Raw genomic sequence first — 235059 nt, forward strand, 5'->3', positions numbered from 1 at the left:
AGCTTTTGTCCTCTCCTATCTGGAGAACAGTGACCAGGACAGGGGGCAGTCATTGAAGAACTTGAGCAAAGTCAGCATTAAGCAAATTGCATTAGTTAATAGTAGCCTAGTTAGTGTAAGTTATTGCTCCGCTCTGGGCCTCAGGGTCCTTGGTCATTAATGTGAGGCTATTAATGCTATCACCTCCCTGGGGCATATGAAGATTAAATAAGATCCTGTAAGAGAAATATGCTCTAAAGCTTTGAAACGTCATACAAAGTTCAGCTGCCTTTACTTTTTTTTTTTTTTCCTGTTTCAGGAGGAGGGGAGTGCCTTCCTGCCTTCATCTCTTACCTGCATCCTCTTTACACTCTGTGCTCTTTTTAGTGCCCGCCTTCACCCCACATAAATTTAGCATGTCCATAAAAGAAAAGAATCCTTCACTTTCTTGGCCCCTTGAACTCACCCCCCACATTTCTTCCTATATTGATTAAAAGAATCACTGTTTACACAGTTATTCACACTAAAACTCAAGAAGACATCCTTGTTTCTCTCTCTCTCTCTCTCTTTCTTTCTTTCTTTCTCTTCCTTTATTGAGACAAGAGTCTTACCAGGTAGTATAGCATTGCCTTGATCTCTCTTATGTAGCCCAGACTGGCCTTTCACTCATGGTGATCTTCCTGCCTCAGCCTCTCAAATGCTAAGATTACAGATATGCACCATCACACCAAAACACCCCCCCCCACATCTGCATCATCTAAATCATCTAAATCAATCATCTAAGAGGTGATCCCTCCAGAACAGGTCCCTGAATCTGACCATTGCTCACTGCCTCCTCTATTACTTCCCTGTTCCAGCTACCATCACCTCTTGCCTAGATGAGTACGGAGTCTCCTAACTGGTCTTCTTCCTCTGTGCTCCCTAAAACCTCTACTCTGCATCCTCCAGTCTTATTTCTGAAACATAAATCAAATCATATCGCTCCCCTGCTCAGAACACCCACCGTCTTCTCAATTGTTAACCATGGTCTATGGGGCTCTGCATGATCTTTCCCTCACCTCCCTCTCAAGCTCTGCTGACCTTGCTCCAGCTGCAGGGGCCCCTTGCTGCCCCATACATACTAAACTTATTTTTGTCTCGGGGCCTCCACATGCCTGATCCCTGCTTGTCTCAAGTCAGACACTACCTCCGCAGACGTTCTCAAACTGCCTGTGATCTGTCCCCTGCTGACCGCATGTCACTGGAGTATGTGTGAGTGTTACTTATTTCTGAAATTACTCTCAATCTTCACTACAAATGTAGTGTAATTCACCTAAAGTAACTGATTCTCCAGTGATAAGAATAGCACTTGGCACCTTTTAAGTGCCTACTCAGCTTTTACGATTGGATAAATGAATGTCCTTTCTCCAACATGACTTTTCTTTACCCCTCCCCTGTCCACCTCACATCCTCACTGCATCAAAATGCCCTCTCCTTCGGAGCTGGGTCTCATGTGGAAGGTGGTAGCGAGGCCTCCACAAACATTTGCTGAGTGAATGAATCAAAAATGAATTACACCACCAAAGAATGCCTGCCTTTTAACCCAAAGCTATTCCCAGGAGTATCGGCATTCTCTAACAGGAAGCTTGAATTTCAGGCATTGTTGACAAAGGGAAGAATTTCAGACCAGCCATTTAAAGTGATATATTTGGACAGTTTCTGTTCCATGATTGTTTAAATCCACAAATACTTATTAAGATCCTTTATGGCTGCTTTTATAAGTGAAGTTGATAATAAAATGTGAAAAACTGATTGAAAAGTCTAGTGTGCTTCTAAGGAAAGAATTGTGAACTGGCCATCAGAGACTAAAGTTTCAACTCTAACAGTGCCGGTACCACTAATTAGCTTTTCTTTTTCTTCTTTCTCTTTTTCTTTCTTTTCTTTTTTTTTTTTGAGACAGGGTCTCCATATGTAGTTCAGGCTGGCCTTGAACGCATGGTGATCCTTCGGCTCACCCTCCCGAGTGCTGGAATTACAGGTTTGCTCTCCCATGCACAGCTACAAATTAGCTTCTTGGACAGGCCACTTGAGGTAACCAACATTTATGGATTACAGATTATGTAGCATGTGGCTGAGCCAGAACCAGGCACTTTACTCATATATACAGCTTTTGCAAATCTTAGATGATGAAATTTATATTTTCCTTAATTAAATTTCTTAAATAAATGAATAAATAAATTTTTTCCAATGCTAGAGATAGATCCCAGGGCCTTATACATAGTAGGCAAGTGCTCTACCATATCCCTAGTCCCAAAGTCGATTTTTTTTTTTTTTTTTTTTTTTTTTGCCTTTTTGAAACAGGGTCTCACTATGCAGTCCAGGCTGGCCTTGAGCTCACTTTGTAGCACAGGCTGGTCTCGAACTCACAATGATCCTCCTGCCTCAGTCTCCCGAGTGCTGCTATTACAGGCGTGAGCCACCATGCCCGGTTTCAAAGTAGATATTTTTATTATGTTTATTTTATAGACAGGGAAACAAATTCATAGAGGCTAGGTATCATGTATGAAGGTGTTTCCCAAGTAAACAGTGGAGCCTGAACTCAGACCCAAGTTTGGTTAGGCCTGCATGCCTGTCCCTTGCAGTGTCCCATAAATTACTTTGGGGCATATTTCAGGAAATTGTAAACTGGGAACAGGAGAAGAAACTCTTGAGCTCTAAAAGATTACACTCTAAATCTTTATCATATGATTTTTTTCACTATATTATTTTCAGATATGGGAAGCAGAGAAAACCAGTCTGGTGCAGAAAACTCATTTGAGTATACATGCTTAGTGGTGAGAGAACAGGCCTAGGAGTTAGGTTCACATCCTGTTTTTATCCCCTTAAGCGTGAGTATATCACCTAACATTTCTCTGTCTCAATTTCCCCCCGTACAACACAGTTGTTGTGAGTTATAAATGAAATAGTGCCTATAAAGTATACAGCCTAAAGCTTATACATAGTGAGTACTTCATGAATATTAAGTATTTATTAGTCCAGGCTGAGGATGTGGCTCAGTGATAGATTACTTGCCTAGCATGTCCAAGGGCCTGGCTTCCATTCTTAGCACTATAAGGAAAAAAAATTTATAACCCTAATCATGTGGGTACAAGTGCCTGCACCATCAAGATACTGTGAGATGCTCCAGCCCCTTTAGAACTTAGGTAGAAACTTGACGCTGCCAAGAGAACGCCAGAGATAAGTAGTAGTTGTTCAAATGTGTGTGTGTGTGTGAGAGACCTTATTTTAAAACTATGAACACCTTGTTTTATTTAACGTATTTGCTGGAGATCTGTTAAAAAGTGACCTTCACTTCCAAGTCCTTATCACATAATCGAAGTGTTCTGTGTGCTGGTATCTGTGGAGGCTTCAGAGTGGGGATCCCCCAGCACTGGTTTGTTGTTGTTGTTGTTCTTGTTCTTTAGGACTGACAGTAGAGGTGGCTGGGGATTTAGCTCACCAGCACAAGCGCCTGCCTGGCAAGCAGAAGGTCATGAGTTTGAACCTTGGTTACCCCCAACACACTAAAAAAATGAGCTGATAGTGAAGGGATTTCTGATGTGTTTTTGAGATCCTAGAATATTCAGAATAGAAAGATCTCAGAGAAATCTGTTTCCCCGCTTGGTTTATCTTTTTGCTTGTTAATGAAATTTTTGTTTAGCTACTGTTTTTGTTTTTGTTTTTTGGTACTGGGGATTGAACTCATGACCTCACACTTGCCAGGCAGGTGCTTATGCCACTGAGCTAAATCCCTGGCCCTAGCTACTGTCTTAAGTGTTTTATTATTTTAATTATAAAAATTTCAAAAACATAAAAATTCTAAAAATTTCAAACATTTATGAAGTATGGAAGTATCACAGCAGAACTGTTGTTTCCTTGAGGGAACATGCTTTCAGTTACAGGGTGAACCCTTCATTTGGGTTAGGTCTCTCAGCCAGTTTTTCTGTCCTTCCTGGTAGATTGCTTCTCATTACTTATACAAAACTATTCTTTTGTATGCACAATAAACTTTTAAAGTTTTTAAATATGATCTGGTTTTGTATGGGTAATAAAATGGGCTGGGGATTTAGGTTAGCAGCATAAGTGCCTTCCTGGCAAACATGAGGTCATGAGTTTGATCCCCAGCACCGATAAATAAATAAATAAAAATAAAAACATACAGATTATCTACACTTAGCTGTACTAGTGAACCTCAATGTAGTTTGGTTTTATTCAGCTGCTCATTGACATAAGTTTACAGTCAAAGATGTATCACCATTTGAAACCATAATGTTAAGTGAAATAAATCAGACACAAGCGTAAATAACACATGATTTCTCTTTTGCGAAAAACCCAAAATATAAATAAAGAGCAAAATAAAAGGTACATAACAGGAAGAAGGGAGATCTTTCTCAAACGAGAAGGAAATCTGGAAATAGCAAAAAACAGAAGAAAGGGGAAGGGAATGGAAAAAGAATTAAGATGTGTTGTGTACATGTACCAAGTCTCTATAGTGTAATCATCATGAACTACAAACGTACTAATAAAAATAGAGGGGAAAAAACCATAAACCTAATCACGATAATTATGACCAATATACTACAAAAGAAAGTATTTCAAAGGAGACTGAAAAAAGAGCCCATGGAGAAAAGACAGACGCTTTTCAGAGGATAGGTGACTACTTTCTTTGACATCCAATCTTGAGAAGTGGCTACAGATTCAGAGGCTCCACAGGCCACTATATCAACCAGAAAGAAACCCAAAGGACCTCCACAGGGAACTCTCATCAGCATCAGACGCAGTAGCTGAAAGCAGCTGAAAGACAGGAAAGCTTGACCAGCAAAATCCAGCTGAATGTAAAGACCTGCGATGGAAACTTGCAATAGCAAACGGAACCCTACGAAGAGTTAAAGAAACTCACTACTCTGCACTTGTTTCTGATATCCTTACTGTCTATTACTAAAGTCAGACATTGGTTCTTTACAGAAGCATCTAAAATTCAATAGCAAAGATCCCTATTCAAGTTTTTAAAAATCTTATTATTATATGCATTGCATAACACAGAAAAATGTACAAATCATGCCCGGTGAATTTTCTCAAAGTGAATGTACCTGTGTAACCAGCAGCCAGAGCATGGCAAAATTATCAGTATACCAAAAGTTCCACCTCTGCGTATTTCCAGTCATCACCAATCCCAACAGTGATCTCCTTGCTGCTTCTTTCACCATAGATTAATTTTGCCTGCCTTTAAGTTTTATATAAATGGACTCACACAAAAAGGACTCATTTTTGGCTGGCTTCTTTCACTCAGAAATATTTTGAGATTCATCTATATTGCTATTTAATACTTCATTGTTTCGATATAACGGTTTATTCATTTCATAATCAAGTACTGGTGGGTATTTGGATAGTTTCCAATTTTTAGTCAATATTAGTAATGCCAAGGTCACTCTTACATATGTCTTTTGGCAACAAAGGTATTTCTTTTGTGTGTATGTGCAGGAGTGCAACTAAATGGTTATAGGGTATTCATATGCTCAGTTTTGGTAGTTACTGACACCCAAAGTTTTAAGAGGATAATTAGAAGACATCCACAATGTCTGTGTGGGCTCCTAAAGAAACTTTAGAGTGTTGTAACCTCTCCAAGAAAAGAGGAAGAGGATGATGAGGAGGGGACAGCCCAGAGGCTCTTGTCCAATGTCCTCCCAAAGGCTCTCATGACCTCCAGTACACCCAGCACACCAAGTCATGTGATAAGGCCCAGTTTCCACTGTGATTTTGTTATACAGTCCACCCTCCCCAACAAAAGCCTCTCTATAATCCCAACCATTTGCATTTGCCCACTTGCCCACCTGAATAGAATTTTAATTTGTGTGTGTGTGTGGGGGGGGGTACTGGTTTTTGTTTTTTTGAGACAGGGTCTCGTTAGGCAGTTTGCCTGGCCTTGAATTCACTATGTATCCCAGGCGGCTTTGAACTTGAAGCAATCCTCTTGCCTCAATCTCCCATGTGCTGGGATCACAGGCATGTGCCATTATGCTTGGGTTGAATTTGAATTCTTATATTCATTTCATAAATATTGAATGCCCAACTCAATTCTATTGTTTAAGAATCTGGAACTCGGGGCTGGGGATTTAGCTTAGCGGCATAAGTGCCTGCCTTGCAAGCAGGCAGTCGTGAGTTCAATCCCTGGTACCGATAAAAAGGAAAAAGACAAAAAAAAAAAGAATAAAAAAAAAAAGAATCTGGAACTCGGGCTGGGGATTTAGCTCAGTGGCATAAGGGCCTACATGGCAAGCATGAGGTCAGGAGTTTGATCTCCCATACTGCAAAAAAAAAAAAAAAAGAATCTGGAACTGGGTATAGAGGCACTTGCCTGCAATCTCAGCACTCAGGAGACTGAGGAGGGATTGCCATGAGTTTGAGGTCAGCCTGGTGTATATAGTGAGTTCAAGGGCAGTCTGAACTATATTGTGAGACTCTGTCTCAAAAAAACAACAAATAAACAAATAACCACAAAAAGAGAAAGAGGAGTAGAAGGAGAAGAAGGAGGAGGAGGAAGAGAAGTACAAGGAAAAGGAAGAGGAAGAGAAAGAGAAGGAATAGGAAAAGAAAAGGAGAAAAAGGAGAATCTGGGACTAGAGCAATGAACCCCTGTCCTTATGCAGCTAACATTCTGGCAGGAGCAGATGGACAAAAAATAAATAGGAATATGTTACTGGTGATTAGAGCTAAAGGGAAATGTAAAGCACTCAGACTAAGAATGGGGTGAGGGCAGACTGTAATGTTGTATAATGTTGTGGTGAGGGAAGGCCTGTCAAACAAAGAAGACTTGAATTATATTTTTGTGTGTATGATGCTAGAGATCAAATTCAGGACCTCTTGTATGCTAAGTATGCAAGTCTATCACTGAGCTATTCATCATACAAACCATGTTTTAAACTTTCCCTCTGGCTATATGGAGCAAGGTGCAACTAGGAAGATAGGAGGCTGTCAGGAGTCCAGATGTGAGGTATGTTGCACTGGACTAGGTGACAGCAGCAGCAGGGAAAATGAGTGTATGCATGTGTTCTAATGATACAACTGACAAGATTTGTTGATGGACTGACTAATGAACAATCCATCCATGGACAATCCATGGACAGGGAATGATACCTGTTCACATGTACACAGCATAGGACTAGATCTTGATTCCAGGGCCTGTTGACTGAATGAGTGTGTCTTTGTTGGTTACAGCCCACCAAACTTTCAAAGGTCTATTCTTTTTTATCTTAGAGGTAATAAGGTGTTACATATTAAGACAAAATTACTAGAGTTACAGTGTATCTTCATGCTGCGTATCCTGTGTTACTGTGTATTGTTGGGAATATTGTGTATCCTCAGGTGGTTGTATTTGCTCAAAATTCAATTTCCACTTCTGGAAAAATACAGTATCTTCATTACAGAGTTATCTGGAATATTAAGGTAGTATACATAAACGTGCCTGATACAGAGAGGGCGTAGGAAAGAGCCATCTTAAACCAGTTCCCAGTTAAAAAACAAGCAGACTATTAACTGGGCATGGTGGCACTGCCTATAATTCCAGCACTCAGGAGGCTGAGGCAGGAGGATCACTGCAAATTTGAGGTCAGCCTGGCCTACACAATGAGTCCACACCAGCCTGGACTACACAGTAAGACAATGTCTCAAAAAATTAATTAATTAATTAATTATAAAACAAGCAGACCATGGAGAAAGGGTTATCTTTATTTGGATTGCAAAGTATAAATATGAACCAGGTTTGGAAATACAGGTTGTAACAGTTCAAAAATGGTACCAAAAACTTCCAGAAAAGATCGTGACAACATTCCTTGGTAGTTTTGGTGATGGGGTGGGGTTACCCACAAGTTCCCCCCACTTCTAATTTTTTCCTTAGCAATTGGGAATTAACCAACTATCACGAACAGTTAACTCCCTCTTCCTCCTCAGCAATTTTCTGTGCTAACACCTTCTCCAGACTGTCCTCTGCTGCACTGACCCCTGCACGGAGTAGCACCAGAAGAATGGCAGGAGTGAGAGAAATGTCTTGACACAAGGGAGAATGGGCACCCACTCTGTGGGTGGGTGGGGAAGGGGGTATCAGAAAAGCTACAGGCATGGATGCCCAACCTCTTCTGAGATTTGGCAGGGAGAAGACACAGGGAAACACTGATATCTGTTAGACTGTGACATCAGCACCTTTGGCTTTAAAAACACAAATGGTAGACAAAATTGCCTAGGCAAGACTGCAGTCCAACTCATAGAGTGGCTCTGACCAAGTTAACTCCTACATCCCAACCATCAGAACTCTCCCTGGGGGACTCTGATCCTGGGGGATCTTCAGAAATAAATGGGTCACAGAACCCTCTCAGATTTGCCACAGGGGAGTGTGGCATTGAGCCAGATGATGGGGATGTGAGGGAGGCCAGTATATCACCAAAGTAACAGTCTAGGCACTTGAAATATTATTGTTAGATTGTTAAAAACTAAATAAATTAACATACATAGAATAAAATAAATATATAATTTAAGAGGCATTTTACAAACAAACAAACAACAACAAAAAATAGTTGTTATTTTTTTCATCTTGGTAGAAGTCCCAAAATTCAGAGTTCTCAGGCTTGTGGTATTTCACAGTTAGCTCATCAAATCCAGCGCTGGAGGGTCCAAGTAACAGATCCCTTGGTGGCTACATGAGTACGTGGCTTCTCAGCCTTTGTTGCTTTCTTCCAGTCCACAAATCTTTCCTTCTTTTTTCTCTCTTCCTTTTGCATTTTTAGGCAAAGCGCATATGGAATTTAACTGGTATTTTAATCCAGAAGGTAAGTATTTAAATATTTTTTTAAATTGATGGAGGAATAGGTTTGGTGGGAGAAAATCAGGAGGTCCTGAAGATCCCCTCCCACTTTCACCTTCCTTGGATCCAGATCCCATTGGACATATTCTGTTTGGCACTTGAAGGTTCTGGTATTTTGGCAAAGCAATTATGGGAGGCCCAATCAAGATTCACTGGAGGTGAAGAAGTCTTCGTGGCTACTTGTGAAGTCCTTTCCTTCTACAGAGGTGGCAAGCAACCTGCGCCTTCTCAGAGGTAGCTGTCCTCCGCTGATTCCTAAAGCATAAGAGGAAAGCATGTAAAACTGGGTCCAGTTTAAGGAGTCTTAGGTGCTTCTGAGTTCACTCTTAAGAAGTGGAAAGATTATCTAGAAAAAGGAGGGAGAACAATGAGCTAACCACAGAAGAAGCTGTCCTCTCAGGTATCTAACAGCTTTCACCCTAACTGGATATGATACACCCGCACTGTTTTTGAAAATAACTCTGCAATTGGCCGCCTACTCTCAGCCCAGTGGTAAGGGCAGAATTCAGCATTCATTGAAAGAGATCCAAGATCCACTCATGCCTTGGCCCCTTGGTGTTACCAGGGGGCAAAGGATGAACCATTACCTTGAGCAAAGGTCTTTCTCAGTGGGAATTAGTCATGCCCAACTTCACTTTCTCTTCATTTTCCACATCATAACCTCCTCTCCTATGGTACCTGAGAAAGAGAAGTTTTGTGAGCAAGCCCTGCTGCGAAGATAAAGTAGAGGGCCTGGAACAGGTCTTTCCAAAGAACTCTGCCAAGATGGCTCCCGTCATTACATGGAAAAGCCAAAGGGAATGACAAAGACTTCAGCTTCCCTGAGAAATGTATGAATCTAATATTAAGCTATCTTTGTTTGTTTTGTTTTTTGAGACAGGGTCTCACTATGTCATCCAGACTGGCCTTGAACTTGACATGATCTTCCTGGCTTAGCCTCCCAAATGCTGAGATTTCAGGTGTGCATCACCATGCCCATCATAAACAGCTTTTACATCATGAATTTGATCATCGTGACATCCTATGAGGCAAAGGGACAGAGTGTCCAATCACTGACAGGTTATATTTCTCAGAAAGACAGGTAAATTGTTTTGGGTTTCCCTCACTGAGTAAAATTGCTTGAAAACAGACATAGGTTGCATAATAGTTCTTCCCAACCCAGGACATACCTGGACAGGAGTTCCAAAAGCCTCACAATCAAAAGAATATACCAATAGTGCCACCATGGCTTCATTGATCAACCATACATTAACGCCATCAAAGAACAGAGCCAGGCGAGAGAAATGTATGAAGAGGTGACGCCACAAATGTGAGGGGCAGAATCTTCTATGGCAGTGGTAGCAAACCTAATGAATGTGTGCTATTTGTTTTTCTTTTAAGACAAAAGATGTTAATGTATGCACTGTTTTTTCTAAACTAAAAGCTTAGTATTATTCAGGTTTAATTGCAGTGTTGGCACTTTGGGTTTGAGTTGCAGTTTGGGCACTCATCTCTAAAAGGGTCACTGCCATCACTGTGCTAGCCCTGCAAGGGTTCTTTGGGCTCTAGATACTGGACTTGTGTCATGCCAGAGATGCTACGTTTGTGGAGAAGCTACACCCAGGAACAAGCTCCAGAAGTGGGAGCATGAGAAAGGGGTTCGTGTGATGTCTTGGAACACAATTTCAAAGACTTTGGAAGATCCAGGAGAAGGAGGAAGGGGAATGATTTGCAGAAATAGCCACCAGGGGCCCCCCAACACTCACCTAAACATGAGAAGTCCAACGATGACAAGCAGACAGACAGACGACAGCACCACAGCCACTACGGCCAGGATAGTGGTGTGATCATACGTATATAAGCGATTCTCCACCGGGAGGCTCAGTCCATGGCACCTCTCTCCATGGTAACCTGGGTGGCAGCTAGTTGAAGACAGAAAAAAGAAACAGGGTCCATGGTTTGCTCTCTCATCTCTTGTCTCTCTTCTCTCTCCCTCTCCCTTCCTGCCCCCACCCTGCAAAGACCCAGCTACATAAACCAAACCCTATTCGTCACCTCCTTTGAATGCTCCACAGCTTCTTTCCCTCACTCAGTAACCACCCCTCTTCACCATTCCTTCTAGCTCGCAGGCCCCAGAGTCCTGCTCCCGGTGGAGGGAAAAAGCGAGGGAGCACTTGAAGGTCGGCATATAGACACAGACCGTGTGTGGCTGATTTACCGTGTATGTGCCAAGGCGTTCTGTTTGAAACACTGAAGAGGACTTGGGCACAAGGGCTGGGTGGGTTGAGTTTAGGGGATTCAGTATCACTCCCTCTAGTGAGGCCCCTCAACATTCTGACCCAGAAATAAACCCAGCCTTGCCCATCAATGCCTCCAGCATCCAGTCACTCCCTACCACTGCCCTATTAATAGGCCCTGTTCCTTTGCCAGGAGTCCTTTTTCTCAAATTTCTTTCACTTAACTCTCGGTTCACCCTTGGTGTGAGGACCAACCTCGTAGCTGCTGGAAGCTGGGCTATCAAACCTCCTTCATCACAGGATAAAGCAAACAAACCAAGATAACATCTTCCTGCCCAGTTGCCTTGTCAGAGCGTAAAAGAATGTCAGAAACAATCTTTTGGCTCTTGTCACTCAAGAATCAAACCATGAGGCAACTGCCTCTTCTAACACAAAGCATTTCCTTGCAGCTCTTAGAAAGACTCCAAGCTGAAGAAGCATATTCACATCCTTCTTTTTATCTAAACACGCCAGAGACCCTTTGATGTAGGTGGCAGTCCCACTCTATAGAAAGGTTGAGTGGCTTCCCAAGGTCACACAACAGGACAGAAGCATGGATGAAGATTGTCTGACCCTGAGATCAGCCTGCTGCCCACTCACATCCACAAACCCACCCGCCAGCCACAGCAGGTGGTAACGCCATCAGCCTGAAGACACAGGCCACTAGCTGCTGGAGGAAGAAGCTCTGACAACTTAGTGACCTCTCTTCTGAACCAAACCTTTTCTGTGGAAGAAACTGTGCACCTGCTGCTTCATGGCAAGGAAGTCCTTCCTGCTAGCATGGTGCCAGGGATGTTACAAGGAACAGACCTGTCCAGACCTGGCAGTGGCAGAGGGGTCTCTGTCCCTGTCTCTCCCTACCCTGCCTCTCCTGGGTGCTCTAAGGGACTGCTTCACTGCAGAATAAATGTAGACCAGGCCCTCTGCCACACGGGATAGTACACAGTGCCTTGTCTACCCTCCCATGCATCTGTCCTATCAGTCTGGGTACCAGAAAGATGACCCCTAACCTGCTCAGATATGGAGGAAATTCCTAGGAGTGTCCCTGGGAAGTCACTTGTGCCCAAGGATTAGGGATAAGAGAAATTAAGTGATTTGCCAAGCTTTACAACTAAGAAGCAGCAGGGCAGATATGTGAATCCACTCTTAGCAGATTCCAATCACCTAATAGGTTCCTGAAGCTTTCAGGTCTTGCTCTCTGACTGCATTGTTATTATTATTACTATTATCATGTATTCATAATACATGATAATAATAAAAAGCTTTAATAATAAACAGCAAACATTGAAGGCTTATTATGAGTCAAGCAGTCCAAGCTAACTGCTTTACAAGAACTAGTTCATTTAATCTCACTTATTTGTTTTGGTGTGGGTGTTGAGCCCAGGGCCTCATGATTTCATAAATCTCAAAATCATCTCTGTGAAGCAGAAGTTACTATACCCATTTCATTTTATGTATTTTTTGGTTTTTTTGAGACAAGTTCTCACTCAGTGATCCTCCTGTGTTGGCTGCCCAAGTGCTGGGATTACAGGCATACACCACCATGCCCAGCCAGTTATTCCATTTATTTATGTATATATGTATGTATTTATTTATTTAGGTCTTTTTGAGACAGGATTTCACCATGAAGTCCAGGTTGGCCTTGAGCTCACTTTGTAGCCCAGGCCAGCCTCTAATTTGCAGTGCTCCTCCTGCCTCAGCCTCCTGAGTGCTCAGATTTACAGGCATGTGTCACCATACCTGGCCCTATTCTCATTTTAAAGATGAAGTAGCTGAGGTTTCACTTCCCTGCCTGGGATTCAACATAGCACTCTGGATGACTTTAGAGACTGACTATAGAGAGAAGAGCTGAAGTTGAACCAGTTTTACATTTCAAGCCCATCATTCAAGCCCCACAGGTAGTTACTCAGATGACAGAAATAAAACTTGGTCTCAGAGTCCCGAAATTCAGTTACATAATCCCTGCACCTCCACCCTGAGTCAAAAGGATAATAATGTAAACATCCTAATATTACCTACCTTCCCCTCCCTTTGCAGCTAACTCCTGGCTTCCCCAGGGAAGGAGGGAGTTGCGTACATTCCAAGCATCCCAGGGTGGGGATGAGATCGTGTGTCTTGCCCAGAGTCAGCATCCATCAAAGTAGGACACGTTCCTCCTCTCTATATCTGTGACCCATTTCAGAACTTGTATGACAACAGACACAAGAATGCTCTAAGGCCCAGACATGTCTTCTACACAAGATTTCTCTACCTCTACTGGGGAGGTAAAGGGGACACCATGTAATGGAGAAGACATAGAATACATGAGTTTCAGACCGCTTCTGCTACTATTTCTAGCCAGGCAATTTTGGGCAAGTCACGTTACCTTTCTGTGCTTTCATTTCCTTATGTAAAACACAGAAACAATAAATGCCCAACTCATAAGAATATCATGAAAAGATCAAAGAAGATATTTATGGGTGAAAGTATGTTGTAAAGGCCAGGTTTCCCATATGTATAGGCCATTCTACCATCCAACTGCAGAAGGTACTGCCCACATCCCAAGAATGAGGCACCCAAGTCAGGTGGAGCCAAAAGAATGGGGCTGGCCATTGCTTCTTGGCATATGCCATCTGTTTCTCTCCTAGCACTGGGTCCTCCCCATGCCAATGGCCCTCAGGTTTCCTCCAGCCACAGGAAACTCTGCAGTCAATTATTGGGTCAGCAGCCAGTTAAGAGCCCCAGGAAGCTACTCTTTGTGGGTAACTTTTGGCTGCTGACGCAGAAAGGTTTTCCGGTTCATGGTGGTTGCACAGAGCTGGTTTAGGAAGTAAACTAGTCACAAGCTCACCACTGCAGCTTGGACACACCCTGCTTGGCAGTTCCAGGGTCTAGAGCAAGAAGGAGCCACAAAGTGTCTCAGATGTAGGTATACAGATGTCATATTGCCCCAAACCAGGAGTTCTGTATCTTCTTGCTGCTTTATGCCCTGAATACAAAGGGCTAGAGATAGAGGGCAGTTAGACTAGACAAAAAAGTCCTGGTCCAGCCCATGAAAATCTTTCCAGGAACCTGACATAAAGACTTCAAGTCAGATTGCTATGCTCTTAGGCTAGTAAAATGTCCTCTAGAACAACTGCTCTTTATAAAATCCTACTAGAACCTTAAAAGTAAACACTGAAACTGTGAGGTAAAGGAGAGATGGCATCATGATGATCACTATCGCTATCCCTAGGACTGGAGAGGCAGCCCTGGGGACATTTACCAGGTTCTCTGAGTTTAGGTGGTCAGTTAAACCCCACTCTTCAGGAAAGCAGCTTACAAGGCTTCTCAGCCAAACAGCAGAAGCCCTACATCCAATTTGGCCCTGACAAGTTCCTGGTCTCACTCTATATTTTTTTTTCTTTTTTCTTTTTATCGGTACCGGGGATCGAACTCACGACTGCCTGCTTGCAAGGCAGGCGTTTATGCCGCTGAGCTAAATCCCCAGCCCGGTCTCACTCTATCTTGACCACACTCAGAGTAACTTACTCCACTCTGTGCTAATGATGCCATTTTACAAATTTAAGATAAACATTTCCTGCTCTATCCTAAGACATTCGGAGGGATGATATGGGGACTTTCTGTGTCTTTTTTTTTTTTCAGACAGAGTCTCATTATATTGCCCAAACTGGCCTTAAACTCTCAGGATCAAGTGATCCTCCCACTGAGGCCTGATTTGATGGATACTGGCTTGGGGCAAGACATGAAATCTCATTCCTACCCTGGGGTGCTTGGAATGTACTTAATACAGTCCTCCTTCTCTGAGGAATCCAGTAGTACATGTCACCATGCTTGGCTTCTACGCTGCTCTTAAACAACTTCCAATACCAAGTTTCTGAGAAAGATGTCATAGGAAAAGACAGATTGACTATGGGCATGGTAGGGAGATAAGTCTGCCTGCCAACTGCCAAATATAAGGTAACGCTGGTATTTGTGACTGGTCACACTTACTTACAACCTCAGCCTCTCAGGAGCTAGAGGCAGGAAGATCATAAGCTCAAAATCACAACTTAATGAGATCCTATCTCAAAATAAAGTATTTAGAAGAGATGCAGGGCAGCTAGCCTTCTGGATAGGATAGTGAGCGTCCTCAACTTTCCAGAGTGTATAGGTTACAAGTGCCCTAGACTCTGCCTGTCTGCAAGAAAGAGAGGATGTTTGCAGCCTGACGTGAGAAGTTGGCCTTAGGCACAGTGGTGACATTATGCCTACCAGGCAGCATGGCAGTGCTGTCATCCCTGAGGGACTGCCAAGGCAGCCACTTGCTGGGCTTGGCCTAGGAGAGGCTGAGGAACCCATGACCCCCCCCACCCACACTCCCACCCAGGGAAGGAGTGATGCTGCCTGACTGAGGGCTGATGCCAGTTTGGGTTTAGCCCATGAAAATCTGCCCAGGAAGCTGACATAAAGTCTTCCATTTCCTTCTAATCCTGCACAAAGGACGTGTTCTCCCAGTGACATGGCCAAAAGCCAATACCTTCCATGTCCCACCACTTGGCCCTTGTGGGGTGAGACAGAAGGGAGGAAGGCTTTCACTTTGCCCCATGACGATTCCTCTCTATACGGTCCTGACATGTCTTAAAAGCAACCCACATTGCTCACTCTTGTGCACACACACACACAAGTATTCACTCATCTGCACATGTGACCAAATATACTTTACACCTGCCTGCAGGAGCACCACTCCACCCAGGAACCTGGTGTGTTATGTTTCCTACCAGTGTCTCCCTCTGCAGTAGGACATGAGGCAGGAATGAAGGTCCTGCTTCCAGGTGTCAGCTTTCCTAGCCACACGCTTATTTCTGGGTAAGCAGGAAATGTCCTCAAGGATTAAAGAGCGTCACAACCCCATACCACAGGAAATTGCATCCTCTTTGGTGGTGCTGGAGCCTTCCGTTGACTAAAAATACTTCCCTTCCTCCCAACTTCCCCCAAGAGGTTGAGGAACAATCATGTGGCTGACGAGCATGCTGACGAGATTCCATCCTACAAAGGGTCACTTACACGCATGATGGAGCCCGGAACTCCTTCAGATATTTGCATTCTCCATGAATGCAGAAGTCCTTGTATTTCCGAAGACATGGGTCTCTCTTCTTCCCTAACCCCTTGCCTTTCTTCTTTCTTTTCCCATGCTCTTCTTTGCTTGGTGTGGCCAGAGCTTGTGGTTTAGAGGAGAAATCAACTGCAGGAGAAAGGCACCTGTTAAGCTTTTGACCTCTCAAGGGAAGATCCATCCAGTATGGTCTTTGGAAGGACTATATACCCTTTGTTTTTTTTTTTTTTTTTTTAATTTTTTTTTTTGTCTTTTTTGTTTTTTATCGGTACCAGGGATCGAACTCACGACTGCCTGCTTGCAAGGCAGGCGCTTATGCCGCTGAGCTAAATCCCCAGCCCCATATATACCCTTTGACCCTGCCTGAATGAGGTCAGAATTGTGCAAAGGTGCCTTGGCCCAGAGCCTCCAAGGACTAAAAAAAGAATGGGCAAAACTGTCAGAACTCTGAAGCTAAGGAAGGTTTAAGAACTTCATTCCAAACCAGGCATGGTAGTGCACACTTAATCCCAGCACTTGGGAGGCTGAGACAGGAATACTGCTGAGAGTTTGAGGCCAGTCTGGGCTACAAAGTGAGCTCAAAACTAGCTTGAACTGCAGAGCAAGACTGTGTCTCAAAAAACAAAACAAAAAACAAGAACAAAAACAAAAAAAATCTCATTCTAAGAATGCTTGAGTAACTACAGCTTGGATTACCAATCTCATCCTTGCCCCACTACTCAGCTCCTACTCCAACTTCTTCATTCTATGAAGTCCCCCACATCAACTTAATCCTATTTTGGCCTTCAATCAGCATCATTTCCTGATGCTGCATGCAATGACCCACTTGCAGGAAGATAGAATCACAGATAAAAATTGGTTTTGCAAAAGGCACCAGGATATTTTGGGGTGGAAGGATGCTAACATAAGAATGTTTATGTCTTCAAGTACCCTCCTCTGGGTTCCCATTAGTACTGTGGTTCCCATTGTGTCAGGGAACCACAAGTTCAAGACAGACCGTGACTCCAAAACATCTGGCTATCCCTGGTAAAGGGTTTTGCTTTTCCAACTTCAAATAAAATATTTACCCTGCTTTATGTACTTTATAATTTACCAATTTTCTCTAAGATTCATTTACATTTATCCCCAAATGTCCTGGCTATGGCTTTCTGGGATAAGGAATACAATATATACAAGGGATAGAGAGGAAAAGTAAGGAATCACCTAGAAGGAGCTGGACCTATGATAATGGTTCCCTTCTTTCCAAGCTTTAGAGGCTCAAGGAAAAAACAATCTTACCCAGACATGCATCTGGAACTGATCATAGATTATGCCCATTAGTCCTGGGATCTGACGCCAACCTCTTTACCACCTTTCCCCCAATAATAAAGAGCTGCCAAGTCCATAGCTACAGCCTGTATCTGATGAAAGGCTGAGCATAAGTAATACATTGGACTGGAGACCTAGAATTATCATGCTGGAAGTGATTTCAACAAACATCATGGCCTTTCTTCTTTTTTTTCCTCTTCCATTTTCAAGATGAAACCCTTGAGTTTGGGAAAGGCAATGACTTGCCCAGGATTATGCAGGACTGAGATTAGGTTGGTGGTCCCTAGTCTAGTCCCTGTTCCTTTTAGAGCTCAGAGGCTGAGGCAGGTAGTCAGAGGAACCCAGTGAACAGGAAAAGCAAGGCAAGAGGGCCAAGTCAATCAGAATCAGAAAAAGGAGGGAGAAATTGGCAGGATGACAGCCAGGTTCCTTCAAGGGGGAGCAGTGAGTCAGGTCCACAGAGGTATGAGGAGCAGCCATGTGGGTGGGGAGTGAGTCACAACTCTGCCCAGCCCTGGCCAGCCTAAGAGAAGAAAGCCAGGAAAATCTAGGTTTTTCAGGGCACTGGAGATCCCAAAAATCACTGGCAGAAGATGAAGCGTGGGAGCTCGAGCTCAGCTTTGGAGCAGACCTTAATTTATACAAAGCTGAGAAAGCACCTTAGGGAAGCTCCCACTTAGGAGGGAGAAAGGAAGCAGAGCAGGAGGTGGAGCTAGAACAGGTGGATATCTTTCCAACCAAATATAGTCATTCCTGGCCCACAGGGCTTAGTTCTGCTCCACCCCTGAGAATCACTGCAGGTAGCCGGGGCAGGGACTCCAGCAGGCCCTAAGTAACTGCCCTATGCCTTTGCCCAGCTACAGGAACATATGCTGGTTAGAGGGACTCAAGGGCCCCCCCCCCCCAGTCTTCTCGGGGATGCAAAGAAATCTCCAGGCTTTGAGTAATACTCAGATAGGCTACATTTCAATAGAGCCCCTGAGTAATACTCAGGCTACATTTCAATAGGACCCCAGAGCTCACCATTCATAGCCTTCTTTAGAGGTGCTGTTCTCTCATAGGGAGTAAGAGTTCCTCATCCCATTTCCCCAACTTGGGAGACAGATGTGTGGAGGGCACTAACACTGCACATTTGCTATGTGTCTGGACATCTCCACATCTGTTCTCTCTATTTTGTACTTAATAGTCACTGGATACAGGAAGTAGGACTTGCACCGATTTTCACATAAGAATCCTAGAGAAAGCATCCCAGCTATGCTTTATTCCACCACCCAGCTTACCTCAGAGGACAAGGATTGCCTGTTTCAATCTGTTTCAAAATATCCACAAGGATAGCAACCCGGCAGGTGAGATCCAAGAACAAGAAAGAGAGCTAGACCTATATTTCAAGATCTTCCACCCCCCATCAGTCTATCAGCTTTTCCTTAAGGTCTTCCAAGAATATCCGTCAACCCACAGGGGGCCCAAGAATATGAATTTCAGATCTGCTTATTCTTCAGTTGCTTATTGTGGACTAAGCATGGGGGGATCCTAGCACTCACCTTTGTACAGATTCAGATGTGACCCTTCCAAGTCCAGGACTTCCTGGGCACGGTCACCTTCCGTGGGTCGCAGCTGGTCCGCAGATCCAGCGGGAGGGTTTGGGTTTCTGGTTGCAGCCGCTAGCCCTCTCCGAAATCTCTCCACGCCCTCACCAGTCACCAACGCCGAGAGTACTGCGTTTGAGGGGAAAGGCCACATCAGACCCTCAGCCTAGATCTCGAGCCACCACGCACTGATGTGGATGCCTGCTCGCCAGTGCGCACGGGCCCCACCAAGTGGCGCGCGCCGGGGGCGCTGCAGCAACCTTTCCCATGCCCCCAGCAAGGCGCCCCCATCCCCCGCCCCCGACCTCTGAGGGCGTCAACAGCTCTGTTACCTGCAGCTAGAAAAAGCTTCAGCAGTACCGACGGCAGCAGCTTCATGGTCCCGGACCCGCAGGAGACGGCGAGGCAGCGATCACTTGGGAGGCGGTGGCTGCTGGGCGCGGGTAAGCGGAGCCAGGCGGCAAGCGCACAGGAGATTCCGCCGGGCACGGTCTGCTGCCCGCTTCTGGGTACAAGCCTGGCTGGGACCTGCGCGCAGCTCGTGGCCGCCGGGCGTCTGTCTGCTGTCTGAAGGTTCACACGTCCGCCCGAGCCCCAGCACCCCGGTCAGACCAATCAACCGCGGGAGGCGCGCGGCTCCGGGATCGACTGAGCGCTCCCAGCGAGAGGCCGGGAATAAGGCTCCCGGAGGCGCCGGAGCTCCGCCCCGCCCCGCGCCGCCCCGCCTCTCCCCCCTCCCGCGCCGGGAAGCTCGCCCGGCTCGCGGCGCCTGCCTCGCAGCCCGACTCGGCGGGCGCGGCGCGGAGGGGGCGGGAGAACCCCGCGGCGCTCACATTCTTTTGGTACCAGGCCAGGGCAGCCGCGTTCTGACTGTGGGCAGGGCTACTGACCAGCAGGTGGCGGGGAACTGTTCCTACCTTTCCCCCAACCCTGTCGCTTTGTGACTGCTGTGCTAAGCGCTCTGTTACGGGCCTGGTTCTTTGGCCCAGATCTGCTCCATACTGGGGCTTTCCACTTGTGTCGTCTTCTGAGTTCATAAGCCCATAGTTTTCCCTGTCAGCACAGAAAATAGTAAACAATTTGTTGACCGTTTAAACATTATGCACAGGAATGCCAGCAGGTCTGGTATTCTATAACCAGAGATGACCACAGAGTTGAGTTGCAGGCACTTGGTGTCAAGCCAGCGAAAGCAAAGAAAGTTAGCATTCTCTCAAACGCGGGAGTGGATTTCCTCCCTAGCCTGCTTCAGGATATTTGAACTGCGAATTGTAATTCTTCGGCTTCTAAGATGGGAGAGACAGATTCCAAATAAGTCTCATACTTGTTCTTATTTTCTTCCCCAACATAAAAAAAAAAAAAAAAAAAAGTACCCTCTCCCATTGGGAAACAGCTGACCAATCTGTATTGTTCAACAGGTTGATGTATTTCTTTCAAACTATGTATTTTTACAAGAGGCTTCTGGAGTCAATGTCCCGACTCACAAAACTGACTCTCTGTTAGTATTTCAGCTTAGGGACATGCTAGAGAGAGAGTTGTTTGACATAGGGCTGGTTGGCATTCAGAGCCCTCAAAGTGTGTGCCAGCTAGAGTACTTGCCCGGTTCCGCGGTGTGTAGGGATAAAAACAGGCCCGCTATTTATACACATTCTATCCTACTCTTTCTCCCCACCCCCACCTTTACAAGGGTCAGTCTGGCTCTGCCCTCTTGAGTACCCCAGCACCCTTTCCCAGGCATAGGTTTCCATAGCACATCGGAATCACTACAGACTTGGGTTTGAATCTTGCTGTTGCTACTTACTGTCTAATCCTAGGACAGGACAGTCAATCTTATTGAATCTCTCCACATCTCTTAAATGGGAAAATAGTGATAATAATGACTTCTTTGTAGAGAGACTTTTGAGGATTGAGTGAAGGAACGCTTATAAGGCAGAATATATTATAAGCTCACAATAAATGTGATATGTTATTGTTATTATTGTTGTTGTTGTCACTAAGCATTCAACCTTGACCACTCTGTTTCCTTGGAGATCCCTTTCCCAGCTCTCTGGGCCATGCCTGTGAAGCTCTGTGCCATACTGCAGTTGGGCTGGTTTCAGACGGAAGCTCACCTGTCACCTATTTGGCCCTTAGCCACTGTGGAAATATTCCTTTGGGTAATCGGTATCGGGCCTAGAACTTCATCTAGTGGTCACCGCCCAGGCCACACCTTCATCCTCTCTCAGCAGCTGCCTGACCACCTACTTCCCAAAAAGCAAAGCCATCTATGGGTCAGAGTCCTCTCCAGGGGAGGGCGGAGGAAGACACCTCCTGACACATGACCAAATCACCTACTTCCCCCCCCACCCCTTGTTCACACCCTGCTCTCCTGTCCCAGCCTGCTTTCTCTTCCCATGCTCTGCCCTCCTGTCTCTTCACCCCCACATCAGCCCTAGCCTCATTCATGAGCCCTAGCCTCTTTCATGGGGCAACTCCAAGTTTTCATCACACCTGGGAGCCTCACCTCAGCTAGGTTTGTGTGTCAGCCAGGTTTTACAGGAAGGGCCTGGAAAAGAAATAAAAAGACACAAAAGACTTGAATTATATTTGGGATAGTCACTTCTCTTCTCAGACCTTAACTATCCTGTGGCCAAAATAAGTCACTACTCTTGCTGGGGCAACCTCTTGACAGCTCATTTATTTCAGAATTCCTGGCCACTTTTTAGGCAATGGGAACATAACAATATATCGAAAACCTCAGGAGGCTGAGGTAGGAGGACCACCTCAAGTTCAAGCCCAACCCGAACTACAGAGCAAGACTGTGTTTCAAAATGAGCAAACAAGCAAAAACCAAATGGAAAAAAAAAAAGCACCAAATAACAAATAACAAAATAAAACAAGACGAACAGTCAGCGTTGTGCTTTCTCAGAGTTTATAGAAGGATAGCAGGCAACGTGTCATGTAAATAAACAAGGAAAATATACCCTATACTGGTAAATGCTAAGATGAAAATTAAAGTGATGTGCTATCGGATGATGCCTCTCACTGCCCCAAATTTAGATTTGATGATGGAGCAGGTGTCATGTAAACTGAGGCCTGAGTGAAAAGGAGGCACATTTGTGATCACTGTGGCAAAAGCACTGCAAGCCATGCAAGAGTGCAAAGACGGAGGCAGAAACAAATTTGGGGCATTCAAGGCATAGCCAGAAAAGGAAGGCTATGAAAGGCCACTGGGACAAGGCGAGGGCAGAGATGAGAGAATGCTACACACCAAGAAAGACCTGGATTTTGTTCTCTATCATTGCCAAAAACGAGACGTCAATAGGAAAGCACAGTTACCAAGATTCTTCCATATCCTCTGCTCCTGCTGCCCAGCTCCCAGCCACCTACACTGGTTGTCAAGTGCCGGGGACACAATCCTAAGGCCAGCAGAGTTTAGGTCAGCAACTCTGATTTCCTTGACTGTCTGTTGACCATATGAAAACTGAAGCTTGGGCACTACTGGCTGTTAGCCACCAGTGAACCAAAAGAGGGCAACTGCAGAGCAGAACCCTAGCGCCCTGCTTTTCATCCCATGTTGGGGTCCCAGACCTCTGCAAAGGCAGGCCCCAAGGAACTGGGAGTGCTGCTGGCTCACTACTAAACTGCAAAATCATTAACTTGGGAAGAGCACTTGCAAACCAGTGCATATGACCTAGAAGATGGGTGACAAGAAAGAGAATAGGACTTGGAGGAAAGCTAGCCAGGTAACTGAGATGTTTACACTTGTAAATGGGTCCCCCAACCTGGCAGTGTATCAAAATTACATGAGAATGTGGTAAAGATACAATAGAAGCCAGGTGTAGTGCATGCCTGTAATCCCAACACCACTAAGAAACTGAGGCAGGAGAATCGCAAGTCAAGCCCAATCTGGGCAATTTAGGGAGTTAGTTAGACTCTATCTCAAAACAAAAAGAAAAAATTAAGGGCTAAAGATATAGCTCAGTGTGAAAACTATGGGTTCAATCCCCAGTTCATGAAATAAGAAAGTGAGAGAGAGCAAGAGAATCCAGCTCTACCTTACTCCCCCTAAATAAAAATCTCTTAAAGTGGCGCATATGTGTGTCAGACAGGTAATTCCAGTTCAGAAGCACTGGTCTACACAGTTCATCAAGATAGTATGTTGAACATTTGGACATAATTTGTACCTCTGAAGAAGAAAAGTTGTGAGGACTGACAACTCCCATGCTCAGCATTTCACATGCTTTACCTTGCTCGATCATCCTAAAACTGAACACTGTATTTATATCACGATTCCCATTTTAAAGGATTGAGGTTAAGTGGTAACGGCCCAGAGTCACGCAGCTAGTGATATGCTTGCTCAGTTTGCATCCCTTGTTTTTATTTGGGTTTTTGCTCTTCAGCTCAACATTATCTGAGCAAATGGATGAGAAAAAGGCAGACTGCTTTCTGCTGCAGACAGTGACATAATCAGCTTTGCTGAGGTTCTGCCCTTCATCTGTCCTGAGGTGTGATGATGAGAATCTCTGACTCACTAGGAAACAGTCCGGAAGCATGATTAGGGAAAGAGAACAGGGCAGCAAGTGAAATGGGTACTCCTCGGAGTCATGCAATTGTAGGTGCAAGTTTTGGTTCTGCTGGGATTTTTTGTTTTGTTCTGGTTTTTTTTAGATTTCTAACTTTAAATATTTTACTTGATTTTTTTTATCCATAGTTTGCTCTTGAAAAATGAGGACAATACTAGTAATTATTAGTATAGGGCTTTTGTAATAATTAGATTAGATCAGATCAGGTACATAAAGTAGAATATGACATACAATACATTGTAGATACTTAATGACAGCTATTTTATGGACAATTTCATTTCTGTCTCTCTCTCTCCTTTTTTCTTTTCTTTTCAAGTGGGAGTCTGAATAAAATGCTGCTATTAGGGGCAGAGGGCAGGTGGTCCCTGCTGAGAGATGGCCATGCTTATCAAAGAAATGCGGGATCTACCAGGCCACCCAGAGTTTTGGAAATTGTACTCCAGGACTGCAATCTTGGTTCAAAGCTCAGAGAAAAGTATGTATCCTGGGGAGAGTCAATTCAGTTGCCTTCTCTTTCCACTCTGATGGGGAGACATCAATCCATCCTCTGCTGGGTTGGGCAGGAGCCTAGGGGGAGGCTTAATTGGGGGTCCCACCATTGGGTGCCTACGAATCCAGAGTTACCTAAGAATCAAGCTGGAGGTCAATGTTTTTGTTTTGTTTTGTTTTTTGAGGTCATTGTTTCTTGACCTGTCACTCTATCTGAGTCAGTGGATTCTGCAGTTTGGGCTGTGTGTCTGGTTTAGAATTTAGGTCTGGTCTTTAGAGTCCCCTTACAACTCTTTATGTTGGCTGGGGGCACTTGGAGGTATGTGCTCCACACACACAAGGGGATGGATGGGCTCTGATGTCTGCTTTGAGCCAAGGTCCATTTGAATGAGATAAAGAATGAGGCAGAAAGAGGATTTTTGTTTTTTAAATGGGGGAGGGGAGGTTTCCAAGAATCCTCTTAATTTCAGATGTCAGAGAAGGGACATTTAAAATGTGCCGAATTCCCTTCTTTTGAGTGATAAACATCTCCAGACACAGATATTTGGCCTTGACCATTCCCCAACATAGATGGTTTGCTGCCAGCAGGGAGGGAACAAATGATTCCTCCCTCATCACACAGCCATTTCACTCTCAAGCCTTAGATTCTTCACTAAAAGAATGAGGGGTTGAAACAATGGTGCTATATTTAGTCCATCATGAATTGTTTTTTGTCATGCTGCTGTCCAAAGGTTTCTTGAGACAATTTTGTGATAATCTGCAGTGCCTGATGATCCACAAGTCAGCTTCTCAGCCTACGAGTGGAAATAACAACCTATGGGGGAAGGTGACAGACTCTGAAGGAGATAGCATCTTTGAAACCCTTAGTAAAATGCAAGGTTCTAAATAAATAAGTCGATACAGATACCCCTATTAGGCAATTTTCCACTGCCTAATTTTGGAATGCAGTCACATCATGCTATGTACTGAGAGTGTGTACATTCAGTTCCCATTACAAATGCAGTCCTAGAGCTGTAATTTAACAATTATTTACATACTGTTTTATAATTTAGGATTTGATGTCTGCAAAGAAAGAGATACTGCCCCCTGGAGGATATTCTGGGAATTTGTGGGGAGACTTTTTAGTTGTCACTGGGGAGTTACTACAAGTTTGGGAGAAAGGTGGGCAGGTAAACTCAAGAACTGCCATGCGTTCCATGTTTTTTCCTATACTTTAAAAAAAAATGTCAGGGCTGGGGATTTAGCTCAGCCCCATAAACACCTGCCTTGCAAGTGTGTGGTCCTGAGTTTGATCCCCGGTACTGATAAAAAAGAAAAAGACAAAAAAAAAAAGATGTTGGAAAAAATGTCCTTTTGGACACACAAACTGGTGAAAAATTTGACTATAATTCTGTGAGCCTGGAACTATCTCTAATCACAATCCTTCTGCCTCAACCTTTTGAGTGCTGGGATTGCAGGCGTGCACCACCACGCCCCTCTCCCTAGTACTAGAAGTCTAGGTCAGAGGGGCCTCAGAAAGTCTGAGTCACAGCAATTTATAGCAGGCCCAGGTGGTTTCCTCCTGCACACCCAATTTTTTCAATACTTCATCCTCTTTCCCTTCAAAGGCCTTCACCTTTGTGAAGGGGTATGGGCACTGGAAAGATCAGAAGCAGATTCCAACTGTCAGGGCTCTCTCCCAATTTTGGCTGGATCTTGGTGGTCTGGGGTTAAGACGGGATTAGGGAAAGGTCCAAAGCTCCAGTGCACAATCTCTCTCCACATGCTGCCTTCCTATGTTGTATCCATTGCTCAGAGCAGAGGCTTTGAAGCTCAGCTCGGTCTGAGGCATCAGACTGACCCTCTATTGAGCCCTGAGTAGATTGAGACCCCAATTCTGTTTTAAACAAGATAGCTCCCTGAGACTCAGTTCCTCATTCAGAAGTGGGGATGATAGCTAACTCAAAGGGCTACTGTAAAGAACAGGGTGGTGTGGTTAGAGTTTTTCGGCACAATAAAGGAGCAGAATATAAAAGTAAAAGTGGCCTTTATTCCAAGGATGTGGAGAGGAGCCCATAACTGGGAGGGGCCTGGGTTTTCCTCTGCCTGGATATGGGGATATGGGGCATATGTAACTTTGACCAGGGGTGGTACTTAGGGAGGACATTTGTGACGCTCAAGGAACTGATTGGAATTTTCTTTGTGTGCACTGGGAAAGGAAAAAGGAAGTTGTAATAGGGAAAGGATGAAGTGACCTCTGGGTAAACATTCCAGATTTGGCCTTCCACTGCCATAACGTCCTGTAATTTATTCTAGGGAAAAACTCTTTCATTCCCGTCTTTTTATTGTTAGGAAAAGGGCGGGGTCTCACTCTCTTACTATTTCCTGCTGAAAAGGGGCACTGTACTGGGTTTCAGGAAGGTTGATGGGATGATGGTTGATGCCCATGTAGAAGCTGGTACCAGGTGTTTCAGCCAGGACAACTTCATCATTGGTGAATGCTCACATCCTAGACTGGGGAAACAAAAAGACAAGGTGCTATGAAGAGGCAGGCCACTATCATATTTAAGGACCCAGGAGAGGTAGAAGGAAAGATACCCTTGATCTAAATGTGTTGTTCCATCAGGGTCATGGTGAGGTAGAATCTAAAAAGTAAGTGTGGGGTTGGGAGGGGTGAAGTTATGAGAGGTAATATTCCCCCATCTGAAAGGGTAAAAGTTAAAAGTGTAGGTAGGTAGGGCTCGTCTTTGGTATAGGAGTTGAACTGGAAAGAATAAGAAGCATGAGAAACATAAGGCCTGATGACTGAATCATGTTTGGGAAATTATAGAGTAGGGGTGGGGTGGGGAGGGTCATGGCTGTGTCATTATAAGGGAGATAAGTGGCTAGACCCACAGGGGTCTCACTTTCACTGAACAGCTGAGGGTAGAGAGAACTAAGACAGTCGTCCTGTGGAACAGCATGAAGACAATTTTACACACGATATGGGAGTCTTTAGGAAAGACTGCCAAGAGTCCTACTGTAAAAAGAAATAATTAATAGAATGTAAGGAATTAGGAACCAAACTGGATAACCAAACATGACTTAGCCTGAGAGTTGTGGCTGTGAGGCCTTGGTGAGACAGAGATGGGTGGGAGATAGAAGGTGAGATGACCACTCAGGATGTTTAGATTCAGGGTTAGGAGGACACTGCTTAGCATGAGTGATGTGGAACCAGGAAGCAGTCCAGTGACTTTGACTGCTGTTGGGGTTACCAGGAAGAGCAGGTAGGGGCTGCTCCACCTTGGTTGCAGTCCGGTGGATTTAGACAATTTGAGATAAATTAGGTCTCCTGGGGATATGGGAGGATCTGGCTTGATCCCCTCAGAGGGCTGGGGAAGGCAGAGATCAATCAGCATGTTGTCATAACAAAGGTCAGAGCAAGGAGAGGATTGGGATGTGGTTAGCAAGAGGAGGGAGACTTTGGGGGGTAGGAAGATTGTACAGTAGGAATGGTCATCCATACATGAGTCTAAAAGGGCTTAAAACTGTAGGAGCCCAGGGAAGTGCCCCGAGCTTGGCTAAAGCTAGGGTTAGAAGTTGAGGCCAAGGTTGGTGCAGTTCTAAAATGAGTTTTGTGAAGTGTGCTTTTTGAGGCCATTTGATTTTTCTACTTTTCCTGAGGATTGTGGGTGGTATGAAATGTGTAGGCCCCAGGTGATATATAATCTTGAGAATACCTGTTGAGTGATCTGAGAAATAAAGCCTGGACCGTTATCTGACTGAATACTCTGAGGTAGACCAAACCTTGGGGTGATTTCCTGTAACAGGACTTTAATAACTATATCAGCAGTCTCCCTGGTTGTGGGAAAGGCTTCCACCCGTCCTGAAAAAGTACAAAGAAAGGTGAGAAGATATTTGAGAGTTTTGTGGTGGGGTGTGTAAAATCGACCTGCTAGTCCTGACCAGGGGTGTGTCTGCAAAACTGGTGAGTAGGAAAGGAAGGGGGTGCTATGTGTCCCTGAGGAGAGGTCCTAGCACAGAGATGACAGGTGTGAGTAATCTGAAGAATCATAGCCTTTAGAGAAGGATGTATAACTACTGGGGCTAAGAGTCTGTATGGAGCCTGTGATCCTCTACCGAAACAGTTATGTAAGTCAGTGATGGTGTCTAAGGCCTGCTGATCTGGGAGAACAAGTTTTGATCCCTGGAAAATCCATCCCTGAGTGTTTGTATGTAACCTAGTCTGTGAAGTAATTGTGGTTGCTTTGGTAAATAATTAGGTTGAGGTAGAATGTTTGGGGTTAATGGGGGAAGATGAGAAGGATAAGGCCTTTGTGCAGCTAACTTGGCTTGTGAATCTGCAAAGGCATTGCCTTGAGCAATGAGATCTGTAGAATTCTGGTGTCCCCTACAATGAATAACTGCTGCTTCCTTTGGGAGTTGTGCTGCTTTTAGGAGTTTAAGGATAAAAGGTACATTAATGATGGGGGTTCCCTGAGAGTTGATAAAACCCCTTTCTTGCCAGACAGCAGCATGGGAGTATAAAATGATAAATGTATACTTTGAATCAGTGTATATATTTATGACTTAGTCTTTTGTTAGTGTAAGAGCCCTTGTAAGGGCAATAAGTTCTGCCCTCTGGGAAGATGTCCCAGGTGGCAGTGGATTAGTCTCTATGACTTTTTTGGTACCAGGGATTGAATTCACAACCTAGAGCTTGCCAGGCAGGCACTTATGCTGCTGAACTAAATCCCTGGCCCTTCTCTATGACTTTTGACTGGTTAACTATTGTATATCTTGCTCTCTTTTGTTTGCCTGTGTTTGTTGAACTGCCATCTATGAACCATGTGTCAAAGGCTAGAGAGAGAGGTATGCTACTGATGTGAGGGAAAGGGGTGGGAGTCATCTGTAAGACCTCAAAACAGTCATGGATGGTGGCCTTCTGAGGTGGGAAGGAAAGTTGCCACATTAAGAGGACCACTAGTTGTAATAGAGATAGAAAGGTCCTGAGAGAGGGCTAGATGTACCTGTTGAAGGTGAGAAGGGATCATCAAGTGGGGAGTGCCTTATGATGTGAAAAAAGCTCACTTAGATGATGAGGTGAGTGTACTGTAATAGACTACCTTCATGCAAACTTTTTAGCTTCTTGTGTCAGTAGTGCTGCAGCTGCAAGGGCTCAGAGACAAGATGCCCGTCCTTTTACTGTATTGTCTAATTGCTTTGACGAGTAGTCTACAGCTTGAAAACAAGGTCCCTTTTTGTGTCCTGGTACACTGACAGCATTATGACCCTGAGAGGTAGTGTATAGAGTGAAGGATTTAGTGGGGTCAGGAAGGGTAAGGGCTGGAGCCCTTAGGAGAGCATTTTTTAATTTAGGAAAGGAGGCATGTATGGGCATACTGGGGTCTAGGGGTTGTGATAAGGGGCCCTTAAAAGCTTTGTATTTGCAGGGTTTGAGGTCAGAGCTGCAAGGTCAGCAGCAAGAGCTTGGCTAAAGAAATGATAACTGTCTCTGAACCCTTGAGGGAGCACTGTCCAAGTAAATTGTTGAGACCTGAGAGTGTCTGGGGAAGGTTAAAAAAAATCTTTAAAATCTATAACTGTAAAGTGAGTGGTGGAGGGAGGGATATGAGAGAGCATGGTATAAGGGTTTGGCACCACTGGGTGAACTGGAGTAACAGCATTATTGATTACCAAAGGTCTTGTACTAGATGATAAGACCCATCAGGCTTGAGTACCAGGAGTATTGTAGGGTGAATGGTTAGGTTTAGGAAAACCATTTTCTAAAAGGTACTTGATTATAGGGATAAGTCCCCATAGATTTTTGGGAGCTATGGGATATTGGGGAATGCAAGGAAAAATTGAAGGATCCCTGAAATGAATTAAAATAGGCATGGCATGGGTAGCTTAGGTGGGATTGGAGATATCCCAAACTATAGGATCGACCAGAGAACAAAGAAGGGGAGGGGATGGCTTTGCGGTGCATTGTGAGGGTGTTTGGAGGACTAGCACTGTGGGGAGGGAGAAGATAAAGGAGAAGTTAAGCTTTTGAAAAAGATCCCTACCTAAAAAGAGTGTGAGACATGTTGGAATTATTAGGAAGCTATGAGTAAAGAAGAGAGTCTGGAACCTGCATAGAATAGATCCTGTCTGCAGAGGTTGTGTAGGCTGGCCCATCAAAACCCACTACAGAGACTGAGGACTTAATACAACAGCCTGAAAACTCAGGAAGTACACTATAAGTTGCCCCCGTATCTACAAGTACAGATAATGTCTTACCTGAGAATTCCAGTGAGACTTGAGGCTCCGAAAAGGATACCTTAAAGGGGGCTGTGAGCCCCAAGCCCTGTCAATCTTCAGCAGCAAGTCCAAGTAGAACAGTCAGCAACAAATCCAGTGGTGATGAGATCTCCTGTGAGGGCAAGGAGTTTAGAGGATGGCTTACCTTCTCTCTGGTGGCTAGGACAGTTGCTCTTCCAATGGCCCTTGAAGTTGCAATAGGGGCAAGGCCCCAAAGGAACACCTGGGTTGGGGCATTCTGTTGCCCAATGTTTTTCCTTGTTGCACTTGAAGCATGGTCTGGGAGGGGCTCAGGCAGCTCTGCCTGGTTTTGGTTTTCCTGTCTTGGGACCCCCAAGTGCCACTACTAAAAGATCAGATTGATATTTAGCAAGTTTCTTTTTTTATGCTTCTTTTTTCTTTTTCTTTTTCTTTTTTTTTTTTTTTTTTGAATTTTTTCTCTGTTGTTGAAAGCATGGAAAGTGATATTAAGAAGTTCTCCCTAAAAAATAAAATAAAAAAGAAGCTCTCCCTGTGGGGTTTGAGGGCCAAGTTCAGCCTTTTATAACTTTACACAAATATCAGGAGCAGACTAAGAAATAAAATAAGAATTAATAACAATTGTCCCTTCATGAGAGTCTGGGTTTACATGAGTAAACATAATTAAGATGTCCCTAAGCCGATTTAGGAACACAGCTGGATCCTCATTAGCCTCTTGGACCTGTTCTAAAAACTTGTTATAGTTAGTATGTTTGTGAGCTACTTTATTAAGGCCCACAATTAGACATTCAATCACCTTATGTATTTTATAAGAACCTTCTCTGTTTTGGTAATTCCAGGTAGGATCCTGTTTGGGCACTGCAGTAGGCCCAGGATCATTCTCAGCAGTATTTGTCTTATGTCTGGATCAGCTTCTTCTCAAGCTGCTTGTCACAGCTGAGCTCACTCTTGTGAGCTGAGGGTGGTGTTCCGAATCACATAAATATCCTTGAATATAAATTATAACAATTAGTTATAAATTCAAATTCTTTAGTATAATTCTGTGGGTCAACAGAGAAGCAACCTAATTTATGGCTAATCTGAGATAGGTCGAAGAGGGGAAAAAGGGACTAATCCCTTAGGGCCAGCCTACTCTCGAAGTGGGAATAGAGATTGAGGCCGAGAAGGCTGTGGAGTAGGAGGTGTAGATGGCCACCAAGCGGCCAGCTCCCAGCAAGTGTATGGGGGCAGTTACCTGGTGATCGACTACAAAATGGCCACTCATCACCATGTGACAGGGAAACACAAGATGTCGACTGATTACTGTGTGACCCACAGCAAGATAGCAACCTACACAAGATGGCGACTGGTCATCATGTGACCCGCAACAAAATGGTGCTGCTGGTCACATAATGAGGGACTGCAAGATGGCACCCATTGACCCTGTGACCTGTCACAAGATGGTGGCACATTGTCAAGTGGTGGAGGGCCACAAGATGGTGGCTGTCCTCCATATGAGCTGCAGTGAGATGGCTGCTGAGAACGATGTGGCCTGCTAGGTGGTTGAAACCCACAAGACCAAGTATGGTGAGCTGGCGGGGAAAATGGTGACACAGGAGTAGGGGACAAAGAAGAGCTGTCCAATGGAATGGATGACTCAGGGGATTGAGAAATCTGAGATTGGGGAGAGAAACTAAGGGAGGGTTAGAGGCTACTGGGGGTAAGGAAAGGGGAAAAGACCGGGCACAGAAACCTTTGGCTGAGAAGGCTGCAGGATTGATCTTGGAGATATGGAGGAGGGGGAGTAAAAACAGGAGGCACATCATCTAAGGGGTCTGGTGGGGAAGAGAGGAAAGTTCCTGGTAAGTAGAGTTGGCTAGAAATATTTGGGCTGCCTTACATGACTGAATGAGTGAAGATCATGTCCTTAGAGTAAGGTAGGCCTCTATATACGGGATTTCTGCTAACTTGCCACCAGTGTAACAAAAGTTATATAAATTTTGAAGAGTGCAGGGGTCAAACGTCCCCCCGTTAGGCCATGGGCTGCCATTAAGCCAGTAGGTTGGCCAAGCCACCTGGCAGTAAAAGATTAGTTTTTTGATTTTTATAGCCTTCTTTAGGCCAAGAGCACCAAGGTTACGAACTAGGCAACCAGACGTGTGTTTTTCAGGGGACAGGAAATAGTATTCCCCATGACTGAATTAAAAGTGAGCCAAAAGAACGACTTTGCCTTGGGATATAAGAGCTTTAGCTCCCTCGAAGGAAAGTGAAAATTGTCCTGGATCACACTTATCAAAAGAAGTCATCACCTATTGTGGAGGCATGATATGAAAGGTTCCAACCTGATCTCATTGGCCATCACCAAAAAGCACAGATTGGGATCTCAAAGGACAAGAGTAACAGTTCTGCCTCGGGCCGTCCAAGGAACGTGAGAACTGTTACCTCTGTCCAGGGACAGCTTTGCCCCGGCCCACGAAAACAGAAAACTCCTGATGGAAAATGGCTCACCTATGATAAATGAGATTAGTTGGTGTTGTATTCAGACTGATGGCGGCAAATAAACAGCTTCCGTTGAAATGATAAATTATTCTGAGAAATGGTTCTGAGAAATAGTTCCTAGAAATGGTCCCTAGCGGGGGAAAGGGAAGCTCAAAGTGGGAGTGACTCCCAAGAGCCAGCGCACTCTGCCAGCTTCCCACGTTTCAGTACCAGATTAGAGTTTTTCAGCGCAATAAAGGAGCAGAATATAAAAGTAAAAGTGGCTTTTATTCCAAGGATGTGGAGAGGAGCACATAACTGCATGTGGTCTGGGTTTTCCCATGCCAGGATATGGGGTATGAGGTATATGTAACCTTTGACCTGGGGTGGTGCTTAGGGCGGGCATTGTTGACAGGCGAGGAGCTGATTGGGGAGCTTTGTGTGCATGGGAAAGGCAAAAAGAAATTGTAATAGGGAAAGGAGGAAGTGACCTCAGGGTAAACATCCCCGATTTGGCTTCTTCCACCACCATAATGTCCTCTAATTTATTCTAGGGAAAAACTCTTTCAGTGGGGGTGCACACCTATCATCCTAGGGAGGCTGAGGCAGGAGCATCACTGCAAGTTTAAGGCCAACTTGGGCCATTTAGTGAGTTTAAGGCTGGCCTGAACTGCATAGCAAGGCCCTGTCTCAAAAGGGGAGGGAGCTACTGTGAAGAGATAACCTAGGAAGTACTAAGGCACATAAACCCTCAGTACCTAGTAATTGCTGGTGATCCCAGGCTATGCTGGTCTGGTGGTATGCAGCACCCGTCAGCATCCTGGCATGAGTTCCTGTAGGCAAGAGAGCTCCAGGCCCAGCACTCAAGAGGCTAATGCAGGAAGATCACCAAGAGTTTGAGGACAGCCTGGGCTACATAGTGAGACCTTGTCTCAAAAAAAAAAAAAAAAAAAAAAAAACCAATACAGCCTACAACGTGAGATTATTATTTCTATTATTACTATTATCATGATCATCATCTCTTTTTTTTTTAGACAAAATTTTACTTGCATTTCAGACTGATCTTGAACTCATTTTGTAGTCCAGGAGGGCCTCAAACTCACAGCAACCCGGACTCAGCTTTCAGAGTGCAGGGATTACAGGCATGTGCCACTGATCCTGGCCAAAGAGTTTATTATTAAAATAATAATATTTTTAATTTTTCAGTGATGAAGATCAAACTCAGGCTTTGGACATGATACTTCAACTCATGTTCTTTTATTAATCACTTCCCTTTTGCTCATAAGAAAATTCAAGCTGGGTATGGTGGAGTATGTCTTTAGTCCCAGAACTCAGGAGGCTGAAGCAGGCTGGCCTAAAAATTTGAGGCAAACTTGAGTACCCCTGAGTTCAAGGCCAGCCTGAACTATGTAGCAAGACCTTCTCTCAAAATAAAACAGTCAAACAAACAAACAACGAAAAACAATACTCAAGTTGAGTAGAAATAAATTTCTTCTCTGCTTGCTAGAAAGTGACCACACTAGTAGTCACATCCAGCTGTCCTGTTGGTAAAGCCACTTTCTCCCAGTTCTGCGCTCTGCATTTAGGTAGACTTTGAACCCTGGAAATGATCTACTCAGCAGCCTCTTAGTATGTGTAAGAAAACTGAAGCTCACAGAAAAGGGCTTTGCTCAAGGACACTGAACAAGTCTGTCACCTAGCCAGGAAGGGGACCCAGTCTTTGAATTCCAGGGTCCAGAACCAGGACTCCTTGCCTACTCAGTAGGTCCTATCTGAGAGACCACTGGCATTCACAGGCAGAGTTGGGTTCCAACTCACATCCCTTATCATCCTGCCCAGCTCAGAGCAGCCAGGGCTGAGGTAGAAGTGAGACTTGGTGAGAGTGCAGCCACCATGGCCTACTGCGGTCACCTTCAGAACCAAAGTAACTGGGGACACACAGAGGGCAAGGAAGGTCTGTCTGAATCCTGGCAGGAGTAGGAGAGGAGAATAAAGGCGTGTGTGTGTGGGGCATTGGATTCATGTCAAGTCTTTGTTCCCATCCCTTTTTGGCTCTTGAGTCATTTGCTTATAAGGTTGGGACACATTTTTGAAGGGAATGATCACCGGAGTTCCCTGGCCTTTTCAGGCCCAAGGCCAGTTTCTATCCCTCCTGGGCCTGAAACCAAATCCCCATCACAGTGCATACCCCTCCCTAGTTGGTAATACAGTCACTTTCTCTTTTGATTTTTGCCCTGGGACATGCTCAAACCAGACCTGAGGTTAGAAGTGAGGACCACCTTCATCCTATTTGTCTGGGTATGAGTCCCTGGTATCCAGTGAGGAGTCTTGAATGACATTGGAATGAACCTATTGTCCCTGCCTCTCCCATCCCTTTGTGGTCCCCTCCTCTACCTCTCCAGGCCAATCTTGTGTGGATCAAAGATCTCTCCCTGTCATCTCGCTATCTTGGCGCCTATTCTAGGAACAAACAATCCCCTTGGCCCAGGGGAGCGGCTCTAGCAACCTGAGCCATGGGGAGCAGCGCCCTCGCGTGGCCTTTAGGAGAAGCGGCTCCTTGTTCAACTCCTTTCTATGCGCTCACCTAACAAGTATTTATTGAGAGCCACTACCGGTGTGTGCCAGGCTGCTCAAGGAGCAGCGGCCACCACAGATAAGATACTTGTTCTGTGGACTGTGTATCTCAGTTTTGTGTATGTGTATAGGTAGGCAATAAATGATAAACAAACAAATGAGTCAGTTACAAGTAGTGATAACTGCTAGGAAGAGAATACAGTAAAACAAATGTAATGCTGAGTGAGTCCAGAGGCGAAACTTTGGACAGGATGGAAAAGGAAGGATACTCTGGGCAGGTCATATCTGAAGTGAGATTCAGGTGACAAGGATCTAGCATGTGTAGGGGGAAAGCCATTCTCATAGAACACAGCTACTGCAAAGCCTTCTTAACCCTGAAATCCAGCTCTTGGGAGGCTGAGGCAGGAGATCATTGCAAGTTCAAGACTGCCCTGAGCTACAAAGTGAGCCCAATGCCAGCTTGAATGCATAGTGAGACCCCTGCCTCAAAAACAAAACAAAACAAAAAAAACACCTCCACTGAGGCAAGAGAAGGCTTTGAATAACAGACAGAAGAACGCTGGTGTGACTAGAAAGGAAGGGGATGGTAGTGGTCAGCATGGTGGGCTGAGGTCCAGACTATGGATCTAATATCCAAGACAATGAGTTTGAGTATTCTTCTGAGAGTAGTGAGCAGGTATTTGGTGGGTTGTTATTTTTGAAACAGGGTCTCACTATTTTTTTTTCTTTATGGTCTCACTATTACATAGTTCAGGCTGGACTTGAACTCACTCTGTAGCCAAGGCTGGTCTTGAATTCATAGCCACCCTCCTGCCTCAACCTCCTCAGTGCTGAGGTTACAAAGTGTACCCCCACCCTGGTCATTGATTGACTTTTGAGCAGCAGAGTAATGGAATTTGATTGTCTTTAAAAACTCCTATAGCTGCTTTGTGGACTTTTGGCAAAGGTCAAAGAATAGAAGCAGAGAGACTGCAAGAGGCTAGAAAGCTACTGAAATAATTCGGGTGAGAAATAATGGTAGCTAGGGTCAGGGTAGTAGTGTTGGATTTAGGGAGATGTGGTTTGTTCTGATAGAGTCAAGAAAACTTGTCAAAGGATCATATTCTTTTGTTTATTTAGCACCACTAATGCACACCCTAGTTGTCTCCTTCCTCGTCAGTCAGGAGCTGAATTAAAGGAGCAGATCCTAGTTGCACAGCTAAGTTGAGGACAAAAAAAAAATTAAGACATGACTGTTGTGGCCAGATATGGTGGTGCATGCCTGTAATCCCAGTACTTGGGAGGCTGAGTCGGGAGGATTGCTTCAAGTTCCAGACCAGCCTGGGCTACTAAGTGAGTTTGAGGCCAGCCTGAATTATATAGTGGAAATCCAAAAAAATAAATAAATGTTTAAAAAGACATGGGCATTGTATTTCATGACCTGATTCCACTTTCCATCATTAGCCCATGTACTAGGCAGGGTCATTACTTGCTATCTCCCTATCCTGCCTGACTTCCATTGGCCTGGTTATCTAAATCTCTGTCCAAAATTATGTCTGTGACCCCCAGAGTATGTTGTCGATACTTAAAACAGTTCTGGATATTTAGTATTTATATTTGATACAGGCTAGGGGACAGCATAATCTGTGAGTGTCAGTACTCAAACTAGGTTGACCATCTACTACTGTTTATTTACACAAAATACAATGGGTTCAGACTGATCCCTCAGGAAGTGCACATAGACACTTTGGCTCCATGTTGGGCATTTCTAAAAATCCTAGGAAATGTCAAGCTAGCGTGACAAACACTCCCAGGCCAGCTAGGGTGAGAAAGCAAGTATGGGAGGGGGTGAGCCAGTCTGCTCTGGATCCAACAGGCCTGGCTCTGTTTGTGTTGTGCTAGGCTGGGGGTACATTATAAATGCAGCCAGCCAGAGGACCGCAGGGACTGAACTATTCCTGAGATCTTTTGCAAGCCTCATCAAGATGAAGCTGCCAGGCCAGGAGGAGTGTGACACCTCTGCTGCTAATGAAAATATTTCTGCAGGAGAGCTGGACAGTGACCATGGCCCTGGTCACAGTCCTAGTGGCTCTTCAGAAACCAACAGCAGAGAACTGGGGGTTTCCAGGGATCCTCCACTCTTCATTCAGCTGAATGAGCTTCTGGGCTGGCCCCAGGCACTGGAGTGGAGAGAGACAGGCAGGTGAGTGGGATCCAGGCTAGTTCTACGGGGCTCCTCCTCTTCCCCAACTGGGACTTTCTCCAGGATCCCCAGTACCTTTCATGGGGCTCCTTCTCACTCCAAATCAGGACTTGTCCTCTCCATCTTCTGCATTCTGTGATACTCAGCCTTTTCTGTAGTCTAGTTTTGAGACTGCCAAGATCTAAAATGAGGGTGACAACCCAGGGAGGGGCATACTCAGTACCACTGGGCCCAGGACTCCCCCACTGGCCTGCTTTCCTTGGCTTTCATGTACCTGCTCCTGTTGTGGAAGAGATTTCCTCAATAACACTGTCTATCTCCCTGCATCACAGGTGGATGCTGTTTGAAGAGAAGCTGGAGGTTAGTGCAGGCCGGTGGAGCGTCCCCCATGTGCCCATCCTGGCACTGCCCAGCCTTCAGAAGCTCCGCAGCCTGCTGGCCAAGGGCCTCGTACTGCTAGACTGTCCAGCTCGGAGTCTGCTAGAGCTCGTGGGTATGACACCAGCCTTTGCAGGGGCCCCAGATAGACATGCCATTTCCTCGGGATTTCCCTCAGAGTCTTGGAATTTTCCGTAGCCTATCCCATGCTAGCCCACTCTGGGGACTGTCCAGCGTGGAAATGGAAAAGGAGAGCAGAGAACAATTGTTAGTCCTTCTTTTCCTTGAGACTCCTAAAAGGGAAAGGGCTGGGCAATGGGGTAAGGGTTAAAAAGTGGGATCAGGGAACTTTCAAGGAAGAGTTCCAGCCCCACGTCTGTTCTCCAGAGCAGGTGATCAAAGTGGAGTCGAGTGCAGAGCGGAGAGGGCAGCTGCAGGCTTTGCTGCTGCAGAGACCCCAGCATTCCATCCAGACTACAGGCGCTTGTCCCTGCTGGGGTGAGAGGCTCCTCCTCGGGCCCAGGATCAATATGTGGGATGGGAGGATCTCCGATGTCCCTGCGTCTTCTTGAGCCAGGAGTAGCCTAGGGTTGCCTCAGGCTTCAACCTAGGACTTGTGGGCAAGAGAAAGCTTGTGGTAATGGTGATGGGGAGAGAATGGGAGGAGCACCAATCTTATGCTTTAAAAAGAAAACATATACTTTTTAGCTGGGCATAGTAGCACATACTTATAATTTCAGTGTTCAGGAGGCCGAGGCAGGAGAATTGCCTTTAGAAGCCATCCTGGGCTACATAGTGACTTCAAGGGCACCCTGAACTATAATGCGATTGTGTCTCAAAAAACAAAAAGACCAAGTAAATAAATAGGTAAATAAAATCTTATAATTTAATTTCCTGTGAAGGGATGTACCTGCTAGGTACCGTGCCAGGAGCTTCACACACAGTATCTCATTTAATTTTCACAGTCACCCTGTAAGACAGTACCACAATTCTCCCCATTAGTGATGAAAAACACTCTCATGGCACGCTCCTGTTCTCACAGTTTGTCAGTGGAAAAGCAGGCTGGGAAGCCTGGGTGGACCTACCCCCAAAGCCTGAGCCAAGAACCCTGCATAACCCTGCATAACCCTGTTTTGTAGGATCTACCCTTCCAAGAAAGGCATCTCACAATGAAGGTGTGCTTCTGAAGGAACAGGTTTGTGGCCTTGGGCAGGGTTGGGAGAGGGGTTAGGAATGAACAGAAGCCCATCTCCCACTGGATCCCTCATCCATCCCTGGAGATTCTGCCAACACCCCCATCCCCAAATAGCCTCTTCTGTTCTGTGTCACCCAGCATCAGAACCCTCTGAAACAGAAGCTGCCTCCAGAGGCTGAGGCAGCTGCTGTGCTGACAGGAGAGCTGGGCTTTTTGCCTCAGCCTCTGGGGGCCTTTGTGCGACTGCGGAATCCAGTGGTGTTGGGGACGCTCACTGAGGTGCCCCTCCCCTGCAGGTGAGGCTACTGTGTGCAAAGTTCTGTTCTTACAGGCCTGAAGAAAGACCTTTACTGGGGAGGAGTCTGGTAGTGCTCCCAGAGCACGGTCCTCTGTGGGTGTCTAGGGGGAGAGGCACAGCGTCGGGGACTGAGGAACAGGCGTGTGCATGAGTGTTGTGTGAGGCCAATAGGGGTTAGAGCTGAGTGCCAGCAGGCAAGCCTGTCTGTGAGAAGGCAGCCTCTGAGCCTCTCTGAGTCCAGGTCCTTCTTCAGGTTTTTCTGCCTGCTCCTGGGCCCTGCCATGCCGGGAAAGGGCTATCATGAGATAGGCCGCGCAGCAGCTGTCCTCCTCAGTGACCTGGTGAGCTGAGCAGGTGTGCATGTGTGTACACTCTTGCTGTGTGACTAAGTGCAATGAGGTAATGTGGCTTTGTATCTGTAGCACAGGGATTGAGGTTTCCATGGTTACCAATGTAGCCCCATTACTGACCTAGTGCTGGCATACAGTAGGCACTCAATAGTTATTGAATGAATATATGCATGCATAGACAGACGCATGAGTGACCTAGCTACCTATGTAATTTGTGTGTCTACTTTTGAGAAATACACAGGTGAAAATGCATGTAAGAGTTCAAGTCTGCCTTTAATGCCCATTCTGTGCTTTTAAATGTAGCAGTTCCAGTGGTCAGTTCGTCGGGCTAGCAACCTTCATGACCTTCTGGCAGCCCTGGATGCCTTCCTAGAGGAGGTCACAGTGCTCCCCCCAGGGCGGTGGGACCCAACAGCCCGGATTCTCCCGCCCAAATGCCTGCCCTCTCAACTCAAAAGGTACCTGGAGGCGCTCATTCCCTAAAGATCCTTCCCCACAGGCGGTGAATCTAGAGCTGCCGTAGCCGAGGGACTGAGTTCTATCTTTGGCTGGAGTCAGGCAGATTTAGTTCTGCCCTACCGCTCTCTCGCCTATGAGGCATGAATAATCTTCCCGGGCCCAGCCTGGCTTTCACCGGTTCAGTACGGCTTTTTTCCTGCAGCTGTTCCACGCTCTCCGCCGCCGGACGCGGCCGCCGCCAGGGGGCAGGGCGCCACCAGCTTTGGGCCACGTGACTGGTGTTCCCCTTCTCTTCAGGTCGCCCTCGCAAAAGCGGGACGTCCAGGGCTTTTCCATTCCGCATACTGGCCGGGCAGAGGACCGACATGGACGTGGGCCGCACGTACCCTGTGCGGAGTTGCAACGGACCGGCCGGTGAGGCGAGCTGTGCTGGAGAAAGGGTTGGGGGACCTGCCGGGGAAGGGGGAGTCTTGGGGACCAAAGCCTGGTCCTAGGAAAGTAGTGGGGCGCGGGCGTGGAGCGTGTGAACCTGGATTACTGATGACACGTGGGCGGGAGGCTGTTTGGGGGTCTTGTCCAGGACGTGAGCCGGAAAGCTTCGTGGTACAGCACCGATTTCTTGGATGCCCTGCACCCTCAGTGTTTCTCAGCTGTGCTCTACATTTACCTGGCCACCGTCACTAATGCCATTACTTTCGGGGGTCTGCTGGGAGATGCCACTGATGGTGCCCAGGTGAGTGGGGGCTGTGCAAGGGAGACTGGCACAAGCTTTGGTGTCACACCTGCAGAGCTAGGACCTGGGTGGGGAGAATCCTGGGAGCTTGGGTTCTGAACTGAAGATGCCAAGCTCCTGTTGATTTTCAGGGAGTGCTGGAAAGTTTCCTAGGAACTGCAGTGGCCGGAGCTGCCTTCTGCCTGCTGGCAGGCCAGCCCCTCACCATCCTCAGCAGCACTGGGCCAGTGCTGGTCTTTGAGCGCCTGCTTTTCTCTTTCAGCAGGTAGGAAACCTCCCTGGCCTGCCCAGCCCCCTCCTCAGCCACATCCACACCCTGGCCCTGATTGGGTCAACAGGAGAGAGTGGGAACTCTCAGACTTGGGGGTACCTTACCTGAGTTAGGTGGGGAGAAGACATCCCTGGCTGGCTCTCTCCCTCACAGAGATCACAGCCTGGACTACCTGCCCTTCCGCCTGTGGGTGGGCATCTGGGTGACCGTCTTTTGCCTGGTGCTGGTGGCCACAGAGGCCAGTGTACTGGTGCGCTACTTCACCCGATTCACTGAGGAAGGTTTCTGTGCCCTCATCAGCCTCATCTTCATCTACGATGCCCTGGGCAAAATGGTGCATTTGACCCATACCTATCCCATCCAAAGGCCTGGGTCCCCTGGCTATGGCTGCTTCTGTCAGTACCCGGGCCCACAAGGTGGGTGAGGGAAACAGGGACCTTGGCTGGCTGAGGAGGATTGTGGGAGGGGTTTCCCCTGGTTAAGTTTAGTAAAGTGAAAACATTTATCTAACAGCATGCTTTCCTACTCTGGTTTTGAATCAACTGAAAACCACACAACAGAAGACCCAATATTGTCTTTATTGCTGACAACACTAATTGAAGAACATAGATAATATGTATAGCTGAATAGGCTTCCAAACAGTGAAGCCAAAGTTAGACTTATCAGCCATGGCAGCTCTGAACTGTCTTGCCTTAGAGGAGCAGGGTACCAAACATGTACCAAATGGGCAGCTTCCTCCTGAAAGGAGAGAGAGAAAGGGCAAGGACCACACATACCCAATCTCATTCCCTAAACTAACCGATCAAATAAATCGAGGATGAGAGTGACTGTCCAGAAGAGAGGCTTGGAATATTATTCTTGCATCTATTCCTTCACATAGAAGGTATCACCACAGCAGGGAAAGAATTGTTCTAACCTATACCAGACTTTGTGTGAGGCATGAATAAGACCAGTTTTTTCCCTGGGAGAAACACAGATTTGTAAGCAGCTCAGGCATCCACTCAGCCTTGGCTGAGCAACTGCTGTGTCTGTGTTTGGCACTAGGCACATAGATGAGTAGAGAATTTGAGGGGTTAGGTGTGCAAGGTGGTGTGTGGAAGAGTACAGATACGGTTGCAGTGGCATGAGCAGGCAGAAGAGTCAGACTAAGAACTCTGGTTAGGGGCTGGAGATTTAGCTCAGCGGCATGAGTGCCTGCCTTGCAAGCAGGCGCTGGTACCGATAAAAAGGAAAAAGGCAAAAAAAAAAAAAAAAAAAGAACTCTCTGGTTCAGCTATACTCATCAGATTAGAATCCTGTGGGAGCCAGGTATGGTGGTGCATGCCTGTAGTCCCAGCACTTGGAGGACTGAGGCAAGAGGATTGTGAGTTTTAAGCTAGCCTGGGCTACATAGTAAGTTCAAGGCCAGCCTAAACTGTATACCAAGATACTGTCTTAAAAAAACAAAAAAGAAAAGAAGAAGAAGTTACAGAATTTTGTGTTGCTGGAGAAGATTTTTAGGTAAGGGGGAAATGTACTTGACTTAATCTTTGTTTCTCAGGAAATGAATCTCAATGGGCAACAGCACAGCCAAAGAGCAGAGATGACGTCTTAAGCATGGTGAGGGCTTACTGCTAAGAGGGGCTGGAAAAGGAAGAATGACAACTAGATGAGTTAGTTTTTTTCCTATTTCTTCCCACCCCATTGGCTAGGGAAGTACACTCATAAGGTCACTGAGCTTAGCTACTTCCTGTGGTCAAAGAGCCTGGGTCCGTGATGTCTCTGTGAGTCCCTCTTCCCTTGCTTACTCTCCTGGACCTACGCATGTGCTGCCACGATCCCATCCTGGACCATCCCTTTACACAGGACCTAGGCCTGGTCAATGCATCTTTGCTTCCGCCATTTGAGTGCACCCGACAAGGAGGCCAGCCTCGTGGCCCTGGCTGTCACACAGTCCCAGACATTGCCTTCTTCTCCCTTCTGCTCTTCCTTACCTCCTTCTTCTTTGCTACCGCCTTCAAGCATGTAAAGACAAGTCACTTCTTCCCCTCTGTGGTGAGTGTCTCCTTTCCTTCTGTGGGAGAGGCCTATTCTTGGACTTGGGCTCAGTGTGAAAATGGGAAAGGGTGTGGAAGGAAGGGGATGGCAGGCTGAAATCTGACTGAGTTCCACATGTGGCCAGGTACGCAAGGTGCTCAGTGACTTCTCCTCAGTCCTGGCCATTCTGTTGGGCTGTGGCCTTGATACATTCCTGGGCCTAGCCACGCCGAAGCTCCTGGTGCCTACAGAGTTCAAGGTGAGAGCTGGTGGGATGAGGAGGGGAAGGCCAACAGACCGTGGTTCAGGCAGATACACAAATCCCATACATCTCTTCCTCTAAGCTGCTTTTCTCATTCTTAAAATGGCAATAGTAGGAATAATGGTCTCACAGTATTACATGAGGTACTGCGGCAGAGACATATGAAGATGTGACCAAAGTATCTGGTGAATGTTTTTTAATTTAAAAAAATTATCACAGTAAAAAACACATTGTTATTAATCTCCCTCAAAATACTCCCCCTTACCTGAACAAACTTGTCCCATTGTTCTTGCTACTTTCTGAAGCAGTTCTGGAGTCCTTTTTCCTAAGTGTGTTTATGAGGTATGATCTAAACTATGATGAATCCTGCTGCTGAGTGCCATGCAACAGAAGCCAGCCACATAAAAACATTGCAGTGCATACTCATCTATCTTATTCACTGGATCTGGCACTGTGAAACTTCTGGCTATTCCCCAAGTTCAAAATGACACTGAAATGTGAAAGTTTTGAATTGATTCAGGATATCAAGCCAGCCATGACAGTGTAACTATGTAAAGATATTCGGGGGCTGGGGATTTAGCTCAGTGGCATAAGCACCTGCCTTGCAAGCAGGCAGTCGTGAGTTCGATCCCCGGTATCAATAAAAAGAAAAAAGAAAAAAAAAAGATACTCATAAAAGAGGACCTCCAAAACTGTTTCACAAGGGGATAGGAATAGCAGGGCTGGCGTGGTAGTGCACTCTGAGAAGCTGAGGGAAGAGAACTGTGAGTTCAACCCAGCTTGAGCAATTTAGCAAGACCCTGTCTCAAAACTGGAAGAGGTAGGAGGGGACTTGGGGGGAGGAGTGCTGGGGATGTAGCCCAGTGTGGTACAATACAGAGGGTCTGGTTTCAGTCCCCAGTACCAGGGAGGGAAAAAGGAAAGAGATAAAAGGAAAGTGGCAAGAATGATAGGATGAAAAACTAAAAGGAGGAGGTAGGGATACAGCTCAGCAACACAGCACCAGCCTGGCAAGCGTGCGGTTGTGAGTTCAATACCCAGTACCAAAAAGAAAAAGAAAAAAAGGACAGGATGAATGTTTGATGCAAGAGAGTGTATTTTGATTGAGATTAATGGCACTGTGCCTTTCGTTGTAATCAATTTTAAACAGTTTTTAAACACTCACTGCATTTTTTGATAAATGGAAAAATACTATACACAGTATATTATTAGAGGGTAGGAATTAGGAGGACGGGTTCTGGTCAGCCAGCCTTGGGCTTGAGTTCCAGTTCTGTCACTTCTTAGCTGTGTGTTACTGCACATCAAGTTACTGCACATTTCTGAGCCTCAATTTCTTAATCTATAAAATGGAAATAATAAATAACAGCCCCTACCCCACAGGTTGTTTTGAGGTTTACAGAAGATCATAGTGTAAAGCACTTATCACTATGCCTGGCACCTACCAAGTCCTCAGTAAGCCTTGTCATGGGCTCTCACCACCCTTAGCATGGCCCTGCTCACTCCACTACTCTCCCCCCTCCACTTTGTACCCTTCATTGCCTGCTCTGATCCAGTAAAGCTGGAGATCCCTCTCCAGAGCATGATGTTGAGAACAAGGCTTTGTATCAATTTCTGGACTTTACCTGCATAATTTGGAGAGCTTCCCCAAGCTTCTCCCAAGACAGGAGAGCATGGAACTCCATTTGGAGTAGCCTCAGGAACTAGAGCCCCAAGCAGCAACATGGGCCCCCTCCCACACACAGACGCTTGTAATCAAGCAGACTCAGACACGCCCAAGTCCTGCTCCTCCCCTGCCCCAGATCAAGGCAGGTCTAAGCCTGAATTGCTCCACCCTGGATGCGGGGATGATGCCTAGGGAGGAAGGCTCGATGTACTGTAGCAAGAAGGTGTGGGCATCCACAATTCTTTTAAGGAGGGAGGGACCCTGGAAACCAGTCTTAGAGTCTTTGTATGGACTAGGGGCCAAGCTGCTTCCCCCCCCTCTGTCCTGTTAAGGTGCACGGATGTTCTGAACCAGCTGTATACACACACTGCCTAGCATCCTGTGTCTTGGGGAGCGAGTCAGGTTGTGGTAGAATACCAAGGCCAGGATGTGCAGGTGAGGTGCTCTTGGGTGACCCTCTCTAATCTGTTCATCAGCCCACACTCCCTGGGCGTGGCTGGCTGGTATCACCTTTTGGAGCCAACCCCTGGTGGCTGAGTGTAGCAGCTGCCCTGCCCGCCCTGCTGCTGTGTATCCTCATCTTCATGGACCAGCAGATCACAGCAGTCATCCTCAACCGTGCAGAATATAAACTGCAGGTAAGACCTGGGTAAGGCCAGCTTAGACCAAGGACAAAAGCTCCAGGTAGTGTCTGGGGTTTTTCCCCGCCCCAAGAGAACAGGGGGCTGAGGGCTAGGCTAACGTCATCCTTTTCCACTACCCTCTTCCGTGTACTATTGCCCTTGCAGAAAGGAGCTGGCTTCCACTTGGACCTTTTCTGTGTGGCTGTGCTGATTCTGCTCACATCAACCCTTGGGCTGCCCTGGTATGTTTCAGCCACTGTCATCTCCCTGGCTCATATGGACAGTCTTCGAAGAGAGAGCAGAGCCTGTGCCCCTGGGGAGGCCCCCAGCTTCCTGGGCATCAGGTGAGGACACTATTCAGGAGACTGGAGTGGGAGGTGGGCAATAACATGGGATATGGGACGCATGGCAGAGTAACTCAAGCAGCTTAAATTTTAAGTCTGTGCCCCATGAGCACTGCAGTGGGGTAAGCAGGTGGGTCCTGGGCTCTGAGGTGGGTGAGTTAGATCTCTCCTCTTTAAGCCATGGGAACTAGGAGGGGCCTCAAGAGAAGCATCATCTATGCAGGTGTGGAGGCAGCCAGGGTGAGGTGCCACTAATTCCAACTTAATGCAGAAGCACATGGTTGACGTTACAAAGGAATCCAGTTCTGGAACTGTTGGAACACAGTTCTACTATCTAACGCATATGAAATCAAGCCTGTAGTTGTGATATATAAATCTTTATAATAGTATAAAATTACAAAATTTCCATCAAAATAAAAACAAGGAGTCACTATGGAACTGGACTAATGGAAAGGCCTGGGATCCTCATGTTGAACTGCTCTGTCCCTGCTGTCCACTAGTTTTTCTTTATAAGAAGCTAAGCCTTCTCCTTGCCAGGTAACCCACTGAGGATCCTTCTACTGCCTCCTGGCTGTCAGTGACTTCAACTTGAGCTCCCAGGACTCTTCTGGATGCACTTCATTCTTCCTTCTTCCCATAGGGAACAGAGGCTGACAGGCCTGGTGGTGTTCATTCTTACAGGGATCTCCATCTTCCTGGCACCTGTACTCAAGGTACCTGTGTTAGACTAGTACTTGGGTCAGTACAGTAATAATAAATACAGCAAAATCAGGCACTGGTTGAATGCTTATAGGGTGACAGGCATTGTTTTTTCTCTATAGTGTGGATCATGTAACCCTAACATTAATCATGAGAGGTATACTGTACTTTAAAAATGGGAAACGTGGAGTAAAGTACTGCAAGAACTCACTAAGACCAAGCACCCCCAACAAAAAAAGAAACCAAGAAACTGGGTATGGTGGTAGGCACCTGAATCCTAGCATTTGGGAGGCTGAGGCAGGAGGATCACAGCAAGTTTGAGGTCAGCCTGTCTCCAAAGAAACCAAAAAAAAAAAAAAAATCCAAATGAGTTGGTTTCTCAGATCTATGTGAGAACCCAAACTCTTATCCCGTAGGTTTCTGCCCAGTGGAGCAAGCTGTGAGCACGCTACCATCCTGAGAGTCCAACTCTCATGCTGAGACTAAGTGTGATTATCATAGCCTAGAAAAGCTTTGAAGCAAAAATCCTTTCTTTTCTCTCAGTAAAGGTTTGGAGAAATCGGTGTGCTGCAATTTGCTGGGCCACTGGCAGAAGTGGGAGCAAGGGATTTTGAAAAGTATTATGAAACCAAGCCCTTACCAACAACACACACACAAAAACAAAAACTAAGTAACAAGGAATAGTAAAAAGGTCCTACAAGCCAAGACAGCAAAGCACTCAAGGAGGGTGTGGAGAATGTCAGAGAGGAGTCCCTGGCAGAGTGACAAGAGACAAGAGGTTACAGGAGGGAAAGGTCATGCGGGCTGGGCGAGAGTGATGAGACACAAAAAGCCTGATGGACTGGATCAGCCACTTACTAATTAGGTGACTCTTATAAACCTTATGCCAAGCCCCATTCCAGGCACTGGGAACATAGTTATGATCAAAGGAGGTCATGTCACTGTCCTTGTAGTCTGGTGAGAGAAGACAGATTTTACAAAATTAAAACAAGAAAATAGGGTAACTTCAGATAATGATAACTTCTTTCAAAAACAAAAGAGGATAAGGTGCTTGAGAGTTCCAGGGCTATTTCAAATTGGTAAGTCTTTCTGGAGTGTCATGAGAAGAGGCACAAAGTCTAGACAAAGGAACATTTTGGTAGAAGGAAGAGTTAAGCAAAAGACTGCAAGGCACGAGGCACATTGGTGCATGCCTACGATCCCAGCATTGAAGGAGGCTGAGTAGTAGAGCTGAGTCAGCTTGCTAAGGCAATGTAGCAAGAGTTTGTCTCAGAAAATAAAAACGCTGGGTGTGGTGGCCCAGGAATCCCAGCACTTGGGAGGCTGAGGCAGGAGGATCACTGGGAGTTTTGAGGCCAGCCGGGGCTACATAGTTGGTTGAAGGCCAGCCCTGGACTACATAATGACATCCTGTCTTACCCCCCCCCCATAAAAATAAAAAGGAGTAAGGGATGTAACTCATTGGTAGCTGACCTTTGGGTTGGATCTCCAATACTGGAAAAAGTCCCATCTGATTGATGTGAACATTCAGTGAGGGAGAGGAAAGACCTGGGCTGGCTTGGTGGCTGGGGTTAGAACCTGAGGTGGGCTGTTTGGGTGGCTGGAAGAGGTAACCTCCTTTGCTCTCTGCTTCTTTCTACCAGATCATCCCAATGCCTGTGCTCTATGGAATCTTTCTTTACATGGGGGTTACAGCACTTAGCAGCATCCAGGTGAGTCCATTAAACTTACACAACACTTCTGCCCACTTCTGCCTACACTTGCCAATCCCTCACCTATTTCATCTTCCTGCCTCTGCTGGACACAGAGACTGCTGCCATGCTCTGGATGGGGGAAGACCAAGGGAGGGTTCTGGCCCTTTTGCTGGTGGGCTGGGATAGCAAACAGTGACACCCTCAAGACCCTGGCTCCCTTTCCCTCTCGTTTCCCCAGTTTGTGAAAAGAGTGCAGCTACTGTTGATGCCAGCAAAACACCAGCCAGACCTGCTGCTGTTGCGGCATGTGCCTCTGAAGCGAGTACACCTCTTCACTGCCATCCAGCTGGTCTGCCTAGGTCTGCTTTGGATAATCAAGTCTACTCCTGCAGCCATCATCTTCCCCATTATGGTGACTGGGGGCAAGGCTGGGCAGTTCTAGGGGGTTTCACAAGACTGAGCTTGGGAGGGTTACGGAGATCTCCATGAGAGGAAGACTCTCCCATCTCAATTATCCTGGCTCTGCCTGGTTGGAAATATTAAGACACTCCACCTCCCAAAAAAGATGGGGATACCTTCAGATGGATTAGTCCTGGCAGGCCGCATCAACTTCTTTTCTGACTTCTTTGGGCCATGTATAAAACCAGAAGAAAACTTAGGAGGTCCTAGGAAAGGGAATGCTGATATTTTTGTTACTCAGGGAACATACATAGGAGGGGACTGCAGTTGTGCAAGTCTCTGGACCATTACTAGTCTCTCAGGGCCGCAATGTCTTTCCCTGTGAGAAAGAAATATTTACTGTATCTACCTTACAGGAACGTTCACCTTCTGTGAAGTGATACTCAATGCTTAGCCCACAGGAAGTGTTAAACAGAGATCAGAATTGTTAACATGCCTGCAGAAAACCTTGGACTTGTTTCTATTCCTGCAGTTGCTGGGCCTGGTGGGTGTCCGAAAGGCACTAGAGTGGGTCTTCTCACCACAGGAACTCCTCTGGCTGGATGAGCTCATGCCAGAGGATGAAAGGAGTATCCCTGAGAAGGGACTGGAGCCAGAGCACTCATTTGGTGAAGATGAAAGCGAAGATGTGAGCGCCAGGCTGGGTCCTCCCAGGGGAACAGGCAGGGGTTGGGAGAGTGCTCTTGACCAGAAGTTGTCTTTAAAGTTTAATATCTCCCCTAAGCCTGACGATCTGACCAACGCAGATTGTTCTTCATAGGGTCGAGAAATCTAGGGATCATGCTACTGTGAGAGTGGACAGAACTGGGCTAGGGGCTCTGTTTCTCGACCCTGATCTTTGTTTTGCCTTGTGGTGGATTTCTGTCATGTCTTTGGGTCCCATGCTCATCCTTTTGTCTCTCTGTCTCTGTCCCTCTCTCTATACCCTACCCACTTCTCTCTTTCACAGTCAGAGCTAATGTATCAACCAAAAGTTCCAGAAATCAACATCTCTGTGAATTAGCTGGAGCAAGAGCCTGGGAATAGAGACCCCATGAAACAGACCATGAGGTGAGATTAGGAGGCAAGTAAGTACTTCTGGTGTTGAGGATGAGGAAGTGTGGACTCAGACCTTGGAAAACTCCTGCATACTGACCAGCTGTTTCCTCTTCATACTGCAGTCCCTCATGAACCCTAGAGCTGGGAAGGAAGCAGAAAGGTCTACTCAGAGGGAAGAATGAAAGAGGCAGGGTACCTAGGCTTACTTCCTGCCATTCTAAGGTCTTGTCAGTAGAGGGAGCACCAGCTCACACTAAATAGGATGGTGAGCCAGAGGGAATAGAGGAGTGTGGGAAGGAAGAGAGGGACAAAGGAAAGCACGAGGGAAGAGGGAGGGGATAAAGCTCTGCTCTTCTCCCTTGAGTTCAATCCCCGGTACCCCACCCCAAATTTATATATATATTATAGATTTTTTAGGTACTATAGATGCAGTAGTTAGTACTTAAATCCCAGTGGGAGAGTGAGACAGAGGTTTAGGCAACTTTAGTGGGATAGTGCTGGATAAGGGAAGCATGGGGGAGCAGAGAAACCTCTAACCCGTTCTCAGAGGGTAGTAAAGGTGGGATATAAAGTTAAGAAAAGTGTAAAAGGAAGAGGGGCCCATAATTTAGACAATGAATAGCACCTAGCCAAGACAAGATGGAGATATATATGTTCTATGCAGAAGCTACAGCATGTCAAAGAGCCTGGATAAGTGGAACCCTCTCTTTTTGCCCCAGAACACTCTCCTCTTCATGCCTTTACAAGCTGAAGAATACAAGAGTCTCTACTACTTGCAATGGAAAGTTAGGACTAGAGAGCGAAAGAGTAATTCAATGGTTGGCCTGGAGAAAGATTCCTTAGGCTTTCCTTATCACATAGTATCCCCTTTGCTCAGTTCTTTGCTTTATTTTGTCCCTGTGCACTTGCTCTGGCCTCATGGTGTCTTCTCTCAGTTCACAGGTATTTACTCAGAAAGTCCGGACATTGCTTGCTCTTGACTTGGTTGCCAGATACTGTTGGCTGGGGACCTGGAACAATGGAACAGGACTGAAGAACAGCTGGCAAAGAAAGACACCAGTTACCTCCTGAGCTGGGAGGGGAAGTGGCAAGGAACAACGAGGTTTGCTTAGGAAAGACTAGTGAGCCAGAGGGACTGCCAGTTCTTACTCTCTGTCCATTAAAGGGACTGTTATAGCTTGTGTCTAGGTGTCCCCCCAAAGCCACATGCAGTCATGGGTAGGGGTTTTTCAGAAGTGGGTGGATCTGGAGTATATGGTTGATTCATTGTGCAATGCTGAGATTCAGATTCTGTGCTTACAGACTCTTAATCAGTCCACTGATTGTTTTGGTACTGCTCTAGTTCCAGGAGCCTAGACAGAATACAAAAGGGACAGAAAAAACCTGCTAGAATTTCTTATTGCTCTGCTACCTTCTGTCCACCATGAACTGTTTTTCTTCTATGATGCCCCTCTGCCATGTACCACACTACTTTGGATCTAGCTGATTATGGACTGAAACCTCTACAGGCTGAGCCAAATAAACCTTTTCCCCCTTTAACTTTGGACTTTGGTTATTTTGTCTCAGCAATGAGAAGAGTAACTAAGACAGGAACCTAGAAGCCCTTCCCATTTTGAACGTGCTGTCCCCATAAATTCCATTTTATAGGATCTTGGGGGTGGGTCATCTTTACTATTTACAAAAGGAAGAAGAAGATCCTCTTTCCAAAATAAGTACTCTTTTATCTGGGATAGGTTTTTACACATATGAAAATAATTTTTTAAAGTTCATTTTGTTGGTGACAAAGGTAAATAAGGCTACTGGAAAATATTGAAACATTACAGAAATATATATGTATATGTATTTTTTTGTGTGTGTGGTACTGAGGGAATGAAACCAGGGGTGCTCTACCACCGAGTGTTTTTATTTTTACCAGAGGGCTAATCCCAGGGCCTTGACGCTGAGTTATATCCCCAGCCCATTTATTATTTTTTATTTTGAGGCAGGGTCTCCCTACGTTGCCCAGGTTGAGCTCAAACTTGCAGTACTTGTGTCTAAGTGTCCCAAATAACTGAGATCTCAGGAATGTACCATGTTTAACTCAGACATGTATTATTTTAAAGTGAAAATCATCCTAGAAATAACCATTGTCCACATGTTAGTGTATGTTGTTCAGATTCTTTCATTGGTCACATTAATATTTTTATTAAAATGGAATCACAGAGTTCTGCAACATGTTTTTCACTTAATATGCATTGGATATTTTCTCCATGTCAGCACACATTTATCCATCTCACTGATCTTATAAATTCAAAAATATCATATAGCCAGGCATGGTGGCACACTCCTATAATCCTAGGACTCAGGAGGCTGAGGCAGGAGCATCATTTGCAAGTTTGAAACCACCTTGGGCTACAAAGGGAGCCCAAGGTCTGCCTGAACTGCATAGCGAGACCTTGTCTCAAAAAGACAAAAAAGAAAAAAGATTTTATATATATATATATACTGCAAGTGCAAGAATTTCTTTTTTTCTTTTTTTTTTTTGTCTTTTTTGAGATGGGTCTCGCTATACAGTTCAGGCTGGTCCTGAGCTCACTTTGTAGCCCAAGCTGGTCTCGAACTCACAACAATCCTCCCACCTCAGCCTCCCAAGTGCTGGAATTACACGTGTGAACTACCATGCCCGGCTAAGTGCAACAATTTCTACAGAATATATACTGAGGAGTGGAAATCAAGAAAAAACAATAAAAGGAAAATTTATATATCCAATACTTGGGTTAATAAACAGGATGTCTGGTACCTATGTCCTTCTCATATTACATCCCCTTTCTAGATAAACACTATCCTAAATTTTATGGTAATTACTTAAGAATACTTTTAACTCTTCTATATGGATGATGATGATGATGATGTTACTGGGAACTGAACCCAGGGCCTTCCCATGGAGCTACAAACACAGGACCCTTTGTTTGTTTATTTATTCATTTAGAGACAGTGTCTTGCTGTATAGTTCAGGCTACGCTTGAACTTACTATATAGCCCAGGATGGTCTTGAACTCTTGGTGATTCTTCTGTCTCAGCTTCCCAAGTGCTGGGATTATAGGATGTATCACCATGCCTTAAAAAAAATTTTTTTTTTTAATTTTTGAGACAGGGACTTTGCCAAGTTGCCAAGATGCCCAGGCTGGACTCAAATTTGGAATCTTTCTGCCTCAGCATCCTAGAGTATTGAAATTATAGATTTGCAACACCATGACTAGCTATTTTATATATTTTTGAATGTCATAAATGGAATCATAGTATAGGAATTCCTTGGTGACTGCTTATTTTACTCAACACTGATTTGAGAATCGATCATGCTGATGAATATATTTATCTAGGAATCTATTTTTTCTCTTTTTTTTCTTTGTGTGGTGCTGAGGGTATAACTCAGAGCCTTGTGATGTACTCTACTAATAAGCTAAATCCCCAGCTCTGCAATTTATTCATTTTATATATGTTTTTATCCATTGACAAAGTTAGTATAATAACCCCTATCTGTTTACTCTCTAGTATATTTGGCAGCTGTGTTTTCTGTATCACTTTTAATATTTTTATGCATTTTTTTTGGTACCAGGGATCAAACTTAGGACCCATGCTTGCAAAGCAGGCACTTATGCTGCTGAACTAAATCCCCAGCCCTGCATTCTTTTTTTAAAAAAGAAAATAATTTCAAAACAATAGGAGAGTAACAATAATTAATACACTGCATATTGTTATCTTCAGAGTAGTTACTCAGAGTACAAGATATAGGCATGAAATGTCCAAACAGTATTAGCACAAATCTTTCTTTTCAGTGAACTAAGAAAAACTAGCAGTATAATTGTTTTAATGTCTTTTCTTTTAAACAGTTTCTTCCAAATCTGCAATATCTATTGTACATTTTGGGTCCTACTTACTCATTCAGCTTCTCACACTAGTGAAACTGTACAATATTTACAGGTGGGTCTGATTTACTTCACTTATGAGTATGGTCTCCAGTTGTATCCATTTACCTAGAAAAGTCTGAAATGTTCCATTATATTAAAAAAACACATCTTTTTTATCCATTCCTTGGTTGACAGGCATTTGAGTTTGCATTCTTTCTTTTTCTTCTTCTTCTCAGTTTCTCTTGGCACAGTCTATTTTATTAGTTTTCAAAAACTGCACTTTTTTTTTACTGAACACAATACTTTCTACTTCATTATTTTCTGCTCTTTGTTATTTTCTTTAGGTTTATTCTGTTGCTTTTCTAACTTCTTAATTCCTTATCTTGAATCTTTTTTTTTTTTTAATGGTTTTTTGAGACAGGGTGTTGCTGTGTAGTTCAGGCTGGCTTTGAACTTGTACTGATCCTCCTATGTCAGCCTCCCAAGTGCTGAGATTACAGGTATATTTTCAGTCTTAGTTATTTCCTAGTGTGAACACTCCTGTTACAAATTTCCTCCTAAGAACTACTTTAATTGTACCTCATAGGTTTTGATATACAACATTCTCATAATTTTAAGTATTTTCTAATTTCTATCACGATTTCTTTTTTGACCAACACATTATTGAAAATGCATTTAAAATTTTTCAAGCATACATTTTGTCCCCCTTAATTATTTTTTAAGTAACTTTCTAATTTAATTGCATTTAGACATTTGTGAGGCTAACTTTATGATTGGGCATTTGATCAATTTTTTGGAAATGTTCCATGTGTATTTGTGTACAGTTTATTTTCCAATTGTTAGGAACAATTTTGTTACTTTTATTAAGCTAGACTACTAATTGTGCTATTCAAAATGTTTTATGTCGTTCATGACTTTTGATGGTCTATGTGAACTGTCAAATATTGGAAGAGTTTGTTAATATACTTCCTATGATGAAGGATTGTCAATATATCCTTGAAGATTCATCAATTTTTGCTTTTATATATTTTATAAAAGGTTTTTACATTTTTAAATTTTTATGTACAAGCCGGGTGTGGTGGCTCACGCCTATAATCCCAGCACTCAGGAGGCTGAGGCAGGAGGATCGTTGCAAGTTCGAGACCAACCTGGGCTACAAAGTGAGCTCAAGGCCAGCCTGAACTGCATAGTGAGACCCCGTCTCAAAAAAGACAAAAAAATTTTTATGTACAAAGACCTAGCATGATCTTTTCCACTGGGTGGATGTCTATGATGTTCCCTTGGAGGAAGATAACTTACTAGAACTTACTGAAGCTTATATCCTTCAAGTACTAAAGAAAAACTCCTGGTTATATTTCTGAATCAGACAGTGTAGGTTTGAGCAGTTGCAGCAAGAGCATGAACCCTGACAGAATTTTCTTGAGTGTTCCAGTAGAGCTGCTGAGTGACCCATTCTGCTTTCAGAGGTCCAATGAGACAACAGGTAGCTGTTTTATTTTGTTATTCTAAGGAACAGTCTTGTTACTATAATTCAAGGTGGTCTTGAACTGCCTGGGTAGCCCAGGATGAATCCTCAAGGAAAAGTCCATTCATTTCAATCACTAGGCATTTCCTTTTCAGTTTATAATTGATGGACTTTGGTTCTCTAACTTTTGTGGGTTTTAAAATCAAAAGTTCCATCGTATGAATTCCTATCCCTTGTCTGGCATTTCATGATTCCCAGTTCTTTAGATTTTTGTCTTTGCCAATGGACCTGAATGTGTAATTGTTAATATATGTTATTGTCAGAGATATCTTGGTCCCTTTTTTCCTCAGCACAATCCAGAGCAGAGATTGGAGGAGTCAGGAATGTGTCTGAGTCTACTTCTCAAATGTAGGTAGGCATTAGGAATTGAGGCTAACCTTTGAATGAAAGGAAATGTACTGGGAAAAATGGAAGAAAAAGGTAAGTACAAGGAATGCAATCCTGGGTTGAGGGCCAGTTCACTGCCTTTTACGTCACTAGTACTGGGTATTTATTTATTTATGGGAGACAAGGTCTTTCAGATTGGCTTTGAACTCACCATGTAGCCCAGGCTGGCCTCAAACTCAGTGATCCTCCTTGCCTCTGCTTCCTGAGTGCTGAGATTGCAGGCAAGCGCCACTACACCTGGTTCATCCAGGCCAGTTCTGAACTATGTAGCCTAGGCTGGCCTCAACTATAGTGCTGAATTCTATTTAAGGGCTTCTCAGAGACTAACAGGTCATTCATGCATCCATTCAACAAACATGTATCATTATAGAAGGGATGAGAAAAAAAGAGAAGAGAAGGCAAAAATGGAAACAAAGTTTTTTGTAAATAAGGAAGGGAAGAGGAGAGGAGGAGAGAAGAATGGGGGAAAAAGCAAGATATATCATGTACAGGTACAAATTCCCTATGATGAATGTTATCATTATGTATATTTAAAGTATGCCAATAAAATGAAAAATGCAAAAAAAACCACCCCAAAATAAACAACAAAAGATACTTATTATATACTAGGCAATGTTCTATATGTAGGATTAAAGTGGCAAGATAAGATCCCTGCTTTCCTGGAGTTTCTGTTCTAGTAGGGGGAGAGAGAAAATAAGTATAACTATATGCATACACAATAGTATTGGGCAGTTATAAGAGCAATAATACCAAGTTAATGTGATAGCCAGAAAAGATTTAGTGGTAGGTAGCTCCTTTAGTGTGGGAGTTAGGGCTGGGGATTTAGCTCTGCGGCATAAGCACCTGCCTGGCAAGTGCAAGGTGGTGAGTTTGATCCCTGGTACTCAAAAAAAAATTTCAAGAATAGACTTGAATGACACACAAAAATGGAATCAGCCTTGGTAATAGGAAACAGGGAATTGAAGGCAAGCGTTCTTGGCAAAAGGAATATGATTTCAAAAGCCGCTAGGCAGTAAGAAATATTTGAGAAATTGAAAGTAACTAGAGTGAAGTGAGGGGGAGAATAGTCCAAGATGAGGTTAGGGTGAGATTAAGGTTGTAGACTACCATAATGAATACCTTAGAAAATACAGTGTGAGTGAGGCCATGTTACCTGGGATAAGAATAGTAAGGCCCAATCCAGAGTAGCCAAAACGATCTTGAAAATGAAGAACCCAATTGGAGGATTTGTATTTTCTAATTTCAAACTTACTACGAAAGTATAGTATCAAGACAATGTGTTACATTAGCACAAGGATAGACAGAGTCATAGAGTGGAACTGACACTCCAGAAACAAACCCTCACACTTAATGGTCAATTAATTTTTCAACAAGATTGCCTAGATAATCCAATGGTACAAGGATAATCTTCAACACATAGTGCTGGGAAAACTGAGTATCAGCATCAAAGGACGACACTGAACACTTCACACTATGTGCAAAAGGTAACTCATAGATCAGTGACAAATGTAACAACACCATTTCTTAAAAGAAAACATGTAAGTCTTAAGACCTTGGATTTGGTAATGTTTTGTTAGATATGATAAGAAAAGTACAAGCAATAAAGTAAAATTAATCGGATGCTATCAAAATTAAAATTTTTTGCTCCAATCACATTGAAATGAAAAAACAACCTGTAGAAGGGGGAAAAATATTTGCAAACATAATGTTTGATAAGGCATTTGTTCCTAAAATATATAAAGAACTCTTACAACTATAATAAAAGGACAATCAAAATACAACTGGAGGGGCTGGGGGTTTAACTCAGCGGCATAAGTGCCTGCCTTGCAAGCAGGCAGTTGTAAGTTCGATCCCTGGTACCGATAAAAAAGAAAAAGACAAAAAAAAAAAAAAATACAACTGGCAAGGGTTGGGTGCAGTAATGTATTCTTATAATTTCAGTTACTTGGGAGGCTGTGGCAGGAGGATGGCAATTTCAAGCCCAGTCTTGTCAGTTTAATTAGGCTAGCTCAAAATAAAATATAAAAATTGTGGGGATGTAGTTCCATGGTACAGTACCCCTAAATTAAACCTCCAGTACAGAAAAAAAAAGGCAAGGGATTCAAGTAAGTATTCAAAAAAGACATAAATGCTAATCACTTTAAAAGATTCTCACAATCATAAAACATCAGGGAAACCAAAATGAAAACCACAATGAAACACCACTCAAACCCGCTAGAATAGTTACAATAAAAGACAGATTAATAGATAATAGGAAACAGGGAGTTAGATTTGTTTGCAAAAGGGCAGGGGACCAAGAGATGAAGGGAGCTGGACATAGTGGCATATACCACATTTCAGCATGCAAGAGGCTGAGACAGGAGGGTCACTATGAGTTTGAAGCTAGCCTGGGCTACATAGTGAGTTTAAAATTAGACTGAATTACAAAGTGAGATCCAAAAAACAATAACAAAAACAAAACAAAATGAGATGGAGGAGAGCAGAGGCAAGAAAGGGGAAAGCAATGAAAAGAGAATTGATACGCACAATATATACATACCAACTCCCAATGAAGAACATAATCATTACATACTGCAAACATGTACCAGTAAAAAGAAAAAAAAGACAGACCATGTCCTGCCACAGATTTTGATGTTCTAAAATCTGATAAAAGCTTGAAATCTTGTGTTCTGGACACTTTCCTGACAAGAGAATCACTGGACAACAATTCTTTTTTGGGGGTGGTGGTGCCTGGGATCAAACTCATGATTTTATGCTTACCAGGCAAGTGCTTAAGCCACTGAGCTAAATCCCCAGCCCTGGACAACAATTCTAGTAACTAGAATCAGTTTAATTTATAGGGTATGGTAGTTTTGCATTTAATAAATCAGCACTTTGAATCAGTACGACCCTCAGGAAATTCTCTGGTTCACATCCTCAGAAACAGTTGACATTATTTTGTGCATGTGTATTTACGGAGTGGGGTATTGAGAATTTAACTTGGGGCCTTTGCACTGAGCTACACTCCGAGAGTTTTTTTTTATTATTTATTTTTACTTTTAGGCAGGGTCTTGCTAAGTTACTAAGTTGCCCAAACTGACCTTTAACTCACAGCAGTCTTCCTGCTCAGCTTCTTAAGTGCTGGGATCACAGGGTGTGCTACCATTCCTGGCTCTCTTGAGGATTTCTGGGTGACTCAGCAAATAATGTTTTACATAGGGTAAAGCCATTATCATCATCTTCACCTAAAAAGAGTTGTTCCTTCTTAATTATCCTAACTCTGCTAATAAATATACCATATGATCAATCTCCCAATTTTATGTGGATAGTGATTCTTTTTCTTACCACCTTTATTGAATTTTCTTTCTGATGACCAGAATAATATATTCCTTATAGGCAAATGAAAAATATAAATAAATGAGTTACTCTCATCCTACTATCCACAGATAATCTCTCTCTTCTGTTATATGTAATCTGGACATATAGGAATATTCACATCACTTTAATATATAAGAAGTATTATATGCCTTTTGTTTTATAATTTATTTTTACTTAATGTAAGTTTAATTTTTAATGACATTGTAGAATCAAATTTTATATCATAATGGAATCAACCATTTTATTATTAGATATTTAGGCTTACTAATTTTTTCTCTATGTTATATATGTGTGTATGTGTGTGTGTGTGTGTGGTGGGTGGGTGGGTGTCTTTTTGAGACAGGGTCTTGCTATGCAGTTCAGGCTGGCCTTGAGTTTACTTTGTAATCCAGGCTGGTCTCAAACACAAAGATCCTCCTGCCTCAGCCTCCTGAGTGCTGGAATTATAGGCATATGCCACGACCCCTAGCACTTGTAGATTTTTTTTGCCATGTCTCGTTTTTTTCGTTTTTGGTATGGGGAATTGAACTCATGACCTTGCACTTGCCAGGCAGCCAATGTGCCACTGAGCTAATCCCCTTTTAATCCCCTTTGTTACTCTTGTTTTTTTTTTGGCTTTTTGTGGCAGGTTCTCACTACATAGTTCTGGCTGTTCTTGAACTTGCTATGTAGCCCAGGCTGAGGACTAGAGATGTAGCTCAGTGGTACAGCACCTGCCTGGCAAGCATAAGGTTGAGTGTGATCCTGGTACCAAAAAAGATAAATAAATTGTGCTGTAGCCCAGGCTGGCCAGGAACTTGCAGCGATCCTTCTGTCTCACTCTCCTGAATGCAGAGATTATAAGTATGGGTCACAGCTGATTAATTTTAAATTTTAGAGTAGTTTTGGACCTTAAGTTACAAAGGTAGTTCTCATATACAGCATATTCAGCTTCTTCTATTATCATGTTACATATCTTTCATGACTTAAATACCAACATAAATACACTATTAAACCAAGATCTGTAATTCTTTCATATTTACTTTGGGATTTTTTATTTTGTTTTTGAAGCAGGTATTGCTAAGTAGTTTAGGCTAGCCTTGAACTCACTATATAGCCCAGGCAGGCCTCAAACTTGCAGCAATTCTGCTGCTTCAGCCTTTTGAGTGCTGAGATTACAGGTGCACACCTGGCTGGCTTTGGTTTTCTACTTCATGTTGCTTTTCTATCTCAGGACACCACATTGCATTTAATGCTTGTGTCTTCTTAGCCCTCTCTTGGCTATGACAGCTTCTCACTTTCCTCATTTCTGATAACCTTTATAATTTTGAGAAGTATTCGTCAAGTATTGTAGTGTCCATTAACTATGATTTTTCTGATTTTCCTCAAGACTCCACTAGAGTTATAGGTTTTGGGGAGGAAGATCACAGAGATAAAATGCCATTGTCACTATATAATACCAAGGGTGCATACCATTAACACATCACTTGGTTGAAGTAATTTAGTTTTCTTCACTGTAAAACTACTCTCTCCCTCTGATCTCTTTCCATGTGTACTTTTTGGAAGGATGTAACTTATTATTATTATTATTATCTTGGTCTTTTTCGTTTTTATCGGTACCAGGGATCAAACTCAAGACTGCCTGCTTGCAAGGCAGGCGCTTATGCCGCTGAGCTAAATCCCCAGCCCCTGTAATTTACTCTTAAGAAGACAGAAGTGAATAATTTTCTTTCTCCTCTTCCTCTTCTTCTTCTTCTTGGTTTTGCTTATTTTGTTTTTGAGACGTCTTAATTTGCAGCTCAGGCTGGCCTTGAATTTGTGGCACTCTTCCTGCCTCAGATGATTTGGGATTAAGGCATGTGCCACTGCACATGGGCCCAAATGCAACAAAGTTGTTGGTTTACTCTTTCCTGATCTAGATGAACTGAACTGAGATGGACTGGCATGTGGAAATTAAATGTCTTGAAAAACACCTCCAGAGAAAAATGGATGTCTTGAGAAAAATGCATGTAAACTCTACATGTAGTTAGAGTCCCTGTATCTATAATTTAGTTTGTTAATGTCACAGTATAAAGAATGAATCTTTTTTTTTGTCTTTTTGAGACAGGGTCTCTCTATGCAGTTCAGGCTGGCCTTGAGCTCACTTTGTAGCCCAGGCTGGTCTTGAACTTGCAATGATCCTCCTGCCTCAGCCTCCTGAGTGGTGGGATTACAGGCGTGAGCCACCACGCCCAGCTCCAAGAATGAATCTTCTTATGAGATACGAAATTTTAAAAATGGGCTATAGAGTTTCCTATTTTTCTTTTTACTTTCCTATCTAAAAAATGATCAAGAGAAAGTATATGCTTTAGAGCACCTTACAGATATACCATAATAAATATTCCCACAAAACATTTTATTCTAATTTAAAAACATTTTTAAAATTTTATTTTAAAGAGAATAAAACCAAACAAAATAAAATAGATTAAGCCAATCAAAACAAAACAGTAATATAGGACTTCAAAACAAGACAATAGAAAATCAATGATGGCTACCATAATGCCTTTTGTTATTTTCAATATGGGTGTCCATAACATCAGACATGATAAAGTCAAACAAAACAGAACAGAATAAAACCAATCAAAGCAAACAATGAAAGCAATACAGGGCTTCAAAACAAGGTAATAGGAAATCAACAGTGGCTACCATACTGTATCTTCTTATTATAGATGCATGCCATGGTACCCAGCTTCTAATATATATATATTTTATTTCAAGGAGAAAGAAAACCTGAAAAAGACAAAAACAAAATGTCAATACACATCTATCAGGGGCAACAATGGTACATACATTGCGCACTGTCATCCCCAAATCATTCACCCAGAGCACAAGACAACTGCATTCAATTATCCAAACAAAACCAGCACAAATCTTTCTCTTCAGTGAATTCAGAGAAATCAGTAGAATAACTATCTTAACTATTTTTTATATATATACATACACACACACACACACACACATATGTTATTTTGGCTTCTCACATTAGTGAGACAATATTTTACACATGTAACATATTTTAAAGGAGGATTTTTCAGAGCTGATAGAAAATCAGTGCATTACTTTTAGTAGTTAGTACCATCTTTATTTTTTAGATTTAGTTGATAAATTTAACTAATTAATTTTTGAGAGGTTTTGTTATGTAATTCTGGCTAATTCGGAACTATGTAGCCCAGGCTGGCCTCAAACTCAGTGGCGATCTTCCTGCCTCAGCCTCACAAGTGCTGTAACTACAGGTGTGTGCCATCACATGTGGCATTAGTACTATCTTAATACATCAAAACCATGCTTACCCAATATATAACATTAATAATTACTGTACTGGTATTTTATATTAAATACATTGTAAGTTCTTTTTTAAATTTTTTTAAAAGATAGTAAAATACAACAGAGCAAGACAGAACAAAGCCAAGCAAGATTATTCAGCAAAATTGGTACAAAACTTCAGAGTAGGATACCAGGAAAACAGTAAGTGCTACCATAGCATATATTGTTATCTTCACAATTGTTGTCCATTCCATCAGGTATAGCAAAATCAAACCAAAAACTAAACACAATAAAACCAATCAAAACAGAATACTGAATAAAGCAAAAACAATCAGAACAAAACAGTGAAAACAGTATTGGACTTCAAAGACAAGATAGAAGGAAATCCCACACATTTGCTATATTGCATACTGTCATCTTCCTGAGAGATGTTCAGACCACTGGCCCTAGGCCTGCATAATCAAACAATATAAACATTTATTCGCTTTATGTACCTTAGTTGCTATCAACTCAGGCTGTCCTCTGAACCATCTGGTTGCTAATGGGAGTGAGGTGTGGTGGAGGGGGGTGTGGATTCTCAGCCCATGCGCCCCAAGTAGGCTTGTTCTGCTTACCAGGAACGCTGGATTGTTGATTTCTCGGTTGGTCCCCCAAGATTTGGCATGGCAGATTTTCGGGAGATGCTGGCTTTTATCTTCCTGGTACATATGCAGCTTGTGCCCTTTTTATTTTTTTTTCTTTATCTTTTGTTTTGTTTTGCTGTTTCGAAACAAGGTTTCACCAGGTAGTCCAAACTGGCCTTGTGTATACCAGGCTGGATTTATACTTGCGTTCTTTCTGTCTCAGCCTTTAGAGTGCTGGGATTACAGTTGTGTGCCCATTTTGCTAAGCTCTACATGGTGATTTTAAACATTCATGAAATATGCTATTGGATATGATTTCTCAATTAGTTTTATATTTGTGAAACTATAGGAATATAGACTTAATATAGATGTGATGTTATAGTCACAAAACCTAAGCGACTGGGAGTTCCTAACTCCCATATTGACAAACTACTAACATGTTTCAGGTAAAGGACTAAGTAAAATAAAGATTATTACTCAAGCATATTTTTCTGATGAGATTCAGGGTTGGTCTATATTCAATCTATCTTCAGGTAGAGACTATGAGTAGACAGTGTACTTTCTCTTTCAAATACACTGGGAACTGCCAGTCCATTTCAGTTCAGTCCAGATTTCCTTTTCTTCTGGCTTTGAGATTCATTACATTTCTTTAAAGAGCTTAATAAGTGTGCTCAGGGAGTTGCATCAGAAATTATTTCTGTATAAGTGGTAGGAATGACAAGTAGTTCCTTTGTAATGCTGCACCAGTCAATACCTGTTTTTGCCTCAGGATGTGTCCAACCAATTCTGGATAATCCAGCTTTGAAGTGGGTTGGGCAGTACCAGGCTTCTTTTTGTTGCTTAGTTTGGGTTGTGACCTAGTCATACACACCTTGAAAACTTAAATAGCACCGAGATATAAGCTAATTAAGTTCTACAAATGCTAAATACAGTGTATATGGAATTAACCTCAAAATTGTTCTCTATACTTTTATACAATAGATTTTTTTTATCTAGAAAGAACACTTATATAATGTATTCTGTCCACAAAAAATAGTATCTTTCTTTCACCAAAGAAAGCCAAAGAAATGTTAACTATGTTAAAAAATAATCATGTGGGGCTAGGGGTTTAGCTCAGCGGCATAAGCACCTGCCTTGCAAGTGCGCAACCATGAGTTTGATCCCCGGTACCACCAAAAAAAAAAAAATTGTGTGGCAGAATCAACTTTTATTTAAAGTTTTGGTACTGGGGATGGAACTCATGACTTCGCGCTTGCCAGGCAGGTGCTTGTGCCTCTGAGCTAAACCTCAGACTCTTAAAGTAATTTGAAAAATTATATTCTTTACAGAATTCAGAAACGTTTGAAGTAATGAAATACTAAATACTGCATAATTAAGATAGGTCTTTGTTACAGCTTGGCAAAGAGAAAAATGATACCTTTTGCTTTCAGTCAACCTCTGTTATAGGGACATTCTCTGGATCAAAGAATATTTGCCTGTAATCTCAGCACTCGGGAGACTGAGGCAGAGGAATGTTCTGAGTTCAAGGCTAGCCCAGACTACAAAGCAAGTCCCTATCTTAAAAAAAAAAATTGCCATACTTTTGCCACCAAATTCTTTTCTTGTGGTTTCCGATCATGAGATTAGTTGGAAGGTCAACACTTTTAAACCTGAAGTAGTATTTATTCCTTTATTTATTTTTGAGACTGGCTCATTCATCTAGTGCTAGGATCACAAATCTACACCACCACGCCCAGCCAAACCTCTATTGATAAAAGAGACAGAGGAGAAAACAGAGATGGATGGGTGGGGAGAGATCCTTAGAAGGGAAAATCTCCTTTGGTTAGCTTTGTTTTGTATCAGTGAAATCTGGCTAGAATTCGGCGTGGCAGAATGTGGACCCGGCGAAAGATGCCTGAAATACAAAGAAGAGATAGTAACTAACAAAGTAAGTCTTTCCTTTAAGTTTGGCACTTTGCTTGCCGCTGTGATATCGCATGATTTATTAATAATCACCCAATAAGGAAGGTGCCAATATTACTCTCATTTTACAGGGAACAACATCGAACGCGCCGAGCTCGTCCAGCACAGAAGTGGCAGTGCTAGAACTCGAAACTGCCCCGCACAGTGCGCGTTCAGTCCTGCCGTCGGATTCTGCACGCCCACTTGGCCGCCCTCTTCGTGGGGACAGTTCCCGGTACTGAGGGATGGCGCTGTCCAGCCCGCGGGTCCGCCGACTGCCTCTGGCAAGAGAACGCAGATCCGCCGGGCGACTGCGTTCAAGACTGGAAACCACCGCGCCCAGCCACGTCTTGGCACGCGGGCAGGCGGAGTCGCCTCGGGGTTTCCACGCTGCTCCCCGGGTTCCCTCCGCTCGGCGCGCAGAGCTCCCATTGGAAAGGCGGGAGGCAGCCAGCGAGAAGCGCTCTGATTATCCGCTCTCTTCCCCTTCCTTCCGCCCACACAGCCAGAGGCAGACGGGTTAAGCAGGCTCACCTGTCTCAGAGGTGGCTACTGTCCCAGTGACTGACGTCGCGGCCCTCCAACCAGGCAATGGCAGGAAGGTGGGGCCTCATTGAGACTGACGGCCTCTTTCCTCCAATCCCAGTGCAGCGGCTTTCCGGCCGTAGTTGCGGCGGTCGGCCGAAAGGGACAAGTGGGAGCGTCTCTTGCATCCTTGACGTACGAGCTCTGCAAGTGCAGAGTTAGGTCTACTACGCTTTTTATTAAGTTTTGCCACCGTCAATTCGGCCCTCATTTTAATCCGAAATGGAAATTTCCCAGCCCTTTCCCGTCACCTCAGATTGGGGCGGGATGAATAGAATCTTCACTGGCCTATTGTACCACGCGACGTTCTGTGACAAAGTGACCGACACTTTATGGCGCCAATGGAACTTCCCATTGTTAGGGGTCACTGTGACTGACCACAAGGCCAACTAATCCACTTTAAGGTCGCGACGCGATAGTCTGAGAAACTGACCAATAAACGTAGAAAAAGACCGGAAGTTCGTTTGTGGGGACTAGGAGGCGGGTGTTCGCAACCGCCTAGGCCTGCGCGGGTCAAAGCAGCTTGGGGGCTGCGAGCCAGCGAGCAGCGCGTGACGGAGAGCCTGAGTGACAGATCATCTTGGCCAATGAGCTGCAGCTTCTGAAGAGCTGCAGCCAGTGGCGAGTCTAGGGGGCGGGAAGCAGCAGGTTAGGCAGTGAGAAGTTAGTGGCGCTGCTGGGACGGGGGGAAGGAGACGCTTCTTCCTCCTGCTGCTCCTCTCTTTCTCGGAATCGGCGGCGGCGGCGGCTCCGAGTGACTCGGCAGCGTCTCCGGTTCGGCGTGTGAACCATGCTGACCGACGGCGGAGGCGGCGGCACCTCTTTTGAGGAGGACTTAGACTCTGTGACTCCGCGATCCGCCCCAGCCGGGGCCTCGGAGCCGCCTCCGCCGGGAGGGGTCGGGCTGGGGATCCACACCGTGAGGCTCTTTGGAGAGCCCGGACCCACGCCGGGAGTCGGGGGCGGTGGCAGCAGCGGCGCAGCCGGAGGGGACGCGGCGCTGGATTTCAAGTTGGCGGCTGCCGTCCTGAGGACCGGAGGCGGAGGTGGTGCCTCTGGCAGCGACGAGGACGAGGTGTCCGAGGTACGGCTTGCACACAGCGATTGAGGCGTGAATTATCTTTGGGCCAGCACGGGGCTGGGACCACGCTCCTGCTTCCCCGGGCGCGGTAGTTCTCTTGACAGCAGTCAGGTCCGTGGCGGTGGTGGCAGCCGTGCGGGCCTAGTGAGGGCTCGGCTTCTTCCTCAGCCCTCGGCCGGAGCGGGACGGGCTCCCGTCACCTTCCATAGACCCACAATAGGGAGTCGTTTGGTCTCAGAGCTTCGCGCGGGAACGAGGACTCGCTAGGCTACCTCCCGCCCACCCCGCTTTGGGGATGGGGGAGGGCGGGGTCTTGCCCAGTGTCCCTGCCCTTGGTACTGAGGGGAGACAGACCAACAATAGGTAGTTAACTGAGCTCAAAAAGCATTTCTACATTACCCTTCTCAAAGATGAAGCATGCATTGATTTGCCTTTTCTAGTAAATATCCCTTACCTGTGTATTCAAGTAGCGCTCGTATTTTCCCTTTTCAGTTTGAGACAGGTGACTATTAAGGAGCAGTCAGCTTTTACCCAGAAAAATCACGTGACCCTTGGCTCCTGGGACGTTTTGTGAAGTTAGACAGGAAAAGGAAGTTCCAATGCATCTCTGAGCTTCGGAATAGCTGGATGGCTTAACTCAGAGGTTTTTAGGCTGTGAAGTGAGGCATCCTACAGACACCTTTCTTTTGTAGTGAGGGAAATGAATGATCTGGGTTTTTAAAAATTTCTTTCAACTTTTATGTATATACTCTTATGTGCACACATTTTTAGGCCCGATCAATTTACGATGGGAGGCCGAATTCTCTTTTTTCGACTCTAGGGAAAAATAAATATGTATGTGTAAGGAAAAGGGGACGGTTTATCTCCCCTACTGTTTTCTCTTGACAACGACCTGTCCTTTGATGACTGTTTTAAGTGCTGAGAATAATCTGTTTGGTTCTAGGTTCCTTATGACCAATTATTTTAATCTCTGGTCTTAGTGTTAAAGTACAGGAATGTCTCTGTGCATATCAACAATCCTAGCTCCTCCTTTTGAGATTAATAAAAGCCAGGTATGGTGGTGCATGCCTCCTGAAGCCCAGCATTCAGGAGGCTGAGAGGCAAGAGCATTGCTAGGAGGCCTGCCTGGGCTGGGCAGCATAGTGGGTTCAATTCCAGCCTGAACTACATAGCGATACCCTGTTTCAAAAAAGGAGCAAAACACCAAAAACAAAAACACATATGAAAAGAACCCTAGATAAATAAAGAGAGTTTATTTTTGGGTTGCAGAATACAGTTAGGACTGAACAGGATTTTCTTTAAATTTAAAACCTTAGTATATTCTGACCCCAACATTTTCTTCTGAAAAAAAAAAAAAAGTATGCTAAATTTTAAGGAAACTAGTTCCTTGAGTGTGTATGTCTTGAATTTTAGTATACGGGAAATAGCTATGAGTGCAAGGTGAGATAAGGAATTTTACTGTTAAGTTATGGGGCAAATCTCTGGAGTACCCTCACACTTGGGCTATTAATCTCGTCAGTGAAATTTGATCAGAATGAAACTACAACACATGGACTTTTAGCTAGGAAATAAATTGGAAGGCTGTTTTGTTTTGTTTTGCTTTTTACCTTACGGTTATCCTCCCGCCTCAGCCTTCCACGTACTGGGATTACTGGTGTGGGCTAGCACACCCTGCTTGAAAGTTGACTTTAGACTTTGTAGCTTACTGTAGTTTATTTTTCCTTGAAACCTGTAAGGGAGAATCTGAAAAGGTTTCCTTTAGTCTTAAGTATGATGAAGTTTCCTTGATTTTTCTGGACCATTTTTACATAATTATAAGTGAGATTAGAGACTGATCACTTGTTTGCTTTTTTTATGTAAGCAGGTTTTAAATTTTTTTAGAGTTAGAGTACTGATGATACTCAAAAGTTATAAATATTCCCTCTTCCATTTTATCTGGTGTCCCCATACCATGAGGTTAAGTTATGGGCACAATCCACACCTTTTGCGTCTTTTTGACATTAATTGTAGAAGTCATGATTTCAGGGTTTCCATACTCATTTAGCAATTGCTAATGTAAAAGAACCCTTTATTCTCCTATTTACTTATATTTTCTGAACCATAAAAGGCTTTAGGAATAAATGCATATGCAGACTTCATTTTGTAATGAAAGATTCTAGTGTAACTACAGACTTCAGTGTAAGTTAAGATGATATTTGAAGGGAAAGAATTTTGTGTCCCATTTCTTGTCACATGGAGGAAATTCTTGGTATACCTAGTCTCTGCTTTATAGTCTGTGTAGTAGGGTATAGAATAAAATAATCTATTTTTCCTAGGAAATTCCTAGCCTTTTCTGTTTTCTAAGATTAGCTACCTAATTGAAATTCGATGAATAATACTAAAATCCTTATTTTTGTCTTAATTGTTTTATACATTTTGTGTTCAAAGAGACAGATACTCTAGGACTTCTTTTCTGTTTATTATTCAGAGCCAAGAGTTGAGAATAAACAAGCTGTTTTCCCATGCTAATTAAGTCAAAAGACTTTCTAGTTTGATAAAAGGATTTAGTTCTATCAATAAATTCTTTTAATGTTAGAATTATGCTATCTTAGAGAATGCCATCAATTTAGTTTTTGTTTTTTTGAAACATTGGGATAAATATCTTTTATATTTCTTCAGGCATATTGAGCATGTTCCTTAGCTGTCTAAGGCCTTTAATAGAAGAGTCATAACTTGAACTGGATACTGTTGATATGTACCCATTATTCAGAATAGAGGTCATGTTAAAAATTCTTTAAAAACTAGTTTTTAAATGTTAATTTTAGAGTTGCAGTCTTTTTTAAAGGAAGCTTAAAAGTAAAATTTCCAAAGATAGGCCTTTATGAAATTTATGGTTTTTAATGTTTCTATCTTAAAAATACATGCACATGTTATGTATATGTATATATTGTGTGTGGGAGGTACTTTAAAATTATTATAAAAAGTCAATCTCATGGCGAAAAATTCAATATAGATAGTAACTATGACATAACAAGTAAAAGTCTTCCTCACACTCCCCTCCTTCAAGACCTACTCTTCAGGGTAACCAGTGTTAAAATTTTTGTTTCAAGCTGGACCTGGTAGTTCAGGCCTGCAATCCCAGAACATTGTGAAGTTTAGGCAGAGAGACAGCAAGTTTCAGCCCAGTCTGGGCAACTTAGCAGAATTATGTCTTAAAAATAAAAAAGGAATGAAGATGGAGTTCTGTGCAATTTCTAATAGTGAAAAAAAATTAGCAAATTTTCTAGACCTATATATCTGTATATTGTATACATGTTCATATACATTCACTTTAAAGATAGGTAGTAGAAAGTATAGCTTTATATTATACCAAGTTTTTTTTCTCTTGAGCACGTGCTTTATTTACATTTGTATAAAAGCACACAGAAATTGAGCATAACTGTGAAATTATAGCACAAGCTCTTTAAGGAAGAACTAGTACATTTTTTCATGAAAATAGTGTTTTTTAGTCAGAAGGCACTGGTCGTATGAAAGTTCTATGTTGGTTTTTCTCCAGTAGCAAAGGAATTGGTTTATTTTCTTAGTCACTTAAGATCTATCATGTAAAGGAGGATACTCAACACCACATATTGACATTTTGGGCCAGATAATTGTTTTTGTGAGGGGTCCTTCTGTGCATTAAAAGCATCCCTGATTTCTATTCACTAGATGCCAGTAGTCAAAAATTGTCCAGACATTGCTATATGTCTTCTGGAAGCAAAATTACCCTTCTTAAATAAGAATTGTTGGTCTAGAGGCCACTCTTGTCAGAGATGGCAATTTTGTCATGAATATTCTGTATTCAAACTTCAGGCAAACAAGGTGAGTCACTGCTTTTAATAGCATTTCAGGGTTATAGTCATAAACAGGAGAGAAATAGAAAGTTCTGAAAGGTTTAGTGTAGAACTACTGCATACTGCTGTTAATTTTTTATGGTAAATTTATTAGTTTGGGAAACTTCCATTTTAAAATACTATCTTTCCAAAAAGTATAATTATTTTTTATAAAAATGAGTTTTAAAAACTTACGGGTATATTGTTTGTCCAAGTAGAAAGGACTTTATTTTATTATTATCATTAGTAATGATAAAATAGCAAGTAGAACTTTGTATTCTATTTGGCAAATTTTGGGGACACTGGAAATGTTTATTGAAGAAAAATGAACACCATTATTACTGTAACAATTTGTTATATACTGCGTAAGTATCAACCTTGCATAAGTTTCATTCTGTAAAATCTTCGGACTACATATAAACTGATAGATGATGATTACAGTTATATGAGTTATGAATGGTAGGTCAATACAGAGTTGATTAGTTTGGAGAGAGGAAAACTATTGTGAAACTTGAAGTACGTGGGATTTTTTTGAGGGGCAGGTTTTTATTTAGTATACATTTTCAACAAGTGATTATATCCATATAGCTGATAAGTCAGAATAATATAAGGGCACATAAGTGAAGTCTTGTTTCTAAACCTGCCCCCACATACCCATCCCTCTATACTTTTAATGTTTTCTATATACTTTCAGATTTTTTTTTTCTTGTGCTGTGAGGATTAAATTTAGGGCCTCAAATATGCTAGATAAGCTCTCTACTACTGAGCTGAACAAATACATTTTCTTTATTTTTGCACAAAAGGTAACATACTCTTCATGTGAGATTTTTAAAATGACAATATAATTTTGAGAGAAATTTTTAAATTTTTTTAAAACTAGGATGTGACTGAATGGCAGAACATTTGCTTAGCATGCACAGACACGCTGGGTTCACCATTCAGCACTCAAAAGAAAAAAAATTACAACTCATTAAAAATGAAGCATGGAGATGAATTGAAATGCATTTCTTTCTCAGCCTATCTGGTAGTAGAGTGATGATGGACTTAATGACTTCTGAGAATCAGTTATACTTTTTGAATTCAATGATAAGTTAAAATAAGTTGCTTTAAAGAAAAGCAAAGTAGCTCACAAGAGTATTTACCTGGAGTTGCCAAATGAGAAGAAATGATATCTACCTTTTTGTTGTTTTTTTCTGCTATATTTACTTTCTGTTACAACTAAAAAATAGACTCAATTTTTTTTTAACCATTGTAAATGAACTGATTCATTTATAGCTTTTTCTCAGACCTTGTTCATCTCATTTTCCTGTTTTGTTGCTTGTCATGGAATCTTCATGATAATCCTATCTCATCTCCTTTTAGGTAACTGCTACCATTTATTGAATGCTTACTATGCTTATATGCCAGTTCATACTAGATACTTTCGTTATTTTAATTTAATCATTTCAACACTCCTTTGAGGTAGGTATTATCTATATTTTTATAGGTGAATAAATGTAGGTTCAGAGAAATGAAGTAAAATAAAAAATCTCAAAATAAAACAACAGAGTGGCTACATTGTTAATGTGCTAATGAGTGGTAAAGCTAGAATTAAAAGGCAGTACTAAATCCAGAGCATTAAAAGGCAGTAGTGAATCCAGAGCTCATGCTACTATATTTTTAACAAATGCTGTTTCATAGATCTCAAATGAGGAAAATAAAGGCAATGTAGTAAATTTCTCAAAGCATTTTTTCTGTTTTTTTTTTTGAAACAGTGCCTTTGCTAATGTTACAAAATGAATTTTAAAAATATTTGTGCTTGACAAAGTATCAGGTTGGAAACTTTACATTAGGACCTTAGGTAAAGCCTCCATAGTGTAGGAACCATTGAACTAAATGACTTGGCCAGGATCATCACACAGCTTAATAGTTAGTGGTCAGAACTAGAAAAAAACTCATCTCTGTCTCCTCTTCTAGTTATCTTACTTGCTAGGTTGTCCTGCTCCCTGTCTTCTGTTGCAGTGTACTAAATAGTTACATAAGATATATGTGTCTCAAATTAGCATATAATCATATTTGGCCTTGTTGGAAAAGTGTTATTTAATGAAATTAGTGATAGCAATATAGATCAGCATATTAAGAAGGCGTCTTTTGGTTACCATCGTGTATAGTAAGAGTATTCTAAGGTAACTGCAATGAATTTACTTGAAAAGTTAGGTCTTTCATTATTCATTTTTAAAAGACTAAGATAATAATTAAAATCACTGGTAGAGAAAGTTATATGCCTACTTTTAAGGCAATATAGGAAACATTGGCTTTAAAATATTCCTATATTCTAATTATTTTGTGAAAATTCAGATTTGTATGCTATTCTATTGGTAGTTACTGTCAGTGCATGGTTCCTATGAATGAAGATCAATTGCCTTATGATGACTGACTGGTTTGTTTTTTCTTCCTGTCAAATTTATCTAAACCAGAAAGAAAGTAAAAGTTGTATATAAGGCTTTTATTTGCTGAACTGAAATTTGGCAGCTATCTGTCACAGAGCAGCACATTTGGCTCTTTCCCTACTCATCCTTCTCTTCTTTTCTACTTTATCCTTAACTGAATAGGTTCTATTTTTTGATAGTAGAAAAGGTATTTTTTCTTCCTTTTTTAAATGTAGATATCACACTGTATCCTAGTGTGTTGATTCACTTGCATTGGTACGCACTTTTGAAAAGAGAAAGGCAAGGATATCCCTAACAACAAACCCTAAGAACCAAGACTTACACAGTTTAAGCTGTCAAGGTAAGTTTAAACTGTTCAGTAGCTTTTAATATCCTAGACTGAGAACACGTTTTTATTGTTAAATTGTAAAATAATCATCGAACTGTTTTAACCAATTTTTGTTTTTGTTTTCAAATTGCAGGCTATATATTACAAAATTTACCATTTCTGGGAGGTTAAGTATGGAAGATTACAAACTGAGCAACTTAGTGATTTAGCGAGAGCCTGTCTCAAAATAAAAAATGGGTTTGGGCTTGGAGTACAGCTCAGTGAGAGTGCTCTGGGTTCAATTCCCAGTACCACACCAAAATTCCCAAAACCCCAACAGCAACAACAAAAAACATTTTAATCATTCCTAAGTGTATAGGTCAGTGGCATTGGATACATTCACATTGTTATGCAGCTATCAACAACAAACATCTCCTGAACTCACTTTTTGCTTTTTTGTTTGTTTGAAACTGTGTCACTATGCACTTCAGATTGGCCTTAACTCAGTTATGTACCTGAATCTTCCAGTGATCCTCCTGCCTCAGCTTCCCCAGTGCTAGGATTATAGATGTATGCTTTCACACCCCACCTTTCCTGAACTCTTGCATTTTTCCAAACTAAAGCTCATATAGTAATTCTCTATTCTGTATTTTCTCTGCCCCCAGTTCCTAGAGACCACTATTCTGTTTTTTTGTCTCTGAAATTGATTATCCTGCTTTCTCATATAATTGGAATCATGGGTGTTTATCTTTCTATGACTGGTTTTATTAGCATAATATCTTTAAGATTCATCCAATTGTAACGTGTCAAAAAAATTTTTTTTTTTTTTTTTTTTTTTGGTCTTTTTGCTTTTTATCAGTACCGGGGATCGAACTCACGACTGCCTACTTTCAAGGCAGGCGCTTATGCCACTGAGCTAAACCCCCAGCCCCGTGTCAGAAATTTTTTTGAGAATTTTATTATTTTTGTTTTCATCATCATTATTTAATTAATCTTGGGTTTTTTTGGTTTTTTTTTTTTGTGTTTTTTTTTTTTTTTTGAGATAGAGTCTCGCTATGTAGTCCACGTTGTTTTTGAACTCACTGTGTAGCTTAGGCTAGCCGGATTCTCCTGCCTCGGTCTTCCAAGTGCTGGAATTACAGGTTTGTGTCACCACGCCCAGCTTGTTTTGAGTTAATTTCTGTATATTTTGTGGATATCCAATTGTTTCAGCACCATTTATTGGAAAGACTGTATTTCTTTTCTTGTTAAATTATGCTGGCACTTTTGGCTGTTAATTTCTAATATTTCTATTCCATTGATCTATGTCTCCTTTTGCCCCACTATAGGTTTTTGTAGTAAGTTTTGAAATGGGCAAGTCTAAGAAATCTGACTTTGTATTTTAAAATTATTTTGGCTATTCTGGGTTATTAGACAAGTTCATGTTCTCTTTTAGTCTTCAGGAACGGAAGTTTTTAATATGCTAGAGAATTCGTGTTGACGCAAAAGATTTCTGTCCTCCGTCATATATTGTAGCTCTTTAACTTTCTGCTTTTCTGTGTATGCCAAAGGTAAATGGGAGAAAGTCATATGATTTAAACCTGTAAGTCTTGCCAGACTGCCAGAAGAGCAAGTTGTCATAGTAATAGCTCGTGTGTGTGTGTGTGTGTGTGTGTGTGTGTGTGTGTGTGTGTGTATGTACAGTTTCTCTTCTGGCAAAGTCTGAATATATGTTTGAGAGGAGGTAAAACCAAAAGGGGAAGAGTTAGTTGGTTTGGATAGTTACAGTTTGTGAGCACATCTAATGCAGAGTGTAGTCCCCAAGAAGAATGTGTGCAAAATTTCTTTTTCCAGGGTAATAAAAGAATAAGTGGGGGTTGGGGATTTAGCTCAGCGGCATAAGTGCCTGCCTTGCAAGCAGGCAGTCGTGAGTTCGATCCCTGGTACCGATAAAAAAGAAAAAGACAAAAAAAAAAAAAAAAAAGAATAAATGGAGTAAATATAAACGATAATAATTAGAATTTTTGCATCTGGTGTCTTTTGTGTATGGCTTACAAAATATAAATTCAGTATTTAAGTAGCCAAATTTGCTTAACACATAAGACAGTGTTACCACTTTTATGATTAAATTATAAAGTAAGTTTCAGTTGTCACTGCTCTTATTCAAATTATGTTAGGTTACTAGTTATTTTGACTCTGAAACAATGAAAGTCTGTATTATACTAGACTTAACTAATAGGTTAACAAAGAGAAGTGATTTGTTTGTTTTTAGTTTGAAGAGATCAATTATTTAAGTCTTAACTCACTGATGGATTTGCCCTATTACAATTATCCCCAACAAAATTTAGAGTGATATGATATCGTTATCATAGGTACTTAGTATTATGTATCTCATTGTCAGTGATCTGTTGAAGCTCATCTTTCTTTAAGGAAGAAAATCAGACTAGTCTTGGGTAGGATCTTTTCGTGAACTATCTTGCATAATATAGCATCACGGCTTCCAGGAGTTAAAGTGCTTGTAGTTTGTTTAAGATTTTTTTTCCTCCCTGAGACAGGTTCTCACTATGTAGTTCAGGCTGCCTTTGAACTCACTATGTAGTCTAGGCTGGTCTTGAACTTATTACTCCTCCTTCCTCAACCTCTGAGTCCTGGTATTACAGGCTCACACCCAGCTTGTTTAAGAATTCTGATTGGTATTTTACAGTTGATTTATTTATTTTGAGCCTACTGTTTAAGCTTTATTCAAAGCTTTAGAATTATAAAGAAGAAAAAAAGTGCTTTTCTAGACATCAGATTTTTCAAGAATATGAACATTTCAGAGAATGAGAAACGGTAAATAATTCAGGTTATATTTGGATGGAGGACAGTGAGGATAGGGTTGGAAAGCTACATGAAAGCCTAATCCTAAATACCTTATATACTAGTCTAAGGAATTTGCATCCTTTAACAAAAGAATGGGAGGGATTTAAAATTCTTCCAGATTCTTTTCAGATATTAATAAATTATATTTGACTGCTTCAGTTATTGTATACTTTAATTGTATCACTCTTTTAAGTTTTTTTGTGGTTTTGTGACAGTTCAAGGTAGACATTTAGTGTGTATGGATCATTACCTCATGTTAGTTGAATGATTTTTATAAAGGTTGATGTTTCAGTGTCTTACTTTAGGCAATGAATGGGATTTATACATCAGACTTAAAAGGGCAGTGATTTAAAATAAAAGCATATGTAGTCCATCAGTAAAAGACTGTTATCATATTTAAGTGAAACTACGAGCATTCTTTTATTATGTTCTATAAATCTCTAAGCATGTCCTGTTGCAGGCCTTTGACATTTGTAGTTTCCTCTGTCAAGAGCATTTTTTCTTCCATATCCATGTGGCTTCTCCCTCAATTCTTTTAACTGCCTTTTAAGAGGCCTTCCAACTACTTTATAGTTGGAAATAGTTCTTCCAACTAATGTATATGTATTTTACATAAATATCTCAGGCTCACCTCATTCCTCCTTCAACTCTTAGCATTTTTTCCTCCATCGTTAGTATTGCCCTAAAGCTAGTCAGAGAGTTCATAGCTCACATCTGCTGCTGTTTCCCACCATATACATCTAAGTAGTCCCCTTTTCTGTATCTTTCCTGCTTCTGTTGTAAATCAAACATTGTTCACCTGTACTATTGCAGTAACCCCTAGTTGTTTCTGTTTACTTCCAAGCTTATTCTTCTTCAGTTCTTTTCCTTGCTTTGAGGAATAAAATCTTTAATGCCAGTTTAATCATGGCACTTCTTTGGCTACAATCCTTCCCATTCTTTTGTTAAATGATCCAAATTCTTTGACATGGTATACAAGATTTTTTAGGATTTGACTTTTATGAAGCTTGCTAACCTTATCCTCACTGTCTTCTATTTTTTCTATTTCTTTCTTTCTTCTTGAGACAGAGTCTTGCTCTGTAGTTGACACTGGCCTCCAACTTATGGTGATCTTCCTGAGTGCTGGTATTAGGAGCATGCAGCACTACACCTGGCTGACTTTTTATATTTTAGCCATACTAAAGTGCCATAGTTCTCTAAGCATATCAAGCTGTTATATGTCCTAGTATATCTGCTTCCACTAGTTTTGATTTCTAGAAATTTGGTAATAGCTTCATATTGAATGCTTATTGTTCACTGAGCTAAATATCTACCTGTATATTATACAGTAAATATTACAAGTACCATATGAGGAAAGTAATGTTTTTGCCAATTTATAGGTAAGGAAACTGAAGTTTCGAGACACTATGTAACAAACAGCATCTACATTTAGTAATGAGGCCAGGATTTGAAGCCAGGTCTCGTGGTAAAGCTGTATTTATAACTAACTTACAAACTAACTTCTTTCTTTCACACTACTTTCTTATTTTTGAAGGAAGGTACCATTATGTTGCCCAGGTTGATCTTGAATTCATAGACTCAAGCAATTCTCCTGCCTCAGGCTCCCAATAGCTGGGACTGTATAGGTATTCCTTGTATGCCTGGCTATAACCACTATATTGCTAATACTGCTCTCATCTACAGTCCCACTTCCCAACAAGAATACCCTCTTGTTCTGAGTTTTCATCTCTGAATTCCTTCATTACTGCCCAATTTGAGTTAAACATTTCCTTCAGGGTTTTCCCTGGGTGTCTGAATATACAGTAACTACCTTTGTAGCATATGTAATACTTGGTTGCATTTTTTACATTAAGTTTACTGGTACATTTTAAGCATATGTAATGATCACATTCATCATAGGGAATTTGTACCTGTACATGATACACCTTAATTCTTTTTTTTCCTCCATTTCCCTGCATTTATTTGATTACAGATCATCTGTTTCTGTCTCTGTCTCTCTGTCTCTGTCTCTGTCTCTCTGTCTCTGTTTCTCTCTCTTTTTTTTTCTCTCTCTGTCTCTCTCTCAGTCTCTCTCTCTCTGTCTCTCTCTCTGTCTCTCTCTCTCTGTCTTTCTCTCTCTGGGAATCAAGCTTATGACTTTCTGCTTGCCAGGCAGGAGCTTGTGCCACTGAGCTATATCCCTGGCCCTATAGATCTTATCTTAATGAGTTATCTTAATAAGAGCAGCTCTTATTTTTGTGTTCCTGGTATACAGTATTTGGTACGTAGTCTGGTAATAAATACTGAATGAATGTATGTGTAGTGCTTAACATGTTTAAGTTACTTATATAATGGGTTCTATAGTATTTTTATGGAGTGGAGAGTAAGAGACATGGGCCTTAGGCAAACTGACCTTAAGTATAGTATTGATAATATTGTAGTAATAATAGGTAATACTTATTGAACAATTACCATGTGCTAAACACTTGTGCAATTTTAAATGTATGATATTGTTTGGTCATCAGTAACCTTATGTTGTAGCTGTGGTTATCATTGGATAGCAAGGAAATTGAGGCTAAAAGTGAGACAAGTTTGCTAGGATCACTGTGAGTTGTAGGGCTCATAAAAATATCCCTCATTCTTAGTCATTGTATTCTGTTCTCCATATTTGTGTTAGCTGAAGGCTTATAGATGTTTGACACTATTCTTGAGTCTTTTTAAATAAAATTTTTCTTTGGTCTATTTAATTTTCATTTTTTATAGTGAGAAGCCAGCACTTTTTTTTTGTACCAGGAATTGAACTCATACATTGCACTTGCCAGGCATATGCTTGAGCCATTGAGCTATATCCGTGGCCCGTGTGTGCGTGTGTGTGTGCGCGCGCGCGTGCACGTATCTACGTGTGCTTTGTTTTGAGACAGGGTCTTGCTATGTAGCACAGGCTGACCTGGATCTCCCTACAGTCTTCCTGCCTCAGCCTCCTGAGTGGTGGGATCACAAGCATGCACTACCATGCCCAGCCAGTACTTCTTTCTAACCTCAGCTTTATTCATTTATTATGATAGGAAAAATATAGTGTAACATTTCTTCTCCCAACATTAAGATATCCCTAACTTTGATTGCCAGGAGCTTTATTCCTTGTTACTTTTCTGATAAGTATTTGAGCAGTTTTTAAAAAAATACTTACGGCACAGGTGTTTTTGTTGTATGTTTGCTGGTTAAATAATAAATACAGCTGCCAGAAATTTCTATTTTTTTAATTTTTAATTTGTTTTTTAGAAATTTCTAAATGAATTCATTATTTGCCTGGACATTAAAAACTGTGGTAGATTTAGTGGGCCTAATAATCTGTTGCATTTAATTAATTAATATTTTTATTTTTGGTTTTTTGAAACAAGGTCTCGCTATGTGTCCCAGACTGGCCTTGAATTGATAGCAGTCTTCCTGCTTCTCACCTTCTGAGTGCTGTGATCACACATTAGTAAAACATGGATTACTGATATTAACCCATGACTATAGGACAGCTATGGATTCTTTACTTACTTCCTTGATCAGTATTTGCTTTAGTTGTAGTCTATTGTTTAGAAGATGCACTTATTACAGTTAGGTGTGCTCAAAAGGTTGTAAGCTTTGGAGTTTGAAACACATGACTTCAGATCCTGAATAGTTGTAAGATCTTAGGCAAGTTATTTAACTTTTCTGAGTTTTAGTTAGGTAAAAATAAAAGCCATTTAATTTACTTTATGGAATAGTTAAGATTGAATATAAAAATATTCAGTGGAAAAGATGGATATATATGAAGCATTTTATTAATGGTAGCCTATTATTTTTAAAAAAGACATGGTAGTTTTTTAAAAGTCTTTTTCCCTCTATACAGATTTTAAAAGATAACAGATTGTGTATTAAAACTATATTTTAGAAATGAAGTTTTTGGGATTGAGCAAAGTACAGTTTCTTCAGCTTTCTGATGAGGAAAAGCATGGTTATCTCTTGTGCTGTGTGTAACTAATTAGTTTCGTAAATCTAAAGGTACCTTTCATTATTATTATTATTATTATTATTAATTTAGATTGAGTTTTCTTAATTTAGAGTATTATTAATTTAGATTGCGACACAGGGCTAGGAGTGCCTTATGGGGCAGTTCTTACAGACTGTGGATAGCTCTTAGATGAGAGGAGACCCAGTGCCTTCCAAGGTCACAGTTTTGAAGTCTTAGTGTCTTCCCTGTGAAGGGGAGGACACTGATATCTGTATAGGTCAGACATAAAAATTTTCTTTTAGTACTTTTTTTTTTTTTTTTTTAGAGGCAGGATCTTACTTTGTGAATCACTTTGTAATTCAGTCTGGCCTTGAAAACATTATGTATAATGCAAACTGGCCTCAAACTCATGTAGATTCTCCTGCCTCAGCCTTCCAAGTACTGGAATTATTGGCATGTGCCACCACATTGTTATATTTTAGTATTTTTTGCTGGTCATTCTGATAGTGATATAGCACTCTTAGGTTCTCAAAAAAGCTATAAACAATTAGAATTAGATTAGGGAATGTTTCAAATCTGCCACTAGAATCTTACCTTAGTGTCCTGCTTATGAAGATAGGATTGGTATCATTTTCACTGCTGAATTCTGGTCCCAAGCTTTCTGCTTCTTAGGCTATACCATGGTAGCCCAAGGCTCCCAGGACAGTTCACATGCCACTTTCTCAAAGTAGTTTGTTTTGTTCTTTTACCACTTCCTTTATTTATTTTTTCATTTCTTTTATTCTTGAGAACAAATGGTACACCTTCCTTCTTCTTTGCTTCAGCACTATTTTTTTTTTCTTGGCTGCCCCTAGACTCTCAAGTCAGCTAATCCCTGCCATTGCCCCTTCACCTGCAAGGGCATCAGGCTCTGTGTCTTTTGAGAATACATTGTGGGCTTGAAATTGAGAACAGTTTTCCTTCAAAAAGGACCTTGGAAAAGTTTTTATGTTAATATACCCAGTCTTTTCAACTCAGGTTTTTTGCCAATATTAGGGATTGAGCCTACATCCTTTGCAGTGAGCTTTATCTCTAGCTCATATTTTATTTTGAGACAGTGTCTCACTAAGTTGCTGAAGTTGGGCTCAAACTTTAGATCCTTTTGCCTCAGCCTCCTCAAGAATTAGGATTCAAGGTGCCACCATGCCTGTTTTCTTTTCTTTTTTTTTCTTTTGGATAGCAGGGATTGAACTCATGACTTCATGCTTGCCAGGCAGGCACTTGTGCTGCTGAGCTGAATCCCGGCCACCATGCCTGTTTTCATCCTAGTATTTCATGGTGATGGTTTTGTTTTGTTTTTAGTATTTTGAGGCAGAGAGTGACTTTGTAGTTCAGGCTGACCCTGATCTTTCTTTGTAACTCTGACTGGCCTTGAACTTGCAGTGATCTTCTTGTCTCAGCCTTCCAAGTGCTGGGATTACAGATATGTGCCACCATGCCTGGGTCTTTCATGGTGGTGTTACTGATGACTTTTTTGTATCAACCAAATTCATTCTTGATTCATGTTCTAAATTACAATTGTATTACTTTTGAAGAAAAATTAGATCTTGGGGCATGCGAATATTGAAACTTCAGAGCACTTTTTTTTTTTGTGGAAAGGAATTGCTATATCCTCAGTAATTCCTCCTCGAATGTGGGCCTATGAGTTTTGCTGTCCTGAGTTGAAATATTAAGCCACTAGCATTCTGAAATAGTGGAAGTACTGATTTTGACTTAATATAGAAGGCTCACTGGAGTAGGCAAAGTTAAAGACATGTTGACTCATCCAAATATAAATTAGAGAAAGAGATTAAGTTCATTTCAAAATGCCCTATTCTAAATAATCTGAGCTTAGTTTCTTTCTTTCTTTTTTTTTTTTTTTTTTTTGGTCTTTTTCCTTTTTACCGGTATCAGGGATCGAACTCACAACTGCCTGCTTCCAAGGCAGGTGCTTATGCCGCTGAGCTAAATCCCCAGCCCCTGAGCTCAGTTTCTTAAGGGAACTTAATGTTTTGGAAGGTTTTTCAGGAGAGATAGCATGAAATAAAGATTTAGTCTTTCCTTAAAGTTTCCAGTAGCTCCATCTGGGGCTGGTATGTGTATATGTGGGGCTAGGAGTTGAACCCAAGGAGTCACACATTAGGCAAGTGCTCTACCATTGAGCTGTTAGCCTATTGTGATATTATACTTAACATCACAATGGGCTGTCAGAATGGAACACATTAAAAATTTTATAATCCATTTGTCTATTTTAAGAAGAGGCTTTATGAAAAATAATGTCCAAAGTCTGGTAGGGCATTTTTAAAAATTAGTATGTATTTGCGCTACTAATGGTTACATTCCTCGTGGGGAGTTTTCATATTACACATCTTCACATCTTAATTCTTTTTTCATCCCTTTTCCCTTCCCTTGCTGTCCTCTCCTTCATTTTTTTTTTTTTTTTTTTTAAGTACTAGGGATTGAAACTCATGACCTCGAGCTTGCCAGGCAGGTGCTTACGCCACTGAGGTAAATTCCCAGCTTCCCCTCCATTTCTTGTTCTCTGCTGTTTTCCAAGATTTATCTCCCGATTTCTTATATTATCTTTTATTTTGCTCTTTATTTACATTTTAGGTTTTTTTTTGTATTTATTTCATTTAATGTTATAGTCTGAAGGCGAATCTGGTTTTTTACAAATGACTTAAAAGTTTATCATTCTTGGGCCGGGGATTTAGCTCAGTGGCATAAGTGCTGCTGGCAAGTGCCAGGTCATGAGTTTGATCCCTGATACTCCCCCCCAAAAAAAGAATAAGTAAAATAAAAAATTTTAAAAGAGTAAAGCTTAATGTTCTTTCTGGCAGAGTTGTACTCTAACTGTGTATAAATATCATACTTTATTTCCATCTGTTGATGGACATATCGGCTCCTTCCAAGATTTAGCTATTGTGAGTTGTACAGCAGTAAACAGGTATGCATGTGTCACTGTCATGTGTCTTTAACTCTTTCAGGAAGATAACTAGGAGACAAGCTAGGTCAAATGGAATTTCTCTTTAGTTTTCTGAGGAATCTCCATTCTGATTTTAATAGAGGTTGTACTAGTTTGCATTTTCATCAACAATGTAAAAGGGTTCCATTTGCCCAGAAGCCTCACTAGCATTTGTTATTATTATTTGATTTTCTGATGATAGTCATTCTTTCTGAAGTCAGATGGAATCTCAGTGTTGCTTTGATTTTCATTTCTTTAATGGCCAGAAATGTTGAACATTTTTTCATGTATTTATTGGCCATTTGTGATACTTCTGAAAAGTGTCCATTTCATTTGCCCATTTTTTTGATTAGGTCTTTTATTTTGGAAGGCAGTGTAATTTCTTTTGAGTTCTTTGTATATTGTGCCTGTTAGTTCTCTATCTGAAAAATAACTGGCAGAAATTTGTTCCCATTCTGTAGATTGTCCCTTTACTCGTTTCCTTTTCTTTGTAGAAGCCTTCTAATTTGATGTAACCCCATTTGTTTGTTTTGTTTTGTTTTGTTTTGTCTTTTTCCTTTTTATCGGTACCAGGGATCGAACTCACGACTGCCTGCTTGCAAGGCAGGCGCTTATGCCGCTGAGCTAAATCCCCAGCCCCATAACCCCATTTGTTAATTCTTGATGTTGTATCTTGTGCTATTGGGGTTCTGTTCAGAACACCCTTTTCTATGCCTGTGTCTTCCAGATTAAAGTGCTTCTTTTTAACATTTACATTTTTGATCTATTTTGATTTTAGGGTTAGAGATAACAGTGAAAGATACAGACTAAACTCAGTCTTCTGCATGTGAATAGCCAGTTTTTCTGGAACCATTTTTTTTTTTTAAGAATAGGAAGTACTTATTGAGCTTAAGAAAGCTTTTGTCATCTGAGTAGTGACCCTCCAGCACTGTTTTTAAAAGGCCTAGTTTTTGGCTTGGATTAGATTGCTGAATGTACCTGAGGTGGTTTGTGCATCCTCTGTTCTGTTCTACTGATTCACATGTCTTTTTTTGTCCCAGGACCATGCTGGCTTTGTTGTTGTTGTTGTTGCTGTTTTTTTTTTTTACTACTGGGAAGCAAACTTAGGATCTTGCGCTTTCCAAGCAGGCTCTGTGCCACTGAGCTATATTACCCTGGCTTCAGGACCATGCTGTTTTTGTCACTGTAGCTTTGTAATATAACTTGCAGTTCAGGACTATGAGGCCTTCTCTTGTTGCCTAGGACTCCATTTGCTATTCTAGATCTCTTCTAGTTCCATATGAATTTTAGGATTTTTTCTTTAGTTCTGTGAGGAACACTGCTGCTATTTTGATTGCGATTGCATTAAATCTGTTTATCAGTTTTGGAAGTATGACCATTTTGACAATATTGCTCAACCTATCTAGAAATGGAAGCGCTTTCCTTTTTCTGATGGTCAATCTCTTTCTTTTTCTTTTCTTTTTTTTTTTTTTTTGAGACATGGTCTTGCTGTATTGTGTAGGCCGGCCTTGAATTCACTGTGTACCCTAGGAAAGCCTCAAATTCACCGCAGTTTTCCTACCTGACCTTCCCAAGTGCTGGGATAGGCATGCAACAGAAACCCAGCTAATCTCCTTTTTGAGAGTACTGTATTTCATTGTAGAAGTCTTTCACTTCCCTTGATTAGGTTAATTCCTAAGTAGTTAAAAAAATTTTTTTTGAGATGGTATCATATGCAGCCTAAGTTAGCCTCAAATTTATAGTGATTCTCTTGCCTCAGCCTCCCAAATGCTGGAATTACAGGCATATACCATCATGCTCATTCTAATATTTCATTTTTTTGATGCTATTGTAAGTGATACTGTTTTCCTAACTTCTTTCTTGCTGAGTTCATTATTGGTGTACAGGAACACTATTTTTTGTGTTGAGTTTGTAATCCTGCCTACTATATTACTACATCTGGTTATTCTAAGAGTCTTTTGGTGGAATTTTTGGGATCACATTATCTCCAAATAATGATAATTTGACTTCTTCCTTTCTTTCTTTTTTTTTTTTTTGTCTTTTTCCTTTTTATCGGTACCGGGGATCGAACTCACGACTGCCTGCTTGCAAGGCAGGCGCTTATGCCGCTGAACTAAATCCCTAGCCCCCTCTTCCTTTCTTTTATACAGCCCTTTTAATTTCTTTCTCTTGGCTGATCTCATTGTTTCTAGTTCTGTACTGAGCAAGAGTGGTGATAGCAGACATCCTTGTCTTGCTCCTGATTTTAGAGGGAAAACTTTCATTTCCCCCCATTTAATATAATGTTGACAGTTGGTTTGTCATAAATGGCTTTTATCAGATTGAGATAAAGTCCTTTTATACCATTTTCTTTAGGGCTTTTATCATGAATGAATATTGGATTTTTTTTCTTTTTCTTTTTGTTACTGGGATCAAACTAGTGACCTTGTGATTGCCAGATAGACGCTGTGCCCTGACTCTTGGATATTGGATTTTGACAGAGGTTTTTTTCCCACATCTTTTGGGATGATCAGTATGGTTTTTATCTGTTTACATGATTTGTTAGATTTATTTATTGATTTGTGTGTGTTGAACCATCCTTGCATTACTTGGATGAAGCTACTTGGTTATGATGTATGATCTTTTTGTTGACTTGCTGCATTCTGTTTGCCAGTGTCTTGTTGAGGATTTTTATGTCTACATTATAAAAGAGATTGGCCTGTAGTTTTTTCGTTGGGTTTTTGTCTGGTTTTGTAATCAGGATTTTTTTTTTGGTACCGGGGATGGAACTCATGATCACCGGATTTCAAGGCAGACGCTTATGCTGCTAAGCTAAATCCCCAGCCATGGAATCAGGAATTTTTAAAAACTTATATGTGATAGCTAAAATGATATTCTTTATTTGCTCCCTACATAGTATAACTACGTGAAAATATCTGATCAAAAACATGTAATGTCTGTGTTTTAAAATAGAATGTTTTTTTCTTACTAATTTAGTTTCTATTAGCTAGCAGTTGCTATATTTAGAAACACGGCCTGAAAGTAACAATTGACTGCATGCGATTTCACTCTTTTACTGTGCTAAGACTTAAACTATATTAATACATTTGAAGTTTTACGTATAGCACTGTTTACTTAATAGAAATTGTTTTCAGGTAGAAGTGGATTTTGGTCATAGGAAGGATTTAGGTTGCATGCACTTTTGAGTTATCTTATTAATTTTTTTGTCATTGTACTTGGAATTGACTCAGGACTTTCTTACTTACCTATATCTCAGCCCATTTTTTATTTTTGAAGCAAAATCATTCTGAATTACTAAATTGCATAGACTAGGCTCGAACTTGAGCTCCTCCAGCCTCAGCCTCAAAGAATGCTCAGATTACAGGCCTGCACTACCAGGCTAGGGTAATAAATGATTATTTAAACTAGATTTTGGCAAAGGCATCTGACTAATCTAGCTTTAAGTCAGGGGTCCACAGCCTGGTTGTGGCCTGTTAGGAATCAGGACACATAGTAGGAGAGTGATAGGCAAGCAAAGCTTCATCTGTATTTACAGCGTCTCCCCATTACTTGAATTACTACCTGAGTATTAAATTGTCATAGGAGCATGGACCTCACTGTGACTTGTATAAAGGAGGGAAGGATTTAGGTTGCATGCACTTTTGAGTTATCTTGAAACCTATCCAGGGAAAAATTTCTTCCATAAAACCGGTATCTGGTGTCAAAATGGTTGAAGACTGCTGTTTTAGTTGGTTAATACCAAGTGTGGTTAATCTCCCTTGGTGATTGTTACCAGCCAGTGGTTTATTTCTGAAATGCCAAAATGGGATAAACTGGAGTGAAATGTCTGTTCCCTTGTTGGATTCCCTGTATTTATTTTAGTTGAAACAAGAAACTATGCTCCTTTTTGTAAAAGGAAAGAGAAAACACAAAGTTTTTAGCCTTTAGCATTTCAGATGAGGTTACTTACAAGGGAAAAACAGGTAGTTGGGGGTATATATATTCTTGCCCACTGTTTTATTTTTGTACCTAACTAGAGATGGAGGGGGAGGAGATTCTGTAGTGCTTAAAATTTAAAATAAACCTTCTTTTCATTGGCAAAAGTAGTATTGTTAAAGGTGGATATATTTATTTGCTGTTGAATATAGCTGCTAGACAGAGATGAACTATGTATGGCTATCATTGGCAATAAGAAAACTGCTATGACTCTACAGTATATAAGATCCTATGGGGCTTTTATATTCATTTCCATGATAAAGACTAATTTAATTAGATATATTATTATTTTTGGCTTACCTGTTATATAGTGTGATATATCATCAAGCTTTTTATCTTAAATAATGCAAAGTTGGTCTTATTTCTGTATAGCTACAAATGATTTTCATTTTGGTTGGCCAGATTTATGTTGAGGTAATTCTCTTGCAATCTGAATTACCAAAAAGGTATATCTTGCTGAGATGGATGGCAAATGCCTGTAATGCTAGCACTCTGAAAGGCTGAGGCAGGAGAATTGCAAATTCAAGCCTAGTTTGGGCAACATTTCAAGCCATAGTCTTAAAATAGATAATAAAGATTGGAATATAGCACAGAAGGCCCTGGGCTCAATTCTAGTACTGAAAAAAAAAAGTGTATCCCAGCAAGTTTATCAGGTAAAATGCTTAGAAACTGTCAAGAGCAATGTACCAGATATTTACAAAGTAATAGTCATAACTGGGTATTTTATCCTTTTATTGATTTCATATTGAGTCAGGCTTATTTTTAAAATCCTAGAGAGGGTAGGAAAAGTAAATAGTAAAACTGAATGCTTTTTTGGATATCTAATTGCCACAAATGAACCAAGCGCTTAAGAATATGATGTCTTATAAATATGATATAATATTGACACCTTGGGGGGTTGCTGTTGAATCTTTCTCTTTCTAGCCATCCTCAGGTGGGCAGTGAATATTGGCTGTTAATTTGTAACATAGTCTTACTCAAATCTGTTCCCATTTGTTGTTTCTAGCCATTATAATGCCTAGTTACATCCTAAGTCTTTAGTTTTTTTTATTTGTAATATAATTTACGTATCATAACATTTATCAGGAAGTTACATTTCATTTGTTTTTAGTAGACTGACAAAACCATGCAGAAGTCACCACTGTATCTTCAGACTTACTAGAATCACTACCATTCTTTCCCCCATTCCTCAGGCATCCACTAATCTACTTTCTGTCTCAATGGATTTGTCTGGGTTAGACATATTTTTATTTGCTATCCATTAAAAAAGTTGATTACTACTGGGCATGGTGATGCACGTTTGCAATCACAGCACTCACTTGTAATCCCAGTACTCCCCAGCACTCAGGAGTATCCCCACAGCAAGTTCAAGGCCTGCTAGGGTTGCATAGTAAGTTCAAGGCCAGCCTGAGGTACATAGTGAGATCCTGTCTCAAGAAACAAAAACCCAAAATAAAACCAACCAAATAAAAAGTTGATTATCAGCTAGCCAAATAATGTAACCCAGGTAGTGTTTTCCTGTGGTTAAATGTGTGGGCCATATAGCCATGTAGTCTGGATTTGAAATCTAATTCTGCCATTTATTAGCTGTGTGCTCTTGTGGGAATACTTTGTCTTGTGTGCCTTTTTTTCATACCTGTCTACAAATAATTTCCTTAACTATACATATTTATACATATATGGACATATATAGATACATAATTATGTATTTGAGTTTAGTTACATATTTTTATGTTTATATAACATACTTTTAGCAAAATAAGCATCATGCTATTTTGTGGTTTAATAGTTTCTCCTGCCATTATGCTTTGAAAACGTTAATGACTACATAGTCATCCACGATGTGAATATACAAAATGTACTTACTACATTCTCTATGGTAGTTTTTTCTCATTTTTATAATTTTAATGTGATAAAGAACATCCTTACTGCTTATTTTTGTGTGTGTGGCTTTCTGCTAATTTTTTAAGGGATAGTTCCTTAAAATGGAATTAATGTGTAAAAGAATGTGAGCTTTTAAAAATATTTTGATAAGACATTACCACATGACTTCCCAGGAAGGTTGTACACTTTTTTTTGTTCTGTTTTTGTGGAGATAGGGTCTGGCTGTATAGTTTAGGCTAACTTTAAACTCACTGTGTAACTTAGGGAGGCCTTGAATTTGCAGTGATCCTCGTATGTCAACCTCTCAAGTGCTAGGATTATAGGCATGTGCCATCACACCCAGCTATTTGTGCATACTTTTCTTTTGTACCAGGAATCAAACTCTGGGCCTTGTACTTGCCAGGCAGGTGTTGCACTGCCGAGCTACGTCCCTGGCCCTGTGCACATTTTAATATAAGAAAGTTTCACTTAGGATTAATCTGATTTGAAATTGGGGCATTACATGTTTATTTTTGTAAACTGATTGTTGATTATACTATTCATTGATTTCATCAAGCATACATTGAATACCTAATGTGTATTAGGGATTTTTTAGGCACAGAGGATAGGGTTATGAACAAATAGATATGGTTTCTAACCTCATAGACTTTTTCTTTTCTTATGTATGGCTGTACCACCCTAAATGCGTCTGGTCTGTCTGATCTTAGAAGCTAAGTAGGGTGGGAGTTTTCCTTTCTATAGTAATCCAGATATTATTTCAGAGTTATCATTGAATAAAGTATTTAGAAGAATGGAAAAATATGCTTTAATGATCTATTTTTGCTATCAGATGTTTTTTTTTCTAAACTATTCAGCCCTTTATACATTTTTCCAGAGATTATGTTCATGTGCTTCTTTCATTTTAAAAATTAACTTTCCTTTTCTCTTTTTCTTTCTTTTCTTTTCTTACTCTGTAGTAGGCATTGAATATTTAGTGCACTTCAGGAAAGTTTAGTATGTCTGGATTATATTTGGAGTCATGTGTGAATAGCAGATAGAATGTTCTTCAGAGTCCCTTCTTATAACTTTGTATTTCTGTAATACTTTATCTGGTTCTGTTTAAATTTCAAATTAAGTGATCTTACTTTAAATTGTATTTACCATATTCACTATTTCATGGGTATTGCCTCTTTAATTCATAAACAGGTTGAATCATTTATTTTGGACCAAGAAGATCTGGATAATCCAGTGCTTAAAACAACATCAGAGATATTCTTATCAAGTACTGCAGAAGGAGCAGATTTGCACACTGTGGATCCAGAGACACAGGCACGACTAGAAGCATTGCTAGAAGCAGCAGGTACTTTGGTTTTTTTCATCTCTTTAAAGTATATATCTCTCTAGAAAGTCACACAAGTTTATCCCAGAGTTGCATAAGATAAAAAATTGGCAATGTCTATAAAATTTATTTCCTACTGAAAATGTTCACATTTTATATTTTTAAAATTCTTGGTTGAAGCTGGATGTAGTGGTGCATACTTGTAATCCCAGCCACTCAGAGGGCTGTGACAGAAGGATCATGAATTCGAGGTCAGTCTGGTCTACTGCAACAAGACCCCTGTTCAAAACAAAACAAAATACTCCAAGAACTGGGTTGAAAGCACTGAGTGATTTCTAGACTCACTTCTAATATTCTTAAGGTGGTAAAGATAATTAACACCAGTTATTAAGGAAAACTTACCAATATCAATATCAGTTACATTATAGAGTAAAAACGTAGATGATATATTTAGGTTGTCAAATTATGACCTCTTAACTCTGCATGTTTATAACTTATTCACTTTAATCTTTGATAACTTAATTATAACTAGTTCTCTTTTACTTGATAAACATTTAAAAATTGAATAAATACTTGCATTAAAATATACCAGGCAGAGGATTTAGGTCTACAGCATAAGTGCCTGTGAGTTTGATCCTTGGTACTAAAAAAAAAAGGAAATAGGTATCCTCTTAAAATATATCAGGCTATATATGATAAATGTGTATATCAGTCACCTGTTTGTGGTTGGGACAAAATGCCTGACATAATGCAGCTTAAAGAAAGGATTTTTTTCATAGTTGAGAGATTTCAGTCAATGGTAGGTTGGCCCCAAGATAAGAGACATTGAAGTAAAGGTGCATGGCAGAGGAGAGCTGTTTATTCTATGGTGGTCAGAAGCAAAGAGAGCAGAAATAGCCAGAAAAAAGATACACTCTTCAAAGGCGTGGCCCTAGTGACCCACTTCTTCAACTCGGCCTGTCTCCGAATAGCCCATTCAGGCACAAACCCAATGGTCTAATTCATTGATAAGGTTAACACCTTCAATACCTGAGTCTTTGAGGGACACTTTGTATTTAAACCATAGCAGTATGCTTTCTCGTAATACATACATACTTTATATTGTACAAAGATTCTTTCACACTGTAATGAAAATCTTTTATTTCTTAAATTTAAAAAGGAGTTTAATTTTTCTAATCTTTATATGTGGCCTTTCCAGTATGTTTACTTTATCTAATACTTCCTTTATTTAATTAATATACTTACATATATTTAAAATAGCTAGAGCTGGATGTGGTGGTGCACACCTGTAATCCTAGCATTCAGGAGGACTGAGACAGGAGGATTGCTATGATTTGAGGCCAGCCTGGGGTACATAGTGAGTTTAAGGCCAGCCTAAACTATATAGTGAGACCTTGACCCCTTCACCTCCAAAAAAATGTTTTATTTTGTTTTGGTATCAGGGATTGAACTCACGACCTTGTGCTTGCCAGGCGGGTGCTTATGCCCCTGAGCTAAATCCCTGGTCCCCCCCAAATTTTAAAATGTATAAAAAATTTCATTCTTTGTACTTTATATTAAAGAGAGGCATTCAGAAACATAGTAACTTTTAATATATTTCATATTGAATGAAGAAAAACTTGTTGGATTTTACCAGTTAATGAGTAGGGAAAAAGCAAGAGAAAAGGAAATTGAGTATTTCAATATTTTTTCTTGGAAAAGCATAGGTATTATGTTAGAAATGTGTTTAATTGCTATCATTTTGTAATCCTCTAACTCTCCTGTTGTGGAAAAGCATAGGTATAGTTTTGTACTAGATCGGCTTTTAGTCATCTATTTCTTTTTGGCACTGATAGAAACTTAAAATTAGACTGAACAACATACTTAAGTATCCAGCAGAAGTCGGTGGTGTAGGAGATTGAACATGCTAGACAAGTGTTGTACCACTGAGCCACACTCCTGACCCCAAAGACTCAAATTAGGACAGGAGTGTAAGGATGAAAGCCATTGGGTGGTCCCTCCTTTTAATCTGGATTTCTTGTTAATTTATTAGTGATTTTTATTTATGTATGGCATAAGATCAGCAATAACAATGCCTTGCCATTCTCTGATTTTTTTTTTTTTCCTGTGCTTTAGAACCTTACATCTTTGCTTAAAGGAAAGAAATGTGAGCCAGGTGTGGTGACTGCACATATGTAATTCCAGCCCGGAGGAACTATGAGGCAGAATTGCAAGTTTTAGCTCTACCTGAGCAACACTGTCTCAAAATTAAAAAAAAAAAAAGACTCAGGATGTAACTCAGTGGTTGAGTGTCTTGGGTTCAGTTCTCAGTACTGGGAAAAGAGAAAGGGGAGAGAGAAGATACAGACATAGATGGGTGGAGGAGGGAGGAAGGGAAGGGAATGTGAAGAGAGAGAGAGGGAGAGAGAAATGTGTTTCTTTTCTTTAGGTCTTCTAGAACTAATTTCTGTTAGCTGCCAAACCCAAATTTATTTACTGGTTATAGTACATCTCTAGTCTGGTTTATGTGACTGACCACTACTCCATGATGACCAATTAATGATTTTAAATTCATTTCTTTCTTTTCATATATCATGATTCTCATTCAGCTTTTGCTCTTCTTCTTGTGCATTAAATATTCTTCCTTTTCTCTTTAACTCTAGAATGCCCTGTTTTTATAACTTAAATTGTTAGAGAAAGAATAAGCTCTGAAAATGATTTTGTGTTACCTAAGAGGTCTCAGGAACCTACTGAATTTTGTTTTGTGTATGTTGACAATTTAAATTTTAGACATCGTTAGATATGATATTGTGTTTTAAAAAATTATCAGATGCATTTAAAAATAATATGTCTCTTTCTAAGACCTGTGCAAGAATTGTTTGAATTTTATGGGGGTTTTTTGTTTGTTTCATTTTTTTTGGTACCAAAAATCAAACTCATGACCTTGTGCTTGCCAGGCAGCTGCTGTGCTGCTGATCTGTATCTCTCTCTCTCTCTCTTTTTTTTTTGTCTTTTTCATTTTTATCGGTACCGGGGATCGAACTCACGACTGCCTGCTTGCAAGGTAGGTGCTTATGCCGCTGAGCTAAATCCCCAGCCCCTGATCTGTAGCTCTTGTGAATTTTATTTTTTTGTTTGTGATGCTGGGGATTAGTCCTGGCCTTACATTTACTAGACAAGTGCTCAACCATTATGCTACACCCCAGTCTACACAGATATATTTTCATAATTAAGAGTTATTTTTAATGTGGCACAGTGGCATATGTCTATAATCCCAGCTACTTGGGAGGCACAGACAAGAAGATTGCAAGTCTAAGATCAGCCCCAGTTCCTAAGGCACTTGTTAAGTATTTTTTTGTATGCTTTAATTTTTTAATCTGCATTTTAGATATTATATTATAGTATTTTAGGGAAATTTTTGAACTCATAAGTTATATATATATTTATAAGATTGTGTAGACATTACTAGCCCTTTTTAATACAGAATTTTTTTTTAAGTACTTGGAATTGAATCTGGGGGTGTTCTTACATTGACCTTTACTTAACCCTGTTTTTAAATTTATTTGAGACACGGTCTTGCTGAGATGCCTAGGTGGAATTTTGCTTTAGCCTCCTTAAATGCTGGGATTATAGACATGTCCCATTGTACCCAACTTCCCTTCCTTTTCCTTTCCTTTCTTTTTCTTTTTTTCCTTTTTTTTTTTGCAGTGCAGGAAGTCAAACCCAGATCCTTGCATATGCTGGGTGAACACTGTCACTGAGCTACATTTTAGCTCATGATAGAATTCTTTTTTTTTTTTCATGATAGAATTCTTGACACCTTAGCTTAAGATGAAGTTTAGAACTTTTTTTTAAGATTCCTTGGGTGATTAACAAGGCCATGTCATATTTTTAATTTTTTTTACTTTAGAAACTTCTAAAATGTAAATATAACATGTATTATAAAATAGTTAAAGCAGTATAAAATATAGTAAGTAGATAAAATAAAAATTTTTTCCCATTCATTGAATATTTCTTCCCAGACAAAGTGTGTTAATCCTTCTCCTTTCAGAAGTTACGAAGTTGCATGGATGTATCACAATCAAGTCTACCAATTTTTTATTGGATGATAAAGTTTATATTCAGTATCATGAATAATGCTGTAGTTTATATCTTTGTATAGTTGTAACTTTTTCTTGTGCAGATATCTATAGACAGATTTCTAGAAAATAGTATCACTGGGTCAAGGAATATTTGCATTTAAAATTTTGATACTTAATGTAAAATGGATTCCCCAAGTTTTTACCAGTACACATTCCTATCAACAGTTTTGGGAAGTTCTCACACCTCACAGAATTTTCTTTGATCAGTTTCTTAGTTAAAAATAATTTTTTAACCATTGTAGTGTGAATTCATTTTATATTATTAGTATATTGTATGGTAGCTCTTTTTTTAAGACAGGGTCTTACTATATAGTTCAGGTGGGCCAGGATGGGTTTGGATCAGTCCTCCTGCCTCAGTCCCTGAGTGCTGAGATTATGGCATGCATCAACACCAGCTCTGTGGTAGCTCTTTGTAAATTATGATGTAAATTCACTGGATGTTAGATACATGACTTTTAAATTTTTCTAAGTTTATTTGTGGTATCTATAAAAGTGAACTTAATTTAAAATGTTTCCCCAGAAGATGATTCTATGTGAATATTTGACCTAAGGGAAAAAACAGATTGTTGTAATAAACTACTGAATATACCCTTCATTACTATTGAAAATAGTACAGATATCTAGCCACTGCTAGAGGTCTTATGGTGTGACTTTACTTTGAATGAATATGATATTTTGAAGCATCATTAAATTACATTGGAATTAGGGAAAGGACAATTTTATATATATATATATATAATATTTATATAATAGAAACATATTATACATATTTATATATATATAATAGAAACGTTAAAACATCAGTGCTTATGCAATGGTCAATATTATTGGCAGAATAGGAATTACCACTCTTACCTCTGTCAGTCTTATCTATGGGGACACTTATCTATCTTTTTGTAGATAAGTGTTTAGAAATGTAATTATAATTTCCACCTTATATTTTTTCTTTCTCTGCACTACCTGACTGACACATGCTGAAGGAATTGGCAAACTGTCAACCCCTGATGGTAAAGCTTTTGCAGATCCTGAAGTACTTCGGAGACTGACTTCCTCAGTTAGTTGTGCCCTGGATGAAGCTGCTGCTGCACTGACACGAATGAGAGCAGAAAATAGCCACAATGCAGGACAAGTGGACACGTATGTGTTTAATGATGTCTGCTAGTTATTAGACATTTTTTTGAGTGAATTTTGGGGAGGTAGCCCATTTTGGTTCGATGTGTCTTTTAAAAAAACATAAACAGGGTCCAGGGATTTAGATCAGTGGCTCGAGTACTTGCCTAGTAAGCGTGAGGTCATGAGTTCAATCCCTGGTACCCAATAAAAAGAATAAAAAAGCATAAACATTAGCCAAATAGATAATAGAATGAATATTAAGTTTGTAAGTGGATATGTAAGTAAATACATCTATGTTACTTAGATACAAAAGTTGCTATTTTAATTCTTGTATGCAACTCTTCTCAAGCATTCTTGTGAAATGTCATATACTAGAGTCTATGAGAAATCCAATCTGAGTGAGACCTAGTTTCTTTTTTTGTTTTTGGTTTTTTGAGGCATAACCCTGCTATGTAGGGTAGGCTGGCCTTGAACTCATGGCAAATCCTTTTTTCTCAGCCTCCTGTGTGTTGGGATTTATAGGCATGCAGGACCATGCCTGGTAAGACCTAGTTTCTACTTCTAAAAGAAGTTACTTATTCTGAATTTTATATTAGTAAACCCTAAACTGACGGAGTAGTAATAAATGAAATGGGCCACTAATGCAGTAGACAGATATTGTCCTTGGATCTAGCACTACCCACCATTGCATCTGAACTTGTTTAAAAAAACAGAACCTTGGGCTCTGCGCCAGATGTACTGAACTGCTGTCTGCATTTTAACGAGAAATGTGGGTGATTGGTATACATATTAAAGTTCAAGATTCACTGACCTACTTAGCTACTTTACAGCAAAATTGGATTGTTAGATTTTTACCTTTGCAGTTACCAAGTAAGATTTTCAGCCTAGGAACATATACCAAAATGTCTTTGAATATTATTAGTAGAGTTTAAAACTTGGCATCTAATACTTCAAGAGAATTTATTTAAAATGTGTTATAATATATTAGATTTAGGAAGGTAAAATGACAGATATGAAAAAAAAATGACCGCTATTTTCAAATTCACTTTTTGCCATGATTGTCATACATGAATAATTAAGAAGTGCAGAAAAGATGCTCAGCAAATAAAGTTTTTGTACAGTTCTTTCTCCTACTGTATCAACATTTTTCTACATATGATTCTTTATATTTAATTAATTTCTTATCAAAGGCTCTTCGTGTCAGTTAATTGTTGAATGGTTTTGTTTTTAGTCGCAGTCTAGCAGAAGCTTGTTCAGATGGAGATGTTAATGCTGTTCGTAAATTGCTAGATGAAGGCAGAAGTGTAAATGAACATACAGAAGAAGGAGAAAGCCTGCTGTGCTTGGCTTGTTCAGCAGGGTATTATGAATTAGCACAAGTAAGCAAAACATCTTTAGTGAGTAAAATTGTGGAAGGGTTTTGATGTTTACTTTTACTTATAAATAAAAAAAGACACAGTTTATTTTATTGCCTGTAATGCAACTGGACATGGTTTATTGTTCTGTTACTTACTTAAAGCTAATCCTGATGAAGGATTAAACTTGTCTTTGGAAATAATAAACAGCTGTAATGGAAAGTAGTAGGTTATTTTTTTGCATCCAGGTTGCCCCAGTTCTTTTATTTTTATTTTCTTTTTTAGACCAATATTGGGAAGATTGGACCAGCCCAGTTTAATACTAAACTACATCCCCTGCCCTTTTTATGTTTTATTTTGGGTCAAGACTTGAATTTGTAATCTTGCCTCAGCCTCATAGCTGCTGGGATTATTGTAAGCGTGTATCACTGTACCCAGTGGAAAGTAACCGTATTTTTATCAGTTAGTTTTTGTCTTGTGAATATAGTTTTTATGTTCCCTTGCTAGATAATGTCAAGCATGACACATTTTTTTAGACAAGGACTGTGATACTTTATAATAGGATGGCTAATGATACTACTTTACTCAAAGATGAATGATGCATATGGACAACTGTAGAATATGATCTAGTGTTATCAGCATTGAAAATTGGCATATTTAGTTGGTCTACAGGTTGTGGGTTATTATTAAACTGAAAATTGACGTATTTTCTCTAAGTTGATTACTTTTGATTTTTTTTCCGTCACTCCTACTATAAAATATCTTAAGATTCAGTACGTTCTCTAGAAATGCCGTAATGGTAAGAATTGACAATTTTTTTGTCTGTATGTATTTTAAAGGTATTGCTAGCTATGCATGCTAATGTTGAAGATCGAGGGAATAAAGGAGACATAACTCCTCTGATGGCAGCTTCCAGTGGAGGTTATTTAGATATTGTGAAATTATTACTTCTTCATGATGCAGATGTGAACTCCCAGTCTGCAACAGGTGTGTAGATGAAATTATGAATCTGTTTCCTATTATTCTTTATTTCATGTAAGTATAACTCCTTTGACTTTATTTTTTTTTTTGGTAATGTGATTTGAAGTTAGGGTCTTGTACATGCTTGGTACTCTGCAATTGTGACATAGCCCAAGTTCTAACTTCCTTGAGTTTAGAAGATAGAGTAACCTAAGAATGTTTATAGGGTTTTTCATTTGAGTGGGCTTAATACATTTATTAATAAGATATTCTTGTGTTGTATGAGTCACCTTATAAGGACTGCTCTTTTATTTATGCATCATAAACTCATACATAGAAGCAATCTTCTATGTATGGTTGTGTGTCTTGAATTAAAGATTTGGAATGAGTTTCTTTGGATTTAACTTGAGTGCTATGAGATAACCTCATGATTTTTAAAATGTATGTGATTGAAAGTATATCAGTTTTCCATATTATTAAAATAAATGTTAAATTCAGCTTAATTTATTTAATTTATTTATTTAGTATTAGGGATCAAACTCATGACCTTACACTTGCCAGGCAGGTGCTTATGCCACTGAGTTAAATCCCCTTATTTATTTTTAAAATGAATAAGACTCTTGAAAGAACTGTATATCATTTTGCTATTTTGTTTTTACTGTAGTAATGTTAACTTACATAATATCTGAGAGGGCTGAACAATGAATTCTGAACAGACTGAGTTCTAAAATAATAGTTTTCTTTTTATTTTTGAGACAGTGTCTCACTGTATAGTTCTGGCTGGTCTTAAACTCGCTATGTCGCCCAGGTTTACCAAAACCTACAGAAGGGGTTCAGGTCTTCCATCTGGCAATATGACGTATAAATTAAAAGAAAGCCAAAGAGAAAATATTCTGTAGTTGTGGAGCTCTGTGATGACCAATGTTTTCTGTGCAAGAAAAGACCATGAGCCCAAAAGCTCATGGTCTTTATTGATATCAATCAGGGAGGTAGTTGGAGGTCCTGACAGAGTGCTAGGGAAAAGAAACCTTGCAGGTATTGACTGTAAGGAGAAACAGCAATTTTGTATGAGGTACAAAGGCTCTCCAGTTAGCAATGCAATGGACAATTTGATAAATGCAAGGTGGCACCTTTATTGCCAGGAAGATATAATTCTTATTGAGTCCCATGGCCTTAGCAGAGATGTTATTCTTATGTCTTAGCCCTGGGTTCTCCAGCTCCCATTTCAGCCATCAGCAAGGGTTGCATATCTCACCCATGAGTTGCAGTGAGGTAAATTGGCATCTCAGCCATACTCAGTCACATTCTTTTAGCCAATTAAGGAAACATCTGTTTCAGGATAGTCAGCTTTGCATATCTCAGTGAGTAGGGTTGAAGGAGAGGCCAGGGAAAGGCAAGGGAAGGGTCTTTGTTTCTCAGCAGAGTGCAGCTTGTTGGTGTCCCACACAGGTTGGCCTTAAACTTGCAGTGACCCTGCTGTCTCAGCCTTCTAAGTGTTAGGATTATAGGTGTGTGCCACCATGCCCAGATAATAGTTTTTTTTTTTAAACTGAACCTTTGAAAGTTCTTCCTGAGGCCCTTAGTATTAGGTAATTAAATCATCTCCATACCCTCTGTAATAAAAATCTGTAAACCATGTCAGGAAAGAAATAGCTGGCAGATCAAAGGATAATCTTTTTTTTTTTTTAATTTTTTTTTTGTCTTTTTTCTTTTTATCGGTACTAGGGATCAAACTCATGACTGCCTGCTTGCAAGGCAGGCGCTTATGCTGCTGAGCTAAATCTCCAGCCCCTCAAAGGATAATCTTTTAAAGAAATACTTCTTTTGAATGAGTTATGCTAAGGGGGATATATACTTGTCTTGCTGGGTTGTGTTGTAAGTATAGGTTAAATATATATGTCAGGATGATACATGCCTAAAACAATGAGTGATCTTATGAATAAATTTGTAAAGATAAAAGAGAAGCTAAAAAAGTTAAGAAACGAATGTGCATCACAAAGTATTGAATGTTTCTAAAGTGCCCCTGGGTTCTATCCTAAAGAAAAACACCAAAAGTAATTTTTTTTTTAAAGCGGTACCAGGGATCGAACTCACGACCCCCTGTTTGCAAGGCAGGTGCTTATGCCGCTGAGCTAAACCTCCAGCCCCCCAAAAGTAATTTTAAAAAAATGATGCTTAAAATATTTGATAAAGGCCAGGGGTATAACTCAATGGCATAAGTGCCTGCCTGGCAAGTACAAGGTCCTGAGTTTGATTCCTGGCACCAAAAATAAAAAGGAAGTTTTTTGATAAGTTGAAAAACATTTGAAAATAAGTAAAATAGCCTGAGCATAATAAACTCTTCTTAGAATATATTTTTGTTCTTCAACAAATTTTTTTTTTTTTTTGGTCTTTTTCGTTTTTATCGGTACCAGGGATCGAACTCACGACTGCCTGCTTGCAAGCAGGTACTTATGCCACTGAGCTAAATCCCCAGCCCCTCTTCAACAAATATTTAACACATTAAGGAAATTATGTTTATAATATTAGGGGTTATACATTTATTGAAGAATCATACATACTCATTAAGAACTTATAATTTTCAAAGTACTCAAAGTAGCCAGGTGTGGTGGTGCACCTCTGTAATTCCAGTGCTTGGGAGGCTGAGGCAAGAGGATCATTGCAAGTTCGAGACCCCCTGGGCCACAAAGTGAGCCAAGGCTAGCTGGAACTACATAGTGAGACCCTGTCTCAAAAAGATCACCAAAAAAATAAATAAATAAATAAAAACCAAAACCCCAAAGTACTCAAACTAATTTTTTATTTGTCACTCTGGACTAGGTCAGTTGGTCATACATGAAGATAATCTCTTAATCTTCAAGCAAGTCACCAACTATTCAAACAATACCGAATAATATACATATAATAGTAATACCAGCGTGGGAGGCTGAGACAGAGGAATTGTTGCCAGTTTGAGACTAATCTAAGCTAAGTAGTGAGTTCATAACCTGGTGTGAGGCCCTATCTCAAAAAAACAACAAAAGGATAAAAATATAGGTTTCCAGGAATCATCTTCTATACTCCAGAGTAGGCAATCCAGAGAGAGACTTGGGCTGAAAATGATAGTTTTCCACTTCAGCTCTGTTGAGGGATGGGCTCATCATTCTAGTCACTTGCTTTCACTTACTGGTTTTTGTTTGATGTCAAATATGCTTTCTCTCGTGTATGAATCCTATTGACCTATTTCAAGCGTAGTCCAAATATAACTATTGCCTGTTTTTAAAAAGAAACAGTAATATCCCAGCTTTATTTAGATATAACTCACATACCCATAAAATCCACTTGTTACTTTTAGATTTGTAGAGTTGTACAATCATCAATACAGTCTAATTTTAGAACATGTATTTCTATCATTACTGAAAGATCCCTATCCCTATTTATAGTCAGCTGAATTTCAGGCAATCAGTAGGCTATTTTTGTCTGTATAGATTTCCCTTTTCTCAACATTTTATATTATGCAGATATTTATAGTGCATGGTCTTTTTTTTTCTTTTTTCTTTTTTTTTTATGATCTGTTTTAATTTTGAGACAAGGTCTCTTTATGTAGTTCAGGTTGGCCATGAACTCATGGCAGTCTTTTTGCCTCAACCTCCCAAGAGCTGGGATTACAAGCATGTATCACCATGTCTGGCGGTATGTGGTCTTCTTGCATTCGACTTTTTAGAAGAATCTTTTAACTAGTGAGAATATTACGATAATGTTTGTAATCAATGACAACAAAAAATTTGAAATGGTACTTATAGTTGTTCTAGGGTAATTGAAAAAGTATAATTAATAGTAGTAGCATTGTCATAATCATAACTTTTATGTCCTAATTTTGTATTCTTTTTGTTCTTTGTTAGGAAACACTGCACTAACTTATGCTTGTGCTGGAGGATTTGTTGACATTGTGAAAGTGCTACTTAATGAAGGTGCAAATATAGAAGATCATAATGAAAATGGGCATACCCCCTTAATGGAAGCAGCCAGTGCAGGTCATGTGGAAGTTGCAAGAGTTCTTCTAGATCATGGTGCAGGCATCAATACTCATTCTAATGAATTCAAAGAAAGTGCTCTTACACTTGCATGTTATAAAGGTACTCTATACATATGAATATTTATACTTTTTTCACAACAACTTTGAATATTGAGGATTTGAATTTAACTTTATATTGTTTTCCCTGTGCTATAAAATTATCTAGTTTATAAAAGAATGTATAGAAAGCCCATTTTAGCCTGTATTTCCTATCATATACTTTCCCAATGTGTTTCTTTATTGTATCAATTCAGGTTTATGCAGTTAATTATGAAGTCAACTAAACTACCTAGTACAGGTTTAGAGAGTTTCCATTATTTAATGACTTTTGTTTTATATGATTTTTCTTTTAAAAAATACACAAAAATGCTAATACACACCTGATACAGAAAACCTGAAAAATATGGAATATTTCAAAGAAATTTTAAAAGGACACGTAATGCCACATCTAAAAGTTAAAAAAAAAAAACAAAAAAAACTTCTAAACATTCTACAGTATGCATATTTCCAGTGTTTTTAAGTTTGTTTATAAACAAATACATGTATTAAATAAAACAACCATACTCTAACACTGTTTTTATAGTTGGGTTATTTTAGTTAGCATGAACACTTTCCCATTTTAGACAATGTCCTAGCAACACAACTTTTGATGATCCCACATGCAATGTGATCAAAATGTATGGTGAACAGCTAAAAATTTATTACAGTAAAAGACATGTGTTGCATTAATTCATCTGAAAATACTTCCTCTCTTGGAACACACTTATCATAGTTCTGAAGTCTTCTCATAAGTGTCTTTAAAGAGGTGTAACCTAACATACGGTAAATACTGCTGCCAAATTTAGTTTAGTGAAAGGATGGGTTTATAAAAGCTTGGTGTATCTCCATCCACCTTATTCACTGAATCTGGCATAGTGTACTTATTGTTCTTTCCCAAAGTTACAGTGACCATGAAAAGTAAGTTTTGAATCAATTCTGGACACTGAAGAGCCATGGTAGTGTAACTACAGTCACTGATGAAAGAGGATTTCCTGAACTGCTTCACAAAGTGGCTAGAACAATGGAATAAGTATGTTCCAAGTGAGAGGAGTATTTTAAGGGGAATAATGGCAATCTCTTTTACTGTGGTGTATTTTAAATGTAAGTATTCACCATATTTTTTGATTATATGGTGTGTAACTTACTGGGCTACACATGGCTACAGGGTTTTTTTATTAAGCATGTTGGCACCACGATAAACAAGTTCTATGATCAACGAAGAATAAGAATGGATATTGGGTAGGGAATTAACAGCTTCTGCCAAATACACCATAATTGACTATTGTTCGACACTTGCATTGTTCCCAGTTTTTCACTATTATTAAAAACACTGTGATAACATCCTTGTGCAGACATTTTTGCCTAATCTCTGATTATTTCCTTAGGATAAATTCCTGGAAGTGGAATTGCTGGGTCAAAGGGTATGGACATTTTTAAGGCTTTTGATACATATTGCCAAATTGCCTTCTAGAAAGGTTGAACCAATTTACACTCCCACCAGCAGTGTTTGAGAGTGCCCTTTACCCCACCCTACACCCTCACCAACACTGGGTATTATCATTCTTTTTAATATTTACCATTTTGATAGTGTAAAAAATGGTGTCTTTTAATTTATATTTCTTTAGTAGGAAGGTTAAATATCTTTTTCATCAATTTAATATTCATTTATATTTCTTTTTTGAATTACCATTTCATATCCTTCACCCATTTTTCTAGTGAAGTGTTTGTCCTTTTCTTACTGACTATTAAGGCTTTTTATGTAATAACTGTATCAGGAGGAATGGAATTATTTTAAGTGGGGTTTTCTGTGCCTGCTTACTTGCCACAGTGAGTTTATGGTTATTTTAAAGCTGTTCTAGAAAATATGATCTAAAGATACTTTACCTACTTTACCTGGCTTTCTATTTAATTGCAGTGTTTTTATGTGATTATTGCTTATATAGATTAAATCAAAGAATAAGCATTCTTGCTTTTACCTAACTAAAATTATGTGCTTTGGACCAGTTCAGTCTTTAAAACGTAGACAGTAAGATCCTAATGAGAGCTTGCTTGTTGTTTGGGGTTGGCTTTGTAGAGCTGTCACTGACTTTTATTGAATTCAAAATAAGTTCTCAGAAATTGTGCATAGACATCTGAAAGATAAATACTCATTGTAATACTTACCTTTTAAATTGATAGTGAATTCCTTCTTTTTTTTCCAAAGGCCATTTGGATATGGTTCGCTTTCTCCTTGAAGCTGGTGCAGATCAAGAGCACAAAACAGATGAAATGCACACTGCATTAATGGAGGCTTGCATGGTAATTTTAATTGCATCACTTGAAATTTTATGAGAAGAAAAACTCATATGTTTTTAAGCCTTTGAAAATAATTAGTTGGTGTTTAGTTTGTGCAGTTTCTTTTCTTTTCCCTCCTTCCTCCCCGCCCCCCTTCTTTCTTTTTTTTCTGATACTGGGAACTTGGGACCTTGCACTTGCCAGTCAGGCACCTGTGCCACTGAACTACATCCATGGCCCTGATTTGTGTAAATTCTTAACCCATTTCTGAATTAAACACTGGTAATGCTTGATCACCTGTGCTGTGGAAGAAGTTAGTACTATATAACTGTAATATATTTGGCTTTAGAGATATTGATAAACCTAATTTTGGAGATGGTAGGACATGTTTCTAATATTTTTATAGCTTTATATTACAATTTTATGAAGTAAACTGACCTGGAAATATGCTCTGGATATTAAGATATATATTTTGGGGCCGGGGCTTTAGCTCCTGTACAAGGAACTGTGTGGCGAGTACGAGATCGTGAGTTTGATTCTCAGTACCCACCCCCAAAAAAGATACATACTTTGGATTCTCTGGATAACCCATAAAGTATTTAATTGTTTCTTCTTAGGATAAGGATCTAGAATTTTAATTCAAACATTTTCTGTCAAAGAGAATAATCAGTTTTAATGTTGTCAATACAGAAACCATTTTTCTTTTTCCATAAGCCCATAGTTACCACACATATATTGTATCCATAAAGAATACATCAAATACAAAGATTCAAAGTGTTCTGAGATTTTATAAAAGCTTTACTATTTAGAAATTACCTGGAAAACTACAAATATTTTTGTGATATAGGTAAATAAACTCATCATTACCTATGTTAATTGCTGTTTTATTCTTTTGAGAAAGGGTCTGAGTTTCCCCATCTGGGCTTGAACTTGCTATCCACCTGCCCATTTTCTAGACTGTTGAGAATATAACTGGGTGCTACCATACCCAGCTTAATTCCTGTTTTTTCTTTTGCGTGTGTATTTATGTCTACTTCTGTGTTACAGATGACCTGAGTCTAATGGCTAAATACAATAGCAATAGCAATACAGTTGTCACATATTAATTTATGTTTCCATGGGTCAATTGGAAGTTTCTTCTATTGTATCTCTTAGTGGGAGACGGTTTCTTGTGTAGTTGCCATCAGGTAGTTGCTGGATGGTATTTCTAGATGGCTTAATTCCTATGTCTGGAACCTTAATGAAGATAGCCGAAAGGCTAAGACCCCTCCCTCTTCGTGAGTAGTCTTTAACTGTGGATTTCTTTGACTTCACTAAAGTGAGAACTGATCTCAAGGTTAGCATTCCAAGAGAGAAACAGAACTAGCACAGCAACATTTCAAATATAGTCGTGGGCACCAGATTTAAGAGATGGAAATGGGAATAAAGTTCATCTCCTGATGAGGTGGTATGTAAAGAATTTGCAGGCATCTTTGCCCATCTCCTAAGAAATTTTGTTACTTTCTTAATATAAAATATTCTCAAAAAATGTTTTTTTTTTTTTTTTTTTTTTTAAACATAGCCCTTTTATTATTGCCCTCTCAAAGACATAATCAGATTTTTTTTTTTTTTGTCTTTTTCCTTTTTATCAGTGCCGGGAATCGAACTCATGACTGCCTGCTTGCAAGGCAGGCGCTTATGCTGCTGAGCTAATGTAATCGTATTTCAGAGTAATTAGTAAGTGTTCATTGTAGGACAAAAAATCTGAGCCAACAATCCATACAAACACAGTAGCAGTTGGGAGATTTAATACATTTGTTTTAATTATTTGCCTCAATAATTATTTGATTACAAAGTAAATCAGAATTTTTAATATATTTATTTTGGTCTTTTGAAGATAGGGTCTGATTATATAGTTCAGGTTAAGCTTGAACTCATTATGTAATACAGTCTGGCCTCAGACTGATCATCCTCTTTGGCTCATAATCCCTGAATGCTGGGATTATAAGCATATGCTATTATGTGCAACTAGAAAGTACTGTATACTATTTTTCAGATTGGTATAATTTTCATATAGTAAGCTGCCAAGTATATTTACATTTGAAATCTTATAAATTTGTATATAAATACACCTGTGTCACAGCCAGATCAAGATGTTTATCAGTCCAGAAGGGTCACTTTCACTTTATACAAGATTAATCACCATTCTACCATTTGTCATCATGAATTACTTTTTATAATTTTGAACTTCATATAAATAGCATAATACAGAAAGTATTCTTTTGTGTCTCACTTCTTTCAGCATTATGCATTTGTGATTACTCATTTTATTTCACTTGATAGTAATTTGCTTTTCATTTTTGTAAGTATTTCACTGCATAAATATGCCTCTTAATAAATCCAGTCTGTCATGATGAACACTGGTGTTTCTAGACTATTTAGAATAAAGCTACTATGAGTATTCTTATGTCTTTTGATTGATGTAAAGGATCATTGCTTTTGTGTAATTTTTTATTTTTTGGTACTGGGGATCGAACTCATGACTTTGTGCTTGCTAGGCAGGTACTTATGCCACTGAGCTAAATCCCCAACCTCTTGGGTATATAATTAAAGAGTAAAATTTCTGGATGTGAAGACATGATAATAGTTTCTCTCTCTCTCTCTCTCTCTCTCTCTCTCTCTCTCTCTCTCTTTCTCTCTTTTTGTACTGGACATGAACCCAGGGCCTTCACACTGAGCTATAGTTTCAACCCTTTTTATAAAACAAGGTCTCAATAAGTCTTTAAATTGTTCAGGCTGGACTTGAACCTCCTGTCTCAGCCTCCTGAGAGTGCTGGGGTTATAGATGTGTGCCACGTGACCAGCTATAATTCTTTTTAAAGTCTATTCAGATTTTCTATTTTTGTGATCAGTTTTAATAGTTTGTCCTTCTAGAAATTTAACCATTTTATCTAGCTTCTTTGATTTGTTGATATACAGTTGTTCATAGTATTCTCTTATAATCCATCTTATTTCTATAATAATATCCCCTTTCATTCCTGGCATTAGTAGTTTATGTCTGTTTTTCTTTGTCAGTCTAAGGTTTCATCAACAGTTTATACAAAGGGTTAATTTTTAGTTTTTAGGTTTTTCTATACTTAATTTCATTATATTTTTATTTCTTCCATTTCTAACTCTTGAGATAGGATTATTGGCTTGTGACATTTCCTGTTCTCATTTTATGCATTTCGTGCTATAAATTTCCCTCCCTGAGTGCTTTAGTTGTATCCTACAAGTTTTAATATGTTGTACTGTTATTTTCATTCTGTTAAATTGTTGATTTATTTCTAACAGTTTTTCTTAAAATTTAGACTCATGGTTATTTGCTTATTTCTAGTTTTTAAATTTTTGAAGATATTTCCAGTTTGGTTCCATTGTTAACAGAGAACATACTTTGAATGATTTTAGTTCTTCTAGACTTTTTTTTTTAAAATTTTATTTTAAAGAGGATAAAATTAAACAGAACAGATTTAAGAAAACAATGTAAGAGACACAGATTTCAAAGCAAGACAACCGGAGATCTTCACTGTCTATCACATTGTTTCTTGTTTTCTTCCAAATAGTTGTCTGTATCTTCACATACAATGAATTCATACAAAAAAAAAGTAGTATAAAACTAATCAGAACAGGATGAGGCATTTTAAGTCTTCAAGGCCAGACAATAGAGAAGTCAACAATGGCTGCCATAATGTCTCTCATTCTCTTCAAAATAGCTGTCCATACCTTCACGTATGTTGAAATTAAACAAAACAAAACAGACTAAAATCACTCTAAACAAAGAATAATAGTATTGCTGGATTTCACATCATGATGCTATGGAATCAGCACTGGATACCTTAGTGTCTCTTTTTCTTCAAAGTAGCTGTTCATTTTGTCATGCATTATATAATTGATTCTCATAAACAGTTGAGAAGTTCTACGTATGCATGAGTCTCTGCATGTATACCTATTCTTTCTGTATTAGAGGGAAAAACAAAACAAATTCCTAGAAAAACACGAAATGAAAAAGACATAACAATAACAAGGAGCCCAGAACACTGACAATATAGGCCTTCAAAACAAGGTGGTATTAGCATAACTAGGGTTGTTATTTTACGTAATGATCTTCCAGAGTTCCTCAGATCACCACACAATAATATGCACAATTTTTCCAATCCTATGAATGTTAACTATTTTGTTCCAAGAACTTATAGAATTTGTAGCACAATCATCTTAGCTATCCTAAGTGTGCTTATATAATTTTAGATACTTTTTCTTTTCCCTTCCTTTTACTTTTTCCTCATTTCCCCTGAGGTGTTATTTTTCCCCTTTAAGCAGATTCTTGTCCTTTCACTATACTTACTGAGTTTTTTTTTTTTTTTTCCCTTTTTTCCGGTACCAGGGATCAAACTCATGACCGCCTGCTTGCAAGGCAGGTGCTTATGCCACTGAGCTAAATCCCCAGCCCTGTTATTGAGTTTTTTTGATGTGAGTCGTATAGTGTAAGAAATGCTAAGAGTACATAAGATACATGTATTTACACATGTGAGTTTGATTTATTTCACTTACGAGTATGGTCTTAAATTGCATCCATTTACTTATAAATACGTCAATGTGATCATTCTTTATAGCAGAGTAGTACTCCATTGTATAAAAATACCACATCTTTTTTATCTATTCCTCAATTGATAGGCATTTAGATTGTTTCCAAGATCTGGCTATTACAAATTGTGCTGCTATAAACATGGGTGCACATATATTACTGTGGTATGATGTTTTCAGTTCTTCTGGGAATATGCCCAGAAGTGGAATAGCTGGGTCAAATGAGATCTCCAATCCCAGCTTTTTTTTTTTTTTTTGGTACCGGAGATCAAACTCATGACCTCACGCTTGCCAGGCAGGCGCTTAAGCCCCTGAGCTAAATCCCCAACCCTAACTCAGCTTTTTGAGGAATCTCCAGACTGACCACCAAAGTGATTACACCAGTCTACACTCCCACCAACAGTGCAGAAGAGCTCCTTTTTCACGTAGCCTCTCCAGCATTTGTTGTTGGTAGTTTTCTTTATCCTGGCCATTTTTTTCTGGAGTGAAATGGAACCTCAATGCTGTTTTGATTTGCATTTCTCTTAATGACAAATGATGCTGAACATTTTTTCATGTATTTATTTGCCATTTGTATTTCTTCATCTGAGAACTGTTCATCTCCAATGCCCATTTTTGGAATGGATCTTTTGAATTTTGGGGATCTGATTGGTTTTTTTTAATTCTTTATATGTTCTGGACAAAAGCCATTTGTCTGAGGGATAGTTCACTAAGATTTTTTTCCCAATTTGTGAGTTTTCTTTTCACTATGTAGATTTTTTTTGACGTGCAAAAACTCGTTTAGTTGTTGATTCTGTGAAGTATTTCGCATGCAGTTTGATTCTTGTTCATGAATTCTCTACCTACCCCTATGTTTTCAAGATTTCTACCTACTTTGTCTTCCAACAAATTTAGTGTTTCTGTTTTAATATTTAGATCTTTGATCCATTTAGACTTTAGTGCATGGTGATAGGCATGTTTTAGTTTTAGTTTTAGTCTAGTTTTAGTTTTAGTTTTTAGCATATGGAAAGCCAATTTTTCCAGCACCATTTATTGAAGAGACTTATCTTTCTTCCAGTGGACATATTTGGCCCCTTTATCAAAGATAAAGGTGGCTGAGTGTTTGTAGTTGTAGCTATGTCTTCTAACCTGTTCCACTGATCTTCAAGTCAGTTTTTATTTCAGTACCATGCTGATTTTATTACAGTAGCTTTGTAGTATAACTTCAAGTCAGGGATTGTGATGTCTCCTGCCTTGCCTTTGTTGCTTAGAATTGCCTTTGCAATTTTAGGTCTCTTCTGGTTCCAGATGAATTTTAGGAGTGATTTCTCTAGATCTGTGAGGTATGCTAGTGGCATTTTGATTGGGATTGCATTAAATCTGTATAACAATTTTGGGAGAATGGCCATTTTCATAATGTTTGTACTTCCTATCCATGAACAAGTAATGTCTTTCCATTTTCTGAGGTCCTCTTCGATTTCTTTTTTCAGGATATTATAATTTTCTCTGAATAGATCTTTTGCTTCTTTTGTTAGATTAATTCCTAAGTATTTCATTTTGTTGGATGCTATTGTAAAGAATGTGGCTTCTCTTATTTCTCAGTGGTTTTGTTGTTGGTGTATAGGAATGCTATTGATTTTTGAGTGTTGAGTTTGTAGCTAGCTACATTACTGAATTTATTTATTATGCCTAGGAGTCTTTCAATGGAGTGTTTGGGGTCTTCCATGTAGAGTATCATGTCATTTGCAAATAATGATAATTTAGCTTCTTCTTTTCCTATCTTTACTCCTTTTATTTCTCTCTTGGGTAGTGGCGCTGGCTAGTATTTCCAGCACCCTATTGAGTAGGAGTGGTGATAATGGACATCCTTGTCTTGTTCCTGATTTTAGAATAAAGGCTTTCAGTTTTCTGCCATTTAATATGATGCTGGCTGTTGGTTTGTCATAGATGGCTTTTATCATATTGAGGTAAAGACCATTTATTCCAATTTTCTGTAAGGTTTTTATCATGAATAAGTGTTGGACCTTATCAAAAGCTTTTTCTGCATCTATAGAAATGATCATATGGTTCTTATTTTTTATTCTATTGATATCATTGGTCTTCTAGACTTTCAAGGATTATTTTATGACTTACTGGTGGTTATATATGCTGTTGGTACTTGGAAAGGATGTATATTCTACTGTTGTTGAGTAGAGTGTTCTTTGAATGTCAGTTTCTTCCGGTTAATTGTTAGTGTAATACTGTCCTTTCTCATTTTGTCTAGTTGTTGTAATAATTGTTGGGAGACATACTAAAATCTTCAAGTGTAACTATGGATTTGTCTGTTTCTTCTGCCTTGATTCACATTTTTTTGTGTTTTCATGATACATGCACATTTTTAGTAATGCTATGTCTTTTGGGGGGATTGACCTTTTCATTATTGTACTATATAATTCTGTTGTCTCTGGTAATTTTCTTTGCTTTGAGGGCTTCTTTATTTCATATTACTATAACTGTTCTGCTTTGCTTTGATTATTGCTGCCTGGTACATTTTTTATTAATTTCTTTCAATCTACCTATTTCATTATATTGAATTGTGAGTTTTTTATAGATAGCAGATATTTGGGTCATGTTTTATAATCTATTTTAATCTTTTTTTTAACCATTGATGTAGTTAGCCCATTTACATTTACTGTAATTATTGGTACTGTGTCTTACATTCTGATTTTGTGTTATTTCATTGATTTCTTGCATTTCTCCTCCTTTTTTTGATATATCATGAATAATAATCTTAGGGCTTTTTTCTGCAAACTACTAGATTTGATTCACTCTTGGGATTGTTGTGTGTGGGTGTGTATGGGTGTGCATATACGCCTGTACATGTGTGTGCTAGGAATTGAAACCAGGGCCTTCACACTGAACTACATCCCTAGTCCTTTATCTTTTTTGTATTTTGAGAACAGTGTCTCTTACAAAACCTCAAAACTGCTCAGGCTGGTCTCAAACTTGTGATTCTCCTACCTCAGCATCCTGGAGTGCTAGGATTACAAGGTGCACGCTACCATGCCCAATTTGGGACTATTTATTCTTTTTCTTTTGTGTGTATGTATGTACATGTGTATGTGTGTGTTTGTATGTGTGTCTTGATTACAAGTCACTTTTCCTATCTGTTAATTTGTCTAGTAATTTTTTTTTTAATCGGTACCAGGGATCGAACTTTCGACCACCTGCTTGCAAAGGAGGTGCTTATGCCGCTGAGCTAAATCCCCAGCCCCATTGTCTAGTAATTTTTATATTGTAAACCATTCATTGTGATAGCTTTTGGAGGCTCTATATTATGTTCCCTTAAAGACTGATAGCTAGGCTTAGTGTTGTGTGCTTTTTATTTAGAGCTACTTGTAAGGCTAAGATAGGAAAATCAGAGATTAAGGGTAGCCTGAGCAATACAATGAGATCACTGGATGAGGTAGGGAAAGGAGACTAAAAAGCAGTTGAATTGTTAGTGGATCACTTTGATCCTGCTGCAGCTTGATTTTTATGTTATTCCTACCGTACAGTATTTAGTGTTTGAGGATTAATTTGCCATGTCAACAAGAGCCTGGGATATTCACCATAGTCTGTTCTTTTTTGGCTGACCCTGAATTCCCAATGTCTCCAGTCTTTCAGAGATTATTTTTTACTAGTCATTCTGGAGTCTTACCTTACTATGCTCAATTCATGAGTTGCCAAAGTAAAGAGAATTTTATGTAATTTTTGGGACACTTTTCTTTGTTTTCTTTTTCTCCGAGTTGTAAGTATCTCAAATACTGCATATTTTATTTTTATTTTTTTTCCTGTTCTCAGTGGAATGTTTGTATTCCATTTAGGTTTTATTTCCCTTGGTCAGTTTGGAAGACACAGGGAAGAAAGCTGAGTAAATGTAGGTTTTATCTCAAGTGCTTCTTTGTTTTACTGATCGTAGCCTTAGCTTGATTGTTGACCAGTTTCTCCAAATAGTTGCTATAAATGTATACACATACACATACTTTTAAAGTTATTTATGATAAAGTTGCTGGGCTATTTGTTTAATGGGCTAGTTAAATTTAATGAAACTCTTGATAGAGTACTGAAATTCAACATTTAAGTAAGGTTTCTTTAGTTCTTTAATAAAAAAAAATTGCCTAACCTTGTAGAACATTAGTTTTTGTATTTGGCCTTTACAAATAATTTTAGTGATATTTTGATGATTTTTGTCGATTTGATGATATATTGTTAATATATGATTTTATACGCTCACGGCAAGCATTAGGACCTACATAAGTTTTGAAGTCGAGAATTTGAAACTCAGGATTGGGATGTTGCTTAGAGATGGAGTGTGCACTCAATGTGCACAGTGCGCTTAGTTCATTCTTTAGCACTAGAAAAAGAAACAAAGAATTTGAAACTTGTTAAAGATAATTATAATGATAGTAGAATAAAACGGATAATGCTATGTTGAAATGTTGTTAATTGCTTTAGTATTTGTGCAGACAGATCCATAGTAAAATTATTTACAAATAAAGGTGTTTATTTGTATATACTTGTAAATTATTTGCCTTATTTCAGCATTCTGCTGTGATGAGGAAAATAGGATAGATAAATCTAGTTCTTCTTAGTGACATAATCTCAAGTGGCAATGTATAGGGTTTGGTTTTTTGTTTGTTTTCCAGTTTTGGTTTCTAAAATAGATTATAGCTGAGTTAGGAGGCTCGTTGCAAGTATGAGAATAGCCTGGGCTACAGGGTGAGCTCAAGGTCAACCTGTACTGTGTAGTCAGATCCTGTCTCTCTTAAAATAAAATAAAATAGATCTAATATAATTTCTACACGTGACCATAACACTTCCTAATGTTGAGGATAGGGCTATATTTGACCTGGCTTTTTTTTTTAATTTTGAACTTGGCATTTATATAAACTAATTACTTTGAAGTAGTATTGACTGGATTTAAGAGATTTTTTTGAACTTCAAGAAATGTGGTAAATTCAGAATTATTTAAAATTGTGACTGTATTTCACCAAGTCTGATTTTTGTTTTTGGGTTTTGTTTTTTTTTGGGGGGGGGGCGCTGGGTCTTGAACTCATGACTTTGTGCTTGCCAGGCAGGCACTTCTGTCAGAGAGCTATAGGCCCAGCCCCCCAAGTCTAATTGGAAGATTTTGGATTTGTCCAAAATTAAGATAAGGTAATTTAAACATTATTTTAAAATGATATCGAAGCACAAGTGCCTCCTTGGCAAGTGTGAAGTCGTCTGTTTGATCTCTGGCACTAAAATAAAATAATACTGCAGGACTCTTGGTAAGGCTTAGATAGGTATGGATGAATATGAATATATATCCTAAGTTAATTCGCCTGATTGTCCTGTCTTCAACGTCTTGCTTTTCTTCTTCTGCTTTAAAAATTTCAAAATGAAAAAGTTTCTCCTTACTTTACCTCTGAAAATCTACAGGATGGACATGTAGAGGTGGCACGTTTGCTTTTGGATAGTGGTGCCCAAGTGAACATGCCTGCAGATTCATTCGAGTCTCCCTTGACACTAGCTGCTTGTGGAGGACATGTTGAATTAGCAGCTCTACTTATTGAAAGGGGAGCAAATCTTGAAGAAGTTAATGATGAAGGGTATACTCCCTTGATGGAAGCTGCTCGGGAAGGACATGAAGAGATGGTGGCACTACTCTTAGCACAAGGTAAAACTTTTATCTTTCTTTTAAGGTTAACAAAACTGTATAGAAAGCAAACTTTATTTCTCCACTGGTATCATTACATTTTAGAACCATTTTCCTTCAGATTATAAAATACAGGGGGAAGGTGACAGGAAGAATAAAAATGATCAAGTTGTATTGTGTCCATCTGTCAATCCTCAAATCTGAATGTAATCATGTATCCAAAACAAACTAGTAAATTTTTTTAAATTTTAATTTTTATTCATATTTGCAGTACATAATGGCTACATTCCTTGTTCGGAGTTGGAATATGTACATAAGGTCTCAATTCTTTATCATTTCCTTATTCCCCATCTCTTGATTCCCTTCCCATTTGAAAAAGATCCACTTTCCTGTTATGTCTTTTATTTTGCTCCGTTTATATTTTGAGTTTCTCATATAAGAGAAATAATGGGATTATTAAACCCATGTATCCAGTGCTTGCTTCAGCAGCACATACACTAAACTTATGTATCTGATTTTAACATTGTAGTTTCAAGGTGTACCCATTTTCCTGCAGATGACTCAAGTTTATTCTTTATGGCAGAGTAGTATTTTGTCATGTATAAACCCACATATTCTTTATCCGTTCATCATCTGTCAATGGACATGAATGCTGCTTTCATGACTTAGCTATCATTAATTATTCTGTTGTAAACATAGGTATACTTGTATCACTGTAATGTGATGTCTTTGACTCTTTCTAACTGGGTAGAATGGAACATGTGTTTTTAGTTTTTTGAGTACTCCTCATACTGATTTTCACTGTAGCAGTACCAGTTTACATTCCCACCAAAAATGCAGAAGCATTCAAAACCGTGGCAGCATTTCTAATTACTTAATTTTTTGATGACAGCCATTCTTTCCAGAGAAGGTGGAATTTCAGTATTTTAATTTGCATTTCTCTAATGATCAGAGGCATTTTATTTCTTAAAAGCAACACGAATAGTTTCCTCTGGGTGTCCTGTATCAGTAGTATCTAAGTTTTGCTACATATAAAACCTTAATGTTGAAGCAGATTCTCAACATCATAGAAGGAACCACAGAAACAGTGAAGATAGAGATGATTATCACAGCTCAGAATAATTTTACTGTAATTCTTTTACAACTATTTTTATCTGTTTTTATGCTTTTCCAGGAGCAAATATAAATGCCCAGACAGAAGAAACTCAGGAAACTGCTCTTACCTTGGCTTGCTGTGGAGGATTTTCTGAAGTTGCAGATTTCTTGATTAAGGCAGGGGCTGATATAGAACTTGGCTGCTCCACACCTTTGATGGAGGCATCTCAGGAGGGACACCTGGAATTGGTTAAATATTTGCTTGCTGCTGGTATGTGTCTTTAAAAATGCCATATAGCACAGAAAGACAAGTACAAGTAAGACTTCACTTAATACATAGAATCTACAAAGCATGAACTCGGAAGAATGTAATACCAGTTACCAGAGTCTCAGGATGGGATTGGGTGAGGTGGGGTGTGGTGTGGACACATAAAGGGGAAACACTGATCAAGGGACAAAGGTCCTCCAGGCATGGTGCTTCACCCTTATAGTCCCAGTGCTCTGGATGCTGACACAGAACTGTTGCAAGTTTGAGACCATCCTAGGCTACAAAGTGAGTTCAAGGCCAACCTGAATTGCATAGTGAAACCATGTCTCACAGAGACATAAAAAAAATAAAATAAAGGACAAAGTTCTAATTATACAGAAGGAATAGTTATTACCTAGCATGGTAATAATCTAGTACCTATCTTATAATTACGAAGAATCAATTTAAAAAGGCTTTTGGAGGAAGCTGCTAAAGATAAAACCTGGGACTTTATGCATGTTAGGTATGTGTTCTACCACTGAACTCTACCTTCAGCTCAAGAGAGTAGACTTTAAATGTTCTTACCATGAAGAAATGATAATTATGCAAAGTGGTAGGTATGTAAAGCATCATATTACAGCTAATAGAGTATTTTTTTCAGTTAAAAATAAAGTGCAGTTGAATACAAATAAAACAATGCCTTTTCTTATTTTTTTGCCTTGGAAAATACCTTTTAAAAACAACATTTATTTAATTATTTAGTGTGGTACTAGAGATTGAACCAGGGCATGAAACATGTTAGGCAAGCCCTTTTCCACTGAGCTACATCCCTAACCCTATTTATATTGCTTTTTTTTAACTTTAGCAATTAACCTTGTCACATAAACAAAAGTTCAAAGACAGCTTCACAATTTAACTGGTTTTCTTAGCTAGCCTCTTAAATCTCTAAAAATATCATTTTAAGAATTTATTAATGTTTGCTTTGTGACCATAAGGATTCTAATTTATCTCTTTCCCATTGATGGCTTATAGATAAATTAGTCTTTATTAATAACAGGGGTGTGGTGACATTATTTTAAGCTTGTTTATTTCTTGACATTTCTAACTTGTCTCCAAAAAAATGAGGTATTAATTTTTTAGCAGCGTGATTAATTGTTAATTTTTTTTTTTTTGGTATTAGGAATCAAACTCATGACCTTGTGCTTGCCAGGCAGGCATTTGAGCCAGGCAGGCATGCCACTGAGCCAAATCTCTGGCCCCTGGAGTGGTTAATTTAAAAATATGGTTTATTCATTATTAGACAATCGTAAATTATTACTGTTATGTAGAATATTTATTACTTTATAGGATATACCAGAAAAAAATTGAGCCACATAGATAAAAGCCTTCATATATTTTTTGCAAGTAATACAGAAGTTTTCATTTCATCTGGATCTAGTATGTTTTTAAATTTTGATACTAAAGAAATAAGTATAAAAAGAAAGTTAAATATTTAAGAAAACCTTATTCATGTTTTGTAACTTTAATTGTTAACATTAAATAGGGCTTTTTCTTTTGAATTAATCATTTCTTAAACGAGATTGTTAAGTCTAGATGATTTGTGGATTAGGTAAAAACTACCCATAAAAACTGACCTCTTTCCTTACTCAAATATTTGTACTATTAATCTCTCTAGTTAGTGTATGTACTACTTAATCATTGTTCCCCTTTTATTTTCTGTAACTCCCATTCAAGAGTCAAGAAATTATTGAAGTTTGAGACCAACTCCAACAATTTAGGGAGAACCTGTGTTAAAATAAAAAATAAAAAAGTCCTGGGAATATAGTGCAGTGGTAATAGTTCTTGCTCTCTATTCCTAGCACAGAAAACAAAACAAACACTAGTCACTGTACTTAGCTCTTGTGTCATCTCCATTAATTGCTACTGGTGTCTGTGTAATAAGAATTGTTTAAAACATTCTTGTAGATCTGGAAACTGATGCACAATTATGTTATGTAACTTCTGTAAAGGAAGCAAATTAATAGTGACAAGAGCTAATACTCAAACTTAGAACTACTGTTATATTTTCTGTTGCCATTATCATTGATTCAACATTGGCTACATGGTTAGCTTCTTTTACTGATTTGAAGTATGTAGTTCCCAATACTATTTCAGGAGTTAGAATCACTTTTTTATATGATTGTTATCTAAAATTTTTTTCTCCCAGATTTAAGTAAGATTATTTATATAAAGTTTTTATAGTAGACTGCTACAGAAATACCTGCCTATACACTTAAAAAAAGAAAACTTTAAACATTTTTGGTATAGTATTTCTTAACTCTACAGAGAATATAGTATTATGAGACTTAACCCATCATCCAGTTCTAACTAGGTAAATGTTTGCTTATGGCCACTCCTATTTTATCTACATACTTTCCACATCCTAAATTTATTTTTAAAATGTATTTACTAAGTCTCAATCTGTAGCCTCTCTTTTTCTTTTTCCTTATAACTTTTTGATTAAAGAAATGGAATGTTTATTCTTTAGGCTCCCAGAGTGTAGATTTTCTTGATTTCCATTATTTCATTTAATTTGAATTTTCATGAGTTAGTTACATCTAGAGACCTCGTTTTGCACTGGTTTGATTTTTTTTTTTTTAATGGAAAGACTTCACAGGTAGTGTTGAAGGAGGTAATAAACATGTGATTAGCTATTTGGTTGCCCTTAAATACAGATCACATGGGAATAACAGGATAAATGCTTGATTCCACCCCCCTTTTTATTATCAATTTCCAACATGCTGATAGTCCTCTTGCATCTTTCAAAGGTAACAAATGAACTGCTTCATTTATTTTGCTTTTTTTGTTGTTGTGTTTTGAGAGAGGGTCTTCCCTCTCTCAAAAGGGTAGCCTTTCACTGGCTTATGTAGCCCAGGCTGGCTCAAACTCCAGGGAATCTTTCTGCCTCAGCCTCCTGAGAGCTGGAATTGTATACAGAGCATGCTACCACATCCAGCTTTGCTTTTTATTTGAACATTATTTTGAACTTTCATGTTTAAATGTACATGTTAACTTTATACTGTTTCTTTCTTTCTCTCGCTATTAGTTCAGGTTAGCCTTGAGCTCACTTTTTTACCCACACTGGTCTCGACAGTCATGCTGGGATACTTTTTGATGTAAAAATTACAAATAATGGGACAATCTGAATGTCTTTCGTTAATATGGTTAGTTCCTAATCCTTTAATGTGACTTCGTTTATATAATTTCCTTTCCTTCTTAGGTGTTCCAGGCAATGTGTTCCAGGCCCATCTTATCCAGTTCCTGCTCTAGTCTTAGAATCAATCATTTTCCTAAGATCCAGTTCTACACAGTGGAATTAAGACACTTAGAAGTGTCTACTTAGATATTACAATCTATGCTAGAAATTTCTATTTGACCTGTCATTTTCTCTGGGTTCTTTTCAGATGGTCAGGGTTAGTAACATAGGTTATTTTTATAGATTAAAAATATTACATCAAATTCATGTCTATTTCTGTGTCAAACCACAGAGTTTTTATATCAAGAGAATCGTCTTAAATCTGTGTTTTGTTTTAACCATGACCAATATTCATTTCTCACTATTTATACTACAATATCCAGAGAACTGTCTGAAAACTTTGTGTGTGTGTGTGTGTTTCAGCTGTTTTATTCCTGAAGAAAGTAAATATGTGGGGTTTTTTGTTGTTGTTTACTAGGTGCTAACGTGCATGCTACAACAGCAACAGGAGACACAGCCCTAACCTATGCTTGTGAAAATGGACATACAGATGTTGCAGATGTTTTACTTCAAGCAGGAGCTGACTTAGTAAGAAATTTTAAATTTTTAATACTTTTGCATGAATTTTAATGCTTATTCATTTATATTTAACAGAAAACATGAGTAAAGATCAGTAGTTTGCAAACTTTACATGACTTTTAAAACCATGACTATTAGCTGGGTATGGTGGCGCGTACCTATAATCCCAGCACTCGGGAGGCTGAGGCAGGAGATTGTTTCCAGTTCGAGACCAGCCTGGGCTACACAGTGCAGTCTAGGCCAGCTAAACTGCATAACGAGACCCTGTCTCAAAAATAAAAAAATAAATAAAATCATGACTACTTTAAATACTTTCATATCTAATAGTGCATAGTGTTCATGGGTAAAACCATTATTTTTTTATTTCATCCTCATTTGACCTTCCTGTAAGTTTTAAGATTTTGTTAGACATACCATAAATTCAGTTTGTTCACAGAATAAAGTTTTAACATATCAAATCACTGAGGAATTTCTTTTGTTTTTGATTATTTAAAAAGAAGCCTACTGTTTTAGCCTAATAACATTATTAAAACATTCTACTCTTTTTATGTTCTTTTAACATTTTGTTTAGATGTCAGGGTCATATGTATAGTAATCCTTACAATTATAACAAATTGTAAATAGTTGCAATACTTAAAAGGCTGATGTTTCTTGCTAAAATATACTCTTTTACTTTTATTTTCTAAAGGTGCTTTAAACTGCTTTCAAAAGTTTCTCTCAGAATTATGTTATATATTTCTTTTCTTTTTTTGGTACCTGGAATCAAATTCATGACCTCATGCTTGCCAAACAGGCACTTACATCACTGAGCTAAATCCTTGGGCCCTTTTATATATTCCTTAAAAATATGCGTAAAGCATACGTAGCTACATATGTAGAGAATTGGCTTTATTAGAATTATTTTTTTAAACTCTATATTGTCCTTTAAATCATTTCTAATAATATTTCTCAAATAGATACTTGAGAAATGTAGGAAAATAATTGGCTAAAATAAAGTGTAATGCATTTATAGTAGCTATTGTAATAATGACAGTATACTTTATTCTTTCTAATGAGGATCTGCTATATCAAAGTTTTTAAGAAATTATACTATTTTTTGTTCAGAGAATTGTAACAGATATAAGTAATATTTTGTCTTAATGTTTTGTCTCCTTTTTTAATGTCTTTTTTCTCCACTTAGAGTTGCTTTGGGTAATCTATAAAAATTAGGAAATTGAAGTATTTCACACTATTTGAAATTTTAAAAATTGGATATAGCGTAAAAGTTCAGATAATATAGCCAAAATTTAATCTCTTACCTGAATTCTTACCTGAATTCTTTCTTTTTCAGTTTTTCTCTTTTAATCTTTTCATTGTTTTTCTGAAAATATTAAATAAGAAAAAGAAACTGTTAAATGTATTCTACTACACCTCAAAACCTTAATGATTTTTGATTAAATTAAAAACTTGCTATAAAACATGTTAAAATGTTAATAAAATAACATTTATAGTTAAGTATAGTCTTTAGGAATTAGTGTTTATGATTTGATTTCTTAGAAAATTGCATTAAACAAGTAATGAATTTACAATATCTATTTAACTAAGGTTATAAAAGACATCTGTTAAATATTTATTAAGTACAAAAATATTCTGATATGCTTATGTTGTAATCTATTTTCACTTTCAGATTTACATACAATTATAGTCACGTAATAAATACATTTGTTTTTAGTACTGTCCACTGTACTCTAGCCATAGTCATTGCCATACTGATACATGGTCTCTATGACTTGCATAATACTCCATCAGGTAGATAGATGAATGATAATCACTCGCTTCCTTATTGAACTTGCTTTTGTTTTTTCACTGTTGTAGATATTGTTAGGCTTAATAATTTTATATATATAACTTTCTGCTTTTTCTTTCGAACTTCATAATTGATTTTAGCAAATTTTAATTATACTTTAGCTATCTACTGACTATTCTGTACATTAGCCATCTGTGCAAATATACCTGTGCAAAAATTCAATTTTGACATTGAATTTTTCTTGATAATAAACAGTCATTATCTTTAGTGTAAGTATGATAATTTTGCTATTTAAACTTTATAACTTGGGGCTTTGCTATAGAACAGAAGAAAGAAGTTGCAGTTAAAAACGGGAAGCATGGGGCTGGGGATAAAAGGACAATCAAAATACAACTGGAGTGGGTGGGGGTTTAACTCAGCGGCATAAGCGCCTGCCTTGTAAGCAGGCAGTCGTGAGTTCGATCCCTGGTACCGTCGATCCCTGGTACCGATAAAAACGAAAAAGACTAAAAAAAAAAAAAAAAAAAAAACAGGAAGCATTTTAGGTGAGGGTGCAGTTTAGTAGTAGAACATTATTTCCTCGTATGAAACGAGGATTTTGGATTTACATTCTAAATATGTAGTAAGTATAATTCAGAACTTCGCTTTAAAAGAAATTTTGGAAAATTTTTTTTAAAACTCCTAGCTAGAATTTATAACATACTTAAGCATTTTCAGAATATGTGCATTTATGTCAAAGTATGTGTATGTTCAGTTCGTGTTTTTTAAGTTATTTTCTATTTTTTATTTTTTTGATCTTTTTGAGACAGGGTTTCCCTAAACAGTTCAGACTGGCCTTGAGCTCACTTTGTAGCTCAGGCTGGTCTCAAACTCAAAATGATCCTCTTGCCTCAGCTTCCCAAGTGGTGGGATTACAGGCGTGTGCCACCACACCCAGCTTTTTAGAGTTATTTTAAACTACATTTTCTCTAATTCTAAATATATTTTAAATTAAGAATTTGTGTATTTCTCATTGGAAGCACTGAATATCCATTTGTAGAAAATAATGGATTGTATTTTGGTGCTTTGATATATGGCTTATATTTTTAATGAATGCAGAAGCTTGAATAATCCATTTTTTAAAACTTTTAGGGGCTGGAGATTTAACTCAGCGACTTAAGCACCTGCCTTGCAAGCAGGTAGTCATGAGTTCGATCCCTGGTACCGATAAAAAGGAAAAAGACCAAAAAAAAACCTTTTAGACTAGCTTAATATTCTTAAATAGGCCACTTGGCATTTTGAATTTTCGAAAATCAAAATACTAAAGGAAATAAAAAGTTGTCTCTAAGCACAGGGTTTTAATGAATAAGCAGATCACCTTGAACAAGTGACCAAATCCTTCTGCATGCATCTCTAGTTATTACTGTAGTGGGATTCACGTACATTGAAATAGATTATTTCTGTTTTCTTTCTCTGCATAGCATTTTTGTTTATCGGACTTAGATTTAGTATATGTTGTGAGTACATGTAGAAGGTTATTACAAGAAAGTTTAATTAGCATTTTCTAATGAACAAGTTGTTTAAAAAATTTTTTAAGCCTTTGGAAATCAATCTTATTTCTCTGATAAGGATTTTCCTATCTGTGTTCTTATGTAACTGAACTACTTAGCCAGAAATAATCCTTTAATAACTGAAGTAGACCAACTCCCATAGTCTTGAGCTACTCCTGTGGTGTCCTGTATTACTCCAGGATGTTTTTTTCCAAATACTGAACTTTAATGCAAAAACCAGAATTTTGGTATTTCATATTATTCTCAGCTTCATAACTTTAGCCAAAGTGTGTATATATTCTTTTATCATAGTCCTTCAACTCTACTTCACTATTCTCAAGTTCACGATGGAAAAATTATATAATTAACAGTGTAATTGGTGTTATGATAAAGCACTATCCTGTACCATTCTTTTGCTTTTTTTACTACTTTGATATCAGTGTTTTTCAGGCTTCCATGTTCACTCATTTTATTGTCACAGACATTCTTGTTCTTAAGAGGGAACCTCATCAAGTCAGACTTTCCAAAGGCACTAATAGATAGTGACATAATGTTTAGGTGATGCCAGTGTGTTGGCTAGCATGTTATGAGTGTTTTGGTGAGGTTTTGTATTTTTCAAACTGCGAGGATAGTAGGGTTTCTTTTTTCATTGTAGAATGTTAATTTCAGCATTAAAATTTTTGTATACTTGTTAGAATGGAAGAAATATTTGTCACCTATAGAGTTACGTTCATATGAATTTGCCAACAAAGCTAAGTTGGAATGGGAGAAAGAGCAATGGGTAAAGAAAGATTCCTTTCTCTTTCCTAGTTCTTCAGCCTTTTATATCTAGATGAAGTGTACCATGGTATAGCTGACAAATATGTTCAAAATGTAAGCAATGTTTACCCTAATAAATCAGGAAACAAAGTAGATACGTACATTGTAACTATGTTCATGTAAATAGATTGTGATCAAATTTAGCATTTTATAGGCCTGTATTTCTATTCAAAAGTAAATCTACTAAATGAATAAACAGTTGTAGAAGAAATTCTGTAAACCTGTTACTGAATGGAGAGGTCTTACAAGTGACAAAGGCTCCATTTGACTGTTCAGGAAGCACTAATGCCCTGAACATTAGAAAAGGCACCTAAATTTTTATCATTGCTATCAAATCACTGATTTATAAATGAACACTTGCCTCACTATTGTCATTTATATGAAATTTATTGTCATCTGTCTGAAATTTATTACTATCTTCTGGACATTATTCCAAGGTCATACAAATATTTATAATTTAGGATTTGGCAGAGAGCCATTACAATGAAATAGAAAGTGACTTTTCCTGTGCTGGGAGAACCTGGATTATTGTCTTTTCTGAGTGTCCTGCAACAAAACATTTAAGTTTTCTAGATTTCTTTTATTCTTCATTTTCCTCCGCTTGTCCTTGTTTTTTGAAGAGTTTAGACCAGATGATCTTTGGTGACCTGGCTGAAAAAAATTAATTATATGACTTCTAAAGGACATGTCAATCCAACTACCTGTTGGGATGTATAGAATATCTTGAGTGCTTTTCTTCATGCAGGGATATGTAAATTGCTATTGAGATCCTTGAAGAAAATGACATTTTAAGGCTTACTAATGGTGATATTATATAAAGTGTTGTTTTAAAATCTTTGTATATATTGGCTGGTTGTGGTGGCACACACCTATAATCCCAGCACTTGAGAGGTTGAGGCAGGAGGATTCCTACAAGTTCAAAACCAGCCTGGGCTACCATAGTGAGTTCAAGGCCAACTTGAACTACATACTGAGACCCACCATGGAAGTGTGGGGTGGAAGCCTTTGTATTAATTAGATGTATCGTAAGTTGCCCCAAACACATTCTTTTGGAGTGTTATTTACAATGAGTGGTTAGCAGATTTAACTTAATCTAAAACAATTTATAGGTTATTTTAATAAAATGTGTTAATCTTTAAAATACACAATTTCTAAGTCCACTCCAATAACGAATAATCTGTATTATAATCTTTTTCATTCTAAATCTTTTTTCTCAATGTTTTATGCTACCTACATGTCAAGGAAGCAAGATGGTTTTCTTAACACTGATTTTTTAGTTATGAACATACTGTTCCAATTTACTCATTATTATTATTCAATTAAAGATCTTTTTCTTCTTCCAATTTAGAAGTCTCCTTAGATTGAATCACCTTGTGCAGCCATTTAAAGAATTCATGTTCTCTTAACTTATTTGGAAGTATAGGGGAATATTTAGCTAAAATTTTGTTTTATTTTTGTTTTTATGGAGCCTTTGGATAGGTTTCATGCTTGTGTTATTATTTGTGTTTGAATGGAGTTTGCTATTAGTTAAAAATCACATGGTTAAGGAGTGGAGAAAGTAAATTTTAATGGTATTGGGAATTGTAACTAGGGCCTTTGTACTAAGCTATATATATCATCAGCCCCTTTTTAATTTTTTAAGATAGGATCTAGCCCATGCTGCACTTGAACCTGCAATCCTGCACAGCCTCCCCGTGCTGGGATTACAGGTGTGTGCCACCACTCCCAGAAAGAAGTGACTTTTTTTTTTTTTTTTTTTTTAACACCAAGTACATTTATTAGAAAAGAAGAAAGTTGGGGCTGGGGATTTAGCTCAGTGGCATAAGCACCTGCCTTGCAAGCAGGTGGTCGTGGGTTCAATCCCCAGTACCAATAAAAAAGAAAAAGAAAAAAAAAGAAAAGAAAAGAAAGTTATAAAATATCCTCATATCTTTCCTTAAGAAATTAGAAATAAAAGAATAAAACCAAAAACAAATAGAAGAAAATAATAATAAAGATCAGAAAAACACAATCCCTTATCAAAATGCCAATATCATTTTTCATAAAAATTAACATTTTGATTCTTACATTTCTATAGAAATACAAAAGACTCAGAATAGTCTGAAGAACACAGTTAACTTCTTTAGATTGTACCATTGTTTCTTACTAAATGTTTACCATAAGAGATACATCCTTTTAGTATAAGCACATCACCAAGGAGGACATTGGAGTTATCCAAAATACATTTCTAAACAACATTTCTTCTGTTTGGAGACATCTTTGACTCTGGTCAGTGAAAAGCTTCTTACTCTTTTTCAGCTGTGACCCTGCCATGTTTTCAGGTAGTTTCTCCCTGTACAAGTCAAGTTGTAGAGAAAATACAGATATTTTATCTCTGTAAGTTCTTGTTTTACTCAGTAAATGTAAACACTAAGTATATTTATAATGGGGAGGAGGCTCTGTAACTAATGATTTTATCAATATTTCCCTTACTATTTTCCCTCAATTTTTCTCACTCTCAAATCTTGATTATTTCCCATGGCTAAGTATTTCTAAATGTTTCTTTTGCTTTTGTGATTTTATTTGCATTTTGAGATAAAAACATTAGTACAGATTGAGCAGAATTACTTTTTCATAAAAGGAGATATAGATTGATGTTTTCTTGAAAGATAAACCACATTGCTATACACTTAATAATATATTCTACACATGAGATTATAGTCTTTATAGATGAGACCTTTTTAGTTGAAAGTCCTGAGTTAATAAAGCTCAGTATCTGAATTACCCAGTCACAAGATCTTCCTTTCCCAAATGTGACTTTATCGTGGAATAAGATCCGTGAGTTCTTTTTCCTTTCACAGGGTAAACAGGAGGACATGAAGATTATTTTAGAGGGCATAGATCCTATGGCATGTCACACGTTCACCACCATTGTGCTAAGTTCACCATCACTGGCATAGATCCAGCCAAGCATCATGTGAGAGTGGCCTTTGATGCTTGTAAGCTACTACATAAAGAGAAGATATAGGTAACCAGAACTTTGGATATCCAAATTCTGATGAAAAAGTTCTAGGACACTGCTTGGTGACAAAGAAAAGCCTCCTCAATTAAAAAGAATTGTGAAATCCCAATAAAAAGAGATTTGCATCATTTGTTTCCTTAGTATTCTTGTTTAAGTAGTACTTTTAAAAAATTCTTTGGTAAAAATAGTTTATTTACTTTCTTCTTTATTGGGAGAACTAGGATACCCTGATTCTCAGTTACAAAGTCCTACTCATTGTCATTTATTCATCCAAAATCTAAAACGTAAACTGTATGGGGGAGTGGCACATGCCTGTAATTGCAGAATTTAGCAGGGTGAGACAGCAGGATCAGCATTAGTTCAAGGCTAACCTTGCACTACATCGTGAGACCTTGTCTCGGAATCAAAACAAAACAAATCTGAAACTCAGGTGGATGTGGCTTGTGCCTGTAATCTTAGCCCTCTGGGAGGCTGGAGGCAATTCAGTGGTTTAGAGAGACTGTCTCCAAATTTTAGGAGGCTAGAGCTGTAGCTCAGTGCAAAGGCGCACTGGGTTCAAACTCCAGGACTGCAAAATCAACCAACAAATATATAGGTCAGCCTGAAACTCAGGTTATATATGATTCCTTAAATCCTTAGACAAATAGAAAAACTAACCTAGTTTAATGAAACATTTACTGTATTCTACTTTATCATATCTGTAAGCTGAAAGTTAAATTTTTCTTTTCAATTTTTCTTAAAATTATTCTGAAATAGATTTTTCACAAGGTATTTTGTACATAAGAAACATTTCTTTTTTTCTAAAAAAAAAAAGTGAAATTTATGCCTAATGGTTTTAAAAGTCAAATAACATTAATATCTCTTATAATCCAGAGAAATTTGCTACAACTAAGAACCAGTTCTTAATCTATTCCTTAGTGCCAGGCCAACTTTAATCATACAGTATGTTAAGTATCTTCATTATTGGCTTTTTGAATAAGGAATTATATTTATTCTGTTTTGAACTAAGATAAATTTACTTCAAAAACTTTTTTTTTTTGTAGCAGGAATTGAACTCACAACCTCGTGCTCACCAGGCAAGAAGTACTTGAGCCACTCAGCTAAATCCCTGGCCCTCAAAAACTTTTTGAAAGTGTGAATTTTTACTGTGTGCCTAATACTGTAGGTTTTTATCAAGAATGTTAAACTTCAGTGTTAATTCAGATGAAGTACTTCTTCCTGAGAAGGAACTGTGATTCTGAATCTCTCTAGTTGCAAATCTCAAAACTTGATGTTATTTTAAAATGAGATTTGTGGCCCCACTTTTAGAGGTTTAGATTCAAAGGATCTGAAACGGGCAGTCTGAATTTTAACGGATATCTCAATGACAGATTTTCTGTAGCTTATACTGAGACTTTGTTACAATTCAGCATTCTTTATTTCTGTTTTTTTATCTTTGCTTTATCATCGTTCTTTCTTCATCCAAACTAAATAAACTTTTTTCTGTCTGTTGCTTGTGATTTTTAGAAATTGCTGTATCCAAGTTCCAGAGCATTACTTCTAAATTTTTTTTGCCGTCTCAGTTCTTCCAAGGAATATGAATCTGAACAGTAACAGTAGTTTACAAGGATAGAGATGAATATAAATGTTGGATTAAAAGAACATACTCTTCATGAGAAAGTATCAGAAAGTACATACATAGCATAAAACAACTCCTTTTTTCATGATTGTTGTTATTCTCCTTAAAGAATGTCCTCCCTCTAACTCTAAAATACAGTGCCTGTAAGGTACAGTTGCAGTCCTTAAATATATATCTTAGGTTCTCAGTGACTATGATTTTAATTATTTTAAAGAAAAATTAAAATTAAATTGCATTACCTAAAGCTGAATGGGAAAAATTCCACCTTCTTTTCTCATACTGTTCATTCATCAGAAATAGAACTTGGCACAGTGTGTTTTTTATGAATAAATTTGTAGGAGGTTCATGAACTCTTGAGTATCCACTTACACAAGTATACATTAGCTATTAATGACCAGCTTGCCTTGAAAACCATGAAATATTCTCTCTCTCTCTCTTTTTTTTTTTTTTTTTTTGGATTAGGAACTGAACTCAGGGCCTTGCGCTTTCCAGGCAGGTGTTGTGCTGCTAAGCTACATCCCCAGCCCTACTTCCTACTTTTTAAATGTTAACTTTTTATTAAGGAATAAGATATACCTATTTTGAAGTTTTACTACTCAAAGCTGAAAAGTTGCCTGTTTTTCTTGATCTATTCTAAAGTAATTATGAAAATATATAAAACTCCTAATACATTTTAAAAGGCCAAGTTCTTTCTTTCTAGATTATTATGTTTTGAATGAGTCTTTTTGAGCTATTTCAAGTTTGTTTAAACAGAAGTACAAATGACTTCCAGTCAAGAAGGTAAAGTCAGTGTTGGTATATCTGGAAATGTCTCTACTTTCTGTACATAGGAATATCTCAGCTATGTAGAAGTGATATGTATGGGGGAAAAATGAACCTAAAGATATGTAGCTATGCCTAGAAATAAGTTTAAATATACCCATATGCTAGAAGTGAAAAAAGTTCACAGTTAAAACTATCCTCATAAGGAGAATTAAAGTATAAAAATGGGAATGGAGGCAGAAGACTGAATATAGTCACATTTAGCAGGCTTATAGGCCTTGTCTTCTTGAATGAAAGAACTGGGATCTTATTGCTCTGCCTGTAAACTAATACAAAGCTCTAAACACCTGTCTGTGGTTGCAATTAGAAATGAGTTAATTATTGGTAAACTAAAAACTTGGAGGACACTATTCTTTGGTTTAGAGAACAGAATGAAATATTCTCTTGGAATGAAAACCTTAAGATGCCAAGGAAATATCTTTTTCTAAAACAAACTGAGAGCTAGGCTGAGGAAACTTCTAAGTCATCGGATGAGAACAGGTATTTATGAATGAACAAAAGGGGGTCGGGTTCGTGCAGAACAAGTGTTCTCAAATAAAAAATATAAAGTGTAAGAGTAAATCTGTGCTAAAAGAAGCATTCCAAGTGCAAGAAAACAAAAGCAGAAAAACAGGATAATACTCAAGGAAACTGTAATAAAATACTTTAATCCTCAGAATCAATTTATTTATGGATTTTGAGCTAGTCTCACTAAATTGCCCACACTGGGCTTGAATTTACTACCTTGCCTCAGCCACCCAGAGTGCTGAGTTTATAGGACTGCACCACCATCTTGAAAATTTTAAACATGCTATTTTAGGTAGGTGTGGTAGTATACATCTATAATTTTAGCACTGTGTAAGGCTGAGACAAGATCACAAGTTTGAGCCCCACCTGGACAACTTACTAAGACCTGTCTCAGTCAATAAAATAAAAGGCACTGTGACAAAGGCACAATACAGTGTGAGAAAATAAAAGCTCGTAATGAATGAACATTGCATATGAATATATGCAATAAAACAATGTTTGGTAGAGTTGGGAGTTAATAGGTTGAGTAAATTAGTGAATGAGTATATCAGATAATACAACATGAAATAGTACAGTATAGCATAGAGGCAGAAAATACTTAAAAAATATGAAATACGTAAAAGACCAAGGGAGAAGATACATTGAAAGGCTCCACTATACATCTGTTAAGAGTTCCCAAAGGACATGATAGAAATTTAGGAAAATGGGAAGTGTTGAAGAGGTGATGGAGAATTACCTGGAACTGAAGCTAGACAAGAATCCTTGATTGAAAAATCCTATCAATTACAAAACAAATCAGCCTATAGAATCTTAAGGTTAAAGAAAAATACTGTTTTAAATGCTACCAGAGGGAAAATGAAGTGTATTATCTGCAAAGGAACAACCATCGAAGTTTTGACATTTTCACCAATAATAATCACAGGAAGCAATGGAAAGTAGTAAAAGCCTCAAGATACTGGAGAAAATGACACAATAGAATTCTGTAGTCCATAAAAGGAAGAATATTTTCAGACCTACAAAAAATAAAATAGCTTACCCTGTCTTGCCAAAGAACTACTAAAGAATGTGTACACTGGTAAGCGCACTGAATCCTGCAGGAAGATGTGGAATACAAAAAACTACGGTAAGCAAAGAAATTGGTTTTAAAACACTATAAATTTTTGAGGTAAAAAATGTTCACTATAGAAAACAAGTTTTAGGAGAAACAAAATGTATCTTTTTACACACTATATATTAGCAACAAGCTACTGCCTAGATTTTCTTTTAAATTCTTTTAGTTATTTTAAAGAGAAAACAAATATTGCATATTAGTTTGGAATGTCAGCAGTTCTTTCATCTTTTATTTTGTAATTTGGCCCTTCTACAAAATACTGGAGGAGTCCCATTACTATTAAGAACAAAGGTATTTTGACTAAAAAGTAATGAAATAGTGACTCATTAAAAAAATCTATCAGCTGCACATTATTTTTGAAAGTAATAAGTGAACACCATATACAGGTAACTGTAAAGCTCAAATTTTAAGGTCTAACAAGCCAGCTATTCCATTTAACATTGATTGATTGATTGTCTTTTGAGACAGGGTTTCCCTGTGTAGTTCAGGCTAGCCTTGAACTGATGTGGTAGCCCAGACTGGCCTTGAACAAGTGCTGAGATTACAGGCATTCACCACCACACCCAGCTGGTTGTTACATTTTAAAAATTCAGTTAACTATAAAATTTTAATCAAATGATAAACACTTTCATCCTATATTGTTTCCATTTTAAAAATCCTTGATAGAGGGGCTGGGGATTTAGCTCAGTGGCATAAGCGCCCACCTTGAAAGCACATGGTTGTGAATTTGATCCCTGGTACCGGTAAAAAAAAAAAAAAAAAAAAAATCCTTGATATCCTATTTATGCATATATACAAGAATATCTGCTTATATATCACTAACTTTGCATTTTTAAAACTTACTTAGGTGTGTGTAGAATACTATCAACTGAAAGATTCTAGTAAAAGTTTCATCTCAACTATTGAGGAACATTGGTCATTGAAAATTCTGAGGCCAAAAAACTGCTATAGAGCTTGTTACATGTCAGATAAAATTTTATTAAATAAAATGACCATCCAATACATTTTTTCTTGATGTTTCCTTCTAATAGTAAAAAGGAAATATCTTTACAATGAGCTTAATTACTAAAGAAAAATTTCATTTTCAAAAATACTAAACTATAGAAATACAGCTTTCTTATAGTTGAATTCTTCAGTGAAAATGTATATGTGAAATTTTCCTTTGGATTATTCTATTTAGCATCTCAGGTTTCCACTCTGCAACATTTGACAGCTGTCTCAGATTTGCTAGGTTTACATCAATCACATCTTTCAGAATTTGCTTGTGTGTATATACAATACAGTAAATAGGAACTGCACCAAATGTTAAAAGCAACCTAATGAAAAATTCAATAATATAAAAAACACAAGTACAAACACTACATTTCTGCCGCATTAGTAAAACATAAGCCTTTTTGTACTTTTAAATATTGTAATTTTCTCATTTTAACTTGTCAAGAGGTCAAAGCAAAAAATTGTAGTCTGCCATTTTTTAAATTAAAAACAGACCAAATTACTTTTATTAATGCACATATCAAGTTATTGAAATGATGACTTCCTAAAGTTTTCCCTTTAAAGATTGCAGTTGGAAGTACAAAACATTATAGATGTTTACTTGAAAAGATTCTTCAACACCAGTTTGATAGTGTTTTTCTAACCTAGCTGGAGATTCATTCACAAATTCCCCATAATCTGATACCTTTGCTTTAGCTGATTAACGTGATTTCTAGTAATTAGGTTTTTTCAAGGAAGAGACGCACAGAAACTATCTGAAATAAGTAATTACTGTACTAGTACACTGATGCAATAAGTGCCGAGTTGTAAAATTAGACCCTTAACATAAAGTTCCCTTAAAGGTTTAATGCCCAGAAGAACCTGTAATATATTGTTTAGTGTTTTTATCATGTGATGTAAATATTTCACTCCTATTACTGTGACCTATGGAATCTTAAGAAATCAGAAAATTTAGAATGATAGAAGAAACACCATACTTACCCTGATACTTCTTAAAAGATTTATAATACCTCCTGTGGAAAAAGTTTTGCACAGTATCTAGAGCTACCAGGAAACTTCATGATGTTTCAAGGTCTTAAGACCATTCAGGACGTACTCTTTCACTTCTAGTCACATTTCCACCACACAAGGACATGCATGCCATTTTCTCATTGTAGTCATGAAACATTTTCTACAGAAAACATGCCGAGAGGCTGTGGACTGCACGGACGTTTCGAGTACCTCCTGACTGATGATGGGACAGTAGAAATCTTCAGTGTAGGGCAAGCTGAGTGTCTTCAGGCGCGGGGCCGAGGGATACGGTGATGGCGCCCGCTACCGGCCAAGCTCACCGTGGCTGCCAGGGTCCCTATGGAACCAGGAGTGGTGGGTGCGAGTCCACATTCTCCATCCTGGGTTGGTAGAAAGGCGCCTTCCTAGGACTTCTGGTTTTGCTGCCCTATCAGTCAACGTCCTGGAGTGGTGTGTGCAGTGCTCGCCACCCAAGAATAGGCCTGCAACGAGGCTGGCAAGACACTGGAATCGCACTGCCGCAGCCAGCAGCGCTGTGGTGGCGTCACTGGCGGTTACTGAAGACGCGAGGGCCGCTGGCACAGGGTCGCCAACGGGGACAAGCAGGGGCGGAGTGGTCCGGCGACCTCCAAGGCAATGGCGCAGCCAAAAATCTTTTTTAAAATGTTTTAAACCAAAGTAGTGGTACAATTCTAGATAACAGGCAGATAAAGGTTTAAGCTAGCTAGGTGTGGGCGTAGCGCTCACCTATAATCCCAGGCTGAGGCAGGAGAATCGCTGTATACGTTGATTCGAGGCCAGCCTGCACTACAAAGCCGAGGCTGTGTCTCAAAAGTCATTGTTCAGAAGGATAAAGTACTAAGGAAGGGAGAGTAGGAGATATCGAGACCTATACTTTCAGCTAGTTCTGTGCTGTTAGGAGACACCAAAATAAAATACACGACGTTAAGTCACTTTCAAATCCGCGTCACATAAGTGCAGGTGCGCAGTAATCACTTCGCTGTAGGTGGAGCGCGGGCAGGACAAGTGCGGACTAGCGGTCCACAGTGCTCCCAGGCTTCCCAGCAACAGCTGTTTTACGGAAAACTTCAGATTCATCATAGCTTTCCTTCCTCCTCAATCTCAAATGCAGACTTTTCCCTGGTGTTATCACAGTGACAAACTTGACTATATACAAAACAATATTAGGATGATTTATTATATTTGAGTTTAAATTTTACGACTGTCATACTTAAAACGGTTTCTTTAGTTAGAATTAGCACATCATTGCACACTGCTAGAAGTGTCAAGGCAACTTGCGTTATCAAGAGGTTGGCTAACCATAAATGGTAAGAAGTGTGGTCATTATCCTTGGGATTTTTGGCAGTGATCTCAAAAGCTTACTGTGTCAGAAGGGGTGTGTTTTTGGTTTTTGCTTTCATTTTGCCAAGTCTGTGGGCACCTGTATGACACTTCTCAAGTTACATTTATTTCCAAGAATCTGTGGTATGTCATTGGCTGGCCAATGTGCCTTGCATTCCTCTGTCCAAGATGGCAGGCTTGAAACTTCATGTCATATACAAAGAACACACTGATAAAAGTGTTGTACCATAGTGTTTTGGATCCACTCATGTTCTGCTGTGTCTGGTAACTGGATCTAAGTGCAAACTCATCAATCTTCCGCTAGTTCACGGAAATCCAGGGCCTCCATACAGTCGGAAGCTGATGAACAGCACAGACCGGGTAGGTCAGGCTCGACTCGGCACATTGGAGTCACTGATTATGATGATCTTGAAGATGCGGTAGCGGGCGAGAGGCAGACATCCAAAACCCCTAACAGCGCGCAGTTGGTCTCCGGAGATGACTGCATCTCTGAATCCATTCCCACCTACCGTAATTTGGGACAGAGGAAAGGAGGCGCTAGGAGTCTAGGCAAACACGCCACCGTGTGAGTGGCCCTGGAACGCCAGCTCCACTTAAGTTTGTCATCTTGGAAAATAGTTTTCTGTGTTTCTGAAAGAAGAATTAGTGCTCTGTGTTTATGAAGGAAAAATTTAGAAATAATTTTTATCTTAAAATTAGTCCTCAATCATCAATTTAAAAGTTTAACCATTATCCAACAATTTATCTAAAAATTAATGCTCAACAAATATGTGTATACATAAAGCTAACATTCAGAAGTAGTGTATACAAGTTTTTTTAATCCCTATTTTAAAAGAAGGATTTAGTGATCAGATATTTTGGAACAAATGATAAATGTTGTGGGATATGTTATTTAATTTAATTTTGATGATGAAGATTGAGCCTAGGCTTCACATACACCAAGCACAAGCTGTACCACTGAGCCACATTCCCAGCCCTGTTACTAATTCGGGTGTAGTGATGAGTACCTTTAATCATAGCGCTGTGGAAGACTGAAGCAGGAGGGCACAAGTTTAAGACTACCTGGGGCAATTCAGTGAGTTAGTGACACTCTGTCTCAAAATAAAATATTAGAAAAAGGCATGGGGCTATTGTGGCTTTATGATAGCCTGCCCTGTGTCCTCAAGGATGTGCTTTGGTCCTGCTTTTTCCTGTTTTACTCTGCCCAAGCTCACTCAGCCGAACCAGTTTTCTCCCTCCTTCTTCAGTTTTACTTTTTAAAAGAAACTGAACCACTCTGAAAGGGGGGCTGGGCATGTAGCTCAGTCAGAAGACGCTGTGTCCAATTTCCAGTGCTGTCAAAAATATTTTATATATGTAAGTCACATACATATGTGGCTTGTGTATACATGACGTTTGTACATGATGTTTTATCAGCCATTTTCTCAAAAATGATTATATTGTTCAAACAAAATGAGTGAATTTATTCTAATAAGAAAATAGGTAGCTTTTCATATCTTTTATTTCAGTAATTTCATATTATTTTTAACTTTTTTGTACTGGGGATTGAACTCTTGACCTTGTGCTTGCCCAACAGGCACTTAAGCCACTGAGCTAAATCCCCAGCTATTTCAGTAATTTTAATGTGTTGAATTTTTGAAAGACCCACAATGTAGGCATATACTCATGATTTTAGACGTGTACTTTCTGATTTTTTAAACATCTGTGGTAATATTTTAAATAGAATTAGCAGTGTTTAATTTTTTTTCTTTTTTTGAATCAGGATCTCATTTTTTAGCTCAGGCTGACCTTGAATTCACTGTGTAGCCAAGGCTGGCCTTGAACTTGTGGCAATCTTACCTCAGCCTCCTAAATACTGGAATTATAAACCTGTACCACTAGGACCAGAAGAGAATAAACTTTTAAAAAATAAATGCTGAGTTGGGTGGTATGGTGGCACATGTCTGTAATTCCAGCAGTGTAGAGGCTGATACAAGAGGGTTGCTGTGGTTTTTAGGCCAACATGGCCTGTATAGTGTGTTCAAGGCCAGCCTGCACTACAAAATGTGACTCAGTCTCAAAACAAACAAAAATGTTCAAAAGCAGAGGTTTCAAAATCTTTAGTATTTGCCATTACTTGTAGGACCCAGTTAATACTGATGGGTATTACTCCCAGGCTTACAAGATGAGGACAAAAAAGAGAAAAAAGGAAAAGTGATATTAATATTGCTTGTCCATGTTCTAGTAATAATGTATTATCAATTGTAGATTATTAGCGTCTTTGAAGTTAAGCTGCTATTAATTTTTGTTTAACTTTTCTTTTTTTGTTGTTGTTTTTGTTTGTTTTGTTTTGAGACAGAGTCTCCCTTATGTAGCCCAGGCTGGCCTTGAACTTACAGTGAATTTCATACTTTAGCCTCCCAAGTGCTGGGATTACAGTTGTGCATCACCACACCTGCTAACTGTTCTTTCTCTTACTTTACCTAGTAATAAAAACTCCAGACATCTGTACTGAGGGGAAAGATTTGAAAGATCAGTTATGCTTAGATTCCTGCCTGATAAACAATATCCAGTCACTTAATTCTTTTACGCATTAGTTGTACAGTGGTGAAAAAAAGAGCTTAGAGTTTAGTAGAGGAGACATTTAATAAATATTTGCACAAAGTGTATATAATGAGGAAGGGATTTGTGGAGTTGCAAGTCAATCCTGGGAAGAAATCTAATTTGAAAGTTCAGAGGGTCCTTCCTTGGAGAAGTAACAATTTAAAAAGGACGGTTAGGGAAGAAGTGTTACAGAAAAGAGAGAGACCATCATGTGCATATAGGCCTTGAGGCAGGAGCAGAAATAAGTTGCTAATAGAGCATTTTCTTAAGTGAGGTTGATTGTAATGGTAGTTTAGAAATTAACTGAATCAAAAAACTGGACAAACAACTTTCGAGATCTTTGTACATGATGTCTTCATGATGCATGTTCTTTTTTTTTTTAAATTTTTTTATGTCAACTGCCAGAATGTTAGATTTACCTGCATTTGAATATAAGTTCAGAATCCATTTTGAAGTGAAATTATTTTGGTATATTTCTAGTTATTGTTGCCTAATCAACACATATAACAAAAAACTAAAGCATGAACTAGTTTAATAGGTTGAATGATACTACTCTCATGATTTTTTTTAATTAATTAATTAATTAATTTATTTATTTATTTTACTGTCTCAAGATTTTACAGAATGTCTTAGAATGGGTCTGTCACTGCAGTCCTGTTTAAAGTTAATATTGGTTTGACAATCTACTAATTATTGTTATTCTGTATAGATCTGATATGATTCTGTGAACACACTAAGTTGTATTCATTTGGCAGTGCATCTGTTTTTAATTGACTTGGTAGCTAGAGGATTTTGAGATAGTTAGAACTGAACTAAATATAATCAAGTTTTTTTTAATGATATAACAGAACCAGACAAACAAGAATTCATGTTTCAAATCATAGTTAAAGACCGGTAAGAACTTTTCATAGAAGAAAACTCACCTACATTTCAATACTTAGGGGAATGTAATGAGTTCTCTCTGCAGATAGTACTATTCACCATACAAGCATGCTCCATTTAGTACCATTTGCTAAGGGTTGGTTAGAAGCTGTTTTATCCAGAAGAGAACCAGAGTTCAACAACTAAGCCATCCTTGGCGAACCAGCACCATAAGCAGACCGTTGCCCCCGAGGGGACAGCCAGACCACAGCCTAATCCTGTAAGTCAGCGCCATTCACAGACTGCGGGGCAAGAGAACCCGAATTCACCAAGAAGCAAGCCCTCTCTGTGAACCAGTGCCCTGTGCGGGCCACCGCTGTAGGGATAGCCAGACCCTACCCCCTTCTTGTGCATGGGCAGGGAAAAGAACCAACACCCACCCCTACCCCATGAGTAACCCGCTGATACTGAGAAACACAGGCTGCTATGGTGATAGCTATTAGGTGAAATGCAATTTGATGCTTGTGGTGTTTGATGTTCCACTGACTGCATGTCTAGGGCAAGTGGTCTGATCATCTATTCAGAGGATAATTATGCAGTGTGGCATCTATTGGGGTTCTCCTGAGGGTAGTAGCCATTGTTAATTCCTTGTTACCTTGTTTTGAAGTCCTGTATAATTTTCATTGTTCTGTTGGGTTGGGTTTTATTCTGGGTTTTTTTTGTTGTTGTTGTTGCTGTTACTTTGCTTTGTTTGTTTTTGTGTTCCCACTTTGATATGTCTGATGGCCTGGGCAGCTATTTCAAAGATAGCAAGATACATGATGGTAGCCATTTTGGATTTATTATTGTCTTGCTTTGAAGTCCAATGAATTGCCTGCATTGTTTTGTTTTTATTGGTTTTATTTTATTCTGTTTTGTTTGATTTTTACTATGGCTGAAGGTATCTACAGCTATTTTGAAGACAACGAGGCATTTTGATAATTGATTTCATATTGTTTTGAAGTACTGTGTCACTCACACTGGTTTGTTTTGATTGGCTTCATTCTGTTTTGTTTTGCTTGGTTTTATTCTTTTTAAAATAAAATAAGTTGTTTTATCATTCATTCATTCTTTCTTTCTTCTTTTTAGATACTGAGGATTGAACCCAGGGCATCACACTGAGCATTAAACTATATCTCTAGCCTTTAAAAAAATTTTTTTTAGGGGCTGGGGATTTAGCTCAGCAGCATAAGCACCTGCCTTGCAAGCAGGTGGTCATGAGTTCGATCCCCGGTACCGATAAAAAAAAAAATTTTTTTTTTTTTTTTTTTTTTTTTTGAGACAAGATCTCAGTTTATTGCTCAGGCTGGCCTTGAGCTTGTGATCTTCCTGCTTTAGCATCCCACATGTGCTAACATGCCTAACAGCTTATTCATTTTTGCTGGTAAGAATAGTAAGAATAATGATTTTTTTTTTTTTTTTTGTATCAGGAATTGAACTCAGGACCTTGTACTCACCAAGCAGGCATTGCACTGCTGAGCTATATCCCTGGCCCAATAATGACCTTTTTACTATTACAAGACTACACTTTTTGCCTTTGACTAATCAAGTATTTAAAATCTACTTTAAAAAAAAAAAGTCTGCCCATTACTGTATTCTTTTTCTGTTTCTTTACTCCTAAAATACTCTGTTTTATTTTATGGATTTGTTCCCATCTCTTGATGGAGATCTTAGGGTCTTCTGATAAAAAATCAAGATGCCTCTAGTCACTTTACAGTTCCAGGCTATTTTTTCACAATTCAGATGAATAGCTGCCAAAATATCTTCTTAACCTTAGCATTAGAAAAATAAAGTTATTTCTCTTGCGGATATACACTAAACATTTGTATTATCTTTATCTTTAATAACTTGCTTGGTATGCAAAAGTGAACTTCCCCTAAAAAGTTACACCACCTAATATGGACTAAAATTAATCCTATAAAGTATATTGGAAGAACTGAGGAAGGTATGGTAAGCCTACAATAAATATATATTAAATCTTCATTGTTTCTCATATCATTAATACTAAACTCTTTCAATGATCATTGTGATTTCATATTATTTTGAAGTGCTGTGTATTTAATCAGTTGGCACTGGTGGATTTTACTGTTCGTTTGTTTCTTTAACAGGAGCATGAATCTGAAGGTGGGAGAACACCTTTGATGAAAGCTGCAAGAGCTGGTCATTTGTGCACTGTGCAGTTTCTTATCAGCAAAGGTAAAGAAAACACAAGTGATCATTTACAAGAGGCTATACTGTAATTTCTGAAGGAGAAGATCCCTAAATGTTGGAATTTATGTTAAGGCTATTGAACTTACAGTATGAATACTATATTCAAATCTTTTTAGAATATACTATATATTATGATACAAAGTACCACAAACTTAGTGGCTAAAACAATAGAAATTTATTTCATCATACTTCTGAAGGCTACAGATTCAAAATCAAGGTATTGGCAGATGAGTTTCAGCTGTGGCCTGTGAGAAAAGTATGTCCTGTGCCTTTATTTCCAGATGCTGCTCTCGAAATATTTGGCATTCCTTGATTGTGGTAGTATAACTCCAGTTTTTATATTGAGTTCTCGCTCTGTATTCTATTCTTTTTTCTTTTTTTTTTTTTTTATCGGTCCCGGGGATCGAACTCATGACCATGCACTTGCAAGCCAGGCGCTTATGCCGCTGAGCTAAATCCCTAGCCCCTGTATTCCATTCTTTTGTTGGTGTCTTTTATTTAATAAGCATGGTGTTTGTGTGCTGCTTACTGGAATTTTCTATATTAGTTTAAATTTTTGTCAACAAAACATATGATTGCTTCCTAAAATTGGAAAAGCCAAATGTCAGTGTCAGCTATGCTAAATAGATGTTTAATACTTAATGGTAAGACAGTTCTGCTGGTGATAAGAATGGCAAGGTATCCCATGTGTGTAGTATAGTTGAATTAACAGTATATAAGGATCTTGTTTCTTATTTTTGCCATGAGATCTTGCTGTGTTGTCCAGGCTAGATTTGAACTCCTGGCTCAGCCTCTCAAGTAGATGGAATGACAGACATAGCCACACTAACTGATTTTTTAATACTCTCCTAGAAATTCTGTTGTTAAAAGAATATATATATATATATAGTATACAGAATCCATCAAAAAATGTATACACACTTTGGGAAAAGAAAAAGTTGTACAAATATGTTAATATTAATTTATTGAGACCTCATGAGAATAATACAAGTTACCTTTAGCCTCTACACTTATAAGATATTCTCAAAGTGGTGGCCATAGCTTTTAAACATATAGGATGGCAAACTGCTGCCTAGGTAACCTTGGTCACTGAGATTGCTACACATGCATTTTCAATTTCTTCTCTAAGGGCTGGCAGTGTTGTAGGTTTTCTGTGATATACAACATTCTCTACGGTTCCCCATATAAGGATTACGCCATCTGTTGAAAAAACATTATATTTTTCTTTTCCTGAAGTACATATACAGTTTTTTGGCAGACTCTGCATTTAGGTAAAGAAATTCACCTGATGGGTGAAGAACTAATTTAGAACTTACTAAAGAAACTGAAATGTTGCTGAACCCATTTTAGTTTGAATTATTCTATATTGTTATTCTGTAGATCATTAGTGTCATTAACTTCATTTGGTTTAGTGTCTATGTATAGTATCAGAGGTACTCAAATATCTGATGGAAGATCTTAGGATAGAATGCTAAAATGCAAGAAAAATCCATTCAGGGAACATCATATTATTAAAATTAAAATGTATATTTAAAGTGAATGTTTTTCACTAAAAAATGTAGCATTAGATTTTCTCGCATGAAATGTTCTTGTTTAATTTGATAAAACTTTATTTTCATGTCACGTTTTTGCTGATTTTCTCATTTTAAAAGTATTTGTTTTCATCTCTTATTGGGTAAAAATGGGTGTATTTTCATGTCACATTTTTGCTGCCAAATAAGGGACATCTCTACATAATGTTTTATAATATGGTTTGTAAAAATCATTTACCTCCATCACACAGAGCTAATATAAAGATGAACAACTTTTGGAGTTTTTATATGCTTCTTTGTTAAAGAGAATGCCTAGTCATACTCAGTAACAACCCTGCAAAGAAAATGATCAGACTTGACAGGAATCGGAGCACACCAATTGGTGATTTTAGTTATTCTAGGCCATAAAAACTGCCAAAGAGTCCCACATTCTAAATTTATTAACAAATTTAAAAATAATCACATGTAGCTAATGTAAGGCTATTCATTGCTATGTCTTATCTTTCCTGAAACATACTTTGATGCAACTTAAGCTTGAAATTCAGCTATGTCACTACTATACTACCAATGCCACATGCCACTTAAGTTTGGGATTACATTCAGTTAGATATATTTCCTGAAAAATTAAATGAGTTAGGAGTTTTATACACAGGCTTTTCTCTTATATAAAATAAGTCTGGAATTGAAGAAAACAAATGAATATTTGGATAGTGTTAATATTCTAGTTGAGACCTTTTGGGACTATGTATAGTGGCCAAGCTAAAAAATCAGTTCCTCTTATCAGGGATCAAAAAATTTTATCAAAAAAGAGGCTAGCACCAGGCATAGTGGTGCTCACCTATAATCCTAAATACTCTGAGAGGCTGAGACAGAAAGATCACAATTTAGCGAGACCCTGTTTAAAAATACAAGGACTGGGGATGTAGCTAATTGTGAAGGCTCCAGTATACCACCACCACACCACTACACACACACACACAGGCTAAGAAAAGATTTCGCACTTAAACTTCAGGTCATATTGTACAAAATTATGTTAAATTTACTTGTCTTTGAAATAACATTTGAATAATCTTGTTTTCTTTCCATATCCAGGTCTCTCGGGTTTTTTGTTTTGTTTTTATTTTTTGTTTTTGAGGCAAGGTCTTGATGTGCAGCACATATTAGCCTCAAACTCATAGCAATCCTCCTGCCTCAACCTCTGAAGTGCTGGGATTACAAGCGTGTACCACCACACTTGTCTCTCTCTGAATTTTAAATTACACAATATGAAGAATTATATTTCTCTCTCTTTGTGGGGGAGGAGGATGGTTTGAAACAGTCTGGTTATGTAATTAAGACTGGCCTTGAATTCGCCATGTGGCTCAGGTTGGCCTCAAACTCATTGTGACCCTCCTACTTCAGCCTCTGGAGCACTGGGATTGTAGGTGTGTGCCACCAAGCCTGGCTCTGTAATTTTTTTAAATATTGGTTTTTAAAAATTTATTTTCTGTACTTTGAAACCCAGCTATATAACCACTTTCTATATCAAAAGTAACTATGAAATATTCTAAGAGTTACATAAATGGTATTTTTGATGCTTACATTTACATATATATACATACATATATATATATATACATATATATATTTATTAAGCTCAGTCTTCTAGATTTTCCACTTAAAAAATGATATTGAGTGAACAAACTACAACTATGTGTAACAATGTGGATGAATCTCACAAATATAATATTGAATGAAAGAAGCCAGACACAAAAGAATATATTGTATGGTTCAATTCATATAAAATTTAAAAACTAAAACCAGTTTGGAAATCAGGGTAGTTGTTTGGGGGGCAGGAGTGACCAAAAGGAAATGTAGGATTGGCCTCTGGTATGTGGATAATGTTCTTTTTCTTGATCTGGATGCTGGTTACACAAGTATATTCATGTTGTGAAAGTTTTTTGAACTATATATTTATGTATTCACTTTTTTGTGTCTATGTTATACTTCCAAAAAAAAGCTTTAAATATTGTCTGTGAAGTGGATTGATTTCAACCTTCTCTAAAGTTACTGTGTTTCTTTAAAGGTGCCAATGTGAATAGGGCTACAGCTAATAATGATCACACAGTGGTGTCACTCGCATGTGCAGGAGGCCATCTGGCAGTTGTTGAGTTACTTTTAGCTCATGGAGCTGACCCTACTCATCGACTCAAGGTATTTATTCTACTTAAATATAAGTAAATAAATAATATATATTATTTTACAAATGTTTGCTCTTTTAGTGTTTCAATACTCTTTACATGAAATTTGATCTATATGAAATTTTAAGAAAATAAATGTATAGATCAGTTAAGTTATAAGAAGAGATTTCCAAAGAATTAATTATGGTATTAATTTTTTCTCAGGATGGTTCAACAATGCTTATTGAAGCTGCAAAGGGTGGCCACACTAATGTTGTTTCTTATCTATTGGATTATCCCAACAATGTTCTGTCAGTTCCTACCACAGATATATCTCAACTTACCCCACCTTCTCAAGATCAATCTCAGGTAAAGTAAAATGGAGTTTGTTAATAAAATATTCTTCAAAGTGATTGAAACTTTTTGTTGAAAATTAGTTTTAAGCAAAATTTGTTCTGTTTGCCATTATATATTGAGATGGTCATAATCCTAAATGCTTTAAAATTTATTTTCTTCAGAGAGAGATGAAACTTTTTGTCTTTATTTACTAAAGATAATAGTCAAAAAACCTATCAAACATAAGTATTCCAAGTTATGATCTTACCATAACTAGATTTTTAGTTTTCTGTTTTTTAATGAATACATTGAACATAATCTTGAACTTAAAAAAAAGCTTTTCCTTAATACCTTTCCAGGCGATATTATCTTGGAGTTAGCAGTTTTTGTCAACTGGGAAAAGTAGAGTTAACCAGGATATACTTACCAAAAGTTCATTAAACTAAGTTTTAAAGCTACTTAAAATCATAAAGAAAATAAAGTATACAGAGCATACTAGGTTTTGAAATATTTAATTCTTTTTTACACATTTATCCTGCAAATTGTGAGAATAACCCAATTTAGTAAATATTTTATATTGTTATTTTCTTTTTTCGGACTTAATTAAAATTTGAACAAAATTAACCAAGGAAGAGTATGAAAATTATACTCCTTTAGATAACTGGTATGAGCAAAACTTTCTTTTCAGTAAGACAGTAATGTTAATTTTACTTGACTTAAATCATATACTACTTGTAGACTGTCTCAGTTTCTCAATTAATATTCTCAGAAATTGTTCCTTGGCAAAGACTTTTTTTATTTTTCAAGTTTTAGGAAACAAAAGTGAATTTGGTGGTATATAAAGGTAGTCTCAACCAATGTCTCAGTTTTATTTATGGACTTTTGTTAGTCTACGGTCTGAGATGGTTTTTTTCTGAGTTGACCTTTTAGGTTCCACGTGTACCAATGCATACACTTGCCATGGTTGTACCTCCCCAGGAACCTGACAGAACTTCACAGGAGTACTCCCCTGCCCTTATAGGAGTACAGAAAGGTTAGTTGTTTAATCATTTGCCTTAAAATTGGTATTTTTTTAAACTTTATTTTAAAAAATCTAAAACTCTAATTTAAATTTAATAGTTCATAGTTACTATGTAGCCATATTTGAGGTAGATAATTCTGACAAATGCAAATAGTCTTACAGCCTAAAGACATAAATGCTAGAAAAAATAACTTACAATTTTATTGTTAATATATTGTTAGATATAGTTTTCAGCTGGCAGAGATGAAAATACTTAAGCAAATCACATTTTTATTATATTAAAGTAGAAAATTTTATCAGTGATTTTATATTTCTTTAGCTAAACAATAACATAATAAGAATGAAGTATTTTCGCTGTATAACTAAATCTTCATAGGATCAATTCAATAAATGAGAAGTTTCAAAATTACATTTGAAATTGAATGTAATTGAATTACATTCAATTATATGATATTGGAATATAGTGAGTAACATCTGTCAGTATATGAACCTTGACAAACAGTAATCAAAATGTATATAATAAATAAGATTCAAATGACTATTAAAGTATAAACTATATAAAGGGCTAAGGTTTATGAGCTCTGGTTTTTTCTGATGTCTTTTCATTTGTACCTTCAATCGATAATCATGCATAGTTGTAATATCTGAGTTCTCTGAAATAAAATAGGTAATTTGTAGGATTTTTTAAAACTATGTAAGGATTAGGGACGTAGCTCATTTGCCTAAATGCTCAAGACTCTGGGTTCCATTTCCTAGTATCCCTCAAAAAAAAAGCTAACCTAAAATATTTATGAACATACCAAAAAATTTATTAATTTGTGTGATAATCAAATTCTGCATTATTGAAATCAAAATGCAATGTGTAAATGTATATGAATATCTAATATTATAGTTAGGCACAAACAGAAGCTATTTTGTAATTATGTCACCTTAAATAAAATGTTGAGGGCCTTCAGTAAGGATTACTTAATTTTGAGGATAAATATCTATAGTCTATTTCAGAGATAAAGTATTTTGTCTCTGTCTCTCTCTTTCTCTGTGTCTCTGTCTCTGTTTGTGTCTCTGTCTCTCTTTCTCTCTCAGGCAGGGTCTTGATATGTAGTCAGGCTTGGCTTGAACTCGTGCTAATGCTCCTGTCTCAGCCTCCAGAATACTGGGATTATATGCATGCATCACCATACATGATTTGTAATCTCTTTGATTTTAAGCTAATTCTAGCAGTTTTCTCTGTCACCCGCTCTTCCTATTTGTCTCCCTATGTGTGTTTTTTGTTTGGCTAAACCATATATAAGACTATAGTGACGCTGGCTGGGAAAATTCAGTTCTAATGAAAAACCACTTTTAAAAAAAATTAATACACACTAACATGGTGGCACGTGCCTGTAATCACAGCATTCTGGTAGGCTGAGACAGAAGGATTGTGAGTGCAAGTCCAACCTGAGTGAGTCAGCAAGATCCTGTCTCAAAATAAAGATAAAGAAGAGCAGGGGATGTAGGTCAGTGTGAAGGCCCTGAGTTCATTCCCAGGACAGTATTGGCAAAGAAATTTTTCTAATTAATTGATTCTCACAAAATAAGAAACAAGATAGAATGTGTGCAGAGAGGAAAAAGAACATTTTAAATGTAGATTTAGTATGTAAGTAAACTTAAATCTTAGTGATGTTTAAATTGACACTGTAATCATATTTTTTGCTTACTGAATGTACTATATATAAGGTAGTTCATAATTATTTTGCTGTTTTGAAATTTTATTATTTACTGAAAAGTAAATAATAAAATAACCTTTTAAGGAAGCTGTCATTTTATTAAATTCTTAGGGAAGGAAAAAAATAATATTTATATCTGTGCACTTCCTGTTGTTAGCTGCCTACCAGTTCCACAGGATCAAAATGTGTTAATGTATTGTGTTAAGATACACAACATGGAATGTATGTTATTGTGAATTAGGGGAAAAATCAGTTGATGGTATAAAAGTACTTACTGATTTATCAGGGTAGTCAGAAAAGCCTGTCTTAAAGATACAGTATTATTTTTTTTCTCCTTAAAGCTGCTTTTTTTCCTTAAAGTTTCACTTTTATGTCTCTAGAAAAGTTTTGAGTGTGAACTTGATGTTTGACCTTTTTTCTTCTAAATCTGTATATTCTATGTACAGTATGTGATTAAAGATGAAGTACTGAATTCTTACTAAGAGTCTCTAACAATCATCTTTCCAAGTTGCTACATTTTACTCCTATATTTAATAAACATTTTTATTTATATTCGCATCCTTTTGAAATATATTCATGTCCTTAAATATTACCTCGGTGTTTGATATATATTTTTTACTCAGATAGTCTACCACCACTACCACCCCTTTTAAAAAGGGATTTCACGGGGCTGGGGGTTTAGCTCAGCGGGAAAGGGCCTGCCTTGCAAGCAGGCAGTCGTGAGTTCGATCCCCAGTACCGATAAAAATGAAAAAGACAAAAAAAAAAAGAAAGAAAGAAAAGGGATTTCACTAAAAGGTCTACATTGCACTGAAACTTGTGCTCTTCCTAACTCAACCTCCCAAATAGTTGAGACTATAGGCATGGAGCCCCATGCATGGCTTCAGATATTCTTTCATGCCCTGCAGTGTTGTGCGTTACCCTGTACTGCAAATTCTGCTTGTTTTACCTTTCCCCGGTGATGATACCAGATTGCCATTAATTTCTTACCTCCTCGGACAGTGCTTTGATAAATCCTTGTATTATATTTTATAAGTCTGTAAGAAGCCAAACATGGCACCACATGTTTGCAATCACTAGTACTCTGAGAGGCAAAGGGAGCAAGACTGCAAATCAAAGCCCAGATTGGGCAATTTAGCGAGACCCTGCCTCAAAATAGCAAAATTTTATAAGACTGGGAATGTAGCTCAGAGCAAAAGCCCTGAGTTCAATCCCCAGTCTCAGTCTCACACACACACACACACACACATTTCTGTATAAGAATTTTCTTGGGCTATTATCTATTATCTCCCCACTTAGACTGTAAGCTCTTCAAGGGCAGGGCTTATGTTGCTTATCTCTATATGTTCCACACTGCCTTGTTTATACTAGAAACTGTTATATTTGCTGAATAAACTAATGAGTACTGGACTAAGAACACAGATTATTCTAAAGGCAGAAGAAAATTTTTAGAATTGTCAAGAGACACATTGTAATTAACAAGGATATTTTTTTAAAAAACAAAATATTACAGAATGATGAAAATTAATATACTGCTCTGTATCCCAGAGTAGTTTACTGGAGTAGATATCTTGAAGTTCTTGTATTTATATCAAATCATTAGAAATATACAGAAAAATTACATATACACTGGGTGAAATTTAATGTTCCTCTGTAAATTTTTCTAATGTCTAGTTTAGTCAGGTTTTTTTTATGTAGCCATGCTTATACAAATTTAACATATGTCCTAATTTAATAGTATTTTTTACATTTAACTGTTCTTAGTAAAAGGAGAAGGGTCGAGTGAATCTGTTAGCATGTGGAACACAGATGATCTTTTTTTGGACACTCTTATTTAAAATGTTAAAAATCCTCAATTTGGGGATCTGTGAGACAAGTATTTAGACATAAAGGAAAAGTTAGACACTTCCAGCCCAGTGATTTTAATTTTTTACTTTGACCAAAATAAATACTGTTTATTGAAATGCAGAACACAACATATATCAGCTCATCAAAGACCAGTTCTATTAGGATATATATATAACTCCACTTAATGCATTTATGCTATTTTAAATTCTACTGTATCAATCCTATTTACTATGGAAGACCCATTTGAGAATACTACTCATAAATAAAGGGTCGGAGGCTGGGCATGGTGGTGCATGCATGTAATCCAAGCATTTGTGAGGCTGAGGCAAAAATATCCCCAAGAGTTAGAGACCAGCCTCGGCTCGTTAGTGGGTTCAAGGCCAGCCTGAACTACACAGTAAGACCCTGTCACACAAAATAAAATAAAAAAGCAAAACAAAAATGTAGGGTGGTATGTGATGATAGAAGAATCAAGGGAACTGCAGATTAAGGTTTAAAGTTGATTACATAAGGAAATACGAAAACAAGTCTACATTCATCTGTAGATAATGTATTTTTCCTTTGCCACTATTTTCCTGTTGCACAGTATACTCATTATTTTAGACCCCAAAATGATAGCTATGAGTAAGATCACTTAAATAATAAATGAAATAGGACTGCAGATTTAGCTCAGTGGCACAGTGCCTGCCTGGCAAGTGCAAGGTCCGGAGTTCAATTCCCAGTACCGAAAAAAAAAAAAAGAAATAGTAAATACAAGTTCACGTTCACTCAGTTCCCTCACTGCATATCATGGTTTTTACTGAAAACTTTTTCTAATTTTTTTAACTGGAGAAGCAATATGAGGTAAATAGCAGCAACAACAAAAAAGTAATATAGAAATCAAATTTAAAAAGATCAAATGGTGACTTTATATTTTTAAATTGTACTTCATGGGATTGGGGAGTGGCTTAGTGGTAAGGCCTGCCTAACATACCCCAAGGCTCTGTGGGTGCAGTCCCCAGCACCCCCCAACCAAAGACAGCTAAATTGTTCCTTAGGGTGTCACCAATTAATAGATTTATGTATTTGTATCTAACAGAGATGAATGTCTTATTTTCTGGTATCTAGTAATACTATCTATTGACTTTTTGTTGTTAAATGAACTCTTGTGACACTCTCTGCCTTACTTAGTAATTGATGTTGCTATAGCTTCTAAGATTAATTAGATGATATTATCTGATTTTTGCCAAGCTAGCTTATTATTGATAATCAGGCCTGTGTTAGTACTTCAATGTGTATCTAGGCAATTCTGCTAACTTTCTTGTTGCAGACACTCAAACATTGACTGTTGGGGGGAAGAACTGCTTTTTGTGCATTACTTTCTTTCTTATATATTCTTTATATATTCTGGGTTTGTAATATTTTTATTTAGTTAAATAAATTACTCAGTAAACTTGTGCTGTAAGCTTCTGATATAGTGTTTGTTAACAGCAGACAGTACCATTTCTATTTATTAATGCCCTCAAAATTATAGTTTTATTTTGGATCATCTTACTATTTACAAGGATTTTAAATCTGTGAACTCCCAATGAGGTCATAATACAATTACTAATCTGGTTAATATTAATCCTAATTATAGTTACATAGTAACTATATAAGGATACTTTGAAATTAAAGAATATGTAAAGGAGAATCCATTCTTGCAGAACTTCTCAATTTATTCTGCTAACATCATCGCATTTATTGCAAGATATGTTCTTGCTGTTCCAATGGACTTGCACATTGTTATTTGTTACATTTTAACCTGTCATTATTTCCCCATTTCTTGCCTGTTGATTATTAAGCACTTCAATAAGTCAAAACATAGGTTTTATAATGTCTTATAAGGTCACTGTGACAGTAGTGAGAAATTTCACAAATCTAATAGCTTTTGTTCTGAAACAATAGTCTTTCCCCACCACTTTGCTTAGGTAGAAATAATAAAGTTGAATATAAACAATACACTTTGCTGAGGTTAACTTTTAAGGAAAAAGTCTCTGAAAGTGACTATAGTCATATTGGAACTGTGATTTTCTTATTTTGTGATAATAAAACATTTTTCATGAATGAACTACCTGCATTGTTGAAATCTCCACTTCTAGCAAACAGGAAGATGGATTTCTTACTTAATTCCTTATTTACATATTTATTGATTTATTTGTTTTGTTTGGTACTTTTGTCATCCTCTTTAGAGCGTTTTAACATCTAAAGGGTACTTTTTTTTAACTAGAATTTGAAAATCATTTTCAATATATTAGATGATTTTATTTTTAAAATTCTTAACCCATGGTATTCACATAAACTGCAATCCAAAAGAATAGGTAACTATTAATTTACCTATTTCTTTTTAAAAAATTTTATTGTTGTTGAATTTACGAATCATACTACTAACTCATTTTAAATGTACAATGTAATGAGTTAGTAAATTTACTCAGTTGTGTGACCACCACCATCATCTAGGAACAATTCCATCACCCTACAAAGATCTCTTGTGCTTATTCGTAATGGGAGCTTCCTTCCAACTGCTCATGGCCAAGGCAGTTACTCTTCTGTCTGTCCCTATAGATTTACCTTTTCTCCTTAGAGATATAAATAGAATTGCAATGTATGGAAGCCATTTGTGCTTGTTTGACATTCTTGAGGTTGATCCATGTTGTAGCATGTGTCAATAATTTGTCCTTGTTACTCAGTAGATCTAGTTTATCCTAAGCATGACTAAACCCTGAATTTGCTGCAGAGTTATATATCAAAAAGTATATTTCTTTCATTTCATGTCAAGATCATAGGACAATGACTATAACAATTTTCATCCAACTTGCTATGAAGGGATAACTTAGATATAATTAATACATTAAAATAATACATATTGCCTTTGTATTTAATATGCAGTGTCAGTTTGAGTAATCGTATATGAGAACTCTGATACTCTACTAAGAATATTCATTGTTTACCTCACTGAACTTTATTATCCTTGAGATACAAATTTAATATAGTGTTCAAATATACAAGTATCAGAGACTTATTTAATGGAGAATTTTAATAAGGTAATATCTTGAGATAAACTAATTTCACATTATATTTTAATACAAGAGAAATATTTTGAAAGTTAAAAAGTTCTTTTCCATACTTTGATCCTTAAGTTTGGTTCCTTTAGTTTCACAATGAAAATGTGAAAAGAACAGTTGTTCTAAGTAGGCTGTGGAGCAGACATTAACATTAATGTTATTCTCAGCTGTATTTTGAATTGTATTAGATTTGAGATTTTTTAAAAGTTCAGTCTAATCAGCAAAAAATTTGAGATTCTTCTGTTTTTCTTTTCTCCTTACCCTTGTCTTTCTAAAATTCTCCTACCCTTCAGAGTAAGTTATTTGAAAAATTCACATTTTTTAAAAAATTTGCAACAGCACAGTTTATGCTGAGTGAAACAGATGAAATAGTAGAGGCTAACACTGGTGTGACTCTGAAAATTCATTCTCTGACATTCGTTATAATGGTTTGGGGAGGGAAGTCCATGTGTGTTGGGGAGGGATGCTTTTTTTTTTATAGCATGGCACTTTTTCAAACATTTTTCGTGTGCTTAGGTACATCCAAGCAGAAGTCCAGTTCCCTGCAGGTAGCAGATCAGGACCTACTGCCACCTTTTCACCCATACCAGCCTTTGGAGTGCATAGTAGAGGAGACTGAAGGCAAGCTGAATGAACTGGGACAAAGAATTAGTGCTATTGAAAAGGCCCAGCTTAAGTCTTTGGAGTTAATTCAAGGTGAACCTCTGAACAAAGATAAGATAGAAGAACTTAAAAAGAACAGAGAAGAACAAGTCCAGAAGAAGAAGAAAATACTGAAAGAACTGCAGAAAGTGGAAAGGCAATTGCAGATGAAAACACAACAGCAATTTACCAAAGAATACTTGGAAACCAAAGGTCAGAAAGACACAGTGTCTCTGCACCAGCAGTGCTCTCATAGAGGAGTCCTCCCAGAAGGAGAAGGAGCTGGTAGTCTTCCAGAGGATCACTTTTCAGAATTACCTCAGGTTGACACAATCTTATTTAAAGATAATAACGATGATGATGAGCAGCAGTCTTCACCATCGGCAGAGCAAATTGATTTTGTCCCAGTCCAGCCTTTATCACCTGCACAGTGTAACTTTGCCAGTGACTTAGGTTCTAATGGGACAAATTCTCTTGAACTACAGAAATTATCAGGTAATCAGCAAATTGTAGGACAGCCTCACATTGCTATTACTGGCCATGATCAGGGGCTGTTAGTGCCAGAACCAGATGGACTAATGGTTGCAACTCCAGCCCAGACGCTTACCGACACTCTTGATGACCTGATAGCAGGTGGGTTAAGAAATATATCTGTAATAATTTCTCTTTAATCTGTGTGATCAACTTCTTTACATACCCTTCCAAAAACACAGACTTTGTACTATTCCACTTTAGAACTATTTTGTAAAATTACTCATTTCTTGAGTTATTTTAAAAGTGAATTCAATGGAGTTCAATAGCACTAACCCATAAAAATGTTTCTCTCTCTCTCTCTTCTCTCTTGTCACATTTTGAAGGCAAAATAAATAAATAATGTTTATTTCAGACCATTAATATAAAAGCCACCCTCTCGAAAGAACTCTCAAAGTGCAATTTCTTTATAGGTTTTAGAGTTATCTGTGTACGACTATATATCAAAATATTCCTCGAGGTGATTTTCATGTTTGGAAATCATAATTTTAATATCACACTGCTTTTTTTTATAATGTTACCAGACCAATTTAATTATTTTTAACTAAATGAAATGTTCAGAGAAATTCTATGTATTAAGATTTGTGGTTAGAAGATTAAATATAAATTATCATCACTTAGAGATTGGAATTCTAAACCTTGGTGAAAGCATACAGATACACCAAACATACAGATAGCTCTACTCTTTCTGTCTTTCACACACACACACACACACACACACACACACACACACACACACACAAACACAGAAAGAGAAAAAAAAAAAAGCCCTGATAAAATATATGTTTCTGTTTATTGTTGTGTGGAAAATTACAACTAGATATGAAATGAGGTGCACAAGTTTACTTTCCCTTTCATTGTCCTTGCAGCAGTGGGAAAACAGTGCAATTAATCATTTACCTTCCTAAAGATGGCTGGTGAATGTATCACCTCCATGAGAGCCCAGTTCAGAAATGCAGCCAGAATGGCTGTTGACAGTGGATGAAGATCAAGAACTAAGATGTAGCTGGAGTGATATTCAAAGGCAGGCCAGTCCTCTGTCTCTTGATTGCAACATTTTTTTTCCTTACTGTTGTCTGTTTCCTCATGTCATACTCTCCTCCTCTCATCCTGATTATGCTATCCCAGTTTCCTCTTTCTTTTGTGAGCCTTTTTAGTCTTCCTAATCATTACTGAATCTTTTAAAATGTGGAGTAAGATTTCTTAAATTAGGAATTTTATTGGGCATGTGTATAACTTCCATTGGCTACAGAATTATGATATTGCTTTGCGAATCCTCTGATATGTAATAGGTATAGCTGTGTAGAAGAATGTTTTGGTGGTTTTAAAGAAAATTAAAGTGTTGGGGAATGTTTTAAAAAGTTAGGCTCTTTATTGTTTAATTTGGAGTTTTGTATTTCTCAGCACACAGCCACTTAACTCAAACTTTGTACTATAGCATTAAACAAACATTGTGAATAAACTTTTTGTAGTTCTAATTCATAATCTGGGTAAAAAGATATTGGAACGTGAAATATGATTATGAATAATAATGACCAAACTAGTAACTTGAAAATAACATTTTTAAGACTTATGGTTCTGTAAGTAGCATTATGTTCCTAATTAATTACTCAGTTTATAGTTATGAAACATATATTACTGGTCAAGACAGAACCTTTTTTAAAAGAGTAAAAATTGTAGAGGCAGAGCATGATGACACATGTAATCTTAGCTGTTCAGGAATCTAAAGTGGGAGAATCAAAAGTTAGAGCCCTGTTTAGGCAATTCAGCAAGATCCTTTCTCAAAATTTAAAAAATAAAAATAAAAAGGACTAGGGATATGGCTAAGTAGTAGAATGCTTACCTAGCATGTGAATGGCTCTGGGTTCACTCCCCAATACCACATGACTGTAGAAATAGATCAAAAGGGAACTTGTAGGTGTTAAATGTTATGGTAATACTTAGATGACTTTTATAGGAAAAGCGTTTATTTCACTGAAGTATTTGTTAAATGGTAATGCCTTTCACAAAGTTCTCATGAAACTTTAAAAAACGAGCTTAGGAAATTTTTGAAATTATATATAATGTTAATATGAACTAATAAACTTATGTTAAACATTAATACTTATCACATTTTATAGTATTCTCTTATTGATGAATTTTAACATTTAAATCAGCCCAGTAAGTTAAAAATTAATTTCATATAAAGTCCATTTGTATGAAAGTTATGTCTGAAATACATGGCAATAACTGTATTTGTTCAAGATAATCTCACTCAAAATTTAAAATAATTATTGTTTCCAAATCTAAGTTTCTGTTAATTTTCTCAATCAAAGATAAAAGAGATTAGATTAAGACCTAATTCAACATTGTAAAATACAATAATATATTGACAGGAGAATAGAGCAAGCCACAGATACTGTTAATTTTACCTAAATTGAATTCTCATTCACGTTTCATAAAAGAGAATAATCTATATGTTAAAATTTTATTTTAGAGAATATATGTAGTAGCAATAAAGCTTGCTGTTTTACCTTGGAAATAACTGTCATGGTGAGTCGATTGTATACATAATTCGTGTCATGTCTTGATTAGCTGAATAACAGCCTTTTAGTATGTAGTCCTATAGACGACATTCTTGATGTAGTCCTAAATAGAACATATATGTTTTCTCTTGATTAGGAACATGTTTTGTCAAGTTGTTTTCTTTTGAAAGTGAGTGTTGGATTTTTACTAGTTACCATAGTAGCAAAAGTTCATATGTCTAGAAATTTAAAGTGATTTAAAGAAACTGAAAATAGTTTTGACCATTGAGCAGTTTTTAAAAATTTCATTCCTAATATATAAAGAAAACTGGTTAAATATCAATTTCTTTACATTTACTGAGCATTTATGGACCAAGTGCTATCCTAAATGGTTTATGTTATATTATCTTACAGGCTATTTGTAATTATCTTAAAAAAATAGGTGCTGGCCAGGGATTTGGCTCAGCGGCATAAGCATCTGCCTGGTAAGCGCGAGGCTGTAAGTTCAATCCCTGGTACCACAAAAAAAAAAAAAAAAAGAGTAGAAAAAAAAATAGGTCCTTTTCCCATCTATTTTCTTATTAAAAAGAGAAGCTTAGGGAAATGAAGTTGCTAATAATTGCCAGTATTCAAACTCAATTCAGCCACATTTTAAAATCTTAGATCTAGCCAGGTGTGGTGGCATATCCCTATAATACCAACTGTTCAGGAGAGTGTAGCAGGAAGATCTTAAGTTCAATTTCATTCTGAGCTATTTAGTGATACCCTGGTTCAAAATTTTTAAAAAAAAGTTAAAAAGCTGGAGTTGTAGTTCAGTGTGATGACCTTGGGTTCACTCCCTAGCGCTAAAAACATTTTTAAAATTTTTTTTTAAAAATATGGCTGTAGCTCAGTGCTACATGACCTGCCTAGTAAGATTTTGGACTTTTTGGTGTCTTGTTACTATTGACACCCTTACATGCTGTCCTAAATTTCATTTTTAACAAATGTTGGTTTAGGGCTCGGGATGTAGCTCAGCGGCAAAGCACCTGCCTAGTAAACCTGAGGTCATGAATTTGATTCTTGGTACAAAAACAAAATAAAAACAAAGACGTGCTAAACAAATGTTAATTTAAGTAACTGCAATTGTCAGTGTAGGTTAAGAATTTTTAAAAGCTGGGTGTGGTAGCACACACCGATAATCCCAGCACTTGGGAGACTGAGGCGAATCTTTGCAAGTCTGAGACCAGCCTGGGTAACAAAGTGAGCCCAAGGCCAGCCTGAACTGCATAAAGAGACCCTGTCTCAAAATAACAAAACAAACCAAAAAATTTTTAAAAATTATAAAATTTTATTTTGAGAGCATTTGCATTAAATAAGGCATAGTGGCACACACCTGGTAATCCCAGTAATCTGGAGGCTGAGGCAGGAGGATTGCCTCGTGTGCAAGAACATACTGAAATACATACCAAACATTTCTCTCACTCTCTCAAAAAAAAATCCTCTAATTCTAGTATTTTATTTTTAGTCTTTTATTTAAATGAAGCTAGTTAATAATAGTTACTTTTATAGAACAGATTATAGCAATTAAATTTCTTTTAAAAATCATATAACATATCTTTGTACCCCTGGTAATAAGAATTTAAAAAATAAGATTTATTCCATACCACCTATAAAACCTTTTCTTCAGATTCATAGATCAAATTAATCTGGGTGTGGTGGCACATACCTGTCATTCCAACTACTACAGACTGAGGCAGGTCCATTATAAGTTTGAGGCTAGCCCAAGAAACTTAGATACTCTGTCAAAATAAAAAATAAAACAAGGCCTACGGATATAGATCAGTGAGACAGCAACTCTAGGTTTGATCTCCAGTACCATTTTTTTAAAAAGTCAGAATAGTATTGCTAGTTCTTCTATACCCCATTTTAGACTATTGAATAAATTTATTTTAAATTATACAGTAATCTTCATGGTAGTGGTCTTAGTCATTTTCAAACATAATTCATTCCAGGTAGGATACATTTTAGGATTTATAAAAATGTCAGCATTCTGGTATAATGTCCTCAAATTATAGCCTTTTTTCCACATGTACCTTTTAAATCTCTTGCTATTTTCTGATTTTATTTTTATAACTTTTCATTTGTAATTAATTCTATTAAAGTCACTTTCTATTGAATGTTTCTGACTGTCATTATTGCAAGGAGACAAAATGCTTCTAGGATAATGTAGTACAAAAATGTACAATAACTGATGTAACAATATATTTTTGGTAAAAGAGCTGTTAAATACATAAAAGTATACTTTAAAATTCACTCTGTAAAGAAGTCTTTCATTGCATAATATTCCAACATAACATGCCAAACATTTAAAAAATTTTAAATATGTGCTTTTCATAATAAAAAAGATAACATGAATAAACAATGACAGAAAAGTAGTTCTTTACTAAGATATAGCATAACAGAAATTAGACTATTCACTGTTATTAAAGTGCTACATATCTATAAAGTGTGGTGATTTTTTGTGAGTTTGTTTTTTGAGCTATTTTCCAGACAAAGCAACTCTTCTAAGGAGGTACAACAGAATAGTGTCTTCTTTTTGTGTAATAAAAAATTTTAAAGCTTTGTTTTTGTTATGCATGTTCTCATAGGTGAAACAAGTATATATAATAATCATTCCTATTTATAACTGGATAGTTGAATTAAGTTACATATATGGTGATTACATTTACCAAAATTTGTACTGACAAGATGGTTTTATATATTGGTGGGGAATGGCTTATACAGAAACACAACTAGGCATTTTAAACTTTGCTAAGTTATTTAAACTAGCATCTTAGTAAACTGAGTCATTCCTACTTGCTGTGAACCTTGATTGAGATCAGTTATACCAAAATCCTTATATTGGGACACAGTATATTTGATTGGGATTTAGTCATATCAAATGCTCAAAAAAAATCACTTTCTAACAGTTGAAATCCTTACATTTTCCTTTAAGTCTTTTGTGACTTTTAATGTGAGTGTAAATGTAAGGTTATTGTCATTACTGAAGCTTCATTTTTTTATAGTATTGATGATTATGTTTTTTTCTGACTGTTTTCTAGAGTGAATAGTTTTCATTTTTTACACAGTGAATGATAGTACTGTCTTTAAAGTATCTGATAATTACTTTTATTGAGCACTCATCATGTGCCAAACACTGTGTTAAATGCTTTAAGTAACATTATCTCATAAACTGTCACAACGTCTGAGATAGGTCCTGTTATTTCTTCTGTGGGTCAGGTTCCATATCCTATGAAATTTTAGAAATATTCAAAGATGTAAAAGATATAACTTTCAATTAACTTTTCAAGCGCCATATTTTTTAAGTTCATAAAGTTGCAGTGTTCATTTTTAAAAAGTTTCTCCCCAACACTGATTTAACAAATTTTGAAAGTAAAAAGCACATATTATGTAAGAAATATTCTAACTTCTTCCCTTCCTTCTCTTTTTTATTCTGTGTTATCCGTAGGGTGTTTTTATCTTATTAGATAAACTAAGATGTATAATTTTTTTTAAGTTGGAAATTATATTACTCTTGACAATGTAAAAAGCTGTTATTTATTGTATATGCACTACATATCAAGCACTGTGTTAGGTATTTTTGTGCATTGTCTCAAGTGACCTTTGAAACAGCTTTCTAAGACAGGTGCTATTATTATCCTCATTCTACATATAAAGAAAATTAAGGCTCAGACAAGTTTGATTACTTGCTCAAATTCAGAAGGTCAGTGGTAGAACTGGGAATCCAATTATAGCTTTTCCTGATTCCAAAACTTGTGATTTAACCTTTATAGTATATTACTTACTGTGGAAATTTTTTTTTTTGTGCTTTTCTATGTACACACAACCTTACTTTTTAAAATGAAATTTAACAATATGAATGTTGTTTTTCAGCTGTGAGTAGCAGAGTGCCCACTGGTTCAAATAGTTCCTCTCAGATCACAGAATGTCTTACACCTGAATCCTGTTCACAGACTCCAAGCAATATGGTTCCCCAACCTATGCCCCTGGTGTATCCTTCAGTTGACATTGATGCTCATGTGAGTAGACTGATTTAAACTTATTTTGCATATTTTAATTTTGTTTGGAAAGGAAAATTATCACCGTATATTCATAATGAAGCAAAATATTATCTCTTCAACTGAAAAATTTTGTAACAAAAAGTAACATTTTTAGGCCAGGCTTGATGGTACATACCCATAGTTCCAGTTTTAAGGAGGCTGAGGCAGAAGAATCATCCAAAAGTTTAAAGCCAGCCTTGGCTACATAGCAAGTTCAGGGCCAGGCTGAACTACGTGGTGAGACCCTGTCTCAAAAAACAAAAATTCCAATAAGTAACATTTTTTCTTCTTTTCCTAGACTGAGAGCAATCATGACACAGCATTAACACTAGCTTGTGCTGGTGGTCATGAAGAACTTGTATCTGTACTTATTGCACGGGATGCTAAAATTGAGCACAGAGACAAAAAAGGTAAGTGTCAGTCTCAAATAAAATCTAAATGTAGTTACATCAGAAAATAGTTGTAGCTTTTTTATTACCTGTAATTCTTACCCTGTCTCAGTGAGAAGATGAAGCAATATCCAGTTTTATTAATCTACAGAACCAAATAATTCTCTAAAAATTTATTTTAGACATGAATCATGAGTCTAAGTCATAGAGTTGAGGGTGTTGCTCAAAGGTAAAAGTCTTACCTAGCATGCTTAAGGATCTGGATTAGGTCCTTAACCAACACACATGCACGCCAAAAGTGTGCCTGCTCTTTTCCTTAATCCTGAGGTAGTTCATACAAGAGCATCAAAGTTCATTGTGACTATAGATTTTAATAGTTTTTATTAACTTAGCCTTTCCATTTTGTCAGGTATGTTTAGATTTTTGTTAATAACAAATTAGTTTTAAAGTAGTTTTATGCTAGAAAGTTATCAATTACTGTCCTGAATTTTTTTTTTTAAATAAAGTAACAGAATTAAAAACAGTGGCTTTAAAATAAATAAAACCCACAAATTTCATTTTTATTTTCTGCTTTAGGTTTCACACCACTGATCTTGGCAGCAACAGCAGGGCATGTTGGAGTTGTTGAGATCCTTTTGGATAAAGGTGGAGATATAGAAGCACAATCTGAACGAACTAAGGATACTCCACTTTCATTAGCATGTTCTGGTGGACGTCAGGAGGTATGTTAATTTTCACTTTGTATTTTGACATGTTCCACGTAGTTTCTGAGGAGTGGGATACTTTTGTTAAGTTTAATGGGCATAGCAAATGTTTTTTTTTTTTTTTGTACTGGGGATCGAACTCATGACCTCACATTTGCCAGGCAGGTGCTTATGCCGATGAGCTAAATCTCCAGCCCCAGCAAATGTACATTTAAGGAATTTGCTTCTTTTTTTCTTTTTTCTTTTTCTTTTTTTTTTTTGTCTTTTTCCTTTTTATTGGTCCCGGGGATCAAACTCACGACTGCCTGTTTGCAAGGCAGGCGCTTATGCCGCTGAGCTAAATCCCCAGCCCCGGAATTTGCTTCTTGCCCTTAAGGGTAAATAAAAATTACTTTTACATTTATTGGGGCTGAATGAACTATAATTCTAATACATGTGAAATTTAAATTTACCCTTCAACAGTTGGAAATGTCATTCTTCCAACAGTCTAAAATATATTCAGCCTGGTGGTGCACGCATGTAATCTCAGCACTTGGGAGGCTGAGGCAGGTGGATTACCATGTGTTCGAGGCCAGCCTAGGCAACATAATGAGTTCAAGGAGAGCCCGAACTACATAGTAAGACCCTTTCTCAAAAACAAAATTATCATATTTGGACAAAGAGGTTATTAGGTCCTGTATATTTGTGCTTCCTTCATTGTAAGTTGAGCCTTTGCTGTGAACTGTGTTTCTCTGTTTATACTTTGCAGGTGGTAGACTTGCTGCTGGCTCGAGGTGCAAACAAAGAGCACAGGAATGTGTCTGATTATACACCCCTGAGTCTAGCTGCATCTGGAGGATATGTCAATATCATTAAGATTCTGCTTAATGCTGGGGCAGAAATTAATTCAAGGTATCATCTGTTTATTCATTTTATTATTCATGGATACTAAGTTATTACTTTAAAGTTGTGTCTTCCCCTAAATGTTTGCACAAAAGCATTATTCCAAAAAGTTATTCCTATAATCTTAGTTTATTTTAATGATATGGCCTCTTTTTTTTTTTTTTTTTTTTTTTATCTTTTTCCTTTTTTTATCGGTACCAGGGATCGAACTCACGACTGCCTGCTCCCAAGGCAGGCGTTTATGCCGCTGAGCTAAATCCCCAGCCCCGATATGGCCTCTTTTAAAGAGGTCTCATTACAAAAAGTATTTTGTTGGCTGTAATGAAAACTTACAACCCTAAAGTAGGAATTATGTTTTAAATTGTGAGATTTTCCTATTCCTTATTGGCCTAAATAAATAAAATCTATTTATCAGTCTTAGAGATCTTTCTTTTTACTGAAACATTTTTGTCTCAAATGCTTTTTTAAAAATAAAAACAACATATTATTTTAATTTTCTAAGCATCTCTCCCCCCGCTTAGGACTGGGAGTAAACTAGGTATTTCTCCCCTGATGTTGGCTGCGATGAATGGACACGTTCCTGCAGTGAAACTGCTTCTTGATATGGGTTCAGACATTAATGCTCAGATAGAGACCAATCGGAACACGGCTCTCACACTGGCCTGTTTCCAGGGCCGAGCAGAAGTAGTGAGTTTGCTTCTGGACCGCAAAGCCAACGTTGAACATAGGGCAAAGGTAAGCATTTTATAATTTATCAGCTATTTCAGAAACAGTTCTCATAGAAAGAACATGGCATTTCAACTCAAACTGTATATAATGTTTTAAATTATTGTAAGTTAATTGACTCAGTGCAGATTTGGTGAATTACTTTGTATAGTAGTCATTTACCCCTTGACCATGTATGACTTTTTTTTAGGAAAGTAGAGAAGAGATTCACTACATTCCCCACCTCAGCCTTGGATACCTTTTTATTGACTTTGTAGCTTGCAATTTTTGTTTATTTGTGTTTGTTTTGTTTTGAGACAGGGGCTAGTTATGTAGGTCAGGCTAGCCCTGAACTCACGATGTAACCCAGGCTAGCTTCAAACTTGTGGCAATCTTCCTACCTCTGCTTCTTGAGTACCAGGAGGATAGTAATGTACTGCCATGCCAGGCTTAGCAATTTTTAAATCTAATATTATTTTGTACTAACTTTTAATGCAGGTTTTTTTTGGTTTTGTTTTGTTTTGTTTTTTGTACCAGTGGCTGAACTCATGACCTTGTGCTTGCCAGGCATGCATTTATGCCACTGAGCTAAATCTTCAGCCCTTAATACAGATTTTAAAACAACTTACTTCTTTTAAGGAGGCAAGTGCATGTTGTCATTAGTGTAAAAATTCCAAGCAAAAAAATTAGTTCATGGATTATAAACTTAAGAGCTAAAATCTAGTATTGAGTATTCATTTGTCTTTTTGTTTGTCTGAGACCAAGTCTCATTGTGTAGTTCAGGCTGGTCTTGAACTGACTATGTACTGCAGACTGGCCTTGAACTCACAGTGATCCTCTTGCCGAAGCCTCCGAAGTGTTGGGATTATAGGCACGCACCATCATGCCTAGTTTAAAATCTAGTTTGACCAATAAAAGATTCTGACAACTTCTTGATTGTTTGTTGTTTAGAAAATATGAGCCAGTATACTTATGATTTGAATCCCTTTCTTCAAACTATCAGGCTCTGAGAACCATAGAAAAACGTAGCTTGTGTGGTATTCTTTAGCAATCATTTCAAATTGTAAAGGTTTGAAGGAAATTTGATATTTTCTCCCTGAATTCCATTAATTATATTTCTTAAAATTTACATCCTTTTAATCTAAAAAATCAGGTGTTTTCTCTCAGATTTTTTTTTATCACACAAAGAGAAAAGAGCCTTTCCTGTTACCTAGTTTGTTTTTTTTCTATTATAACTATTAATTGTGGCCTACTTACCTATTAAAAGTCCTAGAGAAATCCATATTGCTTTGGGAATGTTATCAGAAAATATCTTTTAACAAAAAAGTTTGAGATTAATGTACAGAAGGTACATATGCAAAAAAACTTAGAAGTGATAGTTTATTTTTAAAGTTTCCATTTTGCAATGAAATTACTATACTAAATTTTTAACTGTATAGAAGTTAGAAAATAGTTTCTTTTTGTTTTTGCAGAAGGTGATAGATTGTAAATGAATTCACTCTGGCATGTGTAACTGAATTCACTTGATACTTGGTAAAATTTAAAGTAGAATATTGCTTAGCTATTGTTTCTGAGTAGGGATTGAACTCAGGGCTTTTACACTGAGCTACTTCCCACATGTTCTTTTAATTTTTATTCTGAGATTGGATCTTACTAAGTTGCTAAGTTGCCCGGGCTGAGCTCAAACTTGTCATCTTCCTGCCTCAGCCTTCAAGAGTCCTGAGATTACAGGGGTGCACCACCATGCCTGGCTTGTTTCCTTCTTATAAGAGAAGTAGAATCCTCAGTAGCTTTAATCTCCTCAAGAAATTGTATCATATAATTGTATAATTTATAATTTATTGGATTAAACAGACTGGTCTTACCCCCTTGATGGAAGCTGCTTCTGGAGGATATGCAGAGGTTGGAAGAGTTCTCCTTGATAAAGGAGCAGATGTCAATGCCCCTCCTGTGCCTTCCTCAAGAGATACTGCTTTAACGATAGCGGCAGACAAAGGTCACTATAAATTTTGTGAGTTGCTGATTAACAGGTAAGCAATATTCTATACATATACATATATACATATACATATACACAGAGAGAATTTCTCGTGGTCCCCTTCATGTTTCAGTCTTCATAGTAAATAAAGTTGTTCTGTTTTATTGATATTGTAAAGTATAGATTATTTGCATTTTTGTTTGCATTTTTTTTTAACAAGATAAGATGACAAAGGAAACAAAATGTTGGCCTTTTCTTACAGCAAATAAACTATTTACATTCTTTGTTTATAGGGGAGCCCACATTGATGTTCGTAACAAGAAGGGAAATACACCACTTTGGTTGGCCTCCAATGGCGGTCATTTTGATGTAGTCCAGTTACTTGTGCAAGCAGGTGCTGATGTGGATGCAGCAGATAACCGGAAGATCACACCCCTTATGTCAGCATTTCGCAAGGTAATTTGATATGGGAGGGGAGAATAACATTTAGTAATTTTAAAACTATTCTAAGTTGAAACCATGTGAGAAGGAACATTGAATATATTTCTGTACAATAGCCACTGCTGTCTTTCCATTTTTTGTGGCTAAACATGAAAGCTATGTGATAGTTTACTGTACACAACTTTATTGTTGAATCCATGATGATTTTTATATTTTTGTACATAAAACATGCATTTAATAAAATTTACTATATGCAGATGGATATTTTCTCTACTGAGGATGGAAAAAAAGGAGTAAACTTTCATAAAAACTTATACTTCCTATTAAAAATACTCAGTTGGCTGCTATACTTTAAAAAGCCTTTATGATAATTAACTTTATGAGGACTTTAAGACAAACAAATGAATCCAATGCTGGCAAAAAGGGAGCAAGAGGGAAGGGGAAAATGAGAAGAATTTAGATGTGTTGTATACTTGTAGCAATTCCCTACAACAATGTAATCATTACGTACAGCAAACATGTACTAATAAAAGATTTTTAAAAATTTAATGCCTTCCCATAGCAATTAATGATGAGCTGTAAACTATTTAACATGGCCTACAGAGCCCTCCATAATTTGATTCATGTTAACTAATTATTCACTTTATCTTCCTTGTTGCTTGCTACATTGAATAGTCACTGGCCTGGAATGCACTAAATGTTTACCTGCCTTTACACACAGGTTTTCTTTCCCTAAGATGTCTTCCCTTGTTGTTTATCTGGTTTACCTCTCTACTTATCTTTAGATCCCATTTTAAATATAACTTTTCAGATTCTTTCCCAATACTCAAAAAAGGTTCTCTTTTGTAGTTGAATTTTTATTTTTTCTGGCCCAGGTGTAATTACTATTCAAACATTTATTTACTCCTATTTTCCGAATAGGAAATCCAATAGGGGACTGTCTCTTTCACCATTGTTTCTACTGAGTTGTTTGGCACAATGCCTGACACAAACTAGGTACTCACTAAATAGCTATTTAAGGATAGCACAGCAGTGATAGATGGATGGATAGGTAGATAGATAGATACATAAGATAGACACAAAGACAGGAATTATTTTTTTCAGTGCTAACGTTTTCCCCAGGGCCTTACATATGCTAGATAAGCAGTTTATCACTGAGCTATACCTCATCCTCTAATATGTTGCGTTTGGTTTGGTTTGGTTTGGTTTTTGTTTGCATCACTGGGGATTGAATTCAGGGCTCCACATCACTTCAGATTATATGTTTACAAAAAAAAATCATAAAATATTTTCTAACCAGGTATAGTGGTACCTATCTGTAACCCCAGCATCCAGGAGGCTGAGACAGGAGTATCGTCGTGAGTTCAAGGCCAGCCTGAACTACATAGTGAGACTATGTCTCTGAAAACAGACGAAATTTAATAGAATTAAATAGACAGTTCTTTATAAAAAAATTTTTAATTGAAGTATAATTTACATGTAGTGAAATGTATAAATCTGAAGGTACATACTTTAGTGAATTTTCATAAATACATACACCCATGTGAACCACACCCAATAAAGGTATGCAGTACCTCCATAACAACAGAAGGTTTGCAGCCACTTTTTTCATGTTTTTTGTTGCTTTTTTTTGTCTTTCGTTATTTTATGAAAGAATAAAACAAAATTTTATAACAGTAAGAGACTAACAATAGTTTATACACCATATATCTGAATCTTCAAATATCAGAGTAATTCTTGAGGATGTTTTAGAACCTTATAATAGGAGAGGATACTATGCAGGCTTGGCTATATTAAAATAGCTATGCGTAGAATTTAATACAATCATTCAGTTCCTGATCATGGCATTTGGACAGTGTGATCCTGGAAGTCGTAGGTCTCAGAAAAATATGATGATCCATCTTATTTATTTAGTAAGGCAGAATTAAAATAATGCTTTGAAATCTAGAAAATACTTTTTGTTATACTGAAGCTTCTTTCTTGTTGCTGGGTTATACTTTACTTATTGAGACAAGTAAAGGGGATCAAATCCAAGACTCTTGAACTGAATGACACCCCCAGTTTTTTTTTTATTATTATTGTTTTTAATTTTGAAACAGGGTCTTGCTAAGTTGCTCTAGTTTTTTTATTGACAGGTTTATTCTAGGAGATACTGTTTTCAGTGAAAGTTTCTCCACTTCCTCTTTTTATTATTTTTGAGACAGGATCTCACTATATAGTTTTGGTTGACTTTAAATTCACTATGTAGCCTCAAACTCAGGCTGGCCTTGAACTCCTGGTGATCTCCCTACCTCGGCCTCCCGAGTGCTGGAATGCAAATGTGTGCTACCATACCTGGCTTTGTTTTCCTACTTTCTATAGTGGTTATATTAAATTCAAAACAAATATTTTTTGGTCTACTATATATTCCTGCGCATGCTGTATTTATCTTTGCTTATAAACTGAATACTTACTTTAATTTAAATATTAAATCTAGTGCTTATCTTAAGAGGTTTTTTGTCAAAAGTCATTAAGAATATAGGCAAAATTTCAAGGATTTTGTGTTTTTTGTTGTGCTTCTCACAGGGTCATGTAAAAGTTGTTCAGTATTTGGTGAAGGAAGTCAATCAGTTCCCTTCTGATATAGAATGTATGAGATACATTGCAACAATTACAGATAAGGTAAGTTTCTTATGCTGTTAAGTCACATTTTTGTTATTTGTGGAATGACGGGGTGATTATATCTTGAATATAGTGAATATTCAAATTTTTACAATTTATTACACTAAAAGAGCAAACAAACTTGTCCGATCCTTCTTGCCACTTATTGAAAATATTTCCGGAAGTGCTTCTTGAGTATCTTTATAAGGTTTGATCAAAAATAAGATGAATGCTTCTGCCAGGTGCTATCCAACGAAAAGGTAGACTCATAAAAACATTACAGTGTGTGTTCTTCCACTTTATTCACTGGAGCTGACACTGTGTGACTTCTGGCTCTTCCCCAAAAGGACCCTGGAAGGTAAATGATTTAAATCAATTCAGGGGTTTGAAGCAACCATGACAGCACAACATTCAAGAAAGAGGACTTCCCAAACTGCTTCAGAAAGGAGCAAGAGTGATCAATGTGAATGATGAATGTGAGGGAGAATATTGACAGAGATCAATGTCAATGTATCTTTTACTGTAATAAATTTTTACAATTTCAACATTCACTGTATTTTTCAATCATATCTCATAGGCCAAGATGTTCAATTAAAAACTTACTCTTTTTGTTCTTGAAGAAGGCAAAAGCGTATACCTATGCCTTACTTTCTCCATTTGCAAAGTAGATCGGTAAAAAAATTTTTGATAGTGTATGTTAACATTACTTTTATGGACCACATGCTATTGGGCTGACTTGATTACTAAACCACCAACCTGATTAGGTCTTCTAAAAACACAAATTTCTTGGGAAAAATATGTATTTTGATAAAAGAATGATACAGGACTAGACCCAGGACAGATTATCTTGGCTGAGTGAATTTTCAGTTACGGGTGCTATAACCCTTGGACTTGTGGTTTCTTATTAGCTCCACTTTTATTTGACCTTATGTGTTACATATTATTATGTTTATGTAATTCCATTTCCCACTGTAGGAGTTATTGAAAAAATGTCACCAATGTGTTGAGACAATTGTAAAGGCTAAAGACCAACAGGCTGCAGAAGCAAATAAGAATGCAAGTATTCTTTTAAAGGAACTTGACTTGGAAAAGGTAAGTGAGAAAAATAATTTTCTAAAAATTGTTGAAGATCAGCTAAAATAAAATTTCACCAGTGTGACAAATAATCTTAAAATATGGTGCAGAGGAAATGGTTGCCTGAGCTATCATGCATAAAAGATATTTTGACATTATATAAATCAGGGACTAAAGATGGGTATGGTGGCTTACGCCTGTAATCCCAGCACCCTGGAGGCTGAGACAGGAGGATTGTTGCGAGTTCAAGACCAGCCTGGGCTACAAAGTTTGCTCAAGGCCAGCCTGAACTGCATAGCGAAACCCTGTCTCAAAAAGACGCACAATAAAATAAAATGAGGGACTAGATTTTGAGCAAGATTTACCAAATGACATTACTGCCTAGGTGATTTTATTATAAATCTGAAAAAAAATTAGTAAAGTATTAGAAATTTTATTTTATTTATTTTTTTAAAGTGTAAAATCTGGACCAATAATGGCAAACCTTTTAGAGCCTTCAATAACAAATATTCTGTGACATACATGCAATAGGTTCACCACCACTGATCTAAGATGTAAGCTGTTTATTAGACTCCCTATTACAAACTAAATGACACATATCTTAGGATTTATGGCAAATGGAAAAAGTTCTAAAAGGATTGACTTTCTGAGGCTTTCTCTGTTGACCTTGAAAGTGACAGTGGTGATATGGAATGTAGAAATTATACTAAATGAAGAAAATACCACGATTGTATTTATGTAGAGTTATGCTAAGACTGCAAGGAATAGCTTAACATGGAGTGGTTTTAATGATTTTAAAAATTGGTCATTTTGAAATGGACTAAAATTTTGTTACTAGTTTTTAAAAAACAGTAAAATAAAGACAGACGAAATTTGATTCTAAATCAATGAGATTTTTAAAGAAAAATAGAACCCAGAATAAGAAATGGTTACATTATCTGAGCACATTGAAAGAGTGAAAGGATTACTTGAGCCCAAGAGTTGAAGTCTGGGCAACATAGCAAGACCCCCATCACAAAAAAAGCAAACAAAAGTAAAGAATGAAAAATATTAATGTATGAATGGACAATTTCTCAGAAAACGAAAATGTCCAATAAGCAGAGAATGCTCAACTTCATTAATAAAAACTGTACAACAAAACAACGGCTTAGGTTTTCATTTCTCTTGTGTATACACTTGAGAAGGAACTGCTGTGTCATATGGTAATTATGTGACTAATCATTTGAGGGACAGCCAGATTGTTTTCCAAAGTGACTGTGCAGCATTTTATAGTCCTGCACATAGAATATAAAGTTTTCAGTTTATCCACAGCTTCACTACACTTTGGGATTGAGGAGTCTGGGAATTACCTATATCCCCAGTCCTTTTTTAAATTGAGTCAACAATGGTTACCATTGCTGACTTGCCCAAATGGAACTTAAACTTGCAATCCTCCTATTTTAGCCTCTCAAGTACCAGGATTTCAGGTATGCACCACTATACCAAACTTGTTACTACCTTTTTTTTTTTTTTTGAAGACAAAGTCTGACTATGTAGTTCAGGCTGGCCTTGAACGCTCAGCAATCCTCTTGTCATCCTCCTGAATGCTAAGGTTATAGGCTTATACCATCACATGCAGCTCTGTTATTACATTTTTATTAGTTCATGCTAACACTACATAATGTTTACACTTATTTAATGTATGGAATTGGTACATGTACATAACATATCTTAATTTGTTTATTCTGTTTCTCTTTCCTCCTTTCATTTCTTGACTCTCTTCCCATTTGAGAAAAATCTATTTCCCTATTCCTTATTTTCTATATTTTATTTTACTTTCCTTATTTTCCTTATTTTCTATATTTTATTTACATTTGTGTATTTTCTTTGGAGAAACATCTATTAAGTGCTTTTCTTTAAAATCTTTATTAAAGGGGCTGGGGATTTAGCTCAGCGGCATAAGCGCCTGCCTTGCAAGTGTGTGGTCATCCGAGTTCGATCCCTGGTACCGATAAAAAAGAAAAAGACAAAAAAAAAATCTTTATTAAAGAATAATTGAGAAATAAACATTATCTATTTAGGACTCGGTGCTTTAACAGTCTAATTTTTTAATTTTATTTAAGGAGGAAAAAAAACAGAAAAAGGGTACAAGTTATACAGAATTTCAGAAAAAATACAGTAGGAAATCACTAGTTGATAGATTACATATTGTCATCTTGGAAATAGTTGTTCAAGTTACAAAATTAAAGCATATAAAGTGGACATTCAAACAGTGAGACTGCAAACAGTTCTGTTCAATGATCTAACAAAACTCAGTGATATGGTTATTTATCTTATACACTTAAATATACATGCAGTTATGTCCTTTAGAGCACTTTCTTTTCCTCTCTTTTGTACAATGACAATTACACATTTTGGGTTTTATTACTCCCACAGTTCTTATTACTTTTTTTTTTGAAGAGAGTAAAACCAAATGTGACATAACAGAACAGAGTCAGTCAAATCAAAAGGATGGACATAATACATAATGTAAAAACAAAATACAATGTAATCAACAATGGTTACCATAATGCCTCTTGCTATCTTAAAAAGAATTGCCTGTATCATCAGTTATAATAAAATTGAACAAACAGTAAAGAACAAAACCAATAAAACCAAAACATTGGAGACATTACAGGACTTCAAAAGAAGATAATAGTTAACCAGAATGGGCGTCATAATGAATTTTATTGTCTTCACAGTTGTTGCCTATACTCTCGAACTTGGTACTATCAAGCAAAACAGAATAGAGTAAAATCAGTTAAAACAAGATGGTGAGAGCAATACAGGGTTTCAAATCAAGTTAATAGGAAATCAAAGTGGGTTACTGTAATATATCCTGCTATTTTTAATTTATTTTTCTCTTAATTAAAAGGATAAAAATGAAAAAGTAAATAATAAAAAAAGGAGGTTGAGCTAAAAGAGGGCATAACAACAAGCGCAGGTCAAAACATAACCATTAGGGGCTGGGGATTTAGCTCAGCTGCATAAGCGCCTGCCTTGCAAGCAGGCAGTCGTGAGTTTGATCCTCGGTATCGATAAAAATGAAAAAAACAAAAATAACCATTTAAGCAAAATAGTGTTTCACCACAAGATAATCCCAACATACCATAGTGTCTCTTTTCTTGAAATATTTGTGTATAACTTCATATACTGTGACATTAAACATATCAAGACAATGTAAAACGGTTCAAGAGAATGACAGTATTACAGGGTATTTAGAATCAACAAACAGAAAATGAACAATGATTTCTGTATAATCTCCTTGTCTATAAAAGTTTTTGTTAATGTTATCACTTATAATAAAATCCAATAAGATACAACCTGTTAAGACTGATGGAGACAGAAGAACAAAAGCTTGATGGGACTTCAAAACAAGATGATACTAAATCAGCACTAGCTATTATGATGTCTTGTTTTCTCCAAAATAGCTGTTCCTACCATCCAACCTTCTCTGCCTCACTTCTGTTGGGTTCTTTTTCTAACTGTCTAATTTTTAGTTAATAGTCTTTTCATTATTGAGATGAAGAGTCTAGATACATGTATCTTATCAGATGTATGATTCATAAACTTTTTCCCCCATTTTATGTGTTTTGCTTTCTTGATGGTTCTTTTGAAGTCCAGCAGTTTTTATTTTTGTTGACGTATGGTTAAGTTGGGTTTTGTTATTTTTATAAATGTGTTTTGAAAATGACATCTGTAGGAAGCCCTGGGTATCATGAACAAAAGTGTCATTTCATTTGTTATTGTAGATAACTGCATTATTAGTAACATGACATACATTATTTCATCTGCAGTCAAGAGAAGAGAGCAGAAAGCAGGCTCTCGCAGCTAAAAGAGAGAAAAGAAAAGAAAAGAGAAAAAAGAAAAAAGAGGAACAAAAAAGGAAACAGGAAGAAGATGAGGAAAACAAACCCAAGGAGAATTCAGAACTACCAGAGGATGAAGATGAAGAAGAGAATGATGAAGATGGTGAGAATAACTCATCTGAATTAGTTATGTTTTCCTGTTTTAGCCTCAGTATGAGTGTTTTTTGCACTAGTTAACTCGTTAAGAATTATTTTAGTCTAAAATTGATAACTGACTTTTATAGTAAATTCAAATGTTTTATAAGTTGATACATATAAACAGAGGTGAGAAGGCAAGCATATAATTTGAAGTAATTCAATTATAATTTAAGTTACCTTCTGAAACATAATATATATATTAAAAGCAATATAATATAAGGGTTGGGTTTGGTGGCACATGCCTGTAATCCCAGCACTTGGGTGGCTGAGGCAGGAAGATTGCTTGACTTCAAGACCAGTCAGAGCTCCACATTGAGTTCAAAGCCAGCCTGGACTATACAACATGACCCTGTCTCAGAGAAAGAAAAAACAAAACAAAACAAAAAACAATATAGGGATTTACCAGCCTTTCTTCTGGTTCTTCTCTACCTTTAACTCCTCTGCTTAGAAAGTAGAAAAAGATACAGTTCCTCAATAAACTCATAACTCAGGTTCAGGTTTAAACTACAGAGGGTATATATGTTAGGAGAGACAGGGTTCATTACTCTCAAGAGTTGTTTATGGTGCCATCTGCTAGTGCTTATAGTAAGCAAATAATGCTGCTTTACTTGAATTCTAGTTCTGAAATGCTATTTGAAAAATTTCCTAAATTCAGACTAAATTATGGTTTTTGCCTAATTCATCAGATTAACATTTCAGAGTTTATCAGTATTAATGGTGAATAAATTGTATACCAACTTAGATACTAGGTTATATCATATATTAGTTCTAGTAATAGCCAACATTACTTATTAGTGAACACTGGTAAAGGGAAACTGACCTAAAGGATTGAATTACTATAAATTATTATATTTTATGACAATTTGTTTTAAGATCTGTGGCTCTGAATGTGCCTTTTATCTGTTTTTATAATTCTAGTGGAGCAAGAAGTTCCCATAGAACCTCCTAGTGCAACTACCACCACCACAATTGGAATCTCTGCAACATCTGCAACATTCACAAATGTATTTGGGAAAAAAAGGGCCAATGTGGTGACAACACCCAGCACCAATCGGAAAAATAAGAAGAATAAAACAAAAGAAACCCCTCCTACAGCACATTTAATTTTGCCAGAACATATATCTTTAGCACAGCAAAAAGCAGATAAAAATAAAATAAATGGAGAACCTAGAGGTGGTGGTGCAGGTGGGAATAGTGATTCAGATAATTTGGACAGCACAGACTGCAACAGTGAGAGCAGTAGTGGTGGTAAAAGCCAAGAATTAAATTTTACTATGGATGTGAATTCTACTGGTGATAGGAGGTACCCCTCACAGCTCCTCAATTCCCAAGAAGAAAAGACAATTGCAACCACTCCCAAAACTCAAACACGGTAAATTTTTCTGATGTGTTATCTCAATGTTCACTTTCCATTTTCATTCCTGGCACACAAATTTGAAGTACAAAACTCCCCACCCTGAGAGCTGGGCATGGTGGTGCCTACCTGTAATCCCAGCACTCAGGAGTATGAGGCAGGTGGGTCACCATGAGTTCACAAGCATCCTGGACTACACAGTGAGTTCAAGGCCAGCCTGAACTACATAGCAAAAACCTGTCTCATAAAAACAAACAAGTAAAAAGAATTTAAGTCTATCATGGTAGCTTGTCTTTGAAATACAAAAGTGAAGTTGGCATCTTCAGCATGTGGTACTTAAGAAGTAAGAGTATTAGAGAGTATAGTAAGATTGTAGTCTAATGTTAAAAATATTATCATGCCTTAATTTTATTTACTTGTAATTTTTATTACCATCTAATTTTTGGCTTTTGAATCTGTTTTAATACTAAAGTAGATGATGAACTCTCTGCTGTATTTCTAGTTTTCTTCCTTATTTGAAATGTGCCAATTTTAGTTCAAATATTTTATCATAATTTTGTCTATCATAAAATTTCTTTTGTTAGACTTACTATTTTTCTCTTTTCAGACTTGATGGTGAAGTGAATCCCAATGCTTTGTCAACAAGCTACAAGTCAGTGTCACTGCCATTAAGCTCCCCAAACATAAAGCTTAATCTCACTAGTCCTAAAAGGGGTCAAAAAAGAGAAGAAGGGTGGAAAGAAGTTGTACGAAGGCAAGTAGATGGAGTCCTGCCTTTTAACTCTAATAAAATACAAAGGTTCCCCTCTCTTGCAAGATGGTTTCCAAGTAATTTAAATCTTTCATTATTGTAAACTACAGTTCTAGATACTAATCTAGAATATGCTAAAGTAAAATTAGAAACTATATATAAATTTCTGCATTTTATGTGACATAGCAAGTGTTAACTCTTGGATAACCAGTGAACTTTTCTATGTTGATCAAATGGAGAGTTATATGCTTAGATTAGGAAGAGTTTAATACAATATTGTTACAAATGATGAGGTAGGCTGTGGATTTAGCTCAGCAGCATAAGGGCCTGCCTGGCAAGCGCAAGGTCATGAGATCAATCCCCTGGAACCAAAAAATAAATAATGATGTAATTTTCAGCTTACTTAAATTAAATTCAGTGTGAGAGACCAATTTCTAAAGCAAAACATTTTAAAACTTTCCTCTTTAAAATTTGAGAAATAGTATTTTATAAATGTCCCAGTATAGTATTCTATAAATGGCCCAGTTTGGAGGAACCTTCTCACCTTCTCCTAACACTTGGGGACCATTTCCAGTGAGACCTGTCAATCCTGGCAATACAAATAGCTCTCCAAAGCATAATAATACAACCCATCTACCCGTCTACATACTTGTTGAGACATCCTTTTCAATGAAGACATTTGTTATTCAGAGATACTTGATTTCAAGGTTGGTCTGGTGGCACACATCTGTGATCCCTACAATGTGGAGAAGCCAAGGCAGGAGGATTTGTGCCCAAGATGGCTAATTGAGCAACTTAGTGAGAGTTTGTCTCAAAATGAAAAAATAAAAAGGAATGAGGATGTAGCTCAGTGCCAACATCCAGGATTCCATCTCCTATATTAAAAAAAAGGTTTTTTTAGTTCATAAGCTCATATGTAGTCCTCATTTTATAGGTCAAAGAAATTGTCTGTTCCAGCCTCAGTGGTATCCAGAATAATGGGAAGAGGAGGATGCAACATCACTGCAATACAAGATGTTACTGGTGCCCATATTGATGTGGATAAACAAAAGGATAAAAATGGCGAGAGAATGATCACAATAAGGTAACTGTGAAAAACATTACTAGCTTTGAGTTGGAAATTTATCGCAAATGTATTTTTGTTAGGTTTAGCATAATTAAGAATTTTATTGGGTGGGTAAGATTATCTATTTACGTTTTAATCTTTTCTTCCCCCCAGGGGTGGTACAGAATCAACAAGATATGCAGTTCAACTTATCAATGCACTTATTCAAGATCCTGCTAAGGAACTAGAAGACTTGATTCCCAAAAATCACATCAGAACACCTGCCAGCACCAAACCCATTCATGCAAACTTCTCACCTGGAGTAGGTACCACAGCAGCTTCCAGCAAAAATGCATTTCCCTTGGGTGCTCCAACTCTCGTCACTTCACAGGCCACAACATTATCTACGTTCCAGCCTGCTAATAAACTTAACAAGAACGTGCCAACAAATGTACGTTCTTCTTTCCCCGTTTCACTTCCCTTAGCTTATCCCCACCCTCATTTTGCCCTGCTGGCCGCTCAAACTATGCAACAGATTCGGCATCCTCGCTTACCTATGGCCCAGTTTGGAGGAACCTTCTCACCTTCTCCTAACACTTGGGGACCATTTCCAGTGAGACCTGTCAATCCTGGCAATACAAATAGCTCTCCAAAGCATAATAATACAACCCGTCTACCTAACCAGAATGGGACTGTCTTATCCTCAGAATCTCCTGGATTAGCTACTGCCAGTTGTCCTATCACTGTCTCTTCAGTAGTTGCTGCCAGTCAGCAACTGTGTGTAACTAATACCCGGACTCCTTCATCAGTCAGAAAGCAGTTGTTTGCTTGTGTGCCTAAGACGAGTCCTCCAGCATCAGTGATTTCTTCTGTGACAAGCACTTGTAGTCCCCTGCCTTCCGTCTCTTCTGCACCTATCACTAGTGGGCAAGTTCCCACCACATTTCTGCCCGTAACTACTCCTCAAGCACAGCTTTCTTCACAAAAGATGGAGTCTTTCTCTGCCATGCCACCTCCCAAAGAGAAAGTACCCACACAGGACCAACCGATACCAAACCTATGTACCCCATCTCCAACTGCTAATGGTTGCAGTAGCTCTGCCAGCAATACTCCGGGAGCTGCAGAAACTCACCCAACCAGTAGTTCCACTCCTCCTTCCAGTAACACACAGGAGGAGGCACAGCCATCCAGTGTATCTGATCTAAGTCCTATGTCAATGCCTTTTGCCTCTAACTCAGAACCTGTTCCATTGACTTTGGCCTCACCCAGATTTGTCACTGCTGATAATCAGGACACCAGTAATTTACCTCAATTAGCTGTTCCAGCACCTCGAGTTTCTCATCGAATGCAGGCCAGAGGTTCTTTTTACTCAGTGGTACCAAATGCAGCTATCCACCAGGATCCCCAGTCTATTTTTGTTACAAATCCAGTTCCTCTGACAACACCTCAAGGTCCACCAGCTGCAGTACAGCTTTCTTCAGCCATGAACATTATGAATGGTTCTCAGATGCACATAAACCCAGCAAATAAATCTTTACAACCTACATTTGGCCCTGCCACACTTTTCAATCACTTCAGTAGCCTTTTTGATAGCAGTCAAGTGCCAGCTAACCAAGGCTGGGGAGATGGTCCACTGTCCTCAAGAGTTGCTGCAGATGCCTCTTTCACGGTTCAGTCAGCGTTTCTGGGTAACTCTGTACTTGGACACTTGGAAAATGTGCACCCTGACAGCTCCAAGGCACCTGGCTTCAGATCACCTTCCCAGCGAGTTTCTACTAGTCCAGTTGGTAAGTTATTTTACTGTGGCTCAGTTTGGAGCTCTCATGGCCTAACCTTATCTATTATAGTAAAGCATTTATTGTGTACCTATTATTGCCTTACCTTAAAGAAATTAGTAGGCTGGTGGCATAGGACCTGCCTGGCAAGTGCAAAGTCCATCTTTGCTATCCCTTGTGGGGCCCAGGATTAGTAAGCTTGTCCTCCCTCATATCTTAACTACTTATATGGTGTCTTTTGTATATGATCTCTTTCATGGATATAGTTTACTCTCTTATTTTTCAGGTAAGATGTTTTAATAATACTTAAGATGGGGATGGATGTGGAGAAATTAAAATCATGGCTGCTGGCAGAAATGTAAAATGGGGTAGCCACTTTGGAAAAAGAGTTTCACAGTTCCTCAAAAGTTAAATAGCAAGAGTAGAATTACTGGATCACAATGAAACATGGCCCAAGAACTCCATTCCTAAGTGTACCGGAAAAAAGGAAAAAAAAAAAAATGAAGAAAAAAATTTTGAATCAGTACAGCACATTGAAGCAGCCACACAGCACAACTAAAGATATTTATGAAACAAGACTTCTAGAACTGCTTTCAGAAAGAAGCAGGAATGGTGGGATAAAGTGTTTTGAAGCAAGGGGAGTATACTGAGGGAGATTAATGGTAATGTCTTTTTTACTGTAATTTTCTGTTTTTTTGTTTTTGTTTTTGTTTTTATCAGTACCAGGGATCAAACTCACGACCACACGCTTGCAAGACAGGTGCTTATGCTGCTGAGCTAAATCCCCAGCCCCTCTCCCTTTTTCTTTGTTTTTTACTGTAATTTTTAAAAAATTAAACATTCAGGTATTTTTACCTAGTATGCCTATACCAAACTAGCACACAATTTGGATGCAGTGGCATGCACATATAGTCTCAGCTGCTAGGGAGGCTAAGGCAAGATCATTTGACATGAGTTTCAGAGCAGTCTGGCAACAGAGTGACTACATCTCAAAACAATGATATATGCTGGAGGAACTGAGGCAATGATTTCTGAGAGTTAGAGACCAGCCTAAGCTACACAGTGAGTTCAGGCCAGCCTGAAATACATAGTGACCATTTCAAAAAACACAAAACAAACAAACAGGTAAGATTTAAAAAACAAAAGTGGGATACAAATATTTATAGCAGCATTATTTGTAACAGCCAAGAAGCAGAAACCCAATGTCAATCAACTGATAAAATATATCTCACTAGGCATGGTGGTGCATGCTAATTCTGCCTACTGAGTGAAGAGGGGTTGCAGGTTCGAGGCCAGCCTGGACTCCTTCCCAAAATAAAAAATAAAAAGAGCTTAGTGGTACAGTGTTCCTGGGTTCTGTCTCCAGTATCATAAAATCAAATGATACACCTTTTTCTGTTTTTGTGTCTTGTTTTAACATTTTTATATTGTGACAAGGTCTTGCTAACTTGCCCAGACTTAGCCTAAACTTGCAGTCTACCAGCCTCCATATCCCAGAATTCCAGGATTATAGGCAGAACATTTTCTTAATTTAGCAATTAAAATAATTGAAGTACTGATTTATGATACACTGTGGAAGAACTTTGAAAACATTTTAGTAAGAGAAGCTAGTCACAAAAGATCAAGCATTGTATTCTCCATTTCTATATGTGCTGAATAAGCAAATCTACAGATGTAGAAAGCAGATTCGAGGTTGCTTATAAGTGGGAATATGGGAGTGTGAGACGTCAGTGAATGATAGGCTGTGGGTATGGAATTTGTTTTAGGGGAAGCAGAAATGTCCTAAAATTGACTGTGGTGATAATTATACAAAACTGTGAAATAAGGTACTCAAATCAATTGAATTTTATACTTTGAATGGGTAAATTTATGATTATGTGTATTATATCACAAAGCTGTTGATTGATTGGCTGGTTGGTTGGTTGCTATGGGGTATCACAGGGTAGCCCAGGGTAGACTTGGAACTCCAAGTAGTCTTCCTGCCTCAGCCTCCTAAGTGCTGAAATTACAGGAATGTACCACCACACCTGGCTCAAGGTTGTGTTTTTTAAGTTATTGTTAAATGATAGAGGAATCAAGTTTTTCAACAACAAGGCCCACTTGAGAGAAGTTTGGACAATGTTGTTAATAACTACTTTTCCCTGAAATGGGCATTTAGAATTGTTTTCCAGACCTTAATCCCCTTTCCTCAATACATTCTCTAGAGAAAGCAATGGATTTTGAAGGATTGCAAAGTTCTTATTTGGGGGTGTTTTGTCAGGCTTTTGAAACAGAGTCTCACTATACAGTTCAGGCTGGTCTTGAACTCACTATGTACCTCGGCTGGTCTTGAACTTACCGTGCTCCTCCTGTCCCAGCCTCCTGAGTGCTGAGATTATAGGTGTGTGCCACCATGCCCAGCTCTCATGAATTTTGATAAGGTTTGAAATTATTGGGTTTTATCAGGATAAAATTTACCTTTTCTGTAAGTTAATGATATGCTTTCCCTTTTTGTGAGGAAGGAAACAAAGGTAGATTTTTATTAACTCAACTTCTATAGGAAATAATATGATTATGTAGATAAACTGTATACTTTGAGAATTTTTCACAAGGCAGAATACACATCTTTAATGACTACCACTTATCACAATATGCTCTCATTCATGTCTACTTCAGTTAAAAGCTTTGAGATTTATTGAAAACATGACCTCAGTGACTTCAGTTGTTTTTGTTTTGTTTTGTTTTGTTTGCTTTTTGAGACAGGGTCTCACTGGGTAGTTCAAGCTGGCCATGAACTCAATATGTAGCCCAGGCTGGCCTCAAGTTTACAGTGACCCAAATGTTGGGATTACAGACATGTACCACTATGCCTGGCTCTGACTTCAGTTCTGAAACATTGGTCCCACTTTCTTCTATTTATGGCTGGGAGGTGATACTCTTCTGATTTTAAGAAGATACTGGATTTGGCCATATGGTATCACATAAATGGTGTTTTTGCTGTGATCTACAAAAATAAGCTATATGCTTGGACTTTTTATTTTAAAGTTTTAGCTAATTGGATGTCTTGAATCTGTTTTATTTCAGGGTTACCATCCATTGACCCATCAGGCAGCTCCCCATCTTCCTCTTCTGCTCCTCTGTCAAGTTTTTCTGGCATACCAGGAACAAGAGTTTTCCTGCAAGGGCCAGCACCTGTTGGGACCCCTAGTTTCAACAGACAACATTTTTCTCCCCACCCTTGGACAAGCACTTCAAACTCATGTAGGAATCTTAGAGAAATTCTTCCAAAAAGTACTATTGAATATGTTGTTAACCCATTTGTTTCAGCAAATACTATGTTGTAATTTTAGTAAAATAGATAGTATGCAGGTATTCAAGGTTTGTATTGTAGTCATCACAAAAATTGCCAGCATTGGTACAACAGAAACTTGAGTCATGCTGTTCTTCCAAACCATAAATGTTTGCATTAAGGCTTGGACCATGAAGGGGTAATATAAGTAGTTTTACAAAAGAACTGCCTGTAGTAGTTTTACTGCCCTATAAGAGCAATATTGTGAAATAGTTTTTCAAATCTGAAAAAAGTTGATTCATAAATATGGTCTGTTTGGTATGATTTCTCATTTATTTTTAAATCTCTCAATGTATTATTGCCCCTTGGGTTTTTTTTTACTTGCATTTCAATAGTTAGAACAAATGAAATATTTTAAATTAATGGTATTTGATTGTTTTTGTTGTTTGTTTAATGAATATCATGAGGAGTCAGTATTGGCCTTTTTGACAGGGAAGACTACCCAAACCTGAGTCCAATTAAGAAACAAAGCTGTCAACTGAATCGTACAGTGCTTTGCTAACATTTAGCCTTTCTTCCTTATGAGTAAAGGGTTATAGAAAGGGGTAAAAAAAGGAAAGAACTAACAAGTATAAACATGCTTTCTAAATAATAAGCTAAGTATCATACAAATACTGCCCATTTTGATTAATTAAAATGTAAGTATATGCTTTGAGAAGATTATTTAGAATTAGAGTGAATGTGGTCTTTTTCCTTTCAAGCCTTGTTTAATTTAAATGGAAAAAAAATTTTTAGACGATTTGCTTATACTTACTCTACACAGAACTAGTGTAGAATGTCTGTACAAATTTTACAGTTTTATTTGAATGACCTTATAAAAAGAAAAAAGAATTGTCCAAGCTATGTTGTAGACTAGATCTTTCCAACAAGGTTTCTCAAAGTCCTATAGATTTTTATATATGTAATAAAACAATAGAGAAATATTTTGCCACCAGGTGACTCTCCTATCCCATCTGTTTCTTCGGGATCATCTTCACCTCTTTCAGCCACTTCTGCCCCACCAACATTGGGCCAACCAAAAGGAGGCAGCGCCAGTCAGGATCGAAAGATACCTCCCCCCATTGGGACAGAGAGGCTGGCTCGGATTCGGCAAGGAGGGTCTGTGGCACAAGCTCCTGTGGGGACCAGTTTTGTTGCTCCTGTTGGACACAGTGGAATCTGGTCATTTGGTGTCAATGCTGTGTCAGGTATAGTTACCTTGCCCTCTCTCTGCAGGGATATGTCAAGTAAGTTGTGAGAGTTTGCCATTCAAACTTAGTTCCTTAAAAACAGAACAAAGAACTTAGTTCTTATGCTTAAACATCCAGTCAAAAAAGGATGGCCATACTTTTGAGGAATTCAGTTCAGTCTCAGAGTCTGGAATGTTAGTTGGAGTGAATCATAGACTTTATCTGAAATAAAAGGTTCAAGTGTACTTTCTTTACCTCTTTTAAGTTTTCTAGTGTACAATGGGACAATCATTTGAGTTCTTTCAGAGAGATGAGGTGTTTGGAGTATTCAGAAGATTTCATCTAATTTTCTAGGAATGTTTTGGCTTGTGATGAGCCAGGTGTGGTTGCGCACGCCTGTAATCTCAGCACTCAGGAGGCTGAGGCAGGAGTATTGCTTGAGTTCAAGGTCAGCCTGGGCTACATAGTGAGTTCAGGACCAGCCTGAACTACAAAGTGAGACTGACAGAGAGAGAGAGAGAGAGAGAGAGACTATGATGAGTGTTTCTTGAGGAATTACTTTGATAAAATTTGGTATATAAAGAAAAGTGAAGTAGTAATGTTTTGTTGTTTTATCTAAGTAAATTTCAAATCTTATTCTCAATTCTTCTTTCCAGAAGGCTTATCAGGTTGGTCACAGTCTGTGATAGGGAATCATCCAATGCATCAGCAGTTATCAGACCCAAGTACATTCTCCCAGCATCAACCGATGGAAAGAGATGATTCTGGAATGGTAGCTCCCTCTAACATTTTTCACCAACCTATTGCAAGTGGTTTCGTGGATTTTTCTAAAGTGAGTTTACTTCACATTTTGCTAGCCAATGTAGTAACACGTTAAGTAGTGTATGCTTTTTTGTTTTCATGACTGCTAGATCGTCTCAATTTTTTTTTAATTACTCAATTAATTTATTTATTTTGGTGCTGGGGATTGAACTCATGACCTTGCACTTGCCAGGAAGGTGCTGTGCTGCTGAGCTATATCCCTGGGCCTTCTACTCAAATTTCTTGAGTGGGTAATGTTGTCTGCAGTAGTTTATCCTCAAACTATCCTAATGATGTCACTACTATCCCAGTAAAACATCTGCGGGATTGTTGAGGTTTTTGTTTTGTAGTCTGCTGCCACATCTTTGAGGGAGACTGCTGCCCCTCTAAAAGGCTGGCTGTGACCGCTCCAATGCCTTCTTGTCTGCGCTGACAGCTTCCTGGTTCCTATAAAGCCAGATTATGGCTGTAAGCATTTGTATAGATTTTCTTTCTTTACTTTTTTGGGGAGTGGAGCGTGGGGATGGGAATAGGGTTTCGCTACATAGCCCACGGTGGCCTCAAACTTGCTATATAAGCCAAGCCTGGCTTCAAACTCATGATCCTGCTGTTTCAGTCATCCAATACTATACTGGGATTCCAGACATGTCCCACTATGCCCTGCTAGATTTATCCTTTCCAAACTAATGTTAGCACAACTAAAATACGAGAAAGTTGATGGTATATATTTTCATCAAATATGGGATTCGTGAGGGCATCATCTTGGATTTTAGTTTTTTTGTTTGGTTATTTTGGCTTTGTTTTTGTTATTTTTGTTTTCTGTGTCTTAAAAAATGTTGCAGATGCAGATAAACATTTTTGGTCTCTCAATACTGTACCATACTGTAGTTAGAAGCTCCTTGGAGTTCTTTGAATGAAAAGAAATTAGAGCATTCTAAGTGGGTATTAGGGACTGACTTGTGTATAATCAGTTCACAATTAAGCCTTTTTTCTTATCTTTAAGGGCCTGCCAATTTCCATGTATGGAGGCACCATAATACCATCTCATCCTCAGCTTGCTGATGTTCCAGCAGGCCCACTGTTTAATGGACTTCACGGCACAGATCCTGGTTGGAATCCTATGATAAAAGTTATCCAAAATTCAACTGAATGCACTGATGCCCAGCAGGTAAAATGGGCTAATACTCTCTCGCTTTTCAAACTTGTCATGTCACTCTTTTAATTCTGTGGGTAGTACCAAAAGTCATGACTGACTACCTTGATCTGAATTAATAGCAAGATGATGATACTAAACATTTTATTTTATGTATGTGTATTCTTCCTAGGCAAAAACAGTGAATTGCCATTGCATTTATATATTCATTTTGTAAATGTCTAAAGATTCCTAATTAGAAATTCCAATTTTTCCTCCCCCTTTTCAGATTTGGCCTGGCACGTGGGCACCTCATATTGGAAACATGCATCTCAAATATGTCAACTAAACAGTTAGAAGGTTTTACTCTTTAGCCTTGTTTGAGAAACCTATGACCTTGGAAGAACCCTGGGGATTTTTTTTTTAATGTGCCTAATTAAGAAATTTTCTCTGAGGCTTTAGCAATGGAAATTTGATTGCCCATTGTATAAGAACAAATTGATTTCCTATCCACCTGATTATGTTCTCTGGTTAGTTTAGCCATTTCTCAACTTAAGATCAGATGAACTTAGTGCTTTTGGCTAAACATACCGAATGCTACTTGTATGCAGAAGAGAATTAGATGATTACATGTTTCAGCCTTTTAGGGTGGTAAATACATGTATAATTGTTTACATACTTAAAAGAAAAAAATTGAGTAAATTTCTTGTCATATAGTGGCTCTACTTAATGTAGCCTGTATTAATGTGAAATATTTACCAGAATATTCAATAAAAAGATGAACAGTATTTAGAAGTGGGGTGTGATCCTTTCAGTGGTTATGCAGGTACTACCCAATCCACAATCATACTGATTCAGATTGTTAATGCCACATTTGTAACGTGCTTCTCACATTTTACACTTTTTTACACTTTAGAGCCCATTCTTATACTGCCTTGAAAAAGTACTTTTGTAAAATTTTATTTATTCTATGTTAATATTCCTCGTTTCTTTCTTGTCTTCTCATTTTATACACTGGAAACTCTAAGCCTTGGTGATTGTCTTATCTGACTGTAGCAGATGCTACCATTAGATTTCACTCCTATGAGTCATGAGTTGTTTATAAGGACTTTTGGGTTGGGGATATAGTTTAGTGACAGAAGACTTGCCTAGTATGTGTAAGGCCTGGTTCAATCCCAAGTTCTGCAATGGGGAAAAAAGAGAAAAAAAAAGAAAGAGGGAAAAAAAAAAAAAAACCTTTTGGATTTAAATCAGTGAATACTGGATAAATTTAAGAACACTAAAATTACGAACTTCAGGTTCTTTTTGTGCTTCCTTTTTTAATATCTAAAAGATGTATTTAGTTAAAGGCATTTTAAATTTTGAATTGGGACATAAGAAGGGCATGACTCCTATTTCTCTGTTATATTGTTGAATCTTCTTAGTAATGTTTATAAATATATGACTAATTCTGGGCTTAGTTCCATGGTCCCAAGTATGAAAAGCCAATATGTTTAACAAACTAACCACAGGAACACTGGAATGGGTTGGCTAAACAAAGACTATGCCAAGAAGCTGATGCAATAGAGAAGGAAAAACTACCCCCCTGAAAGTATAGTCATCAACCTGTTTGGATTTTAATATAGTTGAATTTCCTGGTCTTATGTATAGACAGTGTTAAAGAAGAAAATAAAAGATTTGAGGCTGACAGAAGGATACAAAAATAAATAATAACAAGGATACAAAAATAAATAATAAATAAATAAATAGAAACAGAACTATACAAGCGGTGGCAGTTCTCTACCCTCACTCCAACAAGAATTTTTAATTTTTAATCTTCTCTGTTCAAGTTCTAAAGCAAGCACCAGATCAGACATATTTGTTCTCTGTTAACATAAACATTCCCTAAACTAATTTCTTATTTTCTATTTTCAATGGGTTTGGGAAGTATCACTGGTGTTGAATTTGTAGTGATCAAGAACCACATTAAATGTTTTCAAGAGGCTTCCTTGACCCTTGGGAGGAATAAAGACCCTTTGGATCACTACATGTCTATATTTTCACTTACATTTAACAAAAATAATCACTTAAAACTAGTGAAGCGAATGAAACTATCCTTGAAATATACACTAGTGAGTGATAACATTAAGCAAAATCACTCGGAGGGACAAAAGGGTAAGTATTGTTGTAGCGTAACTATCTGTAATACGTTTGAATTGTCTGAAGGAATCCTTAAAGCTATATTCTGTACCTGGAGGATAACAGAGCAAGAAATTTGTTTCTCAGATCAGGAAAAAAGGAGGAGAAACCCCTAGAAGACTTAGGCAGAAAGCGGAGTTACGCAGTGAAATAAGTTCTTTAGGGTGCCCTCCTCCCTTCCCGCTTACGCGCACCACCTTCCTTTCTTTCTGTTTGGATCCTGGTAGCCTACTCCCAATCCCATTTTGCCTGCTATAATCTCTTCTTCCTCTGCCTGCCTCTTCCTGGCATTACTTTACTGCTATTTTACCAACCTGAACATTGGATAAAACCTAGCTCAGGTAAGAACTTAATTACTTTCAAAATATACAGGGGTTTTTGGGGTGAGGGAGGCAGAATGGGTATAGCAGAATAAGAGTCAGAAGCCTAAACTTTATTTTCATTTCTTCCACTTGAAGCTGTATGATTTTAGGCAAGTCATTCTATCCTTCTGGGATTCACTTAAAAGAGTTTTCTAGTTCTAACACAGATTTTCTTCTTTTTCCTTATGAATGAGCATATATGGTATAGTACTAGAATCCATTAGATTGTTTACAGTGCTATGGTTTGGTTCTGATGTGGATTCAGTAGCCTGCTATTTTGAAAACCGGAACTGATTTTGAGATTTTAGTGGAGGCAGAAGAAAACCTTGTACATCTGTAGTGAGCCCTCAAGTCATTAACCATCCTGCCAAGGCACAGGTCAGACCCCCTGAGAATAAGAGTCCTTTAAGGAATAAAACTATCATCAAGTTTTCTGGATCCACTGATTCAGGGAGTCCTCAATGTAATAAAATTCCACCAATAAAATTACTGATATTTTAAGATGCTTTAAACCTGTTGTGGCTACAGTGTGCTGACTTGCCCTTTTATAGGCCAGTCTGCTTTCTTCAGTCCCTGGTCTCAAAGGGGAAATCCCATCACCCCAGCTAACCAGACCGAAGAAAAGAGCTGGACAACCAATGGTGGCTTCTCCTAACCAAAGGTAAGAAATCTCAGGACTTGAAACTATGGTTTCAATCTGCTTGTGTAGATTCTGGCCAAATCCTTCTAACTCCCAGCCTCATGCACAAAGAGACCCTCTTTAGTTTGAATTATCTTGCGTAGGGGAAAAACAGGTCCTATGATAGTTTCAAGCCAAATAGAGAATACTTGGTGTGCATGGTTCTGTCCAACTGTTGGAAGGCCTTTGAACCGCATTGTCAACCCAGGAAGAGGCAAACTAGAGGAAGACCGCTTCTGAACTTCTCGTCCTCTGACTAGTGCAAAGCACTTCTATCAAGAAGTATGGTTGGTCATATGGCTTCCCAGTGAACCCTGTCCTAGGCTCTGATAACACTACCGTATTTTCTATTCACCCTTAATGATTTGTTATTTGCCAAGAGGCAGATAGCTTCGCCTTCACCCTCCTGTAGGAAATGAATGAGACAAAAAGGTATATTAAGTGTCAAAATCCTCAGTGTGCTAAGAGCACTTCCAATAGAGGACATAGGCCTGGGCTTTGAGGCCTATTTTGGAAAAAGAGCATAAATCAGATAATCAGACTGAAAATCTACCTTGTGGTTCCTTTTTACTTGTTTTATCTTGATGGTTTATGAATCCAAAACAATTTGCCTGGTAGCAGAGATGAAGCAAGGCTATGTATAGATGTATTTTTTTAAGCTTTTATATCTAATGGGATTTTAGTGTTATTCTGAGCTAAACTTATTCCTTCATCTACGTTGCATGGATGATGAATCTGGCTTTCTCTCTCAAATACTTATTTTCATGTTCCTTGGCCCTTACTCTATTATCTCCAAAAAAGTTTGCTGCAAGCAATATTCATTATAGTAGTAACAGCAGTAACTGCTACTGTTGTTTTGTAGTAGAGACTCATAAAAGGCAGGCTTTACTCCCACATGGATCCTTCTTGAAAACCTCTTATTTCTGTTTCTAACTATTCTTTCTGGGTCTATTTTAGCAAATCCTTAACTTCAGTAAATATTAATGTGCTCAAGTCTCTCTTCCACTGTACCTTCTTCCCAGGTAATCTCATCTCATACTCTTGGATTTTATTCCATTCAAATCTACCCCAGAGTTTTTCCCCTGAGTTTCATTTAGGCCAGTATTATCTAGTTCCCTACTGTACGCATCTGGGCATTCCACACCCATTATTCAGTCCCCATTATGATAATCCCTCTTCTTGCCCTCCCTATTTCCCACATTTCCCAAATTTTTGTGGTACTGTGAACCAGTAAAGGCAAGCACTTTATCACTAAGCTATGCCTCAAGCCCTATATTAATGTTGTAACTACAAAGATTCTCAGGGAAAAAGATTGGGAATTCCTAGGACAGTGATGGCAAAATTAAAGCTTTAAATGATAACAAACACTCTGCTGCGGCATGGATGTCACAGGTTTGCCACTACAGCCCTTTAATAAATCACTTTGCTATTTACCTCTGTGTATCTGATTCATCCTGTTATCTACATTCCTGTTGCCCCTGTGTTTTTCTCATATCCCCAACTCTCCACCTCATCAGACTACTTCCTTGCTTTGCTTAAAGGTAACAATATCAGAGGACTCTCCGCTTCCAGTCCTTACCCTCCAGCATGTTAATACACTTCAGTTAGGCCCACACCACTTTGTAAGAGGTTTAAATACCTTTTTCGGAACAATAAAATATACATACCATTGCTATCTAAAATGTGATTCTGAGGACCTGTGGCATCTGCTACCAGAGATTGTATTTAAAAATCCTGAATCTCAGCTGGGTGCAGGGGAGAATGCTGTAATCTGGGAAGACTGAGGCAGGAGATCAGGCCAACCTGAATTACATAGTGAGACATGTTTCAATAAAACCAAAAACAAAATCATGACTTTCACCCCAGACCTGTATCAGAATTATCATTTAAAGAGATTGCTAGGAAATTTATGTGCACATTAAAATTTGAGAAGCAGTAATTCATAAAACACAGTTTTTTGCTTAAAAGATCAAGAAAATCAGAACAAAGAGAAAACCTGACAAAGCCAGTGCGCTGAGGTTATATTGACAATGAATGCACACATGCAGGTGGTGTATATTTAATTTGGATATGGGAGGGGGCTGCTGGTTTTGAGGAATCCACAAAGGACCACTGGGTGAAATAAAGATTTTCAGTGGGGTACTACGTAGTTAATTCTTTCTCTAGTCTATCATGTCACTTTGCCTACATTCCCCCCCCCCAAGCAATAGTTTTTGACCTTCCTTTCTATAAAAGACCAAGTCTCCTCACCAATCCTGTACTGCTTTAATTTGCCTTGGTAGATCAAAGGGCAGCCCTCCTCACTCATGGTGCTTCAATCAGCTGCAGCTTCCCCTGTCCCTCTGCTTTTAGTCATCCTTTAATTCAAGTACCACCTTTTTTTGTACTCTGTGACCTTCCAGCTATGCTTAAGGTCATCAAAATACTTTTCATAATGTATTGCAACTCTGTTTTTTGAGGTGCTCAGAAGTGATGGGGATAGAACACAGAATCTGGCACATGCTAGACAAGTGCTCTACCACTGAGCTATACTCCGAGGCCCAGTTGTTTAGAGGAGGCAGCCTATCTCTGCTGAAGGATCCAGTCTCTGGAATCTCAGCTTTTTCTCCTGCAAGGTGTGGGACTCTGAAGCAGAGACTTACCTCTATCGGTTTATTTGCTTCGTTGTCAACTGATAATGCTTAAGTGTACCAAACTGTTGAAGGAATGTGTGAATTAATATAGCGCAGCAAGGTCGGCTTATCCCGGGACCAACGTGCAAACAGTAATCAGTTGAGCTGTTATAGCCATCAGAGGCAGCGGTCAGGTGTCGGCCCAGGAAGAACTGAAGGCCGGTGCAGTGCCTGGCACTTTTTTTCATGCTCTTCCGTAGACCTGGGGCTTACTTGCTAGTAGGCGGGGCTGCCCTATTGAGTGACGGCGGTTGACCCGCCCCGGGCGTGACGTCATTGTCATAGTGTTGTTGCCTTCTGCTGCACGTGGTCGGTTGAGTAGCCTGAGACTCTGGTAAAGCAGCGCTCCACGACTGAAGCAGCTGTCGGTTACCTTCCTGCTCCTCTCGCTTGCAATGTCCACGTCCACGAGCTGCCCCATTCCTAGCGGCCGGGACCCGCTGCCAGACTGTTACTGCACTACGCCTGGAGGCACGCTGTACGCCACGACCCCAGGAGGTCAGCGGGCGGGGCCAGGGTCAGCGGAGTACTGGCGAGAGTGCCGGTGTGCTGTTACTAGTCGGGGTGGCGAGTTGTGGGTCTTGGACTAGTTCGGAGGCTGCTGTGGAGCTTGTAGCTTTGGGGAGGATGTCCAAAGCCTAAAACAGTTCCCAAAAACCTGAAAGTGGTACAACAGTGCCTTGAGTCTATCTTCTGGGTGACTAGGCTATAATTCCTTACTGTGGCTTGGGTTCTGGACGCCTTGCAAACGCTTGTTCCTCCTCCTGTATTGTCTTGGGAGTAGGAGCTTTGGCCTGAACGAGCCCTCAAAAGCCCAAGGTCTTGTGAAGAAGCCATTTGAGCAGTTGAGGGAAGGGAAAATGGGCTTTCGGTGTGTGTGGCCGCCCCGTGGCTATTTGGTTGGGCCAGCAGCCTAGAATCATGAGCTGCTGGGCTCGCGACCCGGGTTCCTGCCACGTGGGTGGGGAGGAGGTGCGCTTTGAGGTCACCAGGCTGGCCAAGTTCCTCTTGGGCTAGGCTGAGGCTTATAGGACTTGGGAGGGGTTAGAATTAGAACAGTGTGTCCCAGTGTTTCACAAGGTAAGCAGGGGCATGGCTTCTCCCTGCAGGAGATAAGAGCCTAGCTGGCAACACTGCACGAAACGCCTCACAACTATTTGACTTTCTGATCTGAGGCTGGAAGCAAGGCCTTGTGACCCAAAGCAAGGAAGCTCCAGAGCATTAGAGGTGCAGCCTTAAATACCTGAGCTGAGTTTAGTGCTCCTGTAAGAAACAAGACCTGAAACTGCCTGAACTAGCTACAATGTCCCACTTGCTTTATGGTGCTTAGATACCTAGTTACACCTGGAATTCTGTCAGTGCTGTATAGGCTTGTAAGATTCTTGTTAAGATCCTGGCTGGGCTGCAAAGCAAGTGTCTTTTGAAACACAGGTCAATGTGATGTAACCTGCCAGCCCCTAAAAGGCTCTGTCTAGGACCCTGGTCACCTGTATATCCTATTTCCTGACCCTTACATAAGCCCCTACCACTCAACAGGCACCAGGATCATCTACGACAGAAAGTTCCTGCTGGAATGCAAGAACTCACCCATTGCTCGGACACCCCCCTGCTGCCTTCCTCAGATTCCCGGTGTAACAATTCCAACTGTTCCACCCTCCAAGCTGGAGTTGCTGAAGGAACAGAAGGAGACAGAGCAAGAGATACCCGGTAAGGAAAGCCATAACTAAAATTAAGAAATGCCTAGCCCTTGGGTTTAAACGTCCTTGTGGAATGGGAGCTCCATTGCAGGAGTTTCTGCACAGATACTGTGCTTGCAGTCCTTCAGTCCAGCAACTAGTTTTACCTTTTCTTTCTCCAGATGATGCACAGTTTGAAATGGACATCTAACTCTGTACAGATGACCCCGTGAATGGAGTTATCCATAGAGGGATCTCTCATGCTGCTGCTGCTGCCACCACCTCTTCCTAGGGTATTCAAAAGCCAGCTTGCCTCATCTAATAGGGAAAGGGTGACTTGGTTCTGGGCCTCCTTTAGTTCTGAGGCAGCTAGACCAGGGATAGGAGCAGGCAACTTGCCAGGCCCTTAGCTCTCTTTGGTCTATAGATACTCATCCCAACCTCCAGTCCTCCGTGCTCAGAGCTGGGACTGGGGGAGAGAGTGTGTCACTTTTGGGCTGCTTAGTAAACATTCAAAGAAATGTCTTGGCTCCATTGTTCTCAATACTGATCTCACTTCAGCCACAAAGCTGAGGGCCCCAGCAGTGCTAGTTAATAGGCCCCAGATCTGTTCACAGTTCCCACTGGGATCACTTTCAGCAGCAGTTACACCCTAAGGCAAGCTACAGGAATTGCCAAACCCTAAACATCAACAACCTGCACTTCTAGTTATTGTTCCAGTCTTCTAAGGAAGCAGCCTTCCTGGCATTAGGCCTCCCTGTGGCCGCACTTCTTTACATTCTTAAGCAGGACTCTATACATTCTTAAGCAGGAGAGGCATCCCTAGCCTATGGAACTCTGACTTTCCCCTTTTCTGCCTTTGCAGTAGGTGCCAATTCCCATTCCAACACTGAAAAGCCTGTACCCTCCCTTCTCACAGCATATCTACCACGACAACCCCCTCTTGCCAAGCCATAGTCACAGAGTTGTGACATTAGTGCTCACACTGGCACTTAAAATTAGCAGCTTGCTTGGTGAGTCAGTTATGATTCCAATTGAAATAATCTGGTATTTTTCTCTTTCAATTTATACAGCAGGCACCAGGCATGGTAGTACATGTCTGTAACCCCAGTACTTGGGAGGCTGAGGCAGGAGGATAACTGCAACTGTGAGGCCAACCTGGGCTACATAGTGAGTTCAAGGCCAGCCTGAACTGTACAGTGAAATCCTATCTTAAAAAAACTTATACAGCAGATATTTCACTCTTAATTTTACTTTCTAGCATCTGTATACATCAAAGATGATACAGTACAAAAAGGAGTCTTGGCTAAGTATAGTGGCATATGCCTGTAATCCCAGTACGAAGGAGGCTGATGCAGGAGAATCATTGACTTTAAGGCCTGCCTGAATTACATAGTGAGACTGTCTTCAAAGACAAAACAAAAATCAAACAGGAGCTGGGGATTTAGCTCAGTGGCTTAAGCGCTAGCCTGGTAAGTGCAAGGTTGTGAGTTTGATCCTGGTACAAAAAAAAATCAAACAGAAGTACTTTTCTTCAGGGCAAAATCTCCCTGTGCTGTCTCAGTTTGTTCTCATGTTGAGATGAAATCATCTAAAGATAGGGGTGTTCCACATAGCAACAAATATGCTCTTCAGTTTAATTTTGGGAAAAGTTGCCAATGGCAGTCTGGCCAAGCACAGCAAGGCTTACAATGAATGGAGGCGGGAGTACAGAAAACCAGAGTATGGGACCATTAGCATCAGAAGGCACCAGTTTCCTGCCCACTGCCCACCACCAAGATGGTTTTTTATTAAAATACACATGTTATAGTTACAAGTGACCCCTCTGCAGCCCAGACCCAATGGGATAGTGTCTCTGGTAGTAAAAGGGAGCCAACTGAGAGAAGACCTCTCTCACCAAGGCCTAGCAGATTGTGTGAGTCTGGGGAATCTCCAGGATTATTGAGCCTCCTGAAAGCCTGGTATGGTCTGGATCTCAGCTGCTGCTTCAGATTTCTCTTCATTTGTCTCTTCCACTGAAGATAGACTCCTTTTTTCTGCAATTAATCGTTTAACTCCCACCATCCACTGACTGACCTCAGTCACGTGGTCAACCATGAGTGAGCGATGGATATCATCTGCTGCATCCCACCGATGATTTAAAAGCTCTGAGGAGAGAGAACGTGAGCAACCAGACTGGGATAAAAGAGGCAGCAGCTTCCATGCCTCTCCTCCCAGTAAGTTACAGTTGCAGTACCTGTTCAGCTCAGCCAACTATGGCGGCACAAGGGACATCCAGTATATTAAGCAACCCACCCATACCTTGCACCAGTATCGCCATCCTCTTCTTTACAGGAATTGACAACTTTCCTCCTGCCCATTGTTCCTGAAGCAGGGCCAGGCGTCGGCTGATGTCATCACATACCTGTTTCTGAGAGACAGAAGCCCCTTCACTCAGTGCTGCCGGCCCAGCAGAGAGATGGAAAGTCAGCACCTTTTAGGAAGCACCTACTTTCTCAGGCCTAGACTTCTATGCTAGAGTTCTGATTCTTTACGTAAAAGTTAGAAGTCCCCACTGAAAACCTGATGAAGTTTATGGATCTCCTCCCAAGAAAAAATGCAGATATGGCTAGAATTTTTAAATCTCAGAGACTTCTTAGAAGATTATCATGCTATTTCACAGATAAGAAAACAAGAATCAAAAAGGTAAGCCAGGTATATAGCTCAGCGGCATAAGTGCCTGCCTGGCAAGTGTGAGGTCATGAGTTCTATCCCTGGTACAAAAAAAAAATCAGAAAGGTAAAATTATCACGTTACTTCCCCTTTCCTTGATCTCCTGTTTCCAGAGAGCTTAGAAAACACTAGGAAGGTAGGTTACTCTTTCTCTAACTGAGCGCAACATAAATTCTCTGAGCCCAGTTGGAATTGTGTGCTCTGAATGACTTGGAGATACAAAAAATTAGCTGCTATTTTTACTAATGAGAGCCGAATTCTGTTCTTCCATAAGCCATTATGACTGAGAAGTTCTGTGAACTCTCTTTAAATCTTGTTTTCATTTTCCTGGGTAAACCTTAACAGATTCTGAAGGGGCCTATAACTGTTAAACAATTAGGAGCCATTGCCCAGAAGGTCTTCCTTGGGCAGACACAGCTGCATTTGGCTGTGGATAGGATTCTTTTCCACCCTTGGAGTGCCAGGGCTTACCCTTGTATGGCCACGGCAGTCCTCCAAAGCTTGTTCCAAAGGTCTCAACACATCCTCTATCAAAGCCTCAGATTCAATGTCTGGGAAGCCCATGGGTTCCACACTGGAGGCAGGGCAGCTCCCCACAGGCGGGAGCCGGGGAGCCTTACTTGAAGGAAGTGGAGGCCCCATTGGAGGGGGCCCAGAGGTCTCTGAGGTAGCAACTGAAAAGGTAAAGCAGAATCAAGCGACATGGCTTAATAGATAAGAAACTATTCTAAACTCACTTCTAAGAAAGTCGATGAGACAACTCATTCAGAAATGTGTATAAAAGCTGGGTACGATGATACCGACCTATAATTCCAACTATTTAAGAGGCTGAGGAATGAAATAAATGGTGATCACAAGTTCAAGGAGAGCCTGGGCAACTTGGCAAGACGGACCCTGGACCCCCTCAAAAAAATAGAAAGCCTAGGGATACAGCTAGGTGGTAAAGTGTTTTTCTAGCATATAAAAAGTTCTAGGTTTAACTTCCCAGGACTAGGTGGGGGAAATCTAAGTATAGTAGCACAAATTTGTAGTCCCAGTATTCTAGAAGGATCACAAATTTGAATCCAGTCTGGGCAACCTAGTGAGACCCAGTCACACACTAAAAAAAAGGGCTGAGTGTGAAGACACTAGGCTTAAGCCCAAGTACTACAAAAGAAAAAAATTATATAAAGTCCCTATTAAATAGTTTGCCATGTACCAAGACTGGTTTATTTACTGACCTCAGGAATTTATGATCTAGTTGGAAAGGGGGAAAAAAAATACCACGAGAAAATTACCAAATTATACACTACAGAGTATGTGATAAAGAGGAATATAGGGACCTATATCAACTATTCAAGGAAAGCTTGGTAAGCTTACCTCAGTTCTGTGATCTATGATCACCAAGTTACTTCTAACCTCTAAACTTGGGTTCCTCTAAGGTAAATGGAGTATTATACCTAGTTATGACATTCACAAGATTATAGTAACTATTATGAATATAGGTGCAGCTGATAGATACTGTGTTGCAAAAAATACTCAAAAGTTTGCAGTTTTTATTGAGAAGTAAGGAATATAATAAATGCAGCTATGAAGAGATTAAAGAAGTAGTACTATGTAGAGCTAAGAGCAATGCTCAAAAGGCATGAACAGTCTTGTTGAAGGGGAGAAACAAGGTCTGTGGCTGGAAATTATCAGCACTGAAGAAAGTAATATGAGCTGTTACTGGAGAGATTAATGACAGAATCCTGATACTGAGTTGTCTGGTCCTAAACTAAACAGTCCTGAGAAGCCACCACAGCTTTATAAAAGCAAGGAGTAATGTGGCCAGACTTGCTTAGTAAGATGGATGCTCTGAGAAAAACTGATTAACAGGTGAAGAATGGAGACTGGGATTTGGCTCAATGGTAGAGTTCTTTCCTTGCACAAGGCCCTGGGTTTGATCCCCAGCATCACACACACACACAACACAACACACACAGAGGCAGGCACAGCAGACAGTTAATGGGAATGCCGACATAGAGTAAGATGAAGGAGGATTGGAAATGGAGTTGTCTGGAATGCTATGTAGGAGGAGGTGTAGTACCCAGGACATGGTGGTTGGGAGTGAGGAAGAGGAGTCTAGATGACTTAGTTCCTGATTTCAGTGCCTGAGAAAGACTAGAAGAGGAAAGGCAAGAACTTTTAGGCATCATCATCTACAAGGATTAATTAATGCATCTAATAATTTAGCCTCTGGGCTACGGACCACTGTTAATCCATGATCATTCTGTCCCATCTGTTCATTCCCCTTTGTTTTGCTCACAGCACTATATCCTGCTTTCCAGCTTTCCAGCTCAACTATTCAGATATTGTGGGGAATTAAAAATTGGTCCCTTATAAATATTTTCTCTCTGAGACAGGCTCTTGCAGTGTAGTTCAGGCTGGTCATGGACAATAGCCTGGTCTAGCTTCAAACTTGTTGTGATGTCCTGCCTAATATCCAAAGTGCTGGGATTACAGGCTTGTACCACAACAGCTCCCTTATAAAACTCTCTTCCTCCCTCCTTCCTCCATTCTAATGCTAAAACCAGTGCTTGTATTTATGAGGAGAAACAGAACCATGCTGTTACACTAATTTAATACTTTCCATGGCCACAGATTTTAAAAGGTGCGCAACACTGCTTCATCTTCCCAGCCTTCAAAATTATTTTTTCATCTTTTGCCTTTCTCTACAGTCTTTACACATCTGACACTGCCTCATTTTTCATTGAGAAAATACTGGTCATCAAACAGGAACTCTCTCATCTTCCCTCCACTGGTTCTACTAACCCACCTACATGCATCTGTAGCTACTTTCTTCCTCCTGTATTAGATGAAAAGTTCCTGCTGCTATCAAAACCATCTCACCAGCTGTAGTCTGCAAGCCAGCCTCTCATATCTTTAGACCTCCCTCCTGCCATTATCCCTTTTCTCCTGCATCATCAATTTTGGTTCTACTGAATTACTCATCAACATATAAACATGCTGTAGTATACACAGTACTGCCCAAAATAATACTCTTACTTCACATTCTTTCATATACTCTACTTAACATAATTTCTTGATTGAACTGTCTATAATTACTCTGGTTTTTTTCATATTATCTTCAGGCCATTGCAGCTGAGTTTGGTTTTACCAAATCCAGAGACCGCTCTTGTTAAGGTCACCTTAACAATTGCAGTGTTTACCAGATTTAATGGTCCCTTAATCTTGCTTGACCTCCCAGCAGCATTCTTCACTTCTGAGTTATTTTTACTCTCTCATGTTCTTCTCTGGCTACTTTTCAGTCTTCTGTGTTGATTCCTTCCCTCGATAACCTTGAAATGCTGGAAAGGCGTAGGACTTGTCTTGGATCCCCATTACGCCTCTATCCACACTTTATGTAACCTTATTCAAGCCTGTGACATCAAATATCCATATGCATGTGGCTATTTTTCTAACTCTGGCCTAGACTTCTCCCAAAGATAGCCTTAACATGATCCAAACCATAAGCCTCTTTCCTTTCCCTAAAAAAAAAAAAAAAAAAAAAAAAAAAAAACTGTCCCGCAATCTTTTATCAGAAAAAAATGAAATACTGACTACTCCTCTATCATTCCTTTCTCCACAACATATCCATCGTCCAATCCCTACCACTCCTATAACTACTATCCTTGTGAAATCATTAAACCTTGCCATATTAACACAATAATTTCTTGATTTATCTTTCCATTTCTTCACAAAAAATCTTGTTTTTCCCCAAATGCTGGGAATCAGACACATGTCCTTATACAGAGTAATAGAGAAAGGGCCCTACTACTAAACTACATCCTGCTTCTCACTGGGATTTTTCAAAGATGTAAATCTCCAGTTTAAACTGGGGAGATTTTGCTTCAGGGGCTGCTTGGACACTTCTGGGTAGGTGCTACTAAGTAGAGGTCAGGGTTTCTGCTCAAGAGCCTACACAATACAGACAGTCCCCCAAACAGTAATAATCTAGACCAACATAACAGCAGAGTTACGTTAAAGTTAAAAACTATGCCCTATATCAGTGAAGGTGAACCTCTTACAGCTTTCAGAAGTGATACAGTCTGCTGCAGCACATACCCGTAGGTTTGCCACCATTACCCTGTATCATTCCTCTGCAGAGGAAAAGGGTAGAGGGAGGCTGAAAGAATGAAACCTGAGGACTTCAGCTCACTTACTGTTCTGGGAAATTCAGGGGGGCGGGGCACAGCCTTTAACTTTTCAGTGCCTTCCAACTCTATCCTGGCAAAATTTATTACACTGAGCCATTCTATTCCACCAGTCTCTGAACTGACCAAACGTCTTCTGAGGGCCTTGGGCTAGCTGTTTCTTATCCCTCAAATACTCCTGAGTCCGACTGAGGGTGGTTTCTGAACCTCGGATCTTGGCATTGAATTACATATATCTCCAGCATATATATATATATATATATATATATATATATATATATATATTTTTTTTTTTTTTTTTTTTTTTTTTGTATCTGACTGTTGTTAAACCACCATGTAGCCCAGGCTGACTTCAAACTCACAGCAATCCTCCTAAGACTCCCAGAATCCTAGGGTTACAGGCTAGCACCACCACTGCCCCAGCCCTTTTTAAATTTTTTATTTTTAAATAGGATTTCAGAGTCATTCTGTTACCCAGGCTAGACTCAAACTTGTGTTCCTCCTGCCTCAGCCTTCTCTGAGTGCTGGGATGTTGCATGGCTGATTTCATCATGCAGATGTCAAATGTCAGCCTCTTAGCTCATTTAGTTACCTAGTAACACATCACCCGGTTTTCTCTTCAAGTCCTTACCAATTTATCTATTACCAGTTTATTCTTCAGCACTACAGTATAGACTTCATGAAAACACAGCCTATTTGTCTTTCCTACAGTTTCGTTTGCCCTCTTAATGAGTGCTTAGTAAAAAATACTGATTGAATGAACGAATGACACGTTAAGTATGAGGTGCTTATTATAATACCCAAGTGAAGGCATAAAAATAAACACATGAGATTCTGAGAAGAGGTCTACATTAGATAAAAAATTTTAAGTAGGGCCAGCAATTTACTCAGTGGCATTAGCATCTGCTTGGCAAGAGCGAGGTTATGAGTTCGAGGCCCGGTGCCCAAAAAAAAAAAAAAAAAAAAAAAAAGGAAAGAAAGAGAAAAAAAAGTAATGTAAACATAATTCGGGATAGTCTCGCAGAGATCACATAGGATGAAAACATAGGGTACTTTTTTAATCAAAATTTCACTTACTGACTTGCGTAGCAGAAGGGAAACTCGGAAAAGCTCCTAGGGTCCCAACCTCTTTATGGAGCCGTGGGAGGAGTAAAACGCCCAGGGGATAAGCTGACCCTGGAACCGCCTTATCCTCCGCGGGCCTCCGCGCACAGGGACCCCACGCACCTCTAGGGGATCCATCCTGGGGGGCGGCGACCCTCTTAGTGAGCGGCGAGCGCTTGGGTCCGCCAGTCTGGGTCTGCAGCCCGTAAGAGAACTGCGGCGGATCGTTCCAGCCGCGCGCCTTGTTGCCTGCAGAGACGAGGGGAAATGTAAAGCGAGACCCGGACTCCGCCGCCCAAGGTTATACTGGGGCTCAGGGAGACAAACTGCGCGCCCCCACCCCGACAGCCGCGCTCTGGCCGAGCTCTCACCCGGCTTCACGTAAAGCTCCGCCATCTCCACTTCCGCACCGCCAGCGGGGCAGCGTGTCACTTCCGGGGCGGCCGCTCTGCTGCCGGCCGCTCGGCCGGCGGTTGTGGGCCCTTGAGATTGGCCAGTGCTTCGCACCAGCCGCTGTCAGCAAGACTGTGCACCACTTTCCTATGGGCTAGGTATCTCCTTCAGCTAATAGTCCATGGGGTCATGGTCACAAGGCACCAAGCGAGTATGTTTTTCCAAGGATCTCGTGCACCTAAAGCCCTAGCCCTATCTCAGGCTCCAATCACATTTGTCCTAAAGGGCAAATTCAAGCCAAAAAGCTGGTCCGTGTATGTTTCTCTGTGATCTAGTAAACCCCGGTTTCTGGAGCCTTACCTCTGTCCACTGTCCCCTAGGCTCGCTAACAAGTTCTCATCTTCCTTCAATACTTAGATGTCAGCTCTTCAGGAAGTCTCCTGTAATGCTTTAGGCCACTGTTAAGTGTCACCCAAGCTCCCACAACCCTTTGAAACTTTCTAGCTGTCCTACATATTTTCTACCTCGTTTGTCTTCTGTTCACCTCTTCAGTAATAGGCCTCTCAAGTACTTTCTCAATGCTTTGCTTAATGCCTCACAGAGACCTTAGAAATGTTGAATAAACGAGGTTAGACTTCCATCACATCCACACTGTCATGTGCCTACAGGCAGCCACTAAAGCCAAACACATCTTTCACATGGGTTGTTCGCCCCCAACCCTATCCCAGGACCAATATACTCACACCTAGTGAGGTCACTGAGGGATTTTTATTTGCACTGATTTGCTATCAAGTGTTGCTGAGGTAGAGCCAACTGCCCAGGGCTGGATGGGGCAAGGAACACAAGGACCCAAGGAAAGGAAAGGGCATCCAGGGGCCTAAGTGGTAGTGTAGGTCCTCTCAGTCATTGATATAAATAATAAATTGGGAAATAAATAATGAGTGGATGAGGAGCAGGAGCAGGAAGATAGGTGAGAGGCTGAGGCCCCTGGGGAATGGAGAGGTATAGAATTGGACATGGATTCAGAGCTTACTTCACCAGCCCGCTAACATCACTTTAGGGCATATGAAGGAGAGAGGGTTTCAGCCTAAAGGCATCAAGAAAAGAGAAGACACCCCGCTTTCGAGGGGCTGCCCCTGCACCCCCAACCCCTCCTTTGAGTAGGGGGAGAGGCAGGGGACCTCCTGGGGAGTCCATGGAGCTGGTCCGCTTGAGTCGAAGGCGGGCACGGGCCTGGGCACCCCAAGCCTTGCCTCGAGCTGCAGAGGCCACAAGACACTTCTGGTACTGAACCTAGGGAGAAGGGGAACATGAGGATCTGGCTACTCTCTACCCCTGGCTTCTCCAAAAGCTTCTGCAGTGCAGAAAGCTGGCCAAGGTTTCTGTCTGATACAAGGCTGACAGTTGGTACATCAGCAGACCCTACAGTATTCCTCGACAGCTTAACACATAAACTACAGAACTTTGCATTTACTAAGCACTTAAGGAGGGTTAGACACTTTGTCCTTTGTACAATAATTTAACTTTATCCAGTTATTTATAAGGTGATATTATCCCCAGTTTGAAAATGGGAGTATTGAGATGCGGAGAAAACAGATTTGCCCAAGGTCACAGCCACAAAATAGTAGACTTGTCACTCAAACCTAGTTCAACAATCAGAACTGATTGTACAGATAAAACAGATAGTTCTATCTGATTGTAGCACATACTCTTTAACTTCATCTACCACTATGCTGCCTCTGTTCCATCTCTCACTAGAATGGACTAGTTCCCTGGCAAAGCAGATATAATAGGCAATACATCTGCCCCAATTATCTCTCATTTGAACTACTCAAATGGGATCCTAAATTACTTCCCTGCCTCTAATCTGTATGTCTTCAAAATCTTTCACACTTTCTCTAGCCTAAGTGGTTGTCCTAATCCACAAACCCGAGTTCACTGTCCTGCTCAAAATCCTTCAATGGCTTCTAATGTCTCAGGACAAAATGAACTTACCACTCTGACTATAAGCTTCTCCATTACCAGGTTTCTGCCTTCTACTCTCATTACATCTTCCCTACACACCACACACACTAGATTCTTTCCGATACACTAATCCACTAACATCTCTCTCACACGGCTGTGCTTGGCATGCTTACCCTACTCCCCTTCACCTGGCTACCTTTCTCTTGGGGCCTTTCAATTTTCTATCACCTCTTACAGGTAGCCTTCCTGACCCTTAAAAGGGCATCTCTTTCATCATCTGGTGGTGTACAACTTCCTGGTGTGTTTCTGCTTTAACCTAAGTGCTCTGTAAAGGCAAAGGCTGTACCTTCTATATTGCTGAATTCCCAGAGTAAAGTATTGTACATATAGTATGTACTCCTATTTGATTAATGAGTAAATGAACTAATTCTTAAGCAGTACATGTTTAAATGATCACAGCTGTCAAGAAATAACTTCATGAGACAATCAGGAAAGATAATGCCAGTCATATAGGCATAGCCCCTCACAACTGCATGTGCATGCTGAAATGTATATATAAACCTTGTCAGAAAACCAGGCATAGCAATTATTATATAAAATGTCCTGGCCTTTAAATATTAGGATATAACCATACTGACTAAAAACTGAATGAGGCCCAAAATACTTGTGGTCTGTAGAGAACCTGCTGATCTTGAGCTCAGTCCCTAGTACAGAGCAGCGGAAAAGCAATACCACCCCTCCCACCCACCTACCCTCACCCCTAACTCACCATACAGGCAGCCTGCACAGCTTCAGAGAGTCCCCCAGCATGGGGCTGGCACCAGAAGGCTGCACATTGGAAGCTCTGACGGCCAAGGTCAGCAATGAGGCCAAATGTGTGTGGGTCACGGCCAACACCAATAAAAGTCACAAGGCGCACAGGGCACTGCCACAGTGGCTCCTCTTCTGCACTGGCTTCTGCCTGCCCACATCATACCTAGTCACTAGTGGTCCAAGCACTGGCTGGACCCACTCTTCCAGCAGCAATGGCTCCCTCAGCATCCCAGATCACCCTCCATAGTCCCCAACTTCATCGTTTTGTGGTACCTGAATAGGATGTGCAGTCATGACAGAGTCAGATACACTGAGCATGGCAGGAACCCAGGTGTTCTGGTCCCCCCGAGCGGTGAGGGTACCAATGGCCTCGTTCAGCACATCCATGCCTGGAAGGACATGCCCACTGTGGTATCTCCCAAAGGTTAAAAAAAAAAGGAGTCTATAAAGAATATCGAGGTCCCTCTTACTGACTTGGGATTTGGAAAGAATGGGAAGAGGATAACAGAGACTGGGCTTAGAATTCTAAATTGGGAAAGCCAGTACATCCAAGGCTGTGTACAGCCATGGGAGGACTCCGACAAATGGTGATTGAGCCCACCTCACCCACCTTCCCCTTGATTTATGTCATCCTGCCCATCCAGCCCCACCCCCACCCCCATTCTCACCCATGGCTTTGGTGACTGGCAGGATCCCCATGTACAATGCCTCATACTTCTGAGCAGCCTGGCTCACCGCATCCAACAGCTCCGCTGAAATATACACACCACTTTGGCCAGGAACTCCCTCAGTTCCCCGTTTCCCCAACCTTCTGAATGGTCCAGACCCAGGCCAGAACTGTTATACTAGAGGAAAGCCAATGGATGCCTCTAATTCAGGGCTTGGAATCCCTTGGCTCAGATCCTTGGGATAAGACATATCTCAAGGAAAGTCTTAAATAACCAGAAAACACCTCTCTCCATCATTCGCATCTTTCCCCAAAGCAGCTACAAGTGCAGCAACTCCCTCCTCACACCTTGTCGAGGAAGGTCTTCAGGGGAGATGGGGTCTGGGGAGCAGCAAGCACCATCACCACTGGTCCCAACTCGTTCTGACAAGATCTAAAACAATGTGGTCAGCATAAGGCCCAGGGGAGGGGGAGGGAGTCAACCACCCCAGAAGCTTCACTCCTAGCTCCATACCCACATTCCCTGCCCCACCCCTGGCCCTTACCTGGGCACAAAGCCCATGTAGAGCACTTGCAATGGCCTTGGCAGGAACATCACAGTGAAATACGTGACACTTGAGCATACAGCTGTCTTTGTCACCCGCCACAAAAGCAAAGTCCCTGGCAGAGGCAGAAATGGGGCTGTAGTAGACTTGGTTAGGGACAGGAACCTATAATGCCTACAAGGGGCTTTTAATGTCAACCTAGGGACAAGGTAAGAATGGGGTAGAGAAGTCAGAGCTGGGGTTCAAGGTACAAGGTTGTCACATACCTGTCACTGTTCCAGAAGCATGTGGGAGCACAGGAGAGAATCAGCCCAGTCTCTCAGCATCTCCCCTATCTGTCCCTGCAGAGGTGGGCCCACCCTCCCCAATCAGGGCCGGACCAGGCAGGGGAGGCAGTGCTGGGTTCATATCAGGATCTGTGTCCAGGGGTTCAAGTACAAGGGATCAGCATCAGTGGGTATCACAGCCTGCAAGGGGAGGGAGAAGCAGCTCTTCCTTGGGGGATACAGAAGTCCTCACCGGCCCTTGGAGCTGCCCACGCCCCATACACGGATGTGCACCAGAGGCTGACAGTGGATCAGACTGTGGTCCAGGGGATTCACCAGACTCATGGCATCTTTCTTTAGAATCATCAGCATGTCCTGGCCCTACCGAGGACAGAAGTTCACCCAGAGATCAGAATAAAGGTGACTGTCATGGAGAATAGGCAGTTCAGGGACAACTATCTCTGCTGGGTCATACACTGAACCCCATGTGGGGCAAAACAACTCACCTCACCCCAAGCACCATCTCGGGGCTGGCTCTGGTTGCGTGTCTGGGCCAGCTGCTGGATACAGTTATTGACTGCAATACTACTTTTCCCTGGTGCCAGGTCTTCTTCAGGTACCTCTACCCAACCCAAAGAGCGGACTGCAAAACACTGACCAGTTGGGGAAAAGGAGAGGAAGGAGTACAGGTGGAACAGGTTGTCAAATGCCCAAGGCTCCACCCATACAAATGGTAGTCCCTCCCTCCACCCCTGATGATCTCTGCTCAGCCCAGCTGCATCCCTCTGGAATTTCCACTGGAATTTCCACTGGAATTTCTCAATGTTCTAGGTCCCCAGTGCCCTGAGCCCCAAATCACTACCTTAGTCCCTGGCTCCAGACTCTGGATATAGGATTCTTCACCATACCAGGTCAGAGAATTACTAGAATAGAGAACACAGCTTGTGATAACCACACTTTCTGTAATAAGGGCAAGAGTGAGGCTCAGGTTACTTAATCAGCACAGGGCTTGGGACATCACCTAAAATATAACTCCACAAATATAAAACCTGAGCAGGGTAGAACACAGGAAATATTAAATTATGTAAATATATGGCCTGACATTTGAGGGAAACTTCAGGACACAGGACCCAGACCCCGGGACATAAAAGCTACAAATGTGTAGCAACATCCAAAACATGGATAAGAGCCCAAAACTTGGATGAGACCCAAAAACACAGGATAGGATATTCCACGGAAACTAAGACAACGGCCAAGTTTAGAATATGAAAGGTCTGGACTACAATATGGAAAAAAGAATGTAGCTAAGAACTTAAAACAAGGGCCAAAAATAAGAATCAAGAATGTAGGACAAAGCCAAAAGCACAAAACAGGGCCCAGAATGAGAGAATCCAGAACCTGAGCTGAAAAACAGAGTGCAGGTCCAGTGATTTGTTGTTTTTTGAGAGGATTTCACTATGCAGTTCACGCTGGCCTTGAACTCACTGTGTAGCCGAGGATAGCCTCAAACTTGTGATCCTCCTGCCTCTGCCTCATAGTGCTGGGATTATAGGCGTGCACCGCCACACCCAGATCAGAGCTGCATTTTTTGAGTGTTATGGAACCTCAAACCTTTCATTTTGCTTGGGCCATTCCTGTTACCTCTGGTCCAGCGAGCTCTCCAGGCTGGAGAAAGATCTTCCTTTGGGGGGTCGCAGTTCCCAAACCCCCTTCTGGCCCTGCAGAGTAGGAGTTAGTCAGTATAGCAGGAGGCCTCGGTCCACACCTGAGCTCAGGTCCCGCTCCTTACACTTCACCTACCGTGCCTGGGTCCTCTGCATCTCCTAGTTCCCAGGCTGGGCGCTGCCACTGGGTGCTACCACTGGGTACATGCCAATAGTAAGTACCTGCAGCATCACGAATCTTCCTCCAGCCAGGGGGCAGGCCTGGCTCCCCCTCCAGACTCTGGTCCCCCCACAAGTCATCTATAGGAACAAGACATTGCAGAGGAGGGGCATATTATTCATGATTTCAGAACACCTCGTTATTATCCTCCCACCATTTCAGAAGTGTAGCCCCTAGGCTAAAACTTTAGGCTCCCCAATCTCAAAGACTGCAAGATCAGGGCTTATTTGTCCCCTTGTCCTCACACGGAGACGAACCCCCTACCCTGTTTTTGAGTCTCCGGAGCTGCAGCCTTTCTCCCGCATCTCCCCTCAACCCCTAGTCCTCCCATAAGGCCCTTCAGTGCACACCGTCGCAGTTAACCAGAATGATGGCCAGCATGTAATCCTTGCCCAGCATTGCCCCGCCGCGTCCCCGCCGGCCAGCACTCTTTGCCCAGCGCGACCTCAGGAGCTGCTGCGCTTGCAAGCCCAGCCTCTCTGCGCCGGAGACCGCCAAGCCAACTGGCGCCGCACAAACACTGGGTAGGACAGTGGCCGGCTCGCGGAAAGGGGCGGGCCTGAGCAGCACCGCCTGCCAAGGTGGGAGGGGTGCCTGGAGCCTCGAGTGGGTGCGTGTTTCCGTGCGTGGGGCTATTGGAGCAGCACAGACGCCAACCAAATCGCTGACACCACCGCGCAGCTATGAGCTCAGCAGCCAGCGGAAAATCAGCAAAGCGAACGTGCACCTCGCGCACTCGCGCACCAGTGAGATCATCGCGGAATCATTTGCGCGCGCACACACACAGCCCAGAAAGCTACAGGAAGGTCACGTGAAACTATCTGCAGGGGGGTGGGGGGGATGAAAGGACAGCTTGTGCTTGGTGGCTAGGAAAATACCCCACCCTTTCCCGAAATGCCCCGGAAGTGCCTTCGCCCTCAGTAAAGATGGCTGCGGCATTTGGCAGGAGGGAGGTGGGTCTGCGCCTGCGCAACAAGTTCGGCGGGGAAGATGGCGGATGACAAGGTGAGTGAATCTGAGTTGAACTTATGTCAGGGTTGGTTTTTACACTTCACGGCCTTTTTAGTTTCAAGGAGGACTTTTTAGTTTGGGAATATGACTCAGGGGTTGGGATACCCCTTAATTTGCCTGGGCTCTATTGACTACTTTGGTGAAGGGTGGCGTGAGGTCTGTTTTAGGTGAGGCGGGCTGTGCAGAGCATTGCTTCCCAGGTGTTCCCTTCTGGCAACCATCACGAGCCCAATTACTAGCGCACACGCAACCATTCACGCTTATCACCTAGAGGCAACATTTCTAGTCCACAGGCACACTCATACCACCTTTATTCAAACACTCCCTTGTTCTTAAGTTCATACTTACATGCGATCAGAATCACTCATTTATTCACACTTCTGCCGAAGGTCATTCCTTGTTACTTCTAATTGCTCCCATTCAGTTCGGGATGGCCTTGGGAATAAAGGGATAAAGCCCTAGCTGAAACAAGGGTACCTGCACTTGTCTAGGGAACTGCTTCAGTCCATTATTCCTGATCTAGAATCCCAGCAAATCACCCACACATTTACTAAGTTCCTTCCAGTCCCTGTATCAGGACCTGGGACGCAGCAGGCAGGATAGTCTGATGGTCATTTGCAGAGAGCTCATAGTTCGTCAGAAGTGCTTTTCTCAGACCTAAGTGAAGGTTTCCTAGCCTAAGTGAAGGTATCTATTACCTTCCCTACACACTACTTGTTGTATGAAACTTCTATAGAGATCATCACAGATTACAGATGCAAATTCCATTTGTTATCCTCTCCTTGGTCCCCATGTGAATTCTGTGCTTTAATGCTTTGTTTCTTTTACTACTGCCATCTCAAAAAGGTTTATAGGAAGATATTTCTCAGACCCACACTCTTCTCAACTCCCAGCCTCATGGAAATGAGCAAGGGCCAGGGCTGGGTCAGTCTGCTTACCAATCCTCTCCTTTGTTCTAGGATTCTCTGCCCAAACTTAAGGACCTGGCATTTCTCAAGAACCAGCTGGAGCGCCTGCAGCAGCGAGTGGAAGATGAAGTCAACACTGGTGTAGGCCAGGTAGGGGCTGTCATGCTACTTGCCTTGTTTCATTGCCCAGCTTGCTTTGAGAATATTGAATAAGAGGTAGCAATTTATTTACCAGATGGGTACTGAGGGCTTGTGCTTAGTCACCCCCAGGAAAATTTCCCTAAGAACATAATACTTGAACTAAAATCTTAAGTAGGGTGTAACCAAGATAGGAATTAGTCAGTGTAGCAGCACGGCAACAATAAACTTTCCATGCAGATGGAACAACATATGCACAGGTAGCATTATAAGCATGACATGGGGGAAAAAGGTCAGTTTGGCTGCAGTGTGAGAAGTGGGGGACCTGACTTCAGGAAATGAGGCTATACTTCCTAGGAGCATCTCTGGCCTTCTTAACAGTAAATTCTAAGGTTGAAACCTTCTCACCCCAGAAATTTTTTTTTTTTTTTTCTTTTTTGAGACAGGGTCTTGCTGTAGTTCAGGCTGGTCTTGAACTCACTGTGTGACCCAGTCTGGCCTTTGCACTTTCACCAGTTCGGCCTCAGCCTCCTGAGTGTTGGGATTACAGGTGTGTGCCACCACACCCAGCATGACTCCAGGATTCTGAGACTGCATTATCAGCTCTCCTCCGAGTTCTTTTTCTCACTCCAGACACTTGAGAAAATCTTGAGTGAAAATGCCACAGCTATCCAGAATGAGGAGGGGCAAGTAATATAATTGCTGAGCCCAGCTTGAGTAGTTCTTGGGTTGAGAAAGGAGAGAGCCTGCCTGAGTTTGTTTCTGTGTCTTCCTCTGCAGGATGGCTCACTCTTGTCCTCCCCATTCCTCAAGGGATTCCTGGCCGGCTATGTGGTGGCCAAACTGAGGGCATCAGCAGTACTGGGTTTTGCGGTGGGTACCTGCACTGGCATCTATGCAGCTCAGGCATATGCTTTGCCCAACGTGGAGAAGACAATAAGGGACTATTTCCGATCACTGCGCAAGGGGCCTGACTAGCTCCAGATCCCATGGAGGAAAAAGGATAAGCAACTGGGTCTTTTGACCACAGACACTCTGTCTGGCTTCCCCAGCTGTCATCTATCTGTCCTCCCACCTTCATCTTTGCTTTTTTCCTGCAGAGGCTGTACAGTGGCTTGTCAGCCTGTACCCTGGATTTCTTCCCTCCCTGGTTCAATGGCACTGACCCCAAGACTATGGTTCATCTGCCTCTTCCTCTTCTAGCCCTAACTGTGGAATGTGCAGCTGACTCTGATCTTCAGTGTTCTCTCTGGCAATGTAGCACAACCCCTTCCTCTTGGGAGCTGGCTGTATAACTTGATTTCTCTCAAATAAGTCCCAATCCTTTTGTCCCTTGCTAGCTAAACAGGCTACTGGGAGTATAATTGGGGCATGAGTGTAGAAGAGGGGGGTGTACCAGGCCTTGGCCGTCATAGGCAGGCCCGTTGGACCCTGATGCTACTCCTGTCCACTGCTATGTATGGTGCCCATGCTCCATTGTTGGCACTGTGCCATGTGAATGGCCGAATACCTTTCCATCCCTCCTCAGCTGTGCTGCTCACTGAGCTGACCAAGTTACTGTTATGCGCCTTGTCCCTCTTGGTGGGATGGCAAGCATGGCCCGCAGGGGGCCCACCCTGGCGTCAAGCTGCTCCTTTTGCACTATCAGCCCTGCTCTATGGCGCCAACAACAACCTCGTGATCTATCTACAACGTTATATGGACCCCAGCACCTACCAGGTACTAAGCAATCTCAAGATTGGAAGCACAGCCCTATTGTACTGCCTCTGCCTCCAGCACCGCCTCTCTGCACGCCAGGGGTTGGCACTATTGCTACTGATGATCGCAGGGACCTGTTATGCAGTCGGTGGCCTTCAAGACTCTGTGAACACTCTTCCAGAGCCCCCTCCAGCAGCTGTTGCCAGCACCATGGCCCTGCATATCACACCCCTGGGACTGCTGCTCCTCATCCTGTACTGCTTCATCTCAGGCCTGTCCTCCGTATACACAGAGCTGCTTATGAAGCGACAGCGGCTTCCCCTGGCACTGCAGAACATCTTCCTCTACACTTTTGGTGTGCTCCTGAACCTGGGTCTGCATGCAGGCAGTGGTCCTGGGCCAGGTCTCCTGGAGGGTTTCTCAGGATGGGGAGTGCTCGTGGTACTCAGCCAGGCGCTCAATGGGCTGCTCATGTCAGCTGTCATGAAGCATGGCAGCAGCATCACACGCCTCTTCGTTGTGTCCTGTTCATTGGTGGTCAATGCAGTGCTTTCAGCAGCCCTGCTTCACCTGCAGCTCACAGCCACCTTCTTCCTGGCCACGCTGCTCATTGGCCTGTCTGTGCGCCTGTACTATGGCAGCCACTAGCCCCTGACCATCTCCAGTCATTTTTTTTACCCTGTACCATCACTAAAGCCTCCTTCCAGGCCTCTCTTCGGTAGCCCTGTAACAAGTGCCTTGTGAGAAAAGCTGGGAAATGGAGAGCAGCCATGTTAGTCCTTGGAGGCAGTGGGTGAAAGGATATTCCTGGGAGACATCAAGGGTGGGTTTGGTTAAGAAGACTTAAACTTTCCCACTATACTCCCAAGTTCTTCCAGACTAAACCCCATCTCTGATGGGGGAGGCTCCATATCTTATCCTGTGTGAACACAGTTATTCAAAGTATGGTGTGGGTAATGGGTGGCTTTTCTTGCCTGGCAGAACCACTACCCCTGGGCATGGTACTGGCTGCTTCAGCCCAGTCTTGGTACATGACTTCCCCCAAGGAATATTTACTTCCCAGTCATGCAGGAAGGCTCAGTTGCCACAAATTCTACAACCATCACCCAGGCCATTCTGCCAGCCTTCCCCATCTCCAGTGGTTCCCTCCCCACAGTGCTGCTTCCCACACCCAGCCTTTGGTCTGGAGACTCCAGAGGGGGCTGGAACTTGACTTGTCTCAGGGAATGTTGCCCCAGGCCTTGGTTTAAGCCTACACTCCTGAGCCCTCTTAAAACGCTCTGCCACCTCTAAGTATTTTGGGAGATACCATCTTCCCACTGTGGAGCCTGCCCCTGCCTAGTGGTATCCCAACTCTCAGCTGTCTGGAGAGACTCTGGGCAGTGACCTGGAACCAGGTACAGGAAACTTCTATAACTCAATCAGTGTCTCTAATTGCATAAGCAATAAAGTCTTAATAAAGTATTCTAGGGTATAGGTACCTCCTATAACTGGTCACTATTGTCCTGTGTCTTTTATGTTATACATCTTCGTGAAACATAGTATTTATTCCCCTGGTCTCCTGAGTATCTTTTTTTTTTTTTTTTTTTTTGTCTTTTTCCTTTTTATTGGTACCGGGGACCAAACTCACGACTGCCTGCCTGCTTGCAAGGCAGGTGCTTGTGTCACTGAGCTAAACCCCCAGCCCCCTCCTGAGTGTCTTAATTTTGTAATGTTAGGAGGAAATGTTTTCTTTCAGCAGCTATTGCCAGTGTTCTTTTGGGAACTCTATGGAGCTAAGACTATTCCTTGTCATAGAGCTTTTGAAATTTCCCTGAAGCACAAAACTTGGGCCATAGAGAATGAAGTCTGGAAAATAGAAGTTACTGGGCCCAGCAAAACAAACTAGACTAAGTTAGAAAACTTAAAGACTATGAATGTGGTTTTGATTCTCATTTCCTCCTGTTTCCTTGCTGGTAATTCCTCTGGTAATCTGTCCTTTGAAATCATGGCCAGAGAATGCCAAGCCCTATTTCCATAGAATACCTGGTATGCTTGTCAAAGTAAGAGTTCTAGGGTAGGCACAGCTCAGTGGTAGAACAAATGCTTAGCATGCAAATGTCCTGCCTGGATCCATTCCCATGCCAGAAAAGTGTCAGGCCTGTCCCAGACCTATTGAAACAGAATCTTGGGGAATGGGGCTTGGGAATGGGCTAAGGCCACTTTGTAATTCTGATGCAAAGTGAAGCTTATGAACCACTACTGTTGGTGAGGTACAGCTATAGACAACGTGATTTTAAAATTCTGACTCGGTTAACCATCATTAGATTTAATTTTTCCTAGCTTCATTTGCCTTATCACTGAAGATCAAATATTACCTAAGTATGTTGACTGTAGTTTTGACAAAATACCTGAAAAGGTAAAGTGAAATGATATATGTCAAGTACTTAGCAGGAACCAGCAGAGTCAGATGTGGTTAGTAATGGAATTGATTTCCTGTAAGGTTCTACTTCATTGTCGTGTCCTACTCTGCTCCCTTCTAGGACTCCCAAGAATGAGGAGGAAGGAAACTGTTTTTGAAAGATTCCAGGTCACCAGGTTTCTCTCCAGGGCAGGGACCCAGTGTGACTGTGCCGGGCTCACTTGCACACTGCTGAAGCCGAAGCTGCTGGTTCTGGGCTTGGAGCTCCTGGTTCTGTGAGGCCAGATCAATGGTGTCTTGCAGGACACTAGCTAGGAGGCTGCGAAGATGGTGCTCAGTGGTTGTGGCCTTCTCCTGCCAAAGCCCCTGCCAGGCTCGAAATACCTGTGAATATAGATTCACAGATACCTGTCAGCCAGCCAACCTTGGTACCAGCTCAGGGCCTGCCATCTGTCCCCACTGACCTGTAGCATGTGGCATGTCTGAGCACGAGTGGCCTTTACATGCAGGTCATAGAAGGCTGCCAGGTCCTGTTCTGCCATGTTCCGCTCTGCCTGCAGGGCCTCCACCTGGAGCCTCAGCACTGTCTGCTCTTGGAGCCATCTCTGTCTCTCTTCACAGAACTTCAGAGGTGATTCATACCCGTTATTAAGTGTCAGCTGTATGCTATGCTCTTTGCTAAACACTTTATGTGTATTTTATCCAGTAACAACTAACTCTCCATTTTACAGATTTGGAAGGTAGATCAGGGGAGTGACCTAATTTGCCCAGATTCCCATGGCTAGTAAGGGACAGAGATGGCACATATGTTTCAACAGTTCACCCAACTCCTTGGGTGAAATCCAAACCCAGAGATGTAGTACACTTGTTCAGCCTCTACTACACACTTGCTAGGCTCCAGTCAGGACATTTTGTAGTTCTCAGAGCTTATTTTACCATTGCTTCCCTCTGCACCATTCCTCATGACCTCACACTGGCCAGGCAGGTGCTCTTCACAGTTTTGTCCTCTCTGAGAACATAGGCACCACTCTATCTACTCCCCACCACATTTTGTTTCTTAATTTAATCAAACAAGTTCTGGATGCCTCTGTGGCAAACATTGACCACCCTTGTGGGGCTGAGTCTAATTTCTCTTGACTGATTTATGTTTGTCCTCAAAGTCTTAGCCCAATGCCATCTCTGATCCATTCCAGTCTGGGTGACATCTTTGTTCCTATCAGCCCCCAGGTCTCCTGCCACAGTATGCAGCACTGAGAATTGCTTCTCTATCCCCTGTAAGGCTGTGAGAGCCATGAGATGCTGTGGACCAGTGAGTTGTGATTGGTGATGGATCCTAGTACCCTCCTCACTCTTCTCACCTGCTCCTCAGCCATTGGGCCTTTGATCTGTTCACCTGCAACCTCCTCTTGTCCCATATGCTTCAACTCCTCTTGAATCCAACTTTGGTGCTGCTCTTGCAGTCTTTGCCTCCGGGCTTGCGCCAGGATGAACTGCAGGGCCACATCTGGGGCCTGGCAGACCCAGATAGTGTCAGTCTAAATTCAGCCAAGTTCATGTGTACATAGCTTTGGAACACAGGGCCCAGATTTTCTAAAAGAACCTCATTTCCAGGGATGCTACCAGAATGATATCCAGGACCTCACTGGCCTTGAAGAGCCTATAGCCTGGGTACAGAGTCAGGACGCCATGGGTAGAGTGAGAAGCCTCTGGATCTGCCCATAGTATAACAGAGGCCCTAGGGATCCCATAACCCTAATCTAACCCATGAGAAAAACAGCCTTTCCTAGAGCTCTCATAGGGATCCTCTAGCCCTTCAAGTCCTTTATTGCTGGAAGCTCCGTGTTCCTCCCTAATTTCAAGGTGGAGAAAGCAGGAAGCAGGTTAGCTGGTCTCCAGGACTCATCACTCCCCACAACAGTTTCCAATCATTCCTGGGGTACATGAAGTGTTACCTGTTCCTCAGAGTCCCTGAGAGAATGCTTTTGGTGGAGCCTAGGCCCTGGAGATGCTGTTCTTCCTGCCACTAGAGGAAAATAATCACACCAAAGGTGGAGGGGACCCCCATACACACAGCCTCCAAGTTCCAGACCCATTCAGTCCTGGGCTGTACTTGCTGCTGAATCTGTCACCTGCTGATGCTATGTTAGGAGTGGCAATTCCATGCCTTTCCCCCCAGAACTCTTGGACTTGGAATGGGACTTGGAATGGGACAGGTGCCCAGCCCATTCTTATGTGTATAACCTCTGGCAGTCAACTAGCCTTTTGAGTCTCTTTGTTCTTTATAAACTAGAGATGATAAAAGCTGTGGAGAACATGAAGTAATGGCCTAAAGTACTTCCTCAGTAACTGAGAGTCATGCCTAATTCTACAAACCCAGGGCTGAAACACAGTTTATAAATTATGAAAAGGAAGGAGAAAGACCAAGAAAGGGTTTTAACCACCCTACAGCAAATCATAAAGATAGCATCCTTTTCTGCTCTAGAAAGGCCCTGCCTAACAATAAAAGAGTACTGGATTAGGAGTTGAAGGGTTTCAGTTTGATTGTACCTCTGCTGCCTCTGATTATATTCATATCTCTGAGCCTGTTTTCTCACCTGCCAAGTGAGAGTAATGTTGTCTTTTCTGCTCACAGTATTTCCATGGCTTGCCTTGGACCTTGAAAACAGAGTTGGATTTATAAAGCCCTGGCTGGGCTGGCTCCCACCTTCCTTTCTAGTCCTTCTCCCTTGATTATCTCTTCACACTCTACCCTCCAGCAAATTGAACTAATTTTAGTTCCCCAGAGACATCAAGTACTCATTCACCACTTAGTCTTTCCCTGTTATTTTTTCTTCCTGGAACATTCTTCACTCATTTTTGCTAACTCATAAGGAATCACTTCCTCCATGAAGTTTTCCTTTTTCCCTTGCCCAGCTAACTTAGATGCCTAATAGAAGCAGGTGTTTATAAGGCTTTTACAGTGCTGATCTTGTGTTGTAATTGTTTCTTTCCAGAAGGCATAAATGTCACAAGGACAGGAAATGTTTAAGGCTGACATGGCACTATGCCCAACACATAATAGTTGGTCAGTAAATGCCGTTGAGTCAATAAAGCAATTAATAAATGGAATACTCTATAAACAGGAGGGGAAGGCCAACATAAATAGAGGTCTTAAGAGGTTGGATGAGAAAACATACCTTTGACCCCGGGAGCTCTTCCACCTCAGCTCTGGCCTCTTTGGATACTGGGCTTCTTGGGTACTGGCCCAAGGCTTTTACCACCTATACAAAAAGGCTTAGAGTGGGCCCTGGTCATTGCTGGTCCAGGAGCCCCAAGCCTTACCTTGCTCACCTGTAGTTCCCGGAGTGCCCTGCCCATCTGGCTAAGCCTTTCATCTGTCAAGGTGAGTCCAAGGAGGCCTAAACGCAGGGTCTTTAGGCCAGCACGGCGGGCCCGGGCCTCTTCTACTACGTTCCACAGGATGGGCCTGATCTGTTTCACTTGCATCCTTCTTTCTGAGGCCCCCAGCAGAGCACCCTGAAGCAAACTCAGGGAGCTACCTGTAAAGGAAACTTACAGTGGATGTTTTTCTTCTTATGAATTCCAGAACACACTGCCTGTAATATTTTTAAATTCTATTAACACTTACCATTCATCAAAATAACTTTTATTAGACTTTCACATATGCTTGAGCACTGTGCTGAAGCTGTTTGTGGATTACCTGTTTTTATTCACAGCAACTGTGATCAATCCTGCCTCCCTCACGTTTTCTACATTAGAAAGCTAAAGTGTGGAGAGGTCAAGCAACTCTGATGAGTGGCAGAGTTGACACTCAAGCCCAGTTCTGTCTGATACTAAAGCCTGTGCTCTTAACTATGCTGCCAAATGGGTCTATAGATAAACACATGTCTGCCTGTCACTGCTTTATCCAGAAGAGTAAACTGCTCCATCTTGTCTTAGTCCATAGAACCTGGCTAGGGTGAGGTCTGGGAACTTACTGGCCCAGTGAAGATGTGTTTGTTGATTTTGGAGTTAGAGATTAGTTTTTTTTAACCCTTATGCAAAGTTGAAAGGTATTAAAAGTGTAAAAATGCATCAAAATACACAGTATCACTCAGGTTCAGTTTTGACCTCCTGTCCAAACCCCTGATGTAATATTGTTTCAGTGTACAGGCTTTTAATGAAATATAAGAATAAGTAAGTCTTTTTTTTTCTTTGAAACAGGGTCTTGCTCTGTAATTCAAGCTGGCTTTGAACTCTTGACAGTCCTGCCTCAGCCTCCTGAGTGCTGGGTTTACAAATGTGTATCCCCACACCCAGTTAATGGGACCTTTCTGAATGCTGGCCTTCCCCAGCAGTCGTGCTGTCTCTCTGGGCTGGGCTTGGGCAGAGGCTGGTTGGGTGATAGGATGAAGCAGTTCTAAGGCCTCATCCTAGAAAGTAGTGATGGCAAACTTTCCAATGATATAAACACCCCACAGTGGCATGTGTGTCATAGGTTCACCACCTCTATCCTAGAGCTTCCCAAAGGACCCTAAATCCTACCCCCTCCCAGCTACCTTGGGGGTCCAGGCGAAGGAGTAGACCACTATAGTTGTTTCCTTCTAAGAGCTGTGAGATAATCCAAGGCAAAGAGCCCTCCATCTCCTCACCAACAACCTCACCAGCCAATACTCGCAGCAGGGGGCAGTGTCTGTCAAAAGAAGGGAAAAAGAACATCCCCTGGTGAATAGGGAAAGAAACTGGGAAGAATCACACTCTGATGGGAAGATTGACTACTTCCAACAATTTCTGTACATCACCAGACAGATTTGAAACCTTGCATAGATCTTTGTTATTTTTATTTAAAATTTAGAGAGGTAATACATTATCATGGTACAAAATCATATATATCCAAAAGGGACTTGTATCAGAATATATAAAGAACTCCTACAACTCATTAACAAAAAGACAAATAATCCAAAGTTAAGGCTGGGTATGGTAGGCTAAGCACAGTAGGAAGTGTAGGATAAGGCAGAGCTGTAAATAGCCTAAGCATAACAGGAGGGGCCTAACATACAAAGCTGATGTGCAGAGACCTAAGAATGTTTATTTTTATTGTTCTCTACCTTCAGTCTTTTTTACTTCTCTTTTATCACTTACTTTTTAATTTTCTTTAGTTTTCTTCTTTTTAAAAATTTTTGCAATTTTTGGCCCCATGCATTTAAAAACTTCTATGTTGAGTCACTGGCTAGCCCATGAGATAAAGAAAATAAAGGGTTCAGTGGCCACATAGAATATAATTTTTAAAAGTTGTTTGGAAAAATGACTAAGCAAACAGATGCAACAAGTCCCAGAGAGTCAAAAGAATCTGATTCCTACAGTAACCATATTATAATATCCTAAAGGGACAAAGACTTAAGTGATAAATACGAAAAATACAATCTTACAGAAAATATGAAGCTGTGTGTAGTGGCACATGCCTATAATCCCAGCACTCAGGAGGCTGAGGCAGGAGGGTTGTTGCAAGTTTGAGACCAGCATGGGGAACATTAGAAGCTCTAAACTGTGAGTTTGAGGGCAGCCTGGACTATATAAGCAAATTCAAGGCCAGCCTGTATGTATATATATATATATATATATATATATATATATATATATATTGCAACTCTGTGTCAAAAATCAAAACAAAACAAAAATCTAGAAAGGGTAATGTGAAGGAAATCAATATGGATATTGTAAGAAGTCAAAAAAAAAAAGGAAATTAAGGAATAAAAGATACGAATCTTCATAGCAGGAAAAAAGATTTTAAAAAAAGGAATAGCTCAGTGGTATAAGTGCCTACTTGACAAACGTGAGGTTCAATCCACAGCACTAAAAAAAAAAAAAAAAAAAAAAAAAAAAACCCAGCATTTGGAAGAATCAATTTTTAAAAAGCCCATACTATGTCTATATGCTGTCTACAAGAGACTCACTTTAAATCCAAAGATACAAATAAGTTAAAAGTAAAAGAATGCAAAAAGATATGCCATGTAAATAACAACTAAAAGAGGCTGTGTAACTATATAAATATGATTTATATAGTTTTAAATATAGTTTAAACCAAAAATTGTTGATATAAGATAATGAAAACAACTTTATGCTGTTGAAAGTTTCAATCCATCATGAAGATATAACACAAACATGTATGCAGTGCATCTAACAACAGAGCCCCAAAGTGTGTGGCATACAAGTGAACAGAAATGAGCCAGGCATGGTGATGCACACGTGTAATCCCAGCATTTGGAGACTGAGGCAAGAGGATCACCATGAGTTCAATGCCTATGTTACCCAGTGACTTAAAGGCCAGCCTGAACTAAAAACCTGTCTCAAAAATAAACAAACAAACAAACTTAAATGAAATGAGTCATAGATCATAATAATTGATAGGATTATTTCCAAAAGATGAAAAGTATGAAACAAAAAGAGGCCTTTATTCTGAGAACACGGAGAGAGATGACTGGCACCCCCCCACCGCTGGAGTGGTGGTCTCTCCAGCGGACACGTGGCGTGGGGGGGTATGTAAGTAGCCTCGGTTTGGGGTGGAACCTAAGGAGGGCATTAGAGATGCATGGGTAGCCCATTGGTCCTAGGTTTGGCGCCATAGGCAAATTCCCAGGGGCGGGGAAGAACGGGCATCACAGGTAAATTCCTAGGGGGGGCGGGATAAGGGCTTCCTGGTTCCGGTTACAGTGTCCAGCCTGGGCCAAAAGCCTTTCAATAATAATTAGACACTTCCATACCTCACTTTCAATAATGAATAGGGTGGGGCTGGGGATTTAGCTCAGCGGCATAAGCGCCTGCCTTGCAAGCAGGCAGTCGTAAGTTCGATCCCTGGAACTGATACAAACAAAAAAGACAAAAAAAAAAAAAAAAATTCAACTCACAATAGTGAATAGGGCAACTAGATAGACACAAGATCAGTAAGGAAGTAGCAGACTTGCACAGCACTGTAAACCAGTTGGATCTAACCAGTAAGTACAGAATATTCAATTCCAAAATAACAGAACATGTTTTTCCAAAGCGCACACAGGAGCATTCTCCAGGATAGGCTATATGTTAGGATGTAGAACAAATGTCAACATAGTTTTGAAAACTGAAATCATACAAATTATTTTTTCCAACTATAATGGAATAAACTAGAAATGAATAACAAGACGACAACTGGGAAATTCACAAATATGTAGTAAATAACCAACAGCTTAGAAATTACTAGGAAAATTAGAAAATACTTTCAAAAGTAAAAATTAAAATATAACATACGAAGATTTATGGGATATAGCAGAAGCAATGTTCAAAGGGGAATTTATTTTGTAAATGCCTACATTAAAAACGACTACGGGTTGTAGTGGTGAATGCCAATAATCCCACCACTTGGGATGTTGAGGCAATTTGATCAGTGTGTGTTTAAAGCCAACTGGACTATGGAGGGAGATCCTGTCTCAAAAAAACTAAACTACCTAAGTGTCAGCCAGATGTGGTGGCCCACACTGGGAGATGCACTCTGGAAAGTGGAGGCAGAAAGATTGCAAGTTTGAGCCCAGTCTGGGTATTTCCGGACTTACTAAGACCCTGTCAAAAAAAAGAAAATCTCAAATTAATAATTTAACTGGATACTTTAAGAAGCTAGAAAAAAGAAACAAAAACATAAAACTCAAAACTAGCAGAGGAAAGAAAATAAAAGTTAGGGCAGATGTAAAGGAAAATGACAATATAAAGCAACAAAAAATTAAACCAAAGTCAACTTCTTGAGAAGTTCTAAAAAATTGACAAACTTTTAATAAGACTACCAAAGAAAAGAAGGCTCATATTAGTAAAATCAGAAATGAATATGTAGACATTGTTACCAACTTTACTTTTACAGAAATAAAAAGGATTATAAGAAAATACTACAAAAATATTGTACACTACAGATTAAAGAACCTAAATGAAATAAACAGTTTCCTGGAAACACACCAATAACAAAAACTGACTCAAGAAGAAATAGAAACTTTGAGTAGACTTACAACAAATAAAGACAAACGACCCAATTAAAAATGGGCAGAGGATATGAAAAGACAATTCTCCAAACAAGAGACAGGAATGGCCAATAAACACATACAAACATGCTCACTATCATTAGTTACTAGAGAAATGCAAATGAAAGCCTCAGTGTGATACTACTCACAATCACTAGGTTAGACATAATTTAAAAAGCATAAAAAATAATAAATGTTGAGGATGTGGAGGAACTAGAGCCTTCACACCTTGCTGGTATGAATATAAAATAGTGTAATACTGTGGAAAGGAGTATAGTGGTTCTTCAAAAAGTTAAATGCAGGGGCTGCAGTTGTTACTCAGTGGCGCAGCATTTGCCTAGCATGTACATGGCCCTGGGATCAACCCCTAGCACCATGAACAGTAAAAGAAAATATACATAGAATTACTACATGATCAGCTATTCCACTCCTGGGTATATACTCAAAATAATTGAAAAGGGATATTCAAACCAATATTTGTACAAGAATCTTCATAGCAAAGGTAGAACAACTCAAGTAGTTATCAATTGCCGACCACAAAATGTGTTATATCCATATAATGGAAGTTTATTTGGCAATAAAAAGGAATATTATATACTACAATATGGTGAACCTTGAAAACATTATTCTAAATGAAGCCGGACCAAAAAAGGTCATACATTGCATGTTTCTATTTATATGAAACAGGTAAATTGATGGAGAAACCAATTTGTGTTTGACATGGGCTGCAAAAAGGGGAATTGGAGGGCAAGGGATTTAGCTCAGTGGCATAAGCACCTGCCTTGCAAGCAGGTGGTCATGAGTTTGATCCCCGGTACCGATAAAAAAAAAAAAATGGGGGAATTGGAAAACGACTGCATAATGAGTTCAAGAGTTACCTTTGGGATGATGAAAATATCTTGGAACTAGAGAGTTGCAGAACATTGTGAATGTACTAAATATTGCTAAACTGTACATAACACAGCTAATAGTTAATTTTATGTTATGTGAATTTTACCTCAATAAAGACAAGATTTAAAATTGAGCTACCGTGTAGGTCAGGTTTGGTGCACAACTGTAATGCCAGAACTCGAGAGGCTAAGACAAGAGGATTACCTTGAGTTCAAGGCCAGTATGGGCTATAAAGTGAGTTCAAGGCCAGCTTGGACTATATAGTGAGACACTGTATCAAAAAGCCTAAACAAATAAATAAATAAATATTGAATTACCAAAAGACCTAACAATATCATTTCTTAGTATGTGTCTAGGATGATTGAAAACATATGTCCAAACAAAAACTTGTACATGAATGTTTGGTGCAGCATTGTTTACAGTAACTAAATGTGGAGATACAACAAGTGTCCATTGGTGGAGAAATGATACACAAAGTATAGTGTATTTATACAATTGTATATTACAGTATTTGGCAATAAAAATAAAATTTTAATACTACAATTTGAATGAACCTTAAAAATAAGATGTTAAATGAAAAACCATATATGAAAGATCACATATTGCTTGATTTCATTTACTGTACATGAAAATGCCCAAAATAGATATACGTTTTGTTTTGAAACAGACTCTCACTACGTATTTAGGCTAGTCTTGAGCTCACTATGTAGCCCAGGATGGCCTCAAATTTACAGTGATCCTTCTGTCTCAGCCTCCCAAGTCTTGAGATTACAAGTGTGGCCCATTATCTCTGGCTGGGCACATCTTTAGAAATGAAAAAAAAATCAGTGACTGTTTTGGGCTGAGAGGAGGCAAGATGGGAAATGCCTCCAAAAAAATAAAACCAAACAAAACTATGTTTCCTTTTTGGAGTTAGGAAAATGTTTGAAAACTATTGATAAAATAATCCTGAAATTTTCTAAATTTAGTTTTTGGACAGAGAATAGAAGAGAACAAAGGGTAAGAGTTTAGTTTAGCTGATAGCTTTGTGGTAAATCAATAATGAAGAAAAAAACAAAGCAGCTCCACATTTCTGTCCTATATGATGAAGATTAACCATCAAGGCTCTGTCACATTCAGCTTGCAAAACCAACCAAGCAAAAAGCAACAAGTACCTCCCTTGTAGTCTAGCCTTCTATGGCCACTGGGGTTTAGCATTGTCCTGCCCTCTTAGCTACAATGTAAGCAGTTTATGCTTTCTTCTCCCCAGAGGTTCATTTAAAATGCCCTGGCTTCTTAGATCTGGTGAACATTTTCCAATTACTATCTTCCTGTGCTGTTGGTGGATCAGAAAATTTCTTCCAGAATAGGTCCTTTTATTTTAAGCTAGCATCTGTAACATACCAATGATCCCTTTTAGTTCTGATATGTCTTAATTTTTTTTTTTTCTTTTTATCGGTACCAGGGATTGAACTCACGACTGCCTGCTTGCAAGGCAGGCGCTTATGCCACTGAGCTAAATCCCCAGCCCCCGATATGTCTTAATTTTTACTTAACATTAAGTAACACACATAATTTTGTGAATATATTTGAGAGCCATTTAGCTTATTCTTTCTTTCTTTCTTTTCTTTTCTTTTTTTTTTTTTGTCCTTTTGAGACGGGGTCTCATTAGGCAGTTCAGGCTGCCCTTGAGCTCACTTTGTGGTGCACACTGGTCTTGAACTTGCAATGATCCTCAGCCTCCCAAGTTCTGGGATTATAGGCATGAACCACCATGCCCACATTTTAAGAGAGTAAACTTTAATTATATTTCAACATAGCTAGCATTTTTTTAAAAAAAGGAATCTTATCCAATAAAAAAGACAAATGAAAGAAAATAGTGCAATAGCCTGGAATTTAGGATAGTTTTCCCTATTTTTTTTCTTTCTCTATTTTGTTTTTAGGCACTTCTAAATTTGACAATGTTTTAATGATATTACAAATTTTTTTTTTGTCTTTTTCGTTTTTATCAGTACCAGGGATCAAACCCACGACTGCCTGCTTGCAAGGCAGGCGTTTATGCCGCTGAGCTAAATCCCCAGCCCCGATATTACAAATTTTTCAGATTACTTTGAAATGATTATTTTCCATTGCCACATCATGGAGGAGAGGGATTGTTCTCAGAGCCTAGATGGAACCCAGCACCTTCACATCAGGCTACATCCTCAGACTTTTTGATTTTTTATTTTAAGGTAGGGTCTCAATAAGTTTGCAAATTGCCCAGAGTGGACTCTATTGTTATCTTTCTGCCTTGCCCCCAAAGTGCTGGGGTACACACCTGCGCCAGTACACTTGACTCGTATTTATTATTTTTGAGCACCGGAAAAAAAAAAAAAAAAGGTATAGAGTGAGACATGATGATACAGTTACTTGGTTTTTTGGTTTTTTTTTTTTTTTTTTGGCTTTTTCCTTTTTTTATCAGTACCGGGGATCAAACTCACGACTGCCTGCTTGCAAGGCAGATGCTTATGCCGCTGAGCTAAATCCCCAGCCCCAATACAGTTACTTGGGAAATTTCCATATTGGTTTTTGGATGTTTAGATTCTTTCTTAGTTTGCAGTTTGATATAACAGAAGAAATGTAAGTGGCCATAAATGAGTTATAAATGTAAAAATTAAATAGCAGAAAAACAAAACAAAAAATCAGACAAAAATGCTTGAAGACACCATTTGCAAAACTGCCTGTAGTACTTTTATCACCTTCTGAAAAAAAGGTGGCTGGAAAGTACACATATGGAAAATGGCTAGTGATTCCATAAAACCTGTCCTGTTGCCTTTGACCACATCATTTCCCAACAAAGGATATTAGCCTGGCCTCCAGAGTACACTGTCATCAGTGCTGAGGAAAAGAAGAAAGATTCTGATGTTGCCCTAGGCCAGTAATGGCAAATCTTTTAGATCATGTGTCTTTTAGGTCATGTGATGAATCTTTTAGATTCATCACAACCATATCTGCTACCTCCTCTTCTCCCAATAGAATCAGAAAACCACACAGACTTACAAGGCTCCTGGGAGCTGCAATATCCGCAAAACACCTCGCCACACACCCTGGGTCCCAGAACCTTCAGGAGGATCAGGCCCAGGGCAAGAAACGGTGAGCGTCAGCAGACAGCAAGTCCTGTGGAGGATAGGGTAGGCTCAGGCCACAAGTCAGGGGAGGAGGGGTTTGAGGTGCCCTCTTGTGCTCACCTGGCTTCGCGCCCTGTAACTTGCAAGTACAGCTCTGAGGCAGCTCTTGAGTCAGACACGTCCACCTCACTGGCACCTTCCACCACCCTGAAGGACAAGGATTTTGAGCTCAGCCATTAGGCCCTAGGGTTCTGTCCCGACTCCTAGAATCTCCCATAAAAGTGTCCATAGTCTGTAAGAATCATCCCAGAGGCCCTAGGCTTAGAAGAGCTCCATGAATATCTCTCCTCTTGACGATCTTGTTTTTCCTTGTGTAGTGTACCAGGGGTGGGTGCAGGGTAGTAGGTGTTGCCTCCCTTTTACAGATGGAGACTGAAGTCCTGCCTAATGAGGTACTCAAAAGTACCCAGTATGAGAATGGACTGAGTCCATCCCCCATGGGAGCAGGGGGTGGAGTTGAAGAGGTCTAAGGAGGGGGCGAGGAGTAAGAGGGCAAGAGTGCAGGAGGGGATCCTGGGAACAGATCCAGGCCCTGTGTAGCACCAAGCTCAGATCTTCTATTCGCTGGGATGGCAGAAATAGAAATAGAATGTAACCTCTAAGAGATTGGGGTTGGGGGTGTCAGACTCCCTTGGGCCCTGACTACTCACAAGCCCAGAGGAGCCACCTCCAGCATGGACAGGTCCTCCAGCCCTGGAGAGAGCAGGTCCTGTGTCCTCCCACTGGGGCTGATCTGGGATTGCAGAAATACACTTGTTTCAAGCTGAGTCTTTCCCCTCTTGTGGAAGACTTTCTCACTAAACCGGGTGTAAGAATTTAGCCATTTCTATCTTAAAAAGAATTGCCTATATCATCAGTTATAATAAAATTGAACAAAACAGTAAAGAATAAAACCAAAACATTGGAGGCATTACAGGACTTTAAAAGAAGATAATAGTCAACCGGAATGGGTGTCATTGTTGATCACCTAGTATTTTGTTTTTACATTATCTATTATGTCCATCCTTTTGATTTGACGCACTCTGTTCTGTTATGTCACATTTGGTTTTACTCTCTTCAAAAAAAAGTAATAAGAACTGTGGGAGTAATAAAACCCAAAATGTGTAATTGTCATTGTACAAAAGAAAGGAAAAGAAAGTGCTCTAAAGAATATAATTGCATATATATTTAAGTTTTAAGATAGATAACCATATTACTGAGTTTTGTTGGATCATTGAACAAAACTGTTTCCAGTCTCACTGTTTGAAAGTCCACTTTATGTGCTTTAATTTTGTAACTTGAACAACTATTTCTAAGATGACAGTATGTAATCTATTAACTAGTGATTTCCTACTGTTTATTTTTTCTGAAATCCTGTATAACTTGTACCCTTTTTCTGTTTTTTTTTTTTTTCTCCTTAAATAAAAAAAAAAAAAAAAGAATTTAGTCATTTCTCAGTCAGGGCAAAAGTGAGCCCAGAGAGGTGAAAAACAGCAAGAGGCTGAACTCAACCTCTTCCAGCCGCTCTGAGGCCTTAGGCTCTTTGGCAGTGTCACATGGCCCTGCCTCCCATCCCACTCTCCCTCCTCCCCCAGGGATCTCACCTGCACCAGGCTGAGCGTGCTGAGCATGCAGTCAGAATGATGGAGGAGCAGAGCTTCCTCAAACAGCTCCTGCAGTAGCTAAGTGAAGAAAGCTATTCAGAGGGGACAGGGAAACTTCAGTGTCATCCAGCATTTCCCAAGGATGAAGTCTATTTCAAGCCTTGGAAACATAAGCAGATTCGTGTCCAGAGCAGATTCACAATGAGCCAGAAAGGGGCAAGCACTTTCAGTGTGACCTAGTGTTTGCAGAGCAAGGGCTATGACAAGGTTCTGAGGCAGCTATTTTGATTTGGGGACATTTTAATAAAGCCTCATAACAAAACCTTCAAGTTTAGTGAGTCATTAGTATTACCAAGAACTATGAGAATTAGATTTGCTCTTTGCACAGCACCCCTCCCTGACTTTCACTCATCTTTCCCAGCTTCTCCCCATTTCTGACCTCCCAATAGCTGCATAAACTGACACTGGCAAAATGTCCGTATGGCCCAGAGGAACTCCAAAGAGGGATACCTCATTTGGCTTGGGGGGCAGACAAATTCTCCTAAGTCTTCAAGAGACATATGACCTGGTAGCTCCTTACCTGGGGCACAAGTCGGGGTGCCTCTGTTTCCCGGCCCCGGAGAATCAGGGCTACACTATATCCTTTGCCCACTAAAGCCAAGGTGGACTTGACTCGTGCCAGCAGCTCCTGCTCTGCCTCCTGCAGGGAGAAGTAGGTTCCCTGTGCCAGCCTGTCTTGAGCACCAGCTGGAGAGCAGTCAGTATCCCGGGATTCAGGAGCCTGAACTGAACACTCCATCTTCCTCCCATTTCCATCTCAGATCATCCTACCTGAGCTGCATCGAGGCCCAGGACTCTGTCAAACGTGAAGCATTGTTCCTGTGGACAGGGCTGGAGTCAGCAGTGCCTTCCCCTCCTCCTCCACCACCCTACCCCATTTACCTGATTCTCTAGAGTCCTCGAAGGAAACAGGCGAATGCTCTTGGGCTCCTCCAGCAGTAAAGGGCTCTGAATCTCCTCAGGGCCTGAGAAAGGTGGGTTTCATATCCATTCTCATGAGGGAAACCAAGCTCTAGGATTCCTACATCCTGCCTTTAACATGTACCTTGGTTTCCGTACTTGCACTGGTCTAGGCCTTTCTATCCCAAAACACTCCTGGCTGCATTCTCCTGGAATCTGACTGTCGAGGCTTCTTACCTGATTCCCTCCTGAGTTCCACTTCTACCACCACAGTCAGTGTGGCAAGAGGGCTGGGAGGGACAGTGTGGGCCTCTGAGGGAGGCAGAGCTGCCTGGCCTGTACCAGCCCCTGTGCTCGGTGCCTCTCCAGACTCCATGGCTTCCCAACCTCTCAGTTTCTTCTTAAAAATTTATGTCCCTCATCTGAGGGACTGTGAGTGGGGTCAGGTGACTCTGGGCAGGTAAACTATCAAAATGAATGATACTCTACTGTCTTCTGAGAAAATATTTCCTGGTGTTCTTTTTTGAAAACTTTCTTTTTTTTTTTTTTTTGGTTTTGGTTTTCTGAAAGAGGGTCTTGCTGTATAATTTAGGTAGGCTTTGAATTCACTATATAGGCTAGACTGATCTCAAACTTGTGGTAAACGTTGTGCCTTAGCCTTCTGAGTACTAGGACTACAAGTGTGTGCCCCATACCCAACTATTTTATGAAAACTTTTTTTAAACTTTTAAACATAAGTAATAATGCAAAGAATAGTATAGTGAACTGCCAGGTTCTCAGCTTCAGCAGTTACCAACGTCTGGCAAGTATGATTCTCTGTCCTAGTGAATTATTTTAAAGCAATTCCCAAACATTCTATTTTATCACTATTATTTCAGTATATATTTCTAAAAGGTATCATTATTTATTTAATTTATTTTTGAGAATTAGTCATATAACATAAAATGTACCCATTTAAAGTATGAAACAACCAGACAGGTGGCACACACCTACAATCCAATATTCAGGAGACAGAGGCAGAGGACATACCATGCATTCAAGGCCAGCCTAGACTACATAGTGAGTTCAAGACCAGTCTAAACTACGCAGTAAGACCCTTTCAAAAAAGATAAATGATAAATTAAAAAAATGAAGTGTGACTCAGTGTTTGATAGATATGTGTAGCCACCACCACTGTTAATTTTACTACATTTCTATCATACTATAAAGAAATTGAAGCCAAGCATGATGATGCATGCCCGTAATCCCAGTACTCTATGAGGCTGAGGCAGGAGGAAGCAAGTTTGAGTCCAACTTATGCAACTTAATGAGACTGTATCTCAAAGTAAAAATTAAAGAGAGTGGGAATGTATTTCAGGGTCAAGGCCCTGGGTTCAGTCCCCAGTACTTAAAAATATTTTTTAAAGGGAATTTGAGGGATGAGAATGTGCAAGTAGTGTGTGGTAGATCAGTGGCAGAGCACCTATCTAGTCCGTGCAAGGCCCTGCGTTCAATCACCATCACTGCCAAGAAAGAAAAAAGGAAAGAGGAAGAAGGAGGAGGAAGAGGAAAAATTTGAGTCCCTTTAGTAGTCCTCAATTCCTTAACCCAACCCCACCCACCACAACCCTCAGCCCTAAGCCCCCCATTTAATCTACTTTCTGTGTCTGCAGATTTGCCTGTTCTAGACATTTCTTGTAAATGGAATTGCATTCTGTTTGGTCTTCTGTGTCTGGCTGCTTTGATTTAGCATAGCATTTTCAATGTTTATCCATGTTGCAACTTCCTCTCTTCCTGTGGCTGGTTAATATTCCATGTAGGTTGCTGCAACCAACTACCCAGAATTAGGTTGTATTTCACAATAAAAGGTGTGGTCTTCCACTAGTCTGTCTTACTTCATTCAGGAAGCCTTAGGCTTTCTTGATTCTTGCTTGTGTCTTATGGGTTTTCCCATTTCTCCATCAGGTTTGATAATTCACTAGAATAACTCACAGAACTCAGGAAACCATCATGACTACTGTGTCTGACATTAATTTTCTAAAAGCAACTGGTTTGGTGTACTAGCATTCAGTTTAATTTGAAGGGGGATAGTTTGTTTTTGTTGTTGTTATTTTGATTTTTTTCTTTGAAGGGGAGTACTTTGTTATATGGTGTCACTATGTAGTTCATGTACACCCAGGGTAACCTTGAACTTGCAGCAGTCCTCTTGCATCAGTCTCCTGAGTGCTGGGATCAATGCAGTGTGCCACTATGCTTGGTTCTTCAGTTTAATTCTAACACTAAATACCTGAATCTCATTGTCCAGAGTTTTTATTGATATTTCTTAATGTAGGCATGATGAGTTAAATCGTTAGTGGTCATGTAACTGAATTTGACTCTCTAAAAGTTTGAGGAAAAGGTCTGACAATTTCAGCCCCTAATCACATAGTGGGATTTCTGACATTTAGCCTTTTCCATCCTGTAGCTATCTACACCATGCAAGGAATCACCATGCAGGGCAGCAAAGTGGCCTTCGACTGACTCAATTTTCCCTTCTTTCTTGTGTATAGTTCTCAAAAATAATTATAGAATGAACAGGGAAGAAAAATGAAGGGCTGGGAATGCAACATCCTGTAATATGAAGGGATTGGCCAGAACAATCTGTGCTCTGTTCCACTTCCCCCTAGAAATAGGATGTCCTTCAATGCTTTATCTTAGCAACTTGTTGCTCCCCTGGGGTTTGGAACACAGGGCAGTTTCTATCCCGAGTTCCTCAGCTGTGGTGCAAGTGGGGCATACACAGACAGTATCTTAGCCATCCAGACAACTTTCCTCAGCCTTGGTAGGAACTGGCTTACATTGAATGCTAGGCCTCTGTTGTCCCTTGTTGCCTATCTCTAAGTAACAACCCTGCTTCATGTAACTTGTGTGCAGGTTCTGTTTCACCAGACTAAGTCCAATTAGTACCAAGTGCATAGTAAAACAGCTTTGTTCACTTAATTAACATAACAGAGATTTCCATTACTGAGGGAATTCCAGAGGGTTTTGAAACTCTGCCATGAAATGGGGACAAAGATCAGACATATTTTTACTGTATCACTGTAATGGCTGGCTGATTGTGTCAACTTGAGAAATTTAGAGGCTTAATTAAATCAGCTCAGCAAAACACAGTACCTTTTGTTTCAATTATTTAATAATATTTTTTGCATTTTCAACTCCCATTGAGTATGCAAAGTCTAGCCAAAATAAATGTTTATTCCTGTCAGGACCCATTTGTAGCCCCCCAGTGCTACCCTCATTAGTTCAATACAATCTACCAAACTTGCCATGCTTGTAGCAGGAAGCTTGAGTTCAAGCCCAGCCCAAAGCAACTTAAGTGGTTTAAAAAGACCTTGCCTTAAAATTAACAGAAAAAACTGAAAATGGGCTTTGGATGTATGTCACTGAAAAGGCCCTGAATTCAATCCTTAGTACAAAAAATAAAGAGTAATCTAACAGCTGTGTGGTGGTGCCTTCTCTCTGGGGACTCTGCCCCAGTGCAATATATTGTCTTATTCTTTTTCTTTCTTTCTCTGTCCCCCTACTGGCATTTTGTACCTCAGAAGATGCAATGTCTAGATCTCTACTTTGCTGCCATATTCTACATCCACTCCCTGGATCATGGAGCCACCTCAAGTCAATATCCTGAGAAATTCACTTCCAATTCTGGAACATTGTTCTTTCCTTGGACATCAATATGTTCTACTTTTTTTTTTTTTGAAGGAATTTTTTTAATATGTTCTACTTTAATGCATCCCTCAAATTGCCACGGTGATTTTCACAATGCATCAAGCTAATAGACTAGTTTTCCATTGCTCTGCTGCCTGACAATATGAAACCACCCGAGAAGCTGCTAAAGTCTATTATCCGTCATCAACAAGTAGGTAAAAATGCAGGAGAAAACAGTATGCAATTGAACATACTGAGCTGGTTAGTTTTTACCTTCTTGTATCAAAATGGTGGTCTCTCAAAAAAGCTGCTGTGTATTCACTTAGAACCACACCATTATAAATCTCTTCACTAGTCAATAGAGAGCTATTTATCTGGGTGTGGTGGTGCACTCCTAGAGTCCCAGCATTTGGGAGGTTGAAGCATAAGCGTTGCCATGAGTTTGAAGCCTGCCTAACCTACAAAGTGATATCCCGTCTCAAAAAACAAAAAATGAAGAAAAAAATTTAAAATAACTGTTCATACAACACTGTCCAAGTGATAAGACTTTAGCAGCTTCTCAGGTGGTTTCAGCCAGTTTTACAGGAAAAAGATCTATCTTTTGGTAATATCATGAGCAGAATATTTCCTTGCACCTTTCCAGTAACATGCTCCTACACAAACCATTTTTATTTTGTTATGGAACTCTTCAGGATACTTTACTTTCCATTAGAGAGCTTCCCCACACCTCTAAAAATATTATGCATCTATCATGTACAAGATTATTTTATGTCTTTCAGTTACAGGGACAATTTTATTTTATGTCTGATAGCATGCTAGTAATTTCCTCTCAAATGAAAAGTCTCTGGTTGGAACTCCTAGCAGGTATCACAGTGGAGCTCATAGGTTCTCATGATAGGTCCCAGCCTGTACTTCACAAGGAGCTATTGTACATTGAATTTGTCTCTGTCAACATTTCAGTACCTATTTTACACTGATTTAAATGAATGATTTGTTTAGGCAGGCTTGTTAGTTCTCATTTATTGTATCCAACTAATAATTGTCTAAAGAGTAGATTTACATGCTTTCTGTTTTATAATACTAGGGAGAACATCCCCTACTTTGATATAATATCTCCATATATATTCAATAATCCAATATCCCCATAATATATTCAGCTAAATATATGCTGTTCATATATAAATTTGGCTCAAACATAGCAATTTTAACCCCAAACTTACACCTTGGCTTCATTAAGCCTTGCACCCTAACTACAGTCTCCCCTGGTCTTCAGCAATGTCTTTCAGGTTTGCTTTGTCTTGTTGTGATACTGGGGATTGAACCAAGGGCATTTGCACTAAGTTACAACCCAACCTTTGTTTTATTTGTTTTGTTTTGTTTTTGTATTTATTGGTTTTGTCTTTGAGATAGTACCCCTAAATCACTAAATTCCCCAGGATGGGCTTGAACTTGTGATCCTCCTGCCTCAGCTTCTCAGCTTTCTGGGATTACAGGCATAATGCTAGGTATGGGAAGTGGTTCTCATTTTGACATAATATTCATTTACTTAAACCATCCAGTTAAAGGAGATAGAATCACTCCTGGTCAAATATTCTACTTTCATCTTTTAGTCCCATCAACCATTGCATTTCTATATACAAATCCCCTACTTAAGTACATTGGAGTTGCAACCATAGATACGAACAAATCTCACATCAGGAACATTCCTAGATGGAAACAAATTGCAGAAGTAGCTCAATATCTATCTACTGGACATTGTTACAGTTGTGTTACTGTGTGCTTACTGTACAGTGTGTGTGTTAGGTTTTTTTTTTTTTTTGTCTTTTTCATTTTTATCGATACCAGTGATCGAACTCACGACCACACACTTGCAAGGCAGGTGCTTGTGCTGCTGAGCTAAATCCCTAGCCCTGTGTGTTAGGTTTTTTACATTGTATATTTATGTCAAAAGTGTATTAAGAGTCACTTTGTCAGATGCTGGCCTGGAATGGAGCTCATTTAACTAAGTCTTGCTATATTTCTAATTAGGGCATCACTAAGGGCGGGGGCGCTATAGTGCATGCGGCTCCTATATCTGAATCCTATGTCTAAGAAACATCTTTCCACTCTGACAGTTCTACTCACTTGTGTGCCTAAGCCCTATGTATAGATACCATTTTGTTGGAGCCTTAGAGGGTTATATGGTTTGCAATGGTGGTCAAGGGGAAGGTTTGAACCAAGGACTGTAACTCTTTTGTCACTAATTCTTACAGTTATGGTTGTGGGACTATTGCCCCTGCTCACTCAAGGTTAGGTTTTTTGAATCCCCCAAGCAAGAGTGAATAAATCACCTTTGTTAGAGCCCTTCATTGTTGAGGGGCCAGCAGAGCCTCTTAGTGATCCACCTAATTTTGCAGAAGATTGCATCGTTTTCTTCATTCCATTTTCTTAAAGTCTGCTCAAAGATTTCCACCTTGTTGAGGTAACTCTCCTCTGTTCTTTCCCCATTCTTATGAGAGTCAGTCTTGTACATTTCCTTTTAGAAATGATTCTGAGGTTAGTGATTATACCTCAAATCAGCCAGATCCTAAAACATATCAATCTCAGACTCTTCCCCAATTTATGTTTTCAGTAGAAACATGGGACTGGAGGCTGTAGCTCAAACTGTCCAGAATATCAGCTTGATTTTTTTTCTCTTTGAAACAGGAGTGTGACACCACGCCCAGATTTTTTTTTTTTTTTCGAGACAACGTCTTGGTATGCATTTCAGGTTGGCCTTGAACTCACTATATGTCCCAGACTGACCTTAACTCCCAAGAATCCTCCTCAGTAGGTGTATTCCAGGCTACCCATCTCCAGATTCTCTCATCTTTATTGTCATTTTAGCTATTACAAGTAATGATAACCAAGGGATTTTATATTTAGTTTTTGTCTTGTTATTTTACATTTTCTTATGCATCAAGTCACCCAACTTCCTACAAATTGGATGCAGTTACTCCTAAATTCCACATGTCTATCTATGGTAACTGACTGAGGCACAGCCATTGTTCCATACCATGGATAACCCTGTTGCAACCCACCCAGGATTCAAGTTCCTCATTCTCTTTCTTTTCTTTCTCTCCACAAACCACATACAGTAGCCACTCTTTATTCACAGTTTCACTACCCATTGTTTATTTCCTTGGGTCAACTGGGATCAGAAAACAGTAAGTGGAAAATTCTGGAAATAACTTGTAAGTTTCAAGTTGCACATTGGCGTGTGTAGCATTATGAAATTTAGTGTCACTCCATCCTCTTCTGTCCAGGATATGAGTCACTCCTTTCCTCAGCATATCCATAGAGTATATACTACTGCCTGTTAGTCACTTAGAAGCTGTTTTGGTTACCAAATCTATTGTCATGGTATTGCAGTGGTTGTGTTTACCTACTGTATATTATTATTATTGTTCTATTTTATCATTAGTTACTATAGCTAATCTTTTACTGTGCCTCATTTATAAACTAAACTTTCTTGTAGTTATGTATACAGGAAAAAACGTGACAGTGTAAACAGGGTTCAGTACCATCTGCTGTCTCAGGCACCCACTGAAGGTTTTGGAACATATACCCTGAAGATAACGGGTACTACTGTATTTCAGAGTTGAATTGGAGTTGCTCTAGCAAATTCCATTCCTCCTGACACCAGCTGCAATGACTTCTTACACCAACAATCCATAGTGGGCCAAACTTCACAAGATAAAGGCATGGCCTACATAAGACTGTCCTCACTTTAGACCTGAGCCAGAAGCTCAGGATACTCTTACTTTTGACCGAGGAGGTACAAATTTAGAAATTCTTACTACCCTTTCGAGTAAATGATTTACTAGAAGAATGTGTTACAAAATTAAAAATTTATTTAATTTATCACAGTACTCAGGATTGTGTATATATTGTTACAGTTTTGTTGAAGGAAAGTATATAAATCTGAACAAATCAAAGGAAGAGAAACCCTCAGGGCCTAGGGACACTGGTCAAATTCTTTGTTACTCAAGAATGAATTAGCAGTTTGTTTATTCATTCACTTGATGAACATTTGGGTTAATTCTACCATTTAGATAATATGAATAATGCTGCTATAAGCTTTTTGGACAAGTTTTATGTGTACATACAATTTCATTTCTCTTAAACCTTGGAGTGGGGATTCTGGGTCATATAACATTCTATGTTTAACTTCTTTTTCTTTTCTTTTCTTTTTTTTGGGGGGGAGTACTGGGGATTGAACTCACGACCTTGTGCTTGCCGGGCAGGTGCTTATGCCACTGAACTAAATCCCTGGCCCAATTTTTTCTTTTTAAAAGAAGAATTTTTTATATTTGTGCTACTGTACACTGAATCCAGATCCTTCACACTGAATTCTATCCCTAGCGTGTTTTTATGTTTTATTTTGAGACAGCATCTTACTAAGATATTGCAGGCACAAGCCTCCTGTCTCAGTCCCCAAGAGTACTGATATTATAGGCATACTCACCATGCCTGCTTAAAGGAAAACATTCTTCATTAAAAAGAAACCTGGATCTCATCTCAGCAGTGGTAGAAAAAAAAAAGAAAGAAACCTGGGAAATACCACCAATTAGACTGAGATGTGAAAAGTGACTAGAAGGATCAAAGAAATACTTTTCATCTTTGACATTTAGAAAATTGAACATATATGAACAAGGCTGTCTTCTTTAGATACCATTAATTTTCATTGTTTATAAAAATTAAACATAAGTTTTTATGTTTAGGAATAAATTAAAATGTGCTTTTAAGCTTAATTTTGTTTTAACAGGGGACTGGGGATTTAGCTTAGCGGCATAAGCGCCTGCCTTACAAAAGTGTAGTCTTGAGTTCAATACCCGGTACCAATTTTTTTTTTTAAAAAGAGTATTGTAATTTTGTTATAACAAAAAAAAGAACTATTATTTCTTGGTACTGGTAATCAAACTCAGGACCTTGCCCGTGCCAGGCAGGTGCTGTGCCACGAAGCTGTAACCCTGGCAAAAGAACTATTTTTTATCTTTGGAAAAGTCATAATTTTTTTGTTTGTTTTTGTCTTTCTGAGACAAGGTTTCAGTGTGCAATTC

At 39.2% G+C, this 235059-nt stretch overlaps 8 protein-coding genes and 1 long non-coding RNA gene across 28 annotated transcripts; 4 read left to right on the plus strand and 5 right to left on the minus strand.

Moving 5' to 3' along the window:
* Window positions 1-7701: 7701 nt before the first annotated feature.
* On the minus strand, window positions 7702-19757 carry Hbegf (heparin binding EGF like growth factor). 2 transcript variants are annotated; one of them, XM_003477148.5, is made up of 6 exons: window positions 19407-19756; window positions 19030-19203; window positions 16132-16309; window positions 10597-10752; window positions 9439-9529; window positions 7702-9106 (listed from the first exon to the last, which is right to left on the minus strand). In XM_003477148.5, the coding sequence occupies exons 1-5, from the start codon at window positions 19450-19452 to the stop codon at window positions 9457-9459; spliced, it is 627 nt and encodes a 208-aa protein (XP_003477196.1). In that variant the 5' UTR covers window positions 19453-19756; the 3' UTR covers window positions 7702-9106; window positions 9439-9456. The 2 variants fall into 2 exon arrangements, with proteins under 2 accessions (XP_003477196.1, XP_012996694.1); XM_013141240.3 differs by lacking the exon at window positions 9439-9529 and having other exon boundaries at window positions 19407-19757.
* A 17550-nt stretch (window positions 19758-37307) lies between these two features.
* On the plus strand, window positions 37308-51599 carry Slc4a9 (solute carrier family 4 member 9). 7 transcript variants are annotated; one of them, XM_003477153.5, is made up of 22 exons: window positions 37309-37578; window positions 37911-38071; window positions 38344-38454; window positions 39096-39151; window positions 39290-39447; window positions 39703-39790; window positions 40103-40257; window positions 40556-40672; window positions 40817-40991; window positions 41123-41256; window positions 41416-41678; window positions 42803-42861; window positions 43108-43296; window positions 43424-43537; window positions 45680-45841; window positions 45992-46170; window positions 46811-46883; window positions 48513-48581; window positions 48802-48975; window positions 49495-49650; window positions 49972-50072; window positions 50996-51599. In XM_003477153.5, exons 1-21 carry the CDS (start codon window positions 37361-37363, stop codon window positions 50023-50025), a joined length of 2865 nt encoding a protein of 954 aa, XP_003477201.1. In that variant the 5' UTR covers window positions 37309-37360; the 3' UTR covers window positions 50026-50072; window positions 50996-51599. The 7 variants fall into 7 exon arrangements, 6 of the variants coding, with proteins under 6 accessions (XP_063088278.1, XP_003477201.1, XP_063088275.1 ...); XM_063232205.1 differs by having other exon boundaries at window positions 51003-51599; XM_063232206.1 differs by having other exon boundaries at window positions 49549-49650.
* Window positions 51600-61588: 9989 nt separating this feature from the next.
* LOC106025118 (uncharacterized) lies at window positions 61589-66223 on the minus strand. The gene is made up of 3 exons (XR_001198684.3): window positions 65597-66223; window positions 63113-65015; window positions 61589-61964 (listed from the first exon to the last, which is right to left on the minus strand). It is a non-coding gene; the product is annotated as an uncharacterized LOC106025118 (long non-coding RNA).
* A 70-nt stretch (window positions 66224-66293) lies between these two features.
* Window positions 66294-191561, plus strand: Ankhd1 (ankyrin repeat and KH domain containing 1). 12 transcript variants are annotated; one of them, XM_063232209.1, is made up of 36 exons: window positions 66296-66731; window positions 90142-90295; window positions 95376-95532; window positions 96740-96887; window positions 97703-97850; window positions 101705-101938; window positions 104120-104214; window positions 114211-114448; window positions 115602-115793; window positions 119483-119592; window positions 139734-139821; window positions 143434-143561; window positions 143753-143896; window positions 144794-144896; window positions 152038-152796; window positions 159114-159259; window positions 159579-159690; window positions 160246-160391; window positions 161122-161264; window positions 161777-161990; window positions 163815-163990; window positions 164232-164394; window positions 166945-167040; window positions 167995-168111; window positions 171909-172083; window positions 173037-173490; window positions 174080-174226; window positions 175158-175307; window positions 175443-177055; window positions 180107-180283; window positions 181307-181558; window positions 182197-182372; window positions 183345-183509; window positions 186565-186674; window positions 190901-191071; window positions 191223-191561. In XM_063232209.1, the coding sequence occupies exons 1-36, from the start codon at window positions 66438-66440 to the stop codon at window positions 191224-191226; spliced, it is 7899 nt and encodes a 2632-aa protein (XP_063088279.1). In that variant the 5' UTR covers window positions 66296-66437; the 3' UTR covers window positions 191227-191561. The 12 variants fall into 12 exon arrangements, with proteins under 12 accessions (XP_063088287.1, XP_063088279.1, XP_063088280.1 ...); XM_063232210.1 differs by having other exon boundaries at window positions 182200-182372; XM_063232212.1 differs by having other exon boundaries at window positions 181358-181558.
* A 1085-nt stretch (window positions 191562-192646) lies between these two features.
* Sra1 (steroid receptor RNA activator 1) lies at window positions 192647-199993 on the minus strand. 2 transcript variants are annotated; one of them, XM_063232225.1, is made up of 5 exons: window positions 199400-199993; window positions 199002-199277; window positions 194224-194426; window positions 193342-193450; window positions 192647-193187 (listed from the first exon to the last, which is right to left on the minus strand). In XM_063232225.1, exons 1-5 carry the CDS (start codon window positions 199422-199424, stop codon window positions 192979-192981), a joined length of 822 nt encoding a protein of 273 aa, XP_063088295.1. In that variant the 5' UTR covers window positions 199425-199993; the 3' UTR covers window positions 192647-192978. The 2 variants fall into 2 exon arrangements, with proteins under 2 accessions (XP_063088295.1, XP_023416276.2); XM_023560508.2 differs by having other exon boundaries at window positions 199152-199277; window positions 199400-199563.
* Window positions 199994-200170: 177 nt separating this feature from the next.
* Apbb3 (amyloid beta precursor protein binding family B member 3) lies at window positions 200171-205975 on the minus strand. The gene is made up of 13 exons (XM_005006953.4): window positions 205912-205975; window positions 205478-205641; window positions 205319-205395; window positions 204540-204600; window positions 204184-204330; window positions 203931-204058; window positions 203678-203683; window positions 203412-203526; window positions 203215-203299; window positions 202868-202951; window positions 202473-202588; window positions 202156-202347; window positions 200171-200714 (listed from the first exon to the last, which is right to left on the minus strand). Exons 1-13 carry the CDS (start codon window positions 205958-205960, stop codon window positions 200478-200480), a joined length of 1461 nt encoding a protein of 486 aa, XP_005007010.1. The 5' UTR covers window positions 205961-205975; the 3' UTR covers window positions 200171-200477.
* LOC111753713 (SLC35A4 upstream open reading frame protein) lies at window positions 205975-208619 on the plus strand. Its single transcript, XM_023560553.2, has 3 exons — window positions 205975-206566; window positions 207532-207630; window positions 208399-208619. The coding sequence occupies exons 1-3, from the start codon at window positions 206552-206554 to the stop codon at window positions 208594-208596; spliced, it is 312 nt and encodes a 103-aa protein (XP_023416321.1). The 5' UTR covers window positions 205975-206551; the 3' UTR covers window positions 208597-208619.
* Window positions 208620-208980: 361 nt separating this feature from the next.
* On the plus strand, window positions 208981-210813 carry Slc35a4 (solute carrier family 35 member A4). The gene has a single exon (XM_005006954.4). It carries the CDS (start codon window positions 208990-208992, stop codon window positions 209962-209964), a length of 975 nt encoding a protein of 324 aa, XP_005007011.1. The 5' UTR covers window positions 208981-208989; the 3' UTR covers window positions 209965-210813.
* A 790-nt stretch (window positions 210814-211603) lies between these two features.
* LOC100735033 (uncharacterized) lies at window positions 211604-226688 on the minus strand. The gene is made up of 16 exons (XM_063232154.1): window positions 226550-226688; window positions 226295-226377; window positions 226184-226231; window positions 225933-226052; window positions 225353-225430; window positions 224420-224502; window positions 223830-223916; window positions 223642-223758; window positions 216256-216389; window positions 215048-215256; window positions 214819-214977; window positions 214312-214372; window positions 213338-213429; window positions 213076-213252; window positions 212182-212340; window positions 211604-212101 (listed from the first exon to the last, which is right to left on the minus strand). Exons 1-16 carry the CDS (start codon window positions 226686-226688, stop codon window positions 211835-211837), a joined length of 2013 nt encoding a protein of 670 aa, XP_063088224.1. The 3' UTR covers window positions 211604-211834.
* Window positions 226689-235059: the final 8371 nt, after the last annotated feature.

This window comes from Cavia porcellus, unplaced genomic scaffold (genome assembly GCF_034190915.1).
Source record: "Cavia porcellus strain 051 isolate PalLab524CR breed Dunkin Hartley unplaced genomic scaffold, mCavPor4.1 scaffold_21, whole genome shotgun sequence".
In the NCBI taxonomy this organism is placed as follows: Eukaryota; Metazoa; Chordata; class Mammalia; order Rodentia; family Caviidae; genus Cavia; species Cavia porcellus.

Coding starts and splice junctions, on each gene's coding strand:
- Hbegf (XM_013141240.3), bottom strand. CDS start 19,452: ATGAAGCTGCTGCCGTCGGTACTGCTGAAGCTTTTTCTAGCTGCAG. Junction 10,753..16,131: donor TTCCGGGCTCCATCATGCGT/GTAAGTGACCCT, acceptor GTCTTCAACTAG/CTGCCACCCAGGTTACCATG. Junction 9,107..10,596: donor GTTGGACTTCTCATGTTTAG/GTGAGTGTTGGG, acceptor CTTATGCTTTAG/GAATCAGCGGAGGACAGCTA.
- Slc4a9 (XM_003477153.5), top strand. CDS start 37,361: ATGAAGCTGCCAGGCCAGGAGGAGTGTGACACCTCTGCTGCTAATGAA. Junction 38,455..39,095: donor AGGCGCTTGTCCCTGCTGGG/GTGAGAGGCTCC, acceptor CCTGTTTTGTAG/GATCTACCCTTCCAAGAAAG. Junction 43,297..43,423: donor GTCACTTCTTCCCCTCTGTG/GTGAGTGTCTCC, acceptor ACATGTGGCCAG/GTACGCAAGGTGCTCAGTGA.
- Ankhd1 (XM_063232209.1), top strand. CDS start 66,438: ATGCTGACCGACGGCGGAGGCGGCGGCACCTCTTTTGAGGAGGACTTA. Junction 139,822..143,433: donor GCAGTTTCTTATCAGCAAAG/GTAAAGAAAACA, acceptor GTTTCTTTAAAG/GTGCCAATGTGAATAGGGCT. Junction 186,675..190,900: donor GTGGCTTCTCCTAACCAAAG/GTAAGAAATCTC, acceptor ACCACTCAACAG/GCACCAGGATCATCTACGAC.
- Sra1 (XM_063232225.1), bottom strand. CDS start 199,424: ATGGCGGAGCTTTACGTGAAGCCGG. Junction 194,427..199,001: donor CCCTTCTGCTACGCAAGTCA/GTAAGTGAAATT, acceptor TTACCTTTTCAG/TTGCTACCTCAGAGACCTCT. Junction 193,451..194,223: donor ACTGCCGTGGCCATACAAGG/GTAAGCCCTGGC, acceptor TCTGTCTCTCAG/AAACAGGTATGTGATGACAT.
- Apbb3 (XM_005006953.4), bottom strand. CDS start 205,960: ATGCTGGGCAAGGATTACATGCTGGCCATCATTCTGGTTAACTGCGAC. Junction 205,396..205,477: donor ATGCAGAGGACCCAGGCACG/GTAGGTGAAGTG, acceptor CCTACTCTGCAG/GGCCAGAAGGGGGTTTGGGA. Junction 204,601..205,318: donor GAGAGCTCGCTGGACCAGAG/GTAACAGGAATG, acceptor TCTCTATTCTAG/TAATTCTCTGACCTGGTATG.
- LOC111753713 (XM_023560553.2), top strand. Junction 207,631..208,398: donor TCAACACTGGTGTAGGCCAG/GTAGGGGCTGTC, acceptor CTTCCTCTGCAG/GATGGCTCACTCTTGTCCTC.
- Slc35a4 (XM_005006954.4), top strand. CDS start 208,990: ATGAGTGTAGAAGAGGGGGGTGTACCAGGCCTTGGCCGTCATAGGCAG.
- LOC100735033 (XM_063232154.1), bottom strand. CDS start 226,688: ATGGAGTCTGGAGAGGCACCGAGCACAGGGGCTGGTACAGGCCAGGCA. Junction 226,053..226,183: donor TGGGCCTCGATGCAGCTCAG/GTAGGATGATCT, acceptor TTCTCCCTGCAG/GAGGCAGAGCAGGAGCTGCT. Junction 213,253..213,337: donor AGGTCCTGGATATCATTCTG/GTAGCATCCCTG, acceptor GGCTGAATTTAG/ACTGACACTATCTGGGTCTG.